We start from the raw sequence: 243,793 nt of genomic DNA, 5'->3' as shown, positions 1-243,793 counted from the left end.
ATAAATGCCAGCGCTATGCTTCTTGGACTTCCTAGCCTCTAGAATTGTCAGCAAAATAAATCTCTTTTCTTTATAAATTAACCAGTCTCAGATATTCTGTTATAGAAACAGAAAATAGACTAAGACAGCCTTGTAGTACTACTTCTGCTGTGTTCTATTGGTCACATAAGACCAGCCCTGATTCAGTGTGGGAAGGGACTACACAAAGGAAAGAATATGAGGAGGTAGGGATCTTTGGGAGACTACCTTGGAGGCTAGATACCACATCTTCCTTCTATTCAACTGTAAAAGGCAAACTCATTTTTAAGATTCATCTTAATTAAACATGCATATGATGTGACATCATTGTACCAAAAAGTTAATGGATATCATGACAGAAAGAAGAGATCAGGACACATGTTTCTGATGCTCCTTTCCAGCCACTGTATTGTTTTTATTAAATGGAATACTGAATTAGAGGCAAAGAGCATTTGTACTAGGCATCCAATTTTACAGAAAGGCAGTCATATGATCTACCCTGGCTCTCAAAGAATCCATCTTGACATCGTACACCTGGTTTTGCATGTGGCATCAGAGAGGGAGGAAATTCTGGATGCTGGCTTTAAGATAAGAGTAAGGCATCCAAACTTCTGTGAAACCAGCAGCCATCCCCTCTCAGTTCCCAACTTCACACTGAGCGGGAACAAAAGAAATAAATGGAGATGAATGATGCTTTGGTTTGGGAAATAATGCTTACATGCATAGGATGCATCCACTTAAGTCTTTTAAAAACCATTGTTCTAATGATTTTATTGCTCTGTAACAAAATAAATCAAACTGACATTGATTCCAAGGTGATTGTGAATTGAAGTTTAACCATGTTAATGACTAATAGGATGGAAGTTTGAATGCTAGGAGGCTTGAGTAGGAAGGCATCACAGTATATTGCATTCTTGTAAACATTAGTATAAGTACAGAGTAATAGAGATTCCCCTAGATGATGCTAATTGGGCCCCTAGTTCCTCTACTTTCTGAAGGAAGAAGCATTAGGATTCTTTTCCATTTTACATCTGCTAGGATTTCATATACTGCCCTAAAGAAGAATGGACTCCAATTTGGCTACATTTCTTCTAAGATGCTGTTGTTGGTTCCCCTCCATGTTCCTAGTTCCCTGCAACGTAGGCACAACCTTCAAAGTGGAGTCCTATAGGACAGCATGAGGGAAAAGTGCTGCCTCCAATAGAGAGGATGTAAAATGAAAATGGAGACTTTTTGTGATAGTCTCTTCCCCAGGTCCATTGCCTTCAAGCAGGGACTTCATAACCGAAAGGGCTGTATAATCTTCAATAAGTAAGAACTCTCTGCTCCACCTTTCCCCACTTCTCCTCCCCACTGTATCTATGTCTCATGTCCTGCTCTGTCACCCAGGCCAGTACCTAGAACAGCAGGAAGGATGGCCTGTCATCAGTCTTTAGGCAGGTCAGGTCTTTGGAGGTGATGCCATGTCAACATAGCCCTCACATCTAATGCACACCACCAGATGTACTCAGAGGACTGAAGAGAAAGAAAGAACAAGCTGGACACTCTGGACAGCACAATCACAAAGAGAGGAAGCCTGGAGAGCACTGGAATGCTGGGGGCTGGGAAGCAGGTCTTTCTGATGCTTTGCACAGAGATTGCTTGGGGCCTGAAATGTGATGACACTGACTGATTGGTACTGGTGACATAGGTCTGGAAGCAGGATAATACTTAGCTACATGGATCTGAACCTTGCACTGGGCTACCCTGCAAACTGGAGCACACTCCAGTGTGTTAACTTACACCACACAGACAGGAAAGGAGTGGGATCCTGGGGGACAGCTGTGGTTTATAGTCCTACTGCTGCTGCCAAGCATGGCATCTGGCTCTGCCTGCTGACTCTCTCAGCCTCGTCCCCACCTGTGGCAGCCTGGATATGCTGTGCAGTGGGCCCTCTGTTTTGTGGCTATTACTCCACAGTCTCAGATACTTGATTCTTGTCTCACTGTTTCCTGGGGGGCTGGGTCAGTGCGGCAGCTCCTTTGGGTTGACGCAGTGTGAGATGAGGCAGAGGCATCGCAGCAGAGCTTGCCTACTGCAAACGGAGGAGGAGCCAGCAATCAGATGTTTTCTAGTACATCAAGGGGGATGAGGCCTTTCTTTTTTCCACTGAGGACTCTGATAAAACCATCTTGTTCTTCTTCAGAACTCACGCAGATCTGAATGCCAAGGAAGAAAAAAAACAAAATACTTTACTGTCAGCAAGAACGAAGTTAGAACCTGCAGCTTGAATCCCTGCTGACTGAGGTTGCAGGAGCAACAAACTGGAAAAGGGAGAGCAGTTTTAGGGTGGGAAACCAGCACAGTGAGAAAAAGGTTTGATAAAAAATTAGGCAAAAACCTAGGTTTGGAATGAGGCCCAGGCATTGAATGTTTTCTGAAATTTAGCTTTATGAATGAGGATCAATAAAATGAGGATTAATAGTACTGTGACCCTCTGAAGAGTCACTGTGAGGACAGAATGAGATAATAATGTTTGTCAAGGAGCCTAGCATGTGGCATGCAATGAATTCTCAGGACATTATTTTAAAGGACCAAAATAATAGCTATCATTCAGCAGACTCCTGTCATGTGCTCAGAATTTTATATGCACCTCATATAACATCAGGAAGTCAAAGGGAACTATTTCACTCCTGGCCTCAAGCAAATAGATGCTAACATTTCCCATATTCTAAAGTAAGGCCACCTATGCTAGACTTTAAAAAGGGGTTGGTAAACATTCATTTGGATACTCTTGCCACTCACCACTCATTGGCCACTGAAGGGCATAGAAGGGTGGATGTGGGCAGATGAAAATTAGAAGAGGTTTATGAACAGAACTATTGTTGTGTTGTGAGTTTCTCTTGCCTCACCTGCTTCCATGGATGACAGGCCTTGTCTTAGGTTGGATTCCCCAGAAACAGAACCTGACACAGGGTTCCTTGTACAAGTGACTTATTGAGTGGGTGCTCTCAGGAGGTGGGAAGTGAGGGATGCAGGATGGGGCAGGGGAAGGAGCCCAGCAATGAGAGGTTTTCAGCTGGAAAGCAGTCTAGCTTGGTTCGCCTGGGAGCTCTGGAGCATGAATTGCATCACAGAATTGTCTCACTTTGAAGCTAGGGTTTCAGACTTTTGAACCCCATGTCAGTCAGTCATTGGCCATTGGCTGGCCTGTAGTGTGATGGGCATAACCTTCCAGGAGAGAGGGTCCTGCTGTCTCATAAGGCCCTCCCTGAGAAGGGCAGCTGTGAGTTGTTCGTGGCCAACATAGCAACTGGGAGATGAGTGCACCCACCTGGTGAAAGGGATCTGAGCAAGGCTCCAACAGAAGCCACCACAGTGGGCTCTTCCATCATGTAGAAGAAGGGGCTTGAATAGGACACTCAAAGAGCTTGATTTGTGACTCCTGGAGCTTGGGACATACAATGGACTGGTATCTGACTCGTGCTTCAGAGATCTACTGTGTGAGAAACTTGACTAGATAGAGGCTCAGACAGTGAAGTGAAGAGAAGATAATTTGTAAGAGTAGTGGATGTGTTGACTGTTTCATGAAGAGCAGATGTGGGTCACTTGTGAGAGAAGTAGCTGATGGGTCATGTTAGGTCCCTTGACATGACTTCAAAAGGGATGGAATACTTGATTTTCAAAAGCTGAGACCTACAACTTTTTTCATATGTTTGTTAACAAACGTGCACGTTCTGCAAGCGCATCCCAGAACTTAGAGTATAAAATAAATAAATAAATACATGCCCAACATAGTACCAGATGACCTAGGTGATACAAAGGGAGCACAAAACATAGTTTTTGCCCTCAGAATAATAGGGTCTAATCAGAATGAAAACTTGTACCTCCACAAAATAAATAAATAAACAAATAAATAAATAAATAAATGCAGACACCTGGCCGGGTGCGGTGGCTCATGCCTGTAATCCCAGCACTTTGGGAGGCCGAGATGGGTGGATCACTTGGGGTCAGGAGTTCATGACCAGCCGGGCCAATGTCGTGAAACCCCATCTCTACAAAAAATACAAAAATTAGCTGGGTGTGATGGTGCATGCCTGTAATCCCAGCTACTCAGGAGGCCGAGGCAGGAGAATGGCTTGAACCTTGGAGGCAGAGGTTGCAGTGAGCCGAGATCACATCAGGGCACTCCAGCCTGGGTGGCAAAGCTGAGACCTGCCATTGCCCATGCCAGTAATACTGAAAGGGGGAGGCTCCAGTGATGAGCAGGGAGTGTGTCTTGGAAGAACACACAAAAATGCCTTGAGAGGAGGATTTACCTTTATAATTTGCCAAAGAGTGTGTTTTCTCACCTACTTCTACGTGTCAAAATTCAACAACCCTTAATATGAGTCCTACCAGTCAGCATCAATAAAAATATAAACACCCGCCCTTTGAGTATGCTGGTTCTAGGTGAAACATGAACCATGAAAACATGTTGAATTTAAATATTTAAATTAAAAAATCAAACTTGAAAACAATTTATTGACATATACACACAAGAATGCTGTATTGTGGTAATGTGGAAGAGTGAGAATACTGGGCAAGGAGTCAGAACATTGAAATTCTGGCCAGAGCTAAGAGCCTTACACCATTACTCCATGCCTTGGAACAAACAAAACCTGGACTGACCCAAAAAATGTCTTTTGGGTCATTTTCAGAGCATTTCATTATCTCTGTGAAGAACGAATTTCAGTTCTTGGAGCAAAAACACCACTGAGGTTCAAATATGTGCCTATATATAAGATAGACCTTTGCTTTTTTCTCTTCTCTTTCAAGGTTTTTATGTAGAAGAGAAACATTGCTTGCTAGAGGCTGTGGAAGAGTTGTTCGGAAGTGTCTCTGAAATAGGAAGCCAAGAAGCACAATGGTTCATGCTTTGTTGAATGCACTGGCTTATTTTCAACCTTCCTGTTTGGCATCTCTAAAGTGCTTTGATTTTGGGAGACCTTTTTACGGATGAGAAGTTTTGAAGATGATGAGTACAAATGGCTGAACACAGGCTTCAGCCGCTTTGACTCTATCCAGAAATGAGGAATCCAGAATTTAAAATTCTGATGGTAAAATACATAACCTCTCAGCCTTGAGAATCTACCATTTTAGGAAACAATGGCAGAGCCTGAAACATTTCCATTCATTTAGAGGCAGAATGGAAATATCTTCCCAGAAGATTAGTTACAGGTGGAAAAGAGTGGAAAGTGAGGACAGGGGAACTCTTTTGGTTTGGAGGGCCATAAATAGAGGGTGACCAACTTGTCTCGGTTTGCTCAGGACATTCTCAATATTAGCACTGAAAGTCCTAAGTCCTTCAAAACCCTTCAATTCCAAACTGTAATTGAACAGTTGATCTCCCTAGCAGAAATGTTTTACTCATCAGGTACAGTTAGAGATATTTTCATTGCCTAAGGATCCTCAATTTCCTGCTTTCCTTATTTATTCACTCATTCAACAACTCTTTATTGAGTACCTACTATGTGTTAGATACCATTATAAATGCTGGGGAACTAGTGCAATACAAGACAGACGGATCCCTGACAGAGATTTCTGGGTACAGCTGTCCCAGCTGACATTTATTGAGAAATCAACAATGTGGTGAGTGCAAGGGCTGTGGCTGTTTTGATGGCTGATTGTCCTGTGGACAACATTTAGTAATCTGACTGACAACATAAAACATAATATTTTTTTGCATGACTTAATGAATAAAGAAAAGAGTACTAATGGAAATACTTATGGAAACCTGATCTAGCCAATGGGGTAAGAAACACCTTCTTGAAGAAGTGATATTTAAAGAAAGAGAAAAAGGTGTAGGAAGGAGGAAAATAAGACTAGAATCAGAAAAATTCCAGCCTCAAGAGACTGGGACACTTTGAAGTAATGGAAAAAATTCAGTGTACCAGAACAGAGAGATGGAGGGACTAATGGGTGTAAGATGAAGCCACAAAATCTGTCAGAGCCTAGAGTATGCAGGAAATGCAAGCCACGCTAAATTCTGCTAAGACCTTTGGCTGACCTTCTGATCTGTCTCATGGACTAGAATTGGGCCACAAGCAAACCACTAAAGTCATCACCGACAAGGAGAATGGGATCAATTCAGTTAGCATTGCCTGAGTCATTTAAGATATAGGTGGACAACAGAACAAAATCAGGGCTCTGCAGCATGGGAAAAGGGCAAACAGGTGTTAAAAGGTTTTAATTGGAGGAATAAGGTGATCAGATTTATTTAAAACAATTCTTTCTATTCTCCTTTCCCCTCCCTTCTCTTCCCTTCCCTTTCCTCTTCTCCTCTCCCCTACCCTTGACTTTCCTCCTTTCCCTTCCCATCTTTATCTGTCCTGTTTTTTTCTCCTGCCACCCATTCTCTCTCCATCCTTCCTCCCTCTCTCTAACATAAAGAGACTTCCTGAAAGCTGGACAAATTTTCTTCCCATACTGATAAATCCTGACCTGACCAGCCAGCTTGTTGACATGAGCATCATGTATGCAGCAGTGGTAAGCTGGATGTCCCAACACCAAGGTAAGTGCAGCATATGCAGAGCAGAGGCACCTCACATACACAGCATCCCATCTCTAGCCAGCCCAGCACATACCTAACCATGTAGCTCAGCTATGGCCAGCTCCTCAGCATCTCTCAGAAACTTTGCTTTCCTAGTATGGGACACAGGCAGTTTACGGTCTTCTGGATTCGAATGCCTTACTCAATTTCCTCCCAATCTCATTCTCCAGAGCCTAGACTCTTTAATGGCTTGGAGGTCCTTGCTTTGGAGTTAAATGTTAACATTCAGTGTTCCATCTTTGATATTTTAGACTCCTGATCACACATCCATGTCCTCTACATTGGTTTTTGAATTTTGTGGAAACTGAGCTGGAGCCAGACTAATTCACTCACCATTTCAGCTGGGCAACCTTAGTTCTGCATCAATCACTCACTGTTCTAGGATAACTAAAACCTTGAGGCAAACACTGATGATTGGTACTCATGGTCATTTCTGTCGTTTTCCCACGAAGCAGAGTCCTGCCTTTCATTCTGTTGCCCATCCCTATCCTATGTGACTTAGGTAAATTTAATTGATCCAAGTCCTGTTTCTGTCCTCCTTGTTAGTGATTCTTAGTGGTTTACATAGAACTTAGTTCCAGCCAATGAAGCAAGATGAAATACCTGCTAGGGAAACTCTGGGAAAGTTTTTTTTTTCTTCCCCCCTATTAAAAGAGATGCCTTAGGAAGAAAATCTTTCTTTGTCTGGAAGGATTCCTGGAGTGGCTGCAGCCATCTGTGACCACTAGGGGACGTAGCTATCATTTCAAGGATAGCTTAGCAGAAATGTGGAAGAATTTGGTTCTCTGACCAGAGGATCAAGCCACTGAATTATCAACCCAAGAACTGACCTCTATCAGACTCTTTATTATAGGAGTAAAATAGACCCTTTAAGTTTGAGTTTGATTTTTGTAACTTGAGATGTTTATTCATTTGCTATTACTGTTGTAACAAATCACCACAAATTTAGAAGCCTTAAACAACACCATTTATTATATCACAGTTTTGTAGGTCTAGCGGACTTGGCTGGTTTTCTCTGCTCTGGGTTTTATAAGGCCAAAATCACGGAGTCAAAAGGGCTCTATTCCTTCCTTTCTTTGCTTTTTCTATAGGGGATTATTTAATTTTAGGCTCATTTAGGATGTTGCTGCGTTCAGCTCCCTGTGGCTGGAGGACTGAGATGCCTGTTTCCAGCTTCTAGAGGCCACCCTCATCCTCTGGCTTGTGGTCCCCTTTCTCCATCTTCACATCCATTAATGGTAGGCTGAGTCTTTCTCATACTTTATCTCTCTTTGACTTACACTTTTACCTCATTTTTCATCTGTCCTCTTCTGCTGCATCTCCCTGACTCTAGCCAGATACATTTCTCTGTTCTTAAGGGCTCAAGTGATTAGATTTGGTCCACCTAGACAATCTAGGGTATCTCCCTATCCCAGAGTCCATAACCTTCATCACATCTGCAAAGTCCCTTTTGTGTAAACTCTGGATTAGTTTCCTGTTGTTGCTACAATAAATTACCCCAAATTTGGTGGCTTATAACAACACAAATTTATTATCTTACAGTTCTAGGGTTCAGAAGTCCTAAGAACAAGGTGCTGGCAGGGCTGCATTCTTTCTAGAGGCTCTAAGAGAGAGTCTGTTTCCTTGTCTTTTCCAGCTCTAGAGGTCATCACCTATATTCCTTGGCTCACAGCTCCTTCCTTCACCTTCAAGGCCAGGAGCATAGCATCTTCAAATCTCTCTCTCTCTCTGACCCCGGCTTCCATCATCACATCTCCTTCTCTGACGCTGGCCCTCCTGTCTCCCTCTTCTAAGAATCTCTGTGATTACACTGGGCTCACCCTGATAATCCAGATAATCTACTGGTCACAAAATCTTTAACTTAATCACATCTACAAAATTCCTTTTGTCATATAAAGTAACATATTCCAAGTTTTGGAGGTTAGGACCCGGGCATCTTTGGGGAGTTGTTATTCTGCCTACCACAGGATAAAAGGACCAAGACTATTACAATAAAACATTTTAAAAATTACAGAAAATATGCATGTATGTCTCAGAGTTCTCCTTTCAGACATACTGAATGCAGTAGGTTGAAGGAAGACTTGGCCTCAGTGTTATAAGGAGAAAATATCTCGAGGTAAAGAGATGATGCAATGAGACACAAAGAAAACATGCTGTATAGCAAAGGCATAGATTCAACCTAAATGCCCATCAATGGTAGACTGGATAAAGAAAATATATGTACCCCAAATCTGGGGTACATATACACCATGGAATACTAAGCAGCCATAAAACAACAAGATCATGTCCTTTGCAGGGATATGGATGGAGCTGGAGGCCATTGTCCTTAGCAAACTAACACAGGAACAGAAAACCAAAAAAATACTGCATGTTCTCACTTGTAAGTTGGAGCTAAATGATGAGGACACATGGACACACAAAGGGGAATAACACACACTGGGACCTTTTAGGGGGTGAAGGGTGGGAGGATGGAGGGGATCAGAAAAAATAACTAATGGGTGCTAGGCTTAATACCTAGGTGAGGAAATAATCTGTACAACAAAACCCCAGGACACAAGTTTAACTATATAACAAACCTGCACTGTACCCCTGAACTTAAAATAAAAGTTAAAGAAAAGAAAAGAAAATATTCTGTAGAAGAAAGGGGCTGACTGAGAAGAAAAGTCTACCGGGAAATAAATACTAAACTAACATGTATTAGAAGCAATGAAAGACTGAATTGAAACTTCAGAAAAATCAAAGTGAAGTGAGGACTATCTTGAAACAGTCTCTTGGGAGGAATCAGAGAGAGATAGAGAAGTGTAAAATAATAAAGACACTAAAACTATAAAGGAAACATGGTAAACCAGAAATGATCCAACCAAAGAATGATTAAGCTCCTGGAGAAAGAGGCATTGAGAGTGAAGGGCAAATGATAAACTAGAGAAAATATTGGTCACATGTGGTACAGCAGACATAAATATTCTTCAAAGGTAGAAAACTTTTTAAATAATGTAAGAAAATGGGCAAAGTACATAAATAGATTATTTTAAAAAATGCCCTATATATATGAGATAAAATGTAAGCCTCTTTAACCATCCAGAAAATGCAGATTAGCATGAAATATTATTAATCTATCAAACTGACATAACAAAAAATAATAATGTTAAATTCTTGCAAGCATGTGATGATCTGGATATGCTCATGAACATCTGGTGTGAGTGTGTAAGTTGGCACGACCTTTCTGAATGCAATTTGGCAGTATGCATCAAGAATTGTACACGTCTTGATCTGTTTTCCGCTAAATTCCAAAGTACATCCTAAGAAAATAATCAGAGTTAGAGACAAATATTTATGTTCAGAGATGTTCATTGCAGTTATCAATAACAGTTTTAAAAATAAAAACTCTGAATATCCAATAACAAGAGAAACTTAAACACATTCCTGTACATCTAGACTAAGGATTGGCAAACTTTTTCTATAAAGGGCCAAATGCTAAATATTGTAGGCTTTGCAGGCCATCTGGTCTCTGTTGCAGTGACTCAACTCAGCTATTTAGTTGTAGCATGAAAGCAGCCGCAGACCATATATATATGAATAAATTTAGCTATGTTCTAATAAAACTTTCTTAAAACCTGTGTTTTGATAAACATTTAATGACTAAATTTTTTAAATGTTAGGAAACTAAAGAGGATATGATATCAAAATATGAATTAAAAGTTTGACATGAAATATGCCAGTGTTTATGTTGGTAATAATTTAATGGTTGAATTGCTTATGGTCTCTATTTTATCTTTTATACCTCTTAAAAATATTTTCCCTCAAATTTTCTCCAAAATAAATGCATTTTGGTTTTGTAATATAAAATATTTTTTTCTGTTTTTTTTTAAAGCTTTGATAGAACACAAATAATAAATGAAAATGGTTCTATAGGTGCAATAAAACTATGCATCAATTTAAATAATTTTTTTTCAGGAGGATCTTTAATTAATGTTTGGTCAACTAGAGTAAAATAGACTGAATTCCACATAAATATTCAATTTATGGACTTAGTTAATTTTCCTAAGTATTTTAAAGTCCACTTTTTAGATCAGTATTTTTTGTTTTCTTTTTAAAAATTTTTATTTTATTTTAAGTTCCAGGATATATGTGCAGGATGTGCAGGTTTGTTAGATAGGTAAATGTGTGCCATGGTGGTTTGCTGCACCTATCAACCCATCACCTAGGTATTAAGCCCACGTGCATTATATTTTTATCCTGATGCTCTCCCTCTCACTACCCCACCACGCCCCTGCCCCAACAGGCCCTAGTGTGTGTTGTTCCCTCCCTGTGTCCATGTGTTCTCATTGTTCAGCTCCCATTTATGACTGAGAACATGCAGTGTTTGGTTTTCTGTTCCTGCATTAGTTTGATGAGGATAATGGCTTCCAGCTCCATCCATGTCCCTGCAAAGGACATGATCTTATTCCTTTTTATGGCTGCATAGTATTCTATGGTGTATGTGTACCATATTTTCTTTATTCAGTCTTTCATTGATGGGCATTTGGGTTGATTCCATGTCTTTGCTATTGGGAATAGTGCTGCAATGAACATATGCATGCATTTATCTTTATAATAAAATGATTTATATTCCTTTAGGTATATACCCAGTAATGGGATTGCTGGGTCAAAGGGTATTTCTGGTTCTAGGTTTTTGAGAAATTGCCACACTATCTTCCACAATGGTTTAATTTACATTCCCACCAACAGTGTAAAAGCATTCCTATTTCTCCACAGCCTCATCAGCATCTGCTGTTTCTTGACTCTTTAATAATCACCATTCTGACTGGAGTGACATGGTACTCTTTGTGGTTTTGATTTTCAGTTCTCTAATGATCAGTGATGTTGAGCTTTTCTTCATATGTTTGCTGGCCATATAAATATCTTCTTTTGAGAAGTGTCTGTTCTTGTCCTTTGCCCACTTTTTATTGGGGTTTTTTTTTTTTTGTTTTTTGTTTTCTTGTTTTTTTTGTAAATTTGTTTAAGTTCTTTGTAGATTCTGGATATTAGATCTTTGTCATATGGGTAGATTGCAATAATTTTCTCCCATTCTGTAGGCTGTCTGTTCACTCTGATAGTTTCTTTTGCTGTGCAGAAGCTCTTTAGTTTAATTAGATCCCCTTTGTCAATTTTTGCTTTTGTTGCAATTGCTTTTGATGTTTTCGTCAGGAAGTCTTTGCCTGTGCCTATGTCCTGAATGGTTGAGTTAATTTTTGTATAAGGTGTAAGAAAGGGGTCCATCTTCAATCTTCTGCATATGGCTAGCCCACTTCCCAAGCACCATTTATTAAATAGGGACTCCTTTCCCCATTGCTTGGTTTTGTCAGATTTGTCAAAGATTAGATGGTTGTAGATGTGTGGTCTTATTTCTGAGACCTCTATACTGTTCCACTGGCCTATGTATCTGTTTTTGTACCAGTACCATGCTGTTTTGGTTATTGTAGCCTTGTAGTATAGCTTGAAGCCAGGTAGCGGGATGCCTCCAGCTTTGTTCTTTTTGCTTAGGTTGCCTTGTCTATACAGGCTCTTTTTTGGTTCCATAAGAATTTTAAAGTAGTTTTTTTTTCTAATTCTGTGAAGAATGTCAATGGCCATACACCCTCCCAAGACTGAACTGGGAAGAAGTTGAATCCCTGAATAGACCAATCACAAGTTCTGAAATTGAGGCAGTAACAAATAGCCTACCAACCAAAAAAAGCCCAGCACCAGACAGATTTACAGCTGAATTCTACCAGAGGTACAAAAAGGAGCTGGTACCATTTCTTCTGAAACTATTCCAAACAATTGAAAAGGAGGGACCCCTCCCTAATTCATTTTGTGAGGCCAGCATCATCCCGGTACTAAAACCTGGCAGAGACACAACAAAAAAAGAAAACTTCAGGCCAATATCCCTGATGAAGATCGATGTAAAAATCCTTGGTAAAATACTGGCAAACTGAATCCAGCAGCACATCAAAAAGCTTATTCACCATGATCAAGTTGGCTTCATTCTTGGGATGCAAGGCTGGTTCAACATATGCAAATCAATACATGTAATTCACATATAAACAGAACTAAAGACAAAAACCACATGATTATTTCAATAGATGCAGAAAAGGCCTTCAATAAATTTCAACGTCCATTCATTTTAAAAACTCTCAATAAACTAGGTATTGAAGGAACGTACCTCAAAATAATAAGAGCCATTTATGGCAAACCCACAGCCAATATTATACCGAATGGGCAAAAGCTGGAAGCATTCTCCTTGAAAATTGGCACAAAAAAGATGCCCTCTCTCGCCACTTCTATTCAACATAGTATTAGAAGTTCTGGCCAGGGCAATCAGGCAAGAGAAAGAAACAACAGGTATTCAGATAGGAAGAGAGGAAGTCAAAATGTCTCTGTTTGCAGATGTCATGATCCTATATCAAGTAAACTCCATCATCTCAGCCCAAGCTTCTTAAGCTGATTCACAGCTTTGGCAAAGTCTCAGGATACAAAATCAATGTTCAATAATCACAAGCATTACTATACGCCAACAACGGACAAGCAGAGAGCCAAATCGTGAATGAACTCCCATTCACAATCGCTACAAAGAGTCTAAAATACCTAGAATACAGCTAACAAGGCGAGTGAAGGATCTTTTCAAGGAGAACTACAAACCACTGCTCAAGGAAGTAAGAGAGGACACAAACAAATGGAAAAGCATCCCATGCTCATGGATAGAAAGAAAAAGTATCATGTAAATGGCCATACTCCCCAAAGTAATTTATAGATTCAATGTTATTCCCATTAAAGAAATGTTTTATGGTATTTTAAAGTCGATTTAATAAGGATACATTTTAAAATTTAAAAATGAAGAGGCCAGGTGCAGTGGCTTATGCCTGTAATCCTAGTACTTTGGGAGGCTGGGGATCACTTGAGTCTAGGACTTCGAGACCAGCCTGAGCAACATGTCAAAACCCCACTTCTACATTAAATACAAAAATCATCTGGGCATGGTAGTGCACACCTGTGGTCCCAGTTGATTGGGAGGCTGAGGTGGGAGGATTACCTGAGCCTAGGGAGTGAGACCCTGCCTCACAAAAAGAAGATGAAGAAGAACAACAAGGAGGAGGAGGAAGAGGAGGAAAAGGAGGAGGAGGAAACAGAAAACATACTTGTATCAATGCAAACTCTCATTGTGTTCATAACAAATGGATAACTATATTTGGAAACAAGAGCTCTGCAAAAAAAAAATACAATAATTATGAGACAGATTAACCCCAGAAGTAGAAAATGTGATTTAATCAAAGATGTGCATTGCATTTATCTTTAGAATCAAATTTCTTTTATTTTCTTGTTAATGTCCATTTGTCTCTTCATATTTGTAGGGTTATAAATATCATATTGGCTATTTTCTGGTGCTTACTGGGTAAGTTTAGGTGGCATTAACCACTGCAGATGAATTCCTCATTTAGGCTTTACTCTTTAGTGATAACGGTAGCCAGGAAAATGACTTCTGCTATGCATTTGTGGTGGCCAGGCACTGTGCTAAGGCTTTATATAGGTGAGCACATTTAACTCTCACATCAAGTTCAAGAGAGAGATGCTACTATGCTGATGAGAAGGTTGACATTCAGAGGCTACTTTGTCAAAATCACACAGGATATAGATCCATTTCTGTATGACACTAGTATCTGTGCTCTTTCTATTACATACTCCCTGCAATTAACAAGCATATTTTGAAATCTTCAACCTAAAATAACTTAGGACACTAAAGTGGAGACAAATTTTGAAATTTGTTTCTAAAATTGATTTTTAAAAGCATTTTTTTCTTTGAAATGGCTGATGTATTTAAAAAATTGATACTATCTTTATTACCTGAGTGGTGAAATAATCTGTACACCAAACCCCCGTGACATGCAATTTGCCTATATAAGAAACCTGCACATGTTGTACCCCTGAACCTAAAATAAAAGAAGACAATAATTATGAGCAGACTCATTTGGTTCCAGGTTCAGGCTGAAATGCTCTGTTGCATCTTGAACGTGTCTAGCTGAAGAGGCTGAATTGTTTGCCTTACCTCCTCCACACCCCAAACCCTAGCAGATTCAGTTTAACCATGAGGGCAGAGAATGCAGGTATGAGGCCCAGTCCCAGAAAAAAAATTGTGGGGAATATGCCAAGGAATTGGTGGGAGTCACTGAACAGATGTTCTGCTTGTAGAAATTGATCAACTTGAGCAAATTTTAATTTGCCTTCTGGTTTCACTGATTGGATTTTAATAACATAAAAACAATGTTTGACCTCAAATGGGAAAGCATAAGATTATTCTGAAAAAAAAAAAAAAAAAAAAAAAAAAACATGCTAGCAAGATTATTGAGTAACACTTTGCCAATAAAGATGAACATTCTTCCCAAATTTATTTTATTCAAAGACTTTCCAAATTTTTGGAACAGGAAGGATACAGTTGGGTAAACTTGGGGAAGGTTGAAGTGTTGGCATGGAATCAAGCTGGGAAAAGTGCCCATTTGCTTTGCGAGTTGTGTATCGCATCAGAGATGGGGTGTCAGTCTGATGATGATGCCTGTGCCTGGAATCAAGAATGACCCAATAGGGAGCCCACATGAGCAAGAACTTGTATTCAAGGAGTCTTTTGGTCCCAAGACAACTTCCTTTATGACACTCTTCATCCTTGGGAACCAAGCTGCTCTTTACTGTTCAGAGTTCTTTCCACATTGTTAAGGGCACATGGCTAGTGGAAAGCCTTGACTTGGGGTTTGCAGACCTGTGTTTATGTTCCATTCTGGACACTTACTAGGCTTTTGCCCCTTGAGCAAGACACATAACCTCTATGAGTGTTTGTTTTCTCATTTATAAAATAGAAATAATGAATCCATAAAATTCACAGGGCATGTGTATAAACTTTATTTATACAGTGTGTCTGTATGACTTTAAATAATGACTAATAATTATGATTCTTATAACAATTATTATTGTGACAATGTTTAAGACAGTATTAATTTGTTCTTTCCTTTTCTGTGAGCCAGGGGCTAGAGATAAAATGTTCTCTTTCAAAAAGCAGACCCCAAAACAGGTCATCACATCCAAAAAGGAATAGTCATGTGGGGTTTGCATATACTTTTATGGGAGACAGAGTGGTCAGTGCAGTCTTCCAGGGGTAGGGGTAGTAGGTTTCCAGGGGTATTGTCATTAAGGGGAATCTTTGGATGCCACTGCTCTTTATAGGCAGATGCTGGCTTCTGCTGTTACCTCTTTGGGGAGTGTGCAGGCAAGTGATAGGTTGGCAAATAACAGCCCCAGGGGGAACAAACAACTTTGGGCAGAAAATGAAGGATCGGGTGCTCTTGAGTGAGGTATATTTCATGTCAGCACATTGATGACTTTTGATCTTTTTAAACATAGAGTCTGTCTACAAGCAACTGGATGAAAGAGAGCTTGTGCAATTTACAAAATGCAATGTGTCCTAAAGTGGGCATATCATATAAGCAATTTTTATAAAAGGGAAGTATGTCAATTTCAAGTAAAACTGTAAAACCAGGGTGAAACCATAGAGCCCAGTGACCCAATTTCCTAAGGATATTAGAGATTTTAACAACCAAAAATCGTTAGATGGCATACACCTCTTGGGGTTATTGCATCTATATAAGCAGCAGCAGATAATGTAATTCGATATAGCAATTGTTGGATATGGTGATGTGTGTGTTGTGTGTGTGCATTTGTGTACACATGTGCAAAGTTGAGGCCCAGGAAAACCACAGCAACACTGTGTACCTTTATGTTATTAGATTCAAAAGACAAAATTGAATATTTTAAATTGTGCTACTTTTAAATTTTATTTTTGTAAAATATACCATGAAAGTAATTTAAATGGAAGAGAACAAAGCCATTAAGTTTTTTACTACCATTGTATCATTAATATTTATTTGTTCATGGTTTATGATCATTTAAGATGGTGACACAATATTTGAAGATATCTGCCCTCTCTCCTAGGTCTCTCCTCACTTCTCCAAAGGCAGAAGATCTAATTGCACCACAGGTGCCAGGGGTTTCTCACTGTCTCTTAAAGCTTCCTCCTCTCTTGTTCCTTCTGGGAGGGAATCGGGCCATCTTATGCCAGTTTTGCTACAGTCCTTTCTGCTCCCTTTCTCCCATGGGGCATCTGGTACCATTAGATCCTCAGATTCAGACCAGCCCATGGTGGTGGTGGTAAGGTGGGTGGGCTGTGGTGAGACCTCTTAGGTCTCTAGATCACATCTGGTACTCTGTCTGGTTTACTATGGTTCCATGAATGAAAACAGGGCTTCAGGCCCTGTCTGCATCTCTCCATTTGTGTTTATCTTGGGAGAACAGTGACTGGGATCTGGGTTCGGATTCCACTATTCCAATTCCATAATATTATCATAACACCATCAAAATTGCTTAGGGTCCTAACGTTGTCCATTAAAGAAAATATTGTCATTGAGTTAATCACTTCCGTTGTTTGTGCAATTGTTCCTAATTCTTACCATCATGAATATCACTCTGATGACTGTCTTTTTGCATAAAGTCTCCCCCTGTTTACTTTAGGTTATTTTCTTGGATACATTACAGAAAATGGAATTACTGTATTCATGAAGTTGAGCAATTTCATGGCTCTAAATACGTGGTACCAAATCAGTAACCAAATGAGTGGACTAATGTCTCCCAGCATTTATGAAAGTGCCAGTTTCAATGACTCCATCTCCACCTTTGTTAAAATATATAGGGAAAATAATACTCAGAATTATTGGTCTCTTGTTTTCAATGATTTTCATTTACTTGAATTTAAAGGGAGGGTGAGTTACATTTTTTTAAAAAAGCTGTCCTCCATATTATCATTTTTCTTTAGATTTTTCCTTTTAAAGATTCTTTTGAATAGCCATAAAGAAAAGGTAAATTGGCCAGGTGCAGTGGCTCACGCCTGTAATCCCAGCACTTTGGGAGGCCGAGGCGGGTGGATCACCTGAGGTCCAGAGTTTGAGACCAGCCTGACCAACATGGAGAAATCCTGACTGTACTAAAAATATAAAAAAATTAGCCAGGCGTGGTGGCTCATGCCTGTAATCCCAGCTGCTCCGGAGGCTGAGGCAGGAGAATGGCTTGAACCTGGGAGGTGGAGGTTGCTGTGAGCCGAGATTGTGCCATTGCACTCCAGCCTGGACAATAAGAGTGAAACTCCGTCTCAAAAAAAAAAAAAAAAAAAGAAAAAAAAAAAAGAAAAGGTGAATTATTATTCTTTGAGGATATATTTGTTAGTTTGAAAATGATAAAGTCAGTTAAAGCTACATGTGGACTATACAATGGTTGATTAAGTGGGACAAAACAATTTTTAAAATTACAAATAGCTATAATTTTAAGGTAATGACTGATTTTCTTGTGTGACTTAGAAACTATCTTTGAGGCAATCCTAAAAAAGGCATTCAAGATGTGTTTTCGGCAACTCTGTTGAACAGAGATGTATTAAAATTATTAATGCCTTTTTCATTGTGAACTTCCTTGTAGGGCGAGCCTTATCAATTTCAACTTCAGGCATTCATTACCTTGGGAAATAATAAAATTCTTATACCAAGAATGCAGAAAGAAACAGAGGAAAGATTTTTGACTTCCAAAGTTGAAAATTAAAGTCCTCTGTGAGACTTTATTAGGAGAGGAAATAAATTTTTAATTCCCCAAATCCTCCACTAATATATCAAGAACAAACCAGGCTGGAGTGCAGTGGCACGATCTCGGCTCACTGCAGCCTCCACCTCCCTGGTTCAAGAGATTCTCCTGCCTCAGCCTCCTAAGTAGCTGGGATTACAGATGTGTGCCACCACGCCCAGCTAATTTTTGTATTTTTAGTAGAGATGGGGTTTCATTATATTGGCTAGGATGGTCTCCATCTCTTGACCTCGTGATCTGCCCTCCTCGGCCTCCCAAAGTGCTGGGATTACAGGCGTGAGCCACCGAGCCCTGCCGTAAGTCCAAGCATATTATTTTACTCTGTAGTGAGGACACAGGACATGACCTGAGGGGAGCTGCAGTCAGAGAAGAAGGCAGGGTAGGAAGGCCTCTCTCTGCTGGAAGACAAAGACAGGAAGAGTAGGCCAGAGAGCTAAAGTGTGAGAATGCTGTTTCTTTGTCTCTATCAACATTCCAGCCATGAGATGGTGGAGCTTAAAGACATACAAATGTGGGGGTTCACATTTTACTTCTCAGGAAAATTGACAGCATCAAAGAGAACTCTACATTCAACATGGCCCTGGAGCAAGATGGTGACAGGCACCTCTAGATTAGACATACAGAGATTGTTCATTTATGAGCCTGAGATAGTATCTGGTTATCTAAATTTAGTCCGTGTCTTTTGCAATGATATGAAGGTGTTATGGGCTTCAGTGAATAGGTAGAGACTTGGAGTCCAGATAAGAAAACCCAAGAGGTTCCTAATAGCAACAACTAATAACGAAGTATTTGTTAGAGAGCACTGAAGAATTAACCACACCTTTGTTGGACGCTAACTCAGAGCCCAAATGAGAGAAGCTGTCCACATCAGAGACCGGTGGTCTTCTGAGAAGAGCATGGGGGACGAGATGTCGTCGCCTGCCACTATCACGTTTCGTTTATGAACAGGTATCACCAAGTGAGATTCCTAAAATTTTAGTTTGCATGTTTAGCTCCTACAACACTGACATCATTGGAGTAAGTATATCTTTTCTCAAAGTGAATACTTTGAATGTGACCCCACTCATTCAGATTTATACATATTATTAAGTTTATTAAAATGACACCCTATTTGGCTCATATCTGGAATGTGTTTGTGTGGTTTACTCACCTGATTCTCTTTCAGTGTTATCTGCCCCTGTTCCTTACACCCAATGAAGGTTCTAACACATCTAAAAATCTTCTCATTTTGTTGTAGTCTCTGAACAAAGTTGGCTGGAAAGAAGCCAATTCTGTCTTGAATTTTCCCCTGAAAGGAAAAAGGAGGCATGCATCCACAATTGTAGCATGTATTATAATAGTTACCAAATGATTTTCTCTTTTTTTTTTAAAGAAAGAGGAACACTTACTTTCCACCAGTCTTCATTGGAATCCTCTAAAAGAGTAATTATGTCTCCTGGCCTAAAATGAAGAATGAATGAGTTAGGTAAAGGAAAAAAAAAGAAAAATAACATACTTTAAAGTCAGGAGTAATCATTTCTCATTTACACAAATAGTCTTAAAAGAAATAGAAATAAAGTAAATATAACTTTTACCAGTTCTTCCTACCAAGAAAATAGCTGTATTACACATTGAAGGCAAACATGATTTTATGCTGTATTTTAAAAATAACTCTTTTTTTTTTTTTTTTAAACAGAGTCTCGCTCTGTCGCCAGGCTGGAGTGCAGTGGCATGATCTTGGCTCACTGCAACCTCTGACTCGCTGGTTCAAGCTATTCTCCTGCCTCAGCCTCCCGAGTAGCTGGGATTACAGGCATCTGCCACCATGCCCAGATCATTTTTGTATTTTTAGTAGAGATGGGGTTTCACCATGTTGGCCAGGATGGTCTCAATCTCCTGACCTCACGATCTGCCCGCCTCGGCTTCCCAAAGTGTTGGGATTACAGGCGTGAGTCATCCAGCCCAGCCAAAAATAACTGTTACCTGTAGTTTGATACATAAATGATCATGAAGCTCCAAAATTTCAAGATACAAATCTCCCTTCTTCTCAGCCCCATGATCTACCTCCCGTCCCCTGTGTGTCCTTCTAGACTCCTTCCCACACACTTACATTTATACATAGATATGTTCATGTATTTTTTTTGTTTAGTATTGACATCTAGAATTGGTCATTATCTTTATCATTATCTACACCTTCCCAATACCCTCTCAAAACCTAGCACACTTTTGCTTAGCTCCATTTTTCCTGTCTGCCATCTTTTATGCTGGTGTAATTGGAGTTTTGTACTAGATTTGTGTATGTGTGCATGTGTGTGTGTGTGTCAACATTCTACATCATTCATCAAGAATTACTTGGGTTTGGCTGAAGACTAATGTGTTTTTGTTGTTTAATTCTTTCTATTCAACACAGCTGTGACAATTGGAAGGCTGTTATTTTTCACACTGGGAAAACTTTCTCTACTATTTCTTTCATGTTTTTCTCCCATCTATGATGTTCTCTCTTCTTTCCTTCTGGAACTTCTTGTCAACACATACTGGACCTTCTGAATCCATCCTCACATTTTTTGTCTTTCTTACACACTTACAGTCTTATTTTCCTCTATGTTCTTAAATTTTTTTCTCAATTTTATTTTCCTGATCATTTATTTTGTATTTGGGCTTGTCTTCTATTATTTATCATAATACTGAGAATTGTTTTAGAAAAAGTTTTCAGAAAACATTTTTAGAAAAAAATAGTTTCTAAGGGTTCTTTATTATTTCTGAAATTTTTCTTTCTTTCTCATTATTTCCTTATTCTTTTCTGAAAGAGTTCTGAAAGTGGCTTTCCATCATGGATGCAATGTTATAATGGATTGTATAGAGATTATTATATTTTCAAAACAATATTTCTTTCTTTTACTGAATATTTGTTTCCTCTGAAATTAGTTGGCCTATCCTTTATCTTATTACTTCTTTTTTATGTCAAGTATTTTTTCTAAAATCTAATGTTTCTTGGTTATCTCTTTTTATGAAAGACTGAAAATGGAAAATGGAGGTAGGTGGATGTGGACAGGCTTCTCCGCTATTCTATACCTATGGTCTGCCATGGGTCTCCCTTTCAAGTGCAAGGGCTATTTACAGGCTCTGTTTAAGGGAGCAGCGTGTGTCAATTGGTGCGTCTCCTCCCTTTTGGATACTTGAACGTATAGCAGATAAGCAGTATGGTGCCGCCTCCTCCTCCTATCCTAATAGCTGTAGCAAGGAGGATTTTCTTACCACTGGTGAGAGAAAAGGTCAGCTTATTTTTCTCCTAAGTAGAGCTGCCTTTTCCTTTTTTCCATGCCCTCTAGAAGGTCTGAAGGTCCAGAGTTATCTCAACACAGTTCTTATTTCCCAGGCTTCTATGCTCACATAAGAGCCCTCCTTAGGCATGGGTTCTTTTTCTTTAGAGTATAGGTGTTGGCTTAATTCTGGAGTTCAACATCATTGCTGCCAATTGTTCATTATAAGTAGTAATGCGGTGCTATGAATACAGTTGAGACTGTATCACTTATGTATTGTCACAGTAATGCTGTGTGATAAACAGCCACAAAACCCCAATGGCTCACTCACAGGCCTGGGTGTTGGCTGGCTTTTGCTGAGGTGACTGGGGTGACTTTGCCCTATTCCACATTTCTCATTCCTTGGAAGGTCAGTTTCATAGCAATGATCAAAGTTCAGGAGCAGTGCGTGGAAACATGCAAAGCACATGATGCCTCTAAGGCTTAGATCCAGAACTGACACATTGTCACTTTGCTTCATTTCATTGGCCAAAGCAAGTCTCAAGGCCAGTTCAGACTCAAGGGATAGGGTAACAGGCTCCATCCACCTCTGTTTTGGGAGGAACTGCAAAGTCCCATGACAGGGGCATGAATATGGGGAGGGGGGGTGAATAATTAGGGCCATTAATGCAATCAATCCACTGCAGACTCTCACGCTTTTCAGTGAAGTCCTGTGCATTCCGGGTCTCTTTAAATGTGCTCCCCCTTCTATAGCTGTTTTGTCCTGAGTATTCTTTGGTCTCTGGTCATCTTCATTGTTCACAATTCAACTGCATTTGCTGTAGTCTGCGAGGAAATTCCCAAGATTTCTGGTTCTCTCTTAGCATGCGTTCTTGTTTTCTAGTACTGTTATAGATGTGTTAAAAAAAATGTATTTTCTGACATGTTTAGGAATTGGAGCAAAAGTAGATTTGCGTATTCATTTTGCTATTCTGATCCAATCTCCTTTGCTGTCATTTTCAATTCTCAGTTAATATCTATCTTCATCAGGGATTCCAAATATAACAGGCTTGTCACATCTGCAGCATTAAGCACAACTGGCATTTTGGTATTTCAACAGTCACAGTTTCATGCTGATGCCGCAGAAAGCGAGGTGGCTGAAAATCACTCTTTCCCAGGTCAGGGATTTAATTAAGCAGCAAGGATGAAAGTCAATGTAGAAAAATCTTCTAAGCCCCAGCAGATTTTATTTAAACCAGTAACCTAAGAAACCATGAGTCAGTATCAAACACAATGACTTTGCTGCTGCTCTGGCAGAAACTGTAAATAGGGAATAAAGCTGGGGGAGGTACCTTTCCCTAAGAGTGAAAGAGGCAGACTGTGGGAGGTACCTTTCCCTAAGGGTGAAAGAGGGTGCTGCCTCAATCCGACCTCTATTTTTATAGTCTACTGAGAGACTCACTCTTGGCTGTGCCTAGAGGTGGACAGTCCCCAGCACTTGACCCTCATTAACTGAATTACACATTAGAATAAGGCACTCACTGGGATAACAGGCTATAATCTTATGAGAAATACCAGACATACTTCTGGAAGTGTGATGAGGGTTCTGTCCTTTCCTAAAAAAGAGCTCCACCAGGATCAGAAAATTGCTTGGTGAGTGATTTATTTATCCATTTATTATTTCTTTGGTTTTTGTTTACCCACTCATTCAACAAATATTTATAGAATGTGGGCTCTGAAAGAGTGTCATCTTACTAGGCACTGGGTTTACTCTGGTGAATAAAATCCTCACTAGAGCTAATAGTATAGTGAGAAAGATAGACAATAAACAAGTAAATAGATAAAAAAACTTAATAAATAGATACTAATAATAAACATATCACATATGTATAATTATTAAGTATATAATTGTAAATTGGCATAAGGACTATGAGGGAAGTTAGAAGATGTAGCCAAAAAGGACCAGTAGACTCCTCTTGAGATTAGCCAAACGCTCTAAGTACCTGGCAGAGATAGCTAATGCCTCTTTTTCACTATAGAGAGGATCTTGCTCGAGGGTAGCCCTTGAATCCAAGGTAGTAACTCTCTAACATCTAGGCCAGCAAATCTGTGGCTTGTGGGATTTTTTACTGCCCCCATATCCTTCCAGGCATCACCCAACAATCTCAGCACTCTTTCCCACAGAGCCTGCCTTCTGATTTAGAATCCTTTTCAACACTGGGCTCTAGGTGGTGGATCTGAGTAGGCATGCAAGATGAAACCACTCTGTGTAACATAGCTTATTATTTTTTATATACATATATTTTATTTATTTATTTATTTTTTTGAGATGGAGTTTCACTCTGTCGCCCAGGCTGGAGTGCAGTGGTGCTATCTCAGTTCACTGCAACCTCTGCCTCCCAGGTTCAAGCGATTCTCCTGCCTCAGCCTCCTAAGTAGCTGGGAAGAAAGGCGCCCGCTACCATGCCTGGCTGATTTTTGTATTTTTAGTAGAGACAGGGTTTCACCACGTTGGCCAGGCTGGTCTCGAACTCCTGACCTCATGATCTGCCTGCCTTAGCCTCCCAAAGTGCTGGGATTACAGGCGTGAGCCACCGCGCCTGGCCCGCTTATTATTATTTGTTAAAAATTAGTCTTGACCCAGTTTTGAGGCTCTAGCTGGAGGCTGGTCAGTTCCCCTTCTTAAGCAGCTGACTAAGTCCGCACCCCAACAACTCCTTGATGGGGGCTCTTGTACTCTGGGCCACTCTGTACCACCCCTAATGTCCCATTCTAGAGCCAGGTACTAGATAATGTGGGACATCCCCTGTGCCCTGGAACCTGTGAAAATTATTCAAATTAATCAATCTACAGGGAGCCCCTGGAAACCTAGCCTACCCCACAGCCTGCCATACATAATCTGCCTACTGTAGCTCCAGCTTCCTGTTACCCTGACTCCCACAGCAACCTTCTGTGTTGCCCTTAGTGGCAACCCTTCACTCTCAACTGTGAGTTTTCTTCTGAACCCTTTCTTAATTTAGTTATCTTCTCTTGCCATGGTGTTGGTGTGTTGTGCGATGTCATCAAAGAAACAAATGAAAACATTCTGCCAACTGGCTCAATTTAGGGAGAGCCGTGCCATTGGTCCCAAAGGAATGGTGGCCTAATGCTTAAAATTCTCCTTTCCCCAGGTTAGACTTGGCTAATCCATGACTCTGCCCTCAGTTGTTTCATGCTTCTGTGGCTGTCAGGCCCTTTCCATGGAATAATTCTTCATTCAGGTTATCACACTACAGGCACATTTGAGAAAAGTCCTTCTCTGGCTTAATAGTTATTCTCTTGCTTTTAGGAGACTTTATGTTCTTGATACATTACGTCTAGAGTTTACAATTTAACTCTATTTCCAAATTCTTGGGACCAACTTGATGGGCCCCCAGTTACTTAAAAAACATTTCCTTTGCTTAGTTCAATCAGAGCATTGTACATTCAGGTAAAGGTTTTGCTTACATTGTAATCCACAATTGTATACCATGATGTAAAGTATAATGCAATTCATAAACAATTCAAGCATCAGTTTCCTTTAGTGAAAAGAGGTCAGAGCACCACAGCTGGCCTTTTGCTTTTGTTTGCTCAGTAAAATTTGCCATAGGCCCAGAGGAAGATTTGCAAGTTAGTTATATAATGATTTATAGGAACTCTTGAAATGGTGAAAGGGCTGTGAGCTCACAAGAATTAGAATAAAATAACAAAAGCAACTACAGAATTATGGCTTACCAGTGAGGAGGACAGGGTTTAATTTTGAGTGTGTGTGTACTTGCACACATGTGCGTGAGAACCAATGGTTGCTTTCTGGGTTCATTCTCAGCAGTCCTGTCTCTCTTATTTCTCAGTTTTTCATATGGGCATTGGAACCATCTCTTCCACCACCAGGTAAACTGTCTGCAGGGACTCAGTGTACACAAAGGGTATGAATGATATGAGCTGAGCTTGGCCAGCTACATGGAACTATTCTGCAAGATGTTAGAAAGATGGTTTGATCTTCCAGGGTGGGGTCTTGGAGGAAGGAGTATGAGTTGCCCTGAGGCATCCCCCGCCCAGCCCAGCCTCTCTCCAATCCCCAAGTAGAGCACAAATTCCTAGGAGAGGAGACACGACACCCTCCAGATGAGGACACTGCTTCTGAGAGAAACATTTTCTCTACTATCTGAGACAACCTGAGACCTCAGATTGGCCCTACTTTGGGAAGCACATGGTAAAAGCAGAATGCCCTAGGGCCTTTGCTTTCTGAATGTTTTAAAATTCAAAGAAAAGGAGTCTTGTCTCACTCCTCCATTTCTGCTCATTTATCCTAGGAAAACTCTATGACATTCAAGTATTTTCTGAATGTTTATAAAACATCAGGTATTGGGTGTGCATTGGGGGATACAAAAATCAAAAAAATTATCTAAGCCTGGGTTTTCTTATCTGTAAGGTTAGGATAATAGCACTTACCCCATCAATATTTTTTGAGGACTAAATGACAAAATATTTGTAATGCATATTTAGATAAGCGCCCATTAGATGGTGGCTGTTATTGTAAAGACATAGTTACTGCCTTCAAGATGTCAGTAATTTCAAAGGATAAAGACAATAAACTGTTTAAAGTAAGGGTCATCCCTGAGGGAGAAGCAAATGCTAGCATGGTGGGGAGATGACAAACAAATATAGAACTGATCCCAAACAAAAATCCCAAATACATGTCTCTTTGAGGATTGGCTATCTCAATTATATTTATATACTTATATATTATGCATGATAAATTATTGTGAGCTATATTTACTTTGCAAAGTTAAATCTTTTTTTTCTTTTTTTTAAAGACAGTCTCACTCTGTTGTCCAGGTTGGAGTGCAATGGTGCAATCATGGGTCACTCCAGCCTCTACCTCCTGGGCTTGAGCAATCCTCCTGCTCAGCCTCCCAAGTATCTGGGACTACAGGTACATGACACCACTCCCAGCTAACTTTTAAAATTTTTTATAGGATCTCACGATGTTGCCCAGGCTGGTTTCTAACTCTTGGCCTCAAATGATCCTCCTGCCTCAGCATCCCAAAATGTTGGGCTTACAGACACGAGCCACCATGCCTGGCCTCAAAGTTAAGTCTTTATCACTGTGATTGATATACAGTAGGGCTTAAAATTGCTAATTTTCATGTAAACCTGCATTTTTCCACTTGTAAATTAGAAGATTTATTCTAATCATTGCCTTTTACGTTTATGTCTCATTAGGTTTTTGGCAGGGATGGTTGGTTAATGAAATAGCCTTGACTTCAGTGGCTTCAGACGCTAACATTTGGTGTGATTCGGAGCTATGGAAAACCTTCTCCCTCTCTTCATACTGTCCCTCTTCCCCTTCCTTGTCCACTCCACGTAGTGACCACAAAGGTGTATCAGGGCCCAGGAGCTGGACCTAGTATTCTATTACCCAGGTGGCTGATTGTAATGGAGATGTTGGCAGGGTTGAGCCTAGAGGGCGATGGCAATGTTCACTAAATGTTGTCATGAACAGTTGCATTTTCATACAAGTAGGCAGGCTAAGAGAGATTTCACCATTTACAGGCAAGGTTTGAATCTATAACTAACTCCACTAAATCAAGCTGCCTCTTGCACCACCCATGCCGTGTCAAAACTCATCAGAACTGCCCACTTTACTATATAGTTATTTTGAGCCTCTTTAATATTTCCTGCCCTTTCTCATTCATTAGGCAAAACGAACCTTAAATCAAGTTTATAGCAACCAGTCACTCAGCAAAAATAGATACCCTTGAAAAACCAAGCTGAAGGGGGCAGAAAAAGGAGCCAGCCAAATGGCTCCATTAATCTTAGATCTATGACTTAATTTTTCACCAGACTTATTTCCCAATTTACATTATCTTGGTCCAGAATCTTTTACAGTCTTGGCACATGGGTATGTAATAAGGAACTCCTGAATTTGCATTTTGATTTTGTCTTAAGCCTGATATCCACGAGACTGCCTGCACTTTCCCAAGTCCATAGACCAGCTCAGAGAAAAGCATTCAACTGAAGGGCAATTTGGAAGGAATTTGGTAAATGTTCTTGAACTGTCATGGATCACGCTCTCCAGAACCTAAATGAGAGAGGCATTTGAGTGAGAGGGAGGCTGCTAAACACATTAGTGACATTTGGGAAGATCTGGGTTTCTTGACATAGTGCAGCATCAGAGCATAATATGCATCAGAGACTTTCCTCAAATAGCCTTAATTGCATTTTGATGTCCTGGTGACTGTGAAGATTATTTTTAAATCAAATTGGTGCATTAGAATTACATTTAGTTTTAATTAAGTTGATGCATTTGCCAAGCAGTAATGTACTTAGAGAATAGAAACGAGACACCAAGGGAGCCTTATTCTGTCTTACTCTGCCTTGAAACCTTGCAGGGTGAAGGACATTAGAATGTACACAAGTCACAGGTCAGAAAGCCAATGCAGACCTGTGCACAGAGCATTGACAGAATCGGGAAACCTCTGTTCTGGTTTTTGAGTCTGCCACTGGCCCACTGCCTATCTTTGGATAAGTCACAGTTGTTCTCAGATAGTGCAGATAATCAGAATCCAGGAGGACATTTAACCATACAGATTTCCAAGTAGGATTTGACTCTCTAGGTCTAGGTGAAGCCCAGGAATCTCTATTTTAATAATATTTTTTAGGAGATTCTTATGGCTTGCAACAAGTGACTTAACCATTCTAACTCAAGTTTTCTCCTCTGTGAAATACTACTTGCTTGGGTAACCTCTGAGATTTATTAAAAGAACTCAAGAGGATGCTAGGAAAAATTATGAAAGACTTTGAAATGGGCAAAAAACATGACTGATCTGGATGTCCCGTCTGGCATATCCTTTCAGATTACCTCCCCTTTTTCAATGCCTTTGAGCTATTTTACATCTCAAGCAAGTCGTAGAAAACTGATATTAATGCAAATGATTTTTGTCCAAAGAAATGCAAGTGAACTTTGCCTGGTGGAATATAGTCAGTTATTACCCTTTATCCTGTGACTACTGACTGGTTTTGCATCTATTTGTAAATTCCTGTCAGCATTCCTCATTGCCTATGTATATGTGATATATTGAGTTCTCATTTGAACAAGGTGGAGCATCTTACTGGTTCTCTCATTAATTAATGAGCCATGTAAAAATTCTGACATGTGTTCAATTTATATTGCACGAGAGTCATGTTTTTATCTTAAATTTAAAAAATTATCCTTTAACCGGAGTGACTTCTCAGTAACATGCTCTGTAGATCACAAACTTCCTGGTCTTAGCAACCATACTTAACAAACCTAATGCACTTAAAATAAGTGATGTGAGGGGCCAAAAAGGGATAAAGTGTTACCTACTCTTGCTGATTAAAATAGAATTGTCAGCTTTATCAGAGAGAAAACTTAGAACAATGAACCTAGGATCAAAAGTGTGGTGGAGGAGAAAGATCAGTGGACTGGGAGTCACCTCCAAGGGTTCTAGTCCTAAGCTTCCATTTTCTACCTGTAAATTATTGGGCTTGGTTCTCCTACCTCACCTCCAGAAAGAGAAAAAAGAACCATACATTTTCTCACTGGAATATGAGCTAAACAGCCAAGCGTCCATTCACTAAGCATTGCCAAGTTTTAAGGCAGTCTTTCAGAATCAAGACTGGAATTAATGTAGTTATCTAAATATGCTCCTGCCTCTGCCATGAATTTTCACCACCTCTTTTTGTAATGGGGCTTGCCTTTGCCCCTGATTTGGCACCTCTTAAAGTAATTATCTGGTTCTGAAGTTTAACCCCATTATTCCCTTATGCTTTCCTCACTGGAGAGAGAGTGACTGCTCACTAACAAGGCTTCCCAGCCACCCATGACCCCTCTTCCTTCTGGAATCCCAGCTTCTTTCACGTCCCTTTGAGGCTGCTGTAAGTTACCTGGGCTACCTCACACCCACAGCCCTGCACACTGGATTGTAACTTCTGATCTACTCTTCTGCTGGTCCCCTGGCCCATGACTGCCTGAGCTCTTTGAGAACAGGGCCTGTGAATGGTTCTCCCAGAAAAGAGCAGATGCTTGGCTATCATGCGATGAGAGGTGAATAGATGAAGTAAATCCTGGAAATAGCATACAAGAGTTCACATCACTTTTAACTCTTTTTAAAGTAGTGCTTTGAAAATACCCCAAAGAGATGAATTCAGGCCATCCCATCTCCAGAAATTCTGGCAAATACTAACTAATGGGAGAAATGATTGCTTGCTTTCATTCAGACTTGCCCATGGAGAATCTGAGACTTGCTGCTTCCAGGAGCGGCCGTTCATGAATCTAAATTTGCACTTGGCGTTACAAAAGAAGATAGGTTTTCTTTGAAGCCCCCCAAATTTAGGTGTTCTGACATACATTGAAGTAGTAATTAATTTGTATTTATTTTAGGATTTAATAATACTGAAAGAGCAGTTCCCTCTTTTCCTCTCTTGGCTTATAGTCTTTTTTTTTCCTTCTTTTTTCTACCCTTATGAAAAATGGCCATTATCATATAAATCTGTTTGAGGAGAGCTAATAAAAACGAAAATGATTTAGATGTGGGAAGTCAAAATTAATTATTTGGAACAGGCATTGTATGATTGCTAAAATATGCATTTAAACCTTTAAATCTTTTATTTACTCTCAATCCTTTGTTACAGTGTCCCTAAGATGTTTTAGGAGTTTATGTTTACTTGAAGTCATTTATATCTGCTGATTATTTACATAAAATATCAACTCAGCAAAGTCATGAAAGTCATTGTTGATTGAAAAGTTTTTATCAGCTTAAAAAAGGTGCCTTGGTGTGAATAATAAGTGATAACTCCAAGACTCTGTTTTGCAGACTGCTGAGCCCAAAAGCAGTGAGGATAATGTGACTGGTTACGTTGTAAGTGTTGAAGGCAGGATTTAATTTCATCAAAACTAAGTGTGGGTTATCAAGCTTTGGCTAACAATGTGTGTGTGCTTGTGTGTGTGTGAATGAATGTGTACTTGAATGTGTATAAGTGTGTGTGTATGTGCATGTATGTGTGTGTGTGTGACTGTGAGTGTGTGTGGGAGGTTATTTACATGTATAAGTGTATCACACACATGTACACACCCACTTGGCCAGAAGGATGATGTGACATATGGTCTATGTTAATTCACAGAGCAGTATATGATAATAATGACAACAGTGCTGATTATAATAGGGTTCTCCAGTTTGTATTCTATTTTCATTAATTAATTAATTTAGATAGATAGATAGATAGATAGGGTCTAGCTCTGTCATTCAGGCTGGAGTGTAGTGGTGTGTTCATAGCTCACTACAGCCTCAACCTCCTGGGCTCAAGTGATCCTTCTGCTTCAGCTTCCTGAAGAGCTAGGGCTACAGGTATGCACCACCATGCTTGGCTAATTTTTTATTTCTATTTTTGTGGAGATGGTGTCTTTCCATGTTGCGCAGGCTGGTTTTGAACTCCTGGGCTCAAGCAATACACCTGCGTTGGCCTCCCACAGTGCTGGGATTACAGGCATAAGCCACTGCACTTGGCCATGTATTTTTAGCAGCATTTAAGAGCTTTGTTCATGAATTAAACTGGCAGTCCATAAAGTGTAATTTTCAGGGCTCTTCAAAAAAGTTGATAATAAGGGTAATTGGTGGAACCTGTCCAAGACTCTTAATTTCAGGAGATTATCCACTATACCACCCTGCTATACCCTGATAGGAGAACCTGGGTAGCCCTTTAATGTTATCAGGCCTCAAATTGTCAGCAATGTTCGAGACCCCATGCATGATGGCATCACAGCTTGGGTATCAGTGATAAAATTTCATATTATAGCTCATCATGTCAGCAACTGCAAAACCTGCTCCCAAGATAAATATTGGATATCACAGCCCCTTTTTGCTGGACCAGTTGGACAAGGTCTCATTGGGCCTGCTCAAAGGGAGAGTCTTTAACTGTGTTTTCTCTACTCTATATCCTTAGGGTGGTGTTAATGAGGTTGTTCAGAAGACTAGGAGAGAAAATACATTGTGAAAAGATGTAATTATGAAGAGAAGGTATCTAAAATCTACTGTGACCTCACTTTGTACTGGGCATGAAATTCCACATTTTATTTATATTATCCTGTTTAATACCCAGTCTTCCTAGGAAGGAGAAAACTGAGGCTCTAAAAGATTAAACAGTTTGCTAAAATTGACACAGATAGTGTCAGAGTTGGAAACTAGACCCAGGCCTATCTGACTGCCAGAAATTTCTCTTTTCTGTCTTGCCAGCTTGCTGTCCTGCTCTCTGCCCTTGATGGTGGAAAGATAGAGAATTATCATGGTCTGCATTACCTCCAGAGGTTTAGGTGGGAAATAGCAAATTAATTTATAAAGGAAGTTTATTTCTAATTTTTCATGGCAGTGTGAAAAAAAATAAAGGAAGTTTATTTTGCACTGGAACTGTAGCAAAGGAGACTGTATAAAGTCTCTGCCTTTATATGGGATTTGGAGACTAATGATGGGTCCATGGCACTTCTAAGAAAAGTATTCACTCACCTAAGAACAAGAGGGCAGCAACCAGCTCTTCCTCTTGTGAAAGGAAAATAAAATCTCAGGACTCTAAGCTCACTATGTCAAAGGGAAAATATGAGGGCTGGGCACGGTGGTTCGCGCCTGTAATACCAGCACTTTAGGAGGCTGAGACGGGAGGATCACGAGGTCAGGAGTTTGAGACCAGCCTGGCCAACATGATGAAACCCCGTTTCTACTAAAAATGCAAAAATTAGTGGGGCGTGGTGGCAGGTGCCTGTAATCCCAGCTACTTGGGAGCCTGAGGCAGGAGAATCACTTGAACCTGGGAGGTGGAGGTTGCAGTGAGCCAAGATTGCGCCACTGCTCTCTGGCTAGGGCAACATGAGTGAAACTCTGTCTCAAAAAAAAAAAAAAAAAAAAAAAAAGGAGAAAAATGAAAAACTGTTAAGCTTGGGATCTGAGTCACGCAACAACTGCCTTCCTTTTTGTTCCTAAACGGATAGTTGCAAAGATAGAAGGCCACATATCTCCCCAGGTGGGCTCCCTCAAATTGCTCACAAGGAAATTCCTTGTGGGCCCCAAACTCTACCCTAAAACAGAGTTCTGTTGAATCTCACCCTGACAATATAAGTTAACAGCTTTTCCTCACAGGTACAGGACAAAGACAAGACTAGAAAGCATCCCTCCACCTACCTGAGACAAATCTGACTGCTTCCTCTACTCTGTGTTTATTCATATCTTATGTAAAATGCAGATTTACTGCTGAACACCAGACAAATGGGTAACTGACTGTTCCTCTACCCGCTTTCACTTGTAACATGTGGATTCAGTGAGCATTAATCAAAGTCTCACAAGAATGTCATCACGTATCTCACTACCTACCCTCCCCACTTTTTTTCTTTCCTCCTTACCTTCCTGATGCCCTTTCCCCTTCAAACACTGAAGTCTTCAAAACCCTTTTTGGAAAAAGCACAGACCACTTATCCTACTGTAGCTTGCATCTCTTTTTCCCAGGCACATTCTCAACCCTGGCAAAATAAACCTCTAAATTGACTGAGACCTGTCTCAAACAGTTTATGGTTTATACTCTCTGAGGCCACCCTTCCTCTCAGCTGTGAGAGCTTCAGTAAAGGCTTAGCAGGGCTTCTTCCAAGTTGTCTTAAAACCATTGTTATTTGTGAATGGAACCACAGGCTACTTTTGGCCTCCCCCTTTACAATTTCTTCTTGATGAATAACATTTATCCTAGGCTCAGGCCCATCTGTTCCAGGAAACAGGCCCCCTGACTAACCACCCTCAGCTTGGTTTGCTTCCTCATTTATAGTTTCCATTATATTATTATTATTATTATTATTATTATTTGGAGACAGAGTCTTGCTCTGTCACCCAGGCTGGAGGGCAATGGCGTGATCTTGGCTCACTGCAACCTCCACCTCCCTGGTTCAAGCAATTCCCCTGCCTCAGCCTCCCGAGTAGCTGGGATTACAGGCACACACCACCATGCCTGGCTAATTTTTTTGTTATTTTTAATAGAGACGGGGTGTCACCATGTTGTCCAGACTGGTCTCCAACTCCTGACCTCAGGCAATACACCTGCCTTGGCCTCCCAAAGTGTTGGGATTACAGGCATGAGCCACTGCGCCCGGCCTACAGTTTCCATTATATTATCATAGACTTGATTTGCCCACTAAGTGTATATGCCAGGCATAGCATTAGTTCATTTAATCTCCACAATACTCATTCATTTGTCAAATAATTATTATCTACTATGCATCTACTATGTTTCAAGAATGAGCTCATGCTCTAGGGATATGAGGGTTAGTAATTACAGACTTGTTCTCATGGAGTTTACAGGAGAGATAGAGACTAGCCAAATAATTCCAGAAATATATAAATACAAGTAGAGATAAGTGTTTGAGAGAACTATGGCATCATGAAAGAATATAACAGAAGAATGTAATCCAAAGTAGGGTAACAGGAAAGGCTGCAACAAGGAAATGAAATTTGACCTGAGATCTAGTGCATGAATCAGAGTCAACTGGAAGAGTGTGCCTGTGTGTGTGTGAATGTGTGTGTTTGATGGTTGTGGGTAGGAGGATGGAGGGAGAAGCAGACTCTGCAGGAAGAAAAATCCTTTGGCAAGTGGGCGGTGTGGTCCTTTTGTGAAAAAAAAAAAAAAAAAAAAAAAAAAAAAAAGAAGGCCAGTGTAGATGGATCAGAGAGGTCACCATGGATGAGACTGTGGGTCCTGGAGTCCCCATAAATATTCTAGATTTTACCCCAGGGCAATGGGAGGACATTGGACAGTTTTGAGCAAATATGTGTGTTTCGAGCAGACTTAGGGCAGGCAAAGTGATTATCTCCTTTTACAAGTCAGGAAGCAGAAGCTCAGATGGTTAGGGTAACTTTTTCAGGATTCATGGGGGTCACACAGCTAGACAGTGGCTTGGCTAGGACTTAAACCCAGGTCAACTGATGCCCACACTTTTTATTCTTAAACATTCAGTGAATGCTCATATATTCTCTCTCTCTCTCTTCTCCCCTCCCCCCCTTTTGCTCCCTCTCTCCCTCCTTAATTCTGGAAAGGAAGCATCTACTTTTGAAATACAAAAAAGAACTGACTGGAATTAATATTATTAAGGTCCTACTATGTACCAGATATTGCTATCTTATATAATCACATCGATGCTAGATCTAAGGGCGGTAAGGGCAGGACTTATTATCCCTGTTTTCAAGATGAGAAAACAGATTCAGAAAGTTAGTTAGTAAGCCTTATTATTAGAAAGTAGAGAAGGGATGTGAATCATTCTGTGTGACTCCAAAGATGAGATGAAGCCCAGAACACTGTACTGTTACCTTAGTGCACTATCACCCATAGTAGATAGGAAGGGAGAGGAAGACTGAAAACACAGAGACCAGGAAAGCTCTTTTACAACAGTCCAGGTAAGATATGAAGGTGGGGATAGATACAGTTGATTTTAGGCAAAGAGAAGAGTAGGAATTGAGCATCAAATACATTTTGGGCAAAAGTAGAGTGAGTCCTCTCCCTGGCTGGCTTGAGGCCTGGGCAGAGGTTGACATCTTTCATCCTAAGGGGCAGGTTTGTGGAAGAGAGGGCAGAGCTGCGATGCTCTGTACATTGCTGGGGTAGGCAGGTGGGTAAGTGAATCTGGAGGTTCGGGGAGAGGTCTGGAGCATTGGCCTTTGGTAGAAGCTTTTCTTATTATTGAGCAGATATATAATGAATATTTGCTGATGTGATGATTCATCTGCTCTGATTGACAACTGCTGTCTTTGCCAGTTGGGTCGTCTTTGTCTTCAAGCTCACACTCCTAACATTTCCTGTACCCTCACTCCCTTGTTCTCTTTCCTGAGGTCAATACCCAGTGTACTCCCCTGGATCAGAAGGTGGGTGGATAAGAATGCTATTTTGTTAAAAGGAATTTTTTTCTACCTTATGATCTGAGGAGAAAAAGGTAATTCACAAAGCTCCAGTTCATTCAAAGAGTTATGCTGAATCCCAAAGCATTCCCAAAGGATTGCCTTACACATTCTAAATCAAGTGCCTGGCTTTTATAATGGGAACCTACAAACTCTTGGCAAAAAAATAAAAAAAAGTATGTGTGATTTATCACTCCAATCTTGCAGTCTATGCAATGCAGACATTTCACTCCTGGGAATGGATAGTCCTGATTGCCTTGAAGCAGACTGTAAACGTTTCATTCGTGACCAGACAACTTGACTTCTAATGGCCTGCAACCAACTAAAATAAGCACGCAGAGTGATGACCACCACCAGGCAGCTAGACATCATTCCTCATTATCCCAGTAACATTCTTTTTTTTTTCTGAAATTACTTTTTTAAAAAAATGTTATGACTTCAGAATAATCTTCTAATATAAAGCTGTAGGATCTCTATAATAGAAAGCTGTTAAATCTTAAATGTTACACACCCAAATGACAATCTCAAAAGGACCCAATATGGTGTACTTATTGCAAAGTAAATATATGCCACCCTTGTCTTCATCAGCAGATAGTTAATTGTGGGTCATCTGCTGAAGGCATGGCTTCATCCCAGCGAGGAATTCTAGGCAGGCTCTGCTCTGGCTCACAGGGCTTGTCATGTCTGTAACAGAACACGGCTTTACTTGATAAAGCCCGTCTCCTCCTCTCCCACTGATTATGCTAGACTGTTCAGGTAATATTTACAACTTCAGCCAGTGAGTTCAGCATGACGATTTTACTCAGCAATAGAGAAAACTCAGATGTACAAGACCTTAATTGTCTCTACAAATCTAAGGAGCCAGGACTCAGGCCCCCAAACTTTTTTCTGGAAAGACCCAAGAATCACCTGGCAGCAGATCTCAACCTAATTCTGAAACAAAGCTGACCTCAGGGTGTGAGCCAGGGAGAGTTGTGAGACTCCAGCAGGATAAATAAATCTGCTATGATGTCTTGCTAGATATTATATCCACCATGAGGTGTGGTGGAGCTGCTGGAACCGATCCTGATAGCATATGGAGCCTGGGAAACAGGGTCTAACTGAAGCATTTCAGTGGCTCTCACTATTTATAAGAGTTTGGGTAGGTGAAAGAGGAGAAGGGTAATTTCACTGAGGTGGTGGACCATGTGTGGGAAATGACACAAACCAGAAGAATTGGGAAAGCCCAGGTCGCTCCAGTGTGGAGAGGCAGGCTTTCCAGAAGCCATGTGAAGAGAGTGACTGGTGACTGATAATTTGGCTGGCACAGCATTCAGACAAGTGGCGTCTACCTCCAAATGTGGTCTATTTTCCCAATGCTCTGGCAATTAAATAGTTTTGAGTGCTAATTTATCTCCGCATTTTTTTTAGAAGAGGAAAGAATGAACCTCCAGGGGACCATTTGACTGGAAAAGTAGCCTTTTCTATCCTGCTCTAGGATGGGAAAACACAGAGACCCCTGTCATGAGATTACTCACATTTTGGGGTCATGAATGCATGGAAGCAGAAGTCTTTTCCTTGAGATAGGCCAGTGAACACCACATTATAAAAACTGTGATAAGTACTCGTTGCTGAGTGTTTATGATTATAGGCACCAATGTGTTTAATTTCTTTTCTATCATTGTAGTCTCACCAAATACTTTAAGGGGAAGAGATCATTATTATTCTTTTATAAATAAAGAAATCAGAGAAATGAGATGTTTATAAATTGCTTAAGGTCACACAACAAGTAGGATGTGAACCCAGAATTGACTCTAGCTTAACAACCCCTGAAACACGAGGAACCTCAAGCTGTGGTAAGAGAATGGTTTAGATTTTGAGAAGGTCACAAGGCTCACCTATTCTATCTAGTATTTCAGTTACCACCAAGTGGATAGTTCCTGATTGACTCTGATAGTTTTAGTTTGATTTTTCTATCAATGTTAATTTGGAGATTAAATATATATATATATAAATATATTTTAATTATACTTTAAGTTCTGGGATACATGTGCAGAACGTGCAGGTTTGTTACATAGATATACATGTGCCATGGTGGTTTGCTGCATCCATCAACCCGTCATCTACATTAGGTATTTCTCCTAATGCTATACCTCCCTTAGCCCCCCAACCCCCAACAGGCCCCAGTGTATGATGTTACCCTCCCTGTGTCCATGTGTTCTCATTGTTCATCTCCCACTTATGAGTGAGAACATGCGGCGTTTGGTTTTCTGTTCTTGTGTTACTTTGCTGAGAATGATGGTTTCTAGTTTCATCCATGTCCCTGCAAAGGGCATGAACTCATCCTTTTTTATGGCTGCATAGTATTCCATGGTGTATATGTGCAACATTTTCTTTATCCAATCTATCATTGATGGGCATTTGGGTTGTTTCCAAGTCTTTGCTATTGTGAAGACTGCCACAATAAACATACGTGTACATGTGTCTTTATAGTAGAATGATTTACAATCCTTTGGGTATATACCCAGTAATGGGATTGCTGGGTCAAAAGGTAGTAGTTCTGGTTCTAGATCCTTGAGGAATCACCACACTGTTTTCCACAATGGTTGAACTAATTTACAGCCCCATAAACAGTGTAAAAGCATTCCTATTTCTCCACATCCTCTCCAGCATCTGTTGTTTCCTGACTTTTTAATGATCACCATTCTAACTGGCATGAGATGGTATCTCATTGTAGTTTTGATTTGCTTTTTTCTAATGACCAGTGATGAGGATCTTTTTTTCACATGTTTGTTGGCTGCATAAATGTCTTCTTTTGAGAAGTGTCCATTCATATCCTTTGCCCACTTTTTGATGGGGTTTTTTTCTTGTAAATTTGTTTAAGTTCCTTGTCGATTCTGCATATTAGCCCTTTGTCAGATGGATAGATTGCAAAAATTTTCTCCCATTCTGTAGGTTGCCTATTCACTCTGATGATAGTTTCTTTTGCTGTGCACAAACTCTTTAGTTTCATTAGATCCCAATGGTCAATTTTGACGTTTGTTGCCATTGCTTTTGGTGTTTTAGTCATGAAGACTTTGCCCATGCCTATGTCCTGAATGGTATTCCCTAGGTTTTCTTCTAGGGTTTTTATGGTTTTAGGTCTTACGTTTAACTCTTTAATCCATCTTGAGTTAATTTTTGTATAAGGTGTAAGGCAGGGGTCCAGTTTCAGTGTTCTGCATATGGCTAGCCAGTTTTCCCAACACAGTTTATTAAATAGAGAATCCTTTCTCCATTGCTTGTTTTTTTCAGTCAAGCAGAAGAAAGAATATCAGAGATTGAAGATCAACTTAATGAAATAAAGTGTGAAGACAAGATTAGAGAAAAAAGAATGAAAAGGAATAAACAAAGCCTCCAAGAAATATGGGACTATGGAAAAGACCAAACCTACATTTGATTGGTGTACCTGAAAGTGATGGGGAGAATGGAACAAAGTTGGAAAACACTCTTCAGGGTATTATCCAGGAGAACTTCCCCAAACTAACAAGACAAGCCAACATTCAAATTCAGGAAATATGGAGACCACCACAAAGATACTCCTCAAGAAGAGCAACCCCAAGACACATAATCGTCAGATTCACCAAGGTTGAAATGAAGGAAAAAATGTTAAGCGCAGCCAGAGAGAAAGGTTGGATTACCCACAAAGGGAAGCACATCAGACTAACAGAAACCCTAGAAGCCAGAAGAGAGTATAGGCCAATATTCAACATTCTTAAAGAAAAGAATTTTCAACCCAGAATTTTATATCCAGCCAAACTAAACTTCATAAGTGAAGGAGAAATAAAATCCTTTACTGACAAGCAAATGCTGAGAGACTCTGTCACCACCAGGCATGCCTTGTAAGAGCTCCTGAAGGAAACACTAAATATGGAAAGGAACAACTGGTACTAGCCACTGCAGAAACATACCAAATTGTAAAGACCATTGACACCATGAAGAAACTGCATCAACTAACAAGCAAAATAACCAGCTAGCATCATAATGACAGGATCAAATTCACACATAATAATATTAACCTTAAATGAAAATGGGCTAAGTGCCCCAATTAAAAGTTGCAGACTGGCAAATTGGATAAAGAGTCAAGACCCATCGGTGTGCTTTGTTCAGGAGACCCATCTCATGTGCAAAGACACACATAGGCTCAAAATAAAGGGATGCAGGAATATTTACCAAGCAAATGGAAAGAAAAAAAAGCAGGAGTTGCAATCATAGTCTCTGATAAAACAGACCTTAATCCAACAAAGATCAAAAAAGACAAGGAAGACCATTACATAATGGTAAAGGGGTCAATGCCACCAGAAGAGCTACCCTAAATATATATGCACCCAATATGTAAAGCACCCAGATTCATAAAGCAAGTTCTTAGAGACCTACAGAGAGACTTAGACTCCCATACAATAATAGTGGGAGACTTTAACACACCACTGTAAATATTAGACAGATCAATGAGACAGAAAATTAACAAGGATCTTCAGGACTTGAACTCAGCTCTGGACCAAGCAGACCTAATAGACATCTACAGAACTCTCAACCCCCAATCAACAGAATACACATTCTTCTCAGCACCACATCACTCTTATTCTAATATTGACCACACAATTGGAAGTAAAACACACCTCAGCAAATGCAAAAGAATGGAAGGAAATCATAACAGTCTCTCAGACCACAGTGCAATCAAATTAGAGCACAGGATTAAGAAACTCACTCAAAACCACACAACTACATGGAAACTGAACAACCTGCTCCTGAATGACTACCAGCTAAATAATGACATTAAGGCAGAAATAAATAAGTTACTTGACAGCAATGAGAACAAAGACACAATGTACCAGAATCTCTGTGACACAGTTAAAGCAGTGTTTGGAGGGAAATATATAGCACTAAATGCCCACAGGAGAAAGCAAGAAAGATCTAAAATCGATACCCTAACATCACAATTAAAAGAACTAGAGAAGCAAGAGCAAACAAATTTGAAAGCTAGCAGAAGACAAGAAATAACTAAGATCAGAGCAGAACTGAAGGAGATAGAGACACGAAAAACCCTTCAAAACATCAATGAATCCAGGAGCTGGTTTTTTTGAAAAGATTAACAAAATAGATAGACTGCTAGCCAGACTTAACAAAGAAGAAAAGAAAGAAGAATCAAATAGACACAATAAAATATGAGAAAGGGGATATCACTGCTGACCCCACAGAAATACAAGCTACCATCAGAGAATACTATACACACCTCTACGCCAATAAACTAGAAAACTTAGAAGAAATGGATAAATTCCTGGACACATACACCCTCCCAAGACTAAATCAGAAAGAAGTCAAACCCCTGAATAGACCAATAACAAGTTCTGAAACTGAGGTAATAATTAATGGGCTATCAACCAAAAAAAGCCCAGGACCAGATGGAATCATAGCCGAATTCTACCAGAGGTACAAAGACTAGCTGGTACTATTCCTTCTGAAACTATTCCAAACAATAGAAAAAGAGGGACTCCTCCCTAACTCATTTTATGAGGTCAGCATCATCCTGATTCCAAAACCTGGCAGAGATGCAACAAAAAAGAAAATTTCAGGCCAATATCCCTGATGAACATCGATGTGAAAATCCTCATAAAATACTGGCAAACCGAATCCAGCAGCACGACAAAAAGCTTATCCACCTCGATCAAGTCAGCTTCATCTGGGGATGCAAGGCTGTTTCAATATACACAAATCAATAAACATAATCCATCACATAAACAGAACCAATGACAAAAACCACATGATTGTCTCAATAGATGCAGAAAAAGCCTTCAATAAAATTCAATACCCCTTCATGCTAAAAACTCTCATAAACTAAGTATTGATGGAAGGACAAAATAATAAGAGCTACTTATGACAAACCCACACCCAATATCATACTGAATGGGCAAAAACTGGAAGCATTCCCTTTCAAAACCAGCACAAGACAAGGATGCCCTCTCTCACCACTCCTATTCAACATAGCATTGGAAGTTCTGGCCAGGGCAATCAGGCAACAGAAAGAAATAAAGCATATTCAAATAGAAAGAGAGGAAGTCAAATTGTCTCTGTTTGCAGAGGACATGATTGTATATTTAGAAAACCCCATCATCTTAGCCCAAAATCTCCTTAAGCTGATAGGCAACTTCAGCAAAGTCTCAGGATTCAAAATCAATGTGCAAAAATCACAAGCATTCCTATACACCAGTAATAAACAGAGAGCCAAATCATGAATAAACTCCCATTCACAATTGCTACAAAGAGAATAAAATACCTAGGAATCCAGCTTACAAGGGATGTGAAGGACCTCTTCAAGGAGAACTACAAACCAATGCTCAAGGAAACAAGAGAGGACACAAACAAATGGAAGAACATTCCATGCTCATGGATAGGAAGAATTATTATCCTGAAAATGGCCATACTGCCCAAAGTAATTTATAGATTCAATGCTATCCCCATCAAGCTACCACTGACTTTCTTCACAGAATTAGAAAAAACTACTTTAAAGTTCATATAGAACCAAAAAAAGCCCGCATAGCCAAGACAATCCTAAGCCAAAAGCACAAAGCTGGAGGCATCACACTACCTGACTTCAAACTATACTACAAGGTTACAGTAACCAAAACAGCATGGTACTGGTACAAAAACATATAGACCAATGGTACAGAACAGAGGCCTCAGAAATAACACCACACATCAGCAACTATCTGATATTTGATTAAATATATTTTTTGATTCCCTATTAGGCCCCACCAGATGCCAAGTGCATTTAACGTTCAACCTTCATGAAAACTCCCATTAGCAGTTCTGTTGAGCATGTACTAAAGTGGTGCTTCCCAAAGTGTGTTCCTTGGACAGCATTGTCAGTGCCACCTGGGAACTCCTTAGGAATGCAACTTCTGAGGCCCTGCCTCAGATCTGATGAATCAAAAACTCTGGGGACAGGGCCTGTGTGTTAACCAGCCTTGCAGGTCATTAGATACATGCTAAAGTTTGAGAATCACAGCTATAAAGCATTAGGAGGGGCACAGATGGACTTACTTTTTCACATGGAGAAATACTGACTTTAAAATTTTACTCTTTTTTTTCTTTACAGAAGGTTTTTACCTCATTTCCAAATCTTCATTCTCCTGTGGTACAAATTTGTACAAGGCAACATAGGTGTTCATCTGTAATGGGTCTTTGGAAAGAGATCCCTGAAAGAGAAAATAAAAGAAAAATGAGAAAAGAAAGGTGAAATAAATTGAGAGAGGAAAGAAAGAAAACAGGAAATGGAGAAGTCATTGCAATGTAATTTCAGTGTATGGATCGTAAGTGTTATCTAACCATTATTAAAGATTTTCTGTCAACTTTGCATTTATTTTTAATTTCTTAACCGAGGTTGGTTTCACTATAAACAATTTGAAAACAATTATTTGGAACTCTTTGTCAGAAATATTGCAATTTTCTTCAAATAAATTTTCTTTGATAATATAGTTGTTCATGAAAAATGGTACAAGTTAGACTTCAGAAATGGGAATATTCTTTCTAAAGAAAGAGGGACACATGAATAGTAGTGTATAACTCTCACTTCCTAAAATTAACTGTTTTATCAGTTAGCCGAAAAGTTGGTATCTAGTATATCAAAGGGAACCAGGTATATTCATCTGGCAATTAGTTCATTTATGTTGAGAAAAAAGCATAGGTTTTGGCATGAGACTGATTTAGTTTACATCAGGGTACCACCATCTATTGGCAATGAAACCTTGCAATAATGACAATACAAGCTGCTGTTTTGATAGTTTGTTGTGTGCTAGGCATTATGTTACATGCATTAGCATACTTGAACTTAACAACAACTCCGTTAGGTAGATTCTGTTTTTGTCCCCAATTTACAGATGATAAAAGACTCTTGTAAGCATCATATAAATATTAGCTATTATTACTAACCAAATAAATGTTAATGCTATAAAAACATTTATGCTTTATAATAAACAAGTTAAAATTATATATTATCTCATATATAGTTGCATCATATATCTAACTATATACTAATATAAATACATGCTATAAATTTATAGAAAACATACACAAAAGCTGTACACAACTATATATATCTTTTTATCTATAATTCACTCTGCTCTTCAAAGCTCAGGTACATTATATAATATTATTCTAGTTTGTCTAAATTTTAGATATGTAAATGAACATAAAATATGACATATATGCTATAAAATACAGTGATAATATATTATATAATTCTATAATCTACACATTATATAACAGAAACAAAAGGTGCACAGTGCAATGCTTACTCTTTTTACCTTTTATGCACTGTGCTAGTTCTGTTTATTCCATGCTATGGTACGTTGTGCTATATTATTCTATTCTCTAAAGATGCTGGTCTGGACTCACTAAATTGATTTCATGACCCACTTGGATGGTGACCTGCAGGTCTATCTAAGGACTCCTGTCTGACTTGTCTTCTGTGACATCCATAAATACCTGGTGGTTTATGTTCTTCGCTGGATCTCTGAAATCATCAGTGCCATTTTCTGGATATGTAAACACTGAAGGAGACAAGAGAAAGCAGGTGCTCTATGAATCTAGTTACCATTTAAACAAATATTCCTGAAAGATGGCTTTATTTATTCTAAGTACCATAGCTTCTACTTTACTACTTATTGCCTTTTCCTCACCCTCTGTGACCCAGCGTTCAGGTGGTCTTCCACATGTCTCTTCTCCTGCCTCCCCATGCAGCATTCTGCACCACCTTCTCTGTGCTCCCACAACTTTTGTACATGCCTGACTAGCACTTGCCTCTTGTAATGATTGGCAGTAGTGTGTTCATATTTGATCTCATTTGGTAGTGTACCTCTCAGGAGCATTTGTCCTTGTTGAATGCATCAAACCGCTTGTTAATGGGGTGGTGGTTGAGATATAGTCCAATTTAGTTGTATTTGAGCTGCCTCTTCTAAATATGATTCTTTAATCTATATTCGGTATCTTGATTGTAGTTTCTTGAAGATATCTACATTATATTTTGAAGATTAAAGCTTTAGTTTTAAACTTCAAAATATTTCCTTGATTTCTTATTGTCAGTGCATTGGGGCTACTATTTGGTTTTTCTTTTAGTTTATTCTTGGGAAGTATAATTTTCTTCCTTTTGTATTTAAGTATCCACTCTGTAGCCTTTGATAGTGGACAAGTCTTCACAAAATGGGCAGGAAGGCTGGGCACGGTGGCTCACACCTATAATCCCAGCAGTTTGGGAGGCCGAGGCGGGTAGATCACTTGAGGTCAGGAGTTCAAGACCAGCTTGGCCAACTTGGTGAAACCCCATCTCTACTAAAATACAAAAATTAGCTGAGCATGGTGGCATGTGCCTGTAATCCCAGCTACTTGGGAGGCTGAGACAAGAGAATCGCTTAAGCCTGGTGCAAGGTGGAGGTTGCAGTAAGGTAAGATCACACCACTGCACTCCAGCCTGGGTGATAGAGTGAGACTCCATCTAAAAAACAAAAACAAAAACAAAAAAACAAAAAACAATAAACAAAATGAGCAAGAGTTTTCATTGTTCACATACCCAGCTGTGGGAGGTTCCTGATGGATAATGGGACTTCTGCCTTATCTAGTTTGGTCAGCCTAACCTACATCCATAACTTATGTCATAGCTTTATCATTCTCATCATATGTATTTTCCTTAAACAAAAATGTGGTAAATATTTCCAAGTTTATATAATAAAGCTTTGTTCTTTAAATTACTCTACCATTTTGATGACTTGAAATTTTTAGATTATACATTGCTGCTTTATTCTTCTCTTTGATTTCCCTTCAGATTATCAAAGAAATGTCAGTAGAGGGAGGGGATCACCACAGAAAGCTCTATAACCTATTTCATTAGTGCACTGACAGTCTTTACTGTTCTTAAAATAGCCTCAACAACAGTGATATAGAAAACGTGCTTCAGAACAAGAGCCTCTGTAAATGTACTGATGCTTATCAAATATCTATTCTTCTTGGCTTATAGTTCCAGAGTTTATGGATGCAATTCCATTATCCCTAGGAAGCCAATATGCAGTCATTGGTGGAGCTCTGGTTTGTAAGTAACCAGAAAACGAAGGCCCGGTTCTATGAATCTTGTCTGCCTCAATATTTGGCCACTCAACTTGATGTCTACCAGTCTAAAAAGAGTAGAGATTAGCAAAACCTTTTTCTGGTAATGTATGACTGTCTGAAATCCTGCTGTAAACACTTGATTCCCTAAGTATAAAACTGGACACCTCTGAAAGAATATTAAATATTTGAATGGAAATGTAAAGAGAATCTTCCTAGAAAATTCTTGATTTGGCCTAAAAGGGCGTCTACATAAAGTGCATATACAATGTTCAGTGTGGATTGATTTTACAATTTTGTAATTTCACATTGTTTTAATTTTTGTATTGAATCTCCCTCTGGCCATCTGGCTCAAAATGTGTATCATCTTTGTAAACTTTGCTGAAAAATATTTGAAGTGACCCTATATATGTTTTCATGTATGGTTGCAAGAAGAAATGGAAGGTTGCAAAAATAATTTTTAAACCTATTCCAACCATTTATAAGACTTTGAGTTAATGAAAGCGGAGAAAAGAAAGGTAACTACCGAAAACATATCATACACCTTTTATTTTTGGTGCTTTAAATTATTTCATGAAAAATAACTTGGTCGTTTATTTCACCCATAACAAGAATTCAAAGAATATGTCTATTATGTAGGCATAGTTTCTAATGTTACAGAAGCAAAATGAACCTTTAGTTCTTACCACATCCCCAAAGAACTTTCTTCTTTTCCTATCCTATATGCTGTCTTTTGTTTTTTACCTTGCAGACCTGTGAGGCCCAAGACCACTGTGTTTTTTAGTTAGATTATTATTTTTTTAACCTAGTAATGCAGCAAGTTACATTACTGGATTATCTGATGTGAATCCAAATTTGCATCCCTGGAATAAGTTCAACTGGGTAATTACACAATGTCTTTTAAAAATACTTTATGGGTTCTTACTGAGATTTTGCTTGAGATTTCTGCATCTGTATTCAAGAGAAAGACTGGCCAGTGATTTTCCTTTTTCATGATATCCTTGTTTGGGTTTCAAGTCAGTATATTTCTAGCCTCATAAACTGAGTTGGAGAATGCTGCTGTCCTTCCTCCTTGCTACTTCTTGTTTCTCTGAAAGAGCTTATGTAATCTGAAAATTTTCTCTTCCTTAAATGTTTCGTAGAATTTACTTATAAAGTTTTTCAGGCCTAGTATTGTCATTGTGCAAAATTTAAAATATTGATTCAGCTTCTATAAATATTATAAGAAAATTCATGTTTCCTATTTCTATTTATTCTTGAGTCAGGCTTTAATCGTTGATATCTATCTTTATATCTGCCTATTTAAAAATGTTTTAAAGTACATTGGCATGAAGTTGGTTATAAAATTCTTTGGTTTTCTTTTCAATCTCTGTTATGTTTCTCTTTTTTGTATTTATTTTTGTTTCATCTCTTTTATCTTAAAAAATCATTAGAGATTGTAATTTTGTTTAAAAAACACTCAAGATTTATTGATCTATCTTTGTAATTTAATAATTTCTGCTCTTGTCTTTATTATTGCCTTCTGCTTTTCTGAGTTTATTCTATTTTATTTTCCTTAAGTATAGTGTTTAGATATTACTTTTCAGACTTTCTTATTTTTTTAACACTCATTTTAAAGCTAAATACTCAAATCCCAACTTTAGCACTTTGGATACGTGTTGTTTTGATATGTTTTCATTCTTATTTAGCTTTAAATATATTCCAGTCTTTATTATGAATCCCTTTAACATATGATTTTGTTTTTTCTTTGTTTTTGAGACAAGGTCTTGTTCTGTCGCCCAGGCTGGAGAGCAGTGGCACAATTATAGCTCACTGCAGCCTCGACCTTCCAGGCTCAAGTGATCCTTCCCCCTAAGCTTCCACAGTAGCTGGACTATAGACATATGCCACCCTGCCCGGCTAATTTTCTTAAATTCTGTGTAGAGACAGAGTCTCCCTAAGTTGCCTAGGCTGGGCTTGAACTCCTGGCATCAAATGGTCCTCCAACCTTGGCCTCCCAAAGTGCTGGGATTATAGGTGTGAGCCACCATGCCCAGCCAAGCTATAAAAATTTTAGAAGTGTTTTTATTTTACAAATTATTGGTTTTCCTAGTTATCTTTTGACTATTGATTTCTATCTAATTTGCACTGTGGTCAGAAAGATGTATTCTATATAATAATAATTATTTGAAATTCATGAAATTGGCTTTATGACCTAGTGGGTGATCAGTATTTTAAATAATTCCATGTGTTCTTTTTAAAATTAATTTTAATTTTAATTCTGGGGTACATGTGCAGGTTTGTTACACATGTAAACATGTGCCATGGTGGTTTGCTGTATCTATCAACCCATCATCTAGGCATTAAGCCCAGCATGCATTAGCTATTTTTCCTAATACTCTCCCTCCCCTACCTCCTTCGCCTGACGGGCCCCAGTGTGTGTTGTTCCCCTCCCTGGGTCCATGTGTTCTCATTGTTCAGCTCCTACTTATAAGTGAGAACATGCAGTGTTTGGTTTTCTGTTTCTGCATTGGTTTGTTTAGGATAATGGCTTCTAGCTCCATCCATGTTCCTGCAAAGGACATGATCTCATTCATTTTTATGGCTGCATAGTATTCCATGGTGTATATGTACCACATGTGTTCTTAAAAGGAATGTGCATCTTCTACTTGTTACATGGAGTGTCCTTTTTAGGTAAATTAGATTAGGATTGTCAAATGTGTCATCAAATCCTCTATATCTGTACAGAATATTTTTGTCTATCTGGTTTGCCAATAACTGAGAGGCATCTTAAAATCACTCAAGAATTTGGAATAATTTTGTCAATTTCTCCTTGAGTTTCTATCATTTTTCAGGCTATGTATCAGGTATATGCAAGTTTAGAATTTATATCTTCAGATGAAGTGAACATGACCATGTAAATAACACTTTTAAATTCTAGTAATGCTTTCTTGGTCTTAAAGTCAATTTTTCACACATTAATACAGCTATATATTTTTTTTTGCTTAATATTTGCCTGTGGTTGCCCCTTGGTTTCTATGTCTGAAAAGTTATTTATTCTGCCTATGTTTTTCTTTCTTCCCCCTGCAGAAAGTTAAAAAAAAACTTTTGTTTTTTTAAATTTTCTACATCCTTATGTTTTAGATATTTATAAATAGTATATAGGTCATTTAAAAAATCTAGTCTGAAAATCTTTCTTTTATCTAGAGTGCTTAAATCAGTTTACATTTATTTTGATTACTGATAAATTGGGATTCCTTCCTAACATTTTATTTTGTATTTGTCCCAAATTTTCTATGCTTTTTCTTCTATTTTGCCACTTTCCATCCCTTCTTTCTTTTGAATTGATTGATTTTTTTCTCCTTCTCATCTTTCAGTTTGGTTCCCTTTCTGGTTTGGTAAGTTGAGTCTATTTTTATTCCTTTAGCAGTCATCTTAGAAATTTTATGAGATATGTTTTAACAAAATAGAAAGTGAAATAGTATATTTAATCGCCTCCCAAGCAATACATAATCTCTGAATGCCCATTTCCCACATAAAGTCAGTATTTCAGCTAATGTTTTATTAACAACTTTTTAAAAACATTATTTTAAAAAATGTGTCCAGTGTTTGCTTAGATTTAACCACATGTTTACCACTTTCTTTGCTCTTTATTTCTTCTTACATTTCCGTCTTTCCATTGAGGTCATATTTTCCTCTTTGAAGTACATCTTTTTAAAATGTTTTGAATATAGGTCTTTCTTAATTGAACTGTAAATACAATTTTTGTCTGAAAAATATATTATTGAAAGATAGTTTTGCTTCATTTACAATTCTAGGTTAAGAATCACTTTTCTTTCAGCAAACTCAAGATAGCATTCTACTGTTATTTCACTTATACTGTAATTTGTAAGAAGTAACAGTCTAATTTTCATTTCTTTGTAGGTAATCAGTCTTTTATACTGCATTTTATGTTTTCTTTTATCTTTGAAATTCTGCAGTTTCAGCAACCTACGTCTAGGTATAGATTTCTAAATTTGAGTAATGGTGTCTTTAATCAATTCTGGAAAATTCTCCACAAGTATGTTCTTACATATTGTCTCTCTCTCATTCTCTTTCTCTCTCTCTCTTTTTGAGACAGGGTCTGGTGCTGTCTCTCCCAGGCTGGAGTACAGTGGCATAATCATGGCTCACTGCAGCCTCAAACTCCCAGGTTCAAGTAATTCTCCTACCTCAGCCTCCCAGCTAGCTGGGATTACAGACAGGCACCACCACGCCTGGCTAATTTTGTATTTTTTGTAAAGATGGAGTTTCACAATGTTTCCCAAGCTGGTCTCAAACTCCCGGGCTCAAGCAATTCTCCTATCTCGGCCTCCCAAAGTGGTGAGATTACAGGCGTGAGCCACTGTGCCTGGGGCCCCATTCTCTCTTTATGTACTTCTAAATTGTCACTTAGATGCATGTTGGACTTATTCATCTTTCATGTCACTTTTAATCTCACAAATTCTACTGCTTTGGCTTCCTAACTATACCCTAACATTTCTTTGGTTCTATATTTTAGGGAACTAATTCTCTCTTTATGCCTAATATGTTGTTAAACCCATCAATCAAATTTCTACTTAAAAAAAATTCTCGAAGTTCTATTTGACTTTCCTCAAGCTTGCCTGTTTACTTCTGATAGTCTCTTTTTCCTTTGTTATGTTTTATGGTCCATTTTTAACATTTTAAATGTATACAATTATATAGTTATATATTTCTTAATTTGATAATTCTTACATGTACAGTCTTGAAAATCTGACCATAAAGTTGGTTGTTTCTGCTAATACTTACTCATCACGGCTCATTTTCTCATGTGTTTGGTGAATTTTGATTGTTAGCTTGTGTTCTTTGAGTGTTCATTTCTGAGAAGTTTTTGAGGTCTGGTTTAAAATTTTCTTCCTCTAGAGAGGGTTTATATTTGTTTCTGCCAAATGCCTGGTGATCTTACTGTACCTGGGCCACTTTAAACTACATTAAACTAAAATTTCATATTATTATATTATTTGCCCATACAGGTAGTATGAATTCAGGCCCTAAAATCCAAGTAAGAAGACTGTTTCTTTCTTTCCTCCTTTCTTTCCTTTCTTCTCTCCCTCCCTTCCTTTTTTCTGCCTGTCTTTCTTTCTTTCTTTCCTTTCCTCTCCACTTTTTTGTTTCCATTCTTTTCCACCTGAGTTAAGGCTGGTATAGCATATTCCTCTGCAGGGAATCCTGTTTGTCCAGTGATCCTAAGGGTATCTTTTGGGGTATTAATATGTTTCAAAAGGGTCTTTCATCCAACCTAATACCCTGGCCACTCCCCATTTTATTGTCTATTGTTCATAAATGGGGCCTATTATTTCCCAAGCTAAGGCTCTAGGGATGTGCATAGTAAATCCTTTACCTGCTTGTATCTCTGAATTCATGTTTTATTGCCATTCCTAGACTCTAAGGAATTGCCTTATTTTGCTGCCAGCTCAGCCATGCATTAACTAGAATTTTTTTTAGAACAATTCTTTCTCTTAACAGTTTTAGGAGTGCTAAACTGGGAAAAATTCCTCTGAATGTCCAGTTCTCCACAATGCTGGAAAGGGAATCTTCTGTTCAACTTTAAAAAGATCTTTACCTGAACTTGATACAAAGCATGTGTTGCAGAAACATACCACAAATATTTGCATCTGTAATGTAGAAATATCCACTGGAGTGGTACCAAAACCAGGGGCATCTGCCAACTTAACCAGGAAAATATCTGCTCTTTTTGACACCTTAAAATTTGAGATATTGAATTAGTACATGCTAAAGGCTAGGATATATTTTCCAGATCTGAGCTTGCCTTTTTTTTTTTAGAATAAAATTGCTTTAGTGCAAAGTGAGGTAATATTCGATTTTGTAATATCCTTAAGTGGCTGTGGTTAACCCAGCCCTTTTTGAAGAAAATTCTAGGAATTTGTATTGCTTATGTCCTCTTCTGTCTCTCTTCCAGGAAAATTATGATCACACAGAGTCATTCTGAAATGCAATTACTGAAGGCAGCCAATAACATTATTATTTGGCATTTGGAGCTGAAATAGGCAGGCCAGATTTTACTTCAGGCGAGATTTTACTTCTCTCTTTGCTTGTTACTTTGTTATGAGTGAAGCTTCTAGCAGTTAAGCCAAAGGTGAAGACCAACAATTTCCTCCATGTATATTTATGATGCATCCAGGAATAGTGTTCAAAACAACAACCATAAATACTCAGACCTGCCAAGGATCATTTATAAGAGAGAAAGGAGAGACTGTACTCTTAGCAGTAAAGAAATTAGTATGAATTGTACTTCCTTCCAAGGTGGCTTTGGAGATATTCCTCAAGGAATTTGACATAATAGCTGGCTGGAAGAAATGACACCTGTATGCACTGCATTTTTTAAGACATAAATGAACATGTAATGCAGAACTGGTTGTGACTGTAATCCTAGACACTGCTTCTGAACAGCAACACCCTCCTTGCATGAGTGAGAAGATCTGTGGGAACTTGGACCACATATGTAGGGTGTTTTCTCCATGTGGTTTCTCAAACTGCATGGACAGGACATTAAAGCCAATCAAGGGAAAGTGTTTTGAAGCAAATTGCTGCATAATTAATCCACCTAGCTTCTCAGGGTGCATTGTAGAGAAAGCTATTGCTGATCAAAAGAGTTGTTAATACATCTCCAACACTTTTTGGGAGTTTATTGCTTGCTCAGTTCTTTCACCAGATCTCTTTGAGAAAGGCTGTGAAAATGCCCCTTAACACAGAAGAGATGGAAAATTGTCAACTTGATGTCTTTGTGTGTACTACTCTGTGACTTAGTTTCCTTATCTATACGGGGGATATTGTGTGCATGTGTGTGTATTGAAGGGGAGGGAATTGGACTAAGTGACCTCTAGTCCTACTTCTTAAACTTTAATGAGCCTATGAACCACAGATTCATATGCAGATCCTGATTCAGCAGGTGTGGAATGGCCTGAAACTTGCTATTTCTAACAGGCTTTCAAGTGATGCTCACGTGAGTTGTCCATGAGCCACATTTAGGGTAGTGAGGCTCTACCTGCATCTCTGACACTTTATGACTGTATGATGGCTTTGCTAATAGCAGTGATGCTACATAGCAATGATTGCTAAATATAGCCCTTCCTATTTTAAAATCCTATTAAGACCACCTTTTGAGAGAAGAAACCCTCAGTGTAAATTGTGTTCTAACTCCTCAAGGAATTGGTGAGCAACAGCATAGACAGAGCCAGGCCAGGATGGCTGAGGCAGAGAGTTAAGCAGTGAGCACATGCTGGGCATAATTTTGAGAAGCAGCAGATAGAGTTTGCTGATGGATTACGTCTGAGGTGTGAGAGGAAGAGGGAGTCAGGGCTGATGTCAAAGACTTTGGCCTAATCAACTGGTTGAATGAAGTTCCTATTTACTGAGCAGAGACAACTGTGGGAAGAGCCAGTCTGAATGTGTGGCTGGGTGAGGGGATCAAGAGTAAAGTTTGGGTAGGTTAACTTAAAGATGACTATTCTGCATTCAGATGGCAATGTCCAATAGGTGATAGGCATCTGGAGGCAGCAAGGAAGCCTAATACTGAAGATGAAGTTTGAATCATCAATGTATGGATAGTATTTACATTCATTATGTCATCCAAAGATCATAAGAACCCTATGGATTTGGTGTTATTATCTTCATTTTAGAGATGAGGTGATTGAAGCAGAGAGAGGCTAGGTCACTGCTTTGGGATCACATGAGCATTAAGTGAAGTCTAGCACTCTGCTTCCAGAGCAACAATGGGCCAAGGACCAAATGTTTCCAGCGCAGTTAGTGAGGAGAAGGCCAGCAGTGATGTTGATGAGAAGAGTGTCAGGGGAAAGGGGAAAGCAGAGGTCAGACTCAGGACTGAGCAGCTGATCACACTTAAAGCATTATCATGCAAGTCTCTGGTGAGTCAGATATTGAGAAACTTTAGGGTTGCTGTTTAAATTCAGTTGCTGGTCTTGCAGTGCCAGACAGTTGGGCTGGGATGGCCCTGCTGTGCTGCTGACCTGCTATGAAGTTCCCCTCGAAGCCAATACCCTCTAATTTGTCTCTCTAATGGCACTGCTAAGTGCTCAGTGGTTGTTTGCATTATCTAAAAGTACAGTTTCCCTCATGTGATGCCAAAGAATCCTTACCCCAGTGGTGAGCTTTAGTAGATGTGTGTGGGTCTGGCAAGGGGGGGCATGGTGAACACTGGCACTTATTTAGGAAGGAAAATCCTGGGGCAGCTGAGCACATGGTGCCTTGTGGGAATCACACAGGCATAGTCCTAACTAAAGAAGAGCCATAAATGAATTCCCAGAGTGAAGGAAGTAAAAGTGATACCTCATCAGACAGCTGTTGACAAAACTGCTATGTGGTATCGAATGAGGAATTTCTGCATCCAGGCTGGAAAAGGCAGGGCTTGGAGTGGAGTTTGGAGGGATAACTTCTGCCATGAGAATGCATTCAGCTCAAGTTAACAATGCAACTCAGGTCCTGCAGGACTTTGACTAATACACTTTTGCTAATGATAGTAAATGCTTCATAAATATTTTTTGATAAACTAGTGAAGGTTAAGTAGTTATTGATGTCCAAAAGGCCTAGCAAGAATGCATCCATAAGGATCTGGTCACATGTCTTTAAGCTCTGGATTACGAGGTGGCTCTTTCTTTTTTTTTTTTTTTTTTTTTTTGAGACGGAGTCTCGCTCTGTGGCCCAGGCGGGAGTGCAGTGGCGCGATCTCGGCTCACTGCAAGCTCCGCCTCCAGGGTTCACGCCATTCTCCTGCCTCAGCCTCCCGAGTAGCTGGGACTACAGGCGCCCACCATCACGCCCGGCTAATTTTTTTTGTATTTTTAGTAGAGACGGGGTTTCACCGTGTTAGCCAGGATGGTCTCGATCTCCTGACCTCGTGATCCGCCCGCCTCGGCCTCCCAAAGTGCTGGGATTACAAGCGTGAGCCACCGCGCCCGGCCAGAGGTGGCTCTTTCTTAATGTCAGCAAGTGGAAGTATGAAGTTAGCATTTAATAAATACTTTAGAAATTATTATAACAAAGGCTTAAATTATTAGATTAAATAATTTTAATATAGAATGTTTGGCTGGATTGTACATATCAGTTTTTTGAGCTTCTTAGTTGTCTCTGCTGGGGAAGGAGCCAAATGTGAGGCCCACACTTCTCTCCTGGGCCCCACCACCACTTGGTTTCAGGTACCTAAGGTGTAGCACAAATTAGCTTCTCTGTGGTACGGTTTGCTAATGTAATCTAATCTAGCTCAGTGGAGAAAATGACGTATTCACAAAAAGTTCTGGAAGCGACTCTTAAACCCCAATACAGCTCAGTTTATATATATATATATGTATATATACTCTCATAAGAGTAAATATACTCTCATAAAGTATGAGAACTCAGGATATAGAACTCAGGAACATATTAGAGCAAATCACTGAAATCCACCAGAAACAATGCTCACATTCTCTCCAGAACATTGAACACTCGCCCTGATTAAATTCCAGAGCTAGCAGAGAAAGCAAGGGGACTGGAAATCAACTTGGCCTGCCCACTGACCCTGACTCATGTGATCACATTTGTGCTGTGCCAACTCCCTCACTCACCGCTGTTGCTGCGTTTCCTTAGGTCATACCCGCCTCCTGGCCCATTGGCTTCCTCAGGAACCTCCACAAGATCTGAAGTCTTGGAGGAAAGAAGAAAGAGCATGGGATGAACAATGTTATATCTGTGGTCAATTGAGCAGATACTTTGGTGTAAGAGAGCTTAGGTAGAATTTGCATGACACATAAGGACCCAGTGATTGCTGTCTTGGCTGTTTGGCTAACTTCAGAGAAGCTATGTCCACTCGTGGGCACTGTACCTCCCTTCAGGTGTCTATAGCAGGCTCAGGCTTGGTGATGGTAGGTATCCAGTGAGTATTGAATATTCATGAATGTCTAGAAGCAAAGGCCACAGCCAGGCTTCTTCCCAGGAATAGGCAACAAAGAGAAATCAGAATGCCTGTCCATATCCTGTCACTTAAAACTTTCAATAAAACGCTAGCTCTTTCTACAGGTGTTTTAAATATTAGTTTTAGAGAATGGGATGCACTATGGAGGGATGCACTACTTAGGTACAAGTTAAATACTGTTTCCACTGCTGCAAAATTAATTGTTTTTATAATATGTATCCTGACTCTCTTTTTAAAGTGAGTCACAATCATTCTTCCACTTAGGTTACAGAAATAACAAGAACAAAAACAACAATAATAACAATAACACACTCTAAATAGCTAATGCTTCCTGATCACTTACCATGTAATGTTTTTAAGGACTTTATAGATACCATCTCATTTATTCCCCAAATTAATCCTATGATAGACCAATTTTTCAGAGAGGAATCTGAAGCCCGGAGAGAATCAGTAGCTCTGTTTGAGGCCCCATAGTTAATACATGGTGGAGCTGGGGCTGTGAATCACAGGCGTTGCCTCCAGAGCTCGTGCTCTTAAGCATTGTGCTTTATTCATTGGTGTGCTAAAGCATCTTTGTGGGCTGGTGAGAGTCTCATGGTTATCACACTGGTGGCATGAAATGGATCACCACAGGAGTTTTACTCCATGGAACTGGCAAACGCTTCAAATCAGGGTCCAGTTCTGACTTGGTTGTTAAACATTTACTAGCATACCACACTGAATGCCTCTTTCAAAGGGCCACGTGACCCAGCTTCAGTCTAACTGGCTCTATCCTCTTCACAAGAGGAATTTAGGGGGCCTCTGAGGACAGTCACATATATATATATATATATATATATATATATATATATTTTTTTTTTTTTTTTTTTTTTTTTTTCTTGAGATGGAGTCTTGCTCTGTCACCCAGGCTGGAGTGCAGTGGTGCAATCTCAGCTCCATTTCCTGGGTTCAAGCGATTCTTGTGCCTCAGCTTCTCAAGTAGCCAGGATTACAGGCATGCACCACCATGCCTGGCTAATTTTTGTATTTTTGGTAGAGACAGGATTTCACTGTGTTGGCCAGGCTTATCTCGAACTCCTGACCTCAGGTGATCTGCCTGCCTCAGCCTCCCAAAGTGCTGGGATTATAGGCGTGAGCCACCAGACCTGGCCTGACAGTCATATTTTAAAAAATTATTTATTTACATCTTATCGGAGAGGGACAAATTATCTTCTTAGCTCTCCTAGCCAGCTCTAGAGCCCTTTAGCACCACCCTCCAGAGACTGATTTTTGTTACAATTTAGCTTTAAGATTTTTTTTCAAACACTGCTACTATCATGACACAGCAGAAAGAAGAAAAAAAAGTCACAGGGTCTCTAAGTCACTCATGTCCTGCTCCCTTTGAAGCTCACAATTTCTGTACAGAAGTTGGTTTGTACAGAATTTCATTTGTTAATTTAATCTTATGAAACTGAAGATTATTCATAAACTAGCCAACTAACTCCGAGAATGTTGTTTGAATTTGGTTTCTTTTAGCTTTCCCAAAGCCATCAAGCCTTTTATATTTTAGAACATTTGAAAGTACATTGAGGAAAACATAACAATTTGGAAACAGCCAGGCAGTGACTTCTCAACAATGTAAAACAAATGCCTCGGCAGCCTTGGAAGAAAATAAAGCTGTGGAACAAAGCTTTGCTATGCAGGCATATGTTAACTTTAGGACATAAGAATACTAAAAATAAAATAAAAAATGCAGGATGCTGAAGTTCATTATTACTGACCTGCTGGCAGGAAGCAAAATCACTTTAAAATACCAATCAATGTTTCTATTTTCTTCCTTTGAGGATGGTTGGACTTTGGGGAAAGAGTGAAGTGACAGATCTTTAAGTACAATTTGGTTTGTCTTTGTCTCCCTGCAGCTCTCAGAACAATGCCTTCACAGAGCTAAACTCCAACAAATATCTACTGGTGGAACCAGTGCCAGTATAAGTGGACGGTGATAAATGGACATCCCTTTGACATTCAGAAAACTATGCTTTTTGCTCCTAAAACCAGTCTGTAGGGTCCAGATGTTGCTAAAGACAAAGCTATATTAGAGATGAAAGCAAACTGGGACATCCCCAATTGTCCCTCTGGTGGTCTTGCTGCTTCTTAGCATCAGCCTCAAATGAGGAGGCTGACATGTTCATTGCCTACTATGGAATGTTTCCAAGGAGGTCTGTTTGTCATAGGTCAGCAAAGCTCAGAACCACAGGAGCAGCCATCTACTGCTCGTGCAGATAGATCAGAGCCATCTCTGTGGAGCCGTCTCTCTGCAATTGCCTCTATGTGCTGGCTTTTCAGTTGCCCTTCCACCAATGCCAGCCTCCCACAAGCATGGAAGAGGCTTGCACTGAAGTGAGATGACCTACTGGCTCTCATCAAAGATTTGAGAAAGGCTTGTTCAGAATGCTGGTCAAAGTGGACAGAGATCTCTCTACTCTGACCAGTTTTGTTTGTGCTTTTCCTTTGATTGCTGGGTGGCATCTACAAACAGTCTTGACTTGTAAGGGGAGATGGTTGCAAGCTGAGAGTGAGCTCTGTGTGGCTTTGGGGAAGCAACTCATTGACAGCAATGGCCCTCCTCACTCCCCTGAGAAAGGAGATGCAACGTGGTACGTGGGGTTAGGGAGATGATTAGCATTCTTGGATCTCTGTTTCAAACTTCAGATCCAGGCTTGTGGCCACTGTAAATGTGTCACTCAAATGCTGTTCACACAGAGAGGGAGTAAGAGCAAAGGTGAAGAGGAGAGAGACAGAGGGCTGATTTCTTTGGAAGCAAACTTTAGTTTTTAATTTAACTCAGTAATTCTCCAACTTTAATGTGCATCAGAATCACCTGGAGGGGTTTTTAAAATGGAAATCGTTCGGCTCCCCAAATCAGATTTTCAGATTTTGCAGTTCTGAGAGACAGAAACCCAAATTTGCATTTCTAACAAGTTTCCAGGTGATGCTGATGCTGCAGATCCGGAGACCACACACTGAGAACCACTGATTTAGCTCATTGCCAGCCCTCTATTACAGAAGTTTAGGCAGTTTTGACTGAGGAGGGTGCTCATTCATTCATTGATTCGTGCACTCACCACATATGTATTGACACTCTACAAAGGGCTGGCAGAACCTGGGCCTTTATAGTGTTACAGAATTCTCCAGGGGATTCTGATATGCCCCAGCATTTGAGAATCACTGGTATAAAGTAATGAAAACACAAAGCTGTGAATAAAAGAATCCTTGCATTTAAGGAGGTTAGTCTAATTGAGGAGAGGACTGGGAAAGTGAGAGAAAAATCAAACAAAAAAGTGAAAATTACTAAGCAATATATAACTAATGGATTAATGAACTGGATGCTCCGGGGCACCAGGGAAGAGGTGGGTGCCCAACCAGACCCAGAAGCTTGGACAGATGTTGTCTGACAGAGGTGGAGATAGTTTGAATGTCTGGACAGAGCATGGCTATGCAGAAAACGGCAAACTGTGCCCAGAGCTTAAGGTGTGAGAAATGAAGTGTTGTGCGGATCCCGGAGGATTCTGAGGTCAGTCTTCAAAAGTCCCTTGTTAATTCTTCCTCATTCTTCACACATTTCTTGAGTATTCACTATGTGCCAGGCACTCTATGAGTCCCTGATGTAATGAGATGAATAAGGAACGGGACCTAGATACTCACTAGATACTCAGTATTTATTCAGGGAATAGACACAAAAGCAGATGATTACAATGCAATCATATATATTCTATAAGAAAGGAATTCTTGAAGGCTTGTGGGAGGAGCAACTCACCATGCATGGGGGAGTCTGGGGACTCTTCATTGTTTGTATAAAAATAGAGTGGGTCTTAAAAAATTTCAACTCGGTGGAGCAACATGTTCTAAGGAATGGATATGTTATAGGGCTTGGGGAGTTCAGGGGAAAGTGGGTTTTTAGGGTAATGGCAGGACTCATATCCCATGCCTAAGAGTTTGGGCATCGTTGTTCTGACATAAGCAACTTAATAGAGGATTTTAATTAGGGAAGTGGCGCAAAGCCTTTCTTTAAGGGTCGATAAATCAGGGGGTACTGTCAAGGGTAGGCTGAAAAGGGTAGCACGGTTATTTCTTTATAATAATCTAGGTGAGAGATAATGAGGTTCAAACCTCTAGTACTGGTGATAAATACTAAGGGTATCTTTGATATTATTTCTCAGTTTTGAATTATAGGACCTAATCACTCGTGGAATATGAGTTTAGTCTGAATCTGCTGATTTGCAATATCTGTAGGACTGGTTTGGTGCTTGGGCAAGAGGAAATACCTAAGGGAGTCATCAATGTAGAGACGGTGCTTGAACTAAAGGAATGTGACAGAGATCAACCAAAGAGAGTAGAATAAGAAGACCAAGCAAAAGCAGACCCCTGGGAACACTCCAACTTAAGGAGTTACAGGAGGACACATCAGAGAAGGAGATGGGCTGAGCAGAACAGCGAAGTTACCCTCGAGTAAGTCAGGGGTTTCTAACACTGCCCAAGCATGAGTGGCTCTGGGAAATGCCCTTCTCAGGTAACATATTTGCCTTGTTAATGGATTACTTCCTTGTTTAACTTCACAATAATTCAGGTTCAAAGAAAACACTGTTAAGGCTAGATGCGTAATGAAAATGAAACAGCTGGGTGCAGTGGCATGCACCTGTAATCCCAGCTACTCAGTACACTCAGACAGGAGGATCATTTGACTCCAGGAGTTTGAGGCCAGCCTGGGCAATAGAGCAAGACCCCATCTCTCAAAAAATATTTTTAAATGAATTAAAATATAGAACAGTAACAATTTCCATTCATTGAGTGTCAATTATGTCAGGCCCTGTGCTAAACACTTTATGTATATTATTGTTACCCAACCTAAGCAGCCTTTATTTACATATAAATCCTACCCATGTATGCTTTGTATATTTTCATCACATTTAGCACCATTTTTATCCTTCTTTCAGTAAAAGAATTAGCATTATCTTGTGGATGCCAAATAACAATGATCTCCTCCCTAAGGAGGTCATCAGGTATCTTAAAATGACACACATTATCCCCTCACTGCTTTGAGGCAATGTCTACCGAAGTGAAACATTTTTCATCTTTACTATGAAATGCTTCAGTACTCATATGACACAGTCATTATAATATCCTTAACACGTGTATGTTACGTTCTCAATCTTAATAAAATGGGATAAGACATATAAAAGTGTATTTTTTTAAAAATGGTAAACAATGCCACCATTGTCAAATTTCTTCGCTATTGGTTTGGTCTTCAGAAATAAGTTGTGAATTCTAAGGGTAAAAGCTATGACTTCCTCTTCTTTTGTGTCCCCTACAGTGCTAGTAAACTGTAGGCCCTTCATTCATGTCTGCTAACTGAGTAGAAGAAAGAACTATCTGATGTCAATTTTATGTACAGTAAGGAAAAAGAGTAAAAATTATTTTTAGTTCTTTCCTCTTAGAAATCAGTGGATGCATGAAGAACAGGGCTTTCAGTGAGTTTAAAGATGGCTTTGAGGATAGCCACATGGCATCAGGCAGAGGACCTATAATCCTACCTACTTGCCTACCCGACCTATTCACCTACCTACAATCTTGTGGCTTAAACTGCACCCAATAGAGGACCTATAAACCCACCTACTTGCCTACCCGACCTACATTCCTATTCACCTACCTACAATCTTGTGGCTTAACCTGCACCCAATGAGGAAGCTGCTTCAACTCAGTCTCTGAGAACCCCTCCCAGGCATGTGCCCTGCCCCTCTTCCCACAATCCACCTAGTCACTTGATGTTGAGAGGACTCAGTGGGGCAGACCATTTGAAGGCTCATCTGTGTCTTGCCTAGAAGCTTCCAGTCCAGCAGGGGCTGCAACAATGGAAATGGAAACTAGGAGCTGGCTATCCTAAGTGGCCATGTGAACTGGAAGGTCCTTGCCTCTTTGCTGGAGGAATGGTGGCTTTCAGCATGGGCTGCAGAGTTGTATGGCATCTTGGAGCATTTATAGAAATTCTGATTGAAACAACCAGAGACAAGATGATGATAACAGGTCACAGAGATGCATGGAACACTCAGTTTAAGTCAGATAGAACTTAGGAGAGGTGCTTGGAAGAGTGAGTGTCCCACAGAGTCACAGTTCAAGTAACTTTGAGAGTGCAGTTTTTGTGTGCAATCAAGAGGTGTGCCCTCTCTTAGAGAGAAAAGACAAAAGATGTGAGAAATAGCTGTGTCTTTGAACTGGAATGTAGCTAAACGGAAAACTGGAAATAGCCAGGATTTCCAAGTTCCTGACCATTGTTTGAGCCAAACATTTCTGTATGTTGACTCATATGTTATCTAATGTTGGTGGGAGGGTAAAGGAGAGGGGGTCCATGGGAAGGGTCAAGGAGCATGAGGCCAAGGGGATGGTCTTTGGACAGGAAAGTAAAATAATCCCTTGGTGTTGACAACAGGAAGTTAATCCTTAGTGGCTCAAAGCACTTTGGGTTTCTCTTTGGCAGGTGCCTGACTCCCTGCAGACCTGCCCTCATGAGGCAGTCAGGTGGAATACCCCATACTGCAGTGCCTGAGGCCCGCTCTGCCCAAGACCACCACAGACAAACCGAGGAAGGAAGAGGATAATTACAGAGGTTCTGTGAGGTGAGTCAGAGCCACTGCCGGAGCTGCCCTTCTTTGTCCTCTGGGCCAGGGAGGTGCCGAAGCGGAGGGTCTCGTAGACAGGGTCCACCTTATTGCCACAGGCTGCAACAGAAGAGAAAGTTCATCTGAGGAAGCTCATCTGAGAGGACCCAGCCAACTGCCTACCACATCTCCTGGGTGAACAGCGCCTGAGAAGCAGGCTCTGTGCAGAGGAACTTAGCCTCTGGGTAGACAGGGCTTTCATGGCCAAGTGTTCCTCACAGATGCACCCCCACCCAGCATGCTCCCATTTGCAGGTCCTGCCATGTACCAGCTAGTACTCTGCTCCCGAATTCTTCCTGATTGAATTTCCTCTTTCGTTATTCCTCTCTGATTTCCAGGTTCTTGCAGGGATCAGCTTTATCTCCTCTACTGGGAGGCTGTGCTCACCAAGGTACAAAGACTTGAGACACAAAGTTTGCAGTAGGAGGCAACTGTTTTAGAAATAACTTGTCACTACTGGGCTTCATTAATTTCTAATTAAAAGCTTTCTAACTTATAAATTTCTAGTTTAAAACTTGCCCCCCCTAAAAAAAGCAAAAATAGATGTCGAGATTTTCAGAGAGAGAAAAAAAATAATAGAAGTAAACTGAAAGATATTGTTAGAGAAGAATCCAAGCCAAAGCTATCAATAAATAGAGGGCATCTTTTGATCTGCATTAGAGAATAATATATTCACTGAGCTCCTACTAAGCATGGGTGAATAACCTATATTTATTTTTTATAGCAATTATGAAAAGCAGCAATTGCTGTTCTCATTTTGTGGGGGTTGACAGGTCAAGTAACTTGTTCAAAGACACACAGTTGTCAATAGGGAGCTGGGCTTAGAGCCTGGTCTGGGGGAAGCCATTCTCCGTGTTCTTTCCACTCCACCATGCTGCTGATGGTGGAATTACTAATCAGTAGCCTTTGGGATTTAGGTGTTTTCTGAGCTTCATCAGGGAGAGGATGAAAATTCCTGGAGAATTTGGTCCACTTTATGTTTCCCTTCCAGCAAAACACACAGTCATACCCCAAATAGCCACCAAACAAACACACAGAGATACCCCACGGGTTTTGCAGCCATGGGAGGACAGTAGCCATTAATGTTAACTTTGCTGCTTCAAACTCAACTCAACCCATCAATGTCCCAACTCACCAATGGGCATAACTTCTTTAATGCAGCCAAACTGTTCATGAATGAGCAAGGGGGAGCTGTAGTAACGCCGAAACCCCTTTGGCTGGAGAGAGAATGAGGAAGGCAAGGGGTTAATGTCACTGGAGATGGAGAAAACCATACAAGAGCTCCCTAAATAAAACCAATTGGTTTCTCCAGGAGCACCCTCCTGTCTCCCATTAACATGCCGACTTATCCTATAATTCCACAATTTAATCCCAGCAGGGACACAGAGGCAGGGAGGAATAGTGGCAACTAGCAAGTTACACTCTATCCAGAAAACAAGGTCCTGGCCCTGGCCTCCCCAGTCGTGTCTGTCCTCCTCCTGCAGTGCACTGCAGCCTCCTTTGCATCCCAGATCCTCATTGCCTCCTGGATTACAAGTGGACTGCCACATATTATTTCACCACAGTTTGTTATTGTGGTTTGTTAAAATAATATAAATAAAAGGCCTGGGCATGGGTAAGTGGACCTCAGAGGGAGGCCTAAAAGCTCCTGTATATCTGAAGAGCTTTAGCCAGAATCATTTGCTCTGTAATCTGGATTCTATTCTCTGTTTTTCTGACCTCTCCTTCATGGTCTGTCTTGGCTTATGGGAATCACCACTGGAGAAGGAGAAGGGGAAGCAGGGGAGGCAGAGGTTTGAGAAAAGAGACATTGCAAATCAGAGTAAATAGATAAACTAAGAACCTGGACTTGACTGTACTCCATTACTGGATGGGAACTTGGTGGCCCAGTCCCTTCTAGAATTCCAGAATCCTGTCTAATGTTCCTGGAAAGTGGTGTCCCTTGTCGTTACACTGTCAGTGATGGGAGGGGGTGAAGGAGCATTCACTAACCCTGGAAGCAAGACATTATCTTTTATTGTTAAGACTTAGTATCCACTGATCTTAGGTCTTTCCCCAGGAGCCTCAAAGGACAATGGAGTTACTCTTCTAAATTTTAGGTCTAAAATTGTTGAAGACAGCTGTTGATGTCCTGTCTAATTATTCTCTAGGGTAGACATTCTTCGTCCTTTCTACAATTCTTTGGCCATCCTAGTTTCAAACACCCTCAAATGCGCTCTGGATTGCTTTTTGAAAAAAAATTTTTGAGACAGGTTCTCACTGTCACCCAAGCTAGAGTACAGTTGCGCAATAATGGCTTACTGAAACCTCTGCCTTCTGGGCTCAAGCGATCCTCTAATCTCAGCCTCCTGAGTAGCTGGAACTACAGGCACACACCACCACACTCAGCTAATTTTTAAATTTTTGTAGAGACAGGGTCATGCCATGTTGCCCAGGCTGGTCTCGAACTCCTGGGCTTAAGGGATCAACCCACCTTGGTGTCCAAAGTGTTGGGATTATAGGCGTGAGCCATTGTGCCTGGCTTGAATTGCCTCTTAATCAATATGTGGCACCAGGACTGAAGCCCATCCTCCTGAGATGGTATGATCAGCCATCTCAAGGGCCATTCAATCTCCCTTGGTTTGGGAGATTCTGTTAAAGTGGTGCAGATATTTATTACTCTCTCCTCTTTTGTGGGGGCTTAGCTCTTGTCCTCTCTTGCTACCCACTGAGCTGACCACCAAGGAAGCACTAGAGTGACCAACCATTAGTTTGCCTGGGACTTAGGGGGTTCCTGAGATGCATGACTTTCACTTTTAAAACCTGAACAGACCCAGGATGTGGGACTTTCAGTATTAAAACTGAGAAAGTGCCAACCTGGGAGAAGTTGGTCACTCTGTTAATGACCCTGACTCCCTTTCAAGGTGGGGCATTGTTGATTGGGTTGACAAAGCCCTTGTCCTTGTTTTCTGATTACGCCAATTAGGAAGCCAAGCTGGCAGCCAGTTCTGGGGTGCTTTGCTCAGGGTTTCAGGGAAGGATTTTGGAGGGGGTGATCTCACTGCAGCAGGCAAGTGCCCTAGCAGAGAGGTGTGGGCCTCACTCCTGGCACAAGCCCTTACCAGCTTGCCCATGCACCGCTGGGGTGCCAGGCCATCTGTGCACTTGTGGTGGATGCTCATCTTACAGGCTTTGCAGCGCAGTCCATGCTTAGCATTTGTTCCTGTCAGGTACATGGCAAACTTTGGTTAGGATACAACCTGCCATTTCCTGCTGATTAGTCTAAAATCACAGAAAATGAGGTTCCCCAGGTAATTCTTTCCTACAACTTTTTCATGAAGCTTTCAAAATAGAAAAAAAATATATATGGTAGATTCTTTTGCTTTCTCCTGCATTTTCTACCTAAGGTATACACTCTGGTTTATCTCCATCTTTCCTATTCACTACTCCAGGAACTCTAAGCCTCCTCCATGCCCTTTGTTCTCTCAATTCAAGCTAGTGAATTCCATTTTCTTTGCTTTTCATGTAGGTTACTCAATTCTACTTTTCTGTGTCTTACTGAGTAGTGCAAGTCCCGAAATTTGATGTATTTTCTTCTGTATTTCTATCACAGGAACTGAGCCGTTGGATAAATTCTCAGGAAAATGACTGATTAAGGGGGAAGGGCAGGTCTGTGTGAGAGTGGGGCTGACAGTCTTCTAAAGAAGGGGAGAGAGGACTCAATCAGATGCCAACCCCAGCCTGGGGAAAGAGGAAGAAGATGCGAATGATAATGAAATTGTGGCTGCGGTGAGTCACTTAGCTTCTTGGGACAGGGTGCTATCATGGAGTGAGAAGAAAGAAGGCTGAGAAGAAAAGGCAGAGAGCCATCCTGGTATCTTCATGCACAAAGGCCCAAGGCAGGAGCACTGGAGAGGAACTGGGAGGCCTAATAAGAGGGCAGGGTGTGGGGGCTTCAGGAAGATGGCAGGTGCTGCACACCGGTGTTCATTATTTCAGAAAGTGGCTGGATAAAGCTTAAGACGGATGTTAAAATGGGTGTGTTCTGCCTTCATCTAGTCACAGACAAGAGAATGCCATCTGCTCTGATATCCCAAAGTAAGATGGTAGGTTCCCAGGCAAGTCTCAAAAAGGTGCCAAAATGTATTTTTGCCACTCTTAGATGACCAAGCATCTCATGTATTAGAAAAGAGGAAGAAAGGTGAGGTAGTGGAGAGAGTATTTCTTTGCAGAGTTGTTGAGGCACTATCAGTCTTATCCCTCCTCCTTTACCATGATGAGAAGGATGGGGTGTGCTCTGTTGTCTCCTCAGTCCTGAGAGGGTTTCAAGGAGACTATTTTAACAGCTTGACCTATGTGAGTCTGTGGGACATATGGCTGTGGCCATACCCATTCTTGGAAAAAACTAAAAATAAGAGACGTGGGTGGCCAGGGGTCCTGTCAGCCTACTGAGGAGACAGCTGTGTGAACAAGGCCTGCACTCCAAAAGATTGTTAGGAAAAGGGTTGGTGAGTCCAACAAGTATGTGATTCTCATGGATCAGATATGGATTATGTAGAATGCTATGCAAGATGACAACCTGGAGAGACAACAGGATTTCAACAAAGTAAGTCTCTTTAGAGGGGAGATACAGGAATGAATATGTCCAGGTAGTATGAGACATGAAGTCAAGATACCCCACTGTACAGCACAGCCATCCACAGACCCAAAGTGAGGATGTCCCAAGATTACAAAATCCACCCTCTTCTCTACAATTGCTTCACCATCTAGCCAGTCTCACTGCTTCATCTCTTTTTGTCCTCCTCCAACTCAATGTGTGTGCAGTGGTGGGGTAATGTTTTAAAAATGTAATCAAATCATCTCTATTTCTTGCTTAAACATCTTTCAGCAGGTTCTCTCTGCCTTTCTGATGTATTATAAGGTGCTCATCATACTGGCGAGGCTCTGCAGGCTTTGGGAGCCCACCTTTAACTTAATCTCAGGCCAATCCCTCCATGCTTTAGCCATGTGGTCTTCTTATAGTTCCTTGAATACTCGAGCTCTTTAATTCCTCAGCTCTCTACACATGCTGCTTCATATGCTTGGAATGCTGTTTCCATCACTCTTCAGTTGGCTAGCAACCCCTCAGTCTGTGGATCTCTTGGCATTTCAATGAAGCTTTCTTGAAAACATTTCCCACCCCTGTCTAAATTATCCTTTTCCTCTTACTTTTTCTCCCAACACTCTGTGGTTATCTTTCACATCATTTATCACAATTATTATTTATTTGAAAGTTTGTTTTAGTCTGCCTTTCCCTCTGGACCATGAACTCAATGAGGCTAAGGACTGTGTCTGTTAATTTGCCTCGATATTCCCAGCTCTTGAGCATGATGCCTGATGAAAACATTTTTCATGGTCACTCATGAACTGAAGCAGTGGTGGCTGGTTTGAGATAATTCGTGGAAGTTGATTAATCAACGATGCATAAATAGTATTCAAGAGCTGAAAGGGGGAACTTGAAGATCTATTTGTATTATTTCATTTCAAAGATGAGATACCTAAGGGTCCAAGTGGTAGAAGATTTGCCCCAGGTTGGAGAAGGTCCTGCCTAGTTTCACTCTTTCATTGCTTGTCCTAAATATTTCCTCCTTTTATTTGGGTTGTTTAACCTACATGAAGATGACGTTGGGGCTAACTGGATGATAAAATAAGGGGGGGTAAGAACCTGGCATGCAACCTGGAAAAGCAACAGGCAAACCTCTGAATGAGAAAAGAGTTTAAAACCCTTCAGGAGGTATGTTACCTGAAAACTTTCTTCAGGATGGCATCATTTAACATGATGTGTGTCTGCTGTCATAATCACTTCACAGAAAGTTGAAGTGACACATAAACACACTATAAATTATTGGGCATGTATGCTTGTTTATAAATACTCATTGAAAAGTCCCTTTTCCTTTTTGAGAATAACTACTTAGCTGAAAGACTGCTATGTTTTTAAAAGACTGGACTTTGAAAGCAATTACTTACTTTTCGTTTTCAAATTAGAGAATGCTATTTGTGCTCTATGTGGGAATTTAAGTAAAAGCTTCAAAGAGGAAGTTATTTCATTGTGTGCTGGACTCTGAAATAGCATCATTATATGTTAAAATATATATATTTTATTCAGACCCAAACACCATGATTTCAGTTTCCTTGTCTGTTCTTATACATGTAGTACACTGTTTGTATGAACCAGACTACCAGCAATTATTTGGTTTCTGATGTTTCAATGTCCACTCTGGAATAACAAGAATGATTGAAGAGGAAAGCTTGTGTTCTGCAGCTCAGAGAATAGTTCAAAGGAATAATTCACATCACAGCAGTGGCATTAGTTTATTGTAGCAAGATATGGAGAAGCCATGGTCTGACTTGTTTTATCACTAGTGATCCCCATCACAAAGTCATTGCTGCAAGTGACCCTTATGCCTGAGTAGAGTAGGAAAAAACATAGTTTTAAATTTGAATCTGTCTCAGTCTGGCTCTTTAAATTTAAGAAAACTACTAGTATTTCTGGAACCTCAGCTAAATCATTAAATGGGACTAGTACTACCTACTCTCAGAGTTGCTAATAGAATAGTATGATAATTTATGCAAAAGGATTGCATGGGTTTAAATACCTGGAAACAAAGATGCCACTGAACTTTGGGTAAACAATGGTGGACTGTTCATATAAATTTCCCACTTAGTCCTACCAACACCCTACTAAAATTACAGTCCAGGAATTTAAAAACAAAGCATATACTCTGAAGAACAAAGTTATTGGGAGAAATAGCAAGAGTAGATGAGAGTTTAACATATATTTGGAAGATAAAAGGCAAGTGGAGATACGGTAAGCAACTTAATAGATGATAGGAAGATTGAATTTCTCAGTAGCAACTTGGAAACTAGAAGAAGATGAAATTTCAGAAGCTGTTAAAATTTTCTGAGAAAAAAAAAGATTTGCAACCCAGAATTTTATACCCAGCCAAATTATTAACATGTATGAAGGTAGAATAAAGATATTTTCCAATCTTGAGGGGTTCAGAATATTTACTTTACACATACGTTTTCTTAGGAAATTTCTAGAGAATATGACTCAGAAAAATGAGAGACTAAATCAAGACAGAGGAAAATATCAGATCCAGTACATAACAGAAGAACTGACAACTGACACTGAGGAAAGGTAAGCGGTATCCCACTATGATAACTCTGTAGTACCTGTACACTGGAGCGTCAAAAGAAGTAAGGCAGCAGACTTGGAAAAAAATAGCACTTAAAAGTTTATTGATAGCCAGACACAGTGGTTCATGTGTATAATCCCAGGACTTTGGGAGGCCAAGATGGGTGGAGGCCAGGAGTTTGAGGCCAGGAGTTAGAGACCAGTCTGGGCAACATGGTGAAACTCCATCTCTACTACAAATTCAAAAACTAGCCGGGTGCGGTGGTTCATGCCTGTAATCCCAGCACTTTGGGAAGCTGAGGTGGGCAGATCACTTGAGGTCAGGAGTTTGAAACCAGCCTGGCCAAAAAACCCATCTCTACTAAATATTCAAAAATTAGCCGGGCATCGTTACGTGTGCCTGTAGTCCCAGTTACTCGGGAGACTGAGGCATGAGAATCACTTGAACCCAGGAGACAGAGGCTGCAGTGAGCTGAGATTGTGCCACTGCACTCCTGCCTCAGTGACGGAGTGAGATTCCGTCTCAATAAAATAAGTAAATAAATAAATAAAAGTTTATTGATACCTTTGAGTATATGATATGTCATTTGACAAATCTGTGAAGGCATATGAAAAAAATAATTATAGATACATGAAATGTTTAGGAAGTAAAAAAGGCAATTTTTAATTTGAGGAAAAATAAAATATGTTTAAGATTGTAAGAAATGTACAATACTTGAATCAGAAGTTAACAATAGTCACAATAGGGCATAAATTGGCCATGTATCACAAAATTGTGATAAAACTCTTGGGAAGATGGAAGTAAGGGAGCAAAGATTGTGATATGACTCTTTGTGGAAGGTGACAACAAGGAAGAAAGAAACAAAGGGTGTTGCTGGAGATGTGAGAGCTCAACCCTCATCTTCTGTAGCAGGAGGCCAACAAAATCAATAAACAGCAGCAGAAGCACAGCATTTAGGAATGCTGAAATAAATGACAGAAGAAGCAATGAAAGAGGACAAAAGTGGTTGCCTTTCAGACGCGAATCTGGGACGAGACAGTTTCTGTTGTAGAACTTTCAGTACTATCTGCCTTTAAACTATTCTCATGAACTACTGTCACAAAAAGCAGATTAAAAAATGAAGTCTCTGGAAACAGGGTCAAGTCATCCCTTGGAATGATGTGGCTCTTTGGATACGGAGATGTTGCGAAAACATGGGGCTAGCTCATCACATAAGTCATCAGTTCTTCCCGGGGCATTTGAAGTTCTGGGCTAAATTAAAACAGTTTTATGAGTTACAGCTGAAAATTATTAAAAATTTTAGTCACGATGTTCAAATAGAGTTTGGAATGGATCAATGTAATCCAATACAACACTGATTAGGAGGTAGGCAGTGGGCTCTTTTATGAGCGTGGTATCATTTACCACTATGCTTAAGCAAGCTGTCCACAGAGAGCCAAATATTGGAGCACAAAGACATCTGTACATAAATGTTGGAAGAAAATATTGAAAAGCTTTTCTCAGTGCTGGTGGCTGAACCTACTACACTAAATAGCATGCATCAACTTTTTTTTTTTAAAAAATGAAATTAATTACATATATCTGTAAAATAATTGGCTGGACTCATTTTGATAAGATTTTGCCATTGAAGCATTGCTTAATCCTCAATCCAATTTCATAAATGTCAGAGTTAAAGATAAAACAGGATAAAATGGTGATTTACTATTGAGATTACTTAACTACAAAAATAATTTGGAGAATGAGTAAACATAAACTTGTATAAGAAAAGAAATGTAATCAGTACAGTACTTAGATCAACAATGAACAACAGTTAAAATTCTTGTTAATAATTAGTCTGCTTCCAGATTACACAAGTATAAAATTAGTCCTATAATTTATTTGATGAAATTAGTATAAATTAGAGAAAAAAGACTCTTTACTATGATTTAAGAAAAAATTTTTTAAAAATCTGTAACTACATATATAGAAATGTCCATAAATATTACTTAGATTATATAAAGTATCTATAAGTGATTCTAAGGTAAATACAGGCAAGATAGTCCAAAGAATTTCTAGGCCTCTGCTTTTCCAGGTTTAGCTATTGGACTCCTCTCAACGTCCACCAGTACAGGGGCATGGCTCGGAGAGGAGGCTGTGAGGGATGCCTGCATCAAAAGTTGTGCAGAGCCCAGAGAAGGTCAAATGATCATGTCACAGAAGGGTCTTAAAGCTGGAGAGAGGAGAGCAAAAGCAATGGATAATTTTCAGTGCCAAGGCAGACAAGAGGAATTTAAGGGCTAAGGATGATGCAAACAGTAATAATGATGACAGAGTCAGTACTTTTAAACTAAAGGCTATAACAAAACTGGTGCTAGACAATAAAAACAGGCCTAATAATGCAGTTAGCTCTATTCATCAGCGGTTTGTCCTTGAATATACACTAACACAAGGAAGAAACAGAATCACATGGAGATCACTGAAGCAGGTCTCCACCATGCAACCCCTCCCTACTTTCCTTGCTTCATTTTCAACATGAAACCTTGGGTTCCTCCTTTGCTTTATCAGATCATTTATGGTTTCTGGTAAGGGTGGCTGGGTCACGCCTCTTGAGGGCGGCTCATGCTGCCTTCCCTGCCTTTCTTGTTTGACTGGTAAACAGTCTTACTTTCTATGAACCACCTCTAAGTACTTTCCAAAGCCTCCTGCACACACACCCTCCTTCCCTCCACAGGGAACCCACCACTCTTCTCTGTCCCCTCATCGTTCTCAGAGCACCTATTACAACAGGACATCTCCTCTTCTATTATGTGGGACTTGACATGAAATGGTGGTTTCTTTACCTCTGGGTCCCTGTGGTCAGTGAAGTGCTTGGTACAAAGTACATCACTGTCCATCAGGAAAGATTAGCCTACCCAGGCCTGGGCAGGACAAATGTCCAGGCCAAGAGAATACTGGGGCTTCGCCCCTTTAATTCTATGGAAAGACATGGACTTCTTTACGTGGCCCCTGACTCCTGGAGGCCTGCATGACCACCAGGTTCAAGTCTGCCTACAGGTCTTTATGTATGGGCTTCCAGCTGGCTAGCCTTGCTTTTTATTCCAATGTTCTAATGTGACTGCATCTAGAACTCTCCAACCTCCCAGGTACCCTGAAGTGCAGGCCAGATACTGTTCCATCAGACTCCTGCCTGACCTAGGATGCTGGCTGAAAGCTGATTCTGGGAGCCACTCTCTCTGTCTCTGCTACTGGCTCTTCATATCCTCCTACTCTCCTCAAAGTAGATGTTGAAATCTATCTGGACAAGAACTAAGTTAGCTGTGCCTCTTGACCTTTATAATTTTGCTTGTGGACTTCTCTCCCTATTAATAGCTTGTGTTGGCCTCTGCCTCCTCCTTATAGAATGAGTTTTCACCATGCCTCCCCGGGTGACCCACGACAGCCTCTGTGAATGCTTAGTTATCCTGACAGATGCTTCAGATTTCTGTTACTGCTTTTACCTCACATATATAACCCAGAAATGCCTGCCATCATATACCTAAACACATGTAATAATAGGAGTGTGGAAGCATAACAATTTAGCCATAGTTTCATGTAGTGATTCAATGCAAAGGCAACTGACTAAACACATAAATAATGGCCTGAATGATCACATGTTTGGAATATTGAGTTCCACAATCAAAGGAATGCATAAATTATACATCCTTAGTGCCATTATTGAAATCTGTGGCTTCAAAATCTAAGAAATCACGATGATTTGAAGAAGTCAATGCTCCATAGTAGAATTAAAAAAAAAAATAACATGATGTATTTTCATTACTTTCACATGCTACTTCTCTTTGATGTGAAGTAATGATGTGGAGACAATTTCTAAGATTCTGAAATCACACAAAGCTAGCTAAACCAAATGAAGCCACTGAGCATGATTTTTCCCCTTCTCATATAGACAAAGGGTAATTTGAAAGAAAAAAAATGAATTGAGGAAAAAATCAAACTAAGTTTGAAAGAGTTTGTCAGTGGATATACAAACACACATGCGTGCGCGCGCGCACACACACACACACGAGAAAAGCCATTGTATGAGAAGTCAGAAACTTGAATTTTCATCCTGATTCTACTTTTTTACTTCTGTATTCTTACATTTGAATAGGAAGGAAAAAAGGTAGGAAGGGATTAAAAATGATTGAACTCTTATGCACCATTAGGCAATTTCCTGGATGCTTCCTCGCTTTATTAATAAAAGAACATTACCTTTTATAGTTAAAATATTATTATAACAGGGAAGTAGGGATAATAGATAACTTCATTGGAAAGAATGAATAAATGTTGAGTTGGGATGGGTATATAATTCACTGGCTGTGGAGCTCATATTGAAACTTTTCTCTCCTCTTATGATCTCAGCAGTCTGTGTGGCATTTCCATTGCTTTATTTTTATAGGTTGTGTATGAAGGCCCAACAATATGCAGCTAGTGAGGACAGGAACAGGACTAGGGTCTGGGTCTACACAACTCTGAAGCCCAGCTCACTTCCCTTCTCCTCATTGCCTCTGCCAGCCATCTGCACGCTGAGAGATCTCTACTCTGTTCTGGTCTAGATTTCTTCCACTGAAAGTGAAAGGGCATCTGTGGGTCTCTCAACACTGTCTATGATAAAGATAAAATTAAAATATGTATATGTAACCATGGTCAATGAGGATGAAGTTGAGAGAGAAGTAGCAAGAGTTTGCAGGTGCCAAAAGTTTACCTTAGAAGATTCTGGGGCTGCAACTATCCTGGCCCAATACCCTCTTTGGAAGGGACATTTGTCTCTTTGGAAGAGAAATGTGATTCTCATCACATTTGTGATGGGTTACATATGGGGTCTCATAGTTGACAAATGTGAACAGGAATTTTCAGGGTGGCCAGCTGCTGTAGGGATGTGGGTACCCATAATAGATTCCTATAAGGTTCTACAGCCCACTATATATACTACAGCCCAGTATAGGCCTTTGAAAATATGTAGCATGCACACGCTATTGCTAAGCCCTCCAAGCTGGTGATTACATACACTATCACTAACATATTAGAAGTTAAAGGTGCAGATGCAGTAGCCAATGTAAGTGTATGCTGCTCTTTCTAGTTTTGTCACACACCTACCTATTCAGGGGCTTATTTTTGTTTTTTAAAATGATATTGATGAAAGTCCTTATTTAATAAAAACAATGTTCTCGGCTTTGTTGATTCTTTTAAAAGCTTCGAAGAGTGAAGCCAGGGTGACGAAGTTCAAATGTAGGAATACAGAAGTAAAAAAAGTAGGATAACAGTTTTACCAATTTTTAAAACCTCTATGTATAAATTATATTATATTTGGGTGTTCATATGTGAATATGTATGTGTATGTACATACATATATAGTTTATAAAGACACCATGGCGGAGTGGTAAAAGTCATGCTTAAGGCATCAACAAACTTAGGTAATAGTATTCAGCTCTGAGACTTTGAACCAGGCACTTGATCTCTGAGCCTCAGTCTGTGCATCTGAGAAAGGCTGTCATGAGCACAAAATGGGAAAATGAAGGGGCCGTCTCTTTGGAAAACATACATCTCCATGCAAAAGTAAGTGGTGTGATGGCTAGAGGGTGTATCATCTGCAATTCCCCATAGTGATTTTCCTGAGGTCATGATTTCCAGATTCTTTAGGCTGAACTGCACATAGCTAACTCAGGTATGTCACCTGTGATCAGGCATGACCTCAGATAAAGCACAGGCTATATGGTTTGCCTGTGCCCCCACCCAAATCTCAACTTGAATTGTATCTCCCAGAATTCCCATGTGTTGTGGGAAGGACCCAGGGGGAGGTAATTGAATCATGCAGCCGGTCTTTCCTGTGCTATTCTTGTGATAGTGAATAAGTCTCATGAGATCTGATGGGTTTATCAGGGGTTTCTGCTTTGGCTTCCTCCTCATTTTCTCTTGTTGCTGCCATGTAAGAAGTGCCTTTTGCCTCCCGCCATGATTCTGAGGCTTCTCCAGCCATGTGGAACTATAAGTCCAATTAAATCTCTTTTTGTTTCCAGTTTCAGGTATGTCTTTATCAGCAGCATGAAAACAGACTAATACAGTAAATTGGTACCAGTAGAGTGGGGCATTGCTGAAAAGATACCTGAAAATGTGGGAGTGACTTTGGAACTGCATAATAGGCAGAGGCTGGAACAGTTTGGAGGGCTCAGAAGAAGACAAGAAAAGGTGGGAAAGTTTGGAACTTCCTAAAGACTTGTTGAATGGCTTTGCCCAAAATGCTGATAGCGATATGGATAATAAGATCCAGGCTGAGGTGGTCTCAGGTGGAGATGAGGAACTTGTTGGGAACTGGAGCAAAGGTGACTTTTGTTATGTTTTAGCAAAGAGACTGGGTGGCATTTTGCCCCTGCCCTAGAGATCTGTGGAACTTTGAGCTTGAGAAAGATGATTTAGGGTATCTGGTGGAAGAAGTTTCTAAGCAGCAAAGCATTCAAGAGGTGACTTGGGTGCTGTTAAAAGCATTCAGTTTTAAAAGGGAAACAGCATCAAAGTTCAGAAAATGTGCAGCCGCACTATGCTATAGAAAAGAAAAACCCATTTTCTGGGGAGAAATTCAAGCTGGCTGTTGAAATTTGCTTAAGTAGCAAGGATCCCAGTGTTAATTCCCAAGACCATGGGGAAAATGTCTCCAGGGCATATCAGAGGTCTTCATGGCAGCCCCTCCCATCACAGGCCTGGAGGCACAGGAAGAAGAAGTGGTTTCGTGGGCCGGGCCCAGGGCCCCCACGCTAGGGACTTGGTGCCCTGTGTCCCAGTCACTCCAGCCATGGCTGAAAGGGGCCAATGTAGAGCTTGGGCTGTGGTTTCAGAGGGTGGAAGCCCCAAGCCGTGGCAGCTTCTATGTGGTGTTGAGCCTGTGGGTGCACAGAAGTCAAGAACTGAGGTTTGGGAACCTCCGCCTAGATTTCAGAAGATGTAGGGAAACGCCTGGATGTGCAGGCAAAAGTTTGCTGCAGGGGCGGGGCCCTTATGGAGAACCTCAGCCAGGGCAATGCAGAAGGGAAATGTGGGGTGGGAGACCCCACACAGAGTCCCACACAGAGTCCCTACTGGGGCACTGCCTAGTGGAGCTGTGAGAAGAGGGCCACCATCCTCAAGACTCCAGAATGGTAGATCCACTGACAGCTTGCACCGTGTGCCTGGAAAAGTAGCAGACACTGAATGCCAGCCTATGAAAGCAGCTGGGAGGGAGGGTGTACTCTGCATACCCACAGGGGCAGAGCTGCCCAAGACCATGGGAACCCACCTCTTGCATCAGCATGGCCTGGATATGAGACTTGGAGTCAAAGGAGATCATTTTGGAGCTTTAAAATTTGACAGCCCCACTGAATTTTGGACTTGCATGGGCCCTTAACTCCTTTGTTTTGGCCAATTTCTCCCATCTGGAACAGCTATATTTACCTAACACCTGTACCCCCATTATAGGAAGTAACTAGCTCCCTTTTGATTTTACAGGCTCATAGGCGGAAGGGACTTGCCTTGTCTCAGATGAGACTTTGAACTGTGGACTTTTGGGTTAATGCTGAAATGAGTGAAGACTTTGGGGGACTGTTGGGAAAGCATGATTGGTTTTGAAATGTGAGGACATGAGATTTGGAAGGGGTTAGGGGTGGAATGATATGGTTTGGCTGTGCTCACATCCAAATCTCAACTTGAATTGTATCTCCCAGAATTCCCATGTGTTGTGGGAGGGACCAAGTGGGAGGTAATTGAAACATGGGGGCTGGTCTTTCTCTTGCTATTCTTGTGATAGTGAATAAGTCTCACGAGAACTGATAGGTTTATCAGGGGTTTCTGCTTTTTCTTCCTCCTCATTCTCTCTTGCTGCTGCCATGTAAGAAGTGCCTTTTGCCTCCTGCCATGATTCTGAGGCTTCCCCAGCCATGTGGAACTGTAAGTCCAATTAAACCTCTTTTTCTTCCCAGTTTCGGGTATGTCTTTATCAGCATCATGAAAATGGACTAATACAACAGGTCTATAGACAGCACTCTACTCTCCACTATAAACAACTTCCAAATTCCTCCCTTATATCTTAATTTATAAGCAATTAAGTTGATCCTTGCTTTATAAAAGTTCACTTTAAACATAAAAGTAGGTAACGTGAAAATTTTTGCACCAAATCAAGAATTCTGGCCATACTTCATGAACTTCAAAATCTGGCAAGATCAGCCTCTTGGGAGAAATCATTGGCAGTCATTTTTGATAGCATTTAAAATGGGAGATTTTGAAGATGGCAGACAGGAGGCAGGACTAGCTTGCAGATCCCACTTGGGGAGACAGCAGCTTGTGCAGACTCACATCATGAACTTTTGCTCTAAGAACTACCACAGGAGCATACCAGGAAAGCTGAGAGAATCAATAGACCTTTCGAAGAAACTGGATCACTGCTACAGACTCCCTGACACATGAAAAACTGATGAAAGCTGATGTGCTCTTGAAGGTGCCACCTCCTGGCTGGAGGCCAACCAACACAAAACCAGTGCAATAAACAGAAACATAACCAAGGACTCAGAGTCCGCTTCACTCCCCAGCTACCTCCACTGGAGCCGGTGCTGGAATCCATAGCTGAAAGACCGAAGATGGATCACGTCACAGGACTCTTTCCAGATACTCCCCAGTACCAGCTTGGAGCCTGGTAGCTCTGCTGGCTGACTAGACTCAGAAAAGCAAAAATGATCACTACTGTTTGGCTTTCAGGAAGCCCCATTCCTAGGGGAAACAGGAGAATACCACATCAAGGGAGCACCCCGTGGGACAAAAGAATCTCACAGCAGCCCTTGAATCCTAAATCTCCCCTCTGACATAGTCTACTCAAATGAGAAAGAACCAGAAAAACAATTCTGGTAATATGACAAAACAAGGTTCTTTAACACCTCCAAAAGATCATACCAGCTCACTGGTAATGAATCTAAACCAAGATGAAATCTCTGAATTGCCAGAAAAAAAATTCAGGTCAATTATTAAGCTAATCAAGGAGGCACCAGAGAAAGGTTCACTCCAACTTAAAGAAATAAAAAACATGATACAGGATATGAATGCAAAATTGTTCAGTGAAATAGGTAGCATAAATGAAAAACAATCACAACTTCTGAAAATCAAGGACACTTAAAAAAATGCAAAATGCACTGGAAAGTCTTGACAATAGAATCAAACAAGCACAAGAAAGAATTTCAGAGCTTGAAGACAAGGCTTTCGAATTAACCCAATCCATCAAAGAAAAATAAAAAAAAATAAAAAAAAAATGAACAAAGACTCCAAGAAGTTTGGGACATCCAAACCTGAAAGTAATTGGGCTTCCCGGGGAAGAAGAGAAATCTACAAGTTTAGAAAGCATATTTGAGGGAATAATCAAGGAAAACTTCCCTGGCCTTGCTAGAGATCTAGACATCTGAATACAAGAAGCTCAAAGAACACCTGGGAAATTCATCACAAAAGATCATTGCCTGGGCACATTGTCATCAGTTTATGTAAAGTCAAGACAAAGGAAAGAATCCTTGAGTCAAAAACATCAGATAACCTATAAATGAAAACCTATCAGATTAACAGCAGATTTCTCAGCCCAAATCTTATAAGCTGGAAGGGATTAAGGTCCTATTTGTAGCCTCCTTAAACAGAACAATTATCAGCCAGTAATTTTTTATCCAGCAAAACTAAGCTTCATAAATGAAGGAAAGATACAGTCTTTCCAGGCAAACAAATGCTGAGAATTAGCCACTACCAAGCCAGCACTGCAAGAACTGCTAAAAGGACCTCTCAATCCTGAAACAAATCATTGAAATACACCAAAATAGAACCTCCTTACATCATAAATCTCACAGGACCTATATAACAATAACACAATGAAAAAAAAGGTATTCAGTCAACAAATAGCACGATGAATAGAATAGAATCTCACATCTCAATACCAACATTGAATGTAAATGACCTAAATGCTCCACTTAAAATATACAGAATGGGAGAATGGATTAGAATTTACCAACCAAGTTTCTGCTGTCTTCAGGAGACTCAGCTAATACATAAGGACTCACATAAACTTAAGGTAAAGGGGTGGAAAAAGATTTTACATGCAATTGGACACCAAAAGTGAGCAAGAGTAGCTATTCTTACATAAGACAAAACAAACTTTAAAGCAAATGCAGTTAAAAAAGAAGAAGAGGAACATTATATAATGATAAAAGAACTAGTCCAACAGGAAAATATCACAATTCTAAATATAAACACACACAAACACACACACACACACACACACATATATGTATTTTATATATATATACATATATATGTATTTTATATATATAATGATAAAAGGACTAGTCCAACAGGAAAGTATCACAATCCTAAATATAACAGCAGGTGCATATAAATATATATGCACCTATAAATATATAAATATATATATAAATATATGTGCACCTAACACAGGAGCTCCCACATTTATAAAACAATTACTACTAGACCTAATAAATGAGATAGACAGCAACACAATAATAATGGGAGACTTTAATACTCCACTGACAACACTAGACAGGCCATTAAGACAGAAAGTCAACAAAGAAACAATGGACTTAAACTATATCCTACAACAAATGGCCTTAACAGATATTTACAGAACATTCTACCCAACAACTACAGAATATACATTCTGTTCATCAGCACATGGAACATTCTCCAGGATAGACCATATGATAGGCCACAAAACAAGTCTCAGTAAATTTAAGAAAATTAAAATTATATCAAGTACTCTCTCAGATCACAGTGCAATAAAATTAAAACTATATCAAGTACTCTCTCAGATCACAGTGGATCACAGTTGATTTTAGAAATCAACTCCAAAAGGAACCCTTGAAACCATGCAAATACAGGGAAATTAAATAACCTGCTCCTGAATGATTGTTGGGTCAACAATGAAATCAAGATGGAAATTAAAAAATTATTTGAACTTAATGACAATAGTGACACAACCTATCAAAACCTCTGGGATACAGCAAAAGTGGTGCTAAGAGGAAAGTTCATAGCATTTAAATACCTACATCAAAAAGTCTGATAGAGCCCAAATAGACAATCTGAGGTCACAACTCAAGGAACTGGAGAAACAAGAAAAATCTGAACCCAAACACAGCAAAAGAAAAGAAATAACAAAGATCAGAGCAGAACTAAATGAAACTGAAATAACAATATTAACAAAACAATACAAAAGGTAAATGAAACAAAAAGCTGGCTCTTTGAAAAAATAAATAAAATTGATAGAGCATTAGCGAGATTAGCCAAGAAAAAAGATCCAAATAAGCTCAATTGCCTATGATACAGGAGATATGACAACTGATACCACAGAAATACAAAAGATTATTCAAGGTTACTATGAATGCCTTTATGTGGATAATCTAGAAAACCTAGAGGAGATGGATAAATTCCTGGAAATATACAACCCTCTTAGATTAAACCAGGAAAATATAAAACCTCTGAACAGACCAATTAACAAGCAGTGAGACTGAAATGGCAACAAAAAAATTGCCAACAAAAAAAGTCCAGAACCGCACAGATTCATAGCTGAATTCTATCAGAGACATTCAAAGAATTGGTACCAATCCTATTGACACTATTCCAAAAGACGGAGAAACAGTAAATTCTCCCTAAATCATTCTATGAATCCAGAATCACCCCAATACCAAAACCAGGGAAGAATGTAACAAATAAAGAAAACTACAGACCAATATCCCTGATGAATATAGATGCAAAAATCTTCAACAAAATACTAGTGAACCAGATCCAACAGTATATTAAAAAGATAATTTACCATGATCAAGTAGGTTTCATACCAGGGATGCAGGGATGGTTTAACATATGTAAGTCAATAAATGTGATACACCACATAAACAGAATTAAAAATGAAAATTACACGATCATCTCAATAGACACAGAAAATGCATTTGACAAAATCCAGCATCACTTTATGATTAAAACCCTCAGCAAAGTAAGCATAGAAGGGACATACCTTAAGGTAATAAAAGCCATTTATGACACACAGCCCACATTTATATTGAACAAGGGAAAGTTGAAAGCATTCCCCCCGAGAACTGGAACAAGACTAGGATGCCCACTTTCAACATTTCTATTCAACATAGTAGTGGAAGACCTAGCCAGAGCAATCAGACAAGAGAAAGAAATAAAGGGCATCCAAATCAGTAAAAAGGAAGTCAAACTGTCGCTATTTGCTGATGATACAATCCTATACCTAGAAAACCCTAAAGAGTCATCCAAAAAGCTCCTAGAATTGATAAATGAATCCAGCAAAGTTTTAGGATACAAACCTAATGTACCCAAATCAATAGCTCTGCTATATACCAACAGTGACCAAGCTGAGAATCAAGTAAAGAACTCAATCCATTCCAGAATAGCTGCAAGAAAAACTACAAAGCACTGCTGAAAGAAATCATAGATGACACAAACAAATGGAAACACATCTCATGTTCATGAATGGGTTTAATCAATATTGGGAAAATGACCATATTGCCAAAAGCAATCTATAAATTCAATGCAATTCCCATTAAAATACCAACACCATTCTTCACAGAACTAGAAAAAAACAATCCTAGAATTCATATGAAACCAAAAAAGAGCCCACATAGACAAAGCAAGACTAAGCAAAAAGAACAAATCTGGAAGCATCATATTACCCAACTTCCAACTATACTATAAAGCCATAGTCACCAAAACAGCATGGTACTGGTATAAAAATAGGCACATAGACCAATGAAACAGAATATAGAACCCAGAAATAAAGCCATATACTTACAGCCACTTGATCTCTGTGACAAAGCAAAGAAAAACATACAGTGGAGAAAAGACATCCTATTCAACAAATGGTGCTGGGATAATTGCAAGTCACATGTAGAAGAATGAAATTGGATCCTCATCTCTCACCTTATACAAAAATCAACTTAAGATGGATCAAATATTTAAATCTAAGACCTGAAACCATAAATATTTATGATGATTAATACTGAATGTGAGTGTCAGCTTGATTGGATTGAGGGATACAAAGTATTAATCCTGGGTGTGTCTGGGTGGGTGTTGCCAAAAGAGATTAACATTTGAATCAGTGGGCGGGGGAAGGTAGATCCACCCTTAATCTGGTGGGCACAATCTAATCAGCTTCCAGTGAATATAAATCAGGCAGAAAAATTTGTAAAAGAGAGATGGGCCTAGCCTCCCAGCCTACCTCTTTCTCCCATGCTGGATGCTTCCTGCCCTCAAACATCGGTCTCCAAGTTCTTCAGTTTTGGGACTCAGAGTGGCTCTCCTTGCACCTCAGCTTGCAGACAGCCTGTTGTGGGACCTTGTGATCATGTAAGTTAATATTTAATAAATTCCCCTTTAGTACTGTTAGTTCTGTCCCTCTAAGAGAACCCTGAGTAATACAATATTCTAGAAAATAACATTGGAAAAACCCTTCTAGATATTGGCTTAGGCAAAGACTTCATGACCAAGAACCCAAAAGCAAATGCAGCAAAAACAAAGATAAATAGATGGGACTTAGTTAAACTAAAAAGCTTCTTCACAGCAACATAAATAATCATCAGAGTTAACACACAGCCCACAGAATGGGAGAAAATCTTCACAATGTATACCTCCAACAAAGGACTAATATCCAGAATCTACAAGGAACTCAAACAAATCAGGAAGAAAATAAACAATCTCATCAAAAAGTCGGTTAAGGACATGAATAGACAGCTCTCTAGAGAAGATATAGAAATGGCCAACAAACATATGAAAAAATGTTCAACATCACTAATTATCAGGGAAATGCAAATCAAAACCACAATGTGATACCACCTCACTCCTGCAAGAATGGTCATAATAAAAACATTTAAAAAATAGATGTTGGTATGGATGTAGTGAAAAGGGAACACTTTTACACTGTTGGTAGGAATGTAAATGAGTACAAACACTATGGAAAACTGTGGAGACTCTGTAAAGAACTAAAAGTAGATGTACTGCTTGATTCAGCAATCCCAGTACTGGCTATTTACCCTGAGGAAAAGTCATGATACGAAAAAGACACGTGCACATGCATGTTTACAGAAGCACAAGTCACAACTGCAAAAATGTGGGACCAGCCCAAATGCCCATCAATCAACTAGTGGATAAAGAAAATGTGTAAAAAAAAAAATACACACACACACACACACCATGGAATACTACTCAACCATAAAAAGGAACAAAATAATGTCATTCATAGCAACCTGGATGGAATCGGAGACTATTGTTCCAATAACTCAGGAATGGAAATAACTCAGGAATGGAAAACCAAACATCATATGATCTCACTAATATGTGGGAGCTAAGCTTTGAAAAGGCAAAGGCATAAGAAAGATACATTGGACTTCGGGGACTTGGGGGAAAGAGTTTGCAGGGGTGAGGGATAAAGGACGGCACATTGGTACAGTGTACACTGCTCAAGTAATAGGTACACCAAAATCTCAGAAATCACCACTAAAGAACTTATTATGTAACCAAAGCCACCTGTTCCCTGAAAATCTATTGAAATAAAAAAATAAATTAAAAATAATCTGACAAAGTGCTAATGTCCAGAATCTACAATGAACTCCAACAAGTTTACAAGAAAAAAACAAACAACCCCATCAAAAAGTGGGCAAATAATATGAACAGACACTTCTCAAAAGAAGACATTTATGCAGCCAAAAGACACATGAAAAAATGCTCATCATCACTGGCCATCAGAGAAATGCAAATCAAAACCACAATGAGATACCATCTCACACCAGTTAGAATGGCGATCATTAAAGAGTCAGGAAACAACAGGTGCTGGAGAGGATGTGCATAAATAGGAACACTTTTACACTGTTGGTGGGACTGTAAACTAGTTCAACCATTGTGCAAGTCAGTGTGGCGATTCCTCAGGGATCTAGAACTAGAAATACCATTTGACCCAGCAATCCCATTACTGGGTATATACCCAAAGGATTATAAATCATGCTGCTATAAAGACACATGCACACGTATGTTTACTGTGGCACTATTCACAATAGCAAAGACTTGGAACCAACCCAAATGTCCAACAATGATAGACTGGATTAAGAGAATGTGGCACATATACATCATGGAATACTATGCAGCCATAAAAAAGGATGAGTTCATGTCCTTTGTAGGGAGGGACATGGATGAAGCTGGAAACCATCATTCTCAGTAAACTATCGCAAGGACAAAAAACCAAACACCGCATGTTCTCACTCATAGGTGGGAATTGAACAATGAGATCACATGGACACAGGAAGGGGAACATCGCACACTGGGGCCTGTTGTGGGGTGGGGGGAGGGGGGAGGGATAGCATTTGGAGATATACCTAATGTTGAATGACGAGTTAATGGGTTCAGCACACCAACATGGCACATGTATATATATGTAACTAACCTGCACGATGTGCACATACATGTACCCGAAAACTTAAAGTATAATTAAAAAAAAAAAGAAAAACTACCAAAAAAAATTAAAAAAAATTAAAATGAGAGATTTTGTTATAGACACAGACGTATGCTTCTTGTGTTTCAGGATTTTGGATGGATTTTAGAGCCACACATTCCTGGATTCAAAGCCCGGCTCCAATATATTCCATCAAAGGTGCAAGGAGGACAGAGAGAAGACTTTACTAGCCTAATGACTGAGGATGAAATTAAAAGAAAAATTATTTCAGGAACCCCTGCCAAAAGGTACCTTGTCTACACAATTGTAAGAATAGCTTTTTATCAAATCATTGAGAGAATTCCCTTCTATGAAGTTGCACAATATAACAAAAAAGCTTCTTAATTAATTTTATAAGTTGCACTAAAAATGAAACCAAAATTTCTCGAAGCAAAGAAGAGAAACTACAGATCAATCTTACTTATAAGTGTAAAAATTTTAAATCCAATGTTAGCAAAACAAAGTCCACCTTGTACAGAAAGAAGAGTCACATGATCTTGTCAGGTTTTTTTTCCCAGGAATGCAAAGATCACTTATTATGAAAAATAGCTGTCAACCTAACAATCATATAAAATTGTTATATTATAACAATCATATAAATAGACTTCTCATTCTGACATAAACTGTGACTAAATATGGGACAGAAGGGTACTTCCCTATTATAATAAGGAATACACATGTGAAATAAATTTCTATGATATGTAATGTGGAAACATTAGAATCTCTTCCTTACCATCCACAAAAATTGCTCTCATCAAGGTTACTAGACACCATGATCCACTTGGCTAAGTGCCACAGTCAAAGTCTTTCCCATAATTGAGCTATCAACAACATTTGACAAGGCTGATCATTCTCTCCTCAATCTATTTTCCTTTTTGGCTTTGAAGACAACACATTTTCTTGGCTTACACCTACCACACTGGTCACTCCTTCCCAGTCCCTTTGCTAGTTCCTCCTCTTCTACCCAACTTTTTAACATTGGAGGGCTCCAGGGCTCAGTCATTGGTCCTCTTCTCTGTCTATACTTACTCCCTGGCTCATATCCAAAGGTCTTATGCCTTTAAATACTATTTATATGATGATTATTTCAAAATTATATCTCTAATCTAGACAAGACTCTCAAACTCCAGACCTACTTATACACCTGACTGCTTGACACTTATTTCTTTTGGCTTGGCTGTCAAATAAACATTTCAATTTTAACGTGACTAACACTGAATTTTCCCCCAATGCATACTCCAGAATCTACACAACTTCACGTACTCCAAAACTTATAGTAGACAGTTTCCCTATCTAAGTTGATGGAAACTCCATTTTTCAAGTTGCTTAGTCCAGAAACCTTGGAAGCATCCCCATCTCCTATTTTTCCCATACAGCCAACATGTAGAAAATCAATCCTGTTGGAGTCATTCAAAATATATGAACAATCTGACCCTGTCTCTATTCTTCCTGCTGTACCTTTATCTCTTACCTGAATTACTGTAATAGCCTCCTAACTGTTCTGCTTGCGTCAATCCTCGCCCCCACGCCATTGAAGTCTATTTTTCACATAACAGCAACACCAACCATTTGCAAGTATAATTAGATCCATGTCCTGTTAATTACCCTACAGAATAAAAGCCAAAGTCCTTGCAGTGGCCTACAGAGTTGCACAAGATCTCTCTGCTCCTTTACTCTGTATTCTTTATTCTCTCTGTTTTAGACCCACACTGGCCTGTGGCTGTTACTTAAAGACACCAAGTATGCTCTGCTTTGAGGTTTGCTCTAGCTGTTTCATTCACTTGGAATGCTTCTTCCCAGGAGTTCCTTCATTTTCTGCAAAATTTACTCATATTATCTTCTTGATGACTCTCATTCTGACCACCTCATGTGATACTGCAACCTGCCCCCTGCCTCTGCACTTCTTTCTCTTCTTGTTTGTTTTACATTTTCCTTCTTTCCATATCATTTATCACCTTAGAAAATTATCTATCTACCTATCATCAATCACCTTCTTACCTATCTATTCATCTCTATCCATCCATTCATCCATCATCCATCCATCGTCTCCCCAGTTAAAATGTCAACTCTTTGAGAGCGAAGATCTTTGCCTGGTTTGTTCATTGATGCATCCCAAGTGTTCAGAACAGGGTTTAGCACAAGAGGAGATACTCCATAAGTATTTGCTGAATGAATTCCTATTTAAGTTTGAAAAAATGCAAAGGTGTCTGATATTAATAATACTCAGCATGCTTATTAAATAAGAAAAACATTTCTTGAAGGGATGCCAATTTTCAAGTGGTTCTGCAGATTTACCAGAATTCGAGTTGAAATATCAATGGGATTTGGGTGGGGAACTTCATAAAATGATTCTAAAAATAAATATTGAAAAGTACATGCAAAATATTTAGAAAACTCTCATTCAAAATATGCATATACATACATGTAAAAAAGTCTAGCAGGGCACACACCAAGATGTTAATAATATGTCTATCTGGATTGTGGAATTGTAATTCCTCTTGTTCTTGTTTTTGCTTACTCATATTTCCTCATTTTCCATAGTGAGCATATTTTCTTATATTAAGAAATAAAACACTACATATTTTTGAAAGGAAATGTTATTATTTTTGAAGAATTGGCTATTCAGGATTTTTTTGTGGTTTCCTATGAATTTTAGAATTGTGTTTTATACATCTATGAGAAAGACATTTGAAAATTTTGATAGGGATTGCATTGAATCTGTAAATCGCTTTGGGTAGTATGGACTTTTAACCATATTAGTTAGTTTTCAATGCTTTATAAACTTCAAAGCATGTTTTTTAATCCACATTTTCTGACCGAGGTTTTCCAGCCTCTGCACTACTGACACTGAGGCCTGGTAATTCTTTGTTCTGTGTATGTGTGCAGGGCTGCCCTGTGCATAGTTAGCAGCATCCCTGGCCTCTACCCACTAATGCCGGCAGCACCCCTTCTCCTACAGTTGTAACAACCATAAATATCTCCAGAAATTGCCAAATGTCCCCTGGGGGTAGGGTTGCCAGATAAAATACAGAAAGTTCAATTAGATTTTAATTTCATATAATAAATTTTTTTGTGTGTTAGTGTTTCCCAAATATTGCATGGGACAAGTGTGTCCCAAATATTGCCAGTGACCTATTAAAAAAATTTGTCGTTTATCTGAATTTCAAATTTAACTGGGTGTTGTATCTTTTTATTTGCTAAAGTATGAGGCAAATTGCTCCAGTTGAAAACCAGCAATGTAGAGCAAAAGTTGTTTTCAGCTATTTTTTTTAATAGCTGAGGAACCTGGCTTGAGGTTCCTCAGGTTCTTCCAAGCTGAGGGAAGTGCTTGGTCTAAGGCTATAGGGCAAGAATGGGGCAGAGATGAGATCTGAACACAGGTATCCTGATTACAGATTCCCTCTTCTTTCCTTTGCATAGAAGAACTATTCATCTTTATTCCTGAAGGGTTGAAACTGAGAGATAATAAAGATCAAGGTCACTTGACACAGGACTGTGCTCAAGGTTGCCAAGTAGAGACTGCATACACTTTCTCTAACATGGTTCTTTGAAGTTAGCTATTATTCCTCACTTAACAGATGGAAAATTGAGGATCAGAGAGTTTAAACAATGTTACTAGATTAACTAGTTAGTGAGTGGTAGAGCTAGAATCCTAAAGGAGGTCTGACTTAATGCATACCTGACATTGCATTTCTGTCTGGTGTCCTTTACTTAGTTATTCTCCCCCTCTTTCATCAACTAGCCTTACCTGAAACCTTCTAGCTAGATTTTCTGGTTTTGCCAAGATACCAGTTCTTTGATCTATCATAATTTGGAAATCAGGAATAAAAGAATAAACTGGCCGAGAAGTCTTTTAAAATACTGTTTCTGACGAAAACCAAATCATGAAACCATTTGATTTTCCTTTTGGATATGGTGCCTCCTAAATGAGGAGTTCATTAAAAGAGAGACAATGGTTAAGCTAGAGCAATCTGTACACTATGTATTAACTTCTGGAAAATTAAAAATTGATTCTGTCATGCTTTTATTTTAAAGAAAATATGGGATGTTTTGATTCTTGGTACACAACAGGATATTGCTGCTAAGAACTGTAGATAGTTTGGTAGAGAGTCATTAACTCCTATTCATCCTTCAATACCCAACTCAAATACTACATTCTTCATGGAACTTTCATTGACCTCTTCCTCCTGAGGTAGAACTATTGTTTCCACTTGTGGCTTTCCCTAGTACTTTGTATATGCTTTGGTTCAGGTGTTTTTATGTGTATCCCCAATTATTTACCAGGATAATCTGTATATATGAAGCATCTGTGGGGAAAAAAAGAAATAATTAGATGAATATGTATGCAAGAAACTAAGTAAAGATGTTATTAAAAACTAAAATTAGTTCTTTTCTCAACTAATTTTGTATTTCCTTTTCTCTCTCCCCAGTACCTAATGCCTTTCACATAACTCTTATAAGTTACTTGCTGAATTTTAGTTTCAGAGAATTTTGTCAGGGAGATATGTTAAAGCCTTGCAACTAAAAGTGTAGTTCATGGACTAGCATCACTAGCATTACCTGAGACCCTGTTAGGAATGCAGAATCTCAGGGCCTAACCAGATCCACTAAATCAGAATTGTGTATTCTAACAAGACTTCCGGGTGACTTAGATACTCACTAAATTTCTGAGATGTCCTGGCTTATAGATCAGCAGCCTAGGAAATGCAAATACATACGTGTTGAAGTCCTTCATTTGGGGTACATGACAAACATCTCTAATCCATGACAATTTTTTCTCTAAATTGAGGTGCAGCTTTAGAAGCTTCTTTGGTGAGGCACTTTCAATCAATTAGTATGGAAGTTGGTTTGCCCTCCCAGATCTAGCCAACCCTCTCATTTTACCGATAAACTAGGGCTCAGAGAAGCAAAGTGATTTGGTAGATATCACACTGTTCCTTCACGCAGAGCTGGAATTAAAATACTAATCTCCAGCCTCATGGTCTTATGGTCTTCTTGTCACACCACGCTGGGAAGTTAAGCAGACATGGCTCGAACCAGGGCTTACAAATGCCCTCTTTCTCATCATCCCAACGGGAGACCTAGATTACTTGTCACTGTCTTCTCATTGTGATATTTTAGAAAGAGCTTGATATTTGGAGTTAGATCATTACAACTTAAACTGCCCCTAAACTTTAGATATCTCTCAATAGTTACAAAATTTTCTATTTAAGGGGAAGAAAGGGAGCATATTTTCTATCACAGTTGAACTCTAGTATGGGGCCTCAATGAAAAATAACCCATTCCATCTCTCCCCTAGTCCAAGTTCAGTTGAACAAGATGGTTTCCAAGTTTTCCAGGAAATTCAATAATATAGTAATTCAGCAGTGACTTTTGAAATGCCATCAAGCAAGCAGAAAGGACCCTTTAAAAATGTGAAGACCCCAGGGCCATCTTTCCCTGCCTATGTTCCCCACTCCTTGCTCTACTACATCTTTTCCAACCCTGTCTTAGCTTTAAAAAAATTAATGGCATTCATTGTTTATAAATGCCTCTGTTGATCTTTCCTATTTCGGTTCCTGACTACTAGTGGAAAAACTCTTTCTACTTCCCCCGCCCCTCACCCGCACTTGGCTTTAAAAATAGCAAATAGAGTTAGGTTGGCTGAGGGCCTTGTGGTTGGAGTCCACAGCCTTTGCCCTCTGGGTCACTGGTTCACATCCTAATACCATGGCTGGTAGGCTTTTCTTCTCTTTTGTGTGTTTTGCTTAAAGTTTTAGGAGGAGGTATCCTCCTGGATGATCATTTTCTCACGACCATCTGGGAAACATCTGGACTTGCCATCCCTGATCCCGGTATTAATAATATCTGCTATGCTGTCTTCTTCTCCTCTTTTCTGAAGTCTGCAGTGTTCACAATTTCATGTGCTTGCTTCAGAATTGCTCTTCTAGCTCAAGGCTGAAGAATTTGTATTGATCCTCAGGTCTCCAAAGAATGGACTGGCCAATTCATGCTCAACCCCTTTTCCCTATTTCCAGACTCCTTTCCTAGGAATTTGATATACGGTTAATATCAACCTGCTTTTCACACATAAAGATAGCTTTAATAATAGTGAACAGGTTTTAAGTCTTATAGTCCACAAAATGCTTTCACATGTATTACTGTAGTTGTCAGTAAATTCTATGATGTAGGTATTGTTATTTCTGCTCTCATTTTAAAGACACTTAGATTGAGAGAAGGTAAATCAGTTGTCCAAGACCACTTGATCCACCAACCCTCTGACTCCTTGGCATGATCCTGCCTCTCTCCTGTCTCTTGCAGGTCTATATTTTGAGTTTGTTTGTTTGTGATGATCCATTTGCTGATGATCACCTGTGGCACTGTTGATGACTGTTAGGGGCACTGAACAAAGTTTTACTTTCTATGAATCCAATGAGACAAAGTTTTTACTTAACCTTTGTTAGTTACCGGAGGTTTGAGCAAGTCAAACTAGGCAGCATGATCGTAATTCTTCGGGCAATGAGGTAGTGCAAATATTCTTGAGAAAAGCAGTAATGTGACGTCAGTTTGTTTCCAGAAGAGATATGTCAGCAGTATATTAAGTGGATGAGGAGATATAGACAGAGGGAAATAACATAATTTAGGAAGTTCTTGAAAGAGTTTGTATGAAATGTACTAAAGCTTGAATCAGGGTGGGAGCTGTGGGGAAGATAAGTGGGTGCCAATGAGAGAAAAGCCACAGAAGTAGCACTGACACTGTGGTCATGGAAGGGATTTATCAATAAAGGGGCCAGGTAGCTGAGGATGAGGTGCCATCTGCCCTCAGAGGAGAGAGAACATCAGTGAAGTGGCAAGTTTTACTGAGGGAGGAGATGCTTTGTCTCACTGTGGATGTATTTAAGCATTTTGGCACCAAGAAGGCATCTGGGCAGCAAACTTCTGGCAGTTGATGTAAGAGACTAGACCTCCAGACAGCAGGGAGGCCCACAGCAGCTTCGCATGGTCCCTATACAGCAGGGAGCAAGGCATTAAGACAGGGAAGAAGCAAAGTGCCTTGAAAGTTACTAATAACTGAGCACGACTGCATTTGGGTACTGGCTCATTTAAACTTGACAACACACCTATTAGATAGGTGTCTTTTTTCTATTTTTTAAAATAAGAAAATAGATACTCAGAAGGAATTCCTTGAAATCTCCGTACAAACAGAAATATTAGGATAACATCAGGCAAAGTGATATAGTTCTTTCAGGTCAACAGAGTCAGGCTCGTTCATCGTCCTTCATCAGTTTGAATTATATGTGATTCTTGGCACTTCTCTTTATGACATTATAAATGAAGGGATGGTGTCTGGATCTTAGATTGCAAAGGATCTGGTACAGGCTGAAGTGGATATGAACCCTTTAAACCACAGTCTTGCTATGACAACAGAAACATACTTCCCTGACTGGAGGCAGGAGTGTGTGTGTGTGTGTGCGCACGTGTGTGTATGTGATGCACATACATGTACATGTGTATGTATGGGCCTTCCTATGTTTATTTATTATAATGTTGTTGAGGCAGGGGCTGCAGGGTTGCCATATGCTTCTGCATTTTCTTCCCAAGCTATGCTTAACATGTGATAGAATGATACTTGCTTTGTTTCTGTGGTTGAACAATCAGATAGTGTTTGATAAGCTATGGAGAAAACACTTTAACAGGATTTAACCATATATTTCTCTTCCCTCTATCCTTAATAAGTGGGTCACAATGTAGACACACACACACACACACACACACACACCTGCCTGTTTCACTGAGTCCCAGACATTTACAAAGGACGGCCCTATTTTATACTACCGGCCCAGTTCTGTCATTTTATGATGTGGTATCCACTGTGGCTGCACAACAAAGAGGACCATTCTAAAGTAGGTCAGTGGAGCATTCCCTGTTATGGCAGCTGAATGATAGTGCAGGATGACATTTTCCAACTGGTCTCCATCTTCTTTGTGTTTATAGCTGCAGATGTCCTATTCCTGTGGATTCCTAGCCTTTACACACAGAAGTAAGAATGAGTCAAAAGGCAGGCAGCCTCTCAACTTTGTCTGTCATGGCTTGGTCTGAACCTTAGGCAGGAAGGCAGGAATCAGCAATATCACAGGCAGGAAAAGGCTTTGCAGCTTCAAGTAAAGAAAACTCTTAAGTGCATCCAGGATTCATTGCTGTGTCTACTTTCTGTCCACCTCAAACTTCACCAAAACTCCACCTCAGATAATTTCTCCTCCTGTCCTTCTGACCTGGGCAATATTTCTATTTCTTCCTGGATGGAACAGGGATAAAATATATGAAACACAACTTGTCTCAGAAGAACGTGAAAATATGTATTCAGAATATATGTGCTGTGATATTACTAAATAGTGTCAATTTGGTGAACTCTAGGGAATGACTAAAAATATAACAAAAGACCACCTTAAATGATCAGACACTCTCCCCTTTCTGGTCTATTATTTAGTCACTGAAAATATGTTTCTGTGGGTCACTTCTTTCTGCTAAGGTATGATCTGAAAAGGCTCCTACAATACAAGTCTCTTTTTAGGGGCAGGAAAAACATTACTTTCCTGAAAGATCATCTCTACACAGTGGTTCAAGAAATCACCAAAGCACTTGCAAACATCATGAGCTGTAATTTGAGAGAGACAGCCTCTTTCCTTTGGCTGACTTAAAAAATATTCCCCCCTCCCTGAATTTGATCATATAAGACTTCAGTCAATTACTATTAATAGTAAAATAAACAGTTTACAGGAAGGAAGTTCTGTATTTTTTTTTCTTACACTGATAAGATACAAGCAGTGTCTGACAACTTGGCAAATTTTTATTTTCTGGAAAGTTGTATGCATATGAAGATGTTCTCTTGCCACTTGGTCCCTTTCTCATTCTTAATAGTCATGAGATGTTTAAGGATGGAGTGGAGAGGGGAGATAGTATCCATGTCTTTCTAAGATTAGCATATATGTGTGTCTGGAATTGGTGGGTTCTTGGTCTCACTGACTTCAAGAATGAAGCCTCGGACCCTCGCGGTGAGTGTTACAGTTCTTAATGGTGGCGTGTCCGGAGTTTGTTCCTTCTGATGTTCGGATGTGTTCGGAGTTTCTTCCTTCTGGTGGGTTCGTGGTCTCGCTGGCTCAGGAGTGAAGCTGCAGACGTTCGTGGTGAGTGTTACAGCTCTTAAGGCGACGCGTCTGGAGTTGTTCCTTCCTCCCGGTGGGCTCGTGGTCTTGCTGGCTTCAAGAGAGAAGCTGCAGACCTTTGCAGTGAGTGTTACAGCTCATAAGGGCAGTGTGGACCCAAAGAGTTAGCTGTAGCAAGATTTATTGCAAAGAGCGAAAGAACAAAGCTTCCACAGCGTGGAAGAGGATCCGAGCGGGTTGCTACTGCTGGCTAGGGCAGCCTGCTTTTATTCTCTTATTTGGCCCCACCCACATCCTGCTGATTGGTAGAGCCCAGAGGGTCTGTTTTGACAGGGCGCTGATTGGTGTGTTTACAATCCCTGAGCTAGACACAAAGGTTCTCCACGTCCCCACCAGATTAGCTAGATAAAGAGTGTGGACACAAAGGTTCTCCAAGTCCCCACCAGAGTAGCTAGATACAGAGTGTCAATTGGTGCATTCACAAACCCTGAGCTAGACACAGGATGCTGATTGGTGTGTTTACAAACCTTGAGCTAGATGCAGAGTGCCGATCGGTGTGTTTACAATCCCCTAGCCAGACATAAAGGTTCTCCACGTCCCCACCAGACTCAGGAGCCCAGCTGGCTTCACCCAGTGGATCCCGCACCGGGGCTGCAGGTGGAGCTGCCTGCCAGTCCCGCGCCCTGCGCCAGCACTCCTCAGCCCTTGGGTGGTCGATGGGATTGGGCGCCGTGGAGCAGGGGGCGGCGCTCGTCAGGGAGGCTCCAGCCGCACAGGAACCCACGGAGGGGGTGGGAGGCTCAGGCATGGCGGGCTGCAGGTCCCCAGCCCTGCCCCGCGGGAAGGCAGCTAAGGCCCCGCGAGAAATTGAGCACAGCAGCTGCTGGCCCAGGTGCTAAGACCCTCACTGCCCGGGGCCGGTGGGGCCGGCCGGCCTCTCCGAGGGCGGGGTCTGCCAAGCCCACGCCCACCCGGAACTCACGCTGGCCCGCAAGCACCGCGCGCAGCCCCGGTTCCCGCCCACGCCTCTCCCTCCACACCTCGCCGCAAGCTGAGGGAGCTGGCTCCGGCCTTGGCCAGCCCAGAATGGGGCCCCCACAGTGCAGCGGCGGGCTGAAGGGCTCCTCAAGTGCCGCCAAAGTAGGAGCCCAGGCAGAGGAGGCGCCGGGAGCGAGCAAGGGCTGTGAGGACTGCCAGCACGCTGTCACCTCTCATATGCATAGTAAGAAAAACAGATTTAGAGAAATATGTGGTAGTACGATGACCAAAGTCATTGAGATAAACTAGACTCCAACAGTTCCTTTGGCTTCCCAACTTCCACAAACTGGTACCCAAAATGGGGTTCAGATATCCTCCCATTAGCAATTTGGCTTTAGGACATTCCGGTCTGATCACCTGGATAGGGGTCTGGGTGGGATGGCCTTGGAAGGCCAGGGAGAGCACCAGAAGGCTTGTTGAGCCCACCTTGCCCACCTACAACTGAAGAGTCAGTCATGGAAGGAGGCCCCACAGGCCTTCGGCTTATAGTGGCAGGGGCTCCTCCTTTCTGCCACTTTCTAGGTAATGTCTATTCCCCTTTCCTTTGCTACTTCCCAGTCTCTCACTTGAATTTATGATGATGTCAGACTTGGCGTTCCCAGATATCAGTATAGGGCCCCTCACACAGTTGGTGCTTAGTCCATGTGTGATGGATAAATGATTATTTGAGTTATCTGCAATTCTACCTTCTTAATTCTTGGTATTTTGCCTTATGTATCATAAAAATGATCATAACCATATTTCTAATGATAATATTTCTTGCTGGTTGAACACTCATTCACTCACTTAACAAATTCATATTGGCCAACTATTAAATAGGTCCCGGGCTTAGTGCTAAGGACACTCCAGAGAACACAGAGAACACAGCACACCATGGTGTCTGCCCTCTGGAATTTATGTTGTCACATTTGCGATGTGCCAGTCTATGTGACTGCATTACACAACCTGTCTCCTTTACCCCTTTAGACAATGCCATAAGGAAAGACATGCCTTGAAAGGTTATACTATATTAAACAAAAGGCAATTATAAATAGCATCTGCTTGTGGTTGGCAATAAAATACAAGAGAATCAGATAGTATGATAAAGGAATCAAAAGAAGAAATTTTAAAAATATGCTGAAATGATGTGTGGGGTATAGGGAAGCAAAAAATAAAATCTCACAATCCAAATCCTTCTTAGAGGCAGTGAAGGACAGACCTGATACTGCAGCTGATTTAATTGCTAACATAAAGCAGCAGTGCCCAGGTCTTTAGGTTTTATAGACTAATATAAAAGGCAAGAATGTGCTAGTAACTTCAGTGAGAGCAAAGCAGACAGGGAAACAATGCTAAAGAGTGGATCTGAGTAAAGCCAGCAGAAAGCCCTGAGTTAATCTCTGCTCACCAATCTGCCCCCACCTGCAAGAGACTCATTAGCTAAACAAGTGGGATCCATCACAATTTGCTCCCTTATGTATTTGCTACTCACGTTTTCTTCTTGATAAAATATTACTGAAAATAAACTTTGAACAACTGAGAAACAAAACAAAGAGCTTAAGAAAAGGGAAGTTAAGTACAGCTAGAAGAGAAGATTTGAAATATTCCCAACACAAAGAAATGATGAATGTTTGAAGTGATGGATAACTTAAATATCCTGATTTGATCATTAAACACTGTATGCATGTATCAAAATAACACATGTAACTCATAAATAGGTACAATTATTATGTATCAATGAAAAGGAAAGAAAAGAAGAAAAAGAATTGGGAAGTTATATAGTAATAGAATAGAATGGTGGTGAATATTGAAACTGGTTAAAGCTAGAAATATCTAACAAGATGTATAAATCTTGTTATAAAATTTGTATATATCTTAAGATTTATTCTCAATCAAAAGTATGAATTATAAAACACTGAAATAACAATAAAAATCTGAATTGATTTTTAAAATCTGGATTAATCTGCAAAAACAGGAAGGAGAAATACTGTTGCTAGGGAGGTGGGAGTTGAGATGAAAAGTTTGGTAAATTTATCTGAAATCATAGGGGAACAAAATACCATATTTATTTTTACTTTTTAATAATTTGAGAAATGTAGAATAAAGAATGTTTTTTGAAACTCTCAGAGGTAATTATTAGTAGAAGAACATATTATATATCTGCCGAAAGATGAGAAGCTATTAAAAAGAAAGAACACAGAAACCACATGTGAAACACAGTACACACACACAAAATGGAAGGAAACACAAGCTAGAAAGCATGTAAATCATAAGACAGAAGGAAAGCCAAATATTTCACTCATGGCAAGAAATGCAAATCCTCTTCTGTTTGAGAATAAAAATTCAGGTTGGGCAAAAAAGAAATCTAAAAACAAATTCTGTTTATTTTCAAAAGAAGCACTTACAGAACATGACAAAAAAGGCTGAGTGTAAATGTAGATAAAGGCCTATCAAACAAACATGAAAAAAACTAAGGTGGAAATCTTATTATTAAAGTAGAATTAATGACAGAAGCTTTAAATGGGATGAGATGCCACTGACCGGGTGCAGTGGCTCACACCTGTAATCCCGGGACTTTGGGAGGCCGAGGTAGGTGGATCACCCGAATTTGGGAGTTTGAAACCAGCCTGGCCAACATGGTGAAACCCATCTCTACTAAAAATATAAAAGTTAGCCAGGCATGGTGGCGGGCACCTGTAATCCCAGCTGCTCGGGAGGCTGAGGCAGGAGAATCGCTTGAACCTGGAAGGTGGAGGTTGCAGTGAGCCAAGATTGTGCCACTGCACTCCAGCCTGGGTGACAGAGCGAGACTCTGGATAGGATGCCATTTTATTTGGGTATGGATATAATTCACAGTGAAGATATCCTTATTATGACCTTTGTGCACCAAGTGTCTTTGCATTAAAATATGCAACACAAAGGAGAAATCAAGAGAAAGATGACAGATGAGGGAAGAGGGTATCTGTGTCAGGCTGCCTTTTGGGCAGGCTGGAGCCTTGATATACTTGGGAGTGACTTTTAGAAAAATCAGAAAATGTTTCCATGTTGTTCTTCTATTTTTGCTTAAGTTTGCTTCTATTTCTGTTGTTTTTATTTGAAGGCAAACTATTTTTTTTCCCATTTACTAATGACTGTTTTAAAAATAATCACTGTGTGCCAGGTGTATGCTGTGTAGCTTCAGTGGGAATAGGCACATAAATTAGAGCTGGCTGTGTCTTCAAGGAGCTTACCAAAGTCTACACTGTAAATAACATGGAAATTCAGAGAAAATAAGTGATCACCATAGAACTGCAGAAAGCATTTTAGTTGGGTCTTGATAGATGTAGGACTGGATTGATAGAAAGATAGAGTAGGAAGGAAGGGCATTCAGATGTTCCAGTAGGAAGAGCCAAATGGCTAAAAATGGGCCCAGAAAATACTATTAGGACATTCCATGGAGAAGTGAATACTTGTGGGAGAGCAGTGGGAAATATGGGAACAAGAGCAGGCCTCCTCACTTCCTCTTGTCCTGTCTTCTCTTTTGATGGCAGCTCAAGGATTTTTTAAGATGACACGCAATGCTCCAGAGCACAACAGTATCCCCTAAAGAGTGTCACTTCCATTTCTGTTTGAGACTCTAGGATACGTCCTCCTTGAAGTCTACCAGCATCAATTTTTGCTCAATCTTTGCTGGAAGGATTGTGGGTTACTGTTTCATTTAAGTAATTTTCAATGAGAGATTTCTTAAAATACACAGTACTTGGCAGCAGGCATAAAATTTCAGAAAAATAATAGCAGACACTAACTTAAAAGTATGTTGTGCTTTTTTTAGTTGAAAGGTGCTGTGTACAAGCCACATGTTCATGTGTGTCATTTATAATTAATAATCTCTGTGAGAACACTGGATGGACCTTATATTGAAGTCTTAACAACTCTTTAATGAATCTGCCCTTGCGAGTGTTAGAAATTCTCTCTGAATTATGTATATTAAGGAGATACACGCCAAATTGTGTTCAATAGCAGCCAAATGGAATTACGGAAAAGTAGCTGTTGATAGAGAACTCCTTAGTTACAATCCATTCGTCCCACTGCCTCTGTTCTCCACTGAGAACACCTGGGTTGTTTTCAGGATGGCAGGACTTCAAAATGCTAATGTGTGCTGTGAATATCCAAAGGGGGTAGGCTAGACAGCATTTTCCAAGCACATAGTTTATCCCCTCCTCTAATCCACAGAGCCTACATCTTCTTTCTTAATTTTTTTTTAAGAGATGAAGTCTCACTCCGTTGCCCAGGCTGGAGTGCAGTGGTGTGATCATAGCTCATCGTAGCCTCGAACTCCTGGGCTCAAGTGATCCTTCTGCCTTAGCCTCCTGAATAGCTGAGACTACAGGTGTGTGCTACTATGCCTGGCTAACTTTATTCTATTTAATTTTACTCATTTTATTTTTTTTTTAGAGACTGGGTCGGGAGTGGGGGGGGGGGTTCACTGTTTTGCCCAGGCTGGTCTTAAGCTCCTAGCCTCAAGCTATCCTCTTACCTTACCCTTCCCAGTAGCTGAGATTACAGGTGCAAGCTACTGTGCCAGTGGAGCTTACTTCTGAAACTGCTTTAAGAAACTCCTCTTTTTAGTGTTTTGAACTCTGCCTCACAGTATCATCTGTCATTTTGCACTTGGGACTCCAAGTGAGTTTAAACGTTCTTCCAGATGAGATCTTTTCAACTATTTGAAGATAACAGTTTTCAAAGTCTTTTCCAGGCCAAACATTGCCACCTCCTGCAAACATTCCTTATCTGCTGGGTCACCATCTCCTTAGCATGACTATGTTCCAGCTTTACTTATTTTCACTTAAAATTCCGTGACCAGGCTGGGTGCGGTGGCTCATGCCTGTAATTCAAGCACTGTGGGAGGCCGAGGTGGGCAGATCACTTGAGGTCAGGAGTTCAAGACCAGCCTGGCCAACATGCGAAACCCCGTCTCTACTAAAAATACAAAAATTAGCCAGGGACAGTGGCACCTGCCTGTAATCCCAGCTACTTGGGAGGCTGAGGCAGGAGAATTGCTTGAACCCAGGAGACGGAGGTTGCAGTGAGCTGAGATTGCACCATTGCACTCCAGCCTGGGCGACAGAGCAAGACTCCATCTCAAATAAATAAATAAAGTTAAATAAAGTAAAATAAAATAAAGTAAAATAAAGTAAAATAAAATAAAATAAAATAAAATAAAATTCTGTGACCATAATTAGTAGGATTCTTTCAAGTGGGCCGAATGTGCAAAGAAGAGAAAGGAACTATTTGCATCTGTTGGACCAGACATTACACTGCATTTTTTGTCCTGTAGTAGTAAAGTAGCAGCAAAGTTCTGGACACCAGAGATTAATAATTGCACTGGGCAAACTACTGAGTTCTGGGTGCTGCATTTTAAAATGGAAACACACTATGGCCCAAAGGAGAGGATCTATGTGAAACATTAAAAATAAAAGTTTTAGAGAGCATTTGTATTTTATTATTTACAAGCTGTACACCTCCTAAAACAACTTCAATTAAATGATGGACAGAACCTCAGAGATTCAATTTCATTCTAAGAATGCCCAGAGTTGACATTTACTTTTTAATATTCCCCTTGATCTTTGGCCTTTCTTGCCAAGAGACAACTTCACTGATGAGCAAACATTGCTTTGTCTTTTTAGTTCAATGTCTTTGTGTGTGTGTGTGTGTGTGTGTGTGTGTGTGTGTGGTGTGTATACATATATATAGTTTTTCCATTCAAGGTTTGATTAATGGCTTATGGCTTTGTTGAGCAATGGGATGAGGTCAGAATAGGTCAGAAAACAACCTAATGGTCAAACAACAGCCCAGCAGGAAGGTCTGGGACTCAGTGTAATGTAGTATTTTCTCATGATATATTATTCATTATAATGGCAATATAATGTTTTAGGTACAGCAATTGCAAGGTTCATCTGCATTTTAAATTTGTTCCTAGTGGGGAGTGTTTTATACTTCATCTTGTAGCATTAAAGTATGTTCACAGATATAGTGTACCCTTGTCTTGATCTTATTTACCATTCTAGTGCTGTGAGTGTTGGCAGCCAATGACTCACAGATGCCCCCCTTTTTTTTCCAGGGAGCTGTCCTTGGCCAAGAGGGATGCTCCTTGCCTGGAATGCTGCACTCTCACTACTTCCTGGGGGCAGACATAGCCAATGACTGAGGGACAGAAATGTACAAAGGCTAGTCCTTTGTCTGAAGGTAGGACCACTCGGTGGAATCAGTCGGAAGCAGATTCCAGCTGAGACCACACCCTTGCTTAGCTACTTAGCCTGCCTCTCCTGCTTCTTTGACTCTCCTTCTGCTGAGGGCACTCCCCACAACAAATCCCTTTCATAAGACACCCCATCTCAGGCCCTACTTCTAGGGATGCTTTCCTAAGACATTGTCATTATTATTTCCCCCAATGGATGCCGTTATGGAAGTGAATGATTCTTTGTGTAGCAACTGTATGAAGAAACTTGAAATTTTAGGCAATGAAATACATTTTTCGAAATATCTGTTTAGGAAATACGACTCCATTTAATATGCTGTGTCTTCTAAGTGAATTTCAATTAAAAACATTTAGTTAATTTAAAAATAGTTTTTGAAACAAGATATCTGGCAATAAACAGAATGGAGTCCCTTAGAAACATCTCCTTATTTGATGAAGTAGACTCATGCATTGAGTTAGTTATATTAATAGTACATGTTGACTTGTTGAAGTCTTTGAAATTTCAGTGAGATGCAGATTATCACACAGATTTAATGCTTTCCTGAAATGAGTCATTGTAGACAGTTAATTCAATGTAAGATAGAATGCCATAAATGGAATACATTTAGGTGATACACAGTGAAGCTGAGTTCTCCCACCCCTAACTGATTGTCAAGGCCTAAGAGTGGATCTGCTTGGTGGAGGAAGTATGTTCCTCTAGCCAAGTACAAGAGACAGCTCAGAAGTCTCTTAGACTAAGACTCAGTATGGAGTCCTGGTGACTCAAAGGCAGGGGCATTCAGCATTGAAGCTGACAGACACACCTAACTGCCTATTTCTCTCATGTCTCCATGAAGAGCTGGGTTGAGCATCTTTGGCTTGCTTAGGTGACCAAAGTTTCTGGGAAGGGATAGCTTAAGAGATGATCATAAAGGGTAGCAGTGTGTTGAAGGCAAGGTTAGGTTAGCTGGAGGGCATGCCACGGTGCCTGCTTAACACAACAGGTCTGAGAGCCTGGTAAGTAGCAGTTTCAGGCATCAAGTCCAAGGGCAAGGGCCTAGCTGGCAATAAGAAGCTAAGAAAATTAGAAATGGATGGGCACTGGATGAGACTGGGGTCCTGGTCTACTTTTATTGATCAGGGATCTTATGGCAAGGGTGTGGCCTTTCCATCTTCAAGGCACAGGTGTTGGGAAGGCGCAAATGTGAGTCCTTGTAAACTGAACTGTGAGTGTACACGGAGGGTGTCAGGTTCATTTTATTTTTAAAGAAGTATCTGTCAGCTGGAAAGTGCACAGATGAGGTTTGATTCTTCTTGGCTATCATTATACAGCCTTTGGTTCCCAGTAGAAAGGAAAAAACAAACAGCTTTAATATCTTTTCTGGGATGTCATTCTAAGGGGATAATAGCAGGTAGTCTTTCCCTAAAATCTAGAATATGAGGATAACGTGTGGCTTGAAGGAAAGAAATCTTTAGGTAATCTATATGGAGACAGAATGCTATGTCTGAAGGGTCAAGAAAGCGAGAGAGGCAGATCAATTGTGCTCCATTATCAGATAATTAAAATACCCTATTTATTGTTTTAGGAAGTTAGAGCATACACCAGCCCCTACTTCATCTCCATTTCTTTTCCTCTTCTCACCTCCTTCCTCCCGCCTTTTCTTTCTCTCCCCTTCCCTTCTGCTCCATATCCCCTTTCTAAACCCCTTTGTTCTTTCCTGAAAGGAGCCTAATATTTGGTTTATTTTGTTTCTGTCCTTGAAAAGAGCAGTGAGACTCGTTGATTCTTTTTTTTCTTTCTTTATAAAGATAAAATGGCAGCTGCAATGTAAATTTATTTCTGACAAGAGAAAAGTGCAGTGCAACTCTCTTTAGCATAGGACATTTTTTTTAGTGATATTCAAAATAGAGTCTTTCAAAATTGTTGTTGTACTTGAGATGTACCTAGAATCCTCTTTAGGGTAATGACTATGACATTCCTCAGAGGTGAACTCATTTCTGTTACTCATTTTTAAAAACACATCCTCTGTCTTTTCACACTCATCACAATGAGATCTAAAATAGAGGCTCATCATCACCTATTTAAGGGTTATTTATGAATAACACTGCCTTGAAAAGGCCTGGTGGAAATGTGTGTGGAAATTGAAAGTGACACAGATTCAGAAGCCAGGCAGGCACAGAAACTAAGTTAGAGGCTGAAGTGTCTGAAGTATTGTTGAGCATGAGACGTGATGAGACCCTCCATCGCCCCCGGCCCAGCAACCCCAAGCTGACAGTCAGATGCTAGGCATTAAGTCCGTATGGAGATGTGAAGTAGAAGGGTGGGAGCGCCAAGACTTAGCAGACTCTACCAAACAAAAAAAGATCAGTAATCCAGAGAGCATCCTAAATGGTAGATTACATATTGAGCCCATTTTCCACCCCTCCCTGTATCCAAGCCCTTTGTCAGGTGGCTTGCAGTCCTTGCTACTAGAGACGGCAGGTGGGGGCTAGGGGGTTGCCCCTGTCTTGACTATGGATTTGGCCACATAACTTAATTCGGCTAACGAAATGCCAGTAGACTAAGTCACAGTGTGCCACCTCCGGCCCAAGGCCTTAAGAGGCTTTGCATGCTCCCAGTTGTCCTCGCCATGAGAAGTGCATGATGTGACTAGCCCACTGGTTCAAGGAGAGAGCAGGAGATAAGGAGTAGAGAGAAGATGCAATAACAAAGCTGAGTCTGGATCAGCCAAATCTCAGCTGATCTGAAGATGCCTGAGTGAGAGTAAAACATGGCCATTTTTAAAGAACTTCTAAACTTTTCAGCACTTTAAAACTACTTTTTAGGGTGGCTTTTAGGCAACTTTCTGGTGGAAATCTTTGACCGATACAAGCACTGTTCCTAAATGTGGCCATTTAAAAGAAGAAAATGAGTCATAGGGACTAGACCATGAGAACATGAGTACATAAAGGTTTTCTGAAAACAAGAACAAGCCTTGTGTGTGATTGTAAGAAGGGTTAATATTGCCCACCATTTTGAATATCCTACCCCTTAACTGAGCCTTGGCAAAGGGTAAGGAGAACTGCAGAACCCTGACTTCCAGGCCATATTGGATGTCACTGATATGACCATGCACATATGACAGACATCGGCTTTTTTTTGGGGAAGCAACAAGCATTCCAGGTCTCACTTGTTGCCCATATACAGTGACAGGCTGATGCAGGTGTTCAAAGACCCAGACCTCGAGCCTCAATGCAAGAACACGCTAAAGGGCTTTAGGGATCTACAGGGGATCAGCTGAAGTCCTGATTACAACTATATCACAACCCAACTTCTCCCACTACCCAGTGCTGCTTCCCTTACCTTCTCACAAATATTGTTCCCCAAAGCACTCCTGAATGATCTTCCCACATGTAAATCTCTGAGGCCTAGCATCTGTCCGTAGGTACCTGGACCCGTGGCACACCACTCTCACTCAGCTTTCCGGGGGTGCTGGGATCTGGAGAAAGGGGTGGGAGGCCTTACCCACTATCATGTGGTTGCAGACATCACAGAAAGTGGGCTTCTTGAAGATGTATTCCTGAAAGGCATGAGCCTTGCCACCTGGATGCAGACCAGCCCTGGCGGGTGTGGACGTCAGGCTTCCTGGAGCAGGGAGTGGGCTGGAGCTGGGGCTGATCTCAGCCACCATGTGTGCTTGCAGTTTCATGTCTTCGCTGTTGGTTCGCTGGAAGAAGTTGTCAGCACTTTTGCTCCGTAAACTCTTGGTCTTGAAAGAAAGTGATCGTTTTAGTTTCTGGAGCTGCAATGCAATGACAGAACAGTCTCTCTTACGATCAATGGATCAAGCAGACCTAGGCTGTGGGGGTAAGGTCTGCTGTGTGCACTACACAGTCCCCACTGACACCCTCCGTCTTGAGGAGGCTCATAAATGTCCCTGTGTGGGTGGGGTGATGGCAGTGCCTAGTAAAGAGGGAATTTCCCCCGCCCCTGCCACTAAGCCAGATGAGCAGAAAGAGGTCCTATTTTGCCTTTGATTCTGCCCCTGCTCCTCCTCCCCTGCCTCCTTAAAGTCCTACCAGTGTGCTGTAAAAGTGTCCCACCACATTGGATTTTGATATAATTTGCCTTTTGAATTTGAATCATTGGAAATATTAAGTATACAAACTCATGGGCTCAAAGGCTACATGTGTAAAGCTGGCCTTTCTCTCTTATGATCACTTAACAGCCACTTGTCTCTGCACACAGCAAAGCAGAAGAGTCTATTGTCTGGCTCAAAATCCATCTCGCTAAACTATCCACAGGACACAAACCAGGAACTCTCAAGTCTGCTTGGGTCTGAAGCATATGGATAAGTAACCTCTGTGTGTGTGTGTGTGTGTGTGTGTGTGTGTGTGTGTGTGTGTGTGTGTGTGTGTGTGTGTGTAGGACATAGGACATATTGTATTATCCTTTTGACTTTATCTGCTCTTCCTGCTGCCCTCCCTCTTGTTTTGGCCATGACAAACTAGACCATTTCTCCTTTGCCTCTGGGACTTATAAAAAAGCACCAAAACAGGTTTGGAAAAGCACAAGATTCTGGCAGGACTGGGTTTGAGTTTAATCTACCCCTCTATTCTGGCTCCAGGAACTGGAAGATTCTGGACTCTGATGACAGCTTGCACCATGGTGCACCTTGCTCTGTCCATCCCCACAGTGGCCTTTTAAAAGTCTCTCCTGTTTACTCTGCTTTCTCATCCCTAGTCCTTAGTACATAGTTTTTCTTTTCACCCAGCAACAAGTCACTTCACCTTTAAGGTGGTTTCTTTTTGTAATTGAATATCCATGGGAGTTCTTTCTTTTGCCTGGAATAAACATGTATGGCCCAGAGCTGCAGAAAAAAGATGCTCAGATATCAAACTAAAAAGCTTCTACACAGCAAAGGAAACTGGAAGAAGCTGTCAGCACTTTTGCTCCATAAACTCTTGGTCTTGAAAGAAAGTGATCGTTTTAGTTTCTAGAACTGCAATGCAATGATGGACCAGTCTCTCTTATGATCAATGGATCATGCAGATCCAGGCTGTGGGGGTGAGATCTGCTGTGTGCATGGCACTATCCCCACTGACACAGAGTGAAGAGACAACCTATAGAATGGGAAAAAGTATTTGCACAATATGCATCAGACAGGAGATTAATATCTAGAATATACAAGAAACTCAAGCATCTCAATGGCAAAAAAAACACAAACCTCCAAACAATCCAATTTAAAAATGAGAAAATGATCTGAACAGACATTTCTCAAAAGAAGACATACAAATGGCTGACAAATATATTTTAAAAGTTCAACATCACTAATCATCAGGGAAATGCAAATCAAAACCACAGTGAAGTATCATCTCACTCCAGTTACAATGGCTGTTATCAAAAAGACAAAAATAACAAATGCAGAGAAAAGGGAACTCATAGACATTTTGTTTGTGGGAATGTAAACTAGTGCAACCACTATGAAGAACAGTATGGGGGTTCCTCTAAAAGCTACAAATAGAACTACCATGTGATTCAGCAATCCCACTGCTGGGAATTTATCTAAAGGAAAGGGAATCATTATACTGAGGAGACATCTGCACCCCCATGTTAATTGTAGCACTATTCACAATAGCCAAGATATGGAGTCAATCTATGGGTCCAACAACACAATGAATGGATAAAGGAAATATGGTACATGTACATGATGAAATACTATTCAGCCATAAAAAAGAATGAAACTCTGTCATTTGTGGCAACATGGATGGGACAGGAGGACATTATGTTAAATAAAATAAGCCAGGAAAAGAAAGTTAAATGCTGCATGTTCTCACTCATATGTGGAAGCTAAAAAAAGTTGATCTCGTAGAAGTTAAAAGTAGAACAGAGGATACTAGAGACTGGCAAGCACAGGGAGAAGGGAGGATAGGGAGAGATTTTTTACTAAAAAATGACAGCTAGATAGGAAGAATAAGTTCTAGTGCTCTATAGCACTGTAGGATAACTATAGTTAACAACAATACATTATATAGTTTCAAATAGCTAGAAGGAGGATACTTTTGAATGTTCCCAACACAAAAAAATGATAAATGTTTGATGTTATGGATATGCTAATTACCCTGATGTGATCACTATACTTTACATGTGTTACAAAATCACTATGTACTCCATAAATAGGTACAATTATTTTATGTCAATTAAAAATAAAATCATAAAAGTAATTTAAAAAGAGAAAAAGAAACAAATGGTGCTCAGTACTCTTGTCTAATAAGGGTCTCCATAAGTGTGGTCAGACTCCCCCTACACAATATATCAGGCAAGTTTACATGGCCTTGCCAAGCCCAGCCACCTCTGTCTTAACCCCCTAAGTTCCACTTCAAAAGTCCAGGAAGATATGGTGGTCATTAGTGTTTGGGGTAGACTACAAAAAGACTGCAGTTCTCTCCCCTTTCCCTTATCCAGGCACTTTGCAATGTGAATTTGCATCTCAATCTATCAAAAGTGGAGCCTAGTTTCCCACTCCTTGAATATTGTTGATTTCTGAAATTTAACCAATAGAAGGCAGCAGAAGTAATTTTAAGGCAGTTCCAAGCCCAGGCCTTAAGAGGCCTTGCATACTTCTGTCCTCCCTCTAGAAACCTACCAAACTGCCCAATGTAGCCTGAAGGATTATGAGACACATGGTCCAGTCAATTCCCTGCCACTCTAGGATAGAGTCCAGAAGCAGAGCCACCCTGCTGTCCTGCAGGCATAAGGGAGTCTAGATGGACCAGAAGTACTGTCCAGCTGAGTCCTTGTCAAATTGTCAACCCACACACTCTTCAACTAAAAAGATGACTGGTGTTCTAAGTCATTAAATTAGGTATCTATTGCGTGTACACAGCAATAGATAACTGGTACAATGCTGTTCTCCCCACCCTCCTGCATGCTATGCATGTGGTGGGATTGTACTTATTTGCCCTCCTGAAGTCAGGTGTGGTTGTGTGAAGCCAGCTGTCCACTTCAGGGAGCCATACAAAAAAGAGGCCCTGCAAAGCCCTCTGAAAAGCCCCACTAGGGCTGCTAATAGGGCAACATCAGCTAGAAAAGGCTAGCCAGAGACGCTGTAACAACCTGCAGAAAGGTCAGAAAGAGTGAGCCAGCTAAGACTTTTGTCCCTTTCCCTCTGCCCTACAGCTCAAACTAACAGAGGAGTCAGAACTGTCAAAGAAGGGGGAAGAAGGAGGTGTCCCTGAGTTATTGTGGAGTTGCTTGTTGCTGAGGCATAAGCTAGTGTATCTTGATGGATACAGGGCAGTGAGTCCTGTGTCCTTGGGAGCATAGCATTGGTTTTGAAGAGGACACCTCATCTCTGAAAAAGCTAAGTGAGAAGGGGCTATGAGACAATCATTCATTGAGATTGAGCCACTTTGAGGTGAGGACCTGGATGCAGCAAAGGAGCAGTACAGACCCTCTTCACTTCAAGTCCTTCAGGCTATAAACTGGACTGATGCTGGAGGAAGGGAGGCTTACACAGGAGGTAAGACTGGAGTTTTATTTTAGAAGGACATTTAATACATTAAAATGAACAGGAAGGTAAAGAATCTGCCAAGGTTTTGTCATGGGATGTGCAACTCAGGGAGAGGTTTATCAAAGTAAACACCATCACACAGAAAAATCAAAATCATTTACTGTTTGCTCCCTACTGAGTTCAGATGATTCAATAAATTGACTACTCATGTCTCAAAATCAGAATAACACCCACCCTGTCATGAAGGACACAGAGGATAATGTGTGGGAGAGCCCTCTGAGAACTCCACAGGATATAAGTGGATGGTGGATGATGGGGGACAAAAGTGGGGAACCAAGGAGCTAGGAATACGGAGCTGAGCTAAGTGCTTCACCAGGCGACCTATCTTAATCCTCCCAACCATTCAGTGAAGATGCAATTTTACCCCTGGAGAAATGGAAGCTGAGGGTGGTTAAGCAACTTGCCTAAGGTCACACAGATTCTGTGAATCAAGACCAGGGTTCAAATTGAATCTGCCTTCCTCCAATCCCCGTCCCCATGCTCTTTCCACTGCTGGTGGGTCTTTAGGGGATGGATGGAGGAGTGGAGGAGAGTCATCACCCACCTCCAGGGAGATGACAATACTTCTGGCCATCAGTGAGGATGTGGAGCAGGAAAGCAAATCTGCTTTTTGGGGAACTATTTCTTTCATTTTATATATTTCAAATTTCTAAAAAGTGATAAAAGAGCATGCATGCCCTGTTTATCAAAGGAAAGCATCAAATGTCACTGCTTGGCCTCTGCTGCCAGGACAGGGAAAGTGACGGGGAGGATGCTTACACACATCCAATCTTGTCTCCCTCCTGTGCTCATGTGCTTTACTTCTCCTTTCAAACCCTTCGTCATATGTGGTGTGGTGTTCTGTGTTCCCTGGAAGTTTATGTATGATGTTCAAGTATGATGCCAGGAAACCTGCCACATTTTTCTTGCTCTGGGGGATGTGGCTTGGAAATTGTATGAAGCCATCGGACCCTGCCTGCCTCTAGAGCTGGAGAATTTGTTTTGGAAGTTAATGTGACTTGTTCAAGTGGGAATCTTAAAAGAAATACCTACAAGTTAAATTAAGCCCCAGACATGAACTCAAAGGAACATGCTTTCTCTAATTATCCCTAAAAGAGCAGAGGCCAGATGAGAACATATGAAATGCAGAAATAGAAGCAAACCCTGATGTTACAAAATGTTACAGATGTTACAAAATGATTAGCTTCCATGTACCAGTGCCATGGCCCAGCTCCATTTTGTTTATAATAATAATGGTAAAAGAAACAGATATTCTTCAGAACCTTACCATGTACTTGAAACTACTCTATATCATTTACTTCATGTAATCATCCTAGCAACCTTGTGGATAGGGTATCATTCATTCATTAAATAATTCAATCAGGCCGGGTGCGGTGGCTCACGCCTGTCATCCCAGCACTTAGGGAGGTGGGCGGATCACCTGAGGTTGGGAGTTCGAGACCAGCCTGACCAACATGGAGAAACCCTGTCTCTACTAAAAATACAAAATTAGCTGGGTGTGGTGGCACATGCCTATAATCCCAGCTACTCAGGAGGCTGAGGCAGGAGAATTGCTTGAACCTGGGAGGCAAGGTTGCAGTGAACCAAGATCACACCATTGCACTCCAGCCCGGGCAAACTCATCTAAATAATAATAATAATAATAATAATAATAATAATAACTCAATGAATATCATGGGTACTGCTCTGAGCTAGGCATAGACCTTGATTTGGGGGCTACGGCAGTAAAAAGAGGATTAAAACCTTCCTTTTAAGGTTTTTTTTTTGTCTTTTAATAAGTGAGTTTTTTTATTTTTATTTTTTTATTGTATTATTATTATACCTTAAGTTTTAGGGTACATGTGCACAATGTGCAGGTTAGTTACATATGTATACATGTGCCATGCTGGGGTGCTGAACCCATTAACTCGTCATTTAGCATTAGGTATATCTCCTAATGCTATCCCTCCCCCCTCCCCCCACCCCACAACAGTCCCCAGAGTGTGATGTTCCCCTTCCTGTGTCCATGTGTTCTCATTGTTCAATTCCCACCTATGAGTGAGAACATGTGGTGTTTGGTTTTTTTGTCCTTGCGGTAGTTTACTGAGAATGATGATTTCCAATTTCATCCATGTCCCTACAAAGGACATGAACTCATCATTTTTTATGGCTGCATAGTATTCCATGGTGTATATGTGCCACATTTTCTTAATCCAGTCTAACATTGTTGGACATTTTGGTTGGTTCCAAGTCTTTGCTATTGTGAATAGTGCCGCAATAAACATACGTGTGCATGTGTCTTTATAGCAGCATGATTTATAATCCTTTGGGTATATACCCAGTAATGGGATGGCTGGGTCAAATGGTATTTCTAGTTCTAGATCCCTGAGGAATCGCCACACTGACTTCCACAATGGTTGAACTAGTTTACAGTCCCACCAACAGTGTAAAAGTGTTCCTGTTTCTCCACATCCTCTCCAGCACCTGTTGTTTCCTGACTTTTTAATGATCGCCATTCTCACTGGTGTGAGATGGTATCTCATTGTGGTTTTGATTTGCATTTCTCTGATGGCCAGTGATGGTGAGCATTTTTTCATGTGTTTTTTGGCTGCATAAATGTCTTCTTTTGAGAAGTGTCTGTTCATGTCCTTTGCCCACTTTTTGATGGGGTTGTTTGTTTTTTTCTTGTAAATTTGTTTGAGTTCATTGTAGATTCTGGATATTAGCCCTTTGTCAGATGAGTAGGTTGCGGAAATTTTCTTCCATTTTGTAGGTTGCCTGTTCACTCTGATGGTAGTTTGTTTTGCTGTGCAGAAGCTCTTTAGTTTAATTAGGTCCCATTTGTCAATTTTAAGGTCTAGTGGGTGGAGATAGATTATAGGTAGATAATCAGAGTGGTAAATAATATAAATTTGGACAGGGAGAGGAGGTACAAAGGAAAATAAGGCTAGAGCTGGGCATTAGAAGGTGACAAGGAAGGCTTCTCTAACCAGTGACAATGGAACAGAGACATGAAGTAAGCAGTGAGTGTTTGAGCTATGCTGGAGAAGAGCATTGTGGGCAGTGGCCCCAACAAGAGATCAAGGGCAGGGTATCTGAGAAGCACTGGGAGGTCGGTGCGTCTGGTTAAGAACGATGGGGGAGAGAAAGAGCAGAGATGTCAAGGGTAGCTTCTTGCTGGACCTTGTAGGTCATGGCATGGGCTTTGGAATTTATCCTAAGGGTGATGGTTTTGAACAGGGAAGTGACAGGCTCTGACTTTTATTTAAAAGGGTCACTCTAGCAGCTGTGTGGAATACTGACTGTAGGAAGGCAAGATGGAAACAGGGAGACAAGTTGGGAGAGGAGACTCTTGCGATAATCCTGATCAGAAGTAATTTTAGCTTGGCCTTGTATAGTTATGGTAAGATACGGCTGAATTTGGAGTTGAGTTTTGAATAAGTTTGAAATGCTTATTTGGAATTCAAGTGGCACTGCCAGTTAAGCAGCTGGATATATGATTCTGGGATTCCAGGGAAAGGTCCAAGCTGGAGTAATACCTTGGGAGTAATTAGCATATTGATGGTATTTAAAACCATGAGACTAGATGAAATCACTACACAGGCAGTGAAGTGCAGACATGGAGGAGAAGTGATCTGAGGACAGAACTCTGGGGCATTCCAGTATTTAGAGGACAAGAAGATTGGTAAGGACAAGCAAAGGGACTTGAGAAGGAAAGGCTGGTGAGGAAGGAGAAGACTCAAAGAGAGGAGTGTGTTAGAAGCTGAGGGAAGAAAATGATTCAAAGAAGAGAGAATAGCCAAAAGCATGAAATGAATCTTAAATAATAACGTCAAGTAAGGAGAGGTTTAGGAATTGGTTATTGTATTTGGTAATGGGAATGTCTTTGGAGGACCTTAATAATAGTAGATTCAGTGAAGTGGTGAGTGTGAAAACCTAACTGAGGAGGTTTCAGGAGAGGACGGCTGGAAGAAAAGTGAGCAGAGGTAATGAACATGGACAGTTGTTTTGAGAAGCTTTGCTATAAAGAAGATTAGTGAAAAGAGGCAATATCTGAAGGGAAATGTAGCATCCAGGGAGTTTTTTTTTTCTGTCATGTTTTGTTTAAATACAGGAGCTTACTCCAGCATGTATTAAATCTGACGATGCATAAGAGAGAAAGGGGCATGCTGGAGCCATGTCCGTGGGTAGTTGAGAAGAAGGGTTGCCTTTAAATTGGAGTGAGGCAGGCCACCATAAGGAGAAAGATGGAGAAGAGTTGGTGGAATTGGTATTGGCTGGATGTGGCTTTTCTCTTTTGATTGCTTCTTTATTCTCAGTGAATAAAGAGAAAAAGTCTGTCTCCTGAGTCAGAGACAGTGGGAGGTGGAGGGAGGAGATGTCCAGAGTTGAAAGAGGGAGATGTGGAATAACCATTTCAGAGACAGGGGAGGGTGAATGGACTAGAGTAATGTACCGTGGTAGGATGGGAAGGTAGCTCAGAGTGTTCATTTTAGGTTATTTCCTCATTTTACAGATGAGAAAACAGAAAAATGGCAACTTGCCCAAAGTTAAATGGCTAGCAAGTTACAGAATGAAGATCTGCATACAGATCTCTCTGTCTCCAAAGCTCTTAAAGCCAAATGGACTTTCATAAGGTATCCCACCCTTGATGTGCTCTTAGTAAAATTTCTCTGCTTAGTGTGTTTTGTTTTCTGGTGCCTGCTGGAATTTCAGCAATAATCCATGTGGTTGCCAGGTTGAGCAACACTACTTATATGGCAATTAGTCAGGGAATGCAGAAATTGGGAGTCATGAGAGCACTGGAACACAGAATTGCAGCCTGAAGGTGAATGTAATAGCAGGTGTATTGATTTACCAGTCTGTTCCACAGCGGCACATCAAGTTAATTAACCAGTGTGCCCCTGATCATTTCTGCCAGGATCTAAAGTCCATGCTATATGGGAAAGGGGTGGTTCTGATGCAAAGAGTCTGCCCACACAGGCGGTAAATTAGGAGGCACAGTCACCATATCAACTCAGTTTCCTGCCCGTTGACATTTAACCATAAAGTCAGTTGCCACTATACAGACATTTCCTTGGCTATTTAACACTGTACCAATAATGCACTGGCTTTTACTTCTGAGTTGAAATGAAGTCATCAGGGAACCTTTGACAAGCAAATGTTTCCTCCTTGCTACTCACATGTGGTCTACATCTTTGATTTTTAAATGGACATTTTTTCTTTTTTACCTTTTAACTTTTCTAAAATAGTTATGCCTTGTTCATTGAATAAAGAGCATTGAAATGCTCACTATTTTCGTTTTTCTGAGAAGATATTAAACCATTAAATGATGACATCTAAGAATTGAGGAAATACCTGTCATATTGTGGCCTAATAGCCCTCGTGCATTGACTCTCGAAGCCAGCTCCCTTCACACTCCAGCCGCCATGCAGATTCACCTCATCTATTCCAAGTTTGGCTGATGGTGTAGTTTGTCAAAGCACTTTCCACATTCACCTCTAACATTTTACATGTGAACTCAATGGGCAGAGAGTGAGCATTGGGGGTCTTTAGAAATGTAGTGTTTAGTATGAGGATTAAATTTCTCACCAACAGTTTTACCCCACTCACAGCTTGATTTCTTTTACATTAAGTACAATACATTCCAGGTACTGATTTGCTTTAGTTTGGATGGTAACTTCGAAGTTGAAATATTCTTCTTACATCTACCTGGCTCTGTCATAGCCAGCTCCAAAAACCAGTTATTAATGACTATATTGGTAAAGCAACAGTTATTAGATAAGATTGATTGCATGCTCTGCCACTGCTGAAATGTGTGGTCTTGGGCAAGTCTCTCAAGCTCCTTGGCTTAGGTTCTACCAGTAAATATAGAGGATGAGCTCAGTGGCTGCAAAGTTCCCTTCCAGCTCTGAGAAGTCAGCATGGTGAGAAAATACAAAAGACTTTAAATAGTCTCCACTTTTAGGAAGTCTAAGATCTAATTCTGGAGACAAATAGCAATGCATAAAACTTTCTGAGGGTGACACAAGCCCTATATTTATATTAACAAGTGAAGTTGAGTGTTTTAATCACTGCCTACTCTAATATGTCAGAAACAGGAGCTATCAATGGAGGCTGAAATAGTCAGAGGCATTCTTTCAAATCTTGAAGTATGAATCAATGTTAAAACATATAATTCAACTGTTTAAGTGCTCTGATGGCATCCCTCAGTTCTAGGTTATACCAGGTTCCTTACTGTGGGAAATGGGATCCTTCCTGCTGGATTACGGCCATCCACCTGTCCAGTATTATTTCTAGTCATCCCCTCCTGCACCCCATGCACCTAGATAAACTAAGAGCAGGCCCCAGTTTTCCAATGATACATAAACCTTAAGTGCCTTGGTTTGTTCTTCCTGGGAGGTCTGTGTCTCATTCGGTGTATCTGGAACATGCCTGGTTCACCTAACTTTAACTTCTCTGTGGAGTCTAGCCTGGTCCTCCTTGCAGGTGCTTCTGGATGGTCCCTCCTACGTGACCCCCAGTATGCAGCATGTGTAATATGTTATCACCCTTCCTACCTCCTGCCCTGGGGCTCTGCTGCAGACCATGAAGCCACTTCCAACAGGAAGCACAGTGACTGGTACATAGTAATTATATTAATTTACTACCAAGTAGTTATTGTACTCTTATTATACACCAGGCTCTATCCTAAGGACTTTACACGGGTTATCTTTTGATTGTCAAGCTAACCCTATGAGGCAGTACTATTATTGTCCCTATTTTATGGATAAGGAGAGGGTGGTAGAAAGAAGTTAAATAATGTGCCCAAATCTTATAGATTGAGAAAATGGGTCCGAAAGATGCCTGAAGTCCATAGAAGATGAGATGCTTTAAGATGCTTAATAAAGCGACAGTTTTTTTTTTTTTTTGAGACGGAGTCTCACTCTGTCACCCAGACTGGAGTGCAGTGGCACGATCTTGGCTCACTGCAACCTCCGCCTCCTGGGCTCAAGAAATTTGCCCTGCCTCGGCCTCCCGAGTAGCTGAGATTATAGGCACCCACTACCATACCCAGCTAATTTTTGTATTTTTAGTAGAGACGGAGTTTCACCATGTTGGCCAGGCTGGTCTTGAACTCCTGACCTCAGGTGATCCACCTGCCTCGGCCTCCGGAAGTGCTGAGATTACAGGTGTGAGCCACCACGCCAGGCCTAAAGCAAAAGTTTTAAGGCTCCCTTTGTGTGCAGAGATAGAGGAGCCTTTCATACCTGAGGAAGAGACACAGTGAAGACTTTGGGGTCAGAATGGCTTTGCTGCCCTTCCCAGCTCTGCTGGTCTCCAGCAGTGTGAGTGTAGGAAAGTTATTTAACTTCTCTGAGTCCCAAATTCCCCGTCCATAAAATAGGAGTAATAATAGGTTCCCTGCAGATTTGTTGTGAGGATTAAATAAAATAAAGCATCTAAAGTATCTGGCAAGGTGTCTGGCACTCAAGGGCTACTTCATAACTCTGACTTCTCAAAATCCCCACCACACCTCTGCCATATCTGGTGAGGCATGTGGATGCCGCTGTAACAATACAGGATGATTGTTATCACCTTCAGAGCTGATTCAAAGATTCCTCTTAGGAAACAGAACTGTATATATTCAGAAGAAATACTTTGAGTAGCTACCTGGCTAGGGAAGATGGTTCCAAGGACCAATCTCAATTTAAAAATAATAGCCCTTTTTTCTACTGAATACTGAGAGGAAGTGAAGTTTGCAGATGTAAGATCTGAACTACAAGATGACAAGCAGTAATAGAAAAGGAGTTGGGGGTGAGGGGAGGCTGCCATGAGGGAGTTGTGCCAGAAAGAGCAGGGAGGAAACAAATTCTGGGGTGGTATGGAGGCAGAGATTTTTGAGTAAGAGAACTACTGACGGAAGTGTGCTTTATAAACCTCTCTCCCTTTTTTTCCTCCTCAAATTCTTCAGTAAATTTAGTACATTGCTCATTGATGTTTTGGGCAAGAGGCCTCCTTTTCAGGGAGAATGAAGAAGTGAGTTCAGAGAGTTAGCACCTGCATTATAATGGATTGTATGGCAAGTTTCAGAGCACGCTCCTCAGATCTGGAATCCTGTCAGAGAGAGCCCCTGCCTGCCCAGGTGGCACTGAGGTTGCAACTGAGAGTATGGGTTCTGAGCCATCCAGCTCCTCAGGTAGGAGTCATGCCAAGCTGTCTGATGCCATGGCCATAAAGCCCAACACGGGCGGCAGTGGCCACTCCCCACTCTGCATTCTGAGTTGCTGCTCCTGTTGCTGTGTGACAGTGGGGAGAAAGTGTACAGTCCCAGGGACCACACTGGTGTTTTCCCCCGAGAACAAAGAGAGTGCTGGGCCCTAGGAAGGTCAATGAAAGAGAAGATGGAAATATGATGGCTGGCTGGCTGTCTAAAAGGTAGAAAAACTGTTGAGAGCAGTGAGGATTTTACAGTATAGAGCTCTCTAGATTCTGATTGATACATCAAGTAGTTCTAGAAATTAAGTGATGGACAGCAGAACAAAAGGATTTACATTCAGTACTATGCTAGGTTTCATTTATCAAGTACTGCTTCTCATAATACCGTGCAAATAGTGGGTATTTGCTACCGGGTGAATTGTATCCCTCCTCAAATTCTTATGTTGATGCCTTAATCCCCAGTACCTCAGAATATGATTTTATTTGGAGACAGGGCTTTTGCAGAGGTAGTTTAAAATGATGTCATTAGGGTGTACCCTAGTCCGATCTGACTGGTGTCCTTGTAAGAAGAGGAAATTTGGACACACAGAGGAAAAATCATGTGAGGACACAGTGAGAAGGTGATTATCTACAAGGCAAGGAGAAAGGCCCCAGAAGAAACCAATACCTTGATCTTGGACTTCTAGCCTCTAGAGCTGCAAGAAAATAAATTTCTGTTGTTTATGCCACCCAGTCTGTGGTACTCTGTTATGGCAGCTCTAGCAAATTAATATAGTGCTCCATAAAAGCCCTCTGAGGCAAATATTGTGCTCCTAAAACATCAATTGCAATAAGAAAGAGCTGCACTGAGGATATTTCTGTAGTATTTCTACTGTTGCACAGGCAAATGTATTTAGCATATGCTCCACTGGTTAATAAAGATGGAAACCTGGGCAGATTGTCTTGTCCGTGCTGTATTGTCTGGGACATCTTCTCTCAGATATGTTCCTGGAGACCTACTGCTCATTATCTAAGTCTCAGCTCCAATATTGCTTCTAATGCCCTGCCTCAGGCTCTCCCTGACTTCTCCACATAGAGCTCAATATTCTATGCATGCAGGTGCCCTATCATTCTACCATAACCTGCAGCAGTACGTCACCACAACTGACATTCTACATACTCTTATTCTATACGCTGAGGTCAAGGACTATTCTTTTCATCTTTGGATCTCCAACATGCAGGTACAGGCTTTGGCATAGGATAGGCATTCTATGTTGAGTAATTGAATGAATGGATTGCCTGCCTTACATGTTTGAATTCCCCAAATTTAGTGGGAAGAAAATGACAGATGAATCATCCCTTCAATCTTCTGGCCTAGAACAATGTTCTGGCCTAGAAGACTCTTTGAGTCCTCCCTTCTCTCATCTTGAACCCCATTTTCTACCAGTAACCAAGGCTAATCTCCCTTTCCTTAAAAATATCTCCTGTATTCATCTCTCCTCTCCAAGACTCCGACCCTTTTCACCTGTGTTATGACCTCCAGTTTTCCTTTATAATTTATTCTTGCAGTCTTATCTTCCAGCAGCCTGGGTCAGGCAGGGTAAGCTAGATTCAAGAAACCATGTGGGTACGTGAAGGTATCAAGCCAGTATAGTGTAAGGAGTTGGAGCAGAGTGAAACAGATAACAATGTTCCTGTGGACCCTGAGGCCTGAAACCAAAGGTAGAGTTATACAACTCAATTCCGAGGAGGCAAGGAGAAGTGGGGGCACATACTCAAGGCTGAAGAGCTACCATGGTGGCCAGGCAATACCGAAGAGTGTGTTCAATCCAGAAAACAAGTGTATAGGCTTGAGGTGGCCCAGGGACATGCAAGGGGAGGAAGCATCTTCCATGCTACATATGTCAGCCCTTATGGACAGAGAGAGAGAAATGTGAAGGCTCTGAGCAAGTTCCAACCTGTTCCCCACCACTCCCAGGTCTCCTCCTACAGTGGACAAGGCCTAGATGGGTGCAGAAACACATCGGCAGTCATAAGGAATATCTCTCTCTGCTCTGGCGCCCCTCATGTGTTCTCTGGGGCAGCACAAGGACCAGAGGTTCATAGTGGGATCTGAAAAGGTCAAATGAAACAGTTGGATTCTTACAGAGAAAGGCTCCTGAATTCCTGACTGGTGTGTCCTTGAGGGCCTCTAGGAAGCAGTCCTCCAGCTTACTTCCTCATTTCACAGACTCTAAGTTAGTAAAGGGCATAGCATTTTATCTAGTTAATAGACCTCAAACCTTGGAATCATCCTTGACTCCAATTTCTCCCTTCCTCTTCACATTCAGTCCATTAGCCAATACATTAGTCAATGAGACTTTCAAAATATATGCAGAATCCACCTACTTCATACTACCTCTGTTATCATTATCCCAATCTGACATCTGGTCTCACCTGTACAACCGCCATCCTCAAGGTCTCCCTAACTGAATATATTAACTATATTCTATTTCTTGCTGTATGCTCCATACTTCCTTCAAAGTGGCCAAGAGTGATTACTTAAGATGGAAGTCAGACCATTTTACTACTCTGCTCAAAACCTTAGCATAGTTTCTCTGTAGTTACAATAAAATCTAATATCCTTTCCGTGATCTGACCTCTGATCATTCTTACCATTCTCCTTCATCACTCACTCTGCACCAGTCCCTCTGGCCTCCTTGCTGATCACAAACACACCAGAAAACTGCTACGTCAGGGCCTTCACCCCTGTTGTTCTGACTTCCTGTAATGCTCTTCCCTTCCCATGGTCTTCTCACTTCTCACTTCCTTCAGGTCTCTACTCAAAGGTCATTCACACGAGACTTCCCCGATCCCTGTGCTCTATCCCCATTTCCTCTTCAGAGCACTTATTACTATTTGATTTTGTTTCTTAACTTTTTATTTTGAAGACTTGTAAGCATATTGAAAATTGGCAATAATAGTTCCATGAATGCTGGTATAGCCTTCACCCAGATTCAACAACTATTAATATTTTGGACTATTTGTTTTTTATTGTTCTTTCTGACATCCAGATATTATTGTGATTTGTTATTGTCATTGCTATTGTTATCATCACTGATCTGTTTGGGAATAAACTGCAAGCATCAGGATCTCTTATTCCCAAAAACTTCATTCAGTCTGTCTCTCTCAAGAATAACCATATTTTTATGTAAATACAACATAGTAAATTAACATTAATGTAACATGTTAATGCAACTCATACTCAAATTTTACAAAGAAGAGCTCTAGGGGGCCTCAATTACATCCCACTCTGGACAAGAGATGAGCAGAGCAGAACTTGAGCAGAACTAATAACACCTTTCATAGCATTAAAAAATCTGCTTCAGGGTCTAATCTAGGATTATGCATTGCTTTTAGTTTTCAGGTATTTTTATTCTCATTTAATTTGAAATAGTGTCAGCTTTTCATTGTTTTTTGTGACATTTTTAAAGAGTACAGAATAATTGTCTCGTAGAATGTTCCTCAGTGTGGGCTTGCTGATGTTTCTTCACAGTTCTGTCAGGTTACACATATTTTTGGTAGAAATATCATAGAAGTGATGCTGTGTCCCTCTGGGTACATCATTATTAGGAGGTATATGATTTCTTTATATTATATCCTCATTTATTTGTTTCTTTGTTGAATATCTGCTTTGCAAGCTAGAATGTAGTTTCCACAAGGGTAGGGAATTTTCACTGCTCTATTAACTTCTGTCTCTCAGAATCTCAAACTGAGCCTGGCACATGTTAGATGCTCAATAAATATTAGCTGAAAGACTGAATCTAGAATCTAGTGAATCTGGAAGTGAATCTGGTGAATCTAGAAGTGATTGACTCTAAAGCCCAGGTAGACTTAACTACTAGATGAACTGCTTACCACAGCATCTCCCAGAGAATTCCAGGAAAATGTCCCTATCTTACATATTCTTGAGCAGTTATAGCATGCCAGGCAGCCTGTAGACACTTTGGGGAGACAGAACAAAGCACATAAATGGCTCAGAGCTCTCTGGCACTTATTTCCAAGGCTGGCCCAGAGGGGACACTGCATTAGGGGCCTGTGGCAATCCTGGTTGGAGGAGAACTTGCAAAGATTTCACATACAAGAATTCATATATGATGCATATTGGGATGTGAAAGAAGGTCGAGGTGTTTCACAGGCTCACAGTGTTCTTCATGGAGTCACAATAGCCCCAAAAGCATGGAGAAAGTTCTGCTCTGCTCATCATTTATCCAGAGTGGGACATGATTGAGACCTCCTAGAGCTCTTGTTTGCAAAATTCCCTGTGGACTTGGAAGTGAGAAAGGTGGAGGCTAACTGAAAGAACAGACCACAGTTCATTTTCCCAACACAGGTTCTCAACCCAAGGGTTAGGCCTTAGCTGGGGTGTTTGTGGATGAGGCAAGAAGGAGGCTGTTGGTGGAGATGAGTTGAAGGGCAATGAATTAGCTGTCACACTTACATTTTGCTTTAGATGGGTTGGATTTTTAATACCTAAAAATGAGACCCTTATGACCAACAATGAAAGCCATGAGACCTTCACAAAATGTCGAGAGGTGATGAACAGAATTCCAACCAACCAACCATGTTAGAAGAGTGTGATGAGAGAAAAATAAAGCTAATAGCTGAGGGTAACCTTCTGAGTTCAGCCCACTTAATAAACTAGTGACCCTATCCTTATTTAAAAACTTGTTTTCATATACGTTATAGAATTTGATGTTAAAATTAGTAGGGGGTTAGAACTTGAACCCAAGCTTCTAAGTCACGTCTGGAGACCTTTCCTCTAGTCTGGTTCTGCTTTTCTGTATTGTATTGGCTTAAGAAAAATCTCTGGCTTGAAAAAAGTAGCTAACAGATTAAGACAACAATTTATATGCAGAATACTTTGTGTATTTCAAACAATGTGTATAATCCTTGACTTTTAATTTTCAAACCACTGCAGTATACTGCTAAAGCTACATGTTAGATTTATAGGAACTTAGTAAATGGTTTTTGATTAAATAGCTTGCAGCTTTAAAGGCTGCTTGGAGAATTAGAGCAGCAAGTACAATCCCAACTCTGTTTAGAGCCTCATCTGATGCTTTCCTTGATTTTTATAATCTATCTAGCAAGAGATAAGATAAGGGCAGTTTCCTTTGCCAAATGAACAGGGAGACTTTGCTTCCTCCTAATAATTAAGAAAAACCCTAGAGTTAGATTATATCAAGTGAGAAAAAGAAAACTATTGATGTTAAACATTAGCTGTCAGGTGTTGGAGAATTATTCTGAATTTTTCAATTCAGGAGGGCTCTGGATTCCTTTTATCTATGAAAGAGCAACCCAGTAATACATTATCTGAAATACTCTTTTTTTGTTTTGTTTTGTTTTGTTTTGTTTTTTGTTTTTTGAGAGAGAGGGTCTTGCTGTCACTCAGGCTGGAGTGCAGTGGTACAATCTCAGCTTACTGCAACCTCTGCCCCACCGGGCTCCAGTGATCCTGCCACCTCAGCTTCCTGAGTGGCTGGGACCACAAGCACACATCACCATTCCTTGCTATTTCGTTTTTGTATTTTTGGTAGAGACAGGGTCTCACCATGTTGCCCAGCCTAGTTTCAAACTCCTGAGCTCAAGCCATCCCCCCTGCGTTGGCCTCCCAAAGTGCTGGGATTACAGGGATGAGCCACCACTCCCAGCCAAGAATATTTCTTTTTCTAACATTTTCTTTTAAAATAATATTAGTCATAAAGAAAAGTTGCAGGATAGAGTTCATACACACCTTTCATCCAGCTTCCCCTGCTTAACACCTTGTATAACCACAGTAAATTGATTACAACCAGGAAATTAACACTGATATAAAACTATCAGCTTATTTACAGATCTTAGTAGAATTTTGCCTTATCAGAATTGGTTGTCTCATATTATCCTTTTCTGGTCCAGGATCCAATCCAGGATTCCATATTGCAATGAATTGTTCTTTCTTTAGTTTCCTCCAATCTGTATCAGGTCCTCGGTCAGTCTTACTTTGCCTTTCATAACCTTGAGCCTTTTGAAGACTACCGGCCAGTTATTTTCTAGATTATCTTTCATGTTGGGTTTGTCTGATGTTTTCTGATTATTATATCAAGGTTATGTATTTTTCATAAGACTAGGACAAAAGCGATATGCTCTTCTTGGTTCATCATATTAGGAAACACCTGATGTCAACGTCTTCCATTACTGGTGATTAACTTTTGTCACTGGGTCAAAGTAGTATTTTCTGGGTTGCTCCACTGTAAAGTTACCTCTTTCCCCTTCATAATAAATATCATGTGACTATAAGACTTTTTAAAAAATCATCCCATACGTCATTTCAAAATGTGACTATGAGACTTTGAGATGGCAAATATCCTGTACTTATCATATACTTGCCCTCTAATTTCATCATCCATTAATGAATTTTTGCCTTCAAACTTATTACCTGCTGTCTGCCTAATAGTGGTGTTCTATTTCTATTAGTCATTCTGTATTTATTAGAATCCTATTGCATAATTACCCTTCATTTATTTATTTATTTATTCATTAAGTTATTCATTTCTATCAGTATGGAATGATAGATACTTGCTTTATTCTATGGGTTACAATTCCTCATTATCATTATTTATTTTGTTGCTCAAATTGTCCCAGGTTTGCTCATTCAGAGCTCCTTTTAGTTGGTACCTACATCGTTTTTGGCATGCCCCTTTCCCCAGTCAGTTTTGAACACTTCCCTACTTTTTAACACTACAAGATTTTTCCAGGCTTATCTTGTATTTTTCCTGTCCTGTTCTTGCAACCATCTATTTCTTCAAGGAAGCTGGTTAGTTTTATTGGGGAATGGCATTTAGAAACTGAGATGTCTGCGCACTAGATGCACTTATTGCTACTGGGGTGGCATTAATTTTGGGCTCTGAAATTCCAGATCTCTTAGTGGACAGAGCTAGGGAATATATAAATGACTACACATACACCTATATGTATGTATCTATATTTTTATATCAATCTATCTGTAGAAATATTAAAAACCAAGGGTTCATATCAATGCATTCTCTTCTTTATTAAAATAAACTTCATTGCTCTCTGATTGATATTTACATGGCTGGACTCTAAAACAAGTGTCCTTTAAACTATACTAGAGGAAGAGAGAACAGTTTTGTTTTTTTTTTTCGGAGAAAATACACAGGGCAAAAGAGAGAAATTGGAAAAAAACATGAAGAACAGAGAATCTACTTAAAAGAGCAGCCATATAGTCACTTGATAAATGTTTGTTAAATTAAGTGAGTGGGGGGATCTTTTCATTTCCACAAATACTTATCAGCTACATGCTGCCTGTCATCCATTTTGCTGGGGACAAGGAGAAGCAACAACATGCCCCTTGTCCTCAAGTTTTCACTCATTTGGGGAGAGGATACATGAACAGATCCATTATATTCATTATATGGCATTAAACTCAGTCTTGTGAGAAAAAAATTAAAATATAGGGCAGCATCATTTTTGGAGGCACATTTTAGGACAATAGATTATTTATGAGCAAAAGAAGAAAGATGAGGAGGAAGGGAGCTTCAAGTTCAAAGCCTAAGACAGGAAAAGAGCTCGATAATGTGTTAATAAGCCTGAAAACATCTTGTAGCAACAGATAATTGCTGAATGTGTTAAGCAAGGGAAGAATTTGCTCATACTTATATATTTACATCCTATAATATTAATAATGATACACACATGGTAAACAAAATACAGTACAAAAAAAGAAACTTATCGAAAAGTAAGTCTTCTCACATCAGGTCTCTAGTTCAACTGAGGATAAAACCTCTATGAATAGTTTCTTCTTCCAGCACTGTTCTGTCTGTATGCCTGTGTATAAGTGTATAGATTGCCTCTTTTAAAAAACACGCATCTAATATACAATGTATATTTTTCTGTATCATGATTTTACATTTCATAATATATACTGGGGATCTTTTTATTATATGTATCTAGTAGCACGGGAGATTTAATTTATTTCTTATTGAAGCCTAATATTTCATTGAATGGAGGCAGCAGAATAATTAATTATTCCATTTTCTTAAGGCAGAGACCTGTAGTTCTTCACCAAAATCCATTTTAATTTTCTTCCTCGGTATGTGGTTAGATTATATGTTTCTAAGCTTCTGGCTGATAAAGGCAGAAACAAGACTGTGTTTTTGCTAATGGAATACAGTGAAATGCTGTGTATCACTTCTGAAATTCGGCCTTAAGCCTGTGTATATGCCTACTTCATTCTCTCTTCCTTTTTCACACTGGCTGCACTATGGCTATGGTGGAGACCCCATTCAACCATGGAGATTATGAGATGTCCCAGGGAAACAGATGAACGGTATCTTGGGTCTTCAGATAACCAAAAGGAGTACAACTACTCCTTTTGCTAACCTAAACAGTTTGCCTTGAAACCTATGTGAGAGAGGAATAAATATCTATATTTTTTGAGCCAGTGAACATTCATTTGGTTTCTTTGTTATAGCAGCTTATCCTTTCCCTCACTAGTATATTTTCTATTACAAACAATACTGGAATGAACATTTTGTACCTACATATTTGCATACACAAATACCATTGGCTGGTATAAGGAGTGTCTTTTTTGATATACCTTAACTAGTGCTTGTTACAATTAATTTTTAAAATATTTGCTGATTACATAGGTAAAAATGACACAGCAACTTAAAAAAACTTTTAATTTCTTATCAGTGGGGCTAAATATGTTTTTATATGTTTATAAATAAGTTTATGTGGCCTCTGTTGGCAGAGACTAATGCTCAAAACATAATCATTTTTTGTAGTAGGTTATAGATATTTTTATATACGTAAATGTTTTACATATTTATTAAAAAATTGTCATTTTGTGGAATATTTTTCTGTTTGTCATTCATCTTTGACATTAGTCATTGAATATGTTTAGTGGATGAGTTTATAATAAAATTTTTATGAAGTTATATTTATTAATGGTGATGCTAAGGCTGACAATGGCCAGCATTTATTGAAGGCTTATAATTTGCTTATTCTTTTGATCTCTGAGGTTGTTTCATCACCCAACTGGTGATATGTACTTACACTGACATCTCTTATAGCTTAAAAAATAATATGACTCCTTTGAAATTTATTTTTTAATTTTGATTAAAAAATTTTTTTCCTAGACCTGGAAAGTAAGATCAAGAATAACATGACTCTTAAAACATCCATATGAATACTAAAGTCATCATAGGAGACTTTTCTCACTATATTTAGGCACAAAGTGTAGATCTTGGGAAACTCTTTTTTCATTTAGAAATAAATTAACATAAAAAGCAATCAATGCTCTAGTGCCAGTGAAAACTTCTGAAACATAAAATGAAGTCAGGATCATAACACTCAGGTAGTAAAGAGGAACATAACTATGAAAATGCTTACTATTGGAATAAAAAGTAAATTTTATATACTCTCTACTTTTTTTCTCTCAATAAATATGAATAAACATAATCTTCAAAATAAGGTATGAAAGCTGAGATGACCAAACTAGATTAGAAAAGTAGGGGTCTTGAAGAGTTCAGGAAAGAATTTGTAGCAACCAGTAATATAATGGCATAGTAAAATTTGAAACAGTAGGAAAGGTGAAAGTGAGACTGTCTGCAGAAAGGTAATCTGGTTATGTGTGGGTATGTTTGGGAAGCTTTCATGGAATGCACAGTAAAGGTACAATAAGTTGAAAATCATTAAAGAAATTCAGGAAGATATAAATGAATAATTGGATCCCGAAGAAGACTTCAGAATGACTATGGCATAAGCACTGTTCAAAAACAAGATAAGAGAGAGCTTCTGGGTTAAATGAAGAAAGAAGACCCAAATCTGTCGGTGGGGGAATCATCATGTGTCAGGTCGTGTGGTGAAAAGAGACATCTCTTTTCCTACCAGCATGTTAAAGTATCCTGTCAGAAGTTTACAGTACCAAAAATTATTGAATTCTCATAGTATGACTACAACTATTGTAATTCTTCAAAAGAGACTCTCCTCACCTTAAATAATCATAGATGATTATTTAGGAAATAAGCATGTTACATGTTAGTTATTTTAAAAGGTACAATATGTAAGAGTTACAAATATATACAATTAAATAAGTTCATATTCTTCACATGAATGTAGACATATGGAGGCATGTCTTGTAAACAGTTGAATGTATCCAAGTTTTCTGTATGTGAAAATGTAGTTAATGTACTCATTGTGGAGGTAATAAGAAAACTACTTTTAAAAAATAAGTGGAACTGAATTATAATATTACTTCCAGAATCAGAGAGGAAAAAAGGAAGGAGGGATATCAAAGCATATAGACAGGAAAATGGGTAAACTACAAAGAAAGAAATCTTAGATCTCTTCAAATTTCCCTTCCACAATATGAAACAATGTAAGACAAAGTTATAACCTACATATTTTTAAAGCAGACAAATTACCATTTATGATCAGAGAAAACAAAAGCATTGGGAAATATGGGAAATATGAGGCACAAAAATACTTGTGCTTGGAATAATTTAAACATGGCTGAGTTAAAATGACTAGTATAGATATAGTTTACAAAGAAAATTAACTCATCACAAATACTTAATGAAACAGATGACATATTGTTTAGAAAGGTTTTAACAATCACAAAAGTACCAAAAATTGTAGTAACAAAACACAAGTGGTATAGGGAAACAGTCCCCAGTCTTTTTGGCACCAGGGACCAGTTTCATGGAAGACAGTTTTTCCGTGGATTGAGGTAGAGGGGGGATGGTTTGAGGATGAAAGTGTTCCACCTCAGATTATCAGGTATTAGATTCTCATAAGGAGTGCACAACCTAGCGTCCTCGCATGCACAGTTCACAATACGGTTTGTGCTCCTTTGAGAATCTAATGCCACTGCTGATCTAGCAGGAGGCAGAGCTCAGGCGGTAATGCTCACTAGCCCGCCACTCACCTCCTGCTGTGTAGCCCGGTTCCTAACAGGCTACAGACCGGTACTAGTCCGTGGCCCAGGGGTTGGGGACCCCTGGTGAAAATGCTTACTATTAGAAAAGCAAGGGACTGAAAAAGGAAGTCAGGTTATGTGAATTTGCTCATTTTATATGGAGAAAAAGTAACAATGACTACAGCAATGGTATCAGTTACACTAGCATTTGAGTCTTTCTATGTGCCAGATACAGTTCATAGAACTTTACAGTTCTTTTAATCTTCTGATCCACACTATCTGGTAGGTCCTATCATTATTCTTACTTAGGATAGAAGAGGAAAAGGATGTGTTATTCTATTCTCAGTGCTAACTAATACTGTAGAGGTACATAGTTACAATAGTGTTAAATAGAATTTTAAAAGTAGCCATTAGTATATTTTACAAATTAGATTGTCTTCAGTTTATCAGGAAAAAAGTTCATATGGCAAAGAATAATTTAAAAAGAAAGCAAAAAAATAGCAAGGAGTATGATAATCTCCAGAAATAGAAAATAAAATGACAGAGGCAAAATCAAACATATGGCAGTTGTTGGGGCACAGAAACCTATGCCCCAAATATGGTGCTTTGACAGGCTGAGCTGAAGAAGCAGCCTTATGGTGTCTCGGGCCTTCCCCTGCTCCTGTCTCTCAATCCTCTGTGTTTTCCAAAGCACAGGATGAGGTTGTTTTCTGAAGTCCTCTTATCTGCCTAAAGTCTGGACCTGCCAAAGAAGAAAACAGTTCTTCTTCCCTGACCTGAACAGACTTTTGTTATAAACCATTGTCTGCTCTGAGGGTGGTCCAAAAAACTTTCTGTCAGGCCATTGTATGTTCTTCAAGCCCGTTGAATTCCCCTAAAAATCATGTGCTGCCCCCTTATGTCATCCACACTTCCTCATCTCCCTTTCTCCTAAGAAGAAGGGTGTATAACCATCTTTACCCCATTGTGTGGTGGTACAATCACTCTGTGATTCTCCCACACACACACTAACAAATTTGTATGCCATTTCTTCTACTCATTTGCCTTTTGTGTGTTGATTTTTCAGTGAACCTTTAGGGGGTGAAGGAGAGGTTTTTCCCTTTGCCTCTGCATAGTAAACGTTAATGGGTTATGTTCCAATTAAATAAATTTACAATGCAGTTTCAAAGAGCCACACTAAAGCCAAAATAACTCCTAAAGAACAAATAAGAGAATTAGGAAGGAGAATGACAAATGCTGAGAAAGAGGAGGGCTTTGCAGTATTAATATTAGATAGAATTGAATTTAAGTTAAAAGAAGTTAGTGAGACAGAGTCAAACTTAGTGGTGAATGGTACAATCCAAAATGAAGTTTAAACAATTATGTTATTGTGCACCAAATAACATGACATTAGACTATTGAAGATAATTTCTTTTTTTTTTTTTTTTTGAGTCGGAGTTTCACTCTCGTTGCCCAGGCTGGAGTGCAATGGCGCGATCTCGGCTCACTGCAACCTCCGCCTCTCAGGTTCAAGCCATTCTCCTGCCTCAGCCTCCCGGGTAGCTGGGAGTACAGGCATGCACCACCATGTCTGGCTAATTTTGTATTTTTAGTAGAGACAGGGTTTCTCCATGTTGGTCAGGGTGGCCTCCATCTCCCGACCTCAGGTGATCTGCCCGCCTCGGCCTCCCAAAGTGCTGGGATTACAGGCGTGAGCCACCACATCAGGTCAAAGATAAATATTTTAAACTATAAGAAGAAATAGAAAGAAATGAATCAGTAGTAAAATACTTTGATATCCTTCAATCCATGGTTAATCTCACACTGTAAAAGAAAGTATAAAATATATGAACAATTGAACTTATAATATTGATTTAATCGAGAGTATTAAGATTTTTACACTTCAGTAAATAAATTTTATTTTCAAGTGCCTAGGAAACACTCACCAAAAATTACCTTATGAGAAACCACAAAGGAATTCTCAATGAGTTCCTCAGAATAGATGATTAAACAAGCCACATTCTATTAGCACAGAACTGTGGAATCATTTAATAACCCAAAGGCAAACATTAAAACACCTAAACAACTGGAAATTAATCCTCACCTCTCATTAGCATGTATGCATGCACACACACATCCTCTTCTGTTTCAGGGTATTAAAAAATAGTTATGAAAATAATAAGTGTAAAAACTTTAAGAGATACAATCATAGTTGTATTTAAGAGTAACTTCAAAGCCATTAAAGAGTTCATTGTTACAAAGGAAATAGTGCATATTGATGAAGCAAGAAGCAACTAAAAAATTATAAAAAGAAAAACAAAGGAAGGCCTAAGAAATCAGGAGAGATACCGAAAAATCATAAAATAGATAAATCAAAGAACTAGTTTATTGAAAAAAATGTTAAAATAGAAAAATTTACTTAGTCTAATCAATAGGAAAAGAAAATATCCCACTAAAACAAAATTTAGAATAAGAAAGGTGGTATAACCACAAATGCAAATGATTTGAGAACCTTCACTCATATACTTGAATATTTGGCCTTAAAAAATAACCTCTCTAGGAAAATGTAAATTGCTAAAATTAATTTAAAAATGAAAGAATAGCTGATTAGCTTAAACATCAAAGAAAATATGGAAAATGATTTTTAAATAATTATCTGCAAAGGAATGGCTGGACTGGTTTTTTATGGGCAAGTTTCTCCAAAATGTTAAGGAACACATAAATTCTATAATACATAATCTGTCCCATAGCATAGATCCAATTCATCTTTTTTCAAACCTATACTATTCCCTTGCTGGAACCCGGTGAAGAGAATGTGAACAGAAATATAGAAACATCCACATTCTACAAACCAATTTCCTTTCTAAATACAAAGAGAAACTTTAAGTAAAATACTAGGAAACCAAATAAATATGTTTTTCAATTATATTCTGTGGTCAAATAGGGTTTATTCTAGGAACAAAGACTATTATTTACATTGTTCTGAGAACTCTGGCTGTAAACCGTAAAGCAAACAATAGAAAAATTTATATACGTGTGTGTGTGTTTGTGTGAGTGTTTGTGTGTGTATAAGTACACTGGACTGTAAGAAGAGTGAACATAAACTATGCTGATTCCCCTGAATCCATTCCTGGATGTGCTACATAGACAGGAAGAAGGTTGAAGGCTCCAAGGACACAGGAAAAGAGAGACACTACTAGGCCTTTGGGTTCCATTTATATGGGAAAAACATCTTAAACTTAGAAGAGAGCTGAGCACCATGGCATACACAGGGTATCATGTTTTAAGGAGGGCCCTTCCCTCTCCTACATGGCTTTAGGAAGTTCATTGCCTCCTACACTCTTGTCCATGCAGAGCATTTATGCAGCAATGCCAGTTTGGGGCACACTGGAGGCTGTGGGGCCGCAGAGAATCTTTGGATGCCTGGTGCCATGGGGGGCAGATATATCAGGAGTAGGCCAAAGACCTGCCCCAAAGTTCTCCCTGGCCAAAAAAAAGTGCCTAATGTGAAAATGCAGGGAAGTTTCCTGAAAAGCAGCATTACTTGGTTGGGTGATGGGGGTTATAAACAGGGAGTGGTTGAATCCAGGTAACAGTACCAGAGGAAGCCTGCTCTTTGGTGCATTACTCACTCCTCAAATAAGAGCAAGGGACATGCTCAATGGCTTGTGCTTTTGCTTCCCTGACCACATACAAATTACCAGCCAAGGCAGCAAATACTCCCAGGGGAATATAGCCCTCAGGAAAAAATAACATGGCATAGAGAAGACAATGATTGGGCCAGAATAGAATATAAACTTAATATATGCATAATACATATCCTAAAGAATTAAGGGGCAATGTCAGAGGCATGATGCAAGAATAAGCAATCTTTCACAGGGAACCGACTGGAGATGATGGGCATAAAAAATACAAGACTTGATATAAAGAGCCCAAGAGAAGGACTGAATAGCAGCAAGGATAACTTTGTGCAGATGATTAAAATGTTTTATTAAAGTGTATATAAAGAGACCTGAATAATAGGAAGGTATACCATGTTTATGAATGATATACCAGAGTGCAGTGGCAAGCTCATGGCTCACTGAAGCCTCAAACTCATGGGCTCAAGCAATCCTCCCACCTCAGCCTCCTAAGTAGCTGGGACTACAGGCATGTGCCACCATGGTTGGCTAATTTTAAGAAAAATTTTGGAGATACCATGTCTCACTATGTTTCCCAGGCTGGTCTTGAAGTCCTGGGCTCAAGTGATCCTCCCACACCAGCTTCCAGAGTAGCTAAGATTATAGGCATGAGCCACCATGCTTGGCCTGACTAACATTTTTAGTAAGTCAATTCTTTCCAAGTTACTATAAAAATTAAAAGTAATTCCCAAAGGATACTGAACAAATTAACATCTGCAATAAAAATTATATTACAGAATAAAGGAACCAGAATAAAGAGCCAACGTCCTATTTAGAAAGAGGAGCAAAGAGAGTAATAGCCCAACTAGATTTTAAGACATACTAGAAAGCCACAAGAATGTTAAAAATACATGATACTTATTTTTAATAAATAGATATTTATAAAATACCATATACAACCATATATATCAATGGAATTGAATGTAAACATAGAACTCCGAAACAGATGGGTGAGTGCATGTAGAATTTTGTGAATATCAGAATGGTTTAGGACAAATTGGATTCCTTCTTCTCCTTGTGTCACACACAAATTTACAGTTGAGTTAAATATCTAGGGCGGTTCCAAGATGGCCAAATAGGAACAGCTCCAATCTACAGCTCCCAACGTGAGCGACGCAGAAGATGGGTGATTTCTGCATTTCCAACTGAGGTACCGGGTTCCTCTCACTGGGGCTTGTCAGACAGTGGGTGCCGGACAGTGGGTGCAGTGCACCAACGGTGAGCCGAAGCAGGGGGTCAGGGAATTCCCTTTCATAGCCAAGCAAAGCTGTGACAGATGGCACCTGGAAAACTGGGTCACTCCCACCCCAATACTGTGCTTTTCCAATGGTCTTAGCAAACAGCACACCAGGAGATTATATCCCACGCCCACGGAGCCTTGCTCATTGCTAGCACAGCAGTCTGAGATTGAACTGCAAGGTGGCAACGAGGCTGGGGGAGGGGCGCCTGCCATTGCTGAGGCTTGAGTAGGTAAACATAGTGGCTGGGAAGCTGGAATGGGTGGAGCCCACCGCAGCTCAAGGAGGCCTGCCTGCCTCTGTAGACTCCACCTCTGGGGGCAGGGCATAGCTGAAAAAAAGGCAGCAGAAACCTCTGCAGACTTAAATGTCCCTGTCTGACAGCTTTGAAGAGAGTAGTGGTTCTCCCAGTACGCAGCTTGAGATCCGAGAACCGACAGACTGCCTCCTCAAGTGGGTCCCTGATCACCGAGTAGCCTATCTGGGAGGCACTCCCCAGTAGGGGCAGACTGACACCTCACACGGCTGGGCACCCCTGTGAGATGAAACCTCCAGAGGAATGATCAGACAGCAACATTTGCTGTTCAGCAATATTCGCTGTTCTGCAGCCTCCACTGCTGATACCTAGGCAAACAGGGTCTGGAGTGGACCTCTAGCAAACTCCAACAGACCTGCAGCTGAGGGTCCTGAGTGTTAAAAGGAAAACTAACAAACAGAAAGGACATCCACTCCAAAGCCCCATCTGTATGTCACCATCATCAAAGACCAAAGGTAGATAAAACCACAAAGATGGGGAAAAAACAGAACAGAAAAACTGAAAATTCTAAAAATCAGAGCACCTCTCCTCCTCCAAAGGAACGCAGCTCCTTACCAGCAACAGAACAAAGCTGGACAGAGAATGACGAGTTGAGAGAAGAGGGCTTCAGACGATCAAACTTCTCCGAGCTAAAGGAGAAAGTTCGAACCCATCGCAAAGAAGTTAAAAACCTTGAAAAAAGATTAGATGAATGGCTAACTAGAATAACCAATGCAGAGGAGTCCTTAAAGGACCTGATGGAGCTGAAAACCATGGCACGAGAACTACGTGATGCATGCACAAGCTTCAGTAGCCCATTCGATCAACTGGAAGAAAGGGTATCAGTGATGGAAGATCAAATGAATGAAATGAAGCGAGAAGATAAGTTTAGAGAAAAAAGAATAAAAAGAAACAAACAAATCCTCCGAGAAATATGGGACTATGTGAAAAGACCAAATCTACGTCTGATTGGTGTACCTGAAAGTGATGGGGAGAATTGAACCCAGTTGGAAAACACTCTGCAGGATATTATCCAGGAGAACTTCCCCAACCTAGCAAGGCAGGTCAACATTCAAATTCAGGAAATACAGAGAATGCCACAAAGATACTCCTTGAGAAGAGAAACTCCAAGACACATAATTGTCAGATTTACCAAAGTTGAAATGAAGGAAAAAATGTTAAGGGCAGCCAGAGAGAAAGGTCGGGTTACCCACAAAGGGTAGCCCATCAGACTAACAGCTGATCTCCTGGCAGAAACTCTACAAGCCAGAAGAGAGTGGGGGCCAATATTCAACATTCTTAAAGAAAAGAATTTTCAACCCAGAATTTCATATCCAGTCAAACTAAGCTTCATAAGTGAAAAAGAAATAAAATCCTTTACAGACAAGCAAATGCTGAGAGATTTTGTCACCACCAGCCCTGCCCTAAAAGAGCTCCTGAAGGAAGCATTAAACATGGAAAGGAGCAACTGGTACCAGCCACTGCAAAAGCATGCCAAATTGTAAAGACTATTGATGCTAGGAAGAAACTGCATCAACTAATGAGCAAAATAACCAGCTAACATCATAATGACAGGATCAAATTCACACATAACAATATTAACCTTAAATGTAAATGGGCTAAATGCTCCAATTAAAAGACACAGACTGGCAAATTGGATAAAGAGTCAAGACCCATCAGTGTGCTGTATTCGGGAAACCCATCTCACATGCAGAGACATACATAGGCTCAAAATAAAAGGATGCAGGAAGATCTACCAAGCAAATGGAAAACAAAAAAAAGCAGGGGTTGTAATCCTAGTCTCTGATAAAACAGACTTTAAACCAACAAAGATCAAAAGAGACAAAGAAGGCCATTACATAATGGTAAAGGGATCAATTCAACAGCAAGAGCTAACTATCCTAAATATATATGCACCCAATACAGGAACACCCAGATTCATAAAGTAAGTCCTTAGAGACCTACAAAGAGACCTAGACTCCCACACAATAATAATGGGAGACTTAACACCTCACTGTCAACATTAGACAGATCAATGAGACAGAAAGTTAACAAGGATATCCAGGAATTGAACTCAGCTCTGCACCAAGTGGACCTAATAGACATCTATAGAACCGTCCACCCCAAATCAACAGAATATACATTCGTCTCAGCACCACACTGCACCTATTCCAAAATTGACCACATAGTTGGAAGTAAAGCACTCCTCAGCAAATGTAAAAGAACAGAAATTATAACAAACTGTCTCTCAGACCACAGTGCAATCAAACTAGAACTCAGGATTAAGAAACTCACTCAAAACTGCTCAACTACATGGAAACTGAACAACCTGCTCCTGAATGACTACTGGGTACATAACGAAATGTATGCCTCACCACCCCAAATTTGTAAATTCCTTGTAGATTGGATTAAGTCTATTTAGAAAGAGGAGCAAAGATAGTGATATCCCAACCAGATTTTAAGACATACTGCAAAACCATAGGAATTAAAAAAATACGTAATATTTTAGGTAAAACCATATATATCAATGGAATTGAATCAAACATAGAGCCCTGAAACAGGTGAGTGAGTGTGTGTAGAATTTTGTGAGTATAAGAATGGTTTAGGATAATTGGATTCCTTTGTCTCTTCATGCCACACAGAAATTTACAGTTGAATTAAAAATCTAAATGTGAAAGAATAAAACTGACAAATGACAATGTAGAAGAATATCTTTGGCACTTTGTATGTTTCTTAAAGCAGTTCTCAGTCTTTTTTTCCCCCGAAAGGCTTTCTTTCCTCCCACTGCAGACTCTTTTAGTTGTATACCCAATTTCCAATTCCTACTTCTCTTTCCCTTTAAAAAAAAAACCTCTATTTTTCTTGGAACAGCAATGTATCCAGCTTTCCTTACAGCTAGAAATGGCCATGTGACAGTTTTGGCCAATGAAATGTACATCCAATGTAGATTTCTCGAGAGTTTTGCTTTCCTAATAAAAGAGAGAACATGATTGTCCCTCCCTTTCTTTCTTTCCTTCTTGTCCAGAACATAGGCGTAATGTCAAAAGCTACAGCAGCCCTCCTGCCATTTCAATGCAATAAGCAAGAGTACATAAACCAACCAGACAAGGTGGCTGAGCAAAGGAAGATCTTCATGACTTTGCTGAGTAGTTGAACTAAGACAGCCACTTCCCACCTCCAGACTTCTTGCTATGTAAGAAAAACAGACCCATATTTGCTTAAATTATTGTAAGTTAGGTTTTTCTGTCTGTTACTTTTAGTCAAAATTATCTTTAACTTGTACAGTTAATATATTTAACTGGTATAGCACATATATGCTATACTCCCATGGGCATATGTAGATTTTTGATAAATCCAAAATATTATTGTGAGAAGTTAAATCTGCAAAATTTTGAAATATCAGGAGACTGAGACTCAGAAAGGCCAAGTGACTGCCCCCAGTTACATGCTGATAGGAAGTGGTGGAGTCAGGAATTTAGGTTTCCTAAGACCTCAAAAGCCATGCTCGTGACCCACTCATATTGTCTCATGACAGGACATATGTGCTGCCTTCACAGCCTACAACCCTTGGTCTAATCTCCATTAGGGGACCTACAACCTGGGGACCTCTCATCATTGTCTCTTGAAGACCTCATCATGGAAGAACAGTCTCTCCTGGGCTTAGATGCTATGGTCTTAATTCCTATGGTGCAATTTGTTGGCAAAATACTCCCTGCCTTTCCTGAGCACTTCTTTTAAGAGTCAGTTTGGAACTTCTCCCACCAGCACTCTTTGATCCTGGTCATTTTCTCAAGCTGAGATGCAAATATATTCTGTGTGTTTGAGGAACATCAAGGAGTTGAGCTTCAATGACTGGAGCAGACTAGGAGAGGGAGAGGAGGAGGCAGAAGATACAGATAAAGTTACATATGCAGATTCTTGATAAGGACTCTAGATTTATTCTCAGTGTTATAGAACATCATTACTTGACTCTAAGAGACCTGACTATTAAAAAGATTTGTACTGACTTATGACTTATAGAAAGAACCAGCATTTCTATAGACAGAAGATGGCTTAGGCCAGGGGTATGGCAGTGGACATGGTAAGAAGTGGTATGTTCTGGAAATATTTTGAAGTTGTAGTCTACAGGATTTCTTAGTGGGTTGGATGTGGGGTTTGAGGAAAAGAGAGTAGCCAAGGATGAGTCCAGGTTTTTTGGTTTCTATAGTTGCCATTGGAGGGAGTGGCCATTTACTTAGATGATAGACAGTGTGAAGAAGCATGTCTGATACATGAAGGGGATAGATATTGGGCAGTTGCTTTTTATGGGTTAACTTTGTGTTGACTATTAGACATCCATGTGAAGATCTGGTATAAAGAGAGTTCAAATCCCGTAAATGTATAGTCCCAAACATCACACAAACTGATTGTATGAGCCAGAGGCCAGATGGCAAGGCACCAGATTGAACTAAGTGGATTATGAGACATATAATATTTGAAGATAAAGACAAAGATCAATCAGGAATTACAAACACCCTCAGATGTTAGTTTTTCAATTTCAATTTGCTGCTGAATACATCAATATGTTACCAAGAATATGGGTGTGTGTGTTTGGTTAATTGTCTCAGCCTGAGTAAATGTACTTATTTAATATAGACAGCAAAAAGAACGGATATCCTTTAAGCTTTTCTCCAAAACAAACAGAAAATATCCAAACACGCATATAAATACAGTCAGCATGTAGCACGGCAACCTGATCAATGGCAGTGGGCCCTGGGGAGCTGTTTGCCCAAAATGGTCAAGCTGCTGGGATCCAAATTTTGGTTCTGATTCTAATAGTTCTATTAGCCTCTTTGTTGAATGGAAAACGTAGGCTGTTGAGATAATTTAAAGAAAGAATCCTCATAAAGCTCTTAGCACAGAGTCTAGGCACAGTATCAACCCAATAAACATTAGTTAGCTATTATTACTTACATTCACAGAGCATGGGATATAGACACACATACCCACGAAACACATAACTTAACACTCGTGCACTGATAAGCATATGAGCAGGCGAACACACACTAGTAAATCTATATATATAGTAATATGTACACAAATACACAGAAAATGCGTTACATTTTCTTATTCCCTCACTTCCTGTCTCACCTGCCTTTGTAATGATAACATTTCTTTTTAATGCTTTTCAAGAATGGAAAGATTTTTCTTGTAAGAGCTGGCTGTTACTACTGATGCCTGCCATGGCTCACAGTGGGATGAATGACAAATTCAGCAAATCACTTTCTCTAAAAATAGGCCACTCCAGATGATCTTTGGCTTAGATTCTCATTTCCATACACCTTTAAAAGAAAATAAAAACTCCATTCTTGTAGAGACCTACTGCTAACCTATTCCAAGCAATATGACTTGATGAACATGAACAAATCTCCTCTCAAGGTCTGCAAAATGCCCTAGCTTTCCCTCATCTGTTTATTGGATTTACATAAATAGAAATATAAGGCTGACGGATTTCTCTAGACACTGCCAGTAGAATGTTCATTCTGTTTGGCTTTATGGAGCCACTTACCTGAAATATATTACCTTGATAATTTAATGCATGACTTGCCTCCTCTATTTTTCCCCAAGATGCACGTGGATGGATGGAGTGGATACAAGATATCTTCAAGTCAGTGTCACTGTGCAGAATCATTTGTGTTGCTCTCAGCACTACAGGCCAACTAAACTTTTGATGGACATGATTCCTCAAGAGTTCATTTGGTTTTCTGGGTCAAGAACCACTCAGTTCACGTCATCCATAGGGCTGGGATGCATGGTTATGGCAAAAATAAAACAACAACGAAAACAAGCAAACCTCACTGAGAATGCATTTTTATATTGGGAATATCGACTGTTGACCCAATGCTAATGGAGCCTGAGCATGAATTCTATTTACCTCCTTACAACCTTGTTAAGCATAAATCAACAAAATTCTGATTTGGACTACTCTGCTCCACTGATTTGGATTGGAAAGGGGCATTCAATCAAGCTTTTAATATCAACTCATTAACAGCTTCTCTCAAGTCTGTCACTGGCACACTTACTCTGTGTTTTCAAACTGGATAATGCTAAATCTGGAAGACTATAGAAAATATGTCAAACCCACGTTTATATACTTCTAGATGCTGTTCAGGAAAATCAGGGGCAATTGATTTTGCAAATTTCATGTTTGTGACCTTGACTTCAATCCTTTACCAGAGGCAGCTTCTGTCTACTTTGTTGCTGGTGTTATCATTATCATCATCATCATTAATGTTTCCCACTATATTATGTGAAGTAAGGGTACCACAATATTTTGCATAATTTTGCTGTGCTCTGTGGAGGGTATCACAATTAAAAATTGATACACCATCCACCCAATCATTTAGGTGTTTACAACTGGAGGTATATGAAACCAAGTTTCAACCTGGTCTAAACAATATTGTTTGATACAACAAGAGGTCTTAATGCAGAGAGACTCTAGGGACAGTTAGTTCAGCAGCAGAATGACATCACTAAGGACTCAGGTTCTCTCCATTCTTTTACTTTGCCTTCCTCATTCCAGCCTTAAATCTGGCTTCTCTCATGGTCAAACAATGGCTGCCTGTTTGCAACTATTCAGAAGCAGAAGAATGATGGCATTTTCTCTTGTATGTGTTCTAATCAGTCTAGAAAACCTTTTCCAGGAGCCTCACCATTAGATTTCCTTCAGGTCTCATCGGCCAGAATTGTAACAACCATGATTGCTTAAACCAATCAGGATTTGCATCTTTGATGTTTGGACTGAGAATATGGTAATATGGAGTAGAGTGGATATCAGAGCAATACTAGCATTTTATTAGAAAGGAAAAAGAGGAATAAGTGGCTTTGGGGTAGGCAAACAATAGGGTCTCCTAAACATACAGAGACCCCTGGTGGAGAATGACAATAACTGGGCTAGTGGTAGGAGTAGGAGGAGATGAGCAGAAAGAAGGGTATAAGAAGAGGAGGAAGAAGACAACAAAGACTTAAGGGAGCAGGAGTACATAGTCCCCTCCCCTAAAGTGTGGGCAGGGCCTATGGAGAGGATGGGATAGTAACTCCCTTGATTAGCTTACATCGTATGGGAAAAGTGATGGGATAGTCACTGTGATGATTGCTACGTTGTTATTGTATACAAGAGTCCACCCTGGCTGACTGGAGTGAGACTATCCTGTTGTCCTTGAAGAAGTAAGCTTCTAGGTTGTGAGAGGAGGGGGGCCATGTGGCAAGGGCCTACAGTGGCCTCTAGTTACTGAGCACATTCCTGGACTGTGGTTAACATGAAAACTGGGACCTCAGACATACAGCTGCAAGGAAGTGAATTCTTCCAACAAGCAGTGAACTTGGAAGAGGACTCCAAGCCTCAGATGAGATTGAAATCCTGACACCTCAATTCCCACCTCATAAGATACTAAGGGAGAATCCAGCTAACCTATACCCAGACTTGTAACAAACAAAAACTGTGAGATAACAACTTTGTGTTGCTTTAAGCTGCTAAATTGGTGGTGTTTTTGTTATATGGCAATAGAAAATTAATACACCCACTTTGGACTGTTGGATGAATGAGAAATAAACTTCTTCTTTGTGCTAAACCACTGAACTTTGGAGGTTAATAGCGTCTAGTGTTACCTTAGCTAAATACAATGTCATTAACAAAGTGGCTCATATAAAAGCATTAAAAGCCCCATCAAATGTGCAGTGACTGGTGCCTCTGGAAATCTTGCTTTGGAGACAATCTTCTGGGGCTGGCCCAAAGCATGGCTCTACCTGCTAATGAAATGGAATTCTGAATGGCTATGACAAATTAGTCATCATCCTTAAATTTTGGCACTTCTCATTTATGGGATCTGGCTTCTACCAATTAATTAGGATCTGGGCCAGAAATATAAAGCATGATACCTCTGAGATCCACCAGGATTGTCTGTCATATTTACGCAGCAGGAAAGGCCTTGTGTTTCTGGCAGGTGCTAAAGGTTTATCTATTTTTTTTTGGTTTGTTTGTTTCTTGTTTTGTTTTGATAAGACAAGCACTACTAACATCTGGCCTACTCATAAAGGGAAGACGGACATAATTCAGCCTTTTTCAGCCTTAAAGTAAAACATAACTTTTTGAATAGACCTACTGGCTCCCACTTAAGTGAACATATAGTATGTGCCAGGTAATGTGCTATTAGTCTACATACGCTTTTCCATTTAATGTTTACTACAACCCTAGAAAGGAAGTAATAGGTCTCATTTTGTTGATGAGGAACGTGAATTTAGAGCGGTTAATCCATTTGCCCAAGATCATACCTTTTGAGTGGCAGAGCCAAGAATGAAACCCAAGTCCATGTGATTCATTCATCCATACATTAATTCATTGATTATTCCTCTAAAACTTAATTTCCAGGCAATAGTGAATATTGTGTAAGATAATAGAGCAGGAGTTGGTAAACTTTTTCTGTAAAGTGCTAGCCAGTAACTGTTTCAGGCTTTCAGGTCAACATAGTCTGTCACTACTACTCAACTCTGCATTATAATATGAAAATAACCATAAACAATGTGTGAATGAATGAACATGGCTGTGTTTCAATGAAAGTTTATTTACAAAACAGGCAGTGGGCTGGATTTCTCCTGCAGACTGTAGCTTGCTCAGCTCTGGTCTAGAGGGAAGACTGACACATTATAACACATGCTGGTAAGTGCAGAGAACGGTCACGCAGCGGGAGCTGTGGTGCACAGCCCAGATCACCAGCCTTATTCCCTTGCTGTTGAAGCATTGTTGGCTGCAGGTTCGCAGTGAATGGGGCAGCCTCAATCAAGACCATGTCCTTTCCTTGGAGGCACAGCTGGTAGATGTGAGAGTATAGGCCCCATGCTCTTTTGCCAATTTGGAACAACTCTGATGGACCACTCCAGCTTCAGAGCTCCTCATGCAATAGACCAAGGCCTTTGCTGTAACTGCACTGCAGTTTAACATCTCCCTTAGCCCATTCTCACTTTCCCTGGTGTCTTCCAGGGCCTGTTCCCAAAAGTGCCTCTCAGAAACTACCTGCATGTGATTCTCCATCTCAGAGTCTGTGCAGCGAAGCAGACCTAAGCAGGCCATTTAACCCAGGCTGCTGGGTGGGGAGGGGGCTGAGGGTTGAAGAGAAAGGTTTCCTGATCAAAGTTGTGTCTTAAAGCACTACTGGGACCATGCTAATAGAGGGGGCAAGAAGTAGGGGAAATACGAAACAGTCTTCTGGTCAGAAGGAAGAGATCTGCTAGTTGTTGTGGCTCATGCGTATAATCCCAGAACTTTGGGAGGCTGAGGCATGAGAATTGCTTGAATCCAGGAGTTCAAGACCATCCTGGGCAACAAAGTGAGACCCCATCTCTACAAAATAAAAACTAAAAAGCAGTCGGGCATGGTGGCATGCGCCTGTAGTCCCAGCTACTTGGGAGGCTGAAGCAGTAATTGCTTGAGCCCAGGCATTTGGAGGCTGCAGTGCGCTATAATCATGTTACTGCACTCCAACCTGGATGACAGAGCAAAACTCTTGTCTCTAAAAGAAGAAAGAAGAGATCTGGTTAGAAGGGCAAAGAAATGGAAGCAAGAAACACATGATGGATTCAGTAGTTCACAGTTGCTGAACTGTCATGTGTGGCTGGGGATTTAGCTATATCATATATGGAGCTGACGGGGAGGCAAGGGTTAGATCATGCAGGGTCTTTAAATAGCGATCAGTTGTGTATCTGGGGATGGAGTAACTGCCAAGCGACAGCCCTAGATGATGAAGGAGATCCTTCTCCACCTTCCTACCATAAAATTGGAGGTACAGTGCTGGGAGAAGCTTTCACTGGGGAGGGCTGCAGGAAGCTGTGTGTCTTCGGGAACTCCTGGCCTCAGTGACTCATCAGACAGAGAAGCTGTGAACACCCTCATAATACAAGGGAGCATGATTATCACAGCTCAAGGTTTCAGAGCACATGGTGGAGGGTTGGAACACTTGGGGAGTGTGGCACAGTAAGTCAGGGGTAGCAAGCTCAGGTAGGAATGGAGATAAAGCTGAAGAGAGAATTGGTGGCTGAGGGGTTTGCATTCGGGTTTAAGCATGGGTGGCCCCAAGGTGAGGCCAGCAGCTTGGTGCAAGCCTCCTTCTTCATTGAGGGCGACCCTGCTGGCACAGGGATCTCCTGAAGCTCAACTACAACCTGAAAACACTGTCCTTTCCTATTTCATAGTTTTAAAGTAAACAAGAATCGTATGATATTTTAAATTTTTCAGATAATATATTAGGATGGCACAAAAGTAATGTGGTTTTGCCATTTAAAGTGATGACAAAAACTACAATTACTTTTGCACCAACCTAATAGATGCATTTATAATAAAGAATATATAATAGCTGTATATTATATAATTTATAATATCATCAATCTTTGTATTCTATACACAAACAATTGGTAACAGTTTGGTGCGTATAATTCCAGAAACATTTCTGTGAACTTACTAACATATATTTACTTTTATTTAAAAACATCTATCATCTATTTACCAATTTTTATATATTTTTTACATGAATGTGTACACATGTTGTTTTGTGACTTTCTTTGTTCATGTCAGATTATAGGCATATTCATAACAAATTTTAATAATATTTTTCCATGCTGTGGGATATAGTATATTGTACTTAATCATTATAATTATGATACTGATAGAAATTTGAGGCCTTACTAATTTTTGCTGTTATAAATACTGCTGCATGAACATTATCATACATATGAGTATTTATATACATGAGCATAATATGATGTAAACTAAGATTTGTGGGTGCTATTATCAGCTGGTAATTGTGCTAAGTGCTTTGCATGTATTATCTCATTTAATTCTCACAATTACCCTTTGAAATAGGTTTCATTATGATCCCAATACTACACGGGAAGAGAATGTGCCTTAGAAAGTTTAAGTAATCTGCCATTAATTTCCTCAGAAGAATGGTAGACTGAATTTGTCAATTTGCATTTTAAAAAAGACTTGTTGGTATATGATTGGAATCAACTTGAGCTTACATATTTATTTAGGGTGATTGACATCTTTACAATATTGAGTCTTCTCATCTAAATGTCATGTTTTTCCATTTGTTTAGATCTCCTTATTTGTTTTTCCATAATGCTTGCATGTTTTTTCACATAGGACCTACATATTTCTTGTTAGAGATATTCATAGGTGTGTCATAGGTATTGTTGGTGTAAAGGAATTTAATGGAATTTGTGTTTTGTATTTTGAGCTTGTAGCATACAGAGTTGTGTTACAAGATAAAATATAAAATACCTTTCAAGTCAGAGTCACTGTGCAAAATTGCTTTGTTAGTGCTTTATCCAGGATTTAATTTCTATCTATGCTCTTTTGGGAGACATGTTGATGACTTGTTTTTTTCAGAGTCATTCAAATGACTCAGTATTGGATTCCAGATTCCAGAATGAATAGACTTTCTGCTCAGAATCTGAAACCATGGCACCCTTGACTTTTACTCTCAGTTTGATGCCCCTCTGAGTTTCATCATGATAAGGTCACCTGTTTCTTAATTTCTGGAAATATTAAGGATTTTATCTATTTTTGTAGTTTATAAATGTCACATGATTTTACTAATTGTGTATGCAGAATTCTTTCCATTTTATTTTTCATTTTTTCACATATCATTTTTACATTTTTTGCTTTTACTGTGTGGCACTTCTATTTTACTTTCATTGCTCATTCCTTATTGAGTCCTTTCAATTTGAACATATAACTTTTTTTCTACTGAATTTTTAAAATTTTTTTCTATTAAAAAATTTTCCACTAAAATGGAGGTGAAGAGATAATTAAAAATAAAAATAGAAGAAAATTGAGAATTAAAAAAAAACAAACTGTTTTTTTCCCAGTGGAGATGACTGACTGGTTGACCTGTGTCAACTTTCAATATTTCAAGACCTTTCTTTTATTAATTATCTGTCGTTTGTTCTATGTATTGGGAGATTTTCCAACTTTATCTTTCATTTATCTGATTCAGTCTTCAGAATTGTTCATTCTATTTTTCAGGCCTTGCATTGATTGTTTTTAAATTACTTATTGTAACTGACAAAAAAATTAGACAGAAATCTGATTTTTCCAAAAAATTCATTCCTAGGCATTGATTGTACCTTTTTAAAAGAAATAAAAAACAGTTCCTTTGAAATGGTCACAATACTTCTTGAATCTCTCTGAAGATATCAATTAGAAAGTTTTCAAGGCTAGCCATAATCCTTGTGTTACGTCTTATTTCTCTGGGTTAGCTGTTTGGTTTGTGCACAGTGGTCCTTTTGGTTTATGCTTTAGTTGTCTGTTCATATTTAAGGGTGAATAACTAGCTTGATCATATGGGTAGCTAGAATGAGTTTCCTCTGCAGATAAGACTCTGAGTAGATAATTCCCCTGAATCCATCTGAGGTGGGAAGACGGACAGGCCAACTTTGCTTTAGGATACGTGGGTGGGATCAAGCAGGCAGGATGGAGACTCCCACAAATGCCAATGTATGGAGGCTTTTACTCTGGAATTTGAATGTTTTCATTTATACTCCTTCTTATTATTCCTGTATAGAGCTGCCTTCTGTTTATTATTATTATTTTCTTGCAGTTTACAACTTTTGAAGTCTAGAATTATCTTGGACTCTGTTCCCTTGCCTAGCCCTTAAATCCATTTTGGGTGACTTCCTAGGCTAATGTTAGATGTTGTTTAGACAGAAATCTTGAGCCTTTAGCATTGAGCAAGTTAACTAAGTGCTGTAAGCTTCTAGCTCTGCATCTGTAGAGTGGGCACAAAACCAAGGCTTCTTTGAGAGGGTTGTTGTGATGATTAAACAGAATAATGCATACAAGATCGTATGTAGTAACTGTCCAGCACATGCTCACCTTCCTTCTTCCTCACCGCCCTCTTTCTCCCCATCTTCTTCCTCGCTCTTCCCTTCCCTTTTCCCTTCCTTCCTTCTTCTTCCCCTCCATGTCTTGTTTCTACTTTTATTATTATCATTATACCAGGATTTGGACCATTTTCTAATTATCTTATTCATTACATTATTCACTCTTTCTTTGGCTTTGTAGGGAATAGAAGTTAAAAACATATGTAAGAGCTTTTCCTACAAGCCAATACTGCTTCAGGAATATGAATGTGGAAAAGTTTAAAACAAAAACAAACAAACAAACAAACAGGGACTTAGAGTCAGAAATGAATCTCAGTGTAGACATATCAGGCATGTGACCATGGGCAAGCGGCTTTACTTTTCTCAGCCTCCACCTCTATAGTTTTGTCATCTGTGAAATGAGACTAAATAAAATGATGTACCTAAATCACCTTGCACAGCAAGTCCAAGTGAAATGTCCATCCCCTTTCCCCTTCCCTTTCTCTTGTTCTGCCAAACTGTGCCATGATGATCATGCTGCAGACCTGCTTCGTGGATGAGATCTGTGTGTGGGTACATGGGGCCCAGCACTTAGATGGACCCCAAGTTTGGTTTAGTGCTTTTTGCTATTGCTGTCTTGAATTTCTTCAAAATGTTTGAGCAAGGAGCTCCGATTTCCCTTTGCACTGGGCCCCGCAAATTATATATCTGGCTCTGCCTTCTGTGATTCAATTCATTAAACAATTCATATTTCTGTCTTGCTAGTAGACAGGGAGGAAGCAGGTTCCCAGGTGCCCAAGGACAGCAGCTGGGGAATCCTGTCTATGGCTGCAGCTCTTCCAGTGTGATTTCTACCCAAGTTCCTAAAGCAGCCAGTGCGGGCTTCCTTGGGTTCCCTGCAGCATTTCTAACTATAGTTCCAATTTGACACACTGGTTATTTTCTATCGAGGTCCTTAAGGTAGCTTTCTGCAAGGTTTTGGAAATAAAGCAACTCATTGCCTTTTTGTTAATGACTTTTAAAAGAATGAGCATTTTACTGAGCATAAGAAACCCTCTAAGAATATACTGGAAAAGGCAGGCTCATGCTGTGGATGAACAAGAGTGTGTCCTTCAATGTGAAATCCCTGCCAAGGAAATGCATAGCTGGGAGGTTCCCTTTGCCTCTTTCATGACCTGGCTGACCATCTGTTCCTTTATTTCCAGAAGGAATGGAGACTCTTTTCCACAAAAAGTGACTCCAAAATGTAAACATAGGTACATTTTTAGAGGCTTGACTCCTGAGTAGTTTCAAAATAAACACAAAACATTATAGGGAGGTTTCAGTGAGCTAATCTCAGCCATATGAAGCCGACATCCTTTGCCTTCTTTAACCAAGTCCACAGCTGGGGAAGAAGGGATGGTGTATGAAAGGTTGGACTAACCCATTATGGTCCTGGCACTTTCCTCCTTGCTACATGAATTAATTCTGGCCATCCATGGAGTGACAGAGGCTATAATCGGAGCCCTTTCATATGAAGGGAATATCTACAGACAAGCCTGGGTCAAGAGAACACTTGCACGTAATTATGGTCAAAGCAATAAACAAATAGGATGGATATCACAGGCACTCAGAGTAGGTATTTACTTCTATGGCAGTGGTGCTCAAAGTCTGGTCTCTGTATTACTAGCACGAGCATCAGCAGAAACTTGTCAGAACTGCAAAATCTCAGCTCTCTCCCAGTACCTACCAGATCAGAAACTCTGGGGATGAAGTCCAATAATCTGTGTTTCAATTGGCCCTCTAGGTGATTCTGATGCACTTCAGTTTGCAGCCAACTGCTCTATAACATTCTTGAAGGTCATTATAGAATGTCCCAACCCAGCGTATAGGTCTAAATATTCTGTCTTGTGGATTTTGCTTGTAGTATGTGTGTGTTATTGCGAGAATAATTCAAGCTCTGTGAGCCTCAGTTCCCTCAACCCTAAAATCATGGGGTTATCTGTGATGATTTCAAATGTTCCTTTACATTATATTTTCAGTGAAATGAGATTCAGAATGCTCCATTAAGGCTCTCGAATAGTTATATAACACGTGGACAAATGACCATTTGACAGTAGCTGAGCAGCAAGTGCTGTGTGTCTATTTATATATTTCTATCTCTGTATCTATCCATTTATCTCTCTATTATCTATCTGAATCTGAAACATAGTAGCCCAGGTTTGGGAGTCAGGTGACCTGAATTTGACAACGAACTACTTATCCTGTGTGAAACTGAGAAACTCGCAGGGGATGAGACATTGAAAGCAAAGTGTTTAGTGCTGGGTCTTGAGCAGGAAAGCTTCCACAGGTCACTCACTATTACTTTACTGCTTGTACCTCTTTCGACCGGGGCATCAACCCACCCCCTTTTAAGTACTTTAATCCTTTCTTTCCATTTATTAATTTCCTTCAGTGTTTTCCAAAGCACTTGCACATGAGTGCCTCCATTTTGCCTGGGGCTGCCTAAGTCGTAGAATTAGCAGTGGCTGGTCAAAGCTGGCTTAACCTTGAGGCACAATCCAGGTTGACTCCAGATCTGGGCTTTGATTTATCTATGACTTCAGTGTCAGTTGGGAGACCATTTTAAAAAACTGAATGTATATGAGTCAATTTAATTGAAATTTTTCCAAGATTCTCGAGTAAGTTACCCTAGAGCCATGGTTTTTTAATAAATTGAGTTATTTTAGATTGAAGGATGGCCATATGAGGGGACAAGATCACTAAGGCTGTCTTAGGAGAGCAGGGCAGCTGGGCCACCTGTCCTCCATCACTCAGCACTTTAAATTGGCCAAATGAAATCTTGCCAAGTGCTATCCCTCCCCTCCAAATGGTGTTTTCTGAGAGGAAACACCCTCCCTGAAAATCTATAGTTCACACTTTCTGCTATGTTACTCAGTGTCGTGCTAGGGGTAACCACCCAGTTCCTAGGGCCAAAAGCCCTTATAGACTTATGTCAGGTGTCTATCAACCCATTGTCAAATGCAGCACTCTTCTTTTGAAGCAAAAATTGTAATAAAATTCCGAATATTGGAGCATGGAAAAGGGAAACGACTGCTCTGGCTAAAGAGGCACAGACAGGAACCCACTGTAGAGGGTGCTGTGGGTGCCCAATCCAGACCCTCCCTGTTGGGGCCCTTGCCCTGTCTCCCAGTGGCTTTGGCAGGCAGATCTCTCTTCCTTTAGAGAATCACCCTCAACTAATGGGAACTGTCCCCTTTGGGAGATTGTACTCCCCTCCCTCTTCCATTTCTAGAGCCAAAGACTAGCTGACACAAAGTTAAAAAAAAAGTCCTGCCATATTTCCTTAAGGGAGGGGCAACTCTGGTGCACTCTGTACCCCATGTGGGTCAGGCCAAGGTAAGACTTCACGTGAGACCACATTCTTGTTCAGCCCTCTCTCCTGCTGTATCCTACCTAGGGTTTTCTCCTGACAGCACACCTTCCATGAATTATATGCTTCTGAACCTCAGGCTCTGCTTTTTAGAGACCTCAACTAGAGGTGAGGAATAAGGGATGATAGAAAATCTGAACTCAATACCTTCCACAGCAACAGCAACCTGTATGTCAGAAGGAGGCTCCTTCAAGTCAGATGATATGATCTGATGGGTGACTGTTTTCTTCCCTCCCTCCCTTCCTTCTCTCTTTTCTTTCTTTCTCTCTTTCTTTCTTTCTTTCTTTTCTTTCTTTCTTTCTTTCCTTCCTTCCTTCCTTTCTTTCTCTTTCTTTCTTTCTTTCTCTCTCTTTTTCTCTTCCTTCCCTCCTTCCTTTCTTCCTTCCTTCCTTCCTTCCTTCCTTCCTTCCTTCCTTCCCTCTCTCTTTCTCTTTACCTCTCTTTCTTTCTTTCTCTCTCTTTCTTTTTCTCTTCCTTCCCTCCTTCCTTTCTTCCTTCCCTCCTTCCTTCCTTCCTTCCTTCCTTCCTTCCTTCCTTCCTTCCTTCCTTCCTTCCTTCCTTCCCTCTCTCTTTCTCTTTACCTCTCTTTCTTTCTTTCTCTCTTTCTTTTCTTTCTTTCTTTCTTTCTTTCTTTCTTTCTTTCTTTCTTTCTTTCTTGCTTTCTTTCTTTCTTTCTTTCTTTTTTAACATACCTTCATAGATGGCAGTAAAATAGTCTTACTACAAAGCTCATAAACTGGCAGGTAACATTTTAGTCTGACCATCAGGGGATGAGGTCAAATTGCTGCTCTCTTCATGAGCTTCCTTCTGTTTCACAGCTGCTGCCCAGAGTCTGGGAACCAGATGCACGGGCTCAGAGAGCTAGATTCAGGCTCTTCATTTAGCTGTCCAACCAGGCTATGGACAAACTTACCAGTGAAGGTCCAATTGAGAGCCAGGAAAGATCCTGCCATGGAGCTAGATGGCTTGGCATTTTGCTCTTGGCTCCTCAGACACAAGTTTTAAATATCTCCCATCATCAACACTATAATGTATTACAAATTGAGCTTAGGTTTTTTTTTTTTTGCTGCCTGCTGCATGCAAAAGTCATCCTATCGGCAATCTATGAAATAAACTTTGCCAAAATAATCCTAACCACAAGAACGAACAAAGAAATAACATATGAAACAACTTATATTGCTTTTTCAGACAAGCTCATAAAATCCTTGAAATTCTAAGAGCACTTGGGTGATCCAAAGTGGATTGAAGTTATTCCTCCTGGAAGGAAGATTTTTCACAATGATTAAATATCTGCACAATTTGGAGGCTTCAGTAGTCTGAGTGGTGGTCTGACATGAGGCCTCTTGATTTTACATCATGTTCTTTCTTGTATTCATGGGAAGAAGCATAAACTGTATGCTTTATTTTTGTAAACTGGATTTTTCTTCTTTTGCTATTTTTTTGGTCTCATGCAACATATTCATGACACATTTATTTTGATCATTTTCACTTACAGTATATATAACTGAATAGAAGAGATAGTGCCCAATATGGCAGCTTAAAAAGATCCACTCAGATATTTACAATAATGAAATCTTATATTTGAGAATTTATTTCTTCAATGTTAATTAGAAGGTCAGATCCATCGAAAATAATGACCAGTAAACTGATCAACACATTAAGCAACCAGCAAAAATGTATTAATTAAATAAGTCAGTACCAGCAACTTTAGCTTAATTGATTTGTCTTCTAAACAAGAGTTAAGAAATTTCAAATCTATCAGGAACTCAGTATCTGACAAAAAGACTTATAGGAAACATAACCAAGAATCAGAAAATATAAACAAAAAGTCTGAACTACCAGATTAATCACTAAATAAAAAACAAAAACAAAACACAAAACACTAAAAGACAAAACCGTGTTTACTTTTCTGATAGTCCATTAGGCTCAGTGTCCATTTTGTTTTGAGGAACAAAAAACTCCAACTAGTTTGGTGATTTATTTTCCACTACAAACGCAAATTAGCAGAAGCAAATTAGAAGCCTTAGAGTAGACTAGAGAGAGGGATAGACTCTGTGTGGGAGGAGATAGTAAAATGTAAGAATCAGACACAAGAACTAGGAGAGAACAGCAGTATAGAGTCATTAGTGCGAGGAAAAAACTACCCTACATATAATAAGTTCAATAACTGGCATTCAGAAGAGTGATTCTGAGTAACTAGGAGAAGGAAATTATAAAAACGATAAAATTGCTTTGAAATTTACAAAGCATTTGCAACGCTGTTATTATATGGGAATGAAATTACATTTGGTATATTCTGCTTTTAAAAGCAGGGAAATGTAAGCCAGAAAGATTTACAAGCAAAATTATCAACAGGAAAAATGCTTGGAACATTTTCTTGCCCCCCATTATTAGTATGGCTTGATTCTCCCGGATGACTCCTTTCCTGAGCATTCCAATGAAGCATCCCTGTACTTCTGTGAGATGGAAAGCACTAATTTCCCCTAAAATATGGAACTCTGGAAAAAAGTAGTGACTAACTTTGTATAGTAGTAATAATGTGTTATCAGAAAATTATCCCTAGCATTTTTCAACCATAAATCTGATGTAAAAGATTTATTGCATTTGTATCCTGTGATTTTTATTATTTTTTATAATATTATTTTTCCAAGAAACTTCATCTCAAATTTTTTAATGAAACTAGTAGAAAAATATTGTTCAATAAACAGAGATCCAATTTATAATTAATTTTTCATATGTATATCTAAGTCATGTATACTCTGCCTGATAAAACTTTGGTTCAATATCTGCTAAAACAAAATATAAAAAAAGAAATCAATATGAAAATCTCTAAGCTTGTTGAATTCCAGGGTGGGGCTCCCATTGTGTTTTTAGAATAAGATTAACTGGAGGAGGAGGAAATAAATTTCTATGATGAAAACTATGACCAGAGAGTTTTCTCTATCGCAGAGGTAAATATTATGTACCAGAAAGACTCTAGGACTGAAGTAAATTATTCTAATCCAATGTCTTTCTACTTGACTCTCACCTTTGTTTTTTTTTTTTAAACTTTGTGGAGAGATGCTTATAGAAGCCAAAAATCAATGTGTTTTCTTGTTGGATGATTCTGGCCCTTGCTGCTATCTTCTTGCTACATGAGGAGATTTAAATGTAGATTACTGGGACTGACAGTCAGTCCCTATGACTGAAGGTTGACTGATAACCTACATGGACCAAGCAACATAGAAGAGAAGAGCTTCCATAAGCAGTGAGACTAACACTTTTAATTCTTGATGACTTTGTTTGTACCTCATTCCATCCTGCTTCTTATCTTCTAACTGCTAACATTAGCCCCTTTTGCTCTGTTGGTTCTCACCCCACCATTGGAATTTTCCTTGTCTCCTCATTTCTGGCTCGGATCTTAGAATCTCTATTCATGTATTCTGGTCATTCACTCTGACCAAGTAGTCTCTAGCCAGATAAGGGACCTCCTGATCCCAACTTCCACCTCTTGTGCAGGCTCTGTGAAGATGGCTCCCTGAGGAGGAAACAGACACTTCTACTTGTCATCGAAATTCCTCTCATGTCTGCTCTTTTCTCTTTCTTCTCATTTGCTCTCTGTCATCTTTTAAAGACTGGACTACTCACCTCCCTGGCTTTAGGTGCTCCCCATGCCAATCCATCTTTCACTTCACTATTACAACCTTAGTGACTTCTCTTATCCTCACCTTTCAAATCTAAATCCCTGTGCCCAGTTTCCAAGACCTTCATCTGACCTCTTCAACTTTCTTGTCTGTTTCTTCCCAGTATGCAATTTCAGTCAAGTCAGTTACATTGTTTCTATCTTTGCAAAGTTATCCATAAGATTAAGTTCACATCCAATCTTTTTGAAGGTTACTGTGACTGCTACCAACTTACATTTGCACAGGGCTTCTTGGATCATAAAATATTTTGATATATATATATATATATCTATATATCTTTTGATTCTCCTATTAACCTTTTAAAAGTCATTCCTGAGTTATCTCTCTCCCTCACACCTCACAGTATACATTCATAGGAACTCTTGTTGATTTTATTTCTAAAATATAATGCAAATATATTCCTTTTTTTTTTTTGACAGAATTTTACTCTGTTGCCCATGCCGGAGTGTAGTGGCATGCAACCTCCGCCTCCCAGGTTCAAGCGATTCTCCTGCCTCAGCCTCCTGAGTAGCTGGGACTACAGGTGTGCACCACCGCACCCGGCTAATTTTTGTATTTTTAGTAGATACAGAGTTTTGCCATGTTGGCCAGGCTGGTCCCTAACTCCTGACTTCAGGTGATCCACATGCCTCAGCCTCCCAAAGTGCTGGGATTACAGGTGTGAGCCACTGTGCCGGGCCTATATCACTTCTTAAATTGTCCACTATGTGCTACCAGATTCTCCCTAATCTGGACTACCATAGCTTTCTAACTGGCCCCCTTACTTTTACTCTTGCTATGCTGTAGTCCCACTGCATACAGCAGCCACAGTAATCTTTGTAAAATGTGAGTAATGTACTGTCCAGATCCTCCTCCTCCCTGGCTTTCCCCAGTGGTTTTCTTTCAAACTTGGATAAAAATCTAAATTCCTTAGCACAGACAATGAAGTCCATAGGACAAAGCCAGCACTGTACACTAGAACCTTGTGCAATCATGAAAATGTTCTCTAATCTGTGGTGTTTAATACAGTAGCCCCTAGCCACATGTGCTTACCAAGTACTTGAAATATGGCTAGTGTTACTAAGGAACTGATTTTTAAATTTCAATTAATTTCAATATAAACTTAACTAGCCACATGTGGTTAATGGCTACCATATTGGACAATGAAGATCCAGCCACTGGACTCACCTCTCCGTAGGTGAGTTTAGGTGTCTGTACTCACCTCCTGTTATTTTTCCTGTTGTTTACTCAACAAGAAGCACCCAAGATTTGTAGCTGCTCTTCACAAATGCAAGCCTGTTCCACCTCTGAGGCTTTGCTCAGATCTCTCCCCCACCGCCAGCTTCTTCTCTTCCCCTAGATCTTCACACAACTCATGCCCTTACTCCATTCTGGTTTCTGAAACAAAACTTACTTTTTCACAGAATCCTTTTCTGGTCACTGTCTTAGAGAGTTTGAGCTGTTGTAATAAGAATACCACAGACTGGGTGGCTTAAGCAATCAACATTTATTTCTCACAGCTCTGGAAGCTGGAAGTCTGAGATCAGGGTGCCAGTATGATCAATTTCCTGCTGAGGGCCTTCCTCCTGGTTCATGGATGGCTGCTTTCTGCTACACGCTCACATGAGGGAGAGCAGAGAGAAGAAGGAAGCTCTCTCTTGTCTGTTTTTATAAGGCCACCAATTGCATCATGAAGCTTTCACCCTCATAACCTAATTATCTCCCAAAGGCTGATGTCCAAACACTATCACATTGGAGATTAGAGTTTCAACATAATTTTGGAGGGCACACATATTCAGCCCATAGCAGTCAGTCTACGTAAAATAGCTTCCTATGCTACCCTATTCCACAAGTACTCTTCTATTTAGCTTTATCACTGCCTAAAATAATGTTATGCATTTTTTTTACCTTGTTTATCATCTGTGTTCTCTGCTTTCTCCAGAAGCACCGGTTCAGAGTAGGTGGAAAATGAGCTTTAGGTAGATTGAATTTTCTAGGTGATGCTGAACAAAGGGACACAGGAGCAAGGGAGTTGAGGGTGTTTGCAAAGAAGTAATTACAATGAAGGAAAAGTAGAATCTAAGAACCTAAAATGGGTGAGGAATAATGAAAGGAGGGTAAATTCACTGATTTAATGGATTTTATGCTCTGGTGTGGCTGAAATACTATTGGAATAGAAAGGCTAAAGAGAATTAGATGGTAGCCACAGAGTGGGAAGCTTGAAAGGGAGATTCTAGAGAGGGTGTAATGCTTGTTTGAATGAAGTCTTGGGAATGCTCATGGAAGTGGGTGGCTGATATGGAAGAGGGTGGAAGACAAGATCATAGGAGGAGAAAAGTTTAAGGACTCAGGAGGTCAGGGTATTTGGAAGAGTCATCTTCAGTGTGTGAAAAATCATAAAGGATTATGTACAACAGGAATAGTGCTGGAGTGAATTAGAGTAGGCCTGGCTCTAGCAGATGAGACCTCCCTGGGATTGGGAGGTGACTGCTGATAACAGCAGGAAATGGAAGAATCTGAGAGCATGGATTTTAAAGCTGTGAGTTTTAAGGGAAGAGAGACAATAAACTGGAGGCAGCAGTAAGGCTGCCTCTCTGGCCACCAGGCATGATGAAGGAAAAAACAACCATCACCTGAAAGCTCTGCAGGGGCCGGGCATGGGGCTCATGACTATAATTCCAGCACTTTGGGAAGCTGAGGTGAGAGAATTGCTTGAGCCTAGGAGTTCAAGACTAGGCTGGGCAACATAGGGAGACCTCATCTCTACTAAATAAATAAATAAGTAAGTAAATAAATAAATAAATAAAAATTAGCTGGGCATGATTGTATGTGCCTGTAGTCCCAACTACTTGGGAGGCTGAAGTGGGAGGATTGCTTGAGCCTGGGAGGCTGAGGCTGCAGTGAGCCATGACTGTACCACTGCACTCCAGCCTAGGTGACACAGTAAGACCCTGTCTCAAAAAAAGAAAGAAAGGAAAGGACTAGATATTAGCATAAGAAGTGAAGGACTCATCAGAGAGGAACTTGAGGATAAAGAAGATTTTGCTAAAAAGTGAATTCTAGAGAGTAGAGTGGAGGGTATCGACCTGTAGGGAGGTTGGACGATGGGCTGGATTAGCAGATGTACAGATATGTTCAGAGAGGAAACTATGAGAGGAAGGGGCCTTGCAGCCTTGTGCTTCTAGTGATTGACATCACTGGGAAAGTGGTGTGATGGGAATCTTTTCCAAGGTCTCCAAGTCACCTTGTTCTGATAAAACAGAGTGTTAGAGGGGAGGGGAGGGAATGTGGGATCTTATCAAGGCATACAGAACTCTGGTGCTGCTTTTCACTCCCCTGATATCAGTTTGGAGGGCAAGGGAGCAGTGGCATTCCTGGGAGCCTTGGGGTGTTCTGGGTCTTCCTTCTTTATTCCTTTCTTTGTGTCTGACCTCAGTCCTTCAATTGCTTCCAGACCTGAGAAAAACATGCTGGCTGTAACTTCAGCTATGAGGGCCATTAGAAACAGGCAACAGGTATATGTTTCATTTTCAGACAAATGAAGCATGCTCTGGGAGCTGCAAGACATCTTGTCTTCTCTCTACCTGCTGCCAAACAGCTTCTTCCCTGCTTAGCCCGCCCCGCTCAGGATCATCAAGGGCTTCTGGTTTTCCGGATTGGTTGACACCATGGATGATGCTTCTCTATGGAGGAGCTCATCAGCAGAAGAGCACATGAGAAAAAACAAATTAACAACAAAGAGAGCACAGAAGAAGAAACGGGGTGACAGCTGAATCAAGAATGATAAATTCCATTGAGGGTAGCTTGAATTTAAGATGTGGGCATCAACAGAGACTGTCCAAAGGGCAGCAGGATATATTGGTCTGGCGATCACTAGAGTGATGTCTGGGTTGGATGCAGATTTAGGAGTTTTCAGCTGGTGGATGAAATGATAAGAAGTAAGATTTAGCCCAGAGAGATTATGAAGCATGAGAAGGGCTGCGGGTGAAAAACAGAATGCTGGGGAAGAACAATATTTGAAAGATGGGCAGAGGACAGATTGCCAGTGGGATCAAAGAGCAACTTCTATAGCAGTAAAAGGGGAACCAAGTAAGAGTGAGAGATTGAAAGAGGGAGCAAGGGATCCTTTCTTTTGGTAAGGTGGAGATGTGAGCACTTGTGCTTAATGCTTCTGATTTCAAATCCAGATCTAAGGAATCAGTGTTACACAGAAATAGAGAAGTATAAAAGAGGGTATGAACATGATGGAATTCATGGGAATCCTGCCAGAGAGAGGGAAGATGGGACGAGACTGAAGGAAGTTCCCAGGGCTGTCCTCCTATAACCCATCTGGAGATCTTATGAAGATTTAAGTAAAATGGATAATTTTCTGGTAAAATACAAGTTAACAAATCTGACTCAAGCCAATTTAGGAAAAAAGGAATAGAATTTAATAATGGAAAAAAATTTTCAAATTTTGTTTTAAGATAGGTGACAGGTTTAGATATTATTGGCATTTTTTTAAACATTCAAAGAGAGTATTATTTGTGGGTTCCATAAAATGTTCCATACATAAAAATACAAAAACAAAATAAAAACATTCATGGACATGTTCCCAATTCATTTTCTGAAACTTGGCATAGCCTTAAAAATAAAATCTGACCAAGAACACAAAAGTGACAGTTATCGAACAATCTCCCTTATGTATGTGGATGTAAAAATAATAAAGCATTGGCAATCAAAACCCGGGAGTTTATTAAAAGAAAATCCCCATGGCCAAGCAGGACTTGTTCCAGGACTGTAATAAGAGTTTAATATTAGGATATCTATTAATATAATCCATCAGATAAAGAGACCAAAGGACAAAAAAAAAAAAAAAAAAAAAGAAAAGAAAAATCACATGATTACTTCCATACTTGCCAAAAAGTCATCTGAAACAATTTCACATCTATTCCTGATGGAAATTCTTCATAAGCTAGGAACACGACCTATCTTTAAAATGAGAAAGACTGTCTTAGTTTAATTGTGAACATGAGTGGGATGTCTGGAATTTGTGTAGAAGGGGATCTTAAGGAATGACTTAGTTGGAAATGGATTTGTCTTTAAGTTGAATTTGCAGTGCACCACATGATTTTTCTCAGGCTGTATAAGTACTTTTGGTGGCTTCTAGAGTGGCTAGTGGTTTACAGGAGAGCTAAGGCCACCTGTCAGCACCAATACTGTACAATACTACATGTATAGTAAAACACTAGTGGCATTTAAAGTTAAGTCATGTGCCAGCCTGGTATCTCTCTAATATTTACCATACTTTTGGAAGTTCTCCAGCAATAAACCCCTGTCCCTACCCACTGCACTCCCTTCCCCCCCAAATGAAAGAGAATTATAGTTACAGAGGCAAAATTATTATTTCACATATTATGATAATCTGAATTTGCTTGCTATATGCCAGGCTCTGTGTTAAGCACTTTACATACACTAATTAACTTGAATGGCAATGCTGCAGAGGACATTATTATGCTCACTTTATGGAAAGCACAGTGAATCTCTGGGAAGTGAGGGACAGGAAAGCTTGTTAAGTGGCATCCTAAACTGGCACAATGGGATTTGAACATGGCTGTGTCTGTGCCCATGCTCTGAACTAGTAAGCAACATTGTATTTCTTTACTAATGGATAAGAAATGGAATATAAATGATTTTAGATTATAAAATTAATATAAAAATGAATTTCTTATGTGCCAGCTATCACCAGTTAAAAAATATAAAAATGGTAATTCATAATAGTAAGTCAGAGTATAAAATACTGTGTGCTATGTTCTTAATGTTTGTGTTCCCCTGAAATTCATTTGTTGAAAATTAATCCACCAGTATGACGGTATTAAAAGGCGAGGGCTTTGGGAGGTGATTAGGACATGAGGGCAGAGCCTTCATGATTCGGATTAGTGCCCTTATAAAGAGGCCTCAGAGCACTACCTTGCCCCTTCCACCATGAGACAACACAGCTACAGGATTCCATCTATAAACCAGGAAACAGGCCCTCTGCTGATGCCTTGATCTTGGATTTTCCAGCTTCTACAACTGTGACAGATACATTTCTGTTGTTTATAAACCCAGTTTATGACATTTTGTTTTAGCAGCCTGAATGGACCAAGACAGTTGGAAAATAGCTAACAAAGAATTTTGGCAGGAAATATTTGAGGACAATTTCAAGCATTTATGAGAGGCATAAAAGACAGGCGTTTCAATAACTACAGATATACTATGTTTTTGGATAAGAAATCTCATAATTGTAAAGATTTCACTGAAATAATATTAGGAGTTTCATGAAATTGCTTTCAAAATATTGTTTTTATAATTTGGTAGAAAACGAAAAGTTGAGTGCAGATAAATATAAAACTTCCAAGAGGGTACTTGTATTATTAATTATCAAACTCTATTATTAAGCTACAAAAATTGAAGCATAATAGTCATGCAAGAGTACAGTACAATAATAAGTGCAAAAATAAAGTTACAAAACATTAGAATATGACAGATAACTCTAAAAGAGAATCTAATACATATTACCATTTATTACATAAAAAACGTAAAATTTCAAATCAGTGAAAAAAGAATAAATTATTCAACAAATGGTTTTAGAAATACTGATTCATCATTTGGGAAAAAATAGATTTCTTCATACTACATAATGATATAAATTCCAGATGGATGAAAATGATAAAAGCAAAAAGTACATATTGAGGATCTAGAGAAATGATACAGGTTATTTTATTTTTCTGTTCTCAGGGTTGGGAAGTCCTTTCTAAATATAATTGAAAAGAAGAAAACATAGCTAAATAAATTTGAGACATTTAAAACCATAAAAAAGGAAACTTCTACATTGAAAATGTAATAGAATTGAAAAAAGACAAATTTCAATCTGGGAAAATGTTAGCAATGTATCTGAAAGGTTGAATTTAATATTTATAAATAATTTTTTAAAACCAATAGGAAATGAAAAAACAGTATTAAAATGGACAAGGACATGAACAGATAATTCACATACCAAAAAAGACAAGTAATAAAAAGGCATGAAAAATAACCCTTTCGATGAATAAATGTAAGTAAAATGATAATAAAATTCAATACTTCTGCATCATTCAAATTTGCTGGTTAGAAAGCTATAATACTACAATCCAACAACAAAAACCAAACAATCTAATTTTAAAATGGACGAAGGCCTTGACTAGATATTTCTCCAAAGAAGATATACAAATAACCTATAAGCACATAAAAACATGATCTACATCACTAAACATGAGATACCATCTTGTACCCATCAGGATCAACAAAACCCAGAAAATAACAAGTATTGGTGAGGATGCAGAGAAACTGGAATCCTTGTGCATTACTCGTCAGAATCCAAAACTGTGCGACCACTGTGGAAAATAGGATGGCAATTTCTCAAAAAATTAAACATAGAATCACCAGATGATCCAGCAATTGCACTTCTGGTTATATACCCATAAGAAATGAAAGAGGGGACTTCAACAAGTATTTGCACACCCACTTCATAGCAGCATTATTCAGAGTAGCTAAAAGGTAGAAACAGCCCAAGTATTCACTGATGCATTAATGGATAAACAAAATGTAGTATATATATACAATGGGATATTATTCAGCTTAAAAAAGAAGGGAATTCTGATACATGCCACAACATAGATGAGCTGTGAAGACATTATGCTAACTGAAATAATTCAATCACAAAAGGACAAATATTATATGATTTCTCTTATATGGTAAACCCGGAATAGTCAAATTCATATAGATAAAAAGGAAAATGGTAGTTGCCAGAGACTGGGGAAAGAAGGGGATGGGGAATTAGTAATTAATGTTGAATGGGTACAGAGTTACAGTTGGAGATGATAAAGATGTTCTGGAGATGAGTGGTGGTTATGGCTGCACAACAGTGTGAATGTACTTAATGCCGTAGAACTGTACACTTAAAAATGGTTAAAATGGTAAACTTTACATTACGCATATTTTACCACAGTCAAGAAAAACCTAGGTTGGTTTTGATGTCTACGTGGAGTAGAATCTAAAAAAGAAGGAAAAAAATGAACTAGAAACAAAATTCTTACCAACTCAGGTTGATGATAAAGAAATCTTAGTTTAGTCTTAAGGTGGACAAAAATAAATAAGTAAATATAAAATATTTATCTTGGAATTCTTATTCATGGATCTGCCCTCACATAGATTTGAGGCTTGAATTTAGACAGCAAAAGTTGGTTTGGTAAACCCCAAACTGAAAAAGTAACAAAATTTGGTTCCTCTCAATGATGTCTTAGGGGACTTGACAAAAGCAAATACTCTGGAGTGAGAACATGCCCATTCTCTCCACATGGATTTATAGATTCAATGCAGTTCCATTCAGAATCCCAGCAGGTGTTTTTGTGCAAATTGATCAGGTGATTCCAAAGTGCACGTGGAAATGCAAGGAATCAAAAATAACTCAAATCTGTTTTGAAAAAGAAGAGCAAAGCTCCAGGGCTTACGCTACCAGATATCAAGACCTTTTAAATAAAATCATTACATTTAAGACAGTGCTGTACTGGTAGAAGGTTAGACAAAGAGGCCAATGGGCAGAATAGAAACTTGCACATATACAGTCAAATTATTTATGGATAGCAAAAGTGGCATAGTCAAAATGAATCTTGACCCTTACCTCACACCATACCAAAAAAGCAATTCCAAATGAATTGTAAATCCACCTGTGAAAGGCAAATAATAACAATTCTAGAAAATAATAATAGAATATCTAAATGACTTTGGAATAGGCAAAGATTTCATAAGCAGTACACAAAAAGCACAACCATAGAAGAGAAAAATGTAAGAATTAGACTACATTAAATTAGGAATTTCAGTGAAGAAGAAAAAAGGTAAGCCTTTTTTTTTTCAGTGTAGAAGAGAATATCTGCAATACATTTTTTCTCTCAACGTTCTCATATCCAGAATATGAGAAGAACCCCTACAAATTAATAAGAAGCAAATAACCCAATAGAAAAATGGCAAAAGACTTGAACAACTACATAAGAAGACATCAAATGCCATAAACATGTAAAAACTGCTAAGCTTATTAGTCATTGGGGAAATACAAGTTAAAACCACATTGCAATACCATTAATTGCTTATTAGATGGCCAAAATGAGAAAGATAATATGAAACGATGGTAGCACAAAGAGTGGATTGAAGTCTTATACATTGCTGGCAGGAATATGAAGTGGTACAGCCATTTTGAAAAGTATGTTAAAGCTGAACATGTGTATACCCTATAAGCCAGAAATGCCACTTCTAGGTATATACCCAATAGAAGAGCTTCATATGTGCCACAAAGAATATATATAAGGAATGTTCATAGCAGTATGGCTTATAGCAGCCCAAAACAAGAAACAATCCAAATGTCCATCATCAGTAGAGTAGGTAAATAAACTGTGTTCCATTCATACAATGGAATGTTATATGGTAATAAAAATGAAAACTATTGCTACCTACAATGGCACAGATAATTTCAACATAATGTTGAGTGAAAGAAGTCAGGCATAAAATATTGTATGATTCAATTTATCAAAAGTTCAGAAATGAGCAAATAATTTATGTTGTTAGAGTGAGGATACTATTTACCTTTAGGAGGTTAGTGATTAGAAAGGGGTATGAGAGAGATTCTGGGGTGTCAGTAATATTCTTTTTGTGATTTATGAGGTGGTCACACAAAGGTCAAGAGTTTATCTTTTTGAAAATTCATCAAGCTATAAACTTTTAATATGTGCAGTTTTGGGGATGATGTTGTACTTTGATGAAAAGTTTACTAAAAAAAAGACTATAATACAACTTTTTCTGAGGTCACTGTGGTTATGAGAATAAAATACCTTAGAAGTGTTTATACTCAGACCTAGTTAATTCTATTTGTCATGAAACTGATCAGAAACATATACAAATATTTATGCATTGGAATGTATATTTTAATATTTTTTAAATGTATGAAATCTGGGAAAGAACCTAAATATGAAATCAGAAGGGACTGCTGAAATTGATGTGGTAGAACAATGAAATGGAATATTAGGCTATCTTCAATATTTGTGTGGTTGGTTACTTAAAAGTATAGGAAGACTACGTATAACATTAGGTGGAAGAAAAAGCAAAACTTGGGTTTATGTATACACTATTCTAATTCTGTTTTCAGTGGGCATCTGTATAGAAAATACTGATGCTTGAGATCTCTCTCAGAGATTTCAACTTAGTGGTTCTAGCCTATGGCCTGGGTTCCCTTGGTGATTTCAATGCAAAGCCAAGGTTTCGTTTTCTTTCATCTTCTTCCCTGAATAGAAGTTAAATTCCTTATTAATAACAGCTTCACATATATGTATGAGATATGCTGGGCACAAAGTAGGCACTCAATAAATAATTGCTGATAGATGGACACAGAAATCTTTCTGGGAGATTCAGGGCACGTCTTCATGGTTAGAGATTTCTTTTTCATAGGTTGGATTGTGGTCCAGGTTCAGAAATAATCCTCCAGGAATGAGGGTCACTTTGGTCCGTGGCTCCACTAGGGCACTGGGTGGCTTATAGCACCATTTCAAAATCTAAATCACATGCTGGTGAGTCTATGTCTTATCTTCTTGGGGATGCAAAATAGCTGAAGTGAAGTCTCATTGTAATCAATTAGCATAACTAAAAGCCCAAAGAGGTAAACTCAGTTACATTATGGTAATGTCAGTTGTGGTTATTGAAATTATTCCAATGATGACATTTGGGGTTGGCTGGTGGTAGCAGTCATCTGATTTGAAACAAATAGAGAAAATAAATAATGGTTTATGTTTGTGTATGCTTATAACAAACATATTAGGTGTATTACATATTCTTAGGCCTTACAAAAAGCACACCAATTGGGTAGTAGCAGCCCCATCAGCATCCCCATGAGGAAGCTGAGGCTTTGAGGTATTAGGCATGTTCACAGAGGTGTGTCAATCTCACCTTTGATATTGATGATATTGAGGTGTGATTCCTCAATATCATCAAAATGTGACCTTGTGTCATATAAGTGATGACAAAGAGATTTATAGCAAACCTTCACATTAGACACTAGCAAGCTTTCTATGTTGTCAATAAGTCAGTAGGAGAAAAGATATTCATTGAAATAAGGGATAATGGGACATGAAATTTTTGTTTATATTCAATGGTCTCTGTCAAGCCCTTAAAAAATAAATTAGGCTGTCATCTTTCTGAAATAGTTAGTGGGAAGATAGAAGGGTATGATACATCAGTGGCTTTCAAACTTATTCAACTCAACTAATTTCATAAAGAAGAAAACCCACAATTACATTAAACTATATTATGACTTGTGCTTACAGAAATTTGCTCTGAGGAAACTGTACTGGGATACCAAAGTCCAAGACGGGGTTTGTAGGTAAGGGTATTGCCAGTAACTATCTGTGTGATCTCAGGCAAGTCACTGCCCCTTTTTGGGCCTCAATTTCCTCAAGAAAGAGAAAAAGGACATTAAGATAACCTTTGAAGCTATAGACCCTTTGTGAACCTGAGATAAGCTATAAATTCTTTCCCTAGATGATGCATATATGCATGTACATGGACAACTTTGAATGCTGGTTCGGGTTGTTCACAGATTTTCCAAAGACTATTTGTGGGCTTCTAAAGAATATAGTGGCCCTTAGCTTAAAACACCTGAAATATGTGCTAATTGGGATTATAGTCATGTTTATGAAAATAAAATGAAAATAACCCTTATCCTTGAGAGATGTAACCTGATAGCATATTTACGGGTGAAGTTATTTCATGTCTGGAATTTGCTTTAAAATGATCCAGTATGTGTAGGGTGGTGGTGGTGGTGGTAATACATAAAACAATACTGTCCATGAATTAATTGTGAAGCCACATGATTAGGTCCATGACAGTTCTTTATACTGTTTTCTCTACTTTTGTGTATATTAAAATTTTCCATAATAAATTTTCACAGTGAAAATGATCTAACCTTTCTTGGCTTCCACTTCCCCATCCATAAAATAGAAATATTAACAGAATCTTCTATTGTGAAGATTAAGGTTGTATCTGACTTACAGTAAACATTCAGTAGATGCTCACTATTGTTCTCGCTCAACTATGTAAATATATAAACAGATTTAAAAAGACATGAGATATAGATCAAAGTTTTATTAGTAGATGCTTCTGGATGGTAAACCAAGAGCTAATTTATTTTTCTTTTCATCATTTATGTCTGGACTGTTCAAATATCTACAAAGAGTATTTGTTACTCTTATAATAAGACAAAAAAACCTAACTCTTTAAAAAAAGTAACTTTAAGTCTTCCTTGAGAGAGTTTAATGCCAAGGGGGCCTGAACCATGTTTGTCCCACAAGATATTTTACAAACAAGACCACTTCATGGAAGAGTAAGATGGAATGCATATTACTGTCTTGTTCACATTTTCCTCACCAAGCTCTCATGCTCAGGGTCAAAGATCCTTGTAAACGCCAGTAAGCTTTAACATGTGGCCTTCCTAGAATAGAATGAATTGAGCCTTCCTCTCCTCCAGTGTCATGCCATCCTACTCCCTTACCTTACCACACGTTCCTCCCTACTAGCAGTTTAGCCTTTTTTAAGGGGCATGGATCACTTTGAGAATATCATGAATGCTATGCCAAGAAAAATTCACATGTAGGCATACAATATTGCATTCAATTTCCTAGGGTTCATGGGCTGCCATAGTTCATCTCCACTAATTAAGCTTACTGAGGCCATGACATCAAATTTAGGAATGTAGAAACACACATCCGGTGTATAGACCACTTTGAGAAAAACTAATTTGTACAAAACCATAAGCCAGATAAATTGGTGGATAATTATGGGCATTACATATGTGGCTTTTGCTCTGCCAAATAATTTCCATTAGGACATCTATAAATAGCAAATCCATATAATGCATTTGAACCATGCCACTGTTTGCCCAAATGCTAAGCCCTTTCCAGAACACGCCTACTGCAGAGCAACAGGCCAATTCAAAAAGTTCAATACTAGTTTTACTCTTGAGTTCAGCTACATTCATTTATAGAATTCTAGCTTTCCTCTAAAATGGCCACTAACCTATATCACTCTGGGGACTGATGTTCAATGGGAGGCAATGATACCCAGAAACTTTTTGACTGAGGAGAGGTAGTGCATGTGTATGGGTTATCAGATTGCTTTGGAGTGGATCATTTGAGATGAGATAGATTCCATCTCTTTATCTCAGGAAGGAAAAGGATAAACATGATTGAGTCCTTACAGTATACCAGGTGGACATTAGGGCCTCTCATGTACTCCTCACAATGTCTCTGGAAGTTGGGGCTTTTTCCCTCATTTCCAACCGAGTTTTAGAAAAGTTGACACACATACCCCAGGTCTGGCAGCCAGTAAGTAACAGGAAAAAAATAAAAATAAATAAGATGTAAAGCTTTCGGGCTTAGATTACCATCATTGATGGTTAACTTCAGGGGGCTGGGAAATGTACAGTGCCCAGTATCACACCAAATCCCCAGAGCCACTCAGGCTGTGATTTTCATCCTCCTGATCATATCAATGGCTTCCAGGGATGCATGTGAAGAGAGACAGGATCGCAGTCTTCCTTGCCCCATCTGGCCTGTCCCTATCCTATAAACTGGCAACCCCTTTCCTTTGCTGGTATACACGGACTGCCTCACATTCCCCAAATGCCTGGGGATCGCACAATGAAATCAGAATAAAGAGCCAGGAGCTCTACACTTAAAAGAATCCACATAACTACAAACTCCATCTTAGGATTTCCACCACCAGCTGAGTTGCCATTTGGCATTGCACTGCTAGCAGCCACATTTTACTCTATCCTCTTCCAAGATTTTCAAACATGTGCCTGGCACCCACGGGAGTTTCAGAGGAAGTGTAACAGTGACAGGAGAACTGCTGCGGGCTTGGTTTTTTGTATACGTGTTAGTGTAACTTTCATAAAAGCAAGTATAGGTTCTTAGAGTATTAACTTTCACAAGAGGAACATCAACTTTCAGACAAACGCAGGCAAACCCTTTCTTTTTCTTTTTCTTTTTTAGTGAGTAGTATCTGAAGGTAGGGGTGATCCCTGTTAAGCAAAAGGTCTCTGAGACCCTTGGGATACATACATGCTTTTCTGGCCCAGTACTCAAGCTTTTCTGGAAGAGTATCCCTCGGCTGTCTCCATCCCTCAGCCTTCAGAAGCCACCTAATACCTACCTACACGTGCTTTGGACACAAGCAGGTTCAAAGCACAAAAAAAACCAAGCTACCACCCCGCAAGAAATCGATCTCTGAACCCGGAGCCACCATGAATTGCGTGTGTGAATGTGTGGGCGGGAAGGCTGGGTCCACAGGGACGTGGTCCAGCATCGTGAGCAGCGGGTCCTACCGGACGTTCAAGTCCTACAGCCCTGGGCTAACTAGCAAGTCTCAGACCCCCACGCCCGTGCTAGATAGGAGGAGAGACAAAGCTGGACCGACAGGAGAGGAGAGTGAGTTTGTGTTCTCTTGGGGGCAAGCGTGCTCGGTACCTTGGATTCCTGGCTGCTGGTGGATGCAGGAGAGGGCGGTTGCTCGGCGCCCACCGCCTCCTTGGGCAGCCCGTCCACGCCGTCCTCGCGGGGGCTGCTCGGAGGGATCATCGTGGCCGCGCGGGAACGGTGTTGGGCTCCCGGAGGAACAGCGAGGCTTCTGTCCTGCGCGCCCTGCCCGCCGCGCGCCAGGCTGCTCAGCTCCGGGTCCTGGGGACTCCCATCCTCGCCGAGGCGCCGACGTGCCCTCCTCCAGCCTCGCTCCCTCTCCCTCCCCGCCCTGCCCACCTCCCCGGCACTTCCGCGGGCGTGGAGGAGAGTGCGCCCTGCCCCGCCCCGCCGCGCCCGCGGCCACCTCGCCGGCGACCTCACAGTCGTGACTGCCACTCGGCAGCGGGCGAGCGGGCTTCTGCTCGCCCGCAGGAGGAGGAAGGAGGCGGGGAGGCAGCTCCAGGGCGGGGCTGCGCGGCCAGCGCCTGGAGTAGTGAGGGCAGGCAGGGGGCAGCGCCCTGGAAAGGGCTGGGGGAAGGCTGGGCGCACGCCGGCACTGGGTGGGGGTGATTCTTCAGAGAGGATGCTGAAAATTCAGACCCAAACCCCAAAGAATAGAAAATCTGTGAATGATATAGCCAGAAAGAGCCACTTGCAACAACTCCCTCATTCCTCACCCCAACGAATAGTGACTGAGACAGTGACTTAGCTAAGCTATTTATAGGGTTCAGTGACAGAGAGCAGGGGTCGGAGTGGGGGTCCCCTGACTCACGGGCACTGCGTTTTCTCCATTCAGCTTTGATCTAAAGCAGAGAGATAATGCAGTGTGTATATGGACACCTGTTCCTCGTTTGTTGTGCACTTATTGTACTAAACCCTTTCTTTTTACCTTATTTAATCCTCCCAGCTACTCTATGCGTCTAGGGATTATCACTTCCATTTTATAGATGAGGAAGTTGAGGCTGTAGGAAGACTGAGTAATTTGCTTTAAGTCACTAAACTATAATTGGTGAAACTGGAATTCGAACACATTTGGGCTTCAAAATCCATGCATTTCCGACTGTGGAGCCTCAAATCTAGGCCAGGTCTTGGCTGAAGAGCAATTGGATGTTGCAGTATAGCAAGAGTTGAGGACTGTTCACAGAGGGGCAAACCAGCCTGCCTTACTAAATCTTTTGGAAACATAGGAATAGCCCCACTGAATAAAGATACAGAGGGTCCAGTTTCTTTTGAAGACAACCTCAGTGTGCAGGGAAAAGAAACACACCTAGATATTTAAAAGCCTCTTTTCCCCCATTAATACAAAATACCCTCAATTTTTTAAAACAAAATTGCAAACTTCTGTTCAGATTTTTAAAATTAGCTGTAGATGTTTGCAAGAACAGCTTCATGGATGTGCAACCTGTGCAGTCACACAGGGCCCCGCGCTGATGCTGCCATCTTGAAATTCGGTAAAAATATTTAACAAGAGATCACATTTTCATTTTGTACTTGACCCTGCAAATTATGTGTTTGGTCCTGCATCCATGCCCTAGCTCATGTCTTTTAGAATAAACTTGCTCTTACTCTTTCCATCCCAGATGTCAATTGAAAGCTACTGTTCAATGTGTCAGCCTCTTACTCAGCATTTAGCTTTCAAAATGCTCTAAATTTTCTGGTGACCCTCAGTACGGGGCCAGATTGGCTAGCCCAAATGGCTTCAGCTTTTTCCTTCTCACAACACAATGCCTGAGTGTTCGATAGAGACAGAATTCTAGTAGCCAAAGTCACAAACACAATGACAGGAGCAGCCATATCAACACATTTTTATCAAGCATCTATTCTGTATCAGAATTGTGCCAGAAACTAATGATACAGCAGAGAGAAAACACAGATTAAGTCTGTTTTCCTGGAATTTAAGTCTAGTGGGAGAGACAGCAATTAATTAAATCACACACACATTTAAAAAAAAACTATGATAAGGGAAAGTACAAGACTTTGATGAGTGTGTACAAATGAAGCCTGAGCTAGCATGGGGCCAGACGAGGGTTTTCTTAGGAAACAAAACTCCCAGGGTCTACTGGCAATTCCAGTCTTGGTGAGCAAGCATGTCATGGCTTAGAACAATAAATTTTTCATCCTTTTTTTCTTTTGGATTTTCTTTTTTTAAGAATTGAAGATGTCATCCTTACTTTTAGTAAGTGCTTAGCTCAAGTTAGCAACAGTATTAGCCAATAGTATATGTTTAAATGTTGTCCCTTGAAGGAAATTTAGAGAAGCTAGTACCTCCTTCCTTTCCACCCCACCCTGATCCAGCAGCAGAAATCCTTAGTCTGATAAATAATACCTACCATAGGAATTAGCCATGGTGTCCCAAACTAAATCACGCCTTTGTTTATGTGTTAGTTTCACATTATTTTCTATCCGATCTTTTGTTATCTAGCTAACTTATCTTATTCTTCAAATCACATATCCAAGTATTTACTACTCTTGACATCTCCTTCCTTGACCCATTTATCTGATTTAGATTCCCAAATCAATGCCATGTTCCCATGACTTCCTTTCCTAAGTAATCAATGACAAGGTTGCCTGCTCTTCTGTTGGGCTATGATCTCCCCTAGGGCAGGGGCAATGCCATGTTCATCTTGTTTCTCTAGCTCCTGGTATAATGCTTGTTAACAAGGTGGTGAAAAGAGGCTACCCTTGTAGCCCCTGAGCTCTAGAAATGGTCTAGGCATTAATTATTGCATGTGTCCTCCACAAACTGAATGGAAGAAGACTCTGAATGCTTCTGTAAAACAATGGGATTTGTCAGTGCTTTGAGTCAGTAGATGGTAGACCAGCAAAGTGATCCCCAGAGTACCCCTCATGAAGCATTGATATCCCTGAGCAGAAGTGTACATTTTCATGGCTATGTGTGAGATACCCCATCTGACACCCAGGAATGCTTAGGTGAGACCTCACAGAAGACTGGAAATTCTGCCTTAGAAGCTTTATGACATTTTAGCTATGGTTGTCAAGATTTCTCATTTCTACTGCAGTCTGGTAAAGCCTGAGGAAAAAAGGTTGTGAATAATTATTCTAAGTCTCAAGTCTGTAGCTTTGTGATTTTTGTAGATCCCCTTCATGGTCTATTTCACTCTGGTTTCTGGGTAAATATCAAGCCAGCAGAAGTGTGAGGTGTACAGAAATTTATCTGCACAAACTCGAACTGGAAGCTCCCACTTCTGGTTCATTTACTTGTTCATTAATTTGTAAAGAGGGCAAAGGCCTCCTCCTGATTGCATCCAAGGGCCTTTCACAGTAAACACCGTTAAGCAGAAGACTGTGTAATGCTGCTAACCTTCTCTCATTTCTTTGTTCTGAGTTTGTATAAAGAGACTGGATTTCATCCTATGGACCTTGGCTTCTTATAGAGCCATTTGGTAAAAAGATACTAGTAAGACTTCTTAAATAGAACAGATATACTTATGAAGGGTACAGAAAAGAACAACAAGAAAAAAGAAGAGGGAAGATAATATGGAGAACTGTTGAGGATAAAGGAGAGGATCTCAAGGAAGGGATGGCTCTCCATGCGTGATGCATCAGAGTCATGATGGATACACAATATAACACAGTATACGAGAAAGGCGTAGGTTGCTGATAACAATAATAGCTAACATGTATTGGGTTTCTAATACATCATAGACATTGTATATTTGTTCTTTCATTTAATCCCTATGAAACCTTAGCAAGATAAAGAAAATTATCCTAGGTTCTACAGTTTAGGAAGGACTCAGTTATATCCTGCTCCTGGGCCAAGTTTTGGCCGCTCTGGTTTGCTGCCACCTAGGCAACAGCAGAACCCGGATGTCCTGAAAAGGCAGCAGGCCTTAAAGATTAGGAGCAATGCAAATTGAGAGCCAGAGGCATAATAGAAGGCACAGGGCAAGTTCCCAAATAATGAAGAGTGGTCCATTCCATTCTTTTGTCTTAAAAGTAAATAATGAGCATCTCTACACTTTGGAGATGATAGCCAAGAAGTCTAGACAAATGTAAGCAAGAGGCATCCACTTTTTTTTATTTTTTATTTTATTTTATTTTATTTTGAGACGGAGTCTTGCTCTGTCACCTAGGCTGGAGTGCAGTGGCGCGATCTCGGCTCACTGCAACCTCTCCCTCCCAGGTTCAAGTGATTCTCCTACCTCAGCCTCCCGAGTAGCTGGGACTACAGGCATGTGCCACCAAGCCCAGCTAATTTTTGTATTTTTAGTAGAGATGGAGTTTCACCATGTTGACCAGGATGGTTTCCATCTCTTGACCTCGTGATCCGCCTGCCTCGGCCTCCCAAAGTACTGGGATTACAGGCGTGAGCCACTGGGCCCAGCTGGCATCCACTATTAGCATCACTTGTCACCCTCTAGATCCAGCCTAATGGATCTGCCTTCAAGCTTAGAGAAACCAAATGCTTTGCCCAAAGTCTAACCACTGACACTACCGCAACCACCACCACCTCTTACTTTGAACAGCTGCTAATGCTAGGCTTCGTTATGGTCTCATAGCAATTCATGATTGGTCTCTTCTCAGAATCAAAGCTAATAATTTAATTGGGAGACTCATTTTTGTGAGGGCAAATCAGATACAGCTTAAGCATCCTTAACTTGTTTTTCTAAGCACCAATTAGTAATAATAACAACAATAATAGTTGATCACATTGTAAAGCACTGTTTGTCTGCATTCGAGTTATGTCCACTGGAGGTTCCCAGAAAAAGGTAAGGTAACAAGGCCCAATCCTCATATAGCTGTTTACCTTATGGGTTAAGACTTATCCCTTTTCTCTAAAATGTATGGCTACTTCTAACTGGTTATAGCCTCTGTGAGAAAGAGGATGGCTTGAATCTTTATTCTATATTTAGTGGAAAAGGCCAGGAACCTAAAATCCAAACATCCCAGCTCTTCCACTTAAAAGCAGTGAGATCTTAGACAATTGATTTAATCTCTCTCAGCTTCAATTTCCTTAAGTCAAAAATGGGATAATAGTCCCTATTTCGTAGAGTTTCTGTAAGAATGAATGCCTAATCAAAATAGGATCTGATACTACTGTTATCATCGTCATCAATACCATCCATATGATTTTGGGCAAATGTATTTGATTTGAGTTGGATTTACTATTTATTATAGTCAAATACATATACAATGTCAAAATTAGATGTATTCTACATTGCTAAAACTGGTAATAGCTTTTGTTTAGAATTTAGAAGTAGCAAATATCTAAAATTTCTTGGAAATGCATATAAAGTAAATTCATCCTATATATTTTGGTCCTTTGACCAGTAATTAACATTTAGCTTTATATTTTCTTATTCTATGAGTTTAGGGTAATAGTTTAAGAGGTGTATGATCCAGCCAACCCTGGTCTTATTGCTCCTCAAAAATGCCTGGTCTCTCACCAAGTTTTAGTGCTTGAGTTCTCTGTATCTGAGGGATCCCCACTATTCCCTATGACCAGCTCTTCGCATGTTTTGGACCTCAGTGCCCACCATCTGAAAGCACTGTTTCTTTCTTTCCTTATTTGATGTCATCTAGAGTGTAAGCTTCATGAGGTCAAAGGCCTCATCTTTCCTCTTCACCATATATCCCTGATGCTTAGGTGCTCATATAATAAGTGAATATTTGTTAAATTAATGAATTGATGAATGACAAAATGTCAGTGTTGTAGAGGAGCTTGTAGATCTAATAAAAAACTATTTTGGAGATGGGAAAATCAAAACATAAATAGATTAAGTACTTGCCCAAAGTCAATTAATATGTGACACAATGAACTAATGTCAGTTTACTTGCTCACCAATCCCATTGGTCATTGTTTTATTCAGCTTTGAAATATTTGACCAAACTACTAGCTGCACAGCTTTCTTTTCCAAGTTTTCAAATTAATTTTGATATTATGCATAGTATCTCTAAAATTCTTTTGCAAATAGCTTTACCATTAGTCAAGCAGTATTCAAGAATACTGAAGAAATTTAAAGTCTTCTAAAATTCCACCACTTATTGGTAAAATAGCATTTTAGTGAACTTCCTTCTAGATGTGCATGCATATATGGGTACATTTTACATTTGTATTTATTCGTATTTACATAAAATGATCTCAGGACATTAAGCATTTTTGTAACATCCTTTCCCTTTAGTAATATATCATAGAGATAGTTCTGTGTCAAAAAATATAAGTATATATCATCCTTTTCTAATGACTGTGTGTTTTCCCCTGAATAGATGCACAGTAATTTATTTATGAGGGATCATTTATGCTTTTTTCCAGGAACTGTTAGAGAGCAATTAGAAACTCATTGTCTCTTTCTAAATAGCAACCTGGCAAGGTAAGTACTATTAGACCCATTCTGTAGATGAGGTAATCAGAAGCCTGAGAGGGTTTATGACTTCCCTAATGGAATATGGTAAGTGCAGAGTGGGGAGTCTAGCCCGCATCTTCAGACTCTAAACCTCAGGCTTCTCACAGTACCTAAGCAAACAGTAAAACTCAGTGTGATCACTGTTGTGCAAGAGGTCTGCACAACATGATTTGAGAGCATGTGCAGGGAAAGGATAAGGTTCACCAAACGGAAAGGATGCTGGAGAAGGTTCCAGTGGAATTTGAAGGGTGACTATGATTTTTCTGGAAGGATAAGGGGAAGCAAAGAATCTTGAGCGAAATGCATGGTGTCAGTACAAACATGGAGGTGTGCATGTGCAGGCTTTGTTCAGTTCTGGTTCCACAGTTTTATTTTTTTTTCCTTTGGGAGTAACATTTACTGATCATATGGGCAATGCTTGAAAAAAGGGAAAGATTAGAGCCAGAAAAATGCTTTGAATAATAGTTTTAAGTACTTTTACAAATGGCCCTTGAGGAAACTTGGATCTCAGTCAGCCTGGGAGGAATGCTACTGTTTTAACTAGTAATAGCGGGGGGGAGGGGGGAAAAAGCATCATAGGGATTGCTGGAGGGTTAAATGGGTCACAGAGTAAAAAGGAGCCAAAATTCAGAGCTCTGAGAGACACACATAGAATCTCCATTCCGGGAAGCCAGACACAGAGAACTCTGGTTCTCTTTGACACAGAAACCCGTTGTGTATATGGGGCCCTAAAATTTAAACACACATATAGCTTGCACATTTACAACCTCTAAAGGATTATGAATATCCCACTTAATCATTATGTATCTTAAATGAAGTTCCTAAAAGTGAGCAGTAGAATTGCCTTTCAAAACAAAGAACAGGAATTCCAGCAAAAATGGATAATAGTTGATGCTCTTTATACATAATGCTTTGTACTTACTTTGAAATATGTTCCAAAAGTTTGTAGAGCCATGCTGGCAGCAAATGAATCTCAAAAATTCTTTCTACTATATTTTTCAGGATGGGGGTTATATGACTGCTTTGTCTTTCTGCCTCCTATAACCCTCTATGTTTCTCCAATTGCTCCCTTGGCAGCCATGAACCATCCATCAGGCACTTGACAATTGGCCTGGAAAAGATGACTCAAGCTTTAAGCCTTAAATACCAAGTTTCTTCCCTCCATAGCTGAGGCAAACTTACCCATAAAGCCCAGACTTAAGAAACATACCTATGTTTAATCTACCTTTGTTCTTGCAGAACTGGCCAAAAAAATATTGGAGATTTTTGTCTCTTCAAACAATAATAATAGTTAAAAATAGTTCATAATGATAGCTTATCAGATAGAGGGTACAGTGGGAGATAGTATGAATGCAGTTGTTATTCAGGCAGACCTTCTGAGGAGGTTTTTGACTGCATCTTGGTCCTGTTTCATCCCTAAAATGTAAGCTGCCAAAATGCCAAAGTCTACCAAGCAAATGGCTCAGTAATTTGAGGAAGCCCAGCCTGGATACCAACTCTGTATTGCACAGAATTGCTGAGTTCCCTAGAATGCAATTACAGTGCTAATGGATGAAATGAGATAAATACCCATATTTTAAATAAAAAAATATGCCCTATTTTTCCATTCACTTTTCCTCAACCACTTATGTAGTGAGTCACCATGTCCTGTTGTTTCTACCTCTTGTGTGGTCATGAGGTCAAGGAGTTAGTATTCAGCTTAAGATATTTGAGATTGTTATGAAATAAGGTGTAGATGTCTAATGAATGAAGTCCTTGTTTTATTCACCAATTTATTCATCAAAATTTGCCAAGGGCTGCTGTATACTAGGTGCTTTATTAGTTTTAGGAATATAGGCAAGTATATGCAGATTCCCTGACCCAAAGGAAAATTCAGCTTCATTAGAAAGGCAGAATTTAGGACAAATAACCACAGGTAGGCTGGGCTCAGTGACTCATGCCTATAATCCTAGCACTTTGGGAGGCCGAGGCGGGTGGATCACCTGAGATCAGGAGTTTGAGACCAGCCTGGCCAACATGGTGAAACCCTGTCTCTACTAAAAATAAAAAAAATTAGCTGGGCATGATAGCACATGGCTGTAATCCCAGCTACCCAGGAGGCTGAGGCAGGAGAATCGCTGGAATCTGGGAGGTAGGGGCTGCAGTGAGCTGAGACCACGCCACTGCAATTTGGCCTTGGCGACAGAGCGAGACTCCATCTCAAAATAGTAATAATAATAATCATCACAGGTATGAAGAGACAGCTGTGGGAATCTGGAAAAGAAAGGGCTAATTGAACTGAGGGGTCCAGGGAGGATTTACCAAAGAAAGAAGTTAATAGTGAAAGGTAATGGCAGTTTTTCAGAAAGAGAAGAGGTAGGTCATTCCTGGCATCTTAAGATTGGTATATATCCAGCTTATGTTTTCTTGTGGTATGCTGTGTTGGCTATTTATTTATATTTAGTGTTATTACGTTGGAGATATTGAAAGGACCCAGAATTGAGTTATTCATTGCACTGTCAAAATTAGTCCTTGCAATCCCATTTCTCCTTTTAACTTATTTAATTAGCAGTTCCAAATTTACTCTCATCCTCACTCAAAATCCCCTTCCTTCAAATGATACTCACTATAATGTTTTAAAAATGTATATCGTAGACATTCATGCATATTTTAAAAATATGTGGAATTAAAAGTGTTTTAAATTGCATTCAACATATTGCACTATGGCATATTTCCTCTTTCTTTCTTTCTTTTTTTTTTTAAGATGGAGTCTTGCTCTGTCACCCAGGCTGGAGTGCAGTGGCGTGATTTCGGCTCACTGCACCCTCTGCTTCCCAGGTTCAAGTGATTACCCTGCCTCAGCCTCCCGAGTAGCTGAGATTATAAGCACCTGCCATCATGCCTGGCTAATTTTTGTATTTTTAGTAGAGATGGGGTTTCACCATGTTGGTCAGGCTGATCTTGAACTCCTGACCTTAGGTGATCCACCCGCCTTGGCCTCCCATAGTGCTGGGATTACAGGCGTAAGCCACTGATCCCAGCCTATATTTCCTCTTTCAGGAAACATAGTTTGATTTTTAAAACTACATTAAAAGTAAAATGTGCAACAGTATTTAAAAATCATTGAATACTCATGTTGTTGAATGTTTTCTCTTTCATTGTTGTGTAGAATTCTATTGTTTGGATCTGCCATGATTTCTTTCATCCACTGTGTGTTGATGAACAGCTGAATTGTTTCTATTTTCAGCTTATCATGAATAGTGCTACTATGAACATTCTTGTACATGACTTTTGATGCTAACATGTAAGTGTAAATTAAGGATTCCAGTTGTTTTCTTCAACACTTATACAGTCATTATTTTTAATTTTATCACTGCGACTTTATTTGCATTTTGCTGATGATTAATGAAGTTTAACACTTTGTCACGTGGTCATCGGTCATTCAGTTACTCTCACAAACATAGTTAAAAAAGTCAACACAGAAGAGTTCATATTGTATTATATAATATACATAACGTTCAAAAATATCCCCACTAATCCCTAGCATTAGATGTGATGACAATGATTATCTTTGGGGAAGAGGGATAGATAATTTATAACTGGGAAGAAACACTATAGCTTTCTAGGGTGCTAGTAAACTGCCATCACCTCACTTTTGGTGGTGGTAATTCATTTGTGAGCTTTTCTGCAGATATATTTCAATAAAACCTAAACATTTACCTAAAAATTTGATAAGATGTAGATAACCCAAATAAAAGTGAGTAGACCCCTGCTTGTTAGTAGAAGGGGCAGACATATTTTTCCCTAGCTCTTTAATTGTCTAAGGACAATTAAAATCCCTTGACGTTATGTATAAAACTGACATAACAAGACTCTAAAAGGCAGACTGAAGAAAGTGGAGAGAAGAAGAATGCACTCATATGTGCTTTCAGGACCCAAGGGATGACACATTGGTGAGTTCCCTGGATTTTCTTTTTGCCTTATATATCCCAGACTTGGAGATGAAGAAGCTTGCAACCCAGAAATGCCAGTGGGAACAGACAAAAAAAGCACTAGCAAAAGCCTGCTCTCTTTAGCCAATGGACCAAAAAAGGGAGCAGGCAAGCAAGAGAGAAACTTACAGACAACAATTGCTGTATTCCAGCCAAACATGCAGAAAACACCATGGTTCTACCCCGACCTATACCAGTATAGGCTAAATGGGGAACCCAAATTTTCACACTCATTAGGGTATAAAGAGGCACCTCAAAAAAAGTAGGGAATCAGGTCTTTAATCCCCACCAGCTTATAATAAGGCCCACCTATAGTGTCAGTGGAGACCAGTGAGGAGTGAGACTTTCATCTTTACCCAACAGTAATAAAGGCCATCCTCCCCTAGAGGATCTGGACTTCAGCCTCCACCTGGCTGTAACAAGGTGGTACCTGCCCCACTTCCTCTGCAAGAGCAGTGTCAGAGAAAGCCAGCTAAAAGTAAAGATAAGATTCAGAGTCTCGTGACATAATACAAAATTGTCCATGTTTCAATAAAAGTATTCATTATATAAAGAAACTGGAAGATAGCAAATGGAATGAAAAAAAAAGCAATAAATAGATACCAACAGAAATGACAGAGTTGTTAGAATTACCTGACAAAGCTTTTTAGCCAGATGTGGTGGCTCATGCCTGTAATCTGAGCTACTTGGGAGGCTGAGACAGGAGAATTGCTTGTACCTGGGAGGTGGAGGTTGCAGTGCACCAAGATTGAGCCATTGCACTCCAGCCTGGGCAACAAGAGCGAAACTCTGTCTTGAAAAACCAACCAACCAAACAAACAAAAAACCGAATTACCTGACAAAGCTTTTAAAGCAGCATGATAAAAATGCTTCAGTCACCAATAAAAACATTCTTAAAACAAGTGAATAAACAGAAAACCTCAGCATAGAAATAGTAAGTATCAGAAAACAGATAGAAGACATAAAGAAGAACCAAATAGAAATTTTAGATCTGCGTTCTGTAGTGGGCAAGTCTATGTGAAACTACCTTCAAAGGCCAAGGAAGCTAAGAGGTCCAAGAAGTCTGACAAATCCAGTTTCTCAGAAAGAAACTTTTAATAGGGACTTCTGAACAGAAGCCATTATCTCAGGCTGCGGCCAGATGACATGGTGGACCCCTGCACCACTAACCCTCAGACCAAGGGCTTATATACCATAGGGAAGCCATATGTAGGACAATTAAAGTTGACATCCCCAGGGAAAGGCAAGAGTGCTATATCAACCTGCCTAAGGACAACATTTACAGAAACAGTAGATAAAGGAGAAATCTCAGAGGCACTCCTGGATCAGGCGTTAATCAGAAGTCAACGTGGCAGATTGGCATCCAAAATGAAGTTTATGTTCCACACTCCATTTCCCTAACCCAGCTCTTACGATCTCATGCACGCTTCTCTTCCACAATGGTCCCAGAGCCTTTAGGGAGAATGCTTGATATTGTACAACATTTAATGTGGTGCATTGCCAATGGCAGACAGATTGGGCCCTGTGGGATTCCAAATGAAGAAGATTCATAGGCTTTGTTGAATAATCTTCTAGTCTTTGGGATACCATGACTTTGGTTTTCTCAGAAGAAGAAAAACGAGATAAATAACATTAATATGCACACAAGGATTACCAGAAAAAAAAAAAGAGCGTGAAGAAAAATAAAACTTGGTTCTTAATTTAGAGAATTGTTGTAGCCAGGAAATAATTCAGGGTTCAGTTCAAATTGTGGGCAAATAATAACAAGTCAAAAACAATGATAAGGGCTAGAAACAAATGAAGGATTTACTATAGTTTTCTTTTGAATATTTTTTTCCCCAATTACTCCATTTCTAGCAAGGATAAATCATATGTTGACCAAAAAAGTCACAAGTTTATTAATTTAGAAAGGAAGACTTTATTTTTAAAAGAGGCCACCACAATGTGCAGGTGGGAAGTGAAGCCTGCAGCTGAAATTGAAAAGCGAGTGCTTCAAGTAGCGGCAGAGGGAATAAGAATTTATGTTGAGCAGGGTGGCCAAGTGTACATATTCAACAGGTTATAGGAGCTATGAATATTCATGAAGGAGTTGCATGGGCAAGCATAATAGGCTAACATGTATGCAACATGCATCCCATGTTCACCTTGGGGTGGAGACTCAACATTTAAGTGTATAACAATTAGGCCCTTTACATCAAAATATGAAGCAGAGAACATGAAGGCCTTTTGTGACAGCCTCTGTAGACTAGCCAGAGCCACTTGGTGGTCCTTGGTCTCTTATCGGGAAGGAATACTGGTCATCTGTTGCACTGAAACCAAAAAAAGGGAGGGGCAGCATCAGGCAATTAGTTCATATCAGCAGTGGAGCCAACATTTTAGGGCTGGTTTCTGTTTACCCCTTAGGGGAAAAAATATTAAGGGAGGTTAGTGAGGGAAGGGGTATGATAAGGTGTGTCTGACCTCACTTCCCATCATGGCCAGGAATTTAGTTTTCATTTTTTTTGTTTTTTGTTTTTGAGGTGGAGGGTCTTGCTCTGTTGCCTGGGCTGGAGTGCAGTGGTGCGATCTTGGCTCACTGCAACCTCCATCTCCCAGATTCAAGCTATTCTCCTGTCTCAGCTTCCCGAGTAGCTGGGATTACAGGCACACATAACCACGCCTGGCAAGTTTTTTTTTGTATTTTTAGTAGAGACAGGTTTCACCATGTTGGCCAGGCTGGTCTCAAACTCCTGACCTCAAGTGATCCACCCACCTCGGCCTCTCAAAGTGCCGGCGTTACAGGTGTGAGCCACCGTGCCCGGCCAGAAACTTAGTTTTTTAAGATTTCTGTGTTGTTCCCTTGGCCAAGAGGGGGTTATTTCAGTTGGTTGGGGGGACTTGACAATTTTGTTTTTATTTCTCACATAGTAGGACCAATTTATTTGAAAAATAAATGTTAGCCTCATTATATTTGGCCTGATTATTTGCATAAAGTGCAGCAAGAATAGTGGCTGGCCATACTGGCACTTTTAAAGATGGCTTTGCCAGAAAGTTTTTATAAGCAATCTCAGATTAGACTTTTACAAGCCTCGATTCTAACCAAGCCAATGATTCTCCATCAGACTGTGCCTGTAATACCTGTATGAATGGTTGTATTCCTCTCTTCTCAAGGTCCCAAAATAACTTGAGGTTCCTGAGACTATCAGAAAGTCACATTCTTTTCTTACCACAGGTCACAAGGTGCAAGACCAGTCTTTCCAAGAGGCTTTTTATTGGCTCTATAAAGCCAACTTCAGTTCCTCAAAGCAGTATAGTCATATTGGAAAATATGGCACTCTAGTCAAGGCCTTGGTAAAATAACCAGTGTCTCTAATTGTGTCCTTTTACAAAAGAAAACAGCTTCTTACTGAAATTATGCAAATAAATTATATTGCCATGACAGAAGAATACTCATGAATAGTTTCCAAATTTTGGAGAACTCAGGTCGAGAGAAAGGTAAATTTTGCTCACAAAAGTATCCTTCACTCAATCATTGTAAACTCTAAATAGCTCAAAAGAAAACAAGGTTTTCTTGACTCCTCTTTAATCAGAGTAGTAGCCTTCCAATTAGGATGTTGTCTGTTCATCTTGGTACTAGACACAAGCAGGGAGAAAAAGAGGCTCCCTGTTTGTGAGTATCTCTTCTTTGCTCTTGCCAGGTAGCATTGATATAGGAGTTAAGAAGAAATCACTTAGGCAGATAGTAAGGGTATGGGAGCACTCAGTAAGGCTTTTCTTTTTAATGAAAAGCAGCCCCAAATCATTTTCTAGCAAAGAGGAGCCTGTAAAGTCAAGCTGCAGACATAGACAAGCAAGCTGAGAGCTTGCACAGGTGAATGCCAGCAGGAACTAGGGACTAGACATGTTCAAGATGGTGGCTCCATCTTCCCTTCTCTTTGCCAGCCACGTGTACTGTAAAGAACAGACAACATGGCAGCAATCAACCGGAAAGCCCATTTGCATAATAAGTTCAGGGTAGGGCAACCCACCTTCACCGTGCTATGTAAACGTCATACCTGATTGAACCAATCTATAAGCCCTATGTAAATTAGACACCACCTCCTCAAACTATGCTATAAAATTCCAGGCATTTGCCACCAGCTGGTCTTTTCCACTTGAAGATCCCTCTCTCTGTGGAGAGAGCTGTTTCTCATTCTCTTCTCTTCTTCCTATTAAACCTCCACTCCTAAACTCCTCATGTGTGTCTGTGTTCTAACTTTTCTGGTGCATGACAACGAACCCCAGGTTTATACCTGAGACAACATAGCCTCTTCAGCGTGATCCTATATAAATCATTTCCATTTTATTATGAAACTCTTCTGGGTACTGCTATCCCCATTAGAGGTTTCTATGACATCATCTGAGATAACATGGGTATTTCAGGTGTCAGGATCTTTTATATCTTCAGTCACGGGGTAGCTTTAATTAACATCTCATAACAAGGCAGTTAATTCCCCTCAAGTGGAAATTCTCTAGTCCAAAGTGCCAGTAGTCATTGTTGAAAAGGGCTTACAAGTTTTTCTCATAAGCCCCAATAAACACTGCACAAAGGGCTATCAGGTGGAGAATTTGTTCCTACCAGCACTGCAGCTTCTACTCTATGCTTTGTGGGCTTGGGAAATCTTACAGGTTCCCATTTAGCAGTACAATTAATATTGCTCAAAAGAAGGGTTTACATGCCCTCTGTTCTGCAGTACTAGGTAGGAGAAATATTTCCCAGTTAGACACAATGTTCATTCTCATAAAATATTTAGATAAAAGAGACAAAACTACTATACATAAAGCCTGCTTAAATATTCCAACTTCCATAAGCCTATCAGCTCTTCAGCTCTTACTTTTTTTTTTTTTTTTGGGACGGAGTCTCGCTGTCTCCCAGGCTGGAGTGCAGTGGCGCAATCTCAACTCACTGCAAGCTCCGCCTCCCGGGTTCACGCCATTCTCCTGCCTCAGCCTCCCGAGTAGCTGGGACTACAGGCGCCCGCCACCACGCCCGGCTAATTTTTTGCATTTTTAGTACAGACGGGGTTTCACCGTGTTCGCCAGGCTGGTCTTGATCTCCTGACCTCGTGATCCACCCGCCTCGGCCTCCCAAAGTGCTGGGATTACAGGCGTGAGCCACTGCGCCCGGCAGCTCTTACATTTTTATATTCTAGTCTTAGGAACTTCACTTCTTCACTACCAGACCATTTACTGGCGCTTGTAAAAAAGTCTTTGGGTTCCCAGATGTGGTTCAGCCAGGGAACTCGGGCTCTTTTGTCAATTTTTACCTTGATTAATCTACGTCAACATTTGCCCCCAAGCAATTGTTGGTCAGCTTTCTCATTGTATTCTTTGCCTTCTGATTTTTTTTTTTTTTTTTTAATTCTCCAGTCTGGGGTAAATACAGAAAACTAGTTTGGGGCCCTATAGTGTTAGGGGATGAGCAGGGGCTTCCTGTGGTCCACCCAACCTTCCATAATGTTGTATTAAGACCTTTGTTTTAAACCCATCAACTCCTATTTTATTTGTTCCATTTTGTAACAACCATCTAAAGATTTCCACCTTGCTGTGATGAGTTATTTGACTTTCCCTTTTGCCTTTCCTAATTCTCTTGTTAATTAACCTAATGTATTTATTAGGATCTGTAACATCCACAAGAGGAAGCTGAGACAAAAAATTTGACAAGGCTTTTCTGATAGTCTTTTGGTTTTGTAGTAACAAGATTATATGAAGTGCTCGTGAAAATAGGGCCCCCTTAACCATAGCATTTACCGTGACTTGGGTAATGGGCATATTCAGTAGGCGAATATCCCAGTCATCATGAAGGCAGTCTCACATGAATTGCATAGGAAGCATTTCAGCTACTTCATCTGGGGTTTTCCGCTTGGCATTTATAGGTGGAGTCAGGCAGACCCTTCTCAGGGTAAACAAACCTTACAGTGGCATTTATCCAGTCCTGCAGGCTGGCTATTCCCTTGGGAATAGCCTCCTGTGTCTGTACCACATTAAGCTGTCTTTGATTGTTCAACAGTGAGCTGCTGGTCCTGCATCAACCCAAACATGCTCTTCCGCTCTGAAGGATTTAAAAGCAAAGATACTACCCCTAAATTAGTTACTCTCATAATTGATTTTAGTAAAGGTTCTTCAGGAAGCTGATGATACCAATCTACAAAGTGGAACAATTCATTTGCTCTAGCACTATACCCTCTGGCTTCAATAGTTACTTGGTTTTGTTCTTCCACTACACTGGCTGCCTTCTTGGTAACTGCAGGTCTCAGAGGTACTTTCTGTTGTTCCCGCATAATTTTGCTCTGGGGGGATCAGCTTTGAGGCTAGTAAAGGAAGCTCAAACTCACTGAAATCCCACCTTGGTTTAGCAACAAGGTCAAACCCAGCACTCTCTCATTTAATTTCATTTTAGCTATTATAGATAACAATAAAAAAGAGATTGAATATTTCAGTTTTTCTTATTAGTTTGCATTCCTTATGGATCCAAGGAAACAATTCCCTAAGAGTTGGATCCATCTCTAAATTCCACTGGTAACTTTTACCTTTAGCAACTGAGCAAAGCACAATTGCAGCTCCATACCTTGGGTGACTATGTAGCCACTAAGGAATCAAAGGTCCTCATTCCCCACCATTTTATAAACTGGACAAAATTACTTTTCCTTTAGCAAAAACCGCATCCTCATTTTTTTCATAACCTTCTTCACCAAAAAAAAATCTTACTTTCTTTGTAGAGTCTGTATGTAGAATGGTGTCTCTTAGATCTAGTAGTTTAAATTACATATATTAATTGCAATTTTATTTTACAAATAATTTTAAAACTATCTTTAATTACCAAAGATTAGTAAAGGCGTGTGAACTAAAAGGCATTTGAGTTAGGTTCAATTTTTCTGATAAAATATGTGATTTAAGCATTTACTTTTTCTTTAAGGTAATTAATTAGAGCTCTTTCACATATTTTGGTAATGATGTATCACATGCATATAACATATATAAACATGTCAGAACACTTAGATGCCCCTCAATCAAGGAGCCCATTTTTACACTGAATCTTGATTCTCCAAAAGGAAAATGCCAAGAGACTTGACAGTGCAATGCTTCCATGGCATCCTCACTGCAATGGCATTCACCTGAGGCTGGTGGGCAGCCTGACAGCAATCAGCTCACTCTGTGATCAGCCCATCCCCCATGGACTCCTATCCCTCAGTGGGACATGTTTCCATAGCCTCTGGATGCCCAAACCATACTTTTCTTATCTAAATGTGCAAATAAATGAGCAGCCCCCCTGTAGTAATAACTATTTACTGTAAACAACTGCCATCAGCCGCCTCTAACACTGCAGTTCTCTCCGGTGACTCATCAGTCATTACTCACACACCAAGGTCAAGTCCTCTCAGGGTACAAAGTAACCTCTAATACCTCCAAAAGCCAAAGAGATTAGTAATGCAAAACAAAAGAAAGCAGAGTTTTAGACCTGAGAGGAATCTCTTTGCTTCTAACTCTTGGGATTCCAAGAGGGAAAGCAGAGAATCCTTCCGAAAGAGGATTCTGTGGTATCTTTTCTGTTTTCCTTAAAGGATCCCAGGCTATTAGAAATTTTTGTAGGTTCTTTTATGTGGATGGAGGGTGTCAAGAGGAAGGAGGGACAGACAGAAGTAAATAGAGAAACAGAATTTGGTCAAGTGAATTGTTTTACTTGACATATATGTTTTGTTTTAAGGGCTCTGTTCTCACTCTCTCATATATATACACACACGTACATATACATATACAGCCTAAATATTACTAATTAAGTCAACTTTGGACTATAGAGCTCTTAAAAATATTTTTCCTAATTGTACTTTCTACTTAAGCTGTTTTACTTTTGCTTCTGCTGCTAGCTGGGTTTTTGTCAACAAATGGGCAGCCTTCAGAAGCAGCCAACTCACTGCAGCAGCCGCTCTCTGCCCTTCTTCACCACAGTGCGATAAGATGTCTGATAGATGGCTATCAGTTAATAATCACTCTAAATCTGCCAGCATTTTCTGGGCATCCCTGTAGTCATGTACAAGTGTCTAAAAGGCGAGTCACACCACTCCACATAGAAGTGGCTGGCCACCCTGGGATTTCCCACACAGATACTTCATTTCCTTTCCCCATTTCTTGGTCTCTCAGCTCCTAGAGAGTTCGCCACATGTTATGCAGTGGGCAGGTCTATGCAAACCTATCCCTAAATGCCAAGGAAGGTGAGGGGCACAAGAAAGAGGCTGAGAAATTCAGTTTCTGAGAAAGAAACATTTGATGGGGATTTAGGAACAGAAGTCATAGTCGTGGGCAATGGTGAGACAAGATGGTGGGTCCCCATGCCATTATCCCACAGAACTAGGGCTTATATTTTGTATGGAAGGAATGTGTAGGATAGTTAAAGCTGACCTCCAGGGAAAGACAACAGTGCTATGTGGATCTGCCTAAGGGCAGGATTTATTGCCAAGATTGTTTTGACCTGAAGGCAGGATTTATGGCAACTAGATAAAGTAGAAATCTTAGGGGCATTTCCAGAACAGGGATTGATTGGAAGTCAACATGGCAGGTTAGCATTTAAGATAGAGTTGCTTTGTCTTCCACAATCTGAAAAAATACAAAACCTGAAATAAAAAGCTCCATGGATGGTTTAAATAGCAGATGGAAAATGCCAGGGAAGAATCGGTGTACTGAAAGTTATAATAATAGAAATTACCCAACCTGAAGAGTAAAGAGAAAGTAGATGGAATAAAATGGACAGAGCCTCAGAGACCTGTGGGGTTATAACAAAAGATTAACATTCACATCATCAGAATCCTGAAAGGAGTGGATAAATAGGATGGGGCTAACAAAGTACTCAAGAAAACTATGGCTGATAACTTACCAAATTTATCAAGAGACATAAACCTTCAGGTTTGAGAAACTGAGAGAACCCCAAGAAGAAATTCAACAAAATCCATTTCAAGATATATTATAATTAAACTTATGAAAACTAAAGACAAATAAAGTATTGAAGAAGCCAGACACAAATGAAACCTTTACCTATAGAAAAAAAAAAAGGAGAAACAATTCAAAGGACAAAGGATTTCTCATCAGAAACCACGGAGGCCAGAAGAAAGTGGCATATTTTTCTTTTTTATTATTTATGTATTCATTTTTCCTTTAACTTTTGTTTTAGGTTTAGGGGTGCATATGCAGGTTTGTTATATAGGTAAACTCGTGTCACAGGGGTTTGGTGTACAGATTATTTCATCACCCAGGTACTAAGCATAGTACCAGATAGGTATTTTTCCTGGTCCTCTTTCTCCTCCCACCCTCTACCCTAAAGTAGGCCCCAGTGTCTGTTGTTCCCCTCTTTGTATCCATGTGTTCTTGTTATTTAGCTCCCACTTATAAGTGAGAACACGCGGTATTTGGTTTTCTGTTTCTGCGTTAGTTTGCTAAGGATAATGGTCTCCAGCTCCAACCATATTGCTGCAAAGGACAATGATTTCATTCTTTTCTTTTCTTTTCTTTTTTCTTTCCTTTTCTTTTCTTTCCTTTTCTTTTCTGTTTTTTTTTGAGATGGAGTCTCGCTCTGTCACCCAGGCTGGAGTGCAGTGGCACGATCTTGGCTCACTGCAACCTCTCTCCCAGGTTCAAGTGATTCTCCTGCCTCAGCCTCCTGAGTAGCTGGGATTACAGGTGCCCGCTACCACACCCAGCTAAGTTTTGTATTTTCAGTAGAGACGGGGTTTCACCATGTTGGCCAGGCTGATCTTGAACTCCTGACCTCAGGCAGTTTGCCCGCCTTGGCCTCCCAAAGTGCTGGGATTACAGGCATGAGCCACTGCGCCCGGCCCCGATCTCATTCTTTTCTATGGCTTCAGAGTATTCCATGGTGTATGTGTACCACATTTTCTTTATCCAGTCTACCATTGATGGGCATTTATGTTTATTCCATTTCTTTGCTGCTGTGAAGAGTGCTTCAGTGAACATACACATGTATTTTTCTTTATGGTAGAATGGTTTATATTCCTCTGGGTAAATACCCAGTAATGAGACGCTGGGATTCTGTTTTACGTTCTTTGCAGAATTGCCACACTGCTTTCTACAATGGCTGAACTACATTACACTCCCACCAGCAGTGTTTAAACATTCCCTTTTCTCTTCAACCTCCAGCATCTGTTACTTTTTGATTTTTTTTTTTTAAAGAGCCATACTTACGGGTGTAAGATGGTATCTCATTGTGGTTTTGCCTAAGCGTTAGTGGTGCTGAACATTTTTTAATATGCTTGTTGGCCAATTTATGTCTTCTTTTTAAAAGTGTCTGTTCATATTATTTGCCCACTTTTTAATGGGGTTATTTTGTTTTTGCCTCTAAATTTGTTTAAGTTCCTTGTAGATTCTGGATATTAGACCTTTGTCAGAAGCATAGTTTGCAAAAATTTTCTTCCATTCCATAGGTTGTCTGTTTACTCTTTTGATAGTTTCCTTTGCTGTGCAGAAGATCTTTAGTTTAATTAGATCCCATTTGTTAATTTTTGCTTTTATTGCAACTGCTTTTGGCATCTTTGTCATGAAATCTTTGCCTGTGCCTATGTCTGGAATGATATTGCCTAGATTTTCTTCCACTGGGTTTTACATTTAAGTCTTTAATCCATCTTGAGTTAATTTTTGTGTATGGTGTAAGAAAGTTGTCTAGTTTTGATGTTCTGCATATGGCTAGCCAGTTAACCAAGCACCATTTACTGAATAAGGAGTCCTTTCCTTATTGCTTGTTTTTGTCAGCTTTGCCAAAGATCAGCTAGTGATAGGTGTGTGACATTATTTCTGGACTCTCTATTTTGTTCCATTTGTCTATGTGTCTGTTTTTGTATCAGTACCATGCTGTTTTGGTTACTATAGCCCTGTAGTATAGTTTGAAGTCGGGTAACATGATGCCTTCAGCTTTTTGATTAGTATTGCCTTGGCTATTTGGGCTGTTTTTTGGTTCCATATGAACTTTAGTTTTTTTTTAGTTCTGTGAGAATGCTTTTGGTAGTGTGATAAATAGCATTGAATCTGCAAATTGCTTTGGGTAGTATGGCCATTTTAATGATATTGATTCTCCCTATCCATGAGCATGGAATGTTCTTCCATTTGTTTGTGTCATCTCTGATTTCTTTCAGCAGTGTTTTGTAATTCTCATTGTAGAGGTCTTTAACATCCCTGGTTAGCTGTATTCCTAGGTATTTTATTCTTTTTGTGGCAATTGTAAATGGAATTGTGTCCCTGATTTTTCTCTTGGCTTGGATGTTGTTGTTATGCAGGAATGCTACTGATTTTTGTACATTATTTTGTATCCTGAGACTTTGCTGAATTTGTTTATCAGCTCAAGGAGCTTTTGGGCAAAGACTGTGGCATTTTGTAGATATAGAATCACATTGTCTGCAAACAGGGAGAGGCTGACTTCCTCTCTTCCTGTTGGGATGCCTTTTATTGCTTTCTCTTGCCTGATTGCTTTGGCCAGAACTTCCAATCTTTGTTGAATAGGAGTGGTGAGAGAGGGCATCCTTGTCTTGTGTAAAGTTGCATATTTTTTAAGTGATAAAAGAATAGAAATATCAACACAGAATCTGTATTCAGCAAAACCTACATGTCATCCTTCAACAATTGAGTGTTTAAATAAACTAGAACATCCATACCATGGGATATGATTCAGTAATAAAAAGGAATGAACTATTGATAATAATTTTGTTGAGTGAAAAAAGGCAATTTCAAAAGGTTACATACTATATATTTCCACTTATATAGCACTCTTAAAATCATAAAATTATAGAAATGAAAGATGATTAGTGGCTGCCAGGGATAAGAAGGGGGTAGGAGGAGGGAATAGTGAGTGTGGCTATAAATGGACAACATGCAGGATCCTTGCAGTGTTGAAAACATCCTGTGTCTTGACTGTATCAAGGACAATTTCCTGTTTGCCATATTGTACTGTGGTTCTGCAAGATGTTACCTTTGGAGAACTACATGGTATCTCTATATTATTTCTTACAGCTGTATATGAATCTGCAAATGTCTCAAAATCAGAATTATAGTAAAAAACACAAAATGTGAGTAAAATACATGAATAAGAATATCCAATTTATAGATCAGGATACCTAAAAAGGTAAAGAAAATATTAAATTATGCTCAATGTTCATTTAGATTATAAAAATGAAAAGTGAAGCAAATTATATTTCTACTGTCACCCATTAGCTCCATAAAAGTAAAAAAAAGAATCATAGGCCAGGTACAGTGGCTCTTGCCTGTAATACCAACACTTTGGGAGGCTGAGGGAGGAGGATCATTTGTGGCCAGGAGTTCAAGACCAGCCTGGGCAAAATAGCAAGACCCTGTCTCTCCAAAGATAAAAAAAATTATCCCGGTGTGGTCATGTGTTCCTGTAGTCCTAGCTACTAGGAAGGCTGAGGCAGGAGGATCACTTGAACTTGAAAGTTCAAGGTTACAGTGAGCTATGATTCTGCCTCCTCACTCCAGCCTAGAGAACAGAGCAAAATGCTGTCTCAAAAAATATATATAAATAAAAGAATAATAGCATTTCTCCAGAGGGAGAATGTGAGGAAATCCACACTCTCTTGCTAATCACCCCAATCTCTTGGAAAATTACATGTTGCAGTAGCTACTCAAATGAATAATTCAGTTGTATCTGCAGTCTTATTTCTAGAGATTAATCACATAAAAATCAAAGCTCTAGTGTATAAGGAAGTGAGAAGGGCAATGATAAGAGAGACATTTATTTTTTTCTTTATAATCTTTATAGTTACAACCTGTAATTGACTTGTCTTGATGTTGAACTATGAAAAATAAATATCATGACAGAGGTTTAAAAAACTGATTTCTGGTTTCAGCTCTGACATGTAAAAAGCTAGGAAGTCATCACCCCATTTGGATTGGAATACTTAATATTGTCATGATGTCAGTTCTTCCCAACTTGATCTATAGATTCAATAAAATTTCTATCAAAACCTCAGCAAATAATTTTGTGGATATTGACAAATTGATTCTAAAATGTATATGGGAAAAGCAAAAGATCCCGAATAGCCAACTCAATACTGAAAGACAACAAAGTTGGAGGACTGACATTACCTGACTTTACAACATACAATAAAGCTACAGTGATCAAAATAGCATGATACTGGCAAAATGATAGGTGCATATTCAATGGAAAAGAATAAAGAGCCCAGAAATAGATCCACACAAATATATTCAACCTAGCTTTGACAATGGAGCAAAGGCAGTTCAATGGAAAAAACATTTGTCTTTTCAACAAATAGTACTGAAACAGTTGGACATTCATATGCAAAACATAAATCTAGTCAAGTCCTTACACTTTTTATGAAAATCAACTCAAAATGGGCCATAGACCTAAATGTAAAACACAAAAATAGAAGACTTCCAGAAGAAAATGTAGGAGAAAACCTAGGTGACCTTGAATTTGGTGTTGAGTTTTTAAGATATAATACCAAAAGCATGACTCATAGAAGAAAATGTTGAAAACTTTGTCTTTATTAAAATTAAAAACTTCTGCTCTGCAAAAGACACTGTTAAAAGGATGAAAAGACAAGTCACAGACTAGAAGATATTTGCAGACAGTTGGTAAAAGACATATGTAAAATATTTAAGAAACTGTTAAAACTCAATAATAAGAAAACAAACAGACCAATTAAAAATCAAAAGAAAAATGTGAAAAGACATCTCACAAAAATCATATACACATGGAAAGTAAGCATTTGAAAAGATGCTCAACGTCCTTTCTCATTATCAGATTGCAAATTAAAACAAAAATGAAATACAACTATACTTTCATTAGAATGACTGAAATCTAAACAATTTTACAATTGCAAATGTTGATGAGGAGGATGTGGAGCACCATGAACTCTCGCTCATTGCTTTGTGAATGCAAAAAGGTACAGCCACTTTGGAAGACAACATGGCAGTTTCTTACAAAGCTAACCATAGTTTTACTGGATGATCTAGAAATCACACTCAGCTGATTTGAAAATATATGGTCACACACAGAAAACCCCGCATGTGTCTATTTAAAACAACTTTGTCCGTAATCACCAAAATCTGTAATCAAGATACTCTTCAATGCGTGAATGGATAAACAAACTGTGGTACATTCATTCAATAGCCCATTATTCATTTATAAAATAAAATGAGCTATCTGGCCATGAAAAGATGTAGAGAAACATTAAATGCATATTATTAAGTGAAAGAAGACACTAAAAGCCCACGTACTGTATGACTCCAATTATGTAACATTCTGGAAAATGCAAAACAATATAGAATAGTAAAAAGGTTAGTATTCGCCAAGGGCTATGAGGTTGGGGAGAGGGATGAATAAGTAAAACATAGGGAATTTTTAGGGTGATGAAAATATTTGGTATGATTCTGTAATAATAGGTATGTGAGGTTATGCATTTGTTAAAACCCTTTGAACTTTACAGCACAGAAAGTGAACCTGAAGGTATGCAAAAATTTTAAAATTATTTAGGAGTTTGGGGACCTCAGGAAAGGATGTAGACTGTGATAAGAGACACAAGTACCCATATCTTGGTTTTTAATACCATTCTCATTAAAAGGAACCAGTGTTTCTTGGAAAAATGGCTGTTTCTAGGACTGGGACAGGAAACACATAAGATGAGCCTGGAGTATTGTGTAATGTCAGAAGTTAAGGAAGTGCACAAACAAACAAATCAGCATACAAAAAAAAACACAAAAATATATTGGTAGGTGTGTGTCGTCAAAGAGACACAGGAGCCAACTGAACGAGCTTTCACTTACCAAAGCTGAAATAATTTGAGCAACAAAGTAAATAAATCAGTATATTGAATTATAATCAAATGTATAAAACAAATATTAATGAGTTCAAACTCATGATATAAATAAATAATTGAACAAATAAATAAATTGGGAGAAGAGACAAATTTTCCTTGCAGAAATCCAAATAATTTCTGTAGATAGGTTGACCTTAAGAAAGTAGAACATAAGTCTCTACTCACACTGTGAGTTTCAGAGTGATTTCCTTTCAAATAGTTCAGCATGGAAAGGGGGAAGAAAGTGTAAATTTACAGTAAAGAAACCTGACAAATACTGTCTTAGCCAGATGATCAAAGTCAACATTAATAGTCATAAATCACATTGAGGGCCTGTGTCCTTGATATAATGCTCTGAAAATGGCATTTGACCTCTGTGATCTTCCTCCCTAAAACCTATAAACAAAGTCTAATGGGAAGAATATCAGACAGATTAAAATTGAGGAGCATCAAAATATACCTGATCAGTATTCCTCAAAACCGTCAAGGACATCAAAAACAAAGAAAGACTGAGAAACTGTCACAGCCAAGAGGAGCCTAGGGAGATGTGACAAGTAAATGTAATGTGGTATCCTAGATGAGATTCTAGGACAGAAAAGGACATGCATTAGTCAGGGTTCTTCAGAAAAACAGAACCAATAGGATATTATATATATGTGTGTGTGATATGATATATATATGTAGATATATATGAGAAAGATTTCGTATATGGATGTACATATATAAGATTTCATATATAGATATATATGAAATATTTTATTTTGGGAATTGGCTCACTTTCAAAATAATTCCAGTGTGGATAATATAGCATATAGTCACTTTAGTGTTGGCACCATTATCATATTCAATGCACTGTGTGTTCCCTCTACAAAAGGAACAGGTAGAACTGAGCCCAAAGGAGCTTTCTTAGTCGTTCTCAGGGAAAAACATTATCCCCATATTCTTTTGAAGTGTTCTTAGATAGCTTTAGTTCTTCCAGCTGATGTTACTGTGTGTTGCATGACTGAGGTTGCAAAGGCTAGCCTATATTTTTAATATCTGTCCAGGTTGTCATCTAGTTAACCTACTTCTATCTGATGTATAGTATTCTATTGCATGAACTCACTTATATTTATTATATTCCCTTTTTTTTGTGCGTGTTATGACACTACCTTAGGTTAGGCTGGGTTCTGCTACTATAGTAAATAAACTCCCAATTTAGTAAACCCCCACATTAGCGGATTAGCCCCAAAAGACTTACACCTTTTTCATTTAAGTCCAAAGTAGACTGATAAAGGCTTTCACCAGGCATTGATTTGGACATCCAGGAGCACTACATTTTGTAGCTCTGCAATTTAAATATGTGGTTCTCGCAGTAACTGCTGAAGGGAAAGTGACTCTTAGTTGCCTCACTCCAGAAGTGATAAAAATAATATCCATTCATAGCGTATTGGCCAGAACTTGTAGACAGAGATTGGGAAATATGGGGGAAGATCATATAGATGATCTGGTATACATTAAGGGTCTTTGCCCTGAGAATTGATTTTGACTTCCTGTAACACAAACGTTTCTGGCCTTAAATATTCCCTTGCATTTAGCAGGAATTGATTATCAAATCATTGTTACATGAATATTTAATTTGATTAAGTACAATCAGATTTCTCTCCAAAGTGATTACACCATTTGCTTTCCCATTAGTAGTTCAAGAGATATTCTATTAGCCTGCTTTTTTTAATTTATCAAAAATTTTAATGAAAAATTTCTTGTGCATATTGGAATTCCAACCTTATTACACATGATAATATTTGCATTTTGTCATTAAAACACTGATATCTGTTTATTTTATGTTTCAGATTTCTATTTGGAAAAGTACTATTGTAAGCGTCTTATATACAAGAGCATTTTGTCACCTTTGAAAATAATTTATTACATTCAACTGCTTTTATATTTTAATTTTTCCATATTTTATATCATAAATATGACTGTTTACAAATTGTTTATAAATGCTCTCCTATTTTCCTATTGTAAAAAACCCTTTTTCTCATTGATATTTAGAATTTTTACAATGAGTAAGCACTTTTGGGGGGATCTCCATCTCATTTTATTTTATTTTATTATTTATTTATTTTTGCTTCAATAGGTTTTTGGGGAACAGGTGGTGTTTGGTTAGACGGTTAAGTCCTTTAGTGGTGATTTCTGAGATTTTGGTGCACCCGTCACCCAAGCAGTGTACACTCTATGCAAAGTGTAGCCTTTTTATTCCTCACCCCCTCCCACTCTTCCCCTGACCCAGTCCCCAAATTATATTGTATCATTCTTATGTCTTTCTATCCTTGTAGCTTAGCTCCCGCTAATGAGTAAGAACATGTGATGTTTGGTTTTCAGTTTCCATCCAGGTTGCTACAATGGCCATTATTTCATTCCTTTTTATAGCTGAGAATGGTCATTTTCACGATATTGATTCTACCCATCCATGAGCATAGGATGTGTTTCCATTTGTTTGTGTCATCTATGATTTCTTTCAGCAATGTTTATAGTTTTCCTTGTAGAGGTCTGTAACCTCCTTAGTTAGGTATACACTTAAGTATTTTACTTTATTTTATTTTCTGCAGCTATTGTAATAGGGGTCTAAGCTCTTGATTTGATTCTCAGCTTGGTCATTGTTGGTGTATGGCAGTGCTACTGATTTGTCTACATTGATTTTGTATCCTGAGACTTTTCTGAATTCATTTACTAGTTCTAGGAGCTTTTTGGATGAATCTTTAGGGTTTTCTAAGTAAGTGATCATATTATTAGCAAACAGTGAGAGTTTGACTTCCTCTTTACCAATTTGGATGCCCTTGATTTGTTTCTGTTGTCTGATTGCTCTGGCTAGGACTTCCAGTAATACATTGAATAGAAGTGGTGAAAGTGGGCATCCTTGTCTTGTTCCAATTCTCAAGGGGAATACTTTCAACTTTTCCCTGTTCAGTGTAAAATTGGCTGTGGGTTTGTCATAGATGGCATACATGTCATACATGGCTTTTATTACCTTAAGGTATGTTCCATCTATGCCAATTTTGCTTAGGGTATTAATAATAAAGAATACTAGATTTTGTCAAATCCTTTTTTTGCATCTATTGAAATGATCATGTGATTTTTGTTTTTAATCCCGTTTAAAACAAAACACATACATGTGGTGTATCACATTTATTAACTTGTGTAAATTAAACCATCCCTGCATCCTTGGTATGAAACTCACTTGATCATGGTGGATTATATTTTTGATATGCCGTCAGATTCAGTTAGCTAGTATTTTGGTGAGGATTTTTGCATCTATGTTCATCAGGGATATTGGTCTGTAGTTTTCTTTTTTTGTTATGTCCTTTCCTGGTTTTGTTATTAGGGTGATACTGGCTTCACGGAATGATTCAGGGAAGATCCTCTTTCTCTATGTTTTGAAATAATGTGAATAGGATTGGTACCAATTCTTTTTTGAATGTCTGATATAATTCAGCTGTGAATTTATCTGGTCCTGGATTTTTTTTTTTGTTGGCAATTTTTAAAATTACCATTTCAATCTTGCCCCTTTTTATTGGTCTGTTCAGAGTTTCAGTTTCTTCCCAGTTTAATCTAGGAGGGTTGTATATTTCCAGAAACTTATCCATCTCCTCTAGGTTTTCTAGTTTGTGTGTGTAAAGGTGTTCATAATAGCCTTGAATAATCTTTCTTATTTCTGTGGTATCAGTTGTAATATCTCCAGTTTTGTTTATAATTGAGCTTATTCAGATCTTCTCTCTTCTTTTCTTGGTTAATGTCACTAAGGTCTATCAATTTTATTTATCCTTTCAAAGAAGCACCTTTTTGTTTCATTTATCTTTTGTAATTTTTTGTTACCATTTTATTTAGTTCTGCTCGGATTTTTGTTATTTCTTTTCTCTGGGTTTGGGTTTGGTTTGTTCTTGTTTCTCTAGTTCCTTGAGGTGTGACCTTAGATTGTTTATTTTTGATCTTTCAGACTTTTTGATGTAGGTTTTAATGCTAACTTTCCTGTTAGCACCACTTTTGCTGTATCTCAGAGATTTTGATAGGTTGTGTTATTGTTATTGTTCACTTCAAAGAATTTTTACATTTCTATCTTAATTTCATTATTGACCCAACAATCAATCAGAAGGAGGTTATTTAATTTCCATGTATTGCATGGTTTGAGTATCCCTTTTGGAGTTGATTTTCAATTTTATTCCACTGTGGTCTGAGGGAGTACTTGATATAATTTCAATTTTCTTAAATTTATTGAGACTTGTTTTGTGGCCTATCATTCTATCTTGAAGAATGTTCCATGTGTGATGAATAGAAAGAATATTCTGCAGTTGTTGGGTGGAATGTTCTGTAACTGCCTGTTAAGTTCATTTGTTCTAGGGTATAGTTTAAGTCCATTGTTTCTTTGTTGACTTTGTGTCTTGATGACTTATCTAGTGCTGTCAGTGGAGTATTGAATTCCCCCACTAGTATTGTGCTGCTGTCTATCTCATTTCTTCGGTCTAGTACTAATTGTTTTGTAAATTTGGGAGTTCCAGTGTTAGGTGCATATATATTTAGGACCATGACGTTTTCCTGTTGGGCTAGTCATTTTATCATTTTATTGTGTCCCTCTTTGTCTTTTTAAAATGCTATTGCTTTAAAGTCTGTTTTGTCTGCTATAAGAATAGCTACTCCTGCTTGCTTATAATGTCCATTTGCATGGAATATCTTTTTCCACCCCTTTAAGTTTATGTGAGTTCTTATGTGTTAGGTGAGTCTCTTGAAGACAGCAGATTCTTGGTTAATGAATTCTTTTTTTTTTTTTTTTTTTTTTTGAGACAGAGTCTCACTCCATCACCCAGGATGGTGGAGTGCAGTGGCACAATCTCAGCTCACTGCAACCACCACCTCCTGGATTCAAGCGATTCTCGTGCCTCAGCCTCCTGAGTAGCTGGGATTACAGGCATGTGCCACCACCTCCAGCTAATTTTTGTATTTTTAGTGGAGTGGGGATTCACCACATTGGCCAGGCTGGTCTTGAACCCCTAACCTCAAGTGATCCTCCCGCCTCAGCCTCCCAAAGTACTTGGATTATGGGTGTGAGCCATCATACCCACCTGGTTGGTGGATTCTTATCTCTTCTGCCATTCTGTGTCTTTTAATGGAGCATTTAGGCTATTTACATTCCATGTTATATTGAGATGTGCAGTACTGTTCTATTCATCATGCTAGTTGTTGCCTGAATACCTTGGTTTTTTTTTTCATTGTTTAATTGTTTTATAGGTCCTGTGAGATTTGTGCTTTAAGGATGTTCTATTTTGGTTTATTTTGAGGATTTGTTTCAAGATTTAGAGCTCCTTTTAGCAGTTCTTGAGTGCTGGATGGGTATTGGCAAATTCTGTCAGCATTTGTTTGTCTGAAGAAGACTGTATCTTTCCTTCATATATGAAGTTTAGTTTCGCTGGATAAAAATTCTTGGCTGATAATTGTTTTGTCTAATGAGGCTAAAAATAGGACGCCAAATCCCTTCTAGCTTGTGGGGTTTCTGCTGAGAAATCTGCAGTTAATCTAATAGGTTTTTTTCTTTATAGGTTGCCTGATGCTTTTACCTTGCAGCTCTTAAGATTCTTTCCTTGTCTTGAGTTTAGATGACCTGATGACTATGTACCTTGTTGTTGATCATTTTGTGATATATTTCCTGAGTGTTCTTTGAACTGCTTGTATTTTGATGTCTAGATCTAGCAAGGCCAGGGAAGTTTTCCATGATTATTCCATTAAATATGCTTTCCAAACTTTTAGATTTCCCTTCTTCTTTTGGAAGACCAATTATTCTTAGGTTTGATTGTTTAACGTAATCCCAAACTTCTTGGAGGCTTTGTTCATTTTTTGGATTCTTTTTTCTTTGTCTTTGTCAGATTGGGTTAATTCAAAAGCCTTGCAAGGAAGGCTTGAATCTCTTGAAGGGGCCCTCAAGTTCTTTCTTCTATTTGTTCAATTCTGTTGTTGAGACTTTCCAGTGCAGTTTGCATTTCTTTAAGTGTGTCCTTCATTACCAGAAGTTGTGATTGTTTTTTATTTATACGATCTATTTCTCTGGAGATTTTTCCATTCATATCCTGTATCATTTTTGTGTATTCTTTAAGTTGGTATTCACCATTCTCAGGTGCCTCTTTGAGTAGCTTAACAATTGACCTTCTGCATTATTTTTTCTGGCAATTCGGAGATTACATCTTGGTTTGGATCCATTGCTCGTGAGCTAGTGTATCTTTTGGGGGCGTTAAAGAACCTTGTTTTGTCCTATTACTGGGATTGTTTTTCTGGTTCCTTCTCATTTGGGTAGACTATGTGAGAGGGAATATCTAGGGCTCAAGGGCTGCTGTTTAGATTCTTTTGTCCCACAGGGTGCTCTCTTGATGTAGTGCTCTCCACCATCCCCTAGGAATGGGCCTTCCTGAGAGCCAAACTGCAGTGATTGTTATTTCTCTTTGGGGTCTAGCCACCCAGCAGAGCTACTGGGCTCTGTACTGGTACTGGGGAGTGTCTGAAAAAGGTCCTGTGATGTGATCTGTGTTCAGGTCTCTCAGCCATGGATACCAGCACCTGCTCCAGTGGCTTTAGCAGGACAGTGAAGTGGACTCTGTGAGGGTCTTTGGTTGTAGTTTTGTCTATTGTGCTGGTTTTTTGTTGATTGCCCTCCAGTCAGGAGGTACCACTTTTAAGAGAACATCAGCTGCAGAAGTATATGGAGGATACATGCTTGCCCTAGGGTCACCTGGATAAGCATTCAAGTTTCTCAGGTGGTGGGCTAGGCCATGGAGCTCCCAAGAGATTATGTCCTTTATCTTTGGAGTTTTTCGGCTGTCTCTGGTAGCCTACAGAGGCAAGCTGCTTCCTTCAAAAGGTCTGTGGATTCTCTCCTGTTACCCTGCTCTTTATGTACATTTGTTACCTTTTGATGTCCTAATTTATGCTAATCTGATAAAGTAATATCTTTATTGATGATATTCTTTATCCCAATATTTGATATAGCAAAATTGTTTTTCCTGATGTCTTTTGAATCCTTGCATCTCAGTGGTAGATTCCATCTCTCTTAAATTCCTAGCATGGAAGAGCTGTTCTGTGTACATTTAGCAGCTGGTGAACAGGTGAACATTGGCAGATCCCATCGTCCCTGGCCTGGATTGCAGAAGAATTATACCAGGCAGTGGTGGTGGGTGGGCAGTGGCTCCTGGGCAGTGATAGCAATTCATGGCTCTCCTTGTACCCTTTCCCACAGTTTCTGCTCAGTTGGGAAAATATGGGTAGGATATCCAGCCCTCCTCCTCCCCTTCAAGCTTCTGTTCCATATCATAGAGCATCTGTCTGGGGGATGGTCAGAGCAAGCCTCAAAACTGACAAAATACTGTCTCTTGCCACAGAGCCTGACTTTATCTGTATTAGACTATTGGGCAATTTATATCCCAGGGTTTTCCAGAGCATGATAGAGCAGTCAAGTAGCAATTAGTAGAGATTATGAGATGAGTGTAATACCAATAGAAGCAGAAGCCTGAAGTCTTCTGCAGAGATCAGAGAAAGAGATGGTCAAAGAGAATCTAGGGTGACTCACACCCACCTGTGCTCATGCCATGAGTGACTGGTGAGGGAGCATCTGAGTTTCAAGTCCCTGACTGAATGCTGTGCAAACTCAAACTCCCTGAATGGTGAAAGCAATCCCCAAGCCATACATAGATCCAAAGGTAAAAGGTGAAAATCTTCCTGGTTCAGAAGAGTTAAGCAAAATCACTGAACAATCAATGGTTAACCACTAAATGGTGATGACCCCTAAGAAGCCAGGCTTAAAGATAAAAATAAGGGGGGAAAATAGAACAGTGCTGTCAGAGGCTCAAGTAAGTGGGAAATAGACTTCACTGAACTGGTATAGACAAGTCACTAACAAATAAGCAAGCAAATAAACAAACAATGACCACAGCCTTGAAGGAAAGGATCAGTATCAGGAGTTACTACAGTATGTTAACTAACATTTTTGGCTTTCAGATGAGATTGGGCATGTTTGGGATGATATGGCCACAGGCAAATTTTGGTGTTCACCAAAAAATTATGATACATGCAAAGAGACATTAAAATGTGACCTATACATAGGAAAAATAAAGCAAACAATAGAAATTGTCTTTGTGGGAGCCCAGGTGTTGGAATTAGACTTCAAAGCAGCCATTATAAATGTGCTCAAAGGACTAAAGGAAAGCATGTTTAAAGAATTAAAATAAGGTATGATGACAATGTCACATCAAATAGAGAATATCAGTAAAAGTAAGTTTTAAGAAAGAAACACAAAGAAATCTATAACTGAAAAGTACAATAGCCAAAATGAAAAGTTACCAAAAGGGCTTAACAGTAGTTCTTACCTGGAAAAAGAATCAGCAAACCTAAAGATAAATCAATAGAGACCATGAATCTCAAGGAAGTCTTTTTACTCCCACTATTTTACTAAATATTCATAAGATGAATGAGTGAGCAGACACCTTAAGGTTTGTTTTCCTACATTATTATAAGGACATTTTAAAAAGTCACATTCCTTTGCTTGAGAAACTATTGACTATCTACCTATTATGTATCTATCTATCTATCTATCTATCTATCTATCTATCTATTATCTATCTATCTATCTATCATCTATCTCCATTTTATGCATCTGTTTTTTCTTCTTCTATATCTCTGTCTACCTAGCTATCTTTCAGTTAGAGCTTCTAGGTCAACTTGTCTTCCTACTTCAGGTGATTTCACAACTACTAAAAGAAGAAATCTAGTTTTGAAGATAATCTGACTGGTAGCTTATCCCTAAGTAAATGCACAATTTTTACTCCATTCACTTTCTTGTATATTGAAAATAAACCCTCAACTCTTGTATCTACTCTAAGAATTCTTAGGAGGCTGAAGAAACTATAATCTTTCTTTGCTTTCTTCTTTTGTTTCTTTTTTCCTCTTGGGGCTTCCTTCCCCCGATTTTACATTACATAGTCCCAGACTATTGGGGATAGAAGAGATCTTGGGGAGTTAAAGCAGTGCATTCTCCTTATTTCACCAATAAGAAAGCTGAGCAAGTGATTAGCCTACTCAAAGTCATCCAACCTTGTTACCCAGTCATTCCACCAAGTGACATCTCCTGTCTTTTATTATACTTTTTTTTTTTTTTTAACTTTTTCTTCTCAACACTCAGCCTTTAATTCTTCAGCCTTTCTGGCCTTTCTTGTAAAAAATAAAAGAAATAAAAAATAAAAGAATGAAACTTAATACCTGTTGAGAGGGGAGAAAAATTAAGAAAGACTCTGCTTTGTGTAAATGTTTGGAGAAAACCTTTATCTTTTTTTAAAAAAATGTGTAATCATCTTGCTTCATAAAATACCAACTCAGAGACAACATTTCTATTTCTCTCTGTGTTGTGCACATACATGGGACATGCTATTAGGGGTGTTCAGCTAGTCACAGTATATTTATTCAGGGATGTAAATGATTGGATAGATTATTCTTAATTATTATGACATATAACAAAATAATTGTGAACCTAAAAGAGGAATTATTGTATAATTAGGAATACATACTGGGGAATTTTAAGGCTCTAGGACTTTAATAATATAAAAACAAAATCTTTTAAAGAAAATTTGTATTGTTTTAAATTTAAAGTTATTTTGTTGAGCATCTCTTCACTGTGGACCAATTACAATTCACACACTTGGGAAATCAGACCATTTATAGAAGAATTACTGACAATGGACAGTGACAAACCTTGAAATTCAAAGTTATTTTCATCGCAGTATCTAAGAGAAGGAAATTAAAACTGCCTGTACTTCCTCAGCAGGCCAAATGCCAGTAAAGTTGTCTGGAGATGATGTGAGATGGTCATGTGGCTACTTTTTTTTTTCTGGAAAGTGAACCCTTGAAAGTAGGATCAATAAAAATATCAATGAGAGAATAGCATTATCTCACACAAAAAATTGCAATTGTGAAAATTACATACAATAGGAAAGGGCAGAATATTTATCTCGTCATATAGGGAATATTTGACTAATGCCACAAATCTATTTAGTAAAAGAAAAAAACCAAGCATTTCAGAAAAGTGGGATAATTTATAAACTTCACTCATTAGAAATTATAATATGACAGTACTGTGAAGCTAGCATGCATTAACTAAGACACGACTCCATTGTTTAAAAATCCATGTGACAATTAACAACCACAGCAACACATTATAGAGTTTTTCCAAAATGCTCTAATGTAATTTCTAAATGCCATTCCTCTTTTATAATAAATCATCTTTGTGATCAATATTTTCCAGTCAATATTCTCCTCCCTAAAAGCAATCTGGACTATTGGGCAGATATTGGGCAGAAACAGAAGCAGTCAGTAATTTGAACGGTTTGTGTTTCTTGGTTTCTCTAATAATAACCTGACACTGTTTCCGCAATAGGCACCACCACACTCCAATTCCCATGTCTTCAATGTTCCTTTCATCATCAGTCACCTTTACTTCCATTTTGTTAGTAATCAGATGTGGGGTTGACCTATGCAAAGGAACCACTTCTATACGTAGTGTCTTATACCCTGGATAGAAGACACTCGCATGCTGCATTTTGCAGGCATGTTCAGGCTTCTGCATTAGCCATGTGTCCCTGGGAATTGTGCTCAAATCCAGGCTGCATCTTACCTCAGCAATTCCTTCTTCTTGGGACTTACATATCCGTGATTCCACATCACACAGCCCAAGACTGTATATAGTGCCATATAATAGTTGTTTTAGTCTGTTTTCTTTTATTATAACTGAGTAACTGGTCCTGGGCAATTTATAAAGAAAAGGAACTTATTTTTTACAGTTATGAAGGCTGAGAAGTCCAAGGTGAGGGGCTGCATTTAGTGAAGACCTTCTTGCTGGTGGGGACTCTCTGCAGAGTTTCCAGGCGGTGCAGAGTATCATCTAGTGATGGGGTTGAGCATACTTGCTCAGGTCTCTCTTTGTCCTCTTGCAAAGCCACTAATAATCACTCTTGTGATAACCCATTAACACATTAACCTATTAATCCATTAATCTGTACATGAGGGCTAAGACCTCATAACACAATCACCTCTTAAAGGTTCCACCTTTCAGTACTGCCACATTGGGGATAAAGTTTCAATATGAATTTTGGAGGGGAGAAACGTTTAAACCACTTCAATAGCATTTGGTCACTGACAACTTGACATGAGATCCCTCAGTACTGTCAACCTGTAACAAATGAGGTTCCCACTGCAGTGATTGTTACAGCTGTCCACAAACATGATCTGGACCATTGCATTTTAGTCACAGGAAACATTCAGCAAGGGTCAAGCTTACTATACAACAGCAGTGAGTATGTATTGAGTGGCGATTATGTGCCAGTTGTGGAGTCTTGATAAGTAAGCAACAAAGAGGAAGGGACCCCAGGTAGGGGAGGGACCCAGGTGGGGAAGAACAATGAACAATTGTTCTGAGAAATGAGAAATCACAAACAATGACCTTGTTTAGCACATAGCCCCCTCCAGTACAACCCCATTAAACTTCCCTCCAGGACCCCCCAACCTTTGCACAACCCTATTAAACTTCCCTGCAGCTCCTCCCATCCACCTCGTGGCAGATAGCCCCTTATCTGCTGTGCTGCCTGTTGCAACCTAACAATGCATTTTCATACTTTCTCTAAAAAATATGCCTTTCTTTACTTACAACTGTCCTGGCGAATTCCTTTACCACCCGTGACACCGGCCCCAACTAGTCACACCTGTAACATTTTGGTGGCCTGTATGGGGCCTTCTTGGGGACCTCTCTACTACTCTATCCCTTCCCTCTCCTCCAATTCCAGACTCTTGGTGGTCAGTGTTCAAGTCCAGAGACAACTGAAGGTCCCTGGCAAGGGCCACTCCCAGGCAGACCAGAGGTCCTGGTGGGAAGACGTCTGATTGCCATCGCCTGATCAGATGAGAGTTCAGAGTGTTCTTTCCTTTTCAGTCGTCTAGTGGACAAACTCTAGTATCCCTCTGGAAATTGATGGCCACTCCCTGGTACAGCCTGAAGGCCTGGGGTGAACAGGTTTGCCTGCCTTGCAAGGAAGGTAGGCAGGCTTTCTGTTATCTTTTCTGGTCAAGAGACTCCAATCCCTTATGTGTAGTGCAATTGGCAGCAGAAGTTCAACCAGGGTGAACCTACACCCATTTTGGAGAACATAAACTCCCTCTTTCTCACTCTAAACTCTCCTGTGAAGACAGCCAGCCATCCTGCTCCAGATGTCTTAAGCCAGGTGATCCCAAACAGCACCAGGATGATAAGTCTTCCCTCAACGTTTTTCTGGCATACCTGGATTGAGCAAACAGTGTAATTTGTACCTGGACTGACCTTGGGTCTCTTACCCAGTGTTCATCCAATGTAAGGCTCTATCACTGAGAGATCCTTTCCAATAGATGGAATATCTCTTTGGAAAGTGCATTTTGAAGTCCTTAAGTAAAGACTAGTGGAGCCCTCTTCCTTTGCAGGAAGCTTCAAAAGAAATTGCAGTTCATGTTCCCAGGGGATTTTTTTTTTTCCCCAGTCCCATCATGGGACAAAGCCCCATCCATTCTCTCAGACTTAACCCTGCACTGCATTTTAAAGCATTGGGATAAATTTGACACTCAGACTCTTAAAAAGAAATGTCTAATTTTCTTGTGTAATACAGTATGGCCACTTTATAAACTTCCAGATCAGGAATCCTCCCGGTCTCCAGGCTGGACCCTTGCCCCAATACCATTTTACAGCTTGATCTTTTCTGTCACAACTCTTCTAAATGGTCTGAAATTCTTAATGTCCAGGTTTTCATGACTTTCAGGATGCTAATCTCCACAAAACCTGTTGAATGTGCATGGCTAGATTCTCTGGTCCCCCTGACTCGTCTTACATTTCGATGATCCTTCTTTTACTCTCTACCATTCTCCATACCCGGCTGGACAAGTTGAGATCACGCCTTCTTTCCCTAACAAGCCACCTTCACATCCAATTACACTGTCTGCATTTGCTCCTTCTCCCTCACCTTCCCCCTGACACCCAAACCTTGGATGTTATTTTCTGTTGCCTCCTCCTTATCAGGACACTTCTCCCCTTCACATACAAGTCAGGGGCCACCTAGGATCCCATTTCAGGCCCAGAAAAAGTTCTGCCACTCCAGGAGGTGGCAAATGGGAATCTAGGAACCATCAGAGTCCATATTCCCTTCCCAATATCTGATCTTTTCCAAATAGAAACTAAGCTCAGCTCTTTCAGCCAAGACCTTTCTCACTTCATGAAGGAATTTAAAGACTTTGCTGTTTCCTTCTACCTCACTTGGTAGGACATCTATATTATTTTCACCACTTGTTGCACCCACAAGGAAAAATCCTGCATTTGGTCTCTGGCCCAAAGATGGGCAGATGAGGTACATTCCCCAAATCCCCAGGAGTCTGGCCCTGGGAGAACCACAGTGCATGACACTGATCTAGGTGGTGATGTCAAGAGGGAGACCACAGCAAGGAACATCATAATCACATGACCACTTGCCTGATTGAGGGCATGAAGAAGGCCACCATAAAACCTGTAAATTATGTCACACTAAGGGAAATAACACAGGCATCAAATAAAAACCTAGCCCTATTCCATTTCAGGCCGGCTGAGGCTATGAGAAAATATACTATTTGAACCCTGAAAGCCCAGAAGGCCCACCATCTGGGCTATTCATTTCATCAGCCAGGCGTCATCAGACATTAGACATCAACTCCAAAAACTAGATAAGGAACCACAAACTCCTTTCCTCAAATTGCTGGACATGGCCTTCAAGGTCTTCAATAATTGAGAGGAGGTCTCAAGAACTGAACAGGATCGGAAGGAATGAGAAAGAGATAAGCAGCAGGCCCATTATATGGGCACAACTGTTGCTAACTCCCTGCCTACCTCAAAGGCCCTGGGTCAGCCATCAGGATACAGCCCAGCAGCCAATAAGGGAGGCCCCCATTTGCTATCATTGTACCAGTCAGGGAATATTAGCCAACACTGACAAAACTCTCTCCAGCCATTATCTGGTCCCCAGCAACTGCCACCTGGCCCCTACCCACACTGCAAACAAGTGGGGCACTGGAAATGGGACTTCCTTTCTCTCTCTCATGCAGGAGGTCACCCTTTACTAGCAACTTCAATTGCAGGCCAACTTGAGAGAATGGCAAAGAATGCTTGACTCTGCTCCTCAACTATGAGGAAACCAATAGGAACAAAAGGGAAGAAGGGATGAGTCCCAGGAAGGGCCATTCCCTCTCTTTCCCAGATTGACAGGTCCCCAAAACCATTTAGGCTCCTGTGTTTTCCATCACTATGGCTGAGCGTTTGGTAACCCTAGACGTGGCAGGAAGAAGAACTGAGTTATTGATTGATACAGGAGAAGATTACTCTGCCCTAATTAATTTTCCTGGACCTACTTTTCAGTCCTCAATCCTCCTTACCAGCAGAGATGGCCAGCTAAAACAGGGGTAATTTACTTCTCCTTTAGTATGTACCTTTGCAAAAAATATTTTCACCCATTCTTTCCTTGCTTTGCCAGTTGCCCAATCCCGCTACTTGGGAGGGACATAATGACAAAGATCCAAACCAAACTTCAATTGTCTGAGCTTTCCTGCCCATTATTAAGCTTACTAGCCCCTGACACCGAAAGCCCAAAGATAATAAAGCCTTCTATTCTACAATACGTTCCTTCAGAGGTATAGGATACTTCCACTTCAGGAAGGATTTTTATAGGATCTGTTCATTGTTCACAGATCCTATAAAAATCCACCTTAAAAGTCCCAAATCCTTCTCTAGGATGCCCCAATAACCTTTAAAGCCAAAACTCAAATAAGCTTACACCTCCTAATAGAGAAATTTTTGGCCATGGGGTTACTCTGCCCTTGTAACTCATTACATAATACACCCATCTGGGCAGTCAAAAAGACAGTTTGGGAGGCTGCAGCAGCTTGAACCTGGGAGATGGAAGTTAGAGTAAGCTGAGATTGCACCACTGCACTCCATCCTGGGCAACAAAGTGAGACTGTGGCTCAAAAAATAAAATAAAATAAAATAAAAAAATAAAAAAGTCAGACGGCACCTATACAATACTACAAGACCTGAGGGCCATCAGTGAAGCAGTAATCCCAATACATCTAATTGTTCCCAATCCTTACAGCCTGCTAGGGCAAAATTCCTTCTGGCACTTCTTGGTTCACAGTAATAGATCTAAAAGATGCTTTCTTTTGCATTTCAGTACACCTGGACTCTGAATTTTTATTTGTCTTTGAATGATGACCCTTCTAATCATGTTTCCTAACAATTAACCTGGAGAGACCTCCCCCAGGGATTTAGAGATAGCCCACACCTATTTTGATAAGCTCTTGACAAAGATCTCTTCACCCTTCAACTCTCCCTGATAGTGTCCTGCTTCAAAATGTTGATGACCTGCTTATTTTCAGCCCAACCAAACACGTCTCAGACCTAAATACTACTAAAACTCTTCAGAGATTGGCCTCCTGTGGTTATAAAGTCTCTGCTTCCAAAGCTCAAATCTCCTCTCAGGAGGTCCAATTCTTGGGACAAACATTAACCCCAGGGTCCAAGGGTCTCTCAAAGTGCTGCAAATATCTTATCCTAAACATGAGCATTCTATTCACTAGACAGCAACTGTGGTCCTTTTGGAGAATGGCAGGCTTCTGTCACACTTGGATAGCCCAGTTTGGGATTATAGCAAAACCTCTGTATAAGGCACTGTGAAGACCAGAGGAGGAACACTTAAATTGGAGCCTTGAAATAAATAATGTCCCTAAAACCCTGAAACAAGCACTCACCTCCACCCCAGCCCTGCCTTGCCAGATCTTAGAAAGCCTTTTTACTTGTTTGTACTTGAAAGAAGGGGTATCGCCCTTGGAATCCTCACTATCCATTGTGACTTTCTCAACGGCCAATTGCTTACTTATCAAAAACCCTTGACCTAGTAGCATAGGGATGGCCTCTATGCCTCTGAATGCTAGCATCTGTGGCTCTCCTAGTTAAGAAGGCCTTCAAGCTAACTCTGGGTCAAGGAATAACTCTATACACCCCACATCAGGTAATGGATGTCCTAAACTCAAAGGCCTTTCACTGGATCTCAGACAGCTGTATTAGCAAATATCAAACACTCCTTCCACAGGTACCAGAATTGAGTATTAGGCCCTGTCAAACTCTTAATCCTGCCACCCTTGTTACCTGACCCAAATGTAGAGAGACCACTTGAACATTCTTGCTTGGAAACCATAGATTTAACTTGTAATGCTAGACTAGACCTCCTGGATATATCTCTTATAGATCCTGAGGCCACAGATGGAAATAACTTTATGACAGGTGGAACCCGATTGTTAGGCTATGCTATTGTTAGCCTAGCTGAAGTCATAAAATCTAGACCCCTTTCAGGAGACACTACCTCAGCCCAAAAGGCTGAGCTCATTGCTCTTACCTGAGCCTTACAATTAGGGACAAGCATGAGGCTTAACATCTAAACAGACTTGTCCTATGTCTTTCATGTAGTGCATGCCCATGCAGCCATTTGGCGGGAAAGAGGGCTTTTAATGGCCCCAAATATTCGAATTAAACATGCTCTTGAAATAATGGCCAAGTTGGAGGCAATTATGCTTCCCTCACATTAGCTATCATTCACTGCAAAGCCTATTAGAGGAACAATGATGAAATCTCTATTGGGAACAACCAGGCTGACAAACAAGCAAAACTGGCAGCCAGGCTGCCCCTTTAGTCTGTCCTAGTTCCCACCCTAACTCCCTTGTCTCCACACTATACACAGGAGGAAACCCAGAAGCTCTAGAAAGGGGTTTCTCCCATACCTCAGAAGGCTGACTTAAAAGGTCCTGATGGGAAACTCTTGCTTCCAGGAGCCTCACAATGGCAGCTTCTAAACAGCTTACACCAATCAACTCATCTAGGGGCTAAGGCCCTCCAGAGAGTAATAAAGCTGCTGTTTACCAGCAAGAGGGTAGCCCAAACTATGGGCCATCTCACAGGCCTGTCTCACCTGCTCCCAAATAAACCCAGAGGGAGTCCACAAACCTTCCCTACTCCTTCAACCAATTCAAAAATGAGGGACCTTACCTGGAGAAGACTGACAAATAGAGTTTACGTACATGCCACTATGCAAGGGACTCAGGTACTAGTTAGTTTTTGTAGACACCTTCACTGGATGGGTAGAGGCCTTTGCCACTAAAACCAAGTGGACCTTAGAAGTCGCTTCGGCCCTTTTAGGTCACATTCCTCTTCATTTTGGGCTCCCTTATACCCTATAGTCAGACAATGGCCCCACTTTTATTTCTCAAATAATGCAGGGAATCAGTGCTTTCCAGACCATGCATGTGGCTTGGCATCACAATCTTCTGGGAACGTGGAGAGAGCCAACCAAACCATAAAAAAGTACCTCATGAAGGTAATTTATGGAATCCAACAGTCATGGCCAACTTTACTCCTCATTGCACTCTGAAAAGTCCATATCACTCCAAAATATGAAACTCAGCCCCTTTGAGATTCTCTATGGAAGATCTTTCCTCCAATAGATCTTTTGGTAGAACCAAAGAGTCATTATCTCATGCAATATGTTATACCCCTGGGACAAACCATCAAGGCCATTAATCATTATCAGAATTTTCATAGCCCAAAACCTAAACCCTGTTTTTCAGGAGACACTCACCCTAATCTTATGCCTGGAGACTGGGTATGTCGTCCCAAAGGACAAAAAGCCACTGGAGCCTCTTTGGATTAGATCATACCAAGTTCTCCTTATGACCCCAACAGCTGTAAATCTCCAAGGCCTCTCTGTGGATTTACCTCTTCAGGGTCAAGGTGGCACCAGCACCCAACAAAGAACACTTAAACCTGTGAACCAGTTGGAGACTTTCATCTGTTGTTCAGGTGGGACCTGAACTCCAGTGATATCCACCCTAATATGTAGAGGGCTTACTTCATCCTCTTACAGTCCTTAAGCCAGTACTCAGAAGTTTTCCATGGTCAGCTTTGTCTTCTGCTATAAATGCTTTTATGAACAACTCACCCAAACTTGCTGTCTTCAGGGTAATTTCCAGGAGTTCCACCTGGACTAAATTTCCTTATATGTATCTTAGCTATATCATTCACCCCCACCCCACAACACAGGTTTGCAGAAGTTCTAGGACTCTGTCCAGTTGTTTTCTTATATTTGTGGCTCTTCTCTCTTGTCTCCCTGAATTCATTATATCTTGTTACTTTTAACATGGCAGGCTTCATCCCAGTTATTTGGATGTCTCTCCACTTAGCGTTAACACTTACAGTGAACCTTACTCTGCCTAGCTTCATGGATTGTACCCTACTTGAAGGGGCCCATAAGCTATTAAGGGAAAAACATTCTCTGCATGGAAAGGATTTTTGGCTTTGCTTACCACTAACCCCTGAAAGGTATGCTTCTGCATTCCCTATTTCTATTCAGGATTGGATCCATTTTAACACCACCTGGTACCCTAAATTCCTGTTCCCCCAACTCCCATGGGACCTTAAAAAGCATGCATGAGGCATAATATCTGCATTCTCTGCCTATTTAAGCCAATACACAACCAAGCTAAAAACAGCAACCCTCTGGAAGGACTGGTACTGAGCCGAGAGACAATGGTAGACTCCAAACCCTGTTGTAAGCCCCCTTTCTAAACAAGTCCAACCCAAACATCAAGCTCCTATTTGTCTTAAAACAACAGATAATGAACATTGCTCCAATCCTGAGGGTAATATTCCTAACTCCCTTCAAAACTACACTGTAACTATAAGTATCACCAATAGAAAAACATATCAGAGGGAAAACGCAATTCAGTACCAGTTAGAATATCAGGCCCAGCTGCCCTCAATTCCCCAAATCTCCAAAACATAAAGTCTCACTACTGCACAAGGTGCCCTTCTCCAGACACTTGTTCTGACCCAGTCCCATGGCAAAATTGCAAGGTTTCAAATTCCCCAAATAATTGCCTACACATTCCCGTGCTCAGCAGCCCCAAATCTCAGATGTTTCTAGATGCTCAATGCTTTCATTTATTCTGGGAAAATGAAACCCACCAAATGCAAACTGTAATATCCAAGCCTTACAGCCTCTTACAACTATGCACTAGCTATTCAGTATTTCTTCAGGTCAGAAGGCCAAAATACACTGTTTCTTCACTTTAAGTCTAACATCTTCCCCTAAATCTAAGGGAGCTTTCTTCCTCTGAGAATCAAATGCATATATTTGTCTTCCAGCCAACTGGACTGGGACTTGTACACTACTTTACTTAGCTCCAGACATCCAAATTGCTCCTTCTGATCAATCCCTCCCAATTCCACTTTACAGTTCTAGTGGGGAAAAATGGGCCATCCATCTGATTCCCTTACTCATTGGCCTAGGAATTGCCACTGGATTAGGTACAAGAATAACACGTATGAGCCTTGCAGTCCCTACTTATCATGCCCTCTCAATCGAACTCACCCCTGAGCTCAAATGCATCTCTGACACTCTGGAAGTCCTCCAAGATCAGGTAGACCCCCTAGCAGCAGTTATTTAAAACAACCATGGCCTAAATCTACTTATGGCAGCCCATGGGGGGCATTTGTTTAGCCCTTAAAGAAGATTGTTATGTTTATATTAATCAAGCAGGAATAGTGTGGGACCCTATCAAAAAACACTGAAATTGAGGAAAAGGCATCACAAGGATGGTCTTCATGGACATCCACCTGGGGATGGTTCTTCTGGTTGCTCCTTGTGTCACTAACAGGCATTTTATTATTCCTTCTTTTTGGCCCTTGCATCTTCAACTTACTTGTTAAATTTGTGTCTTCTAGAATTCAGCAGTTTCACCTTCGAATAATGCTGCAAATGGAATATCAGTCTCTCCCCAGTGATGCTCACTAACTGAACAAATCTCCCTTGGATTCAGCTGGACACCAGTTTCACCTTGACATGCTCCCCATCTCTGATGAGTCGCTTCCTCCAGCAAGATCCAATATCCTAAGTCCCACAGTCCAGGACAATGACCCACAGGATCTCCCGACAGACCAACAGCCATAGTTAGGGTCAACTCTACACCCAAGGCCAGCAGGAAGTAGTTGGAGGATAAGACCACTGCCCTAGTGCCAAAGACTTGTCATTGTTGTTCTGTCAGAGGGGAAAAGGGGAGTCTGAGGAAGGATTCCCAGGTGGGGGAGGGTCCCCTGTGGGGAGAAACAATAAACAGTTATTCTGAGAGATGGCTAATCACAAACAACCCATGGTCACAGTGACCTTGTTCCACACATAGCCCCCTCCAGCATGACCCTATAAATCTTCCCTCCAGTCCCTCATCTCTTGGCAGATAGCCCCTTCTCTATTGTACTGTCTGTTGTAACCTTGCAATGTATTTCATACTTTCTCTAGTAAATCTGCCTTGCTTTACATACAACTCTCTTGGCAAATTCCCTTACCACCTGCGACACCAGCCCCAGGTAGTCACACCCGTGACAACAGTCACTGTTTTAAGTGCTTTTATGTGCATTATCTTGCTTAAGTCTAAGAGGTAATATTATTATATTATTATTTTCACTTTGCAGATGAGAATCCTGTGGCTCGGAGAGGCGATACAACTTGCCTGAAAGCACAAAGCTATGAAGCAAAGGCATTCTGATTATAGAGTCACGCTATTGTACATTATATGGCCTCCAAATTGAGCACCCTGCTAGGATTCAAAATATGAGTGGGAGATGCAGACATCTTCTTGTGATTTAAGCACCTTATCTTTCATTTAGAGGCACACATGATTAGACTCTGTGGTGTAAATTAATTCAAACAAATTGGAGGAACTGATGTTACAAACGTAAACAAGGTTCTCATTAAAATCTCCCTCATTAATTGTTTTTATGGTGGCTGTTTGGTTTTTGTAGCCCTTACACATGTTCTTGCATTTATATTTCAGGTTCAGATGAAGCTCAGACTGAAGCTGTAATAATGCTCTTGCCTACTAGGAAACAGCAGTTGGTAATGCATTCCTGGATGTTCTTTTGATAGTTCTTTCATGGAGGATAAACATGTTACCTGGAGCAAGGATTTGCATCTCAAGATTTCTACCACTGAGGGGAGCATTGAGGGTAGATGGAGCTCAGTTCAAAGATAGCTGTAAAATATTAGCATATAACTAATTTTAAGAAGCTAAAATTTCTTTATTACAGTGTATTTGCTGCTAGCTTAAATTTATGTCCATTTCTGACTTTAGTTGGATATAAACACTCATAGCTATTAGATATTAGTTGAAGTTACTTGAAATAAATTAAAGCTACACTATTGAAGAGAAAGTTTGAATGTTTTTCTAATTGTATTCCATTAGGACAGAATTTTAATTTTTAGAAAATTAATTCTGTTAGACTTGATGTTCAAGATAGAGAAGTGGAAAGAATCGAACCACTTAGCACTTAATTTTTTTTCAGAGTCATTAGCAAATCCACATATTCTTCCTGTGATCTAATTCAATATTTTTCCCATGCTTGCCCCATGGGAGATGAATTGGGAACACGTACATGCTGCTGAAGTCACAGAAAGTAGAAAATTCACCTGCTAACACTCTGCTGTGTCAAAGCGATGGTTAAAGAAAAAAAGTTGAATTTAGGGAAAAAACACCCCACAAAAACAGAGCACATCACCAAATAACATTTTTCAATTTTTTAAACCTATTAACTAATGTATGAAACACTGAGATAAGCTTAAACATCAAACAAACAAAAAAATCCCCAATGTTTCCTTTTAAAATCTGTTCCAGGCAATTGTGTGGCTCTAGTAGTTACTGAGCATACACATCCTTTAGAGTCAACACTGACCTCTGGCTGAATGAAATTCTGGGTATAAGAACATAATCATACTATTAGCCACTATTTATCTGGTGTTTTCCGTGTACTAAGCACTATACTAAATAATTCATATGCATTATTTTAGTTAATACTAGGAGACAATTACTATTATTTTCATGTTACAGATGAGGACACTCAAGTTTAAAGAGGTGAAGCAAATTATCCAAAGTCACTGAGGATACCAATTAACTTTTGTTCTATAACAAAACACCTCAAAATTTACACTAGAACAGCAATTATTTACTCCACTCAGTAGTCTGTGAGTAAGCCATTAGCACAGGCTTAGCTGGACTATTCTATTTCTACTCTCAGTGGGCTCACTCACATGTTGGAAGTCGTCTGCCAGGCCTGACAGTCTCTTTCCCTTCAGCAGGCTAGCTCGGGCTTTTTCACATGGTGGTCTCAAGGATCCAGGAACCCAAGGAGAGGACAAGCCCTAGTGCTCAAGTGCTTGCCAAACCTCTGCTTCTGTCACAAAGCAAGAGACATGGCAAAGGCTAGATGCAAGAGGTAAATAAACAGAACCAACCTTTTGATTAGAGGGGCTGAAAAGTCCTCTAACCAAAAGTTTGAGTCAGTTTCTTTACCTCTTTTCCTCTAGTCTTCTTATAGAGAAGAGTAGAAGGATTTTGGCTATGTTTTCAAATTCACCATAGACAGCAAGAGACAGAGCCAGAGCCAGGCTTGAGCACTGATTCCAAAGCTCATGTCCCTAAACTTATCTTACAGTGTCTCTCAAAAACTGATCCCTTCATAGTTTTCAAGAATTCTGTCCCACTTTTTGGAGGGATGTTTGCTTTCTTTTTATTTTACAAGCTGCTACTCTTTTTTTTTTTTTAACTCTCATCAAACATTAGTTGTCTCTGTGTACCAATGTTCTGTACATTCATCCACTAGAGCATTTATCACATTATAAGGAAGCACCTATCATCACTGAATGTTTACTCTCTAGACTAGGGCAAGGATTATGTCTAATTACTCTCTACAGTCCTGATGCTTGGCCCAGTCTTGGGGTATAGGGATTGTGCTCAAAAATTGTTATTGAAGAAGGTCATGATAATTTTCCAACTGAAAATCAGCTGGTTTTTGCATAGGTAGCAATGCTTATAACCATCAACTTCAGTAAAACATCCTCAAATCCTTTGAACAAAGCAATAATAGGTATTTTATTTTTGACCTCCAAATTGTAGAAAAGTTTTCCATTTCTTTGTTATTTTAGATATGTCCAATAATAGCAACACCAGTTTCAAAAACAAGACAGAAGAAAAAGCAAATGAGATGCACAGAATAAGAAAGGACCTTAGAGCTGACTTTACTTTCAGTTTAGTAACACTGGAGATGGGATGTGGTTGAGGCTCCCCAGTCTGCCTATCTATGTGTTTTAAGAAGGGTGCTTTCTGTGCCCTCCTTCTTTCCTGGAAAGTTAGCTGTGCTTTGTGAAATAGTGTCTGAGGGGCCCATGGCTATGTTTAGAGCCATTGCTTTATTTGTATTTTCCTTTTTTCAGTAACTGATGACAGGTGCCTCCATGGCCATTTCAGTTATTTCCTCCACCCAGACTTGGTGAACTCCTCCATATCTCTCTAGGCCTTACTCCTCGTCTGTAGGCTGAGGGTTGAATTGTCTTTGAGTACTCTTTTAAGTTCAAGTTCTGTTGTTGAATTTACAGGCAAAAGAGCGAGCATACAGGTAAGCACAAAAAAATGGGAAGTTGGTGAGACTCATACTAGGGGCAGGAGCAAATGAGATGGAAGTGAAAATACTCAGATCAGTGACTTAATATTTTTCTTTAATTTTTCCAAAACCACTAAAGAGCTGGAAGAATGCTAATCCACTTATTTTTCCCAGATTAAATAAGCCAATATTTTCATAGGCTGTTACACACAAAGCACTTTTGTACTCTACAGTTGCCAACTGGAAACTGGCAAGTTACTTAGTTGGTGAGTTTTATTTTCTTCATGTGTTCCTGTGTGTGCATGGTGTTGGTGTGATGATTAGACAGATCCATGTATGTAAAACACTCAACACCATGCCTAATCCATAGAAATTACTCAATAAATTAAACTACTGTTATTATCATTATTACTATATATAGGGCATCAGTGTACTCCCAATGTAAATCTCAATTCTTAGCTTAACTTTCTGTATTTTATTATTTTTACATTGAAGCTGTTTTTTATTTAAAGAACAGATTAAAATACATAGACATAAAAATGAATAACCCTCATTTCTACTACCATTAGCAAATCCAATTATTTTCATCTTTTCATGTTTCCATCCTGTCTTTGTCTGTATACATAAGTAATTTCTTTTCCTAGTTGCAGTCATTATGAAGGAAAGGATTTTGATGTGTGTTTTAAAATTTCCACTTAGTGTTGTACCCTGGAAAATATTTAAATCATCTGAATTTTAAAGGCTCAGAGAACTATAGCCAGGTAGAATACTGGTGTTGTCATCTACAATAAGCTACAGGGCTCCTTATGTTTACATAATGCTTTGCAACTTATAAGGGCTTTCAGATATGCATTTTTATTCAACACAATAATCTTAGAAGATTATATTAATAAAATACTAATTATGGCAAATAATACTTTTGAGTGCTTACTGTGTGTCAACCTATTCTGACCATTATTATCCCTATTTGAGTCTCAGGGAAGGCAAGTGTCTTACTCAGTCTCACAAATCCAGTGAAATACTGATATGAGTCAAAAATCAGGATCTTCTGGGTATTTGTTCAGTCTTCTTTCCACTTTACTGTGCCCTTCTAGAGAACCACAATTGGTGGATTCAGTTCCTTCATGGCATACATTTTCATTGAGGTGGCCACACGTGAGCTGCCATGTAATTTTCTGTTTCATTTTCCTTCACTTGGATGTTTAAAAAGCTTCCTTTGGCAACATGTCTTGGGCACAGCATCTTCTCTTGGCAGGATCAGTTGGTGTCACCTGTTGTAGGCATTTATTGTCCCCAATCTTTGATATAGGCCCAACTCTAGTGACTAAACCAAGGGCTGGAGAAAGAGCATGTCAGCAGAAAGTCAAAGAGTTCTCTACTCTTCATTTTTAAGATGAATGTTCATTCCATGGGTGTCATTTCCATAATGAGTTTTTCTTTTTCCTGGAGAACCAGGAAAGACCAGGCATCACAAGGTCACCCTTCTTTCTCATGCAATCTTTTCCTCTGACATTATTAAAGCTTTACAAATCAGAGCATTCATCGCCCTCATTTAAGAGGTTCTAGATATAGACTTAGAGCTGTGATAGCTACTGATATAAAACTAAAGATCATTTGGCATGGCAACAACAACGTAAGAAATCTATTCACTGCCCTAGGTCTCTGTTTTCTTTTTGGCCATATCAGGCCTTCGGTGAAAAATTTATTTTTTAACCATTCTTCCAGCATCCTTCCTGCACTGTGAGTCTACTCCTGTTTACTGATGTATTCACCCACCCACAACTAGCTACTTTATTGTCTAGTTGGTAGTTTTAAAAATTACATAAGTATCACAAAAAATTCCCATGTGAATATTCTATTTGCCCATTTTCTTATTAATATAACCGAATTAAAGTGCTATTGAAATTCTTTGGACTTTTTTCCGTGTGGGTGCCTGAATTATGCTATTCATTTACTGAACACATAAATTAAATATTAACGTTGTTAAAACTATAGACATAATGACTAATGCCTAGAGGAAGATATGTAAAACAGCATAAATTAAAAATGAGACATAAGTTCTAAAACAAACCAAAATGATAACAAGCATTTGGTCTTGTAAGCTCTACTTTATGATCCTTGAAAACTGACAATTTTAGAATTTATATTTTGTTTGCAAGAACCACGGAATCAAGAGAGACTTTACTAGCAAACTCATCAGACTTAAAGCTTATTAATTTGAAAAAAAAAATACATGTGGTTTAACTGTGTTACAGCAATAGAACATGACATATTATAATAACACATAGTTAGGTAAAAACTCTCTCTCTTTTTTTTTTTTTTTTTTTGAGACAGAGTCTCACTCTGTCACCGTGCTGGAGTGCAGTGGTGTGATCTCAGCTCACTGCAACCTCTACCTCCTGAGTTAAAGTGATTCTCCTGCCTCAGCCTCCCAAGTAGCTGGGACTACGGGCGTGTGCTACCACGCCCAGTTAATTTTTGTATTTTTAGTAGAGATGGGGTTTCACCATGTTGGCCAGGATGGTCTTGATCTATTGACCTCCTGATCCACCTGGCTCGGCCTTCCAAAGTGTTGGGATTACAGGCGTGAGCCACCGCGCCAGGCCAAAAACTCTCTTAATATTGCTAATAAGCAATAATTCTGTGCTTAAACATATATTAGTTTCTTTATATTCTTTTTTTCTAGACTCTCTAACATTCTGCAATCCAGTACTACAAATCCCATTTTAAAGTTTGGGAATTGAGATTTAGCGAGTGATGAAAATAGTGCCCTCCAAATTGATATTGAATAGTAAGTCAATTTTCTGTTACTAACAAGTGTACGGAAAATCACCACTTGCTTAATTAACTGGTCATATTTTACTTTTTTCTTGGACATCTTTTGCATAATTTCCTCCCTCCCTTCCTTCCTTCCTTCCTTCCTTCCTTCCTTCCTTCCTTCCCTCCCTCCTTGCTCCCTCCCTCCCTTACTCCCTCCCTTCTTTCTTCCCTGTCTCCCTCCCTTTCTCCCTTCCTTCCTTCCCTTCTTCTTTCTTTTGAATAAATACAAACAAGATATATAGCATGGAAATTATAAAAGAAAATATCAATAATGATCACTCATGTAAAAATAATTTGCTTTAAAAATAGAGCACTATCAACACCTTCATTTACTTTTCCTCAATCCACACCTATGGCTACATGGGGAGTTTCTGAAGGCCAGAAACTTATTCTCAGTGGAGAGGAAGAATGGTGGAATCTGCAAAGTATGCCAGTTCCAATCTAATAAGAATCTGTTATCAACCCTCCTTCCTCAAAAGATAGTGGTGAAGGACAATCCTCCTGGGGGAAAAACTCTGGATAGTATATCTTGTTTTCCTCTTCTTGTAGGTGAGAAGGGTTTTCTGGACAGAGGCTGGTGGGTAGGAATTGCAAAGAATGAAACTGGAATACATTTTGACAAGTTCTGTTAGCGTTTATGGATGGACCTCTTGGAATAAGCACAGACTGTAAAGACATTGTGTCCCTGGTCAACTCAAACCAGGGTCAGGTGACAAGATGACTTATCTTGTGAATGTTGATCAGTCTCTTTTACTCAGCTGCCTAGTTCATGCTCAAAGAGCTCATGGACAAAGTGGTCATGGCAGCAGGGATGGAGGCCATTCAAGAGGTCAACATGTTCTTCCTGTCACCATGGCTGACTTGGTTTCTGTCACTGGGGAGTGAACAATTAGCCAACAGTTGGGGCCAAATCTGAGACATTTGATGGAGGGAAGTTGACTATCTGGTGGTAGGTAGCTAACACTGAAACCCTCCTGTCATGCTAGGGACAGTTTTTGGTTCCTACAGGGATAGACACAAATTCTAGGTATACATTTAGCTTCTCTGCTCAAAGTGCATCTCCCAACACCACCATTTGTGAACTTATGGAATGCCTTATCCAAATACCATAGTATCCCCCATGATATTGCTTCTGACCAAGGGACACATTTTATGGAAAAACAAGAAAGGCAATGTGTTTATGGTCTTACCATGTGCTTTGTCATCCAGGAGCTTAGTTAAATTAAGGAATCAGCAAAGAAAAAAACAATGCCTGAGTTTGGGTGCTGTCCGGTGAATGCTAACCATGCTGAAAAACAACTGCCAAAATATGGAATCATCTCTCCCATAACCAGAATGCATGTGTCCGGGAACTAGGGGGGCAAGTGGCTTTTCACATCACTAAACCTAATAATCCACTTGTGGAAATTTGCTTACTATTTCTGTAGATTTAAGTTCAGTGGGTTTGCAGTCTGTAGTGCCCAAGGAGAAATACTTCCATTAGAGACTGTTGTCATTGTTTTGAGAAAATAGAAGCTGAGGTCTATCTGACTCTTTAGATCTCCTTATGCTATTGAACCAATTTGCATAAAGTGTACCTGAAGGCTGGGTGATTAATTCTCATCACAAGGAGAAATGAAGTGTTCTGTTGTACAAGGGATGGGGAAGCAGTGAACTCTATGTTTGCAACCCAAATAATTCACTGGGGCACCTCTCAGAACTCCCTTGCTCCATAGAATTGGGCAATGAAAAACTTTGAATTTTCCCCTGAATCCCAACTACTCCCATTCCTAGCAACATAGGACAGTTCATTTAAGGAAGGCAGTTAGGAGAGACAAAAAGAGAAGGATGTAATGGGGAGAGATGTAGGGAAATTTACTTTCAATGGCAAAATAGCAATTACTTTTGCACCAACCTGATTACATAAAAGATGATTCAAACTCATTTGAGAGTTCATTTGAGTGGTTGGTTAGGAAATTAAAGTAGAAATGGCAATAGCTTTCCTCTCTACCTCTAATAAATGACAAACATAATACAAAAAGGCCCCGTTCACACAGTAAGTACAATTTTTTTTATTTGCTTAGCTTATTCTTTTTTTTTAAATGTTATTATTATTATACTTTAAGTTTTAGGGTACATGTGCACAACGTGCAGGTTTGTTACATATGTATACATGTGCCATGTTGGTGTGCTGCACCCATTAACTCATCATTTAACATTAGGTATATCTCCTAATGCTTTCCCTCCCCCCTCTCCCCACCCCACAACAGTCCCCAGTGTATGATGTTCCCTTTCCTGTGTCCGTGTGTTCTCATTGTTCAATTCCCACCTATGAGTGAGAACATGTGGTGTTTGGTTTTTTGTCCTTGCGATAGTTTGCTGAGAATGATGGTTTCCAGCTTCATCCATGTCCCTACAAATTACATGAACTCATCATTTTTTATGGCTGCATGGTATTCCATGGTGTATATGTGCCACATTTTCTTAATCCAGTCTATTATTGTTGGACATTTGGGTTGGTTCCAAGTCCTTGCTATTGTGAATAGTGCTGCAATAAACATACGTGTGCATGTGTCTTTGTAGCAGCATGATTTATAATCCTTTGGGTATATATCCAGTAATGGGATGGCTGGGTCAAATGGTATTTCTAGTTCTAGATCCCTGAGGAATCGCCACACCGACATCCACAATGGTTGAACTAGTTTACACTTCCACCAACAGTGTACAAGTGTTTCTATTTCTCCACATCCTCTCCAGCACCTGTTGTTTCCTGACTTTTTAATGATCACCATTCTAACTGGTGTGAGATAGTATCTCATTGTGGTTTTGATTTGCATTTCTCTGATGGCCAGTGATGATGAGCATTTTTTTTATGTGTTTTTTGGCTGCATGAATGTCTTCTTTTGAGAAGTGTCTGTTCATATCCTTCACCCACTTTTTGATGAGGTTGGTTTTTTCTTGTAAATTTGTTTGAGTTCATTGTAGATTCTGGATATTAGCCCTTTGTCAGATGAGTAGGTTGCAAAAATTTTCTCCCATTCTGTAGGTTACTTGTTCACTCTGATGGTAGTTTCTTTTGCTGTGCAGAAGCTCTTTAATTAGATCCCATTTGTCAATTTTGGCTTTTGTTGCCATTGTTTTTGGTGTTTTAGACATGAAGTCCTTGCCCATGCCTATGTCCTGAATGGTATTGCCTAGGTTTTCTGCTAGGGTTTTTATGGTTTTAGGTCTAACATTTAAGTCTTTAATCCATCTTGAATTAATTTTTGTATAAGGTGTAAGGAAGGGATCCAGTTTCAGCTTTCTACATGTGGCTAGCCAGTTTTCCCAGCACCATTTATTAAATAGGGAATCCTTTCCCCATTGCTTGTTTTTGTCAGGTTTGTCAAAGATCAGATAATTGTAGATATGCGGCATTGTTTCTGAGGGCTCTGTTCCATTCCATTGATCTATATCTCTGTTTTGGTACCAGTACCATGCTGTTTTGGTTACTGTAGCCTTGTAGTATAGTTTGAAGTCAGGTAGCGTGATGCCTCCAGCTTTGTTCTTTTGGCTTAGGATTGACTTAGCAATGCGGGCTCTTTTTTGGTTCCATATGAACTTTAAAGTAGTTTTTTCCAATTCTGTGAAGAAAGTCATTGGTAGCTTGATGGGGATGGCATTGAATAAATTACCTTGGGCAGTGTGGCCATTTTCACAATATTGATTCTTCCTACCCATGAGCATGGAATGTTCTTCCATTTGTTTGTATCCTCTTTTATTTCCTTGAGCAGTGGTTTGTAGTTCTCCTTGAAGAAGTCCTTCACATCCCTTGTAAGTTGGATTCCTAGGTATTTTATTCTCTTTGAAGCAATTGTGAATGGGAGTTCACTCATGATTTGGCTCTCTGTTTGTCTGTTATTGGTGTATAAGAATGCTTGTGATTTTTGCAGATTGATTTTGTATCCTGAGACTTTGCTGAAGTTGCTTATCAGCTTGAGGAGATTTTGGGCTGAGTCGATGGGGTTTTCTAAATATACAATCATGTCATCTGCAAACAGGGACAATTTGACTTCCTCTTTTCCTAATTGAATGCCCTTTATTTCTTTCTCCTGCCTGATTGCCCTGGCCAGAACTTCCAACACTGTTGAATAGGAGTGGTGAGAGAGGGCATCCCTGTCTTTTGCCAGTTTTCAAAGGCAATGCTTCCAGTTTTTGTACATTCAGTATGATATTGGCTGTGGGTTTGTCATAGATAGCTCTTATTATTTTGAGATACCTCCCATCAATACCTAATTTATTGAGAGTTTTTAGCATGCAGGGTTGTTGAATTTTGTCAAAGGCCTTTTCTGCATCTATTGAGATAATCATGTGGTTTTTGTCTTTGGTTCTGTTTATATGCTGGATTACGTTTATTGATTTGTGTATGTTGAACCAGCCTTGCATCCCAGGGATGAAGCCCACTTGATCATGGTGGGTAAGCTTTTTGATGTGCTGCTGGATTCGGTTTGCCAGTATTTTATTGAGGATTTTTGCATCGATGTTCATCAAGGATATTGATCTAAAATTCTCTTTTTTGGTTGTGTCTCTGCCAGGCTTTGGTATCAGGATGAGGCTGGCCTCATAAAATGAGTTAGGGAGGATTCCCTCCTTTTCTATTGATTGGAATAGTTTCAGAAGGAATGGTACCAGCTCCTCCTTGTACCTCTGGTAGAATTCGGCTGTGAATCCATCTGGTCCTGGACTTTTTTTGGTTGGTAAGCTATTAATTATTGCCTCAATTTCAAAGCCTGTTATTGGTCTATTCAGAGATTCAACTTCTTCCTGCTTTAGTCTTGGGAGGGTTTATGTGTCGAGGAATTTATCCATTTCTTCTAGATTTTCTAGTTTATTTGCGTAGAGGTGTTTGTAGTATTCTCTGATGGTAGTTTGTATTTCTGTGGGATCGGTGGTGATATCCCCTTTATCATTTTTTATTGTGTCTATTTGAATCTTCTCTCTTTTCTTCTTTATTAGTCTTGCTAGAGGTCTATCAATTTTGTTGATCTTTTCAAAACACCAGCTCCTGGATTCTTTGATTTTTTGAAGGGTTTTTTGTGTCTCTATTTCCTTCAGTTCTGCTCTGATCTTAGTTATTTCTTGCCTTCTGCTAGCTTTTGAATATGTTTGCTCTTGCTTCTCTAGTTCTTTTAATTGTGATGTTAGGGTGTCAATTTTAGATCTTTCCTGCTTTCTCTTGTGGGCATTTAGTGATATAAATTTCTCTCTACATATTGCTTTGAATGTGTCCCAGAGATTCTGGTATGTTGTGTCTTTGTTCTCACTCGTTTCCAAGAACATCTTTATTTCTGCCTTCATTTCGTTGTGTACCCAGTTGTCATTCAGGAGCATGTTGTTCAGTTTCCATGTAGTTGAGTGGTTTTGAGTGAGTTTCTTAATCCTGAGTTCTAGTTTGATTGCACTGTGGTCCGAGAGACAGTTTGTTATAATTTCTGTTCTTTTACATTTACTGAGGAGTGCTTTACTTCCAACTATGTGGTCAATTTTGGAATAGGTGTGGTGTGGTGCTGAAAAGAGTGTGTATTCTGTTGATTTGGGGTGGAGAGTTCTGTAGATGTCTATTAGGTCCACTTGGTGCAGAGCTGAGTTCAATTCCTGGATATCCTTGTTAACTTTCTGTCTCATTGATCTGTCTAATGTTGACAGTGGGTTGTTAAAATCTCCCATTATTATTTTGTGTGAGTCTAAGTCTCTTTGTAGGTCACTAAGGACTTGCTTTATGAATCTGGGTGCTCCTGTATTGGGTGCATATATATTTAGAATAGTTAGCTCTTCTTGTTGCATTGATCCCTTTACCATTATGTAATGGCCTTCTTTGTCTCTTTTGATCTTTGTTGGCTTAAAGTCTATTTTACCCGAGACTAGGATTGCAACCCCTGCCTTTTTTTGTTTTCCATTTGCTTGGTAGATTTTCCTCCATCCCTTTATTTTGAGCCTATGTGTGTCTCTGCACGTGAGATGGGTTTCCTGAATACAGCACACTGATGGGTCTTGACTCTTTATCCAATTTGCCAGTCTGTATCTTTTAATTGGAGCGTTTAGCCCATTTACATTTAAGGTTAATATTGTTATGTGTGAATTTGATCCTGTCATTATGATGTTAGCTGGTTATTTTGCTCATTAGTTGATGCAGTTTCTTCCTAGCCTTGAAGGTCTTTACAATTTGGCATGTTTTTGCAGTGGCTGGTACCAGTTTTTCCTTTCCATGTTAATGCTTCCTTCAGGAGGTCTTGTAGGACAGGCCTGGTGGTGACAAAATCTCTCAGCATTTGCTTGTCTGTAAAGTATTTTATTTCTCCTTCACTTATGAAGCTTAGTTTGGCTGGATATGAAATTCTGGGTTGAAAATTCTTTTCTTTAAGAATGTTGAATATTGGCCCCCACTCTCTTCTGGCTTGTAGAGTTTCTGCCGAGATATCAGCGTTAGTCTGATGGGCTTCCCTTTGTGGGTAACCCGACCTTTCTCTCTGGCTGCCCTTAACATTTTTTCCTTCATTTCAACTTTGGTGAATCTGACAATTATGTGTCTTGGAGTTGCTCTTCTCAAGGAGTATCTTTGTGGCATTCTCTGTATTTCCTGAATTTGAATGTTGGCCTGCCTTGCTAGATTGGGGAAGTTCTCCAGGATAATATCCTGCAGAGTGTTTTCCAACTTGGTTCCATTCTCCCTGTCACTTTCAGGTACACCAATCAGATGTAGATTTGGTCTTTTCACGTATCCTTATTTCTTGGAGGCTTTGTTTGTTTCTTTTTATTCTTTTTTCTCTAAACTTCTCTTCTTGCTTCATTTCATTCATTTCGTCTTCCATCACTGATACCCTTTCTTCCAGTGGATCGCATTGGCTACTGAGGCTTGTGCATTCGTCATGTAGTTCTCATGCTGTGGATTTCAGCTCCATCAGGCCCTTTAAGGACTTCTCTGCATTGGTTATTCTAGTTAGCCATTCATCTAATTTTTTTCAAGGTTTTTAACTTCTTTGCCATTGGTTTGAACTTCCTCCTTTAGCTCGAAGTAGTTTGATCTTCTGAAGCCTTTTTCTCTCTACTTGTCAAAGTCATTCTCCATCCAGCTTTGTTCCGTTGCTGGTGAGGAGCTGCGTTCCTTTGGAGAAGTAGAGGCGCTCTGATTTTTAGAGTTTCCGGTCTTTCTGCTCTGTTTTTTCCCCATCTTTGTGGTTTTATCTATCTTTGGTCTTTGATGATGGTGACCTACAGATGGGTTTTTGGTGTGGATGTCCTTTCTGTTTGTTAGTTTTCCTTCTAATAGTCAGGACCCTCAGCTGCAGGTCTGTTGGAGTTCACAGGAGGTCCACTCCAGACCCTGTTTGTCTGGGTATCAGCAGCGGAGGCTGCAGAACAGCGGATATTGGTGAACAGCAAATGTTGCTGCCTGATCGTTCCTCTGGAAGTTTTGTCTCAGAGGAGTACCTGGCCATGTGAGGTGTCAGTCTGCCCTTACTGGGGGTAGCCTAACTCCCAGTTAGGCTACTCGGGGGTCAGGGACCCACTTGAGGAGGCAGTCTGCCCATTCTCAGATCTCAAGCTGCATGCTGGGAGAACCACTACGCTCTTCAAAGCTGTCAGACAGGGACATTTAATTCTGCAGAGGTTATGCTGCCTTTTGTTTGTCTGTGCCCTGCCCCCAGAGGTGGAGCCTACAGAGGCAGGCAGGCCTCCTTGAGCTGTGGTGGGCTCCACCCAGTTCGAGCTTCCTGGCTGCTTTGTTTACCTACTCAAGCCTCAGCAATGGCAGGCGCCCTTACCCCAGCCTCGCTGCCGCCTTGCAGTTTGATCTCAGACTGCTGTGCTAGCAATGAGTGAGGCTCCGTGGGCATAGGACCCTCCGAGCCAGGTGCGGGATATAACCTCCTGGTGTGCCATTTGTTAAGCCCATTGGAAAAGCACAGTATTAGGGTGGGAGTGGCCCGGTTTTCCAGGTGCTGTCTGTCACCCCTTTCTTTGACTAGGAAAGGGAATTCCCTGACCCCTTGTGCTTCCTGGGTGAGGCGATGCCTTGCCCTGCTTCAGCTCACGCACAGTGTGCTGCACCCACTGTCCTGCACCCACTGTCCAGCACTCCCCAGTGAGATGAACCCGGTACCTCAGTTGGAAATGCAGAAATCACCCGTCTTCTGCATCACTCATGCTGGGAGCTGTAGACTGGAGCTGTTCCTATTTGGCCATCTTAGTATAATTTTTTAAAATTAAGAAATAGTCTTTATAAGATTGTGTAGGAATTTATATACAATGAATAAACCAAAACCGAACACCAGCAAAAGCTATGAGTTACCTGATGCATATCCTAGTCATTTAGTCTGTAACTGTTGCATCAGTAAATGGTGAACAACACTTGAGATTTTAATGGTCAGAGGTATCTTGTTTATGGATGGGAAGACATAGTATCAAATAAATGTTGAGTTTCACTAAAATAATGATCAGTTTTATTTCCAGTACTGTGATGCTTGAAATTTGGGCAAATTTTGACTCAAGTCAATTTACTTTGCTGAGTTTTCATTTCTTCATCTGTAAAATTTGTCATCCCACACGGTTGTCAAAATGACTAACTAATAAAATTGTCTTTAAAAGCTCTTTTGATAACGTGACAGGTTTTACACATGCCCTTTGGCAATAGAAGTTGGACTTGTTGGTACAGTCATGCCTCTGAAGGGGGCATTTGGTCAAGGACAACTCTGACAACGTATTATTTACCAATGAGGCTTAGGCACGTCATGTACAGGGCTTCCAGTCTCCACAACTGGGCAAGCAGTGGTAAAGCTAGATTTCAGGCTCAAGGTATCTGACACTGCCCAGAACAATCTGACTGTGACATGCTACTCAATTTGAACACTGCTTTGGGGATCCTGGTGCTCTGATGTGGGTGCTCTTTCAGTCTCAACAGTGACAATTGCAGAGCATTCTGCAACTGACTCGTCCCTCCAAGTGTTATAAAAGTGAATTAATTGTGACCTCACAGAGTTGACTAGATTTAGTAGAAAGCTTACAGGAGTATAAATTTGTAGGCGGATATTTTTAACCTTAACATAGGAGAAAAAATGGGCAGAAGAGTTTGATAGCTCTGTGCAGAGAATCTGATTGGAACTTACAGGTACTTAAACCATGCTAGCCCCACCCCCTCAGTCACATCCTAATTCCTGGTTCAAGATCTGAGATCTCTGTAGTGAGCAATTCCTTAAGGTCTATTGTGAAAAAAGCAGATTCCAGAAAAAAAAAAAAGGCGGGGAGCACATCAAATGCAGGAATGTTCCAAATTAGTCTTGCAGCTTGGAGCTGATAATGTAAATTGCCTTGGTAAGACCACCTAAAGGGAGCTTTCTTTGGAAAGTCTATTTTTAGCTCAGAGCCTGACAGCAACAAAGACCCAGCAAAAAGACTGCTTGTGCTTGACAAATGATGAAATGCACACACCCTAGAGAGGGGTTTCCTTCTCAATGCTCCAACATTACACTCATAGGATTAAGGTAGAGTCTTAAGTGTCAAGGTGGATTCCAGGAAAAGACTGCACAGCCTCAATCCTGACACTCTTGAGATCCTAATTTTTCTTAATTTTAGTGGCATATTTCTCTATTTAAAGGGATTAGAAAGGAGTGGGAGAACTTCTTAGGTGAATGCCTTCTAGGCACAGCGCACTCATTCATTTGATATTTATCTGCATGGCAGCTGCCTTTTCTGAGCCTTAGCTACTTTCTTCATCAGCAGGTGAGGGACCATTGAGTTCTTTATTAAATAGTTGTGCTTCTTCACCTTTCCCATTACCACTCCTCTCTCTACCGTCTCTTCTCCTTCAAGGAAAGAAAGAAAGAAAAAGTTGTGAAGGAAAAAATATAGGGCACTATCTCTTGCCTGGACTACTAAAATCAACTCCCAGATGGTTTTTCTTCCTCTTGTCTTGCCCGTTTTTCCAAAAACTGCTAAAGGGGTATTTCCAAAACAAACTGACCTTGAATCCCTTGCAAGTCTATGATCTCCTCCAAGGAAGCAATCGAAGCACTCATCTTTGATTCCTTGGCTCTGGACACATGTCTGGTACATAGTAGATGCTGAACAAATGTTTGCTTAATTAGGGTAGCACTGGAGGTCTGTCATTTATTAACATGCATGACAAAACTTCCTCATAAGCCTGAGTGGAGGTCTGTGTGTGAGCTCTCCTCTCCTCTGAATCTCCCCAGGCTGCATGACCTCAGAGTTAGTCCATAAAACATTTTGCTCTACAAGTGTTTCCCTGGCAAGGATTTAAATTACCTAACAAAGCTTAGTACCAGTTGAAAGAAGTAAGTTGAAAAACAGCTGAGTTCTATGTAGTAGCTTTCCACTAACCTATCTGAGACGGTCTGCTAAACAACTTGTTTGCCAAAGATTTGTCTTAAAGGTTGTTTTTTGAAATTGCTAATATTAGACATTTTATGACCAACAAAATAGCAGTTTCACAATGCTCAGTGTAATATTTACTGAGATCCTACTTGCCAAGGGATGTAGCGGGGAATAGTTACACCCAGTCCCTGCCTTCAGAGACTTTACAAGTCTAACATAAAACATGTGCATTGAGCTTTGTGACAGAGAAATGTCAGGTGGTATAGAAATATATAATGGAGGAGGAGGAGGAGGAAGGGGGCCTTGTGGCAGATTCTGTTGCCTTTTTGCCAAAATCCAAATTCTCTGCTTTTTCCTGGGACTGCAGCTAGATTACATTTCCCAGTCTCCCTTGCAGTTAGGCATGGCCATATGACTGACATCTAGCCATTAGGATGTGAGAAAATGTGATACCTGCCAATTTCAGGTTTGCTCATAAAACCTCCTATATGTGCTCCTCTATGCTCTTATCCTGATCCAGCTGACTAGCATTGAGATAATCTTCTAAATCATGTGTTAAAAAAGTTTCAGATAATATCATCGGTGTCCTCAAATTATCCTGCCTTGGACGCTGTATGAGTGAGACACAATAGTTTGAGTCATTTTTGTGTTGAAGCCCATTTGTTACAGAAGGCAACTTTATCGTAATTCAGGGGACTACATAGTTTAGGGAAGTGAGAAGAGGCCTAAGTAGAAGTGAGAAGTGAGATTTGAGTTGAGACCTAAAACATGAGTTAAGGTTATCTAAGCAATGCCTGAAGAGGAAAGTTTGCAGGGTACATGGCCATTTGGATAGAGGTGCTGAGGAACCATTTGAAGAACTCAATGGAGCCCAGCAAGGTTGGGGAGCAGTTTGCTTAATCCACACTTAGAGGGAAAGGCTGAAGCCAGATCCTACAGGATCTTTTAATCATGTAAGTATCTGAGTCTTTTTCCTGAAATAACTAGGGGTATCTTTGAAGAAATTTTAGCAGAGGAGTGATCTGATTGAGTAGAGATTGCATAGAGTCATAGGTAAATATTTTGAAAGTTACATGTAAACTTTTCTCCTGAGTGGCTGTGGTCCTTTATACTTGTCTTTGTACACATTTCCCTAACCCTAAAAATGAGCGTGCTTACAAAACTTAAACATACTCAAAATCCTTTCTCTTACTGTACCAGTGCCTTCTCTCTCTTGCCTTGCAGCTTGGGATTTGAGAGATTTTAGAACAAAGTAATAAGGCAGATAAACCTTTTCAGTAGAAGTTACTTCCTCAGATACACAGAGGCATAAGCCCAAGAAGGCAAAGGTGGGAAGTTTGCCTTTGGTGTCTCAGCATCCTTGTTCTTCTCATCCTTAGTCTTCTTCCCGGAGCATACTCTCCCCCACTTTTAATGCCTAATATAAGGAGACAGCATTCATTCCTTCATTTTCTCATTCATTTACATAGCAACATTTGGTGAGTGCCTACTATGTGCCAAGACCTGTTTTAGACTCTAGGAATGGTATAACAGTGAATGTGGCAGGCAAGGCCCATGCTTTGTGAATCACATTCTAGTGTATGAGATGGATAATAATAATGAAGGTGATAATAATAATAATAATAATAATAATAAATTACATGTTATTATGTCATTAGTATAAGTGTTGTGGGAAAAAATAAAACCAGGAAAGAAACCCAACAGGGACTGCTATTTTAGATAGATTTGGCAGAGAAGAGCTTTCTGTGGAAGTAATATTTGACCAAAGATCACAATGAAATGAGAAAGTAAGTCATGATAATATCTGGGAGAAGTCTTTCAGATGAGGGAGAAGCAAAGGGAAATGCCCTAATATGAGACTGTGTTTTGCATACTTAAGGTACACGGGTATGGTTCAGAGAAAGAGACAGTCAAAGGCAGCCTAGCCAAAACCACACTTATTCTGGAATGACTGTGGGCATATCCAATGTTGTGCCAATTGAGGACAAAAATCAGAGGCTTAAAAAGGATGGGAGATAGACTTCACTAAAATAATCCAACCAGTCACTAAACAAATAAACAAACAAAGAACAATAACAATCCCTGTAAGGGGCATATTAGTACACAGAGTTGTGATAATATATTACCTAAAGTGTCCAGTTACCTACAAAAAATTATGAGAAATGAAAATGAATAAGAATGTATGACCTATATGCCATAAAGAAAAGCAGGCAACAGAAACAGACTGTGAGAGGGACAAGATGTCAGATATACCAGAAAAGACTTCAAAGTAACTGTTAAATATGTGTTAATGAATGAAATAAAACTATGATTAAAGAATTAAAGTAAGGCCAGGAGCGGTGGCTCACACCTGTAGTGTGGTGGCTCACACTTGTAATCCCAACACTTTGGGAGGCCGAGGTGGGCAGATCACTGGGTCAGGAGTTTGAGACTAGCCTGGCCAATGTGATGAAACCCTGTCTCTACTGAAAATACAAAAACTAGCTGGGTGTGGTGGCATGCACCTGTAATCTCAGCTACTCAGGAGGCTGAGGCAGGTGAATTGCTTGAACCTAGGAGGCGGAGGCTGCAGTGAGCCAAGATCACCCCACTGCACTCCAGCCTGGGTGACAGAGTGAGACTCAGTCTCAAAAAAACAGAAATAAATAAACAAAGAATTAAAGTAAGATGTGATGACAATGTCACATCAAATGGAAAATACCAATAAAGAGATAAAAATCCTATTAGAAATTAAAATGTAAATTTTTGATTTGAAAAGTAGAATAAGTAAAATAAAATATTTACTAGAGGTGCTTAAGTAGATTTAAACTAGCAAAAGAAAAAATTAATAAACTTGAAGATAGGACAATAGAAATGATGCAATCTGAAGAGGAAGAAGAAAAATAAATGAAGGAAAGTGAAGAGAGCTTCAGAGAAATGTGGGACACAAGTGAACCAACATACATGTGATAGGAGTACCAGGAAGAGAGGAGAAGTACAAAGAAGCAGAAAAAATATTAAAGAAATAATGGATGAAAAGTTCTCAAATTTGTTGAATAATACTAACCTATGTATCCAGGAAGCTCAACAAACTTCAAGTAGGTTAAATACGCAAAAAGATCCACAAATAGATTCATCATAGCAAAAGTGCTTAAAGCGAAAGACAAGGAGAAAATCTAGAAAGTAGCAAGAGAAAAATAACTTGTCATTTACAAGAAAAGCCCCAAAGATTAGCATATGACTTCTCAGCAGAGAAAAATTGGAGGCCAGAGGCACTGGAATAAGATATTCAAAGTGCTGAAGTAAAAAAACCAGAAAGTCAACTAAGAATCTTATATCCAGCAAAGTTATCTTTCATAAATGAAGGCGAAATAAGGACATATTCAAATAAACACAAACTGAACCAGTTCGTTTCTAGTAGGCCCACCTTACAAGGAATACTGATGGAAATTCTGGCTGAAAGCAAGTGACCCCAGATGGTAAATCTAAATACACATGACTAAACAAACAAAAAAAACCACTGGCAAATGTGCTTATAATTACATAGTTATGTAATTATAAAGGTCAGTATAAATGCATACTTTTCTCTGTTTTATCTAAACTGATTTGAAAAGTTATTATATAAAAATATGTATATATTGTATTATAATGTATTTGCAAATAAATGAAATAGGTGAGAACAACCTGTATTTGGCAAAGATAATAACTTCAGATGGTAACACAAATCAATAGAAACAAATGAAGAGAATCAGAAAGGATAAATAAGAACGTTAATATGACAATAGCTACACACATACACTTTCTCTTTTCTCAGCTTCTTTAAAAATCATAAAATTATATAATGTAGTAATTTTAACAATGTATTATTGAGTTAGTAATATTTATAGATGTAATTTGTATAACAATAGTACTACAAAAAGGGGAAAAACAGAATAGAGCTTTATGGGAATAATGTTTCTACATCTAACCAGAATTAAGTTAGTATAAATCTGAGATAAGGTAAGATGTATATGGTATGTCCTAGAGTAATCATTAAGGATATAACTAAAAAGTGCTACAAATTATTAAAGAAATTAAAGTGCTATTTAATAAAATGCAAAACAAAGCAGTAAAGGAGAAACATAGGAACAAGAAAATGAGACATAGAAGACAAAAAGTAAAATGGCAGACATAGATCCAACTATATCAGTAATAACATTAATATGAATGGATTAAACAATCCAATAAAAAGACAGAAATCATCAGACTGGATAAAACACTAAGATCCGACTATATGTGGTTAATGGACAGAACACTTTAGATTAAAAGATTTAATTAAAAGTAAAAGGGGAAAGACACATTATGCAAACAATACCTACAAGAAAGCTTGATATACTATCAGACAAAGTAGACCTTAGAACAAAAAAGGGATATTTTATAATGATAAAAGGGTCAATCCATTGGCAAGATAGAACAGTTATAAACATATATTCACCTAATAACAGAGCTCCAATATACATGAAGCAAAAACTGACAGAAATGAAGGGACAAATCGGTAACTCAACAGTGGTGGAGATTTCAGTACTCTACTTTCAACAACAAATAAAACAACATGAAAGGAAAACAATAAGGTATGTTTAATAGAACTGTTTTAAAAAATAAGAAATGGTCTCTTTTCTCACTAGGTGCCATGTTTACACTTGTTGCTTTGAACTACTGCAGTCGTGTTGTGAAAATGGAGATGTGAATGAAGTTGACACTGGATAATGGAACAAAAAGGCAGAAAGATCAGTATTTCTTTAAGATATTGTATGCCCATGTTCTTATTATACCAGGGACCTGGCTTCCCTAAGTGATACATTTGCTATTGTTTAAGCCACTTCAAATGCAGATTCCTTTCATGTGCTTCTGAAGCCTTCCTTATCAATAGCTATGTGCTATTAAAGTAAATATTTACTAAAGTAAAATTTATATGCAAAATATTAGTAGAGGAGAGACAGGTAGTATAATGAAACAAAAATGAACATACAGCCAAAAGTCATTGATTCAAATCCTGCTTTTTTCACAAATTAGGTGTTTGATCTTGGGCAAGTTACTTGACCTCTCTAAGTCTTAGTTTTATCTATAAAAGTGTTATCAAATGCTCACATGATTTTCTAAGGATTAAATATGGTAATGTAAATGAAATGGAAATGTAAAGAATTATCATTAATACTTTTACTACTCATTGAATTATTCAATTTATTCATGAGCTGGGGAAATTTTTATGTTACATTTAGTGCATCCAATTTGGCATAAATACGTAAATTGATTATGCCTAATACAGGTATAGAAAAGTCAAAGATAAAAATATTGCATTATTTAAAGAAGTGTCTAATAGATCATGGTTTGTTTTTGTTTTGAAGAACCATGAAGGAGATTTTCCTGTTTTCAATGTCATCTTCTCTTGAGTACTTTATTTCTCTTTCTTTAAACTTATGAACACTGTGGATCTTGTAATTGATCATTTATTTTTTTCCTCTATCACTAAGGAGTTCTATACCAAATTTGCATCCCATCTACTTCTAGCAAGAGCACAGGACCTTATGGCATCAATTCGAATACAAACTTTCCATGGTCATATTTTATGGTTTTTCTTTTGCCCTACATTCTTTATTTTTATCCTGTTGTTTATATTTCTGTAACTTGCCTCAAATAAATAAGGATGAGATAAGACTAGCTTACATAAATGTGCACTCATTTGACTTTCTGTTTTATTTTTCTTGCCCTTTCTGGACCAGACCAACACTATCATTTACAAGAGGAAGAGAAAATAAATAACCTAATAGCATACTGTTCTTATTACTCTGATCTTGTTCCACTTAAACTTAAGTACAATATTTTGTTTTTCCCATAAAGATCTTTCTCTGCCAGCAATGCTGATAATATTGCAGGCAGAACAATGTGGATATGAAACTACATTATTGTCATTGAATTAGACTGAGGTTGCTGGTACCAACTATAGCAGTAGTAGTATTCAACCAAAGGTAATATTGCTCCAAAGGGAGCATTTGGCAATATTTAGAGACAGTTTGGTGTCAAAGCTGTGGGGCAAGGAGAAGGTTAAGGGGGAAGATTTGTAATTACAGCTGGGGGTCAGGGTAAACCTTGAGCAAAGACTTAAAGGGGACAAGAGAATAATCCTTGTGGAGGTCTGGAGCAAGTATTCCTAGCAGATGAAACAATCAGAGCATAGGCCCTGGTTAGGGTAGGAACATGGCCAGCCTGTTGGTGAAACAGTGAGGAGGCTAATGTGGCTGAAGCAGAGAGATGGAAGGGAAGGAAGTTCTACTGGCATCTGCTGGATAAGTGCTGGGAATGCTGCCAATAACCTACAGTGCACATGACTGTCCCCTACAACAAAGAATTATCCTGCCCAAAATGTTAGGAGTGTCAAGGTTGAGAAATCCTTGACTACAGGTATGTGCTATATCTAGAAGGTCTAACAGGAATGTGGCATGAAGTGAATTAATTCTACCTGTAAGCCAAGTGTTCTCTCTGAGACCTCATTCTTTGTTGGAAAACTCTTTTCTTCTATATTATGAGGTTGTACCTTTAATTAGTACTTATGAAATTTACTAGTTGTATCAGTCTGCTTGGGCCGCCTTAACAAAATAACATAGCCTGTGTGGCTTAAACAATAGAACTTTATTTCTCACAGTTCTTAAGTCTAGGAAGTCTAAGATCAAGGTGCCAATTTGGTTTCTAGTGAGGGCTGTCTTCCTGGCCCGCAGAGAGCTGCCATCTCACTGTGTTCACAGGGCCTTTCCTTGGTACCTGTGTGTGGAGAGAAAGAGAGTGATCTCTCTCTCCTCCTCTTTTTATAAAGCTACAAATCCTATTGGATTAGGATGTCACCCTTATGACTTCCTAAAAGCCCTATGATATAGTTTGGATCTGTGTCCCCACACAAATTTTATGTTCAATTGTAATCCCTAGTGTTGGTGGTGGGGTCTGGTGGGAGGTATTGGACCATGGGATAGAGTTCTCAAGAATGATTTAGTACCATCCCTCTTCCTACTGTATAGTGAGTGAGTTCTCACAAGATTTGGTTGTTTAAAGGTGTTTAGCACCTCCTCTCTCTCTTTTGGCCCTGCTCCTGCCATGTAAGATGCCTGCTCCCACTTTGCCTTCGCCATGAGTAAATGTTCCCTGAGGCCTTCCCAGAAGCCGAAACTACTATGCTTCCTGTACAGCCTGTGGAACTGTGAGCCAGTTAAACGTCTTTCTTTATAAATTACCCAGTCTCAGGCATTTCTTTATAGCAATGTGAGAATGGACTAATATACCTTATCTCCAAATATAGTCGTATTGGAGGTCAGGGCTTCAACATGTGAATTTTGGGAGTGGGGAGAAACACAATTTAATCCAGACAACTAATGTTCCCTTCCTTATTATATGATCATTAGCATGGAGAGGGTGCTCATTGCCATGGAACAGTAGTGCTGTGTCCTAGATTTTGCTTCAGTTTAACCCTCTGATTCAATTTGTCAAACCCAGACTGTTCTTGGCATGCTTCACTTTTATGTTCACAAGAATAAAAACATTTTTCAGAACCCCTTTTTTATGTTGTTTATTTCTAATGACGCCTTGTTGATCTGTACACGTTCTTTTGAATTCATTGACCTATTTCCTTGAACTAAATTTTTACTAAATGATCTTAACTTTGTTCCCTCTAATTAATTTCCCTTCTGATGATCATGGCCCTTTCACCAGCATTCATCTTTTCTATATGTTTTTCTAAATTTATATTTCCCTATTAAAGGGGTTCACTTATGATTGTCTTTGACAGAGTTCAGTTAGCAGTAAATAGTTTCTGTCATAAAAGTGGAGTATGTTAACATTATATTATATAGGAAAATAATAACAAAGAGTGAAAACAGTAAGAATAAAGAAGAAACCAGGCTCTAGTTAAAATGATAAGGACAGATTTTAATCAGTAGCACACTATTACAATAGGAAAATAATTCAATGTAAACTGAATTCAACTTTGATTTATACTAAAGTGTCTTGGTTTATTTATGCTGCTATAACAACATACCTGAGACTCAGTAATTTATGAAAATGAGAAATTTATTTTCTCACTGTTCTAGAGGCTGGGGCATCCAAAATAAATGCACCAGCAGATTCAGTGTCTGGGGAAGCCCATTCCTCATAGATGGTACCACCTAGGTGTTATCCTATGGCAGAAGGGATGACAGAAGGGCAAGAGAGTGTTCTCTTCAACCCCAATCCTTTTCCTAAGGGTGCTAATCCAAATCATGAGGGTTGGGCCTTTATGACTTAATCACCTCCCAAAGACCACATCTCTTAATACTGTTGCATTATGAACTAAGTTTTAATATGAACGTTGGAGTGAACACCATCATTCAAATGATACCAAAAAGCGACCAGGTGTTTTAAACAGAGAATATGGGAATAGGGAGGGAAGTGAGCAGGGGCTAAGCAGGGTCATGAAACTGAAAAAATTATAAAAAGTGGGAAGGGGGAGTAGGTCCATGTGAAGCTCACCTGGGTTTATTAAATGGTAACTTTTAAAAATTAAGCTCTTACACTCCAACAGAGGCTGAGAGACAGGGGCCTTAGCTTCAAATATTGGCTGGAACAAATAATAAGGTATTTTGGTAACCTTGAACTTTTTCAGGCAGGCACTTTAAGGGAGTCTAGGGTTAACCTAGGGAGGTTGCCTTTGCTGTTAAAAACGATGTTAGCATTTTATTCAAGTAGTGGGTCAAGATTGAGGCCTAGTTGAGAAGAGAGCTCAGAGGAGCCTGGCTAGGGTTTGGCCAAGGAAAGAATCTTTGTCACTCCCAGTATCCATTTTCTTCTTCTTTTTAATACTAGAATATACTACATTTTAGCTGATCCCATGGCTCCCTAGTTACAGACTAGCATTACTCACACCACTTGCTGCCTGGTGTGGACATGTTACTAATTTCTGGCCAATGAGCTGTAGAGGAAGTAATAAGTCCAGCTTTCAGATTATATTCTTAGGGATGTAACAACTTGTCATAGTCTTCATCTTGACCTCTTCTTGTTAACTAGAATGCAGTTGTGGTACATATCTGGCTTGAAAGTCAGGAGAATAACCTAGGAGATGGAAGAGCAAAAAGTTAGAAAGTACCTGTGCCTCCAGATGACACTGGCAAGCAGAGACAACCCATCAGCTTGGATCACTTGCCTCTGGACTCTCATCTGATAGATGAAAAAAATTACTTCTGTATTTCTTAAGGGATTGTGTTTTGAAGTATTCTGTTGTGGCTTTTAAACTCATACCCTAACTAATATAACAGTATAATAATATTATAATTTCCTGTAATAAATTATACAAAACATCGAATTGTTTTAAGTTTGTTTCTTAAGAGTGGTATGATTAACTAAGCATAGTTGTTGCATCCCAAAGTTATGTCTTTTGACCACTCCAAATAGCTTTGGACTAATTCTTATTTTACTTTTCTGTTTACATGATCCCTTTGCCGTTCTCATTACATTCTTTATGGTTATGTATTTCTTCTAATTTAATCTTCCTTGCCACTAGTATCTGGGGATGAGTCAAATTTCTGTGATTAAATTACATTTTAGTCCATTCTAGAATGTTAATAATAAAGTTCTGACCAGGTTTAACATAATAATGAGCAAAGTAATATTTGTCTCCTGGACACTTGTGATGGGCATTACATACCTTGTTGTTTCTCATTTATCATGCCCAATATTTCTTTTACTAGTAGGTGCTTTATTCACCTACCCCACACTGATTGACAATTTCAATTGATAAACTGGTTTTAGATCAATACTCCATCATAGAAGGAAGTGTATTAATGCTTTTAGTTTATTTTTAAAAGCATAAAAAAATTCACGGGCATTGTTATGGGCTGAATTTGTCTCCCCAAAATTCACATGCTTAAGTTCTAACTCCCAGTATCTTGAATGTGACTGCATTTGGAGACAGGGCCTCTGAAGAGGTGATTAAGGTAAAATGTGATCATAGGGATGGGCCCTAATCCATAATGACTGGTGCCCTTATGAGAAGAGATTAGAAGATTAGGTCAGAGACAGAGCACAGAAGAATATCATGTGAAGATGCAGAGCAAAGACAGCTATCTGCAAGCCAAGGAGGGGAGCCTCAGAAGAAAGTAACCCTGCTGACACCTTGATCATGGTCTTCACTTCTATTATCCAGGATCCAGAGAAAATAAATTTATGCTGTTTTAGCCACCTGGTCTGTGGTACCTTGTACAGCAGTTCTGACAAATCAATGCAGATGTATACAGGATTAAAGGATAGGTGTATAATAAAGTAAGTATAGTAAGATGTTAATGATAGAATCTAGGTGGTGGGTGTTCAGATGTTCATTGTAAAATTTTTATAAGTTTTTGGGATGTTTGAAATTTTTTATAGTACATCTTTTTTGGGAGAAAACTCTATTATAGAACTCATAATTTGATTTTACTCGTTCATAGCATATTTAATAGACAATACAGAAATTTATAACTTATAATTATTGTTTTACTCATTTTGAACTAACCCCTCCCTTTTTTTAGTGTCATTACGGACACACACCTCCATAAAATTCAATTTATTCCATCTGACTATAATGATTACTTATTTTACTATAATCATACTGTGACTATTTGACTTCTATGGATCTTCTCTTCTGGTTTGGCCCTCATTTCTCTGAACAGGTCCTTACTTTCTTGTAATATGTCCGCGATAATTTTTCCTGCCCCAGGTTTCTGTTTTTATTTTAAATCTACTTGCTTAAAAAATGACTTTCTTTAGGTAATTTGAACTTTTTTTTCCTAGCCAGTTGACCCAAAGACTTGTGAATTAATGCCAAAATGATAAAACTAATGTTATTACTTTTGAATTTACTCAAAACTAATCGGATCTGCTTCCTCTTTTTCCTGGAGGTCGGGAGGTCAGAGCCAGGGGTTGATGGGAAGTAATCTGCAATTAAGAGAACCCAGGTGTTCAGCTTTTTGCTAATTTATTTCCTCAGCAATACTTGCTTAGATACTGTCTTAAGGACAGTTGAATCCCATATGGTAAGTCACGATTGATAGATCATTTCACTGATTGCTGGAGAGATTTACAGAATTGTGGGGGTCTGTTCTGATTTTGTTCAGTTTGTTCAGAAACCAGAATGCATGTGTCTTTGCTGATGGAACATGATCCAGGCTCCTTTACGTTGTTTTCATTTGTTTCTTCTTGTGCAAAGAGGTAAATTAGTAGGCATACTCAACCCTATTTTTCATGAGGTGCTAGGGTTACTGCTACATATTAATAGTTGTGTTGGGTGGACTATGTCTGGGACCCAGGGCATTCACTGGTGTATGGCAAGTGGGAAATTGGGTAGCCACCGATTGACAAGAGTAAGGCAACCAAATACACAAACTACATGAGGAGTAAGTTCTGGTTCACTCTACTATGCAAGTAAGTTAGACTAGCTGAAGTGCTGAGTTGTGGTTAAATATATCTTAAATGGATGGTGAAGAAATGAAGCGATAAATATCAGACTGGGCCTTGGGACCTGCTGTAGCAACAGAGACTGTAGCTTTCTTTCCCAATAAGCCTATTGTCTTAGGTTATTGAAGCTGTCTACAAGCTTAAAGCAAACCTCAAGTCTGCACAAGTGTACTTTTTCAGGGAATATGTAATGGTATTATCTCTCAACAACAGAGACCCTAAATGTTGTAGCAAAGGAGCCAAATATGCTGGTGGAGCACAAGCAGATCTAGATGGCGTAAAGACTAGACACTGCTTAATATGTCACTAGAGATGCTCTTGGCCTCACCTGATTCCAGGCTCTTGAGCACTGCTGTGGTGCCTACTGACATGGAGGCTGTGCTGTGCTTCCCTGATACCCTCTGCCTCATTCTGCTTCTTTCACTCCCTTTCTAGGGTTGTTACCAAGAGCATTCCCCAAGAAGCCACTGTATGCAAATCTCCATCTCAGAGTTTGTTTCCCAGGAGCCCAACCTGCGACAGCTATGCTGTGGGCTCTGAGAAGCTTTCTCCAGGCACACTTGACCACATATCTTCTTATGCCAGTGCTGCAGGTTCCCTCACCTGCTGCCTGCTGTGACTTGAGACTCAATGGGCCCTCACTGGCATGCACATACATAACCAGGAAGTGTAAAGAAGCTAATGCTCCATGGGTTATACTTTTGATCAAAGGGAGATGGGAATTGGAAGATAAACTTTTCTACTCTCTTATTATTATGCACTGTCAGGGAAATATAGCTGATATTTAAATTAGAGGACTTTTACTGATAATATTTTTATAATATAGCTCTTTGTGACCTTGACAATGTTGACTGTACAGTGTTCTGCTAAAAACATCTTGCCAAAGTTGTAAGGACAAGTAGGTTACAGCACATGTTAGTTCTGTTTTACATTTACCTATCATCTGGATATTCCCCAGTACCATTACTTGTAATTCTCAGCCATCTTGGGTATATCTCTGAAGTTTTTGTTTCCCTTGTCTCCACTGGTGATGAGTAATGTTATGTGTCAGCATGACTGGACCATGCTATTGAGATGTTTGGTCAAACATTATTCTTAATGCTGTGAAAGTATTTTAAGATGAGATTAACATTTAACTCAGTGGACACATATTCTTAATGCTGTGAAAGTATTTTTAAGATGAGATTAACATTTATCTCAGTGGACTTTGGGTAAAGTAGATTATCTCCATAATGTGGGTGGGCCTCATCTAATCAGTTGAAGGCCCGAATAGAAAAAGATGAGCTCCCCTGAGCAAGATGGCATTCTGCCAGCAGACCCTTTCTGAACTTGAACTGTGACTCTTTTCTGGGTCTCCAGCCTGCAGGCCTACACTACAGATTTTTGAACTTGCCAAGCCTCCATAACTGTGTGAGCCAATTCTTTAAAATAAGTCCCTGTCTCTATGTATACATCCTGTTGGTTCTGTTTCTCTGGAGAACCCTTGCTAATACACTATCTTAGAACAAAAACACTTTCAATTAAAAATGGAGTAAACTTTCAGGCACTCTAATGTTATATTCTATAGTTACTTTTAACAGTTTAATGCCCTCAGAAATGGATAACATGCCAAAAAATATTTTTCCATTCTAATTTGGAGCATAAGATACTTTATTAATATGAAATCTCCAAGTTTTATTGTACACATATTGTCAACATCTTTTAATTTGTTGGTTTTCATGAAGATGTTTTAACATTAAGCCTCCAAAGAGAAAACATTTTCTATTTGTATTTGTAAACCTTTTGATATTAAAAAAATCACCTTTCACTAGATAAGCCACAGAATCTGTGACTTCAATATGTGGTTCTAAAGCAGGCCAGAAAATGGAAAAATTTTCTTCCAAAATTCAGCTAGGGGAAATAGTGTTGACAGCCATTGTTTTAAACATACTGACATTGATTAATGCCTGATCTATATCCTCTTCTCATTTTGTAAGCTATGGCCCAACATATCCCTTTTAAAAAAATGCCTGAAATATAAAAAATAATTATTGAAACACACAAGAGTCATAATTCAAAAATACAATGCGAATAATAATGATCCTCTAATTAATTCCATTTTACTCATGAGGACTGTAAGCCATCCTGGAAGTAATAAAAAGAATAGCATTTTGAAATTCTTACATATCTAGTTCAAACATTGCAACTAGTTTCTTCAGCCAGGTCACATATACATATACAAAGAAGTTTCAGAAAAAAGTTAGCTTACTGCTAAAAAATAGAAATGTGCCATTTTCACCCAAGTAAACTCTGATATCTTTGAAAATTATATATTTTTTAATGAGGTCTCACTACGTTGCCCAGGCTGGTCTTGAATTCCTGGACTAGGCAAATTCTACCTTGCTGGGATTATAGGTGTGAGACACTGCACCTAGCCAAAAATTATCTTTTAAAAGTCAATTAGTTATCAATGCAATTTTTTCAAATTTGTAGACTTGAGGCCAAAGAGAGGGATTTAACCTATACTGTGAGTAGTTGATTAGTTTATTAAACTTTTAGGTAAAATAATTTTTTATTATTACATAGGCATTATATCTTCATTCTATATGTTTTACCAAAGAATGGTGGGTGTTTGATGTAGCTACAATACAATTCACATATTTTAAGTGCACAGGTTGATGATGCTGACAAACAAGCCTTAAATAACAAGTGACACAATGAAGATATAAAATATTTCTACCTTCCTAGAAAGTTCTTTCATGCTCCTTTGCAGTCCAT

The 243,793-nt window shown here is 39.6% G+C and overlaps 1 protein-coding gene and 1 long non-coding RNA gene across 11 annotated transcripts, besides 1 other annotated feature; one reads left to right on the top strand and one right to left on the bottom strand.

Annotated features, from left to right (window-relative positions):
- Positions 1-399: 399 nt before the first annotated feature.
- STAC (SH3 and cysteine rich domain) lies at positions 400-167,903 on the bottom strand. Of its 10 annotated transcripts, XM_047448767.1 has the most exons (12): positions 167,653-167,903; positions 138,672-138,905; positions 104,767-105,043; positions 65,315-65,415; positions 63,349-63,430; positions 62,158-62,273; positions 55,178-55,256; positions 43,950-44,014; positions 42,573-42,661; positions 19,660-19,711; positions 19,422-19,559; positions 400-2,216 (listed from the first exon to the last, which is right to left on the bottom strand). In XM_047448767.1, the coding sequence occupies exons 2-12, from the start codon at positions 138,792-138,794 to the stop codon at positions 2,118-2,120; spliced, it is 1,221 nt and encodes a 406-aa protein (XP_047304723.1). In that variant the 5' UTR covers positions 138,795-138,905; positions 167,653-167,903; the 3' UTR covers positions 400-2,117. The 10 variants fall into 10 exon arrangements, 9 of the variants coding, with proteins under 9 accessions (XP_047304723.1, NP_003140.1, XP_011532339.1 ...); NM_003149.3 differs by lacking the exon at positions 138,672-138,905; XM_011534037.4 differs by lacking the exon at positions 138,672-138,905 and having other exon boundaries at positions 104,767-105,010.
- Positions 94,030-213,665, top strand: LOC124906227 (uncharacterized). The gene is made up of 3 exons (XR_007095868.1): positions 94,030-94,051; positions 101,145-101,269; positions 212,702-213,665. It is a non-coding gene; the product is annotated as an uncharacterized LOC124906227 (long non-coding RNA).
- Positions 149,388-149,888: an enhancer, noted in NCBI's record as "H3K27ac hESC enhancer chr3:36440011-36440511 (GRCh37/hg19 assembly coordinates)". NCBI's record gives its function as "activates a minimal SCP1, AML or CMV promoter by ChIP-STARR-seq in naive H9 embryonic stem cells {active_cell/tissue: H9 hESC(naive)}" and the evidence as "EXISTENCE:reporter gene assay evidence [ECO:0000049][PMID:30033119]".
- Positions 213,666-243,793: the final 30,128 nt, after the last annotated feature.

Source organism: Homo sapiens, chromosome 3 (genome assembly GCF_000001405.40).
Source record: "Homo sapiens chromosome 3, GRCh38.p14 Primary Assembly".
Lineage (NCBI taxonomy): Eukaryota > Metazoa > Chordata > Mammalia > Primates > Hominidae > Homo > Homo sapiens.
This window is presented reverse-complemented; position numbering and strand designations above follow the sequence as displayed.

Coding starts and splice junctions, on each gene's coding strand:
- STAC (XM_047448767.1), bottom strand. CDS start 138,794: ATGATTCTGCACAGTGACACTGACTTGAAGATATCTTGTATCCACTCC. Junction 62,274..63,348: donor TAAAGAAGTTATGCCCATTG/GTGAGTTGGGAC, acceptor CTTCTGTTGCAG/CCTGTGGCAATAAGGTGGAC. Junction 44,015..55,177: donor AAGGAAACGCAGCAACAGCG/GTGAGTGAGGGA, acceptor TGTCTCCTTCAG/TGTTTACATATCCAGAAAAT.